Source organism: Capra hircus, chromosome 16 (assembly GCF_001704415.2).
Source record: "Capra hircus breed San Clemente chromosome 16, ASM170441v1, whole genome shotgun sequence".
Lineage (NCBI taxonomy): Eukaryota > Metazoa > Chordata > Mammalia > Artiodactyla > Bovidae > Capra > Capra hircus.
The window spans coordinates 40808907-41058296 of NC_030823.1; the positions used below are offsets into that span (position 1 = coordinate 40808907).

The 249390-nt window shown below is 47.2% G+C and overlaps 4 protein-coding genes across 6 annotated transcripts; 2 read left to right on the forward strand and 2 right to left on the reverse strand.

Annotated features, from left to right (window-relative positions):
* UBIAD1 (UbiA prenyltransferase domain containing 1) lies at window positions 60663-72761 on the reverse strand. The gene is made up of 2 exons (XM_005690683.3): window positions 71898-72761; window positions 60663-63256 (listed from the first exon to the last, which is right to left on the reverse strand). The coding sequence occupies exons 1-2, from the start codon at window positions 72406-72408 to the stop codon at window positions 62769-62771; spliced, it is 999 nt and encodes a 332-aa protein (XP_005690740.1). The 5' UTR covers window positions 72409-72761; the 3' UTR covers window positions 60663-62768.
* On the forward strand, window positions 80914-206487 carry MTOR (mechanistic target of rapamycin). Of its 3 annotated transcripts, none has more exons than XM_018059919.1 (58): window positions 80914-81016; window positions 83076-83278; window positions 83913-84021; window positions 84704-84936; window positions 86203-86403; window positions 87106-87240; window positions 90605-90880; window positions 90965-91073; window positions 94052-94238; window positions 95193-95321; window positions 96014-96258; window positions 97330-97545; window positions 97888-98093; window positions 100662-100784; window positions 101549-101638; window positions 101763-101855; window positions 102543-102677; window positions 102904-103033; window positions 104396-104646; window positions 114374-114460; window positions 117106-117273; window positions 117775-117887; window positions 118237-118399; window positions 119486-119578; window positions 120494-120640; window positions 125919-126061; window positions 129142-129304; window positions 129420-129565; window positions 163798-163873; window positions 166790-166929; window positions 171044-171144; window positions 172824-172939; window positions 174120-174197; window positions 174385-174492; window positions 177832-177957; window positions 178047-178178; window positions 181843-181958; window positions 182869-182986; window positions 187311-187562; window positions 188233-188333; window positions 189011-189107; window positions 191127-191225; window positions 191519-191641; window positions 191852-192034; window positions 192443-192577; window positions 192798-192972; window positions 194253-194388; window positions 194999-195146; window positions 195729-195851; window positions 197152-197234; window positions 198296-198368; window positions 198823-198897; window positions 199284-199419; window positions 200046-200111; window positions 202013-202093; window positions 202368-202448; window positions 204738-204843; window positions 205533-206485. In XM_018059919.1, the coding sequence occupies exons 2-58, from the start codon at window positions 83117-83119 to the stop codon at window positions 205546-205548; spliced, it is 7653 nt and encodes a 2550-aa protein (XP_017915408.1). In that variant the 5' UTR covers window positions 80914-81016; window positions 83076-83116; the 3' UTR covers window positions 205549-206485.
* ANGPTL7 (angiopoietin like 7) lies at window positions 135095-141643 on the reverse strand. Its single transcript, XM_005690684.2, has 5 exons — window positions 140584-141643; window positions 138227-138327; window positions 137449-137643; window positions 136566-136764; window positions 135095-136361 (listed from the first exon to the last, which is right to left on the reverse strand). Exons 1-5 carry the CDS (start codon window positions 140951-140953, stop codon window positions 136192-136194), a joined length of 1035 nt encoding a protein of 344 aa, XP_005690741.1. The 5' UTR covers window positions 140954-141643; the 3' UTR covers window positions 135095-136191.
* EXOSC10 (exosome component 10) lies at window positions 214381-236611 on the forward strand. The gene is made up of 25 exons (XM_005690686.3): window positions 214381-214532; window positions 216054-216190; window positions 217111-217234; window positions 218495-218599; window positions 218893-219058; window positions 219207-219321; window positions 221166-221241; window positions 221534-221644; window positions 221845-221988; window positions 222691-222881; window positions 224335-224491; window positions 224845-224993; window positions 225162-225212; window positions 226104-226215; window positions 227934-227984; window positions 228154-228232; window positions 228324-228433; window positions 230378-230473; window positions 230815-230889; window positions 232226-232313; window positions 233389-233462; window positions 233995-234166; window positions 234964-235025; window positions 235591-235667; window positions 236469-236611. Exons 1-25 carry the CDS (start codon window positions 214422-214424, stop codon window positions 236497-236499), a joined length of 2664 nt encoding a protein of 887 aa, XP_005690743.2. The 5' UTR covers window positions 214381-214421; the 3' UTR covers window positions 236500-236611.

Here is a 249390-nt window from a genome sequence, read left to right on the forward strand (position 1 = left end):
TGCCTCTAGAAATTTGCTGGCCCCCAGATCTCACTCTGTAGAATGTCCTCCTATCTCTCCCTCTCTTGGCCCTCTTTTTCAATGACGTTGATCATTTCAAGCAAAGAGCCTACCCCAGGGTCGCCATGACGACTAAACAAACCTTTGGTCTCCATGGCGACAAGCCCTTAAAGTTATTTTTATTTATTTATTGGAAATTTCAAAGGACTTTCCATTCCCCTGCCCAGGCCTAGCATTTAAGAGACTGAGTTGAACCATCCTTCTCCCCTGGGCCTGGAAAAGGAGAATAAACGTGACAGCTGAGATGGGGCTGTTGTTCAGTCACTACGTCGCGTCCAGCTCTTTGTGACCCCATGGACTGCAGCACGCCAGGCTCCTCTGTCCTTCACTGTCTCCTAGAGTTCATGTCCATTGAATCAGTGATGCTATCTAACCATCTCATCCTCTGCCAGCCCCTTCTTCTTTTGCCTTTAATCTTTCCCAGCATCAGGGTCTTTTCCAATGAGTTGGCTCTTCACATCAGGTAGCCAAAGTATTGGAGCTTCAGCTTCAGCGTCGGTTCTTCTAATGAATATTCAGGGTTGATTTCCCTTAGGACTGATTGGTTTGATCTCCTTGCTGTCCAAGGGACTCTCCAGTCTTCTCCAGCACCACAGTTCAAAAACATCAGTTAAGGAGGCCAATAAATACCTCCTTGAAGCTGCAGAGAGAGAGGGCTTGTGGGCTCCTCCTCAGTCTGCCAGATGCCTGGGGCAGACTCTCAAAAGCCACCTGGCAGCCCCCATCCTCAGGGAAGTTCCAGCGCAGCTTCAGGTGGGGAATGGGCTGATTGAGATACATCCTGCTTCACACTAAAGCACGACTCACAGGATTTACAGACGTGTACAGAGCCTAACAGAATAAATGCAAATAGATGAGGGACACAGGGTAAAGGGAAAATAAGATAGTGCCTGGCTGAGGGGGGAACACAACCATGCATCTGCAAGGTCCTAACCAGGAGCGAGGTGTGCCACAAATCCAGCTCCAAGCTTCCTGGGGGCCACAGCAAAGAAGGAAACAAGAGCCCATAAAGAAAAAAAAAATAGAGATGATTCAGGAGAAGTGCTGGATGTTGGGAGAATTCTATGAGGTTACAACTCTAGGCTACCTGGGGTCCTCCCCACTCAGCACCTGACACTTTGCCTTCACTTTTTCGCTTTATGACCCTTTCTTGTTAGTTTCCTCTTTCTCCAATAAAGCCTAGCCTTTAACCGCGCCATGTGATACTGTTGTGCTGTTGTTCTGACTCCGCGGCCCCATGGGCTACAGCACAGCAGGCTCCTCTGTCCTCCACTATATCCTGGAGTTTGCTCAAGGAGATATTGTTTAATTTATCCCAAACCTGGTGCATCTCTGTTCTCCCAAACAGAAAACCCAGATGAGGCCCACCAACTGAATACACAGAGACTTGGAAGGGGCCCCTCTTACACAATAGCTATCATCATCTAAAATCACAGCCATTGAGATGTTTTTGGTTGCAAATCACAACAGAACTGATGCAAAATAGTTCCACAAATACGGGATTTGTTATTTCATAGAATCATTCTGAGGTTGACTGACTCCACTGGTGAATTCTGAGCTTCACTATGTTGACTTAAAACATAGTCACAACCCAAAATTTGGGTGTTATGTTTTATCAGGACTTCAAGCCCAGGAGACAGCAGCTCAAGTAACCTTAAAAGAACTGCTTCGAGGAGGCAGGGGGTGGCGAAGAGTCAGTTTATATAGAAGTTCGTAACAAAAGGCAAGTTGTCTGACCATCAAAAGTGTTTTTGTGAATCAAAGAACACCAGAAATCTCAAGTTAAGAATTCAGCACTTTCTGCGTATGGGAAGATGCAGGAGTCTGGGCTCATTGAAATCATTCTTTTCATATGCATCTCAGCTATGGGGGAGTTGGGGGGCAGTATCTTGTGTTTTTCACTTTCTGAGTTCTGCAGCACTCACCAGCCAGATCCCACAGGTATTCTTCTCCTTCCTGGATGCCCTGGAGGGCTGACATCTCTGATATCTGTGACAACCTTGTTTACTGACACAGCAGGAGATACTCCATTTCTCAGCCAGCATCATCCAGGACCACGGTGCCCTTCACCTATGAGCTGGGCCATCCTCTGAGTGTCACTTTAGCTCCCTCCACGCAGCCTTGAAGGCTCCAGCACCGCATATAATATGAACAGTAGGGAAGTGGGTTCTCTGCTGTGCCTCATTGTAGGGAAACCATTTCTAGAAGTCCCTGATGGATATCCCATCAAGTGTCCTTGGCCACATCTGGGTCATCTTCTCCCTGTTAACCCACTCCAGAGCAAGGCAGTAAAAGTGAGTACGACTAGTCACACTAACCAGTATTCATCTGACTCACATGGAGAGAGGAAAGAACCTGGAACAAAACTGAAAGTCGGACCCTCTCAAAAAGGAAGGGTTTCAGGTCGGTGTCTTAAGTGAGGCCCCCAGAAGCAAGCCCTGAGATGAAGTCTGTGTGCTGGTGGGTGATGCAAGAAAGTGCTCCTAGAAGAAACTGTCAAGGGAGCAGGAAAGCAGACAGAGAAGCTCTTCGGGGACCTCTGGAGCAGAAATTGCATCTCAAAGGTTGTCTCAACTCCAGGCAAAGAAATGAGACTTAAATTCTCCAACTCTCATCAGTCCTTGGCTAAGGGCCACCTCTGGGGAAAATGCTGGTTCTCTGCACACGTACACACAGCAGCTCAGGTAGCCCAAGGGCGGACTTCTGCAGAGACTCACAGAGGCAGTAGAAGCAAAGCACACAGAAGCTGAGAGCTGCACACACAGAAGCTGTCACCGGGATCCCATGGGGCGTTTGGTCAACCAACAGCATCTACTCCAAAAATGACCTCTTCCCCTGCTGGAATGCCAGCACCATGAGGACAGGGAACTGGACTGTCTTATTTACTGACTCCTCAACCCCAGCACAATGCCTGCAGATGCCACACTCAGTACGTATGTGTCAAATGAATGAATGAATGTCCCAAGATCTGGAGCTTAGAAGGAGCTGTGGCTGGGCCTTGGGGCAGGTCTTTCCAGCCTGAAGCCCCTTGTGCCAGGGGGCAGCTCCCAGGCCCAGCCCACATTGGGATTTTCCGGGGTAACTGCTATCTCCATAGAGTTGAGGGCAGCTCCTTGGAGAGTCCCAGCAAGCCACACTGACCAGGTAAAACCTTGATGGAGAGGCACGGAAGGTGGGGGCCATGCTTGGGAACTAAATGTACCTGTGATAAACAACTCTGTGCTGTTATTATTTTAAAAAGTGTAAATGAATTCATAGCAAAGGCTTCTACAGACATCACCTCATGCATCTCTCACAACCGCCCTGTGTGTCAGGTGCTACTGTGTCACCATCATCACCCCCAAAGGAAGTAGGAGGAAACTGAGGCACAGAGAAATGAATCCCCTTGTCCACAATCAAAGCGCCCCAAGGGGTCACCCCTGGAAGCCAGATCCCACCTCACCCTGCCTCCCACGCATTCCAAGAAGACCTCTTTCCTGGCACTGAGCCCCCTGGATCACCATCGACTGCGCATCTGCCTCATCCCCTTGCCCTTTGCTCTAGACCGTGATTTCATGAAGAGAGAAGCCCACCCCTCTTTCTTTGTTATCTTCCAGGCCTGATGCAGCACCTGTGAGACCATCATCAGGGATGGTCACAAATATTCCTTTGTCCCCTCCTTTGGGGCATGTGGTAAGGTGATCCTTTCCTATCCACTTGAGTTTCTATGTGGCCATGTGACTTGCTTTGGCCCATGAAACAGAAGTGACATCTGTCATTTCTGAAGCTTTAGGAGGAGACAGAGCATGGAACCCACTCTGGTATTCTTACCTGGAGAATCTCATGGACAGAGGAGCCTGGCAAGCTGCAGTCCATAGGGTCGCACTGAGTCAGACACAGCTGAAGCAACTTAGCAGGCACATGTGTGACAGTAATGTTCAAGAGAGTGGCTGCTCCACCATCCTGTGGAGAAGGAAATGGCAACCCACTCCAGTATTCTTTCGTGGAGAATCCCAAGGACAGAAGAGCCTGGTGGGCTGCCGTCTATGGGGTCACACAGAGCCGGGCACGACTGGAGCGACTTAGCAGCAGCAGCAGCCACCATCCTGATTCCTAGATTGAAGATCACATAAAGCAGAACCCAGGGATGGCCTGTGGCGACAAGGAACTTGCATGAGAAACGTGTCTGGCAATCACTGAAATTAGGGGATGTTTGCTACTGCCTACCACTACCCTACTGCTTCCTGACTGATAGGACACATATTAGTAAAGACTTCATAAATGCGTATAGAGGAAATAAAGAAGAGGGAGAGAGGGAGGGAGAGGGGAAAGGAAGAAAGGAAGATGGCAGGGATGTGAACAAGAGCCTGTGGTCCCCTCTGAGCAGAAGTTGAGACAGATCCATCAGACTCCAGCTGTATCCTCCGGGAGTAGATTAGGTAAGCGGGTTCCTGCAGCTCAGACACCCTTCTCTGCCCTCCTCACTGCGCTCCAGGACTCTGAGGTCCAGAGGTAGCCAAGGGGAAGCTGGATCTTCCAGGGCTAGTATGGAGAGGGCATCCCAAAGCTAGAGCGTAAAGAGGCTATTTCCCCCTCCAGCTGAAGACTTCTTCAGCCAAATGAATAATTCACTGTAAATGACTTTGAGATGAGTCGAGTCTCCAAGTTGCCACCCGATTATGGGTACCATAAAAGGCAATGACAGTAATTTATCTCCTTTCTCTCGAGGGGTGGGTCGTGAAGATGGAGGGCGGGAATACTTGGTGCCTGGCATGGGGTTATGAATCATTCCTCTTAGCAGTTCACCTACAAGCTGCTGACACTTTTACTGATTTGGCATTAAATAATGCCAGCCTTGGTCTGGAAACAGAGAGGGTCTGACTTCCTTTCCTGAGGGAGTGCCTAGGGGAGTGAGAGAATTAAGGCAAGGGGCCGTCCAGTGGGGAGGAGGGCAAGAATAGAGGTGGGGGTGTGTACAATTTGGCCGCATCAGTTCTTTTCTCTAAGATACAGGGACAGAGGCTGGACCCTGAGCTCTGCGTGACAAGCTCACATCCGAACAGTGTCTGCTGTGTGGGCTGCAGAGGAGGACAGGTAGCAGTGACCAACTGTTCCTGGACGCACTCATCCTTTCCAACTCACAGGCAGCTAAGAGACAAAAACTCATCACCCTCCTTCAGCTGATCCCTGGTTTCTTTGCTGGAGGAACCCCAAGAATCTCATAGCCACAACTGCTTTCTTCTATCTTAGATAGCTACAGGAGTGAATCACGGTTCCCAATTTGCAGATGGACAGAGTCTGCAGTGAGGCCATAATGAGCTCAAACAGTCAATCCTAAAGGAACTCAACCCTGAATATTCATTGGAAGGACTGATGCTGAAGCTCCAGTCCTTTGGCCACCAGACGCAAAGAGCTGACTCACTGGAAAAGAGCCTGATGCTAGGAAAGATTGAAGGCAAAAGGAAAGGGGCAGCAGGGAATGAGATGGTTAGAAATATCACTGACTCAATGGACATGAATTTGAGCAAACTCCAGGAGACAGTGGAGGACAGGGAAGCCTGGTGTTAGTCCATGGGGTTGCAAAGAGTTGGACATAACTTCACGACTGAACAACCACGAGATAAAAGGTATAGTCCAGAGAGAGTGGTGGGACACACATTCTCCAAAATCCAGACTAGAATATTCTCCCCAACCCATCCCTACTCTATTCATATACAAAAAACATAGAAGTAATCCCAGAAAAATCTGAAGTAGCACAGACAGTTTTACACAACCCTAGGCCCCCTAGACCTACCATCATTGAGTCAGAACCTCCAAGGGAGGGGTCTGTTTGGCTGAGTTTTTTTCAAAAGCTCTCTAATAACAACTGTAATTGTAGTATCCCCAAACTATAAACCACCCAGACATACTTCAATGGGTGAATGGTTACAAAAATCTTGTGGTCCATCCATACCATGGAATATTGCCCGGCAAGAAAAAGAATGAACTAGTGATATAGGCAACAACTAGGATGAATTTTCAGGAAATATATGCTAAGTGAAAAAAGTCAATCCCAAGAGATTTTATACTGTACAATTCTGCTTATTTAATATTCTCAAGATGATAAAATTATAGAGATGGAGAACAGATCAGTGGTTGCCAAGGATAAGAGATAAGGTTGGGGTGTGGAGGTGATGAGCCTGGGGTAGATGTGGTTATAAACAGGAGGAATCTCATGCTGATGGAACATCTTGACAAGATAAAGACACACAAATTCTACACATGGGATACAATTATATAAACACACACACACAAACTAGTCTGTATAAAACCGATGAAATCTGAGTAATACTGGTAGATTACATTCATGTCAATTTCCTGGCATGATATTATACTATAGTTTCGAAAGATGTTTACACTTGGGAGAAACAGAGAGAAGAACACATAGGGTCTCTCAAACTTACTTCTTACAACTGCCCGTGAGTCTACAATTATGTCATAATCTACAATTCTATTAAAAGTTCGATTTTAAAAATTCTTGAAAGCTCCCTGTAATGATCCTGTTCAACCAGGGATAAGGAAGCTTGTCATATTTAGCTTCTCTTTTATTCAACGTTTATGTAATATGAAGGATTCAATGTCCTAATCAGTAGAGTCCACACACTTTCATCTTTCAGTGGTCAGAGAGAAAACATGTACCCCTTCAAGATGTGGGTGTCTACCCAGGGCAGACCCAACAGCCAAAGAATCTCTTTTTTCATTTATAAATTGGAGGATAATTGCTCTGCAATGTTCTATTAGTTTCCGCTGTGCAACAATGTAGATCACCTATGTGTATACATACATCCCCTCTCTCTTGAGCTTCCTCTCACCCCATCCGAGTCCCACCCCTCTAGGTCATCACAGAGCACAACAGACTGTTTCTTAATTGCAAAGCAGTGGAGAAAAGGGGACTTCTGGACAGGCCAAGGCTCTCCTACTCACAGCTCTGCAACTTTGGGCAAATTATTTAACCTCAGGCTTCCCTGATAGCTCAGATGGTAAAGAATCTGCCTGCAATGCAGGAGATCCTGGTTTGATCCCTGGGTTGGGAAGATGCCCTGGAGAAGGGAAAGGCTACCCACTCCAGTATTCTGGCCTGGAGAATTCCATGGACTGTATAGTCCCTGGGGTCGCAAAGAGTCGGACACGACTGAGCGACTTTCACACAGCATCTTTGCAAAGTGGCTTACACTAATCACAGCTGCTGTAGCAGTGGCTGAAAGGTTGGCAACAGGGCAATGAGAAGCTTGGAAAACAGAAGACATTTGGGGTCAAAACTGTTGTCAACGGTTTGCTTGGTGGTTAGGAAGTGAGTCTAGGTCTTTGCTTCCACTGGGAGGGTGCGGGGCTTCCACTTGGTGTGGGTACATCTGCATACTTGCCACACCTCCACCCCAAAGACGCAGAAGCAGCCTGCATTGTACAGAGTCTAGAGGCCAAGGTGAATGGAAGGATTCACCTCTGTAAAGGATTCATCTCTGTAAAGAGCAGCTGGGTATCCAAAGGGGTCACAGGGGGAAGCACTTCATGAAAACAGTCTCCCCTCCTGAATCAGACACTGGGACACTGGTACAACAGCCCCAGAGATAAGACTGGAACTGAACTGAGCGAGATGTGTCTGATGTTTTCCCAGCTCGTGCACAAGATAAAGCAAGGCTTTTTGTCTCTGTCGGTTGGAGCCTCTGATAGAGTCTGCAGTGTAGACAACCTGCCCAGCCCTGTGTGTGCACACCCCCTTCCCCATGTGTGCAAGTGAGAACACACGTGTGCACACACATGCCTCCTGCCTAGAAGGACTAGATTCTGATGTGAGAGGGGAGTCTGGGGACGCAGACACCGTCCCCACGGGAATGCCGATCTACCACAGAGCTGTCTCCTCCTCACCTGGTCCGGGCGGAGGGAAGCGGAGGATGCAGCTGGGACGCCGGCGCTTTCATTATTTATGAAGCTTTCGTTCTTACCCGTATAAATAATCGATGACTGCAAAGTGCGGCGGGCACCGACGCCGAATATTCATGAGCCTCCTTCGCGGGGATTTCAGCTGCCGCCGCCTCGGCCCCAGATGTGCACCGCACTCACGCAGACACGCACGCCCCCCAATAAAAATCATCATAATAAAGATTTCATCTGTCAGGCTGGGACCTTGTCTACAGGACTGAGGCAGCCGGTGCGTTCTCAAACTCAGAGGGTTTGCCCGCCCGGTGAGGGCTGGAGCCAAGTGCCCAGCCAGCTGGGGGCTGGGAGGACTGGGGCAGGGGTGGGGGGTGCCTGGTAATCCTGATACTCCACCGACAGATCCACTTCTCACCCCAGCCTCGCGAGCCCCTGGAGTTTAATCAGTATGCCCACTCAAAGATCAATAATCCTTTTTTCCATGCTTGCCCACTGAGAGCCCTGCCTGCTTGGCCCAGGAAGGGGCGAGCTATGCAGACTCGGATTCCTGTGCATTTGGAAAATACCCTTGAATTACCTCTCTCCTTGCGCCATCTGACCTCCTCCCAACAGTGGGATTTCACAGAGGGGACGGGGCTGGAGGAGCCAAAGAGAAACAACAGGCGCCCCCTGGAGGCTGGCCCTTAACTTACCTCTCTGGCTCCACTGGCTCCCATGCCAGGGCGCAGCTCGTCTCTGTCTTCCTGACTGTTAATGCTCTCTCTGTCCTCCCAGCCTTTGTGCCTGCTGTATATGCTGTTGCCTTTGCTTGAAATGCTTTTCCTTTCCCCAACAACTCGTGTGTGTGTGTGTGTGTGTGTGTGTGTGTGCGCGCGCGTGCTCAGCCCTGTCGGCCCCATTGACTATAACTTGTCAGGTTCCTCTGTTCATGGAATTTTCCAGGCAAGAATCCTGGAGTGCGGTGCCATTTCCTATTCCAGGGGAATCTTCCCAACCCAGGGATCAAACCCGAGTCTCCTGCATCTCCTGCTCTGGCAGCGGATTCTTAACACTAGCACCACCTGGGAAGCCCCCACCGATGCCTGGCTAGTGCCTACTCACCTCTCAGCAGGCGACAGGTCTGCCCCTCCTCTGGGCCATCTTCTCCAAACCCCTCAGGTGTGCTAGGCCCTTCCTCTGGACTTCAGGGACCTAGAAACCCCAGGTCTGGCATTTATTCCATCATTTTCTAGCAATAGTTATTGTTGATGTCTCTCTCTGCCAAACACAGGGCTTCCTAAGTGGCTCAGTGGTAAAGAATATGCCTGCCAATGAAGGAGACGTGGGTTTGATCTCCGGGTCAGGAAGATCCCCTGGGGGAGGACATGGCAACCCACTCCAGTATTCTTGCCTGGAGAACCCCATGGACAGAGGAGCCTGGAGGGCTACAGCCCATGGGGTCACAAAAAGTTGGACACAACTGAGCAACTGAGCACAAGCACCCCCATAAACACATACTGGATCATAAACCTGTAAGGACAGCAGACTCTGGCACACAGCAGACCTCAGCTGGAATCCAAGTTCTGCCGCTTACTAGCTGTGTGTCCTTAGGCAAGTTATTCACCCTCTCTGTGCCTGGATTTCCTCTTCTATTAAAGTTGGAATGATAAAAATAGAATCAACCTCACAGGGCTCTTATGAGGATTTAATATATTAATCGAATGTTTGGCTCAATGCCAGCACAGAGCTTGGTAAGGGGACAGTCTCCCATCCCTTCTCCACAATTCTAGCAGCACCAAAGCTCTGAAAACCAAAAAGCTTTTTAAAACTCATTTGGCAGCAAAACCTGAATTGAACTGACCTCAGAGGTACTTACGGTCTTTATTTATCCTGTTTGCTGGAACTATTCATATGTATTTTGCTACAGAAATATGAGTATATTTGAGTGTTCCATAATTTATAGAACATTACATTTCTAAAATCTGGAAAAATGTCAGACTCGGAAGTGCATCTAGCCCCAAAGGTTTCTATGAGGAATCCTGGATCAACAGCATTCTTATGCTTTCTATGATCGATAGTGTAATAATATTACATGCCCCACAGCCAGCACTGTGCCTGGCACAGAGCATCCATACGTAAACACTGGGTGATGGTCAGGAAAAGGAAGGAGTTTGTCCTGCTTCGCTGACCTGCGAGACTGTGTCCTGCCATCAATCCTCTCAAAGCCTCAAGCCCCAGGTCCTGACTTCCCCAAGGTCACCCCTTGCTGTTGGTGACAGAAGCAGGGTTAAATTATAAACATCTCCTGACCGGGGTTTTCCTGGTGGCTCAGTGGTAAAGAATCTACCTGCCAATGCAGGAAATTGGGGTTCCATCCCTGGTCCAGGAAGATCCCACATGCCGCAGAGCAGCTAAGCCCATGGGCCACAATGACTAAGCCTGTGCTCTAGAGCTAGTGAGCCACAAGTACTGAGCCCACGTGCAGCAACTCCTGAAGCCCACACATCCTAGAGCCTGGGCTCCGTAACAAGAGAAGCCACGGCAATGAGGAGCCCACACACCACAATTAGAGTAACCCCCACTCTTCACAGCTGGAGAAAAACCCATGCACAGCAAAGAAGACCCAGTACAGCCATAAATAAGTGAATAAATATTAGTTTTAAAAACCTCCTGACTTCTCTGAGGTTTTGCACAGAAAGCCAATTTCATGTACCAAATCATAGCTGAGGAGCCCGGAGCTGCCCCCATGGTGATAACTGGCCCTATTCCTCCAGGAAAGCAGAGGACTGCCCCAGGCCCTCCCCAGCCCCTCCCCACTATAGCACCAGAGGAAGTGTCTGGAAGGGAAGGAACTGTCAAGTGAAACTAGACTGAGTTCCAATCTGTGTGGGGCCCTAGGATGTGTGGTATAGACAAGACAGTTGGAATGAAGACAGCAGTAGGGGGTATATGTGTAGATAGAGATACAGATGGCTATAGAATTCCAGCACTTTCTTCATTCTTACACCAAGGCCATGGGGTGGATACTGTTAAGGTTTAATGGATTCCAGTAAAGAATCTCACTGTCTCAACACCGGAGTTCAGATCCAGTTGAGACAGAAAGGCACTGGAACCCCATAAACAAAGGCTAAATGCCAGCATTAGCATATGCCCAAAGCTCAGTTGTAGACTGTGACAGTGTGAGGGAAGGCTGGAAGCATTATATCCCTCCTTGTGAAAATGCCCATTTTGTAGATGAGGAGACTGAGGCAAGCAAGTGGAGGACAAAGATTTGAACTGAGGTCTGTCTTCCCCACATTATTCTGCCTCGGTTGTTGCTTTCAACAAATCCCACAAACAAGGGCTCAGAACCTCCAGGAGCCTGTGATAAAATGAATCCAGTGTGAAAAGACCTTAGGAGTTGGGGAGCCTGCAGCAGAGCCGTGGGATCTGGCCAAAGGCTGGTCTACAATTCCCCTCTCTTTCCACCCCTCCTACTCCCGTCCTCTCCCTTCTTCCCTCCCCTCTCTCCCCAGCCTCATTCTTCTCTGTCAGATTACCATCACTCCTCTCCCTCTGGTTACCGTGCTTGGCAAGGCAGTTCTCTGATCTGCACCTGAGCCAAGGGAAGGACTTGCTTTCGGGACCAACTTCCATCTCCAGTTCATTTAGCAGCAGGTACTCTTGTCTGGGTTCACCAGTCACAAGTTTGATCCATTTCTGGCAGCTGGAACAAATCCCACAGGAGATTCAAACAATCCCAGTCACTCTGAATACCATTGGGAGGGCAGAGAACCTAGTGGCTGGAAAACCAAATATCAGGGCAGCACCCTGGAGACTGCCCTGATTCTCTCTCATATATTAGAGATGTTGTCAGTTTACCCATCAGGCAAGGAAAGTTCCCAAATCCAGAGATTCGGCTATCCTGTCCCCACCCCCAGGACAGCCTGCCCCTGCAGCAGAAATGGCAAATATGTTTCCTTTTATAAACCAACCCTATGAGGCTTTGCAGAATTCAGAAGCTGCATCTGAGCTCAGCATGAAGGAGCCCTGTGATTGATTAGGGATGTCTGCCATGGCTGCAGCCTGGGACACAGTGGTATTTGGGTCATGTGTTCACTTTCTCAGCATTGATGACGGTTTTCACAATAGATGGCCTTTAGGGAACAGACCCTGTGATTGTGTCACTCTGGGCTTGAGAGTTCTCTGTGTGTGTGCATGTCTGTAATTTGGAAAGATACACGTTGACAACAATGCTCGTAAATCAGTGGTCAATGAAATCCCTTTCTTCCACACCATATGGCTTCTACCTATGACCTCCAGCAAACACAGAAACTTCTGAAGCCTCATTGCCACATTTACAAAACAAAGATCATGCTGCAAGTTGGGACAAAGCTGGATGCATTAAATTCTTCCCTCCACTTTTGCAAAATGGATTTGCATTTTTTAAATTATTATTAAAAAGCCAGACATTCCATAGACCAGAAACAGACAGTGGTTAGCAAGGCATGGAGCCTCACACTTGCTGGTCTCCAGGTCCTGAACAGGTAGGAGCACCAGGAAGTTCAGTTCCCTCCAGGATATTGCAACCAAAGAACCTCCTGGCGCAGGTGAATTCCACTGTGAAAATCCTGTAAGAGCGTCGTGTTTCCTTGGGGCAACGGATGAAACCCTTATGGGCTGGAGTGCGCAGGAGGTAAAGAATCTGCCTGCCAATGTGGAAGACACAAGAGACTTGGGTTCGATCCCTGGCTTGGGAAGATCCCCTGGAGGAGGCAATGGCAACCCACTCCAGTGTTCTCGCCTGGAGAATTTCATGGACAGAGGAGCCTGGCGGGCAGCCGTCCATGGGGCTGCAAAGAGCTGGACACGACTGAGCACGTGAACACACATGCGTGCGTGCACACACACACACACACACACACACACACACACACACACACACACACACTTGAGCTCTGTTTTCTCCTCAGCGGCCTCTCCCACTGCTCTTCCCTCCTTTACTCCAGATACCTCCTCGCTGCTCCTCAAACTCACCAAGCACACTCCTGCCCCAGGACTCTTGCACCTGCGGTTCCCACTGCCTGCAAACGTCTTTGCAGCTCTCTCTCTCGATTCCTGTAGCTCTCTGTTTCAAATGGTACCTCATCAGAGCTGCCTGTCCTGACCAATCACCTTCTATGAAATAGCGCCTCTCCCTCCACATCATTCTCTATCACCCTTATCCTGTCTCATTTTCTTATAGTACGTATGTTTGTCTTTTGTCTGTCAACCCAACCCCCAATCAGAATGTGAGCTCCACAAGGTTAGGAATGCTGCCCTGTTGTGTGACTTGTTACATCTCCAGTGCCGAGTGCTGGGCTAGCACATAGGATTCAGTGGGTGGATGTTGAATGGGTGAGTGAGGGCTAAGCATCCGATTTTATGGAAGAACTGAGGCTTAGAAAAGTGGAGTGAAGGACTTCCCTCACTGACTACAGAGGTCAAGATCCCACGCCTCCACTGCAGGGGCCCAGGTTCCATCCCTGGTTGGAGAACTAAGATCCTGCATGCCGTGTTGCATGAAAAAAAACAGAAAAAAAAAAAAAAGCAGAGTGACTTGCCCAACAATTACAGCTGTGTTTTCTCTGTCGAGCACTACACACAGCCATTTACACACCTCATCCTTTAAACCTCACAGCAGCTCTACAAAGCGGAACTATCTCCACGTTACAAATGGAGACCAGCCAGGTTGAGGGACTTGGCCAAGAGCACACAGCAGGTCAGAGGGGCAGCTAGGACCTGATGCCAAGCTGCACGTCTCCTGGGCACTCACTGGTTACTTCTTGGCTCCACGACCTCCCAGAGCCTGGAATCAGTGCCTGACCCTCAGTGTCCCCTCAAACAAAGTGAACACTCTGTGTTGAGTGGATCATTTAGTCCACTCTCCTGTCTCCAGGCAGCACTGTATCTAAACCACCAGGCAGAATCTATCCAAAATTGATAAGCTCCTTGCCAAGAGATTTCACCTTTTCCCAAGTCTCCTCTTTCTAATGATAATCCTCACCACAGTAAGTTCTTCTTTCGGTCTAACCTAAATCCCCCTTGCTTTATATTCAAACTATTTCTTCTTGTCCACCTTCCATGGAGCTGGGCAAGGCCCAGCTCCCAACATAGGCACCATAACCAGGTTGCTTTGTTAGCAGAGAGAGAAGCCAGGGGGCTCTGCACCCCAGCAGTTCACTGCAAACCTGAGAACCTCAACTCCAAGGCTGGTGCTCAGTCAGCACTTGCCTCTCACTCCTCTCCCCGGCCCCGCCTGCCACAGTGATTTATGGGCCCTGTCAGCTTGAAGGCTGAGCTGTGGAGACAGCTGCAAGAAGCAGGAATCAGGAATAGCCATCCGTCTAGCCAAGCAGGGATGGGATGGGAGAGGGAGGCCCAGAGGGCGGCTAAGGGTTCATCGGGAGAGGGTTGCTGGGGTGAGAAGGCAAGGAGGTGAGGGAGCCGGACCCCCCAGATGACAGTGGAACAAAGACCTGGATGGACACCAGCACGGCAGGTCAGAGAGGACGGCGCCAGGGCCAGCAGCTGGGGGACAGACATGCACAGAACGGAGAACAATGAAACAAGAGGGCGGGAGGGAGGGAGAAAGGACCAAAGTCAGCAGCACAGAAATCCACCTGAGGAGTTTCTAATTCTCTTTCTTCTGAAGACAAAAGAGAAATGAAGACGACAGTCAGTGAGAGATGTTTAGTGGGGTTTGTTTTTCTGCAGGCACTCCGGAGGACCAAGTTGAAATGCATGCCTGCCACCAGGGATGGGGCAGGGGGTGGGGGCAGAGGAGGGGGAAGGGTGGGGGGGCATGGAGGGGGCTCAGCATCACCTGCGCCACCCAGCTCAGCCCTGCAGGGGCAGCTTGGCCTCCTCGGTCTCTCCCATCCGGGTTTTATGCCTCCTGGTCCCTGCGGTGTTTCTGGCCTCGTCACCTTAGATTTCTCTCGCTCAGTCCTTTGCGATCTGCCTCTCTCTCGGCGGGTCAGACTCCCCTGGAGTCACCTTCTCTACCAGCCTGTCTGCTTCGCTGTCTCATCTGTCTCGCTGCCCTGGGCATCTTCTACCCCTGTGTTGTCCCTCCATACTTGCCTCCCGCCCTTCCCAGGTATCAGTCTCATGCCGTTCTTGGTCCCCCATCTTTCAGCTGACAATTGGTCTGTCTCTCGTGTCTTAAGGCCACAGGTGCCCTGCTCTGAGCCCAGGCAGTGGGTCCAGGTGGCCTCAGAGTGGGAAGGTGGAGCCTCTTGGGCAGGGGTTGCTGTGGGGAGAGGGAGCCCCCATGCCTCTCCTAGCTGCAGGCAGCTTGGCCCGAGGCGAGGTGGTGGCCGTCGTTAGGGAAACAGAACAGGCAGCCGGCAGCTCCCTTTTATCCGGAGAGGATTTGATATTCCCGGACACGCCCTGCTGAAAGCCCAGGCGCATGCACACGCATGCACACACACACAGGCGGGGACGCAGCACAGTAGGCACGCACCAAGCAGCCTCAGATGGCCTTGCAGTCACACTCCAAATCCAGTCTCTTCACAGGCATCCAGAAACGAGAGACCCCCACCTGCAACCCCCAAACACAGAGAGGTACCTCCACCCCCTGAGCAGCAGGAACCCTTTGATGGAGAGAGGACTCTCTGTACACATCCACTGCCCACAAAAGAAGGACAAACAACCCCAGATTAAACCCATCTGCACCTCGGAGACCCCAGCCTCTCCCCCACGATGGAGGCAGCAGGAGGAGGAACAGCTTTCTGGACCAGGCTCTTCAGTCCGAAGAAGGAAAAGAAGATTCCTTTCCAGCACACCACGCCAGAACCCTGCCCCCTCCCCTGAGGCAGGAACTCAAGGCCACCCAAGCCCCTCTGCTCCCTGGCTTCCATGATCTCCTTTTTTCCCCCTCTCTCTTTGTATCCCCCTTGATTTATGAAACTAGAGGAGATGATCTCTTATTTAACTTACTTTGAAGTTGATTCAAGTTCTTTCGATAACAAATCAGTCTCATTAAAAAGCAGTTTCCACCTGTGTCCATGGGGCGTGATGGTGGCTGCTCCCCTGATGGTTTGGGCAGGGAGGTGGTGCGCCCCCTAGCGGCCAGTGTGGAGAAGGCAATGCCATGTGTCCCCTCCCTCCTACCCGGAGTCGGCGGTGGAGGTGGGGAGGGAGTATTACCATTGAGCACTACGCCTGCGTGCTAAGTCGCTTCAGTCGTGTCTGACTCTTTGCAATCCCATGGACTGTAACCTGCCAGGCTCCTCATTCCATGGGATTCTCCAGGCAAAATACTGGAATGGGTTGTCATTCCCTTCTCCAGGGGATCTTTCCCACCCAGGGACTGGACCCGTGTGCTGGTAACATAACACTGCCTATGCACTCCATGTACACCGTGTACAGTATATATGCGCTGTATGTGCACTGCATACACACAATACATACATTACATATGTCCTAGATGCACATTATATGCTATAGGCCAAATGTGTCCCTCCAAGATTCACACATTGAACCTAATCTCCAAGTTGATGGTATTAGGGGGTGGAGCCTTTGGGACATGATTAGGCCATGACGAAGGAGGTCATGGTGTCTGAGCCCACAGACTACTCCAGACACATCTCTGACTCACACCCAGGTGCGGTGGTTCTGCCACCTGGAAATACCCATTCGGGGTCTCCCGATCACGGCTCTGCCAGTGTTTAGCTCTATGGCCACATGCAAGTAGCTTGACATCTCTAAACCACTGCTTCCTGGGCTGATGATGCGGATAATATTAGGTACCCTCTTGAGAGTCATGAGGATTATTCCAGGGTCAAGTGAAGACATGGGAGCCAGTGGAGGGGCTCCAAGCAGAAATCTCAACTGAAAGGAGAGCTAAAAATGATGCCTAAGGTCACACAGGGACACCCCTAGACATGCACACCTTCAACCCAGCAGAAGGAGGCGACAGAGAAAGGTGGCAAGGGGGATCCTGGGGGCTGAGACATTTCACAGGTACATGGGGTCTCCAGAGTGTGACATTTCTCTGGCATGGTGCACAGGCTGTCCCAACAGCTGGGGAAGTATGGCCTAGTTAGGAACCTGCTAATGACATTCACTGTCGGCTCAGGACTGAGTAAGCAAGCCTGCAGGCCTCCCTGCCAACTGCGGGTCTCACCGAGAGCAGAAGTCATGGTGGTGGGCGTCGGGGGAGGCCTGTTTGGGCCATGGGACACAAGATGGGGGATCAGGGCTCAGAGAGGGGTCAAGGCTGGTTTTAGCAGGACCCAGTAAGATGGAGGGACTGGGTGTCAAGACAGACAGCAAGCTGGGGTCAAGCCTAGTGAGGAGGGAGGTGGCTGGGGGATCCAGACCAGGCCGTGAACTGGGAACAGGACAGCCACAGAGCTGGGCCACCGAGGGGTCCTGTTGAGGCCTCCGGGTCGAGGGGAGAGGCTAGAGCCTCCACGTGGAGGCAGGGCTGTCTGCAGCACCCCCACTTGGCAGCTACTGGGAGCTGCTTGTCTGCTGCAGACAGAAGGTCTCCGGGAGGCGACAGGGCGCTGTGTTTCCCCTAAAAATAAGACGGACAGGAATTCGTCTCCTTGCCAGGGGAGAGAACAGCTCAACTCCGCTTCTGTTGACAGCTCTGCTGGCTCCTCAAAGCCCCCCACACAAACCAGGGCTAAGCTGGGTGTCAGGTGGGGTCTGAATCAGGCCTTTTGCCCTGGCCTGACTGCCACCAAGCAGCCTGCACCCTTTCTGTCTCCCCCACCCTCTCCTCCCTCCCAGTCAGCTTTATTTTTGCCCCTCAAACCCCTCTCCCTTCCCCCAGCAAGGCAGAAGTCCACCCTCCACCATCCCCCGGGCCCAGGCTATTCCCTTCCAGCAGTGTATGGCCTCTCTTGGGTCAGCCACAGCCAGAGATGGGGAGGGACTATCCCTCTGCCTCTCCCTGGCTGGCTTGTGGGGTCCACCTACATAGAGGGGCCATCCACATGGAGGGCCCAGGATCAGCCACAAACCCATTCACAAGGCAGCCCTAATAAAAAATTACATTCTAGAAAATAGGGTCCCATTTCCCCATTTGGCTCTGGCCCATCTTGGACGGGAAGATGGGGGAGGGGTGTGGAGGGTTGGGGTAGGGGGAGTACATTATTCCATCTCTGGGACAGCTGCCTCCTTCCCCATCACCTCCTGGCACGTGCTGTGTGTGTGCTTAGTCACTCGATCGTGTCTGACTCTTTGCAACCCTATGGGCTGTAGCTGACCAGGCTCCTCTGCCCATGGAATTCTCCAGGCAAGAATACTGGAGTGGGTTGCTGTTGTAGCCACGCGTTCAGGGAAACAAACTCACTCAGAAGGACAATGCAGATGTGGAGTGCAGTTTATTACACAGGCAGGCCCAAGGCAGAGTCTCCCCTTAGCCAAGGACCCTGACCAGTTTTTGTGAAAACCTTACATACCCTAAGTGTAAGTGCTCAAACCCACCTCCCCAAATTCTCTGAAACTAGTCTGAACAAAGGAAAACAAAGATACAATCAAAGTTAATCTGTGATTCTATACCTTAAGCCTAGGTAGTTAACAGTGGACAATTATCAATAGGCCTGCGGTCACACCCCAATAAGCATAATAGAATGTATGATTCTACTTGGTTACACAGATAATTAAGGTATTCTTTTAGGCAATGGAGAGTCTAGGTACGAGCCCCGGGGCTCTTCCATCCTGGGGTCTGGTTTTCCAGTTGGCAAGTCGTTTCCATAGATACTGGGCATCTAGCTCAGAGTCCACAGTCCGGCCCAAGATGGAGTCCTGCTTTCAAGATGGAGCCTGTTCTGTCTGTTTCCTCCTTCATTGCCATCTCCTCCTCCAGGGAATCTTCCCCACCCAAGGATCAAACCTGAGCTTCCTGTGTCTCCTGCATTGCAAGTGGATTGTTTACCCCTGGAGCCATGATGGAAGCCCCAGCAAGTGCCTTTTTTTTTGGAATGTCGCTCAGTCATGCCTGACTCTTTGCGACCCCAGGGACTATACAGTCCATGGAGTTCTCCAGGCCAGAATACTGGAGTGGGTAGCCTATCCCTTCTCCAGGGGACCTTCCCAACCCAGGAATCGAAGCAGGATCCAGGTGGCCATCTGCTGCCTGTGCCTCCACCTTGCTCTCTCTCAGGGTGCTCAGCCTCCACTAGCCAGCACTCGGCTGGGCGCTCCAGGCCCACCCCCACTTCCCTCCGCACCTCTCCCACTTTCCAGTACTGGCATTTCAAGTCCTGGAGCAGGAGGGAACAGAGCTGCCCACCAGGGATGCCCAAAGGAGTCCCCTTCCAGAAGTGAAAATTTGTTCATTCATTCAACAAACATTTATTGAGTACCTACTATGAGGCATTCAGTGGTCTAGGGTCCAGGTGGAGAGCAGGGTTTAACAGACATGGTCACTATGCTCATGGAGCTCACACAGGTTGTAGTGAGGCAGACAGACATGAAACGAATAAGCCACAAGTGAATGAGGCCAGGTTAGACTTTAAACTTGCAGTGTAAGTGAGAAAAGAAGACTGTTGAGAGTCCCTTGGGCTGCAAGGAGATCAAACCAGTCAATCCTAAAGGAAATCAACCTTGAATCACTGGAAGGACTAATGCTGAAGCTGAAGCTCCAATACTTTGGCCGCCTGATATGAAGAGCCGACACATTGGAAAAGACCCTGATGCTGGGAAAGATTGAGGGCAGGAGGAGAAGGGAGAGAATGAGATGGTTGGATGGGATCACCAACTCAATGGACATGAATCTGAGCAAACTCCAGAAGTGAAGGACAGAGGAGCCTGCAGTCCATGGGGTCTCAAAGAGTTGGACACAACTTAGCAACTGAAAAACAACAGCAATGAAACAGGAAGAGCAGCTAAGGAATGCCTGGGATCTGGAGAGACCTGTCTCGGAGATGCTGAGACCTACAGGATGAGAGGGGCCCAGCCTTGAGAGGATTCGAGGAAGAAGAGAATGGCAGGACGAAGGTACACAGTGGGGTGGAGCTCTGGCAGGCCAGGGCCAGAGGGGACCAGGGTGGCAGGAGGCTGAGGGGTCACGGGTGAGAGGAAGCTGAGCAAGGCACAGGGGCTAGATTAGGCGGAGGGGGCAAAGAGGACTTGGGATTTTTGGTAACTAGAATGAAGAGCCACTGAAAGTTTTAATCAAGTTTGGTAAGAACGAATTGAGAGAGCAGCATGGAAACATACTTTCAGTTCAGTTCAGTTGCTCAGTCGTGTCTGACTCTTTGCGACCCCATGAATTGCAGCACGCCAGGCCTCCCTGTCCATCACCAACTCCCGGAGTTCACTCAGACTCACGTCCATAGAGTCGGTAATGCCATACAGCCATCTCATCCTCTGTCATCCCCTTCTCCTCCTGCCCCCAATCCCTCCCAGCATCAGGGTCTTTTCCAATGAGTCAACTCTTCGCATGAGGTGGCCAAAGTACTGAAGTTTCAGCTTTAGCATCATTCCTTCCAAAGAACATCCAGGACTGATCTCCTTTAAAATGGACTGGTTGGATCTCCTTGCAGTCCAAGGGACTCTCAAAAGTCTTCTCCAACACCACAGTTCAAAAGCATCAATTCTTAAGCGCTCAGCTTTCTTCACAGTCCAACTCTCACATCCATACATGACCACTGGAAAAACCATAGCCTTGACTAGACGGACCTTTTTTGGCAAAGTAATGTCTCTGCTTTTGAATATGCTATCTAGGTTGGTCATAACTTTTCTTCCAAGGAGTAAGCGTCTTTTAATTTCATGGCTGCAATCACATTCTGCAGTGATTTTGGAGCCAAAAAATAAAGTGTGACACTGCTTCCCCATCTATTTGCCATGAAGTGATGGGACCAGATGCCATGATCTTAATTTTCTAAATGTTGAGCTTTAAGCCAACTTTTTCACTCTCCACTTTCACCTTCATCAAGAGGCTTTTGAGTTCCTATCACTTTCTGCCATAAGGGTTGTGTCGTCTGCATATCTGAGGTTATTGATATTTCCCCCAGCAGTCCCAAATGTAAAATAGATAGCCAGTGGGAATTTGCTACATGACACCGGGAGCTCAAGCCGGTGCTCTGTGATGACCTAGAAGGGTGAGATGGGGTGGGAGGCAGGAGCAAGTTTCAAGAGGGAGGGGACATATGTACACCTATGGCTGATTCGTGTTGATGTATGGCAGAAATCAATACAATATTGTAAAGCATTTATCTCCCAATTAAAAATAAATAAATTTTTTAAAGTATGAATCAAGTTTGTCTTCTGTGATCACTGTGGCTCCTGAATGGAGAGTGGCCTGCAGGGGTCAGGGAGGAGGGGAGGCTCCCTGGTTTTTGCCAGGGCCAGGTGATGGGAGCTGACGCAGGTGTGTTTCCCAGGTTGAGCTGCAGCACTGGTCCATACACTTAGCTTCTCCTGCTGCCTCGTCTCCCAGCAGGGATGAGGAGTGTGGCCTTTATTTCCACAGCCATCAGTTTGGGGGCTTGTCCTTCACTGTCCCAGCCAGGTTATAAATCCATGTCTATAGTTACCTGGAGGGAAGAAGAAGGAGACCTCAGACCAGAAAGGTCGCGCAGTGGCCAGGCTCCAGCTCAGAAGAGAATCCAGCTCTACTCCCAGCACCACTGAGAAGCCCAACCCATTTTGCAGGAGGGTATGTGAAGGCTTAGGGTTCAGGTTATTCTCAGCCTCTGTGCTGGGCCTGGGATTCAAGCTCCTCCCAGTACCAGGGGAACAAGTAAGAGCAGTAAGAGCTGAGACTGTACATGTGCAACCTGGGCGAGAATGCCAGGTCCACCAGATCCACTCTGTGTGACCCTGAGAAAATGACTTAACCTCTCTGAGCCTATTCACTTGATTAAGTCCTGCATTTATTCAACAAATATTTAGTGAGTATCTACAGTGTTCCAGGTCTTATTTACCACGGATGCTAAGAATGTTACAGCAAACGAAAGAATTTATAGCCTCGAAAGGAAGACAGGCAAGGCGACAGTTAATATGACTTACAATCTCTGCTAAGAAGTGAAAAATAGGGGTATAGGGACTTCCCTGGTGGTCCAGTGGCTAAGATTCCACACTCCCAATGCAGGGATCCTGGGTTCAATCCCTGGTCAGGGAACTAGATCCCACATGCCACAACTAAGAGGTTCGCATGCCTCAGCAGAAGACCTGGCACAGCCAAATAAAGAAAAATATTTTTTAAAAAAAGAGGGGTGCAATGGGAGATAATAATTAGGATAAAGAGGTCTCTTTAGATAGGGTGAGATGTAATGAGATCATACACATATATCCCTCAACACACAGCTGGGTACATGCTAAGTGCCAGCACCCATTAGCCACTATTGCTGGGAAAATGGAGGGGAAGATGAGGGCGTCAGAACTGGCCTTCAACTCCAAGCCCAGAGCTGGAGGCAGGAGGGGCCCCAGACAGCTGAGCTTGCCGTTTCCTTCACCACGGATCAGACTCAGGCCTGGACCCTCTTACAGGTGGGCAGGAAGAGCTCAGCTCCTGACTCCAGGTGTTCACTCCACTTCCAGGCGTGGCAGGAGAGGAGATCCCAGCCCCTCCTCTGATGACCTGCCCACTGGGTCCAGACGGTGGGACACCAGGGGTGGCAGGTCCTCATAGTGCTGCCCGTTGGTGATCCAGCCTTCCTGGGCTACAGACAGAATTTTCAAAACCTCTGCTGCCCCAATCACACAGGGCTGGAAGCCCCTCTGAGATCCTTCCCAGGGACAGTCAGAGAGACACGGACCCCTTCTAAGTGGTCTTCAGCCCTGCGTCCTGCCTTTCTTCTCTTCCTCTAGCTGTAGTCATCAAGATGGTTTATAACCTCCCAATGGGGAGGAAGCTCCAGGGCTCTAGAGCTGGGCATGGGATCTGCTCTGACCTTCTCCCGGACCAGAAGGGAGGAGCCAGCATCTTTGAGGGGTTCAGAGTTGGGATGAGAAAGGACAGCAGGAAATCAGTCTGAAATGGTCCTTCTCTGCCCACAGCCCAAGGAACAGACCATATAGATGGGTCCAGGCTCCGTTAAGAAACCCCCTCCACTCCCTGGGGACACCCAGTCCCCGCCTAGACCCACTGCTACCCTCCTCACCTCTCCCAGCATCTGCTGCTCCCCTCCTTTCTTCATCCTGGGGCAGGGGAGAGGCACATGGGCCCTTTGAAAGTCATCCCAGATCTCCAGGGGGACCCTCTGATCTTTTCTAGGCATCTCCATTTCCTGGGGTCTCCTTTGAGTTTCTCTTTAATTAATAGATTTTACTTTTAGAGCAGTTTGGAGTTTATGGAAATGTTGAGAAAGCATTACAGAGACTTCCCATGCATCCCTTTCCACTGCACACAGTTTTCCATTATTAACATCTTGCATCAGTGTGGTCCTTTTCCTTTTCCAGTTCTCCATTTTGAGCACCCACGTTCTGCCCTGGTTCTGCTTCCCCCTCCCTGCTGTCAAATCTAGGGCTCACCACATGCCTGATGCACCAGGTAACCAATGTGCCAGGTAGCCAATTTCATCGGGTATCTAATGCACCAGGTAACCGATGCCCCAGTTAATTAATGCACTAGGCAACCAAAGCACCAGGTAACTGATGCACCAGGTGACTGATGTGGGTGTTGCCCTCCCTGGCGCTTGCCCCTGCTCCCTGCTGTGCCTAGCTCATATCACCAAGTCTCCCAGGCTCCATCCCCCTAGAAAGACTGATTTATGAGAGGGAAGGAGGGGCCTGGGGTTGGGACACCCCAACATCTTTGATCTCCAAGGTCCCCAGTCACCTTCTCCTCCGAGGACCTCAGCCAGGTAAGAGACCCAGGTGAGTACTGGGATTGCGGGGACAGAGCAAACACTGGCCTCCCTCTGGTCCCTCTGACTTCTCTTAAGAAGTTAATAAAACTGCAGGCAAGGATGACCCAGAGGACATGATTTACTCAGGCTAGGGAAAAGCTTTCAATAAGGTCCCTCCATAAAAGGCCATTAAGGGAGTGGAATAACCACAGGCTAAGGGGCAAGTGTTATGGATTCCAGAGTGGTTTACGCGGAGGAATTAAAGAGGCATTCGGAGCTGAGAGATGTTATTAATAACCACACTGGGCTCTTGGAAAGGCTTTTCATCTCCTTGAGCTTCCCAGGCACTGATTCCTCAGCACTTGGGTCTTGGTGGATACAGAAGGAACAAGCGAGTGGAGGGACAGGCTCACCCCACTTTTAAAATTTTATTTATTTTATATTTGGATGTGCTGGGTCTTCATTGCCACGCACAGGCTTTCTCTAGTTGCAGCAAGCTGGGGCTGCCCTCTAGTAGCGGTGCACAGACTTCTCATTGCAGTTCCTTCCCTTGTGCAGAGCATGGGCTCCAGGCATGCAGGCTCAGCAGTCACAGCACACGGGCTTTGTTGTTTCATGGGATGTGGAATCTTCCCAGACCAGGGATCGAACCCGTGTCCCCTGCATTGGCGGGCGGATTCTTAACCACTGGACCACCAGGGAAATCCTCACCCTTACTGAGCAGGACAAGTGGATGGGATGGGATGGGGTCTTAGAGTTCAGGGTTCCCTGGAAAACCCTGCGTGACACCCTTTCTAATGCTGAAAGATGAGACTCTGGAAGGAAGGGCCTGCCCTTCTGGGGAGCATGGGGGTGAGGGCCACGTCCAGCCTCCAGTATTTCTGCCAGGGCCAAGGATACCACGGGGAACTTACAGCGTGTGAAAGCAGAGAATCCACGTGTCCCATTTGGAGGCTCCAGGAGACGGAGTGCTGCCCTGAGGAAGAAGAGGCTACCTCCCCCGGCCTCCTTTGAGCTTGCTCACAGGGACCCTTCTAGAGCCTGGACACAGGCCTGAGGAAACCTGGGTCTCACCTGTCTGTGGGCACCGCATCCTACCAGGATCTCCTGGACCAAAAGTCCACCGTCCATAAGGTTTCACCCCTTCCTCCCAATCCGTCTTTCAAGGCTCAGTTCAAGTGGCACCTCCTCCATGAAGTCTTCCCAGCCTTCACCCTGACTTTGCCCCTCTGAGTTGCGCCCCCTCCACTGCCTACTCTCCATAATACACCCAAGGGCCCCCTACTACCACACTGTTCCAGTCCAGCAAGGCTCCAAACCTAGGTCCAGGGTCACCGCAGCCAACCCAGTGTCTGCTTTGGGTGTCCCTCAGGATCTTGTTGTTCAGTTGCTCAGTCGTGCCCGACTCTTTGCAGTCCCATGGACTGCAGCCCACCAGGCTTCCCTGTCCTTCACAATCTCCCAGAGCTTGCTCAAACTCATGTCCATTGAGTAGGTGATGCCATCCAACCATCTCATCCTGCGTTGCCCCGTTAGAGGCCTGTGCTCCTGGAAACAGTGGGCACAGCAAGGCCCCCAGAGGATCTCCTCATGGGGCTAAATTCTGAGCAGGCCCTCCTGGTACCTCCATCCCAGCACAGCCTTTCTCTGAATGTTCTCCCTCCCAGAATTTATCTCTCCCACTAAAATTAGCATTCCTTTTAAAAGTTTTCACAGTCTCAAATCGTTCCTTAAATGTGCATATTAACTGGGGAAAAGACGCGCCTTAGCTACTTCACCCAGCCTCACATTAATCTTCCTATAACCCCATTACAGGTAACAAGCCTGGTCCCCTTGGCTCAGCATCATAAACTCAGGGTGACTTCAGAGCAGTCTTCCGTGCCCAAGGCTGACAGCTGCAGAGGGCAATGCCACGTGGAGGGCTCTGCCTGCTGGCTTTGTCGTCCGCAGGCAGAGACCGTTCCCTTCTGGCTTCCTCATGGTACCAGCACCTTCACCTGGGGCCAGTGACCTCCTCGTTTTGTACAAGGGGAAGCTGAGTGAGTGAGAAGCCAAGCCAGTTGCCCAAGTTTTGAAGCAGGATTTGAACTTAGGGCATCTGGGCTCCACCCCCTTGACCACCACACTGCACTTCCCAGGAAGTGGCTTGCACGGGGACTTCCCTGGTGGTCCTCCTGCTCCCAATGCAGGAGGCCCGGGTTCAGTACTTGGTCAGGGAACTAGATCCCAGATGCCGCAACTAAAGAGTTCACAGGCCACAGCTAAGACCCGGCACAGCCGATTAAACAAATAAAATTTTTAAAGTGGCTTGTGGAAAGATGGTGATAGGCAGAAGGTGGTCCTGCCCTGTGAGCTGGCCACCTATTGACTGTGTGACCTAGGTCAGGGCAATTAGGAGATAAGGGCAGATTTTAATTTATAACTGTTCATGTATAATACATTAATCCTTATCACAATCCTATGAAGTAGATTCCATTACTACTGTTGTTGTTCAATCGCTAAGTTGTGTCCAACTCTTTGCAACCCTACAGACTGTAGCACACCAGGCTTCCCTGCCCTCCACCATCCTCTGGAGTTTGCTCAAACTCATGCCCATTGAGTTGGTGATGCCATCCAACCACCTCATACTCTGTTGCTCCCTTCTATTCCTGCCCTCAATCTTTCCTAGCACCAGGGTCTTTTCCAATGAGTCGGCTCTTCACATCAGGTGGTCAAAGTATTGGACTTCAGTATTAATAAGGCTTCAGTATTAGTCCTTCGAATGAATATTCAGGGTTGATTTCCCTTAGGATTGACTGGTTTGATCTCTTTGCTGTCCAAGGGACTCTCAAGAGTCTTCTACAGCACCACAGTTTGAAAGCTTCAATTCTTTGGTGCTCAGCCTTCTTTATGGTCCAACTCTCACACCCATACATGACTACTGGAAAAGCCATAGCTTTGACTATATGGACCTTTGTTGAAAAGGTGATGTCTCTGCATTTTAATATGCTGTCTAGGTTTGTCATAGCTTTTCTTCCAAGGAGCAAGCATCTTTTAATTTCATGGCTGCATTACTACTGTTCCCACTGTTCTATGTAAGGACATTGACGCACAGAGAGGTTAAGTAACTCACCTAAGGACAGCTCATACACAGCAGAGTCAGGACGCAAAGCTGAGGAGACTGTCCTCACCCTACAACCCCGTTACAGGTAACAAGCCCCCTCAGCACACCATCACTCCACTCCACTGGCAGCCTCCCAGCCATCAACAGCTGGAAACTTCTTGTCCTGATTTCAGGGTAACTTTCAGATCAGACAGCACCTCTGGAGTCTGTACAACCTCTCATTTGGACCAAGCAAAGATGTCAAAGGGAGCAGGGTCCTACTCCCTGGCTCTGCCTTGCACCCACCCAGCCAGCCACTACTTGGTGACAGTCCCAGGGGTGACGACCATCTAGCACCTGAGTGTATTTTGGGTGTGCTGAGTCTTCATTGCTGCAAGTGGGCTTTCCCCAGTTGCCTTGCTCTGGGGTTTCCCTTGTTGCAGTGCCAGGACTTCTGTACTTGCAGCATGCTCGCTTAGGTGTCCATGGTGTGTGGGATTCTAGCTCCCCAACCAGGGACGGTCATGCCATGATCTTTTCCTGCATCCCCTGCACTGGAAGGCGGATTCCTAACCACCTGATCACCAGGGAAGTCTCAATCCTGATAATTCCTCACTAGAATTTCTGGGCTTTTTCCACCAGGACTGGAACCTCCCCATGGGCAAGTCAGGACATGCTCTCTGACACAGCCTGTGTCTGGGAGGCAGGTCAGGCAGAGTCTGGAGGATTCAAACACTGGGACTCCATCCCTACCATGAAGATGCTAACAGGATAGGTGACACAGAAACAACCCCCCCAACCAGGTCCCACCACTGCTGGACAAATGTCCCAAAGCCCCCACCGTCAGGCTAGACTATAAGAGTGCCTCAGTGGAGGTCTGTCCTCCAGAATCCGGAGACTGTTCCACCTTCTGCCCCAGATGAGTGTCCTCAGCCAGTTTCAAGGGGCAGGGACATCAGATTCCTGAGTTTGCTCCAGCTTTGGAGGGAAGGAGAGAGAACAGAGAGAGATGGGCCTGCTGGTGGGTTGCCGGGTCAGGAACCTGGTCCTCGCTACCTCGCTGGGCAATAGCAGTCCCAGGGCCTCCCTGAGGTGATTTACCAGACAATGACAACCTTTAATGTCTGTTCTGCTATAATCTCCTTTATCTTAATACAATCTTTTGCTGTTGAACTCTCCAGAGCCCCAACTGCTATTTTCAATAGAGGGATTTTTTTTTTTATTACGACTTGATACTGTGATTACTGTCGAACTCTCAGTCTTTGTGGAGGGGAAATTAATAAGTTTTTCTTAAGCGCTCTGCACAGGCACTGCATACTAATTAGGTCAGGCTGGCTCCCCCACGGCCGGAGTCGATTATCAATCTGGCCTCTCGCCTGCTGAGACCCAGTAGCTCTCACGTCTGCAGGGAGCTGGTCTTGAGGTGTCCGCTCCTCCAGCAAGTACTGGCCATCCCCCAAGGGGTCAGGGGCCACCCTGCTCCATCCCTGCATGTGTCTAGGGGGCAGGGATTAGATATAGATGGGGAATCCCAGAACCAGAAGCAACCTTTGTTTTCAGCTAATACAGACCTCCCCTGCTGCAGTGCAGATGGAGAAACTGAGGCCAAACGAGACGTGACCTGCCCGCTCACAGCCAGCCAGGGGCTAGCCTGGGGCTGTCACTCCTGGGTTAACACGCTGGGTCTCTCCCTCACTTCCTTCCCTGGAAGGTGTGTCTTCTCTTTCCTTGCCGTCTGACTGCAATCCCTCTTGCTGCACTGTTGCCTCCGTCCTGTTCTGCTTGGGCTGCAAGATTGACAAGTGAGCTTCTTGTCACTGCCAGGAGAGGAAATGGAAACACGGCCCTATCCTCTGAACCCCACTCTCCTCCCAGCACCAGTCATGTTTGGCTTGATCAAGGGAAGGGCTCCCTCGGGCATCCTGCCAGCCGGGGCTGCCTGCTTGGGCAAGCATGGCAGTGAGCGAACAAAACAAATAGCACCCCCTTCTCCCTTGACTGCGGCCATCCACTCAGTCAAGCTTGTCACAGCTGCCCTGGGGAGGTGGGGGAGGCGGGGAGGCACTAAGCTGATGCTACAGCTCAAAGCTACAGCCGGCTGGGGCCAGAAGGAAACGGAGGAGCCTCCTGGTCTCAGGATTGGCCTGGAAAGTGGAAGAAAGCTCCAAGGTTGTCCCCGAGAAGACAGCCTGTCCTTACCCCCCAAGCCAACTACAATGATGAAGAGCAGTTATTGGGGGCAAAGGGAGGGAGTCAGATGAGACAGCAGAAGACTCCGATCACAAGGAAGTTTTGGCCCCCGACCCTGAACAGAAAAGAAAATGATCGCAATCAAAGGAAGCTCTATTTGGAGGCTTGAAACCATCCCCTAGAAATGGACACCTGGGCTTCAGTGAACGCTCTGGTCCTGATGTCCCCACTCTAGAGGACAACAGGTTCAGCTCATCAGGCTTCAGCTCCTGCTCAACCTCTGTGCTGCGTGATCTCACATTTCTCAGGCAGCAGAATGAAGACACTGGGCCACTTGTCACCTATAGACATCACCTGGGAGGGGTGCTGAGGAGGGATTGGGGGAAGAAAAACACCAGATCCAAGTCATCTTGTTACAAAGACTGAAGCTCATGCAATGGGGGAGTAAGACCCTTATGTAGTCATTCATTTGTTTGGCAAATGGAGCACCTGAGAGGGTCCCTGTCCTCAAAGGCCCTCGTGCTCTGGAGCCAGAGGGTGGTCATGAAACAGGAAACCACATAAAATGACTTTAGCTAGGGTGAATGCTCCCCAGGGATAAGAGAGAGCTGGGGACGGGGGGATCAACTAGAGACCAGAGCTTCTCTGTGCCCTGTGCAGAGGTGACATGGAGGGCTGGGGAGGACTCAACCAGCTATGTCCCCAGAGAGACTGTGGCCCCTCTACAGTGGAGAGAGGTAAGGATTCTCCTCCCCTTGCCACCAGGGGGCAGCAGACAGGTCCCACGCTGACACAATGATGGGCAGGCCGGTAGCTGGACTCAAGAGAGCCCGGGCCCCCAGTGGGGAGGCTGTAAGAACCTGGGTGGCCACCTGTTGAAGGAGAGAGGAGGGAGCAGACACTGGGACTGAGCTCTGACAGCAGAGTGACAGCACATTACTCTTATTAAGTAAATTAAAGCCATTAATCTCTGTAATTGGCAGAACTGTTCAGCAGGCCTTCAGCCAGGCTATTAATACATTGGCACAGGCTGCCCCCTCGACTGGGTGACCACCACACAGTTGACCGGTGCAGGCAGGCTCAGGGGTCGGCTGCCAGGCTTGGCAGGAGGAGGATAGAGATTGGGGCCCAAGGGAACCTTAGCAGGGGAGAGGCCCCTGTCCCTTCCACATGTCTACCCATGTCATCAAGATTTCTTTGGATTAAATGAATGGCCACGTCCCACTAGCATGTAAGTGCCATGAGGTATGGACATTGTTTGCCTGGGTCACGGCTACGGTCAGCTCCAACATCTAAAAGAGTGCTAGGTACACAGTTGATGCTGGGAAAGTATTTGTTGAATGAATGAGTGAATACATACACGCATACTCTCTCACTTTCAGGCAAACTGATCACAAACTGATAACTCTGCTTGGATCACTTCACTTTGCCAAGCTAATTCCTCAGATCCTTCAGGTCTCAGCTACTAAGATATCATCTCTCCTCGGAGAAGCCTTCTGGTAGAGGTAGAAACCCCCAGGCAGAGGCTACGTACCTCCCTTTTGCACCTGGAGTCTCCTGTGCTTACGCCTGTACTAGAACTCAACACATAACATGACAAGTGCTTGTTTATGTATCTCCCTCTCTCCCCACAAGACTGAACTCTCCCTGACAGCAGGGGGATCATGGTCTCTCCAAGGATGAGCCCAGTGCTTGTACACAGTAGGTACTCACAAAATATTTGTTGAATAAAGGAGTCAGTGTCAATGAATGAGGAATTGGAAATCAGCTGTGGGCTGCTCTGAGTCTCCCCTGCTCTTCTCTGATTCCAAGTGGGCATGAGCAGCAGGCATGGACAGGGCAGAGGAGGCAGAACTGGAGTCCCCAGCCCTGGGTGCTGGGCCGCCTCTTCCAGTCACTTGCATCTCCCCAGGTTCACATTTTAGTAATGGAGACATTCAATCTTAAAAAAAAAGAGTGAAATAATGCCACTTGCGGTAACACGGTTGAACCTAGAGATGTGATCTTACCTTAGAGCGTATGAAGTCAGATAAAGACAAATATTATATGATGTTATTTATATATGGAACCTAAAAATAGTACAAATGAACTTATTTATGACACTGATACAGATTCACAGGTGTGGAAAATAGTTTTATGGTTACCAAAGGTGGGGGGATGAATTAGGAGGATTGGCTTGACAGATACACATCACCATATACAAAATGGATAACAAGAATTTGCTTGTATAGCACAGGAAACTATATCTGAAATCTTATAAAAGAATTGGAAAAAAGAACACATATATATATAGGACATATATATAGAGAGAACATATATATAGAGAGAGAACATATATATATATATATGGGGGGGGGGCAGGGATGCTTCCCAGGTGGCTAAGTGGTAAAGAATCCACCTGCCAATGCAGGAGGCACAGGTTCAGTCCCTAGGTTGGGAATATCCTCTGGAGAAGGACATGGCAACCCACTCCAGTATACCTGCCTGGGAAATCGCACAGACAGAAGAGCCTGGCGGGCTACAGACCATGGGGTCACAAAGAGTTGAACACGACCTAGTGATTAAACAACAACATATGTATAGAAGCAAGCACACATATGTATACAGAACCAAATCACTTTGTTGTATACCTAAAACCAGCACAGTATTGTATATCAGCTATACTTCAATGAAAGAAAAGAAGAGAAAGGAGATATTGATCTCACAGAGCAGAACCTCCGGGTCTCCAGGAGGGGTGATCCTGTCCCCAGAAGACCTTGGCAATGCATCCACAGGGCTGTTTCCTCTACCCAGGCCCCAGTTCTCAGCACCCTGAAAAGGAACAAGGCCACATTGGGAGCTTTCTCCAGTGGCAGACAAGCCCCTTGGTTCAGCTTGAGCTTGGCCTTCCTCCTGAAATGGGCAGGCGGGTGTCCTGGGACCATGAGGTGGCCTCAGGGATCAGAAGATGTTCATCCTTTGAGAACAAAGGGAAGTGCTCAGGAAACTGCAAGATGCCGCCAGCTGCGAGTGGGAGCAGGGGAGATGGTTCGAGCAGAGGCTAAAGGAGGGTTTCCTGGGTCTCTAGGAGTGGGTGGGCTGGAGAAGGGAAGGCCAGGGATCAAGATATCAAATTGAGTCCACATGAGGTTCCTCACCGGGCATGTGGGCGGGGGCTTGGGGATGCCTCTGTGACCTCAGGGCCCTGTGGGCTCAGTCAAGGGACCTTGGAAGTCAGCACACCTGAGCGAGCATTTTTCTTTTCCTGCTTTCTGAGCCTCAGTTTCTTCACCAACAAAAAGTGATAACACATACCTGATAGGTGTGGAGCTTAAATTAGACAAAGCAAGTGAAATAAACTATGGTGCTAGAAAAGACTCTTGAGAGTCCCTTGGACTGGAAGGAGATCAAACCAATCAATCCTAATCAGTCCTGAATATTCTTTGGAAGGACTGATGCTGAAGCTGAAGCTTTAGTACTTTGGCCACCTGATGTGAAGAACTGACTCATTAAAAAAAACCCTGATGCCAGAAAAGATTGAAGGGAGGAGGAGAAGGAGACGACAGAGGAGGAGATGGTAGGATGGCATCACCGATTTGATGGATGTATGTTTGAGGAGGCTCTGGGAGCTGGTGATGGACAGGGAAGCCAGGCGTGCTGCAGTCCATGGAGTCCCAAAGAGTAGGACACAACTGAGCGACTGAAGTGAACTGAAGTGAAGCTCCTGGCATGTAACAAGTACTCAGTAAATATGGCATACAAGCCTTCCACCAACAATGGGACCAGGAGCCCCACTCGGTACCTGCTCCCTGACATGCACACCCCTGACACTCCCCAATGCCCCATCAATTTTCTTCTTCCTCAAACTGAAGGTCAGACTGCTTTGATACTGAGTAAACAGTCCTGACCCCTGACCTTCCTGAACAGGACCAATGACTAAACCCTTAGGGACATTCTGATCCACTCCTCTCAGAGTATGGGAGGCCAGCCATCACCTACGGCAGATGGAAAGGTTACTGGTCAAGGAAGAGGAAATTTTCCTAGGAACGTTTTGTCCCAGGAAAAGGAAATTCAATCCTAGGACTATAATTTTCCCACAGTTGGGTGAATGTCAGTTATTTCTACAGCCTAGTCCTCCTATTTCCTCTGAGAAAATACCCCCATTCCAGGTGGTACTGGTGAGACTGCCAATCAAGTGTCAATCTCCCCCAAAGGGATGGGCACCTGGCTCTACTGTATCCACTCATTCTTTTGGGCAAAAGTGATTGGTTCAAGTGTGGTTACATGACCCAAGCTAAGCCAATCGGATCCTTCCCTGGTGGTTCAAACAGTAAAGAACCCACCTGTGCCACTGGAAGAGACCCAAGAGACCCAGGTTTGATCCCTGGGTTGGGAAGATCCCCTAGAAAAGGAAATGGCAACCTACCCCAGTATTCTTGCCTGGAGAATCCCATGAACTGAGGAGCCTGATGGGTTACAGTCGATGGAGTCACAGAGTCGGACATGACTGGGCGACAAAGCATACACACAAAATATATGCTGCAAGAGGGCAGGGAAGTACCTGAGTCCTGTGACAGGGATTCCATAAATATTCCCTGAGTGGATGCGGTGGGGCCAGGGTAAGCTGTAACATATAGCACACCTTACATGTATTAGGAATAAGCGAGTCTTCCTAGCAAATGACTGGGGGAAAGTGCCCCAATACTGCCTTGTACCAGGGCACAGAGCTTGGCAAGCAGAGCTTTGAATGTATGTCAGCTCCCACTCAGCCCCTTAGCAGGGGACTTGAGCAGTTCCTAAACTGCCAATATATGCGGCCCCCACTCTCCCTGCCCTGAGGACAGAAGAAAGCAGCTGGTGAATGAACTCAAGAGAAAGTCAGACAGAGCCATGATGACATCATATGATCCCTAGACTCACCCCTGGACTCCTGTTTCACTGGAACCAATAAAGTTCCTTTATTCTAAGCTACTTAAGTTGGATTTCTATAGCTTGCCACTTAAATAGCCTGACCACACCACACAATCAAGTCTTGGCCTTACAGTTCCTGGGATCCTTAGGTATATGGGGTACCATCCCCCCAAAGTCCATCCCTCCTATGGGCATCAAGCCAAGAATAAGCATGGCTTTTAGGAATTGGGCATGAGTCGGACGGAGAAGGCGATGGCACCCCACTCCAGTACTCTTGCCTGGAAAATCCCATAGACGGAGGAGCCTGGTAGGCTGCAGTTCATGGGGTCGCTAAGAGTCGGACACGACTGAGCGACTTCACTTTTACTTTTCACTTTCATGCATTGGAGAAGGAAACGGCAACCCACTCCAATGTTCTTGCCTGGAGAATCCCAGGGACAGGGGAGCCTGGTGGGCTGCCGTCTGTGGTGTCGCACAGAGTTGGACATGACTGAAGCAACTTAGCAGCAGCAGCAGCAGCATGAGTCGGAAGAACTGGACCCAATTTCTAGCTCTGGTGCCAGCTAGCCTAGATTTGGATCCCAGCCCCATTACTTTCAACCCCTGTAACCTGGAGCAGTTACTTAACCTCACTGGGCCTCAGTTTCCTCAGCTGTAAAATGGGCATAATCAGTTCAGTTCAGTTCAGTTGCTCAGTCGTGTCCCACTCTTTTCGACCCCATGAACTGCAGCATGCCAGGCCTCCCTGTCCATCACCAAATCCCGGAGTTCACTCAGACTCGCGTCCATCGAGTCAGTGATGCCATCCAGCCATCTCATCCTCTGTTGTCCCCTTCTCCTGCCCCCAATCCCTCCCAGCATCAAAGTCTTTTCCAACGAGTCAACTCTTCCCATGAGGTGGCCAAAGTACTGGAGTTTCAGCTGTAGCATCATTCCTTCCAAAGAAATCCCAGGGTTGATCTCCTTCAGAATGGACTGGTTGGATCTCCTTGCAGTCTAAGGGACTCTCAAGAGTCTTCTCCAACACCAGTATCTATATCATAGGGTTGTCAGAGAATTAAGTGAGCTCGGTGAATACAACTGACACATGGCAAGTAAATGCAATAAAGAAATGTCAGCTGGTGGAGTTATTACCAATTTTGGACTCACCTTCCCCATCTGTAGAATGCGAACACAACTCAGAAAGCTGTTAGAAAGGCTAAACAGGACAGAGCGGGCAAAGCCCTGGGCAGAGGATATCACACAGTCAATGCTCAGTGAACACTGGTTGAATCTGAATCTTTGGCTGCTTCACTGAAATCTTTGAGCCGAGTTCTCCTCCTGCCGGAAACTAGCGGAAACAAGCCTGCACTTCAGCGGGAAGCCCAGCAAGGAGGAAATAAATCCTCATGCAGATTATTCCTGAGTAAAAGTTCTCCTGGGACACTTCTTGCTAGGAGCCGTCTCATTCCACAGCCAGACGCAGCAAACACTGCGGCAGCTCACCTCCGGCTCCGCGCTCGCGAGCTCACCCTCCAGGGGCAAGAGACAGGGAGAGAGGAGGAAATTGAAAAGTCTTTGGTTTGTCGAGCCGCCAGCGCTGCCTCCACCGCAGAACATCACTGAGTCCAGAGGCCCCGGCCGCCAAATCACCACCCGGGTCTCTGCCAGCGCTTCTCCTCTCTGTCTTGTAATTAACCTGTCTGAGCCTCTATGGCAGGCAGCCAGGCGGGGGCGGGGTGGGGAGCCGGGCGGGGCGGGGAGGGGGGGATGTGGAGAAGGGGTGGACCCGGCGGGGCACCGAGACTGAGGCTGCAGAGCAAAGCAGACAGCGGAGGGGGAGGCTGCTGAGAGGACCCCTGCCCAGAGGAAAGGGAGCAGTGAGGACTGTGCCCAGACATCCCGTCTGTGGAGACCCTACCTTCCAGAGAGTTCCTCTGTGCTGGCCAACGTGGAGAGTTTTCTCCGTGGCAGGCACTGTTCTAAGCACTGTTGTGGTCACTACTGTTCTCCTTAGCAGGCAAAAGGCTTTATCTTGCACCTGCTGCTATTAAAAAAAGGATGTGTGTGTGTGTAGGTGTGTGTATAACTGAATTGGGGCCTCCCAGGTGGCGCTAGTGGTAAAGAACTCGCCTGCTGATGCAGGAGACATAAGAGTCGCAGGTTCGATCCCTCGATCAGGGAAGATCCCCTGGAGCAGAGCGTGACAACCCACTCCAGTATTCTTGCCTGAAGAATCCCATGGACAGAGAAGCCTGGTGGGCTACAGTCCATAGCTGGCAAAGAGTTGGACACAACTGAACGACTTGAGCACACACGCACTCATGCGTAGCTGAGTCATTTTGCTGTACAGCAGAAATTAATACAGCACTGTGAATCAACTGTACTTCAGTAAAAAATAAAATAAGTCCAATGAGAAAAAATAATAATGCTTATGCTTATAGCCAAAGGCCAAGTCAAGTTTGAATTAAATGTTCGAATGTGGGGAGAAAAAGGCTTTGTCTGCTCTCATTTCTGGTGAGAGCTGAATTGTAAAGTTCCTCCCTGTGTGCTCTCCTCCTGCTGCTCCAGTTTCTTCCTCTCACAGAAGCCCCTTCCAGGGAGAGCTGTTTCCTTGAGCCCTCTTCAGGTAACCCCACGGCCCAGACACAAGATTGCAGCCCGCAGGCTTGGTGGTGCCCAGCAAATGGCAGGGGCATTTGGTTCCCTTTCTAATCCCTCCTTGGAGCCTCTGACTGTGTTTTCTGTCCAAGGACATGAGGCTGGAAATTCAACATCAGCTCAGAAAGGGAGTAAGACACAGCGGGGGAAAGGGAAGGTGGGACAAATCGAGAGAGTAGAATTAACATATATACACTGCATGCTAAGTCACTTTAGTTGTATCCGACTCTTTGTGACCCCATGGACTGTAGCCTGCTAGGCTCCTCTGTCCATGGGATTCTCCAGGCAAGAACACTGCAGTGGGTTGCCATGCCCTCCTCCAGGGGATCTTCCTGACCCAGGGATCGAACCCGTGTCTCTTCTGTCTCCTGCACTGGCAGCCGGGTTCTTTACCACTAGTGCCACCTGGGAAACCTGTGAAAGTTGCTCAGTCGTGTCTGACTCTTGTGACCCCATGGACTATACAGTCCATGAAATTCTCCAGGCCAGAATACTAGAGTGGGTAGCCTTTCCCTTCTCCAGGGGATCTTCCTAGCCCAGGGATCAAACCAGGGTCTCCTGCATTGCAGGTGGATTCTTTACCAACTGAGCTATCAGGGAAGCCCATATATATATATATATATACACACACTATCATATAAATAGATAGCTAGTGGGAAGTTGCTGCATAGCACAGAGACCTCAGCTTGTGCTCTGTGGTGACCTAGAGAAGTGTGATGGGAGTGAGGGGTAGAAGGGAGGCTCAAGAGGGAGGAAATATATGTATACATCACATGACTCACGTTGTTGTACAGCAGAGACTAACATTTACAACATAGTATAGCAATCACTTTCCAATTAAAACTTAAATTTTTTTTCTAATTAAAAAAAAGGGGGGGGATTAGAAAGCAAAGCTTCCCAAGTGAGCTGCTGGGAAATCCTATAAAAAGGCTCCCTCCACTTCCCTAATGTTCGAAGATGATGATTTATGGAGACGGCTGTCTTGCCAGCCTAAATCTACTTCTAGAACTTGAGCCGTCATCGATGTAAAACTAATGAAAGGTTTATGAATTACTGAGCTCCAGGTACTATTGATAAACTCCCTTTCATGCCGTCGTTCTAGCTCATCATCTGCACAGCCCTTCTGGGCCTTTGCAGCAGACAGTGAACCTCAGCGGTGGATCACTGCAAACCTCCCTCCCCTCGGAAGCGGAAAGCCTGCTTGTGCGGCCTGCCATCCCTGCCAGCAGGAGGGAGGGGGTCAGGACTGGCGGGAGAACGGGGGTCAGCAGAGGCCTCGAGATGGCAGGAAAGTTCTGGACGTGCTGAATGGTGACTGTTGTGCAGCCTGTGTGTGTGCTCAGTGCCCCCAACTGTGCTCTTCAAAATGTTTATAAAATGGGAAATTTATCTTATGTGTATTTTGCGAAAAACTGAAAGTGTTAGTCACTCAGTCATGTCTGACTCTTTTCGACCCCATGTAGCCCGCCAGGGTCCTCTGTCCATGGAATTCTCCAGGCAGGAATACTGGAATGGGCTGCCACTCCCTTCTCCAGGGGATCTTCCCCACCCAGGGATCGAACCCAGGTCACCTGCATTGCAGGTGAATTCTTTACCATCTGAGCCACAGGCAATTAAAAATTTTTTTTTCTTTTTAAAGCCATAGCCTTTCGACTTGGCTGCTGCTCCAGTGCTCACTGCAGTTCAGAAGACCCCATTTCCTTAACGTATGCAGGGACAAAGCTGCTCTGAGGCCTCACAGCTTGTGGTCTGGAGGGTCTTCCAGGTGTCCGAGCTCCATTTTTGTTGCTGTGCTGCAAACCCTCATCTCTGTCTGATGAACTGTAGCTTCCTTAAAAAGGGAACGTTGCCTCATATCACAGATGCACTATATGTGAGGTTAGCAGAGTGGGCTCTGCAGGCAGATTCTAGCTCTGGGCTGTGTGGCTTTGGGCAAGCCACTTACCCTCTCTGTGCCTCAGTTTACCTACCCATTGAGAGGCTGTAAGTAGTCAGCACTTCAACCATGCTCGATATGAACTTAACACATAGTAAGTACTCCATAAAAGTGGGCTACTATCGTTCCCACTTCCCTGAGACCTCCAGACGGTAAAAGCATCTGCCTACAATGTGGGACACCCAGGTTCAATCCCTGGGTTGGGAAGATCCCCTGGAGAAGGAAATGGCAACCCACTCCAGTATTCTTGCCTGGAAAATCCCATGGACGGAGGAGCCTGGCAGGCTATAGTCCTTGGGGTCGAAGAGTCAGACACGACTGAGCGACTTCACTTCACTTCACTTCACTATTGTTCCCAGCTTTCCTTATGCTCCAGCCACTGCTAAGAGCATCATCTTTGGATATGAAAGATGTGGCAATTGACGGGAGGATGGCAGCAAGTAGAAGGTAGAAATGGGTGGAGGGCATGGGATGGCAACAGACTTGGGAATGGGTGTGCAGCAAAGGTCTGCCTTCCCAGACTGTGGTCACTCACATCATGATTTCTGAAAAGGAGTCATAGGGACACTGACATCCCAACCTGGAGGGACCAGCCACTCTGGAGGAAGACACAGTCACCCCAGGGACCCCAGGCAGCCATGCTGTCAGCAGTGATTGTCTGGAATGCAGGAGAAGCTGGAAACAGTAACTGCCGGCCTTTATGACTGTTTGTGACTTCTGGGGCCAGTGCATTGAAAAAAAACAAAATGACAGCTTCTATTTTGTTCTCTCATGTCGCTCACTCTGAGGAAGACACAGCCATTTGGGAAACTAAGGCCTCCTGCCAGCAACCAGCCCCATGGGAGTGAAGCATTTGGGAGTAGGTCCTCCAGCCCTGGTCAAGCCTTCAGATGACCACAGCCCTGGCTGACATCTTGACTGCAACCTCAAGAGAGATCCAGAGTGAACTTGCTCCTGAGTACCAGACCCGCAGAAACAGAAAGAAATAATATATATAGATGTTCGTTATTGCTTTAAATTATTAAGTTTGGGGGGTGATTTGTTACACAGCACTAGATAACTGATACAGACGGGGAGGGAGACAGGTGGGCAGGGTCAGGGGTATCTCACCCAGGGTGTGGAGCTGATAAAATAAAGACATTCCCATGCGTCTCCCCTTCACTTCACCCTGATTTTTAGCCAAGTGAATTCCACTTCTATGTTTTGCCGCTTGCCAAACACACCCTGCCTTTCCCACCTCCATGCCCCAAAATGCTGCTTTCTCCATGACTTAAGGCTGGGGTCCTTCTTACCGCTGCAGCTGGCAGCCAGCTGGCTGTCTAATAGAGAGATCACAGCACCGCTTGCAGGAGAGGCTCTGCAGAGCACGGGGAGCCCTGTAGATTTTAATCCTTTCTCTCTTTAATCATTCCTCCGCTTCTTCCGGTTCATAGGTTTCCACAGGCACTGCAGTTTCCAAAGCCACGCCCCACCTCCCCCAGACATGGCAAACCACCCTTCTCTGCTCCAGAGGGAGTGGAATTCAGCTGAGCAGGAAATCCCAGGATCTCCATTTGCCTTCTGGGAGCTGGAGGGGCCAATGGGTGTTAGGGACCCAGGACCCTCCAGCCCAGGCTGTCATTATCTTTGGCCTCTGACTCAGTCCTACTGAAAACACATGAGACCCCTGGATGGGCTGGGAGCTGGGGATGGGGGTGGGAGGGGATGGGAGGGAGCTGCATGATTCCAGGAGTAGCTGGGTCAGGCTGAGACAGTGGTTTCAGAGAAGTGTCTTTGAAGTCAGACAGGCCTGGGAGCAAATCTCAGCTCTGCCACTTCCTGCCATGGGACCTCAGACAAATGATTTCTTTCTCTGGGACTTGATTTTGCTACATACTCAGTAAATAAAAGTAGTGGGGGTGGGGGAGCTGGGGAGGGATCGAGTAGGAGTTTGGGGTCAGCAAATGTAAACTGTTATATACAGAATGAATAAACAGCAAGATCCTACTATATAGCACAGGCTTCCCCGGTGTTGCTAGTGGTAAAGAACTCACCTGCCAATGTAAGGGACACGGGTTCGATCCTTGGGTCGGGAAGATCCCCTGGAGGAGGGCGTGGCAACCCACTCCAGTATTCTTGCTTGAGAATCCCATGGACAGAGGGGCCTGGCAGGCTATAGTCCATGGAATTGCAAAGAGTCAGACATAACTGAAGCAACTTAGCACGTACTATATAGAACAGAGAACTAGATTCACCCTCCTGTGATAAACCATAGTAGAAGCCTGGCATGCTGTGGTTCATAGTAGAAGAGTCGGACATGACTTAGCAACTGAAAAACAACAATACATGTATAACTGAATTACTTTGCTGTACAGAAGTAGTTCACGCAACACTGTAAATCAACTATAGTTCAATTTAAAAAAAGAAATAGGCACTTCCCTGGTGGTCCAGTGGTTGAGACGTTGCCTTCCAATACAGAGGATGCTGGTATGATTCCTGGTTGGGGAGCTAAGCTCCCATATGCCTTGTGGCCAAAAAACCAACAAAAGGTAAAACAGAAGCAGGATTGTAACAAATTCAATACAGACTTAAAACATTTAAAAAGAAAAGAAACAGGCTTTGCTTACAATGGGAATAAATCAATAAATAGGAGTGGCCAGCAGTAGGGCTAGAGTCTGCAGGTGTTGCCTCCCTGACCTCAGCCCCCCTCAGTCTTCCTTTCAGTCAAATGGCACGCAAGGCAGTTCTCCCGACTCTGAGCACCAGCCAGGCTGGGACGCCGGGTGACATAAGGACGTTAAGCAAGCCTTCAGGCCAAAGAATCCCCACACAACAAATTCATTCTGTGCTGTAAAGAACTTGGCTGCACCCCTGCTCGGGCATTTGAGCTCTAAATTGCTGCCCTGGCACTTTGGAGACAGAGAGAGGAGAGATGAGCTCAGAGATTCTGGGAAGAGCCCTTTAAACCTGCTTCAGAAATCAGATTTGTCTGGCCACCGCTCACCTGCCCTCTAGGTTTGTATGAAAGGAAGGGACTCTGGAGGGCTGCATGTGGGGCAAGGAAAACAGAGAGCCAGGAAGGGCAGGGGTCAGGAAAGGGTTGTGAATGGGACACACAGACATGGGAGCCTCCCGAGTAGAGACCCCTTCTCCTGACTCCGGGAAGCTCTGGGGCAGCCAGAGGTAAGAGCTCTCTCACTCGTGTCGGGATGAGCAGATGTGAAACTTACAGACACGATAACCAGCCTGCGCTCCTTCCATTCGTTCAGGCCAAGCTCTGCCCTCCTACCCACAAGGCAGGTTGCATGTGGACCCTTTCTTCCTCCCCAAAGTGGTCTTGGATGCTTGTTCATTCATTCATTTATTCATTCAACACCCTTCCGTTGAGCATTGCCCTGGGTACCAGTGAACAGAGAGGGAGGGCAGAGTTGATTAATGAAATTCAAGTTCTAAACTCCAGCTAGAATTCTTGGCACCAGTCACTACAGCTCAACCTCCTCAGGTATCCACTGAAAAACAGGGTCTCCCCAGGGATGCCAACAGGGTCTCCACAAGGGCCTCTCTTGTGGCTCAGCTGGTAAAGAATCTGCCTGCGATGTGGGAGACCCGGGTTCAATCCCGGGGTTGGGAAGGTCCCCTGGAGAAGGGAAAGGCCACCCACTCCAGTACTGTGGCCTGGAGAATTCCATGGATAGTCCATGGGGTTGCAAAGAATCAGACATGACTGAGCCACTTTCATTTTCGGGGTGCCAAAGAAGGTAACACAAATTGCCCAAGAAAGACTGGGAAGGCTTTCCCAGAGGAGGGCCGATCTGAGCTGGATCCTGATGGCTGAGAAGGAGTTCATCTCAGGAGGAGAAAGCAAGAGAGGAGAGGAGGAGGTGCAGTGGGCAGTGGGGAGCTGGGGGGGAGGAGGCAAAAGGGCATTCTAGGCAGAGGAATAAGCATGTTTAGGCACAGAGGTGGGAAAGTTAGGGTATTTGGGGAATCAGCAAAACATAAAAGTGGGGACTTCTCTGGCAGTCCAGTGGTTAAGACTCCGAGCTTCCAATACAGGGAATGCAGGTTCAGTCCCTGGTTAGGGAACTAAGATCCCACATACCATGCAGTGCTGCCAAAAAACAACAACAACATAACAGTGGATTTCTGGATTTCACTCGAACTGTGCAGAGAAGGTACAAGGGAGTGTCTTCCATTAGCCCCACATCCCCGGTGAAACATCCCTGGCCTTGCCCACCCATCTCCTTCCTCACCTGTATCAGTTATCCAGTGCCATGTAACAAATTACCCCTAAAATTAGCAACTTAAAACAACAACAAACATCTAAATCTATTATCCCTTTCTGTTTCTGTGAGATAGGAATTCAGGAGCAAGCTTGCTCTGGGTCTCTTTTGAGGTTGCAGTTAAGATGTCAGCCAGGACTGTGGGTCATCTGAAGGCTTGACTGGAGCTGGAAGACCTACTTCCAGGATGCTACACTTTCATGTGGCTGGTTGCTGGCAGGAGGCCTCAGTTCCTCCCCACATGGTGGTAGCTTCCCCAGAGTGAGTGATATGAGAGAACAAGGCAGAAGCTGCCTTTCTGTATATGTATGCATGTATGAGTGCTAAGTCACCTCAGTCGTGTCTGACTCTTTGAAACCCCATGGACTGTAGCCCACCAGGCTCCTCTGTCGATCGGATCCTCCAGGTAAGAATATCAGAGTGGGTTACCATGCCCTCCTCCAGGGGATCTTCTCGACCCAGGGATTTAACCTGCATTTCTTGTGTCTCCTGAACTGGCAGGCAGATTCCTTACCACTGGTACCACCTTGGAAACCCTATGTATATGTATATTTGTATATATAAATGAACTGGCCTTATTTAAAAAAAATTTTTTTTGGCCACATCATGCATGTGGGATTTTAGTTCCCTAACCAGGGATAGAACCCACACCTCCTGGATTGGGAGGGTGGAGTCTTAACTACTGGACCATCAGGGAAGTCTCTGAACTGGCCTCAGAAGTCACAGTAATTTCTATAATATCTTACTGAACCCTCAGATCAGCCCTATTCAGTATGAAAGAAGACCATATAAGGGTGTGAATATCAGGAATTGGGGGCTTTTGGGGATACCTCCCTGATAGCCCTAGTGGAAACAAGCCCTCCTACAGAATTTCAGGGAAGCAGACGCTCAGACTCTGAGGCAGTCTTTTCCATAAGTTTCCATGAGATTTTTCAAGGCACCTTCCAATAGTGACTGGTCCATGGCTGTGGTGTCAGACAGGCTAGTGTTGACTGTCCCTGGGGCCAGAGGGCTAGGACCAGAAGGACCATCTGTGTCTGTCAAATCATGCCAACACATAAGACAGAACCCGTCCCTGGTTGTGGTCCAGCTGGCCACATGGTTCGCTTCAAAGCAGGCTCGTAAATGTGCCCTCCAGCACATCCTTATGACATTGCCAGCTGGATCGCCCACACCAGGCAGGGACCAGTCATGTCAATAAGACCCATGCCAGGCCTTGGACCCATTGAGAGGTTAGTGTGGTAGTTGGGGCATCTGAGTAAGTCTCCACAAGCCTGGCCCAGGTCCTCGACAGCTCAGACCTGCTGGCCCCTCAGGCTGTGCAGGCCTTATGTAATTGGAATGCCAGGCAGCACCTGCAGACAATTTTATCACACTCTGTATAATGTGTAAATACCATTAAGTTAGACAGATTTTCTCATTAATTCTCGGTCCCAGTGACAGACCAGGAATTAACACAATTGATTTTCCAGTCCCTACTCATTATCAATCATCCCCCTAGAACTTAGTCACATTTCATCTGTTCCACCTGGGCCCCAGCATCCATTTGGAGGCTTCAACATATATTAAACTAATAAAGAGCAATGGGCACTGCCGTGTCTGCCCTGGAAACCAGTGGGGAGGCACAAAGAAAGAAATCTTGGGCAAAGAGTTGTTTCTGGGGCCTGTGGATGGAAGAATGGACAGCCCTAGAGGGCGCAGTCTCGTCCCCGGGATGCCGGCATTGGCCAGCAGGTGCTCAGCTGGGGGCATTAGCGACGGCATCCATTATGAATTGCCATGTGACAAACCACCCCAAAATTTAGTGACTTGGAACAACAACGGAGGTGTTTGCTCATGATTCTGTGGGTAGATGACTTGGGCCAGTCTTTTCTGGGTTTGTGTGCAGTCAGCTGGTGGCTGGGAAGAACAGAGGGTCTAAAACTGGCCTCGAACTTCCCTGGTGGTCCAGTGGTTAAGAACCTACCTGGCAAAGCAGGGAATGTGGGTTCAATGCCTGGTCCCGGAAGATTCCACATGCCATGGGGTAACTGAGCCTGTGCACCCCAACTACTGAAGCTGGTGCACCTAGAACCCATGCTCCACGACAAGAGAAGCCACCGCAGTGAGAAGCCCGAGCACCTCAACTAGAGAGTAGCCCTCGCTTGCTGCAACTAGAGAAAGCCGTGCATAGCGAGGGAGACCCAGCACAGTCAGAAATAAACAAATAAAAAATTTACATAAAACTGGCCTCACCAGCACGTCTGGTGGTTGGTGCAGACTGCCAGCTGGGTGGTCTGGGGACCGCAGCTTGGACGGTTCCTCTGCTTCATGCGGCCTCTCTCCCTTCAGGAGGCCGGACCTGCCTCCTTCAGGTGGCTATCCACCCAGAGGGAGGAGAACAGAAGCTGAAGACCTGTCGAGGTCTGGACTGGGATAGTGTACAGCTTCCTTTCCAGCATCCTCTATTGGTCAAAGTAAGTCAAGGATCGACTCAGATTTAAGGGACTGGGTAGGAGGCTGTGCATCACGATGAGAAGAGTGGGGCAAAAGCACCCTACGAAGGGGACCTGCCACAGGAAGGGGGCTTGTCCCAAACAGGGTGCCATAGTCACCAGTCTAGGATCAGCTCTCAGGCCCTCCTCCAATGGACAGTTTCTTCCTGATCCTTCATGCCAAGGGGAGGTGGCACTCACTCAAGACCTGACTTTGGTACCCACCAAAGCAGGAACAAAATGTGCACTGCAGTGACATGAACAGTGACCACACCCAACGCTAAGGGAGGGGACAGCAGATGGGGCGAGGAGATGACCCTCGTCAAAGTCCTTTTTTTAAATTTTATTTTATTGGAGTGTAGTTAATTTACAATGTTGTGTTAGTTTCTACTGTACAGCAAAGTTAATCAGTTATTTCCTTCTCCAAGGGATCTTCCCTACCCAGCGATCGAACCCGGGTTTCCCGCATTGGAGGCAGACACTTTAACCTCTGAGCCACCAGGGAAGCCCCTAATCAGTTACACACATGCACACTGTTGCTGCCGTTCAATCACCGTCTTGTCTGAGTCTTTGTGACCCCCTGGACTGACTGCAACACGCCAGGTTGCCCTGTCCTTCACCATCTCCTGGAGTTTGCTCAAACTCATACCCATTGAGTCGATGATGCCTTCCAGCCATTTCATCCTCTGTGTACACATATCCACTCTTTTTTTTAAATTAGTTAATCTATTTTGGCTGCGCTGGGTCTTTGTTGTGTGCACAGGCTTTCTCTAGTTGCAGCGAGTGGTGGCTGCTTTTCGTTGCTGTGTGAGGGCTTCTCATTGCGGTGGCTTCTTTTGTTGCCGGGCGCAGGCTCCAGGCACATGGGCTCAGTAGTTGTGGCTCAAGGGCTCTGGAGGGTGGGCTCAGTAGTTGTGGTGCACGGGCTTAGCTGCTCCACGGCATGTGGGATCGTCCCAGACCGGGGATCGAATCCGTGTCCCCTGCACTGGCAGACCGATGCTTTACCACTGGACCACCAGGGAAGTCCTCATGTCAGAGTCTTAATCCTGCCTCCATTGGACTTCAGGGCCCCAGGGGATGCTTCTGGGTCATCTCACCCGCAGGGCTGAGTAGGATTACAATTAATTTTAATAGTAACAAAAGCACACACACAGAAGTAAATACATTGCAAACAAGTCCATGTTGTGTGTGAGGCGCTCATTCCAGTTCCAAATCCAAAATAATTGTGGATTATCCACTGCTTTTGACTACCTGTTCCATTCCACCCTCACAGTGATTATTTCAATTATTTTATTTCAGGGATATAATTATGGTAGTATTAACAATCTCTACTTGACAAAGGGCTTTGGGGGTAAATATTTTATTGAGATGTAACGTCCATTCAGAGAACTCACAAATTGTAAGGGTATATATATCCTGGAGGAGGGAGGGCATGGCAACCCACTCCAGTATTCTTGCTTGGAGAATCCCACGGACACAGGAGCTTGGCAGGCTAGAATCCATGGGGTCACAAAGAGTTGGACACGACTGATACGACTCCCAATATCCATGCCTCTCCATAAAGGGCAACCATGCTCCTGACTTTTGACGCCATAGATTAGCTTTTTTAATATTTATGTATTTATGTGGCTGCACTAGGTCTTAGTTGCAGCACATGGGATATTTTAGTTGCAGCATGTGGGATCTAGTTCCCTGCCCAGGGATGGAACCTGAGTCCCCTGCACTGGGAGCATGGAGACTTCGCCATGCCAAGTGCACAGGCTTTCTCTAGTTGCAGTGAGTGGTGGCTACTTTTCGTTGCGGTGTGAGGGCTTCTCATTGCAGTGGCTTCCCTGGACCACCAGGGAAGTCCCATAGATTAGTTTTGAAATGTTTATTTGTAGAGAAAATGCTTTCAGAGGACCCATCTGCGCCCAGGTCCCAAACCTGGGTCATGACTAAGGCATCATTACCACCTTCAGGGCTGTAGGATCAGGGGCCTTGTTTGGGGCAGGGAGATAGTCTTTCGGCTTCTGAGAGCTCCTCTCCATCCTAAGTCCTTGACTGTCCTCCTTAGGGCAAAGCTCTTTGCTCCAGAGAGCACCCCTTTTGCTGCACCAGACCTGAGCATGGGAGCAGGCATGGCGGCAACAGGGGTGGGCAGAAGAGTGAGGGGAGGGAAGAAGGAGTGACTGGAGGTGAGCAAGCCTTTGAGGCCACTTTCCTTCCATTTTCTCCTGGACAGCGGTCATCATCCAACCCTTGTCACTTGGAAAGTGTGGCAAGCTATTGGACAGTGTGGAAGTCAGGCGAGCTGGCAGGGATGAAGAGAGGAGGGGAGGGTGAGAGACCCTTCCTGAGTGCTTCCTAGAGCAGGACAAAGGGGCTACAGGGGGAGAGGCGAGCCCTCCCTCAGCTCTGATATTCAGTGAGCCTGAGCGCTCACCAAGAATCATCACTAGGCAATAATAACCATCTTTATGGAGACCATTTCAGATGAATTCTAATGTGCTGTATTATGTGACTTTTTTTAGAAGTTCTGCTACAGGGAGGTGAAAGAGGTTCTGAATATTAAGTAATAAGAGTACAAAGGGCATCTCTGCTGGGTGGGCTCATTCCCAGTTAATTAGTTCCCTAATACCCATCCGGTAGGGAAGATGGCTGAACAGGGTCTCCCCAGACCCCACTCAAGGATTAGGTTCTCTTTTCTTTCATCAAAGTTGTCCAGGCGGACCAGGGTGCTCTCTGCCCCGCTGGGGAACCCCTGGCTGGGGGCCTGAGTTCACCTGTAATCAGCCCCTGGACCCCAGTAGGGGAGGAGGCAGGCAGAGTATGGTGTGGCTCCAGGTGAGGCTGCAGGGTCATGGGGGATGGACGGGACACTGGAGCTCCACCCGCCCCTTCTCTGCCCCATTTATCCCACTGAGATGTGGAGGAGGGACCAGTGGGGACAGAGGGAGTCCCATCTTTGAGCCTCCAGGGTTTGAGGGTCAGCAGAGCATTTAAAGTTCTCCCCATACTCCAGACAGGTGCAGAAGGGCTAGGATAGTTCTTTAGTCTCATACTGTCAGTCTCAAAGCAGAATGGGGGCTTCCCTGGTGGCTCAGTGGTAAAGAATCTGCCTGCTACTGCAGGAGACACGGGATCGATCCCTGATTCGGGAAGAGCCCACATGCCATGGAACAACTAAGCCCATGGCCACAACTACTGAGCCTGAAGCCTTGAGCCCTAGAGCCCACGCTCCAAAACAAGAGAGTAGCACCCGCTCACCGCAACTAGAGAAAAGCCCGTGCAGCAACGAAGACCCAGCACCGGCAAAAGTAAGTAAATAAATAAAGCCCGAGTTGAAACTTTATTTTTTAAAAAGCAGAATGGGGCGACTGGTGGTGCATGGAAACAGGTCACTCTGAGAATTGACTCCCCTAAATCCCTCACTCTCTCATCCAACCCCTCAGGCTCTCCCTCCCAGGGCAGCAGCCCATGAGCTGGACAGTTCTCTTCTCTTCTGTCTCCCATCAAAACTTACCCATCTCACACAGCACGCATTTTGGGCCCCATCGCCTGTTCTCCATGGCGACGGGTAGATTTTTTTTTGCCCTCTGTGAGCCCTCCTCAGTTATACACTTATATTTTAGCAAGGACCTCTGGGAGATATAATGCTTTCATTCACAGGGCTGACTGATGATGGAATCTGAGGCACCAGGCAGGTTGTTGCAGAGCTATTTAGGTGCAGGAGAGCCTCTGAGCTTCCATTAAATCATAGCCACAGTGACCTGATGTAAGAGGATATACTGCTCTTTCCCTGAAAAGTTTTCACCCGCAAACCAGCATGCTGCTGTCATGTGCAGGGTCCTGCCTTTAAGAATGTGCTCAGCAGCAGATCACTGAATGAATGAATGAACCCCAGACAAAAATGCAACCCAGGACTTTGATCTCATCAGCTCTTGACCTCATGTTGCTGTTGTTATTTAGTCACTAAGTCCTGTCTGACCCTTTGCAACCCTATGGACTGTATGTAACCTGTCAGCCTCCTCTATCCATGGGATTCTCCAAGCAAGAACACTGGAGTGGGTTGCCATTTCCTTCTCCAGGGGATCTTCCCAAACCAGGGAGTGAACCTGCCTCTCCTGTGTCTCCTGCATTGGCAGGAGGGTTCTTTACCACTGAGCCGCCGGGAAGCCCCCTTGACCCCACCCAACCTCCCAGATTCTGAGAGTCAAGGCAGAAGACCAAAGGTCCCCATCATCCCTTTCCCTAATGTCAATTAAGGGTCCAGTCCAGGTGGTGGACCTCGGAGAGAAGGAAGGAACCGGTCCTCAGCCAGGGCAGCTCTTCCCCAAGGCTGACCCAGACCACTTAGGGCAAGAGTGGAGGTCCTTCCCGCACCCATTCCATCCCAAACTCCAAATCCCACAGAAGTGCAACCTTCCAGAAAAAGAGCCTGAAACAGATACACAATTCTGTCTCGGTTTCTCTGTTCCCCCTCCTGCACTTAAATGCCTATTAGGGATAAAGGGACGGGAACAGAAGACAATAACATCTGTTTTTCCAACAAGCTCGTGACAATGCGGATCCCGGGGCGGAGCTCATGTCAGCACAGGCGCCCAGATGCAGCCCCACAGTTGCAGAAGCAACCAGCACTCCATCATTTCTGAGATTATCTCCCTGTCGGCCTCCTGCGTGTTTGCTTTATCCTCACCCGGGGAGCTATCACTGCTCTCCGCAGGATCAGACCTGCCTCTCGGCTTGTTTTTTATCTCTGTCATGGGCTGGGCCTCTGCTTCAGAAGACAGTTGGGACTCTCAAGTCCTCCAGTCTTGGTGCTGCCTTCTCAAGGCTGGGACCAGGGTCAGGATGCTGGTCCACACCACAGAGCCTGGTGGAAAGGGCACTGGGTGAGGAGTCAAAGGACTTGGCTTCTAATCCCAGCTTGGCCACTGGCTCTGTGACCTCTCAAGGATGGATCTGTCTAGGGATATTGAGAGTACGGTGCTTAACTTTGCAGCAGGAGCCTCGGTTTCCTCATCTATGAGATGGACGTCATGTATCATAACTCCATCCTGGAATTGAGATGAGTCTCAAAGGTGATGCACACGTGAAAGTGAACTGGAAGTGTTAGTCACTCAGTCGTGTCTGACTCTTTGCGAGTTCATGTACTATACAGCCTGCCAGGCTCCTCTGTCCACAGAATTCTCCAGGCAAGAATACTGGAGTGGGTTGCCATTCCCTTCTCCAGGGAATCTTCCTGACCCAGAGAGCGAACCCAGGTCTCCTGCACTGCAGGCAGATTCTTTACTATCTGAGCCACCCAGGAAGCCCGATGATGTGAACCTAATTCAGGTCAGAAAGCAGAAGCATTGAGAACAAGGGCCCTGAGGCACTGCAGTGTGGGTTTTGGTAGGAAGTTTTGTCTGAGGCTGTTCAGCCCAAAGATGATATCTGCCAAAGATGCAGGAGACATGCTTCTGTTCCAGACTGGAGGGACGGCTGAGATGACCTCAGGCTGCACAAAGCAAATAGAATCATCCATCCTCCTCTCAGCAGTGGTAACCCCAAGACGCTCTCCCTGATGGGCCCCTCCACCCTGCTTCTTCTACCTCTCCTTCGATAAACACAGGGCAACGAGTTCGAGAAAGCCCCATGTGCAGGGGGAGCCGGAAGAAGAGTTAGGGAGGGAAGCAGGAAGAGAGACAGGAAAGGGAATGGGAGAGGAAGACAATGACGAGAGAAGCAGCTGTGGTTCTTCCCATATTTTAAAGGAGATTTAAATTGAAAATGAGGTTTACAAAAAACAAAAACAACCCATCACACTTTCCACCACCCTCCCCGCCTTTGTAAGGGGAAGCATTGAAAATGAACAAGATTTTTAACCAAATGAGGGCTGCGTAGAGAGTAAAAGAGCAGATTCAGGTGGAGGATCTGCCATTCTGCAAGCACGGGTCTCAAGGTCGTGGGGCGGTGGGGAGGAAACCCTCTCAGAGAAGGTGTGGTAAACTTGGAGGATGGAGGCTGTACCCCTGGGCGGTGTGGACGGCTGAACCACTCCCACGGCTTAGACCCCCTCCTCCCAGCAGCCCAGACCACTTCCAAGAGCAGCCAGCCAGGCTGGGGGATCAGACCCTCTGCAAGGGACTGGAGAACGGGTACCGCAGATCTCCCCGGCCTGCAGTGGGGTGTCTGGGGCAGGGCCTGGCCTCTCCCGGGGGGTGGGGGTTCCTGCCTGAGGAAGCAGGTCTCCCAGCTCGCAGGCTGAGCAAGATTAGCTTGCAACCGAGGGCTGGGGCCTCAGATTTCACAGCAGTCTTCCCCACCTGACTAATCCGCTCGACACCTCCCCACTGTCCCTTCTCAGAAAAGGAATGGCTCTTCTCATGAAAGCAGCCCGCCCCATGCCCCACCTCTGTCCTGAGCTGGCAGGATAACGGACGGCTCCATCTCCCTACTCTGCCTGAGCGGCTCGGGGCTATCATTTGCTCACAGCCCCCGTGGTTTCCTTTTATCCTCTCTGGAATTGCACGGAGATTGGTTATCTGGTAATTGAGATTGTTTTACAAGGTGTCGCTCATTGCATTGAGTTTCATTAATTTTCAGCTCATCCTGAACACCCAGAGCAATAACTGCCCTGTCAGTGAGGAAGCAGAGGAGTGGGTGTCCCTGCATGTACACACATGCACACACATACACACATGTACACAGGTGCACACACATGCATGTGGGCAAGTTTTTTTTTTTTTAATATAATGACAACCCTGGCAAAACAGACTTCAGATGTTTGCTGAATGTCCTTCACTGGTTGAACCTTGACAGGAGCCCAAGGAGATGAGGTCATCACTCCCCATAGCACTTAGGAAATATGACGCCCTGAAAATTCCTTAACTTAGAGATTTTTTATTTTTGGCCACACTGTGTGGCATGAGGGATCCTAGTTCCCCAAACAGGGATCAACCCCACGCATCCCGCAAAGGAAACAAGGAGTATTTATTTATTGACTTGGCTGCATTGGGTCTTTAGTTGCAGCATGCAGGCTCTAGTTTCCTGACATGGATCGAACCTGTGTCCCCTGAATTGACAGGCGGGTCCAGAGTCTTAACCACTGGAGCACCGGGGAAGTCCCTAACTTAGAGATTCTTGAAGCTCCTCTGAATGACAGGCCACTTACAACCGTACATAAGACCATCTGTCTCTCCATCCAACACTTTCTTAGCACCTGCTCAATGGTCAGGCTCCCAGGGCCATGGGGCATTCAAAGAGGAAGCCATTTAGACCAGACGAAAGGCTTCTTGAGGAAACCCCCAGATCAGAAGCTAGGTACTAGGCTCTGGTCAGGGGAGGGCCAACTTTCCCATAGTTACCCCACTGGGATTCCAATCTCCTGAGACAAAGGTTCTAAATGGGTTTCCTCATAGAACCTTGCGTGAGTGCCAAAGCAGAGCACCGCCCCGCCCCCCCAGGAAATTACTAAATGGATCCCCTCCCCAATGCACACTTAGAGTTTCACAATGAATAGTTTCATTTCTCTTCGGTCTCTCTTACTATTTTATAAACCCAGTGGGGCACGGACTTGATTCACCTTGTATTTTTAGCTTTTAACACAGTGCCTGACACTCATCAGTGGAACAGTGGTAAAAAATCTGCCTCCGATGCAGAAGAGGCAAGAGATGCAGGTTCAATCCCTGGGTCAGGAAGATACTCTGGAGCAGGAAATGGCAACCCACTCCAGTACTCTTGCCTGGAGAATCCCAAGGACAGAGAATCCTGGCAGACTACAGTCCATGGGGTCACAAAGAGTCAGACATGACTGAGCACACAGTTACAGTTGACACTCATCAGATGCTCAGTGAATGTTTGTTCAGTGAATGAATGACCATACCAGGCACTGCTTCAGCACTGTGAAGAACACCATGATGTCAGCTGTGGGTCCTCTGCCCTTTAGTGGGGAAGTCTGAGATTATACAGAAACAACCACACTCTAAAATATTCATCAGTAAGAGAGGAAACAGGACTCTAAGAAATGTCTGGGCTTCCCAGGTGGCTCGGTGATAAAGAATCTGCCTTCCAATGCAGAAGATGCGGGTTCCATCCCTGGGTCAGGAAGATCCCCTGAAGAAGGAAATGGCAACCCACTCCAGTATTCTTGCTTGGGAAATCCCATGGACAGAGGAGTCTGGCAGGCTACAGTCCATGGGTTGGAAAGAGTCAACCATGACCTAGCAACTAAATAAAAACAAGAGGTGCCTGCTACATCCCAGGTACCATGCTAAGTATTCTCTGAACATAATTCATTTAAACTCAAAACTACCCTACAAAGCAAATACTATCATCCTCCTGTGTAGAGAAGGAACTGGAAGCCCATGGCTTGGCTGAACACATCCATAGGGTGAGTGATACAGCCTGGACTGAATTAAACCCAGTGCTATCAGACTCCATGAGTGTTTCACAGTGAGGTTCCATGAGTGATATCGGAAGTGCTTGTTTGTCTGTCTTTCCTCTTGGACTGTAAGATTCCTGAGGATAGGGAACTGGTCTCACTCACCAGTACACCCCAGAGCCTAGTGGAGGGCTGGAACATAATACTTGCTCATTTAACTGTAACTGACTGTCTCTTCTCACGGCTGCCTGCAGGTGGCGCCAGAGAGGAGCAGAGGTGAGAAAGAGGCTTTTATCCTAGCCAGTGACTTGATCAGAGTCTGTGACAGTGGGGAGTGGAGAATTTAATCTCTGCACAGCTCTTGTGCCTCTGTTATGACACTCAGGACGACATCAGAATAAAACATGTATGTGTGCTCCCCACCAGTTCACTATGAGCCCTAAAAGGCAAGGGCATACCCGTTTATCTTGAATCCTAGGACAGAGTTGGCACCCAGTAGGTTCTCAGTGAAGGTCCCTGGCCAGGAGAAGCATTGGGCAGAGGCCCTCACTGGTGACCTCTGACCCCACATCTGGGCTCCTCCTTACCTGCTATCCCCCAATCTCAGTGCAGCCTGGAGCAAGGCAGTCTTCCCATTCTCCTAACATGATGCCTTCCCTGGGCCTCGTCTCTCCAGGCCATTCATCTTGATTAGGTATTGGCAGCCTTGGCTGATTAAATACCCCACCTCCCCTCCTGTTTGTGTCTCTGTGAGGAGGTGTCAGGGTTTCTCATTCTTCAGGCTTTGACCTTGGCAGCGATGTGACAGCCCTCAGCACACCTGCCTCAGTGCTGCAGTTGTGTGCTGCGTTGCCAATGACATTGATTAGGGAAAACTTCGCCAGCACTCTTGGGCAGCATCCCAGGGGCTTTCTCCAGCTAGGCAAATTGGGGACAGCTGTCCACCAGCACCGCAAGCTTCTGAGAAAACCATCACCCTCATGGCCACCTCTTCCTGGAAGCCTTCATCATGACTCATCATCACCTCCTCCAGGAAGCCTTCCTGATTAGTTCCATCCAGCACCCCCATCTCTACCCTCAATGCACTGTGGTTGTCAGGGGTTAGTTGACCATTGACATGCCTCAGGCTCCCCTCACTGAACATAGAGAGTAAGTCTACTGTATCGCAAAACATGTGTAACTCTCAGCTCCGGATGCTGCTCATCCTGAAGGCAGGGAGGGGCTCTGCCTCCCTGAAGAGACTGAAGTCTCCCCCAGCCACATGCTCAGGAAGCAGAGTCACCCACATTCCTGACGTGGGCACTAGGATTCAGTGGCTGGGTGAGGACGGCAAGAAGCAGAGAAAATGGAGGTAGGCACCTGGGGGAACAGGAGGAGAAATTTTACCTGAGGTTGGACCTTCCTGTATCATCGTGGGCGGGCAGGGGCAGATATGACCTGAAACCTCAGCCCACACAGCCAGAGCAGGTTAGACAAGTGGGTTTAATTATAATCTCCACAAAGTTGGCCTCCTGGGGTGCTGGAGGGCACAGCGCAGAGGGTTTGCCCTCTGGTCTTCCTAACCTAGAAGACCAGAGGGCAGCAGCCCAATGCCAAGGCCCAAGACAGTGCCCAACCCTTGGTACCTACCTCCTCTATGTACAACTGCTTGACTCTTCGGCCAGGTCTCCGGCTCTCTGCTTCCTGTGTTAGAGCGCCACTGGCAAGGAGTAAACTGTCCTACCTGGAAGCACCTCCTTAGCCCTGAGCCCCCTCGCTGGGCCCACTGCCGGCCTGGTCGCTCACATACACTTGGGAGCCACCCCAGGAGCCCCTGCCTAAGAGCTCTGGTGGGACTGAGGAAGCGGTGAAGACTGTGTCGCTCTCGATGCTTCTAAAATCCCCTTCTCAGGCACCCATACCCCCAGCCTTGCTTCCCCCTCCCTCAGCACCCACCCACTCCCCAGGGCAGACCAATTAACTGAGACTCCAGTGTACAAGGCACTGCAGGACGTGCAAAGACACAGAAGAGGTGCAGAACTTGCACAGAAACAGTTCAGGTAAGCACTGTGGCTCTTTCACTTACTAGCTGGGTGTGTGTGAGCATGCTATCGCTGCAGTCACATCCAACTCTGTGTGACCCTTATGGACTGTAGCCCACCAAACTCCTCTGTTCATGGGGACCCTCCAGGCAAGAATACTGGAGAGGGTTGCCATGCCCTCCTTCAGGGGATCTTCCTGACCCAGAGATCGAACCCGCATCTCTTATATCTCCTGCATTAGCAGGCAGATTCTCTACCACTAGCACCACCTAGGAAACCCAACCAGCAGGGTGACCCTGGGCAAATGTAAGCATCTCCCTCAACCTCAGTTTCCTCTCTCATGATAAATAAAGATCTTAATACACCATTCCTGAGGTTTCCTGAGGCTTAAAAGAATGTGTTTAGGGCTCTCCTGGTGGCTCAGTAGTAAAGAATCCGTCTGCCATTGCAGGAAACACGGGTTCAATTCCTGGTCTAGGAAAATCCCACCGCCACGGAGAGACCAAGCCCATGCATCACAGCTATTGAGCCTGTGCTCTAGAGCCCAGGAGCTGCAACTACTGAGCCCATGTGCTGCAGCTACGGAAGTCTGAGCACCCTAGAGCCCGTGCTCCCCAACAAGAGAAGCCGCTGCAATGACAAGCCTGTGCACCGCACCCAGAGAGTAGCCCCGGCTCCCCACAACTAGAGAAGAGCCCTCGCAGCAACCAAGACCCAGCACAGCCGAAAATAAATACATAAATAATTTTAAAAATAATAATGTAGTTAAGCTTTGAGAACAATGCCTAGCACATGATAGCTTTATTACTGTCATTCACTTTCAGGAAACATTTATTTATTTAGAGGCTTCCATGAACCAGGATGGAGAAGGAAATGGCAACCCACTCCAGTATTCTTGCCTGGAGAATTCCACGGACAGGGGAGCCTGGTGGGCTACAGTCTGTGGGATCGCAAAGAGTCGGACACAACTGAGCACACAGCACGTGTACCAGGAAGATGAGCTGGATCTTAAAAGATCTTAAGAGGTGCTGCCCAGCTTCCCTTCCCGTCCTAGCTCCTTGCTGCTCAGGGGCAGCTGATGGGAACGGTCGGAACTCCCACACCTGCCGGTCAGCCCTACAAGTCCAGCTGCTCCCAGAGGCGGCTCGGTCCTTCAGTTCCTGCTCTAGCCCCCAAGCCCTGTGCCTGAGATGACTTGGGTGAATAAAGTACCCTACTCCTACCAGCTCCTGGGGGCGCTGACAATAGACATTTGTGTACCCACACCATGCCCAGTCCCACCCGGTTACACCCCCTGTGACCCTAATGGGGATAATTCTAAGGCAGGCTAGGAGACAGAGGGACAAGGCGATGGCAGGAGTAAGGGAGTGCGGACTTAGGGTGCCTCTGGAGTCACAGCACACAGAGGGCCACCTCTCTGGATGTATGGGGTTGACTAAGATGTTCACTCAGGGTTCCCAGGTGCTGTGTGTGTGTGCTCAGGCATTCAGTTATGTCTGACTCTTTGCAACCCTGTAGACTATAGCCCGCCAGTTTTTTCTGTCCATGGGATTCTCCAGGCAAGAATACAAGAGTGGGTAGCCATTTCTATCTCCAGGGGATCTTCCCAACCCAGGGATCAAATCTGAATTTCTTTCCTCTCTTGTATTGCCTGACAGATTCTTCAGCACTGAGTCACCTGGGAAACCCCACGTTTCTCGTACCATCTTACAAAAAACTCCGGTGAATTTCTGGCCAACTCAATATTAGCATCATAGGAGGGCCACAGAGCATCTTCCTTTTACCCTTGAAATCTGGTTGAGCACATGTGATCACGACCCTCACTGTCCCTTTCAAGACCCTGGGGACCCGGCCAGAGCTCCTGCATCTTGAAGCTGGTCAGGGGCACCTAAGGGGGGACTTTGCCCCGCGGTTACCACCTTTGCCTGACCCTGGGAACCTGTCTGTGGGCCCTCCTGAAGAGCCAGGCTTGGCTCTTATCACCCCGTCAAGCAGGGGACCTGACTCAGTTTGTACTACTGTTTGCCATTCTGGCTTAGTCCCTCACGCTGGGAAGGCTGTCCCAATTTGAAAAAGGGCAAATCACAAATGTCAACTGGCTGAGACCCAAGTGCCAGGTTCTTGCCAGAGGCACTACTTTTACACCAGCCTGCACATTCTAGAGCCCTTAATGAAACAGGCTGACAGTCCATTAGCTGCAGAGTGGTCTGCAGGGCTCAGAGGAAAGGAGCTGTCATCTACCTCCCTTCAAGGGCTTTCAAAGGGGAAATCAACTGTGTGGGCATGTGTGTGTGTGATCTTTAAAAAAAAGAAAGTAGTATCAATCACAGCCATGCCTGTTAACATGGGCAGACAGACAACAACCTGACATCAAGGAAAAGCGTCAACATGTTTCTTGCACTCTGTCCTTCCAGCCCCTGGGGGGCAGGTCTGAGAGATGATCCCATAACAGAGCACCCACATCACAGCATGGGAAGGCCCTTAAGGTCTTCTCATATTCCCCCTCCCCAGTGTCCAAGTCTTTGCTTCAGTGTTCCTGACAAGGAATCAACCTTTCTCTTGAATGCCTCTAGTCACAGGGAACTAACCACCCACTGGGACGTTTCAAACACCTCTCTTTCCAATTCCTCTAACAACTAGAAAGTTCTTCCTGATCTAAGAGCTTAAATTTCAGGCCAAGTAACTTCCACCTGTTCTAGCTTCGCCTTTTTTTGTTTGTTTGTTTTTTTGGCTGCACTGGGCCTTCGTTGCCTTGCAGGGGCTTCCTCTAGCTGCAGTGAGAAGGGGCTACTCTTCCTCACAATGCACAGGCTTCTCCTGCTGTGGAGCACAGACTCTGGGACTTGCAGGCTTGGTAGTTGTGGCCCATGGGCTTAGCTGCTCCATGGTACGTGGAGTCTTCCCAGACCAGGGATCAAACCCATGCCCCCTGCACTGGCAGGCAGATTCTTTTCCACTGTACCATCTGGGAAGTCCCTAGCTATGCCTTTGATGTCACACACACACACACACACACACACACACACACACACACACACCCTCTCTCCAGCCTCCTTTCCACGCTGACATGGTTTCAAGTGTCTTCACCAGTCTGCCTACTGCTTTCTGGACAAGATCCAGCTTATGAATAGTATCTTCAGAATGTGGGTCCCACAATGAGATGTAAAATCTCTGCTGCAGCTATTACTAGTGTGAAGACGCAGGTAGAGATTAACTTCCTGTGTGCATGCAGGTAAAGATTAAGTTCTTGGAGCTGTATTTTCATGCACTTCAGATTTCATCCCATATTCTCAAACACCTTGCTGAAACCCCAGTGTATTACATCCAAGGCCTGCTTCTGATGTATCACATTTGCTCTATCCAGAAAAGAACTAAAAAAGGAGGAAGGGTGCCCAGGAATGGGCTTAGCCAACCACATGGGGTTGACAACACAGGGATGGGCAGGACCTGTGCCTTCTTTGTCCTGGACACTAATCTATTCATTCTACCTCAGGTCACATTAACCAACATGGAAGCCAGAGCTCATCACTGACTCCAACTGAGCTTCAGGTCAGGTAACAGGCTGATTTTGTTTCAATAAAGGAGGTGGCGCTAGTGGTAAAGAGCCCATCTGCCAGTGCAGGAGACGCAAGAGATGCAGGTTCGATCCCGGGGTTGGGAAGATCCCCTAGAGGAGGAAACGGCAACCACTCACTCCAGTACTCTTGCCTGGAAAACTCCATGGGCAGAGGAGCCTGGTGGGCTCCAGGGGTTGCAAAGAGTTGGACATAACTAAGCATACACACACAACAGAAGAGTTGGCAAGATAACATGATGGATGTCGCTGCCCAACTCCAGAAGAGGCCAGCACTGAGCTTCTAAGGCCCCCTGGGTGGGATTTTGTGCAAAGGTCCAGAGGGGTGGAAAGTGAAAGTGTTATTTTCAGTCATGTCTGACTCTTTGTGATCCCATGGACTATAGCCCACCAGGATTCTCTATGGAATTCTCCAGGCAAGAATACTGGAGCGGGTAGCCATTCCCTTCTCCAGGGGATCTTCCCCAACCCAGCAATTAAACCTGGGTCTCCTGCATTGTGGGCAGATTCTTTACCGTCTGAGCTGCCAGGGTGGGGCAGGAGGGAAATGCTTTGAGTAGGTCAGGTGGTTGAGGCAGTTCAAGGACAAAGTGAAAGCTTCTGCAGGACTGGGCCGAAATGGGGATGGAGTGGCCGGGACAAGAGCCCCCTAGGTCCATGGTACTCAGCAAGGAAGGCTGTTGTTGGGGGCATTTTGAACCCTTCTAGAGCAGAGTGTCCAAGAAACAAGGGTAAATTCCAGGGCCACCCCCAAGCTTGAAATAGCAGGGAAGCAACCTTACACACAGTGAGCAGACGGAGCTAGAACCCAGCCAATATTCCTGGCTCTGGCCCCACAGAGGCACAGGGGTCCTGGGCAGTCCTAAGGAGACGAGAACTGACCCAAGAGATGACTGAGGCTGAATTTCCATCCATGTCCACTGGGGAGCAGAGTAAGTCTGACTCACAGATTTAAAAGCATGTGAAGCTCTATCTCAGGGTCAACACCCACCACGTCTGCTGCCGTCACTCCGTGCAGCTTCCCCTTCTGATGGCATATAGTGGTGTGCGGGGCCCCAAGGGCACTGCTTCATATTCACTTGTGGTAAAGTCTTCCTTTGACACAGCAAAGCAGCCTTTTCAGTCTTGCAGAAATTCACCTAACTAGACTGTTATCATTCCATGTATCTTTGCTGGCTGTGTTCTAGAGGACATACTGCCAAATGCCCGGCAGAAAACCAAATGTCTTCTGTCTGCACATTCTCCAGCTATCGGCACGGTGACCCGCTGGAGAAAAGTGAAAGTAGGAAAAAGCAGAGGTTAATCTGGCCTGACTGGCTCTTGGCAAACCCATAATGGCTCGGAGAGGTCGCTACTGTCTTTTCTAAGGGCTCGTCGAATCCAGTCAAACTCATCATCAAAGATAGGGCATCCCGCCCCCACCCACGTGCCCGTGCTGGTCTCCTGAGGTTTATGAGTCAGAGTTCACAAGCAGACGATGAGACAAGTAGCACGGGGAGAACACAGGGAAACTGGAAGCCAGACCACTGACACACATTTTCCTTTTTTTTTTATTAAAAAAAATGGTTTTATTAACAAGTCTAAAGAAAACTTTCATTGAATCAAGGGGTGTAATACAAATTATAGGGACCTGCATATAAAGCCTGGCACCGAATCTGGCCTTTTAGAAAGATTTATATATAAAAATCTGCATTAAAACCTGCACCAGAAACAGTGCAGCAGTTAACTGACAGCCCCGACAGAAGGCCTTACCAAGGTGGTCTGGTCTGTGGACACAGGGAGCCCTCAGGCCCACAGCTTCAGGGCTAAGACTTGTGACAACGCCCTGCTGGTCTTTGAAGGCAGGACTCCCGAGAGCACCAAAATGCCACAAGCCTGGCATAAAACGAAAATGGTGCTGGGAAGACAGGCAGGTGACAGTGCTGTCCTCCTCGCCCTCCTTACTGGGCTCTGACCACTGTTCGAGGATTCTGGAACTCTGCCGACAGACCACCATCAACTTTAGAAGAACTGTAACTTCCCACTTCTGCAAATGTGTTTTTTCCAAGTAAGATGCCTAATTCTAACTCAAGAAGCCAAGTTATAATTGGCCTGATGTTAAGGATGAAGAGTTGGTTCTGATGTTATTTTCTGCAGGTCAAGACCCTGACATACCTGCCAGAGTGGCTTTAATCACTACAGAAAAAAAATGATGACAACAGCCTCAATCTAGTTCTGTCTTGGACCCAAGGCAACCAAGCAATTCTAGCCCAGAAAGCTATATTGCATGGACAATGAAATGAAAAGCAACTTGGATCAACTTTGGAATCTGCCCCCTCCCCACTCTGGGTGCAAACTATCCCACACAAGGCAAGACAAGCCTTGGGGAGAATTTGGGTCAGTATAGGACAGAAGGAGGAAGACGTAGTTTCTTCACTGGTAGGCCTGACATTTTGGGTGATCAGGGTCAGGACTGTTTGACCACTGGCTTATTCACTCAAGGATGGGCTACTGTCCTGGGTCAGCTCATCCTGTGGTTCTCTGAAAAGGGGCAACCATCCCTGACTCATTTCTGCTAAGCTGCTGCCCAAATAGCAGGGCTCCATAGATTGGAGAAGGAAATGGCAACCCACCCCAGCATTCCTTGCTGGGAAATCCCATGGACAGGTGAGCCTGGCAGGCTACTGTCCATGCAGTTGCAAAGAGTCGGACACAACTTAGCAACTAAACAACGGATGGGAAACACACAAATGAGGACCAGGAAGAAATGGAGGGTGGTGATAGGGAAACACGAGAAACAGCAAAGAAGGACAAAGAGAGGTGCCCTGTGGGCCTCCAGTAGCAGGCAAGGACAGCAGACCTCCCCAGTTTCAGAGCACCTACTAGTTACTAAAAGGACGGGGAGGTGGGTGGTGGCGAGGTCCCTTCCTGTCAGACCAGTGGGTTCCACAGGGAAACCAGCTGCCCTGCCAGTTTTCTCTCCAAAAGCAGAGTGATTTTCTCAGCTATCTCCAGGGTGGTTTTAAATTCCTTCCAAGTCCCCAGCCCGAATGCCTTGCTGCCTGGCAATCTGACGCTTTTCCTCAACTGTGGCAATAAGTGAAGGGAAGATGAAAGGGTTTGAGTCACAATGTAGGCAAAAAGCCAGGAGCCCAGTTGGGCGGTTAATGAGCGACGTCTTCTCTCAAGCGGCACATTACTGGACCCGAGAGCTCAGGGTGAGACAGGCGCTCCTGGTCACGGGGGATCATCACCACACATCCTGACAGACCAAGGTACCGAGGACATTTGGCTCAGTTACTACAGCTCTTTCGGGACAGGAGGCCAATCCTGGCGGCTCCTTCGCCGAGTCTCAGGGCATTTTAATCCACTTGAAAGTAACCTGACAACACCCTCTAGTGGAAATTATAAATAAAACAAGGGCTGTGTGTCCGGTTTACTTTCTGAGGCCAGAGTGGTTTCCGGAGTCCCCATAAAACGGAATAAAATAACAAAAACAAAACATTTTCTTTAAGAATGTAATAATAAAAAAAGGTGGGAGTTCACAAGCCATCTGTAGGCCCCTCGGTGCTGAATCACCTTCTCTCCTCAGACACTGCCTTCAATACATCCTAAGAAAGGAGGGCACGTTGTATGTGGGGAGGGGGGCACTGATCCCCTTAGAGTTTGGGCAGACTGCCTGCTGGTGCCAGGATGATGCCAAACACATAGAAGAGGCCTAGCAGAAGGTTGAGCTTGGCAGTCTTTTGGGGCAGTTTGTTGAAGGTCTGGCTTCGGAACTGCCTCTCAAGGGAGAAGGCCATGGGGATGGTGAGCAGGGGCAGAGCCAGGCTGATGCTGCAGTGCACAGCCAGGATGCTGAAGACCAGGTAGGGCAGGAAGAGCAGGGTGTTGTAGAGCACATAGGACAGCGTGGGCCCAATGAGGATGGCGAGGGTGACGATGCCAGCCTCCCGGTCGGACTCCATGTCCCGGGTGTTGTTGGAATGGAGGATGGCCTCCGTGCTAAGGGCGAGGGGGATGGCGTAGAGCAGTGGGAAGACCGCCAGGGACCCCACCTGGACGGCGTAGGCGAACATCACAGCCAGCGGGCCGAACGTGATGAGGATGACGAGGTCCCCCAGAGCCAGGTACTTGAGTCCAATTCCTATGGTCAGAAAACCCAGAGAGTTGGTGTGAGATCAGGGCTGGAAACTTGGGGCTGTTCTCCAGTGGAAAGGCAGGCTGCCTGTGGCTGGGCAGGGCATTTTCTTCTGAGACTGGGAGGCGGGGCAGTGGTTGTATTCCCCTCCCCTCCAGAGCAAAATTTGAATTCTTCTCTGGTGACACAGAGGGTCAGAAAAGACTAATCCTTTCACACCCAGTTCAGTCTGAGTCATCCTGGGTTTACCTTCCTGCTGTCCCTCAACAAAAGGGCTTCACAAGTGGGGCTAGTGGTAAAGAACACTCCCTACCAAGGCAGGAGACATAAGAGACACAGGTTTGATCCCTGGCTAGGGAAGAGCCCCTCAAGAAGGGCATGACAAACCACTCCAGTATTCTTGCCTGGAGAATCCCAGGGACAGAGGAGCTTGGAGGGCTGTAGTCCACGCAGTCAAAGAGTCAGATACGACTGAAGTGACTCTGCATCCACGTCCCCCAACAAAGCCCTGACACAAAGAGCTGGGGCTTCCCAAACTAGTGGTTACCAGCTGGACGGGGAGGTGGAGGGGCAGAACAAGGGTGGGGTAAGGGGAGGTCCAAACTACTGGGTGTAAGACAGGCTCCAGGATGTATTGTACAACAAAGTGAATATAGCCCATATTTTATATAACTATAAATGGAAAATAATCTTTAAAAATTGTGTACATTAAAAATTGGAAAAGTTTTTGGAAAAAAAGAAGAGTAGGGGGTTCCCAGTTACACACAGTTCAATGGGGAGTCCATGAAGGCTCTCACAGGCCTTACAGTCCAGGGCTTGGCTTTCTTTCACCATCCACCAGCCCTCATAAAACACTGCTCCTGTCAGGAACACCGTGAGATTAGCCCCTCATGGAATATCCATCCCAGCTTCTTCCTTTTCAGCCACAACCTCTGGCAGCATCTTCTGGTTTTGAAAGCCCCCAGTTAACCTCAGCAAAATTTTAGGGTTCCCAAACTCCATACAGAGAAACTTTCACCCATATAATAAGGAAAACAAGCTAAGAAGGTGAAGTTACAACACTGCTTCCCTCGTCTCTGGTTCCTGTGAAGTTAAAACGCTGAATGATCCCTCATTTTTCCTCCTGTGCTCCCGATCGACCTCAAATCTTGTCTTTCGAACCAGCCCAGTTTCTCCATCCCCAAAGCCACGCTCCATCCTGCCTCCCTCTATCCCCAAGTCCAAGTCAGGGTCATCTTATGCACTACAATCCCACCCCCAACCCTCCGCGATGCTCAACTGGTCCCTCAGCTTCAGGTCTCATAACTGCCTCCCCTCCTTCATCCTGAATCGAATCTCCACACTGCAGCCAGAATTTGTTGTTTAGTCGCTAAGTTGTGTCCACCTCTTTGCAACCCAATGGACTGTAGCCCACCAGGCTCCTCTGTGAATGGGACTTCCCAGACAAGAATACTGGAGTGGGTTGCCATTTTCTTCTCCAGGGGATCTTCCTGAACCAATGCGTCTCCTGCATCGGCAGGCGTGTTATTTACCATTGAGCCACCTGGGAAGCCCCTGCAGCCAGAATGGTCCTCTCAAAATACTAAGCTGGCTGTGCCCTTCCGCAAACACATACCAGAACACCCTTATCGACAAGCTGTCCTCAGGATAAGAACAGCCCCAACTCTTTCACCTGAGTCAGCTTTGGCCTGGCCCTGCCTTGCCCCCCTCCTGCCTTGCTCTGAGCTCTCCTCCCCTCCCCACCTCTACATCCTTCAGTTCCTCTCAGTTCCTCGGGGCCTTCAGACACTCCCCCACCTCCAGCCCCTTGCCTGGTCAACTCCTGTTCAACCCCTCAAGGCTTTAAAGGTCATTCCTCAGCCGCTCCTCAGCCGCCTTCCTCAGCCTGAGACCATATTCAGTCCCCTTGCAATATGCACCATAGCATCCTGACTTTCATAAATTCCACACTTGTAATTCTTTTTTTTTTTTTTGGTGCCAAGTGGCATGAAGGATCTTAGATCCTCAACCAGGGATTGAACCCATGTCCCCTGCAGTAGAAACACGGAGTCCTAAGCACTGGCTCTCTGGTGAATTCCCACACTTCTAATTCTTAATCTCCCTCTCTCCCATGAACCAGTATATTTCACAAGGGCACAGCTGGCTCCTCAAACCTGACAGGCTAACCTGAACACAGAGCTACAGTAACAAGCACCTGGAATTTGGGACCAAGATCGTGAAAAATGTCCCACTGGGACTGAAACAGAAAAAGCAGTGCAGGAAGAGTGAGAAGCACCCACTCGAAGAGGCAACCCACACATATATTGATACAGAAGCTTGGGAAACCTCTGATCTAAAGAAGTTACTAAGACATGGCCCCAGGATCAGAAAGTTAAAAAAAAAAAAACTGTTGGGTCATAAATTGCATTTTAAACAGTTAAATATGAGAGACATTATCTGTAGGGAATCTAAAGGCTTGGCAGCTGAAGAACAAGACACAGTGCAGGTTTACCTCCAGACTTGTGGTTGGGACTCTTTAGTGCTAAATGACCATGGTTGGTTCTTGGAAATGAAGCATCTCTGGGATAGGGTATAACAGGTATGGTCCCTGAGTCCCACCAACACCCAGCAAACTCATTCTATACTCCCCACGCAGTGTTTTGATAAATAATTTGGTTGTGTGAGGACACGCCCTACAGGAGGAAGGTCTCTCCAGCAGCATGTGAGCTCTAAATGAGGAAACTGATGTCTTGTGTGACATCTCACACATTTAGGCAACTGCCCCTGCCCAAGGAAGATGACAGGCAGGACTGCTCCAACTACCGATCCAGCAAGTTTCTCCACCAGCTGCCCATTCCTTTGTTTATTTCCTCAGCTCTCCAGGCAGACCTCGGGACTCTATGGGAAGAAACAGAACAGCTCTATAGCTTTGATTGACATCTGGCGACAGTACCCAAGAATACCTCGTTAAGTCGCCTGGGGAAAAAATAGACGTGAACAAGGCTGAACAGGAAAGGAGTATGTTACCGATTCAATGGACATGAATTTGAGCAAACTCTGGGAGATAGTGAAGGACAGGGAAGCCTGGTGTGCTGCAGTCCATGGGGTCACAAAGAGTTGGACACAACTGCGTGACTGAACAACAGAAGGTTGAAGAGAAACCTGTGCCTGCAAAGATAAGCCCCACCTTCAATAGACCTTGCACAAAAACCAACCACAAAGCTCAGCTGAGGATGAGAGGGGCCTGTCAACCTTCTCGAGGTTATCTGACACTAGCAAATGACACAGCCCTCAAGCAGAAAGTCCTGTTTTCAGCGTGTCTGACCCAAGGCTCATAAGCTCCACCTGATTCAGAGGTGTGGCCCACCTGGGAGCTTCCTTTTAGGCATCCCCTCCTCCCAACACCACTTTCCACAGGGCCCAGCACAGTAAATCCTGGGCCAGTTCCCTACACAGCCAGCCAGAAGGAATTGTTAAATCAAATCGAAATGTTGGCAAGGACACGGAGTAACTGGAACTCTCGTGCCTTGCTGGTGGGAAGGAAAACAAAGTAGAAGCACTTTAGGAAACACTTCGGCAGCTCCTAAAATTAAACGTCATCTACCCTACGACCCAGTAATCTGATTCCTAGGCTTTTACCCAAGAAAAAACAAACACACATATCCACAGAAGACTTGAAAATGAATGTTCAATCATGATAGCCAAAATACGGAAAAAATCCAAAAGTCACTGAACAGGATAACGGATAAACAAACTGTGATATGTTCATACAATGGCTACCTCTCAGAGATACAAGGAACTACCGACCACATCACAACACAATGAAACTCAAAAACAGGCACAAGAATTCATAATGAATGATCCCATGTACATGAATCAGGCAAAAGGAATACATGTGAAAGGAGAAAGAACAGTGGTTGCAGTGGTTCCCACCAGATGGAGAGAGTGGAGCTGAAACGGAAGAAGCACAAGGAAGCTTTTGAGGGTGATGAAAATGGTCTGTACTATGATGGGGTATGGGTTGTCAATAAACCAGCCAATCTTAAGAGAGATCAACCTTGAATATTTATTGGAAGGATTGAGGCTGAAGCTGAAACGCCAGTATTTTGGTCATCTGATGCAAACAGACAACCCACTGGAAAACTCCGACGCTGGAAAAGATTGAGGGCAGAAGGAGAAGAGGTCGTCAAAGGATGAGATGGCTGGACGGCATCACCTATGCAACGGATATGAACTTGGGCGAACTTTGGGAGATGGCGAGGGACAGAGAGGCCTGGTGTGCTGCAGTCCATGGGGTCATAAAGAGTCAGACATGACTGGATAACTGAACAACAACAGGAGTTATACAGCTGTATGTATTAATATTTGTCAAAATTCATCAAACTATAAGGTTGAAAATCCATGCATTCCACTGTTCATCAATTATATATCAATAAAGCCAACGTCAAAAAAAATCATATCAGATTATGTCATTCCTCCACTCAATACATTTCAATGTATCCCCATTTATTCATTCAATAAATATTAAGTACTGACTACATGCCAGGTGGGCACTGTTCTGGACACCATGGGGTTCAGCAGAGAACAGAGACTAAAATCCCTACCCCCAGGGAGTTTACAGTCTAAGTGGGAAGGTAACTAACACAGTACTTTCTGTGGTTAGAATGTGATGTGTGCTATGTAGAAAAAGTAGACAAAAGCAATAAGGAAGATACTGTAGAGGAAGATAGTGTAGGGAAAACACAGAGAGGGTGTGTGATTTTATTTTTTTCAGCTGCTGCAGAAAGCCTTATTGTTTTGTAGTTTTAAATAGGGTAGAAAAAAAGGCCTTACCAAGCAGCTGACATTTGAGCAAATGGGTGGTGGTTAGAAAACAAATCATACTCATAGGTGGGTAAACAGCATTCTAAACAGAGGAGACAGCCTCTGCAAAGGACCCGAGGCAGGAGCATGCCTGATGCATTCCAGATACAGCTGGGAGGGCGGTGTGGCTGGAGCGTGGTGAGGAGGCGCGCAGGTCAGAGAGCTGGGGGAGGGGGGGGTGAGAAGATAATGTCAGGCCCTGGGAGTCACTGTACAGAATTAAAGGATATGGGAGCCAAGGAGAGTTTTGAGCAGAGGACTGACATGGCTACAGGAGTACTCTGGCTGCTGATCCAGGAGCATCCTGAAAGGGACAAGGGTGGATGCACAGATATCAGTAAAGCATCAGCCGCAATAATCAAGGGAAATGACAGTGGCAGTGGTGGGAGGGGATGAGAAGTGGTCTGGCCCCAAATGCATTTTAGAAGGAGAGTCAACGGGACTTGCTGACAGTCTGGATGCGAGATGTGAGAAAAGCAGAGTCAGGGATGATGCCCAAGATCTGCAGCCTAAAGAACCAGAAGGATGGAGTTGCCATCGAGTGAGAAGGGGAAAGCTGAGGGTACAGCAGGTTTTGCGGGGGAGAAGATCAAGAATTTGGTCTCAGACATGTCAAGGTTGAGATGCCTATAACCTCTAAGAGAAGTTACTGAAGTTGGACCTTGGGGCTTCCCAGGTGCTCCAGTGGTTAAGAATCTGCCAGTGCAGGGGACATGGGTTTGATCCCTGGTCCGAAAAGATCCCACATGCCGAGGAACAACTAAGCCTAAGTGCCACAACTAATGGGCCTACACCCTAGAGCCTGCAGCCGCAACTACTGAAGCTGGTGTGCCTAGAGCCTGTGTTCCGCAACAACAGAGGCCACCACAAGGAGAAACCCGAGCACCACAATGAAGAGTCGCCCCGGCTCACCACAACTACAGAAAGCCTGTGCACAGCAACAAAGACCCAGCACAGCCAAAAATAAATAAAAAAGAAGTGGGATCTGCATTTGGAGTTTAGTGGAGATACCTGGTCCAGAGGTAGAAATCCGAGCCTCACCAGCTTAATAGATGGCGACAGAAGCCATGAGAGCGGCTGAAACCGCCAGGGGAGTAAGTGGAGCTGGAGGAAAGAGGCCTGAGGACTAGGCCTGGGAGTGACAAGCAACCAGCCGAGACTGAGGCCCTATGAGACCAGTATGATCTAGTCCCTGCCTCCCTTGACGGCTACATCTCAGTCTCCCTCTTGATTACGCTGGTCTTTCAGCAATTCCTGAGAGGCCAAGCCCTTCCCTACCCCAGGATATTTGCATCTGCTGTTCCTTCAGTCCTGAAGGACCTGACTCAGACCCCAATTCTGCCTCGCGGCTGGCTCCTTGTCCTTCAAAGCTTAGTTTAAGTGCCACCTTCACAGAGGGCCTCTTTCCTCCACCAGCACCTTACACATTCATTCTATTTCAGCACTCTACTGATTTCCCTCACAGAACTTTTTACACCTGGCTGCCAGATCACCAGTCAGTCCTGCTTTTCTTCTTTCTCCTTCCAACGCTCCATCACAGTTCCCGTGGCCAGTCTTCTCCTCTCCTCACTTCTTAATACTGGGGCTCCCCAGGGCATCTGTCAACCATCCCTCCTCTGGGCTCTCACCCTGTTGTACAACTTAATCTATGTGCAAAGACTCTCAAAAGTCTCTACTTCCAGGTCAGACCTCTCCTCTGAACTCAGACTCAAATTCAACCGTCAATTTGACAGCTCTACACGGAGATCTGATATATTAAGATGTCCAAAGTCAATGTCTCCATTTTCTCTCCACAAACCTATTTTCAATCTTCTCTCTCTCACTCCACATCAACTTCACTATTTCAGTTTCTCAGGCCAAAACCTTAGAGTTATGTTTGTTTGGATGTTTTGTTTTTTTTTCAGAGTTGTATTTAATTCCTGTTCCTCTCCTGCCTCACATCCCATCTATTAGCAAACCCTGCCTACCTCCAAGATACACTGGGAATTTAACTACTTCTTCCCTCTCCACTAATCCCACCCTGATTCAAGCCACCAGACATCTCTTGCCTGTTTTACTTGACAGATTCCTGGGTGTTCCTGCTTCTCCCCTCGCCCTCCTTTATCCATTCTCAATAACTTAGCCAGAGTGATTGTTTCAAAACACTAAGGCCTATGTCATCTTTGAGCCACACTGCCTTGCCCAAACATGCTGCTTTTACTTCACCTCCTTTTACTGTCTCCCTCGTGCACACCCTGGACTCCATGCTGTTCTCCAACATTTTCAGGGACACTCCTGCCTTAAGGCCTTTGGCAATTGCTGTTCCAACATACTCTTCCTCCAGATAACTGCTCAGCCAACTCCCTCATCTGTCACCTCCTACAGTCTTTGCTCAAATGTTACCTTCTTCCAGACACCTGTTGAGCCAACTCCCTCACCTCCCTCTCACAATCTCTGATCACGTGTTATCTTTTTTTGGCTGTGCCAACGGGCCTGTGGGATCTTAGTTCTCCAACCTGGGACAGAACCTGCGTCTCCTGCACTGCACAGAGTCAACTTCTGGACCACCAGGGAAGTCCCTCGTGTTACCTTTTTTAAGAGGCCTACCCTGATCAAACTAATTAAAATTAGTTTGTGTCCTCCTTCCTTGCTCTACTTAATTTTTTTTTCCCTGTAGTACTGTTCATCTTCTCATGTACTGTAACCAAGGCACAAATTCATCCTGGCTTACCAGGAACTCCCTGGTTTCCTAAAGCCCCACATCTTGGAAACACTCTCAGTGCTGAGCAAACCAGGATATTGATCATCCTAACCATAATTTACTATCTTTATTTTCTATCTCGCCTCATGATATATAAAATCACTTCCAGAAGGGCAGGGACTTAACTGTTGTGTTCAGGTAGAATAGAACCTGGCACATAATAGGTGCTCAATAAATAGGGCTCAAACACCTGCCCATCAGCACTTTAATCAGCCTGCTGCAAGGGGTCACCTAGCAAACTAGTTGAAAGTAATTAGGTACATAATTTAGAGCTCTTCAAATTTAATTCCGGCAATGGCAACCCACTCCAGTACTCTTGCCTGGAAAACCTCATGGACGGAGGAGCCTGGTAGGCAGTCCATGAGGTCACAAAGAGTCGGGCACGACTGAGCAACTTCACTTTCACTTTTCACTTTCATGCATTGGAGAAGGAAATGGCAACCCACTCCAGTATTCTTACCTGGAGAATCCTAGGGACAGGGAAGCCTGGTGGGCTGCCGTCTATGGGGTCACACAGAGTTGGACACGACTGAAGTGACTTAGCAGCAGCAGCAGCAGCAAAGTTTGACACTGTGGCATTATAAGGGCTTCCCAGGTGGCACTAGTGGTAAAGAACCAGCTTGCCAATACACATATAAGAGAAGCGATTTGATCCCTGGGTCGGGAAGATCCCCTAGAGGAGGGGACCAACCCATTCCAGCATTCTTGCCTGGAAAATTCCACGGACAGAGGAGCCTGGCGGGCTACAGTCCATAGCATCGAAAAAAGTCGGAGATGACTGAAGCGACTTAGCACCCACACACATGGCATTATAAGGTATGAAGAATGAGAGGAAATTAGACACCAAAAATATCCGTATATACCATATACATGAGTTATTCCTAACATCCATAAGCCAAGCCAAAAATGTTATCCCCCAAATCCACATGGCCCAAACATTATAGATTTCACATAAAATGGCCTAATTCAGAAAATAACCTTTGACACTTCTCCGAGAGCCCTATAATTCCTAAGCAAACTGTAGTTTCCATGCAACTAAGACTTGCAGCAAATAGGCCAACTTACCGCCTGTGTAGAGAAAGGAGCCAGACAGGCCTCCAAAGTAGATGAGCGCTAAGTGCTCCAGTTTGAGAGGGGACAGACAGTAGAGGCAAGCGGCACAGACACAGCCCAAGGTGTAGAGGAAGACTCCAAACCGAACGACATCCTGGGGCTCCAAGATTCGGTCCACCAGGGTCCTGTCATCACTCTTTTTGTGGTCAATGCCCTTGGAAAAGTCGTAGTAAGTGTTGACCAAATTGCCAGCCCCGTGCACCGCGAGGACAGCTATGGCACAACCCACCAACAGCCTGGGATCCAGGACGCCTTGGGATCTGTATGCCAGGGCACTGCCCAGGGCCACCGGGGTAAGTGAGGCGCTGAAGCTCCAGGGCCGCAGGGCCAGGACATAGGAGGCGCACTTCTGCCTCCACGAGCGCTGCGGAGGTCTGTCCTGCTGAGGACAGCCGTTCCCCAGCAGGTCTCTGTCCTCGACCTTGGCCGTCTCTCCTGCGTGGATGTTAATCTTCTCCGCCATGGAGGCTGCACGTGTGTTAAGTCAGTGGTAGTGAGCCACCCACTGCGCAGCGTTCGCGCTAGGGCGAGGACGGACGGGGTGGGGCGACGGACCTGACCTTCTTCACTTCCACCACGGACAGGGATGGGGAGGCGGCGGGGTCCGGGGGCTGCAGCGAGTGGGCCTGGCACCCCCAGGAGGCCCGGCGGCACCGCCCCGACCTCCTCTCACCTGTGTAAGCCTGCTTCCTGACCCCAGCCCCGCCCGCCCTAGAGCCCGAGCACGAGCCGCGACCGCCACCCCGGGGCTGCCAGGGCCGCCAGGGCCGCCGGGACCGCTGGGGCCGCCATCTTGTGCGTCCGCCTCCTCAAGCCCGCCGGGAAACACCGGCCGGCAGCGCGGCCCTGGGCCTGGGCCAGGGCCGAGGCGGGGTTAGGGGCGGGGCCCGGGCGGGGCGGGGCCAGAGGCCTAGGGGCGGGGCCGAGGTAGGGTGGTGACCCAGCAGCCCCGCCCTTCTGTTGCCCAAGGTCAGAGACGCACAATTGCTTTGAGTCTTGTTGAAAACGAGCTAACTTAACAAACGACCACAAATGCATGTCGCTTTACGACTTACCAAGAGCTTTCACTCACGGAAATAGAACTCATTCTGTTTTTCGTTCAACAAAAGTTAATTGAGCCCCCACTGTGTGCAGCAAGATTTATTGAACACCTACTGCATACTGCTGCTGCTAAGTCGCTTCAGTCCTGTCCGACTCTGTGCGACCCCACAGACAGAGGCCCACCAGGCTCCCCCGTCCCTGGGATTCTCCAGGCAAGAACACTGGAGTGGGTTGCCATTTCCTTCTCCAGTGCATGAAAGTGAAAAGTGAAAGTGAAGTCGCTCAGTCGTGTCCGACTCTTAGCGACCCCATGGACTGCAGCCCACCAGGCTCCTCTGTCCACGGGATTTTCCAGGCAAGAGTACTGGAGGGGGGTGCCATTGCCTTCTCCCCTACTGCATACAGCAGTGAACAAAACCAGGGAGCACGTAGAGGGCGATAAGGAAGGTATAATTATATCCCTTCATTTTCAAGTGGGAAAACTGAAGCTCTGAAATGGGAAATGCTGTCTAAGAAATTATTAGCTTTGCCAAGACAGGAAGGAAAACTGAAAGTCCATCCATAGATGAATGGATAGTTCAGTCGCTCAGTCGTGTCGGACCCTTTGAGACCCCTTGAACCGCAGCATGCCAGGCTCCCTGTCCATCACCAACTCCCAGAGGTTACTCAAACTCATGTCCATCGAGTCAGTGATGCCATCCAACCATCTCATCCTCTGTCGTCCCCTTCTCCTCCTGCCTTCAATCTTTCCCAGCATCAGGGTCTTTTCAGATGAGTCAGTTCTTAGCATCAGGTGGCCAAAGTATTGGAGTTTCAGCTTCAACACCAGTCCTTCCTATGAAAATTCAGGACTGATTTCCTTTAGGATGGACTGGTTGGATCTCCTTGCAATCCAAGGGACTCTCAAGAGTCTTGTCCAACACCATAGGTCAAAAGCATCAATTCTTCAGTGCTCAGCTTTCTTTACAGTCCAACTTTCACATCCATACATGACTACTGGAAAAACCATAGCTTTGACTAGATGGACCTTTGTTAGCAAAGTAATGTCTCTGCTTTTTAATATGCTCTCTAGATTGGTCATAGCTTTTCTTCCAAAGAGCAAGCATCTTTTAACTTATGGCTGTGTCACCATCTGCAGTGATTTCGGAGCCCAAAGAAATAAAGTCTCTCACTGTTTCCATATTTCCCCATCTATTTGCCATGATGTGATGGGACCGGATGCCATGATCTTAGTTTTCTGAATGCTGAGTTTTAAGCCAACTTTTTCACTCTCCTCTTTCATTTGTGTCAAGAGGCTCTTTCGTTCTTTTTCACTTTCTGCCATAAGAGTGCTGTCATCTGCGTATCTGAGGTTTTTGATACTTCTACCAGCAATCTTGATTCCAGCTTGTGCTTCATTCAGCCTGGCATTTTGCATGATGTACTCTGAATATAAGTTAAATAAGCAGAGTGACAATATACAGACTTGACGTACTCCTTTCCCGATTTGGAACCAGTCTGTTGTTCTGTGTCTGGTTCTAACTGTTGCTTCTTGACCTACATATAGATTTCTCAGGAGGCAGGTCAGGTGGTCTAGTATTCCCATCTCTTTAAGAATTTTCCACAGTTCGTTGTGATCCACACAGTCAAAGGCTTTGGTGTAGTCAACAAAGCAGATGTTTTTCTGGAACTCTCATGCTATTTCGATGATCCAATGGATGGTGGCAATTTGAATGGATAAAGATATATCTAAAATGGAATATTGTGTGTTGGCATTCATTGAATGGATAAAGATATATCTAAAATGGAATATGGTGCCCATGTGTACTGTTGCTCAGTCATGTCTGAGTCTCTGTGACCCCCATGGGCTGTAGCCCACCAGGCTTTCGTCTGTAGGATTTCCTAGGCAAGAATACTGCAGGGGAGTGCCATTTCTTCCTCCAGGGGATCTTCTCAACCCAGGGATCTCTTGCATCTTCTGAATTGGCAGGCAGATTTTTTACCACAGGGCCACTTGGGAAGCCCCAAAATGGAATGTTACTGAGCCATAAAAGATAATGAAATATTGTCATTTGCAGCAAGATGGATGGACCTAGACATTATCATACTAAGTTAAGTAAGTCAAAGACGAATATTATGTGATATCATATATGAGAGTCCCTTGGACAGCAAGGAGATCAAACCAGTCTATCCTAAAGGAAACCAACCCTGAATATTCATTGGAAGGATTGATGCTGAAGCTCCAATACTTCGGCCACCTGATGCAAAGAGCTGATTCATTGGAAAAGACCCTGATGCTGGGAAAGATTGAGGGCAGGAGGAGGAGGGGGTGACAGAGAATGAGATATGGTTGGATGGCATCACTAACTCAGTGCACATGAGTTTGAGCAAACTCCAGGACATAGTGAAAGACTGGGAAGTCAAAGAGTCCAACACGACTTAGCAACCGAACACAACCCCGGTATCCTGGATTTCTGGCAGAGGATGAGATGGTTGGATGGCATCACTGACTCAATGGACATGAGTCTGAGCAAACTGTGGGAGAAAGTGAAGGACAGGGAAGCCTGGTTGCTTCAGTCCATGGGGTCACAAGGAGTCGGATACCACTGAGTGACTGAACAACAACAACAAAATTTGACTTACTTCATTTATTTGGCTGTTCCAAATAAATAAATAAATACTTTTTAAAAAGAGAGAATAAACCAGCTGACATTCATGTTGGTACTACACACACTGGCCAGTGCAACCATAGGGAAGGTACACAGTATCAATGAAAGTATATTGTTAGAATCAACTCGCTATATGGAATTTACAATAAAGAGTTTTGTCTATTTTATTATTATTTGTATGTTTTGTGCTATACATCCTTCATATTAGTGAAAGTTGTAATACACATATAACATATATGTACACAGGACTAACTATGTAATTTTGGTGCCCAGTGCAAGATAAAAATTTGGGACCTCTTATTCAAAAATCATTAAGAATTTCAAGACAGAGCATTCTGACCTCACAGGTCACACAGCATGAAGAAAGCCCTGAATATACATACATGCCCCCTCCCCTCACAGCTGGTTGTTAACCATTTACAATTCCACCACCCAGCACATGCAATGCTGGCGAAATCTGAATATTCAGTGCTGCCAAATCAGACAAGAGGAAGAAGCAGATATATTAAAATCCTGGCTCCATCACTTACCTACTCTGCGACCCAATCCCTCTGGACATCAGATTGCTGCTGCTGCTGCTGCTAAGTCACTTCAGTCGTGTCCAACTCTGTGCAACCCCATAGATGGTAGCCCACCAGGTTCCCCTGTCCCTGGGATTCTCCAGGCAAGAACACTGGAGTGGGTTGCCATTTCCTTCTCCAGTGCATGAAAGTGAAAAGTGAAAGTGAAATTGCTCACTCATGTGCAACTTATCGACCCCATGGACTGCAGCCCACCAGGCTCCTCCGTCCATGGGATTTTCCAGGCAAGAGTACTGGAGTGGGGTGCCATTGCCTTCTCCAGGTATTTTGGGTATTTACATGTATTAGCATTTAACCCACACAATACCACCTACAGAGGTAGGTACATTATAATCCTTCTAGTTTTAAAGATAAGAAAGTAGGTACCTAAGTTCTTGTTCATACAGCCACATAGCTCATAGAGTAAAATGCTGGAGCTAAGTTTCAGATTCAGTTAGACTCCAAGATGCTTTTAACCACTACTCTACAGTATCCACCAAAATGACTGATGCTTTGTAAGTGCTAAATAAATATTAACTATTATTTTAATGTAATGAACAAGAAAACTCTGTAACCTGAAAAGAGACCTATAAATGTACTGATGATTATTGCTGTAAAACCATCTTTGATGGTTCATTAGAAACCAGGGCCCTACTATGTCTTAGGAAGATAAAAACCCCATATATTGAAAATTGATACTTCCCTGATAAGAGAAGAATTTGACAATGTCTATTGAGTTCAGTCAGTTCAGTCGCTCAGTCATGTCCGACTCTTTGTGACCCCATGAACCGCAGCATGCCAGGCCTCCCTGTCCATCACCAAATCCTGGAGTCCACCCAAACCCATGTTCATTGAGTCAATGATGCCATCCAACCATCTCATCCTCTGTCGTCCCCTTCGCCTCCTGCCTTTAATCTTTCCCAGCATCAGGGTCTTTCCCAATGAGTCAGCTCTTCGCATCAGGTGGCCAAAGTATTGGAGTTTCAACTTCAACACCAGTCCTTCCAATGAACACCCAGGACTGATGTCCTTTAGGATGGACTGGTTGGATCTCCTTGCGGTTCAAGGGACTCTCAAGAGTCTTGTCCAACACCATAGTTCAAAAGCATCAATTCTTCGGTGCTCAGCTTTCTTATAGTCCAACTCTCACATCCATACATGACCACTGGAAAAACCATAGCCTTGACTAGATGGACCTTTGCTGGCAAAGTAATGTCTCTGCTTTTTAATATGCTGTGTACATTGGTTCCAAGGAGTAAGCGTCTTTTAATTTCATTGCTGCAATCACCATCTACAGTGATTTTGGAGCCCAGAAAAATAAAGTCAGTCACTGTTTCCACTGTTTCCCCTTCTACTTGCCATGAAGTGATGGGACCGGATGCCATGATCTTAGTTTTCTGAATGTTGAGCTTTAAGCCAACTTTTTCACTCTCCCCTTGCAGTTTCATCAAGAGGCTCTTTAGTTCTTCTTCACTTTCTGTCATAAGTGTGGTGTCATCTGCATATCTGAGGTTATTGATAGTTCTCCCGCAATCTTGATTGGCAATCTTGTGTTTCTTCCAGCCCAGCATTTCGAAAGATGTACTCTGCATGAGTTAAATAAGCAGGGTGACAATATACAGCCTTGACGTACTCCTTTTCCTACTTGGAACCAGTCTGTTGTTCCATGTCCAGTTCTAACTGTTGCTTCCTGACCTGCATACACATTTCTCAAGAGGCAGGTCAGGTGTCTGGTATTCCCATCTCTTTCAGAATTTTCCACAGTTTATTGTGATCCACACAGTCAAAGTCTTTGGCATAGTCAATAAAGCAGAAATAGATGTTTTTCTGGAACTCTCTTGCTTTTTCAGTGATCCATCATATATTGGCAATTTGATCTTTGGTTCCTCTGCCTTTTCTAAAACCAGCTTGAACATCTGAATGTTCATGGTTCACGTATTGCTGAAGCCTGGCTTGGAGAATTTTAGGCATTACTTTACCAGCATGTGAGATGAGTAATTCAAAATCTATTGAATTACACAGGCATTTACCCTATGACTCTATAATCACATCTCTGGATCTTATTTTGTATAGATGCCAGGGAATAAAATTGTACATACAAAGGCATTCATTGCAGCATCATTAGTAACCACAAGAATTTGAAAATAGGACTTCCCTAATGGTGCAGCAGTTGCAACTCCTCCTGCCCACATAGGGACATGGGTTCTATCCCTGGTCCAGGAAGATTCCACATGCTGCAAGTCAACTAAGTCCAAGAGCCACAACTACTGAAACCCTAATACCCTAGAGCCCATGCTCTGCAACAGGAGAAGCCACCACAAGGAGAAGCCTATGTGCTACAAGTAGAGAGCAGCCCCCGTTGCTGCAACTGGAGAAAGCCCGCTCATAGCAATGAAGACCCAGCACAGCCAGAAAGAAAAGAGAAATAAAAAAGGATTTGAAAATAACACGCATCCATCAACAGAGAACTGAAAATATAAATTGTGATATAGTCACATGATGGCCTACTATGCAGCTACAACAATAACAAAAGAATGAAGAAGCTTTCTATACACTACAATAGAAAGAGTCCTAAGATACTCTAGAATTTTTAAATGTGCATGACAGTGTACATAGTGTAACAAAAGAGGGAAATGAGAGCATGTATTTATACATTTTGTATTTACATAAAAAGAAAGTAGGGATACATAAGAACTAAGAAAATAAGTAGTGAAGGGGCAGGGGTGGAACAAGACTTTTAATGATAAATATAATTTTTATTTATTTTGAGATTTGAATAGTGAATGCATTACACATTCAAAAATATTTAATGACTAAATATAGAGATGTTGAAAACAAGTGAAAACTGTGAAATTCAGAGGAATAATTATTTCATAAAAGAATCAATGTAATGAAAAGATTCTAAACCTAAAGTAATCATAACTTTTTTTCTTTTAACTCTGCCAAAGCATTTTGTTAGCCACAGGATACCACGAAACCGCTTTTGTCAATTTTGTACTTTTAGAAACTTAAACCTCTTCAACAAACATGTCTTTTATTACATAAGTAATTGAGGGTAAGATGAAAAGAAAAAAGTATGCCTTCCTCAAATTCCAGTGCATCTTACTTTTGTATTTCCCCATGTGAGCATAGACACATAAAAATTATATTGCATGCAGATTCTTTATTATCTGAGCCACCAGGGAAGCCCAAAATTTTAATAGGTTATATTATATTGTATAACTGTTAACCTTTTTCCTTCTTAGCAAATATTCACCTAATTATGATTATTAATGACTGCATATATTTTCCTTAATATAAATGCATCGTATTTTATTTAATAGGACTCCCATTGCGAAAAAGTTGGCTTAAAGCTCAACATTCAGAAAACTAAGATCATGGCATCCGGTCCCATCACTTCATGGCAAATAGATGGGGAAACAGTGGAAACAGTGACTGACTTTATTTTTCTGGGCTCCAAAATCACTGTAGATGGTGATTGCAGCAATGAAATTAAAAGATGCTTACTCCTTGGCAGGAAAGTTATGACCAAGGTAGACAGCATATTAAAAAGCAGAGACATTACTTTGCCAGCAAAGGTCCATCTATTCAAGGCTATGTTTTTCCAGTGGTCATGTATGGATGTGAGAGTTGGACTATAAAGAAAGCTGAGCACCGAAGAATTGATGCTTTTGAACTATGGTGTTGGACAAGACTGAGAGTCCCTTGGACCGCAAGGAGATCCAAACAGTCCATCCTAAAGGACATCAGTCCTGGGTGTTCATTGGAAGGACTGGTGTTGAAGCTGAAACTCCAATATTTTGGCCACCTGATGCGAAGAGCTGACTCACTGGGAAAGACCCTGATGCTGGGAAAGATTGAAGGCAGGAGAAGGGGACGACAGAGGATGAGATGGTTGGATGGCATCATTGACTCAATGAACACGGGTTTGGGTGGACTCCAGGATTTGGTGATGGACAGGGAGGTCTGGCGTGCTGGGATCGCAAAGAGTCGGACATGACTGAGCGACTGGACTGAACCGAAATGTGAGATATTTAAATTTTTTCAATGTTTTTTTTAATAATGTACGGTGATTTTAAAAAAAATGAGACGTAGTCAAATTCTATTTCTGCTATTGATATTCGAAAGGATTTTTTTTTAATGATACAGCTTCGAAATTATTTAGTCACAAGTAGCTCATTTAGTTCAAATTTGCCTATTGTTTCTGGTGAATGATCTTGGGAGCTAGATAATATCGGGAAAGTGGGGGAAATATAACTAAAAATGCTTTAAAATGCGAATTACATTTCACAGAAGAAAAATCATGGATACAATAGCGCTAGTGCGCCGGTTTCGCTCACACAGGGCTCTCGAAAATTAAATCTGGGGTCGCGAACCTCCGCCTAATTCTTTGTGGTCCCATCCCACCGTACCCAGACAGCGAAATGGGCACCGCCAAGGGCCAGGTGCAGTGGGGAACTTTAGTAACGATGCACCGGATGTGTGCGTGGAAGTGACTGAAGTCAACTCACGAATGATTGGTTCTCCTGAGAGGACCTAAGCCTCCTTTCTCCTGCCACTGGCCACGGGGTTTGTCTATTTGAACAGTCCCCGCCCCCTGGAGAAGCCGGTCCCGAAGCCTCACTTCTCCTAAATGATTATTGGCCTGTATTCCTGTCTATCTTCTTCTTATGTCCGTCGATTGGTCGTCAGGGCTAGGAGTACGCCCTCCCCCCCGCCCGGCTTAGAGGACAGTCGGGGAAGGCGGGTGGTGGGGACCCGGCCCTGAAGCGGCGGTACCGGCGCTGGCGGCGGCAGCTGAGGCCTTGGCCGAAGCCGCGCGGTGAGTCTGGGGCCTGGCACCGACCCCTCCAAGGCGGTGGAATGTCCAGACCCACGGCTAGCCTGGTCCGTGGGGGCACCCGGGGAAGCCGTCCATCTGGGACTCGGGGTCCCCTCAGTACTGGCCCCATGGAGTTGGGCGCCGCCGGAGCCCTTGACCCTCACTCCGCGAGGCTACGCCCACTTCCTCCCGGACCTCCAGGAAACCCCCGGACCCTTTAGCCTAGCGTGTGTTTCTGGCGCCAGAAGGCCGGCCCGTCAGCTCCTGTATTGCTGGGGCGCCTCTGGGTCTCTGCCCGTCAGTCAATGCTTCTTCTGAGCCACCTACACATTGTCCTCGGAGAGGACCAACGTCAGTGTCAGCCCCTTGCGCTTCACTGTGGATGCCTCTCAGGGACCCATTTCCCGGAGCTGAGCTCGGTTCCACCCTGAGTTTCATCCTCTCTGCTTCCCCCGCCACCATCCCAAGTTTGGGCACCTGGCCTCAACTTCTGTAAGCCCTCGCCAAGACCCTTCGTATATTTAACTTATAGTATTTTCATTGAATTCTGCCTGGAGCAGATAGCCTTTGGGCCTTAGACCTTATGAAGGTAGGCTGATTCCTTCCTGAGACTGGAAATTCCTTGCTAGCCTACCTCCCCCTCATCACTGCCAAGTGCACGCTCTCTGTAGTAGTTTTCTCCTCTGGAATCCTTGGGTTTCCTCAGCCCTAAAGTCTGACACTTCTTTCTGCAGTCTTCTTCTTGATGCTGGAGAATTTAAAAGCTTTTCAGAATCAATTATTACTGTTTTTTACCCCTCTGGATTTCACAAATTCTTTCAAAATAAGAAATTTTGAAAATTTTATTTTCTATTATAACGTGGACATGCCTAGGATAGGTGTATATGTTACTGCCATGGCAGTCTGGGCAGAGCTTTATCATAGCCACTGCATTATGGTCACTTGATTATTTGTGTTTCCCCCTAGATTGTAAGCTTATTGAGGGAAGGAACAGTACATAATTCAGGAATAAATGAGTGATCTCAGGAACAAATCAGTCTCTCTTAGCTCACGTTCCAGCTACGTTCCATAGGGCAGAGACTTCCCTGACAGTCCAGTGGTGACGACTCCTTGCTTCCAATGCAGTGGGCACAGGTTCAAACCCTGGTTGGGGAAGTGAGATCCCGCATGCTGCAGGGCAGGACCACAAAATAAGAATAGAAAATAATAAAAAATTTAAAAAATACAGAACTGTGCTGCCCAATACAATAACCATCAGCCACATGAGGCTTAGAGTGCTTGAAATGTGACTAGTCCAAGTTGAAATTGACCTAATTATAAAATGCACGCTCGATTTTGGTGACTTGGTACAGAAAAAAAGAATGAAAAAATGTCAATAATTTTTTGTATTGATAACATGTTGAAATGATATTTAGGATATATTGGGATTAAATGTGTTCATTTTTCTTGTTTCTTTTTATGTTTTCCATATGGCTACTAGGAAATTCGAAGTTACGTTTGTGATTCATATTGCTTTTGGGCAGTGCTGCTATAGAATAATAAACAGTGCCCCTCTTTAAATTTTCCTCAAGGAAAGGGGCAGTCTTAGGCATGCTTAGTTTCCCTCTGCCTCCCCACTCTAGTACCTGACTGTGCCATGTATGTAGTAGTCATAATGATAATCATAGCTAGTAACTATTAACTCACTGTGTGCCTGGCACTGTTTTAATCATTTTTTAACATGGGTTAACTCACTTAATCCTCACGTCAACCTTACGAGTTAGGTACTATTATCCTCTTATTACAGTTAGGGAAACTGTTAAGTATCTTCCTCAAGGTATATAATTTTGGACTGAATTCACACCCAGGTAAGTCTGGCAGCACAGCCCATCATTTGACCTATGCTACTGTGCTGCCTCTTTTAAACATCAGTCATCGTTGAATGGCTCAAGGCTCTTTGCATGTTTTCCAGTGAGGTCTCCCAACCTTGTTTGGCTCCCCAGCTTGACTTGGGTGTATGAAGATCTGTGTTGAGGAGCTGGGACCATATATAAGTTCATTGCCATGGTTTGTTATTCAGAATATTAAAGGAAGCATCTCTCCAAAGAACCTCAGGGCAAGATGCTTGGAACCGGCCCTGCCGCCGCCACCACAGCTGCCACCACATCCAGCAACGTGAGCGTCCTGCAGCAGTTTGCCAGCGGCCTAAAGAGCCGGAATGAAGAGACCAGGGCCAAAGCTGCCAAGGAGCTCCAGCACTACGTCACCATGGAGCTCCGAGAGGTTCGGACTGCTGTCATTGGGCCATTCATCATGGAGTGTTGGGGCTACCTGTACCATCCCTGGGTTAAATGCCTCTTGACAGCTAAGTGAGAATTCAGAAAATGTAAAGATTCCATTTCAGAAAGGCGCCCAGTTTCTCATGTCCATAGAATGTGCGGATTCCTTTGCAGCAGTTACACATTTCTGTGGCATTTCCTGTGGTGTGGTATTTTAAGAGTCATCATAGAGATGGCTGTTTCTTTTCATTTTTTTTCTGTTTCATGCCACATTCCAGACCTTCCACTCTTTCTACCTGATAACAGTGGTTGGCACGGCTTTGAGGAGTTGGTTGCTTGAGGCTTTCTAAACAGTGACCAGATTTGAGGTCAGGGACAATGTCTTGTTTGTCCTTATACCTCTGGTACTAGGTAGAATCTAGGACGGTGGGTGGCCTGCTATTGTGTAAGATAAGCAATAAATATTTGTTAAATAGACCAATGAATTGCTCTACAGTTTAAAACTAGAAATGGGCAGCAGCCGTGTCCCCTTTGGCTTGAACTGTACCTGCCGGCTGCCTTTCAAGTCCTAACCTTTTGGAGCCATCCCACCATCAGGGAGACATTAGAAGTTGTGCTGAGTACATCTTCTTTTGTAGATGAGTCAAGAGGAGTCTACTCGCTTCTATGATCAGTTGAACCATCACATCTTTGAACTGGTGTCCAGCTCAGATGCCAATGAGAGGAAAGGTGGCATTTTGGCCATAGGTAAGGACAGAGTCTCTGGTGAGGTGAGAACTGGACATAAAGGACTGCTCACCTTTGTGTCCACTGCACCCTGTGTCTGCTTCCTACTGGATACTTAGTTCACATTTGTTTAAGGAATTTTAAGGAGCTTCATGGCTTTCAGTGTACTTACTCAGCTATTCTAGCAGTAGTCCTGAGACATAGTCAAAGCAGGTATTTTCAGATATCCATATATCTGAACCATATCTCAGAGCCATTAAGAACTTTTCTAGGGCCAGTGCACCAGGGCTGAGACTAGAAGCCTGCTTTCATTCCAGGCTCTCTTTTCTCCATAGCGCGGTGTGGCATAGCAGGACTCACAAATAGAAAAGTAGAGTTGGGATGCATTGAATGAAAGGCAGGTAATTTTCAGCTCCCAGGAACTAGTCATCCATCCTGTGAACTATTATTCAGTCCCAGTTTGTTTTCCTTTTCTTCTTGGGAAAACAAATTGTATTTACTAAAATGAGGTCATTTTGCTTTATGTAAGTAGTTCTGGCACAAATGCCAAATACGTTGGTTGAAATGAAAATTGTTTGCATCCTTACTGTCTGGAGATTGCAGTCAGTACTTAAAAGGAAGAGGTCACTGTCCCTCTGAAGGCCACCTACTTTCCTGGGCAGCCTGTGCCCCTCCTCACCTTTTGCCTTCCTGTCTTTTCCAGCCAGCCTCATAGGAGTTGAAGGTGGGAATGCCACTCGGATCGGAAGATTTGCTAACTACCTTCGGAACCTCCTTCCCTCCAATGACCCAGTTGTCATGGAGATGGCATCCAAGGCCATCGGTCGGCTCGCCATGGCAGGGGACACTTTCACTGCTGAGTATGTGGAGTTTGAGGTGAAGCGAGCCCTGGAATGGCTGGGTGCTGACCGCAACGAGGGCCGAAGACACGCGGCTGTGAGTGTCTGGGGAGCAGTGCCTTGTGTCGGGGTACTTCATGTGATGTGCTCAGGGCCCTGGAAGGCAAAGAGTGAGAGGGGTGGCTCCAGGCAGAGGCACTGTGCTTCTTGGTGGCCCTGAATTCTGCCCCAGATCCCTTTCTCTCCTCACCCTGAGCTCCGTTCCTGAGGAGGAAAATTAACGTTCTCTTTCATTGCTTGAGAGGCAGCCCTGTGCGCAGTTCTTACCCTGACCTCTGATTTTCCAGTCGAAAATTCTTCCCCAGAAGGCACCGTTCAGCCATAGGAAAGAAGAGAAGCCACGAAGCTTACAAAGCCTCAGACAGCTGCACTATCTGCAGCATCCCTCTGTGAAGGTCCCTCAATAGCCTGTGGAATAAGGAAGTTCTGGGCTGCAGAGAGGAGCAAGGGAGGTACTCGCTCCCGCTGGTGGGAGAGTGGGTCTGCCTTCTCCCAGGCCTTTCCTGTTTATGTTTTAGTCATTTATTGATTGGTCAGTACACAGTCCAGACTTCCTCTTTCCCCTTGGCTGTTCTGCATTTGAGGGAGTGGTGGCTTCTACCCTCTTGTAGACGCACATCCTCCTCGCTCTCCAGGGCTCATCCTGAAAAAGACTGGTTTGATGGGCTAAGAATCCAGGTTGGGAGGCGGGGGAGAGTCTGTCCTTAAGAGATAGAATCTATGAACCAGTGTGGTGGGAATAGAAGCTTTAGGTGGATCCTTTCCAGTCACTTCCCTCTTTAGCAGGCAGCACCATGAGAAAGGAGCCTGCCTGGGTGAGGGGCCTGCCTCTGGTGCCACTCTCTAACTCTAACTTGGGGCAAACCGCCCTGCCCACCTTCCATTTTACCATGGTCAAATGAAAAAAGTAACAAGATTAAATATTAAACAGGAACATTCATTCAGTAAAGGTTTATTGAATGCTTAAGTAGTCCAGGTACATTCTAGGCTATTTATCTATCTATCTACTATCTATTCTAGTGGAGCAGTATATGAAACGTCAAACACGGCTGCCCTTTCAGAACTTGTGTCCTAACTTTCCTGTACAAGCGTTCTATTTCTAAACACCCTGTGATAATGGACACTGAGATGTTTGATCAGTTTTACTGTCATTCTTAGGTCCCCAGGAATTCTGAGCTACAAGAGTGGGCAAGTGTGCCATTTTCCTAGTGTGTGTTGGCTCTGGCATGAAAAGAGGCTGTGTTCGTGAGAGAACAGAGCTCTCTGATCCAGATGCAAGATCTCTGTGTGCCTTTCCTCCCAGGTCCTGGTGCTCCGTGAGCTGGCCATCAGCGTCCCCACCTTCTTCTTCCAGCAAGTGCAGCCCTTCTTTGACAATATCTTTGTGGCTGTGTGGGACCCCAAACAGGCCATCCGGGAGGGAGCTGTCGCCGCCCTTCGTGCCTGTCTGATCCTCACCACCCAGCGGGAGCCAAAAGAGATGCAGAAGCCGCAGTGGTACAGGGTGAGGAGATGGCTCCATTCCAGCCTCCAGCAAAGCACTGCAGCCTAGAGTGTCGCTGGGCTTAAAGAGCAGCAGTAGACCCCTGGCCACAGAGCTAGCATCATGTCTGCTTTGGTCTTACATGACTTTTTAAGCTCAGTGAATTAGTAGTTATTTCGTTGTTTTTCACGAAAGCAAAGATCTGGCCATAGCTACGCCATTATTTTATGCACCACTAAGAGTGAGACTACAGTGCCAGTTACACTCACTGCCTTTTTAACAATTATAAGGTGTCTCTTTTCAGAGATGTGAAAGTAGGGGAAAATGAGTGTGTCTGGAGGAACAAAATGCAGTAAATACTGAGAAAATACCAATTCTCCTCTAGTGTTGTGAGTCCCGTGCTGACTGCTGCTGCCAGGAGAACCTACTGAGGCTTGTCCTATACCAAGAGCCTTGAACATGGGACTGGATACCTGGGTTCTAGTCTTGGCTGCTCTGTGACCTTGGGCAAGTCACTTAGTTTCTGTTTTTAATCTGCCTCATGGTGGCATTGTGAGAGTTGAAGCTAAATTAGATGAAAGAGCTCAATGAGCTAATATTGTTGGTGATACTGGCACGAGTCCCTGAGCAGGCATGGTAACCTCAGAACCCACCACATAAATGGGCGGGCTGCTTTCTAACTCTGGGTGTTGTGTAATGAAAGCATTCTGCATCTCTCTGTAGCACACGTTTGAAGAAGCAGAGAAAGGGTTTGATGAGACCTTGGCCAAGGAGAAGGGCATGAATCGGGATGACCGGATCCATGGAGCCCTGCTGATTCTCAACGAGCTGGTCCGGATCAGCAGCATGGAGGGAGAGGTGAGAAGCCACTTCTGAGGAACAGTGGGGTCAGGGGTTCCAGGCTTCCCACGTGCCATTCTGAGAATGAGACGAGGTGAGATTCTCATCCTCACAAGCTTACATTTTATAGGGAAACAGGTAACAGACAAAGAAATAAGAGCATTTCAGACAGCAGCCAGATCTATGAAGAAATGGAGTGGAGGGAAACAGGATGGAGGGGGAGCCATTTGAGCTGAGACCACATGACATGGAGGAGCCAGCCTAGCGGCTGGCAGGGAGGTTATCCATGCAGAGACTTGAGGGTGAAAGAGAGTTTGACAAGTTCAAGCAGGAAGGAAAGTGAAGCTGGTGCACCATGAGTGGGGAGAGGGAGGCAGGCCCCCACTGCGAGGCTCATAGTTTGTGGTCCACTCAGGCTCTTATTCTCACCCCAGGGATGATGTGACAGCATGTCTGTAACAGTCATTGGCTGCTTGTGGGGAAGAGCTTGTGGAGAGGCAGGGAGGAAAGCAGAGGGATGAGTTAGGAGGTGTATTGGCCCAAAAAGAAGCTACAAAGATGGGTTTAAAAGTACAAGGATTGTATTAGGGAAATAGCCTGTGAAAGAAAATGAGGAGGGAGCTGGAAGAGGCTGGGAGAACCATCAGGCCTCAGCGCGTGTCTGACCCTGAGTGAATAAGAGTGAAAGAAGAGTGGGATGGAAGCGTCCTAATCTACCACGCAGAGCCAGCCCAGGGTCCTCAGGCCAGACCTGGCTGTCAGAGGAGGCCCGCCATAGCATTCTTATCGCGTTCTCTCGGCTGGAAGCGGCCCCTGGAAGGTGCGGCCGTGGCACAGACACGCCTTCCACTGACTCTGGTAGTGTAGACGGAGAAGTGGATTCAGTGTCAGTCCACTCATGCTGGATTCGGGGTGTATCTGGGAGGTAGTCTTCCAACGGGGAGCTGGTTGCTGTGGCATTTCACCCCAGGGCTTCCGGCTTTTGGAGGCCCAGCGACGTTTGTCAGTGCCTGTGTCCTGGATGTGGGCACAGTGTGTGCTGCAGCGTGTGAAGCACAGTCTAGCTCTGGATCCCCACCCCTCTCTCTACTGTGTGACCTGGGTAAATTACTTCACCCCCTCAGTTTTCTCAGTTTTAACAGGGTCTTATCCACCTCACTGGTCTCCTGTAAGGTTTCTAAATATATATGAGGTGCTTAGCACAACTCCTGATTCCTAGTGGGCATTGCGAAAATGATCGTCCTCAGAGATTTCCCCACCTGAGTATAACGTGTTTTCCACTGTACCCCACACAGCTCTGGGATCTTTGTTGTCTCCAGAAAAACGGGACAATATCACCTAGCTCATAGGTTTAAATGAAATAGTACTTTGTGATGGTGCTTTGTAAATTATAAAGAACTATGCAAATGTAAGGGCTTTCCTTTTGGCTCAGTCGGTAAAGAATTCTGCAGTGCAGGAGACCTGAGTTTCATCCCTGGTTTGGGAAGATCTCCTGGAGAAGGGAATGGCTACACACTCCAGTGTTCTTGCCTGGGAAAATCCCATGGACAGAGAAGCCTGGCGGGCTATAGTCCATGGGGTTGCAAGAGTCGAACATGACTTAGCAACTAAACCATCACCACCATACAAATATAAAGTATTATAATTTCATAACTTCTTCATTCATTCAACAGAATAGAAGGAGCGTCTACTGTAGGCCAGTTATACCTTGTCCTAAGAGCTAGAATGATGCAGCAGTGAATAAAACAGTACATACTAGCAAAAGGAGGCAGACAATACACAAATCAATAAAAGTATGTATAGTACAGCATATGGCGACATGTGCTGTGGAGAAAAGTAGGGCAGATGAATGGGGAAGCTAGCATGGATCAAGGATTACATTTTGCAATATGATGACATTTGCGCATAGCCGTGAAGAAGCTAAGGACAAAGCCATACAAACATCTGGGGATGCCCCTTCCAGACAGCTGGTTCTGTAAGCACGAGCATGCTGCTTTATGAAGGGAGCGAGCTTGCTGTTGTGAGCTGAGTGAGAGGAGAGAGGAGTTGGGAGGCAGGGTCCAGGGAATACCTGGGGCAGGAGGGGATGCATCACGTAGGATCTCAGAAGCCCCTGCACATATCATTGGAAATAAATTACTGGAGGGGTCAGGGCTGAGGCCCCTAGTCAGGACAGAACTATAGCATCTCAGTAGAGGACTTGGGCAGCTTAGACCATACTAGGAGCTGTGGTGGTGCCAGGAGGGGCTGGGTTCTAAATTTGGGATTTGGAGGGGTGGGAGAGAGAGGAGTTCAGGTTTGGGGCCTCAGCGACTGGAAGGATAGAGTTGCCATTTACTGAGATGGGAGTAATGGGTCTGGAGTGGAAGGTCGGGGGTTTCCTTTTGAACTTGTTAAGTTTAAGGTGAGTATTGTGCATCTGAGTGGAGATGTTGAGTAGTTTGGGGGAGAGATCTGAGCGAGAGACAGATGTGGGAGTTGTTGGCATGTGGATGTTATTTCCAGTCGTGAGACTAGATGAGAACTCCCCGGTAACTAGGGTGGCTGGGAGAGAGATGGGGGTTGAGATCCTGAGGAACCCGGGGAGACCAAGGAGTAGTGGTGGCAGTGGGTGTGGGTGCCGGCAAAGCTCAGGGTCCAAGGAGCCAAGTGAATGAAGGGTTTCAAGGAGGAGGAAACACTGCGTTGAATCAGATGCTGCAGACAAGTCAAATAAGATGAGGACTGAGACTGACCATTCAATTTAGCAACGAAAGAATGTTGGTGACCTTGACAAAAATAGTGGACAAGATTTCCTGAGAAATGAAAATATCTGTGTGAAGAGTTTGGAAGTCTGGAAATTAATTGTTCTCTTATCTTTCTCAATTTGGACTGCTGGAGGACGAGTTATTGAGCAGTCCTTTGAATAGGTAAGAGGTGTGAGTTCTCAGCCAATCAGCTTATTCCATGCCTCTTATGGAACTCCTAGGCCTCTGAGAAAATCACTTGCCTCTGCTGTTTCTGCCTGGGTTTCAGGTGAGAAGAGGGACAGCAGAGCTTCCTTAGCAGGGTGCTGGAGTGGGGGTGCCCCTCACCCTCTCAGGAGTCTCCTGTCATAGCCATCAACAGTCAGCTTTGCCACACCAAGGGTAGCGTAGGGGTCCTTAGGAGCCAGCCCCCTGCTGCTGCTTCGTTGTTCAGTAGGTGGTGCTCTTCTGCCTAAATTAGAACAGAATCAGGCCCCTGCAAGGTCCTAGGGAAACCTGAATCCTCAAGAAGAGTGGCCTCCATCCCCTGTGGGAAGAGTTGCATTTCAGGGTTGGGTGTGTGTTGCTCATAGACTCCACGGTGCCCAGGTAAATGCCTCTTGTGAGTAAAGGTGACTTTTCCCCCACGTGTACAGCGCCTGAGAGAAGAAATGGAAGAAATCACACAGCAGCAGTTGGTCCATGACAAGTACTGCAAGGATCTCATGGGTTTTGGAACGAAACCCCGTCACATCACCCCATTCACCAGTTTCCAGGCCGTGCAGCCCCAGCAGTCAAATGCCTTGGTGGGGCTGCTGGGGTACAGCTCTCACCAAGGCCTCATGGGCTTCGGGACCTCCCCCAGCCCGGCAAAGTCCACGCTGGTGGAGAGTCGCTGCTGCAGAGACTTGATGGAGGAGAAATTTGATCAGGTCAGTAGCAGGAAGCCTGCTCTCTCTTTTCCCAAGCTCCACGCCTCCCCTTCCTTTGCTAACCCTGTGTCCTTCCTGTCTCAGGTGTGCCAGTGGGTCCTGAAGTGCAGGAATAGCAAGAACTCGCTGATCCAAATGACAATCCTTAATTTGTTGCCCCGCTTGGCTGCCTTCCGACCTTCTGCCTTCACAGGTGAGGATGTCCATGGATGCGTTGTGTTGTTACCCATCAGGGGTAATTAAACAGAGAAGACGTGATTGCAGAAAGTTACAACTGCTGCTCATTTGAAGCACTGACTGCTGAGAAGCCAGTCTCTGGTTTCTTAGCCAGTTTCAGCAGTACGTAGTTTTCTGTAAATGTGGCAGACACCAGGACAGTCCAAATGCAGACAGAGGCGCTTCTAGAGCCGACCAAGTTCTCGCGTGGAAGCCAACATGCTCGTTCACGAATGGGCTCCAGGTAGATGAAGGAAGGGCAGTTTGGGTTTCTGTGCAGCTAGTCTGTGGGGCACGGAGGAGCCGATGTGGTCCTGCATCTGCCCCTGAGGTGGGCTCCAGGCTGCCTCCTCGCTCACGAGGAGGAAGGACTGGAAGCTTTAGGGGCTGGTTTCACGGGTGATAGACTGTGGCTTCCCCCCTTCCTGCCCTGTTCCCACTGGTTGCTGTGAATTCCTAGCTCCTGAAACTGGCCCAGCCCAGACAGTGGCTTCTCCCTGAGGCCTACCTGGTTCACTTCAGCTGGAAGCATGCTTTTCCTTTCTCATTATAACCCCCAGCTGTGGAAGGGCCACGGCATCAGACCTGGGGTGAATCTTCCCTCTGTTCTTTTTGCTTGGCTGCGCCGTGAGGCATGCCGGATCTTAGTTCCCCAACCAGGAATCGAACCTGCACCTCCTGCATTGGGAGCACAGTCTTAAACAGTAGACCACCAGGGGAAAAGTCCCAGTCTCTGTTCTTAGCTGTGATGTTTGGGGCAGATTGTGCGACCTTCCTGGACCTTCACTTCTGGATGCATCCAGTTAGAGTGACAGTTCCTGCACCACGAGATGGGCTGCCTTAATGTCTAAGCACCTTTCTAAGTGCCTGGTGCAGAGTGAGCTCCAAGAAATAGAAACCATTACTGTTGCTGGCTCCTCTGGCTACTTCAAAGCCTTTTTAATAATAAGGTAAAGGTAAAAATTATACTATTACTCCAGTTGCCTATTCATACTTAACATCCTGGTCTCATCTCCCTCCTTGCTGGGTATAGAGACCTTAGCCCTACATCTCTTTGGTCTTCACTGTGGTGCACGCTGCCTGCATTTCATAAGTGTACAGGACCCAGTGAGAGCCGAGATGGGAAACGGAAGGCCAGCCTGCCCCTCCACAGATGCCTTTTCCTGGCATAGACTCACCTCACACTGCTCAGCTCGGATGAGACAGTGGCACAATAACAGCTGGTGAAGTGTTAATGTGTGGGGTGTGAGCACAGGCCGTGCTGAGTGAGGATGAGACAAATAGCTACATAAAATCACTGAACCATAAAGAAAGGATGTAATGAAAATCACCTGTAGTTTTTCAGGTTTCCATTCTTCTCTCCTGGTGCTCAGCAGCTTTTCTTTGTTTTTAATAAGCAGACATGCCTCTATTCAGTAGAGCTTTAAATGATCTTGGTTTGAAAGTCTGTGGTTCAAAAGAGAGTAATAAGTAGGCCATATATGATCAAAGTCTGGCATATTGTGTAAGCAGTTACCCTAGTAAGTTCAAGAGACGGCCTAGCAGCAGGATACAAGGACTCAGAAGGCCCCCAAGTTTGTTCTTCTGATGTGGGTTTTTGTTGTTTTATTAAATATACTAAAATATGTCCTTGGAATTCAGCCTGGGCAGCCCGCGTAAGTACAGTCTCATTGGGAAAGTGCCACTTTTTAAAGCTTAACAGTTTGGAAGTCATTGCTTGCACTTCCTAATGATGTAACCCTTGGGAATGTCAAAAATACTCCCCTTGGGTTTGGGCTAGAATCTCTAGCAATGCCAGATTCCTAGTCTCTTGGGGTGCTAAATCTGGAAAAGGAAATTGCCACCATGATTTAAGCTCATTTCCTGCTGAAACACTGCTCTTCTGTGAAGGTCTAGTTTTCCTCATAGACGCACTCTGATTTGAGGGTGGTATCCCCTTGGTTTCCGACTGTTTTCAAGCCCCAGCGTGCCTCAGCTGGCAGGAGGTCAACTCATTTGACCACGAGCTGTGAGAGAAGACATTCCTCAGTGGTGTAAACGCAGTGATGTGTGTTGCTGAGTGCGGTCCTGGTGGCCCTCCTTCTCCAGTGCTCACTTTCTCGGGGATGGGGGACGTGTGGTCTCACCTCATCTGGCCATGAGCTGTGAGAGGAGACATCCATCGATGGCAGAAATGCAGTGGCGTGTTGCTGAGTGCGGCCCTCGTGGCCCTCCACAGCCCCCACTTTCTCGGGGATAGTGGACGTATGGTCTCTCCTTCTCCACTCCAATGTATGTGCTGCCGGTGCATGGCCTTGAGGCCGATGAGATGGAAGAGGAGAAACAGAAGCAAGGCATGAAGCAGGCAGCTCCAGCCTTCTGAGGAGTCATAACACTTTAGCTTAAATTGCCCAAGAATCACCTACCCGTGCACATTGGCTTATGTAAACTTAATGAAAATACACATGAGGCTTTCCAAATTACAGGCTGAATCTTATTCTATTAAGTATAACTGTACAGAATTCTCTAGGTGATAGCAAAGTGATTTCTAGGCTTAGGCTGAGTGGAATGGCTTGTTTATTGGAAACAATTTTCAATATTAGTGTAAATTTCAATATAAAATAGCTTAGTTGATCCTTTCCTTATTTTAAACCAAGATTTAACATATATTTCTTAAACAAGAGCATATAATCTTTTCCCTCAAAATGTAACACATATGGGGACAATTAATGTGATTAAGTTTTTTTATTAAAGGAGAAAGACAGCTTATATTTCTAATATTTCTAAAAGCTTTATCAGAGGAGTGATTATCAAGCATAAGACTTTGGTTTGTACATTCTCTCAATTCTCTTTAATGTCTTTCCAACAGGCTTTCTTGATTTATTCTTAAATTGCATGTTGTATAGGAACCCTGACCTTGACGCCGAGACCAGCCCTCACCTTGAGCCATATACACTTTGTCATTTCTGTGCTCAGATACCCAGTACCTCCAGGATACCATGAACCATGTCCTGAGCTGCGTCAAGAAGGAGAAGGAACGGACAGCAGCCTTTCAAGCCCTGGGGCTACTTTCTGTGGCTGTGAGGTCTGAGTTCAAGGTCTATTTACCTCGTGTGCTGGACATTATCCGAGCAGCCCTGCCCCCTAAGGACTTCGCCCATAAGTAAGCATCTTTATTAATATTTCACCTTCCACCCCATTTGGTTGGAGAGAAAGGATGCTCCATCCCAGTTTCTGTGGAGCTTAATCCTGTTCTCTGCATCATTAACCAGCAAATTATATAATGAATAGCCCTTCCTCAGTTGAGCTCTGGCCTTTTCCAAATGAAGTGACATCGATGTAAATATTTGGGAAGCTTGAATACCTGTGAACGTATTAGATACCAGTGCTGTTCTCAATATGTATATTACTTACTGGGAATCTCCTAGTTCTTTTCTTTTCTCTGGCTTTCAAAGGTCTTACCTGATAACTAAAGTGAGGATTCCCAGACTGAAAGTGAGGAGACCTAATGGTCACCCTTACCCTCATCACTAAAGTTGGATACATTATTCTTCCTCTCGAAACCTCCCAATGAATAAAATATGAGAAAGACCTTCAGCACCCTGCAAAGTGGCGAGGCTGGGGTATCTTCTCTAAGTCTCAGGGGATCAGAGTTCATTAGAATTGTGTCTTCATAGTTCCCTGTGTTAGTAGCAGATTGTGCTAGTGAATTACTGAGCCTCGCCCATCTCAAGCCTAGCATTCTCCTCACAGGGAGAAGAATTTCTTCCCATATGATGGCTGTGCCCTTCACCCCTGGTCTCTGACCTGCATGTTGCTCAGTTTGCTTCCTAAATCGGTACCTTGGCCAGCACCGCACTGACCCTCGTGGCGCCTTTTGTGTGAATTCTGAAGTGGGGCCCCTTACTCAGGAGACTTTACTGCCATCTGCTGGACATTTGTTGTAAATCTACAAGTCTGCAGTGACGGCAGTGTGATGGGCCCCCCAGGTCACCTGCACACCCACATGGGGTGGCCCTGTTTGGGTAACCTGCCCTCCTTGCGCCACGGTGATTTTGAGGTAGCACATCACAAAATGCCATTATGTCTAAACTGGTCACACTTGGGTTCTCTGCAGGAGACAGAAGGCTATGCAGGTGGATGCCACAGTGTTCACCTGCATCAGCATGCTGGCCCGAGCCATGGGGCCAGGCATCCAACAGGACATCAAGGAGCTGCTGGAGCCCATGCTGGCAGTGGGCCTGAGGTAGGTGCCAGGAACCTGAGCTGTCCCTGTCTCAGTTAGTATGAGGCTCGAGCCACAGTCCTGGGTCTATGTGGAAAGAAAGAGGCTGTTGGCATATAAAATTGACTAGGTAGGATAGCTCACACTAAATACACAGGCTGATTTCAAATCCATGTTTCATCACTAGTTTGCTTGGTGATTGTAACTAAATTATTTAACTTCTCTGTGCCTTAGCTTTCTAGTCTGAAAAGTGGGTACAATAACAATTCCTATTGTCTAGATTTGTCCTGGGGATTAAGTAGAAGAGTTCACCAAGTGCTGTGTGTTTAAGAAGTGCTCTGGTAATGTTTGCAGTTGTCATTTATATTATTATGGGCAAATTACTTAAGCTCCCTCCCTACACTTGCGTTCTCTTCATCTATAAAATAAGGATGATGCTGTCAATCTGCTTCCCAGGTGACTTATTGAGACTTGGTTTTAGTGGCTAAATTATAGTAAACAGATTTGCTCATGACAAAATCATAGATTGTTTTGAAATCCGGAATCAGGCCAAGAGAGTTTAGGATATATATTTAATTTTATAGTATTCTTTCTGCTGTAAAGACCAAGCAGAGATGGGACCCAGTCCCCATCCTGGAGAGAAAGGGCTATTTCTTCTCCAGAACAGATCAGATGTCACATGCCCTTGTCGTGACTGGTTTCCCACCCTTCAGCCCTGCCCTCACAGCTGTGCTCTACGACCTGAGCCGTCAGATTCCACAGCTGAAAAAGGACATCCAAGATGGGCTGCTGAAGATGCTGTCCCTGGTCCTTATGCACAAACCCCTCCGGCACCCAGGCATGCCCAAGGGCCTGGCCCATCAGCTGGCTTCCCCTGGCCTCACGACCCTCCCTGAGGCCAGTGATGTGGGCAGCATCACCCTTGCTCTCCGAACTCTCGGCAGTTTTGAATTTGAAGGTAAGAAATTGTGGTGACTCTTGCCAAGAAAGTCAGTGATACTGGGAACCTGGAGAAGAGACTGAGGGTGCCTAGAATCCCTGGCTCTTGCTTGGGTCCTGGAGACAGGGTGGCTGATTCTGCAGCAGCTCATCCTTCCTGTATTCTTTCCATATATTGTTAATTCCTATCTTTGTTTCTTTGTCTCATACAAAGACAGGAAAAGTGGGTAGGGGGTACAGATATTTTGAAGAATAGTATGCATTAATCCAAAGAACTAATGCTGCAGAGGTGGACTCTGCACCTTCTTAACCTCCCTGTAGCTGAGATGGTGTTTAATGCTTTAAAATGTATAAGCAGGGCTTGGGGTGTTTTCGTTACTATGGCTGTATGATTTCCAAGAGTACTGTACTGTGCAGTTCAGTTTGGAATTCCAAGCTACAGAAAAACCCACATTAACGCCCTAGGGAGATATATTTCAGGAGAGAAAAATGCACACGTAGATGAAATTTAAGATCATGTAGGTAGTACTGGTCAAGACTACAGAGAAACAGCAAGTATAAGAAGTCTAGATGTGCTATCTGAGTACTTACGGCGTCCATGATTTCCTGTGTCAGTTCCTCCAGTTACACTGATTAACACTCAAGATAATTTATTTCTAATGAATAGCAAGGAGTTATAGTTAAACTCAGCCTACATCAAACTCTCTTTTTGGTATTTGAATCTGGAAACTGAAATAGACAAGGTAAATTTGATCAAAAATGGTTTTTCTCTCTGGGAATATGTAAAACAGTGTCAGAATAAAACAAAATAATTCATTTTTCAAAGGAAATAAAAGATTAGGATGGAAGTAGGGAGGAACTGTCTTTTGTACGTCTCCCACTTCCTTCTCCATCTGCCTTTCTGCCCATTAGAATCCCATTTGTTACCTTTTAAATTTGAGAGAAGAGTTCTGGGTCAGTATCTTGCTGATCAGTATCTTGTTGAAAATTAAATTAGTAGACACTAAGTGGAAATCGCAGCCAGTGAGTCTCAGAGCTGCTGTCCAAAGCAGCGGTGTTAATTCTGTCTTCTCTCTGCCCTTGTATCCAGGCCACTCTCTGACCCAGTTTGTCCGCCACTGTGCGGATCACTTCCTGAACAGCGAGCACAAGGAGATCCGTATGGAGGCCGCCCGTACCTGCTCCCGCCTGCTCACGCCCTCTGTCCACCTCATCAGTGGCCACGCTCATGTGGTCAGCCAGACTGCAGTGCAAGTGGTGGCAGATGTGCTCAGCAAACTGCTTGTGGTTGGGATAACTGATCCTGGTAAAGTTTGAGATGCAGGCAGTCTAGGGAAGTGTAGGTGCCAGGTGCAGTTAGAAGTAGCCAGTTTCCTTGCGTGGCCCTTCTGGAATCCTGCAGCCTCAACAAGCTGATGTCCAGCTCCTTTTCTGGCAAGGCATTAGGTTTGGCCACGCCAGCCTATTGTGTAAGATAATCAGCCTTAAGTTCTGTCATCTTTGTCCTGTCAGTAGAGAAAATGACAAGTTCGGTGGGATGAGGGTGTCTGGAGTCCCCTCTCTAGGATGATGGCAGTGGAGGCAGACGTGGGAAAGGACTGGAGGGATGAAGGAGTAGAAGCACTGAAAGGCTCACTTGCTCTTGCAGACCCCGACATCCGCTACTGTGTCTTGGCGTCCCTGGACGAGCGCTTTGACGCACACCTGGCCCAGGCAGAGAACCTGCAGGCCCTGTTCGTGGCTCTGAATGACCAGGTGTTTGAGATCCGGGAGCTGGCCATCTGCACTGTGGGCCGGCTCAGCAGCATGAACCCAGCCTTTGTCATGCCCTTCCTGCGCAAGATGCTCATCCAGGTGAGGGTGTGATGGCCACCCCTCGGGGTGGTGGGGAGGGCACACTCCTGTGAGCACTGTTTGGGGAAAGAGAGGAGGAAGGGGGAGAAGGGTTGAGACTCCTGGTAGAACCCACATTTGGTGCCAAGAGTCCACATGTTTTCCCGGCTTGGTAATTGTAGTTCACGTGCTTATCACCTCACAGGCCTCTTGTCAGTGTGACTCCAGGAGGCCTCCTAGGCCCAGGGTGACCTCTCATGCAGCTCTTCCTTTTTCCTGGCAAGTCACCAGCAAATCCACTTCTGGCTCCTCTTTTCTGCATCTGCTGCAGAGGGTGTCAGTCAGCACAGTGCCTCCCTATCCTTCCCCTCGTAATTCTCCCACTGATGCCAGGCCATCCACAGGGGCCAAGCACAAGAGAGGCCCCAGCTCTGTTTCTCATTATCACTGCCCTGCTCTGTGGTCCCTGGCTCCCTGGCTGTCTTTGCTCAATAATGCCAGAGGCCAAGCTCAGCTGATTGGACTAGAGCCTCAAGTTGACCTTGCTGCTTGGGCTCCTGAAACCTGTCCCCTGGTTTTTGTCTTCATCTACCCAAGTAAGTTCTCTGGCCACCTGGTGAGCAATGCTTGGGGTCCAGTCCTGCCTGCCTTGCGTTACTTCCACCCACCTCTCTGGGTCTCGGCGTGGCTTACTTGGTCATTTCCCGTCCCTTCACTCCATCCTGTCCCTACCTCACCCTCAACTTCGTGACCCTCCCCATGGTTTCTTTTGAAGTAAATAAACGCTTCTAACAAATAAAGCACTTAAACATAGAAAATTATAAATATATGTAACTTTTACCCTAAAGAAATATCATTTATTCACAATTTATCGTAATTAAAGTGACAGTGAATAAAGTCATCAGTGAACAAATAAATATTATACGTATATGGTCACGTATGCTTTTAGGTTAATGGTTTATTTCTTAACTGCTGGCCTGTGTTAGGGGTGCCTATCATTTTAAGTCTTCTTGAAATAAGTAAAGTTTGGGGAAGGAAAAGAAATCATTGTTGAGCCTGCCAGCTCAAACTGTACTAAGTAAGCTTGATAAGGATATAATTCCTAATGAGAATATCAGTATGTTTATTCAGACAACAGATGTTTTGAGCACCTGCTATGTTCCAAGTACTGCTGGGTGCTGGAAGCACGTCAGTGAAGCAGCCAGGGGTAGCCTCTGTCGTCGAGAAGCTCACAGTAAGCTGTCAGGCCTTCTCATTTTTCTGATACTGGAAAATGTGAAGCATCATTAAATGAATTTACTCTGTACTAAACTCAGCCCTTGAAACACCAAAATTTTATTTCATTTTATTTTTTCTGTTTTATCAGAGAGCTCAAATCTGGAAGCGCTTTATTAGCAAAAGGAATGAATAAAACAAGGGCTGCTTGGGAAAAATTTTAAATAATTTTTCTTGGTTTTAAACTTTGATACAAGTTTCCCCATGCTGAATTACACATTTTCATGCCTTGGTAAGGGACCGTACCCAAGTGTGCTGTGGTCTCTTCTTGGTGTCTTGATCATCAGGGAGGGCACTGGGTATTGTTATTACCCACTGCCCTTGCTCAGCAATGCTCTTTGGCTCTCAAGTAAATTGAGGACTCTCTGATTTGGCACCAGCTGTCCCAGAGAATTGTGCATTCCTCCCTGGAGCCGTTTCCTCCCAGACAGTCATCTCTTGCAGTTACAGGTCTGTTCTTAGTATCCCTCTCCATCCCTTCTCACTGCTGTCTGTTGTGACCTACTGACAACAGGCTAGGGGCATCCAGGAAATTGGGATTATTAAAGCAATAATCTAAGACAAAACATTAATTTGGGGACTCCTCCTCTGGGAAGCTGAGTTAACATGAGCTTTGTTTCTCACTTTTCCCACTGTGCAGAGGTTTCCTTCTGGCAACTTCAGCTCTCCAGAAGTTTGTCTATATTAAGTTGTTTGTGTCTGTGTACCCAGGAGCAAAACATGCTGATTTGCTGGTGTTTTCAGCAGGTTGGTTAGATCACACATGTTATCTCTGTTCATTAAGATTCAAGGGGATCCTGTTGGTATGATCCCTGTTTAGGCTTATCTAGAGGTACCCGGAACCACTGCTGAGTTTCGGTATTTCTTTCAACATCATCTGTCTTTGGTTCCATTCTTATTATTTATAGCTACTCTGAGTAATTTGCTGACTGTAATCTGCAAAGATTCCAAAAAATCTGCAAAGATTTTTTTTGCGAAGAGCCCTTCCATCAGTCTTTATTTTTGCAAAACTCTGTTGACAGTGAGCCCTGTGTTTTCTCAGTCTCCTATGGCTGCCTGCACTGTTAAATGCTGCGTTTCACAGAGGACCAAGGGCCCGTGGAGCACTAGGACAGACGGAGAAAGGGCTGGTTTCAGGCAGTTTTTCCTCTTGTCCCTGCTGTCTCCAGGACTGTTGTGTGCGCGGCAGAGATGGCCTTGTTTGTGGCGTATCACCAGTTCTGGTTCCTTCCTCTAGTCCCCACCTCATTCTCCCTTCAGACACACAGCACCTGTTGAGTTTCCTCTGCCATAGAGAGCCTTTCTTACCTACAGATTCTGACAGAGCTGGAGCACAGCGGCATTGGAAGAATCAAGGAGCAGAGTGCCCGAATGCTGGGTCACCTGGTCTCCAACGCCCCACGACTCATCCGCCCCTACATGGAGCCTATTCTGAAGGTAATCTGCCACAGAGACAGGTACTCTCTCTCCAGGCCATCTTGGGACAGAGGGAGTGTTTCATTGTTCACTGGTACACTGAACAAAGTAGATCATTTCTTTGGTCCCACACTTAGGGACAAGAGCCCCATCAAGCACCTGCAGCTCAAGAATACCAAGAATTGCACCAGTTGCAGGAAAGCGCTCCCCTCCTGATGTAGTGTTTTAAGCACATCATCAATTATCAAATGTGCTTGGAGAGGAGAAAATAGCAGCATAAAGTAGCTCCCCCAAAGTGAAGAAATAAGTGAGCTTTAAAATCTGAGGCAGTGGGACTTCCCTGGTGGTCCAGTGGCTAAGACTCTGCACTCCCAATCCAGGAGGTACAGGTTCAAGCCCTGGCCAGGGAACTAAGATCCTATATGCCGCAGGACACAGGTGAAAATATATATTTATCTGAGACAACCTTCAAATCTGAATATGTTGAGTCATGTGAAGTGTGTCACAACCTATGTGAATCTGGGTACATGGTCACACAGATGCAGTTTAGAAAAGGCATGGGAAACATTTGTAAATCATGGCACTTCCTAGCTCCTGCCTACGTCAGACTTGTGTACAGTATGGAGAAAGGAGAATTTACATTCCAGAGGAACCCTGGATTCATAAAGCTGGAGAAGTAATTTATCTGTGTCTGAGATGGGCTCTGGGGTGAACTTTACTTATGTGAAAAGAAGTTTCCTAGTCAGCTCTCACCAGCATTCATTTTCTTGTACCTTCTTCCATAGGCTTTAATTTTGAAACTGAAAGATCCAGACCCTGATCCAAACCCAGGTGTGATCAATAATGTCTTGGCTACAATAGGAGAGTTGGCTCAGGTAAGGTGACAACTGTTTTTTTCCGTAGGATGGGAAGAATGTGATTATACCTCTGATGAGGTCAAAATACTTCTTAATGCCATCATTTCTAATGCTGTCTGCCACCTCCTTTTTCATTGTGTAGGTTAGTGGCCTCGAAATGAGGAAATGGGTTGATGAACTTTTTATTATCATCATGGACATGCTCCAAGACTCCTCTCTGTTGGCCAAAAGGCAGGTGAGTAACACTACTTCCTCTTTGAACAGGACAGGCCCATGAGGCCAGGGACCTCTGTCACCTTAGTGTCCCCAAACAATGGCTAGCACATAGTGGGTACTCAGAAACATTTGTTGACTTAGTAAAAAGAAGAAAAACTTGGAACCGAATTAGCTGTCATCCTGACCCAGAGTTGCTGTCAGTGTTAGAGCTGACCGGTTCCGTTTCCTCTAGACAAAAAAAAAATTACAGATCATCCATCAGAGCTCCGGCCCCCTAAAAAGAAAAAGAGTGCCTTGGCCTCTGGCTGTAGAGGCCAACAGAGCTCCAGCCCACCCTCCCCAGACCTAGTTTCTCTTTGGTCATTGAGATCATTAGGTGCCTAGACTAAAAGTAAGACCAACCTTAATTTCCTTTTGGGTCAGACTTCTCCTATCAATTATCCATGGTGAGAAGAACTATGTACTTCCTTTGAGAAAGGCAGGACTGCTCTTTAGCTTTGATCCAGTAACGGTTGTATTGGTTTGTAGCCTTGTTTTTAATGTCCCAGCTCTCGGGATTTGTGTTTATGTTTAATGTCTTCACTGGAAATTCTTTTCTTGTAATAGCCTTTAACTCTTTGTTACAACCATTTAACAAAGAATACGAAGTATGTTTTCTTTTCTCTCTTACTGGCTGTATGAGTCATGTGACCTTTTTCCTGTCCAGGTGGCTCTGTGGACCCTGGGGCAGTTGGTGGCCAGCACCGGCTACGTGGTCGAGCCCTACAGGAAGTACCCCACGTTGCTGGAGGTGCTGCTGAACTTTCTGAAGACTGAGCAGAACCAGGGTACACGGCGGGAGGTAGGAAGCTTGTCAGACTTAGTCTTTACAGACTTGCTGGGAGAATGGAGAGAGCGGGAGATGTTTGCGGCATTAACATGCTCCAGCGGTGTTGATGAGACTTCCTGTCCCTTTCCGTTTTGTCCCTGTAGCTGGGAATGGGAGAGGAGTGTCCGTGAGCGCTGTTTTGTTGTAGTCAGGTGCTGTGATGAATGTTTTCCTTTTCTCCCGCCCCTTTCCCACGCAGGCTATCCGTGTGTTGGGGCTTCTAGGGGCACTGGATCCCTACAAGCACAAAGTGAACATTGGCATGATTGACCAGTCCCGGGATGCTTCTGCCGTCAGCCTGTCAGAGTCCAAGTCAAGTCAAGATTCTTGTAAGTTGAGGGGACCCGTGAGTGGCTTGCCAAGTGCTTGCCTCACAAAGCCCTCACTGGCCGTGTTTAGAAAGAGCCTGGTGCTGGATAACTATGAAATGATCCCTCACTGGTTCACTTGGTGACTTTTGAATGGAACGTCAGTAGTTTCCTCTTGAATCATAGGAAGGGCGCTGTGTCTAGAGTCTCCCTGTTTGCCTACGTTTTTTGTTAAGGGTTAACAGACTATGTCTGTGCTCACTTTTTGTGCCGATGAGAAAGAGGTGAATTATTACCCCATCACCTTTGTTCATCTGTCTTTCTTAGTGCCTGTTTGATGTTTTCTCTTCCCGTGGCACCCAAGGAGGACGAGGGTAGAACTGATTCTCCCAATTTTAATTGATAGGAAAATCTGATGCAAGGCTCAGAGGGCATAGAAAAGCAGGTAGCAACCCAAATCCACGGTTCTTTTTCCATCAAGTGGTCTGGCCCTGGAGTTCTTTGCCTTTAGATAAATAGCCTGAGAGATTGGGTAGGGCCTGGGGATGCTGGCAAGTTTTCTAGACTTAACCCACTGTCTCCATCAGGCAGACTTATCTGAAAGTAGGAAAGTTCAGCAGTGGCTTCCCCGTCCAGTTCAGCAAAATAAAATAAATAAATAAGTAAAGAAACTAATTTGTTTCTGAACTCTGTGGATGGGCTCCTTCTGCTTCCAGTGTGTTCCGTATGTTAGAGAAGTGTGCCTGTGACGGTGCCCTGTCAGACCCCCGGCTGTCAAGCAGAGCCCGAGCCATGTCCTCCAGGTGTTCTCTACCCTCAGCACCATGTCATCCAGTCTCTTGGATGTTCTGTTTCTCAGTGTCCTTACTGTGCTGCTAAACACCCCTTCCCCCACCCTCCATACCCTCTTCCACCCCCAGTCCTTGAGATCCTTGTTGTTCAGGTCAGGTAGCATTTGTTGCTAACTTGTCTCAATTCCCCAGGGGGACCAAGCAACTGCTGAACAGATGTTTGCCTAATTTAATCCCCCTTACTTTCACTTGGGGAAGTAATTATTTTTATTGATGGTTTCAGCTACAAAGTTGTGAACTGGAATGATAAGAAGCTAAATTAAACACAGCAATTTAAAGCAAACCCATCGTGTACTGTTTTAGGCTTTCATAGTTTAGATAACAGACAAGCCAAAAACTGTGTGTCCTTCATGGTGAGAGCCTATTCATTGGTTCCTAATATACCCTGTATTCCCAGTGCTGTTAGAATGTGGCAGGGAGAGAGACGCGAATGCTAATGAGTGTCTGGAGGGTTTTTGTTTGTTGTTAACCATGGTTTGTCCACAGTGAGAGTCGCGTGTAGCTCATGACCCTCGTTGCTGTTTGGTCCTAGCTGACTACAGCACCAGCGAGATGCTGGTCAACATGGGGAACCTGCCTCTAGACGAGTTCTACCCGGCCGTGTCCATGGTGGCCCTGATGCGCATCTTCCGAGACCAGTCCCTCTCTCACCACCACACCATGGTCGTCCAGGCCATCACCTTCATCTTCAAGTCCCTGGGGCTCAAGTGCGTGCAGTTCCTGCCCCAGGTCATGCCCACATTCCTGAATGTCATTCGGGTTTGTGACGGGGCCATCCGGGAAGTAAGTGCCTAAACCCCTGGCCCTTGCTCCTCCCTGCCCAGTGCCTCTGTGGAAGGTCCATCTGTGCCTTGGCTTCCTTATGTACTCTGCTTGCCGTTACTTCCCTGAGCTTCTGACACCTAGGTGTGCAGGATTCATCAGCTCAGCCCAGCTTCCTGTCATACCATTCAGGATGGCTAAAAGATGAGTGGCTGGTGGGACGGAACAGCATTGTTATTCTCAGTAATCTAGTGTTCAGTCCAGTAATCTGATGGAACATCCCACAGTGGATTTCTGATTTCTTCTTCATGACTAGATTTAAGTCACACACTTGTGGGAATACTCCAGAGGTGCAGTTACAATACTTCTTATTGGATCTGGTAATGTCGGTTTGTCCTGTTATTGTTGGTCCTAAGTTTGAGCTTGTGGTAAGGTTGGTGTCTATCAGATCTCTCCATGTAAAGTTACCTGTTTCCCTCAGTCATCAGTAGCATATGGGGTGATAACTTGGAGACTGTGTGACTGTCCTCTTCCCCAGCTACCTTTCACCCAGTGATTTTAGCCTCCATTGAGGATCCTTGCTGAAATCAGTTATCATGCTGTTTGTAAAGTAATGACTTTAGTTCTTTTATTCCTTCTGCTTCTAATAGCTGGCATTTTTCTGTAAAGAATAATTTTCCCCTTTCCCTTCCTCTTCCTCTCTTGGTCTTTTTCTTTCTCTAAACCGTAGAGCCCTCACCGTGGTTCTGTGATTACCGTACCTGTACCACTACCTACAGCAAACCTACTGAATACAGTTCAAAGTGGCTTTGCAGTTCCTACTGTTCTTCGAATATATTCCACAAGGGTATACAGTCAGAGTACTGCCTTTAAAAAATATTGGAAGTAATTATTTTTCCTTCTCTGATCATATGGTCAACTTGATGTACATTCAGAAGAGAGAGTGTGTTTTTTAGGAAATGTATTTTTTAACTTTGCTCCTGGAGTGTACAAGTGCAGTTTATTTTTACATAATCAACCTCATTGATTTCTTACTAATTCTAATAAGTTACCTGTATATTTTCCCAGGTTTTCACTCTAGATAATCATAGAGTCTACAGAAAATAAAAAGCAGTTTTGCCTTTTTTGTTTTAGTCTGTAAAGCTGTTGTTACTTTTCCTTACTGCATTCTTAGGACCTTCACTGTAGTGTTGAGTAGACTGTAATACAGGAAACCTTTAATCTTGTTCCTGATGTAATGGGACTGCAGTTAAAATTTCATCAATAAACATAATGTTTGCTGTAGATTTTTGATAGGTAGCTTTTTAAAGGTTATGAATATTCCTCTATGGTATTATTTGCTAAAGAGTTTCTATCATGAATAGGTATTAGCTTTATTAAATGCTTTTTTTTTAATCTTGTGATAATCATTTGATTTTTATCTTTCAATATATTAATATGTTGAATTACACTGATACGTGTTTTAATGCTAAAATACCCTTGATGTCTTGTGTCAAAATCATCTTGGTTATATTTTTTAATACATTGATTTCCTATCTAATATGTAATTTAGAATTTTTACATCTGTGTTCCTGAGAGGAATTGACCTATAATTTTTTTTTAACCACAGTTTCAAATATCTGTTTAGCTTTTCTGTTTCTTCTTAAGACAATTTGAGTCACATTTTTCTAAGACAGTATTTGTTTTATCTGAATAATAAAATCTATTGTATGAAGTTGTTCACTATTTTATATTTTAATTTCTTGGTAGAGGTTTGTCATAGTATTTTTCTTTTTCAAAGAACCAATTTTTGCTTTTGTTTCTCTTCTTTTTTAAAAAATTTAAAATTTATGTGTATTATTTTTTGGCTGCCCTGGATCTTAGTTTCAGCATGAGGGATCTAGTTGCAACATGGGAACTCTTAATTGTGTCATGTGGGATCTAGTTCCCTGACCGAGGATCAAACCTGCGCCCCCTGCGTTGGGAGTATTAGCCACTAGACCATCAGGGAAGTCCCATGTTTCTCTTCTCTCTTATATCTTTGTTTCTATTTCATTAATCTGCTCTTTACTATTACTTTCCTCCTATTTTCTTATTTCTGCTTTAAAAAAGAATTATTAGATATTAGCTTCTTGATGGTTGATTTTTCTCCTTGTCTAAATGTAATCTGTTAATTCCAAGTTAAATTAAAAGTGGTATTTTAATTTGTAAATTAAATGTAGCTACTGCATTCAAAAACTTCATTGAGGTGAAACTTACATGCCATAAAAATTTATCCTTCTTATATCCTTCTTACATGTAAAATCCATTGATTTTTAGTATATTTACAGAGTTGCAACATCACTACAATCTAATTTTAGAAAATTCTCGTAATCCCAGAGAGAAACCTCCTAACCATTTGCAGTCATTTTCCATTCCTATCTCAACCCTAGGCAACCATTTACCTACTTTCTGTCTCTGTAGATTTGCCTTTTCTGAACATTTCATAGAATTAGAATCATACACGGTGTTTTTGTGTTTGGCTTCTTTCACTTTTGAGGTCCATCTATGTTGTTCAGATTGTTCATTCCTTTTTTGTTGCTAAATAATGTATTTTCAGTACTGTTCAGAAGTAAGTATTTTCTAATCTTTGTTATGACTTCTTTTATCATCAAGTTGGTTAGAAGTGGGTATTTTAATTTGCAAATGTAGGATTTTAAATTTCTTCCTTGGATATCAATTTCTAACTCAATTGCTTTGGGTTTATGATTCTTTGATGTGTGCTGAAACTGCCTTAATCATCTAATGCTTGATTGTTTTCCTCAAACATTTCCTCTGCACTTGGGAATAGGGTATATTTGCTAATGTTAGGCACAAGATTTTACATATGTTATTAGATTTAAACTTGTATTTGAATCTTTTATATCATTATTAATATTTGTTTGCTTAATCTGTCAAGTACTGAGAGAAGTGAGATAAAAATTCTCTTTTACAAGGATAGATTTATAAATTTCTCATAGTGTAGTTAATTTGGGGATTATATTATTAGGTGCATACACATTTTAAATCATCATATCTTCCTGGTGAGCTGAATCTTTTATCATTTTACAGACCCTTTTTGTCTTTGATAATACCTTGAGATTTGTTTTGCCTAATGTTAATTTAGTTATACCAGCTTTTTTTGGAGATGCGTGTCTTTTCTTTTTACTTTCGACTGTCTTGTGACTTTTTGCTTCAAGTTGGTATTTCATAATAATATATATGATAATATGGCTAGATTAACTTTTTAATCTATTTGAAAATCTTTGTCTTTCAAGTAGTACATTCAGTCCAGTTACATTTATTGTGATCGCTGATAAATTTAGGTTGATACCCACCATCTTACATAGTGCGTTATTTTTGTCCTATCTTGTGTATTTTCTTTCTTTTCTTTTTGGGGCTTGATTGAGCTTTCATTTTTTTATCTCTTGCCCTCTATGTTGTAATGGAATGTTTTAACCATAAACAAAAAGTAGACAACTTATATTAAATTCTCATACTCATCAACAGTTATAAGTATCTTATCAATTTGGTTTCATCTTATTACCTTCCCCCCTCCCACCCTAGACACACACACACACATTCACACACCCTTTTTTTCTGGGGCATTTTGCATTTTTTTAAAGCAAATTCCAGATAAAATAATATTTCACCATTCAGTTCTCTCCTCTCTGTATAACCACAATTACAACACCTACAATTCTTTAATGTAATCTAATACCAGTCCTTCTTCAGATATCCTTGTTTGTCTTAAAATTTTCTTTTCACATTTGGCTTATTCAAAGCCAAATCCAAATAATATGGCACTTGGCTGATATATCTAATTCTCTTTCTGTATCTTCTCCTTTTCCTGTCACTTTTTTGCTTTTCATTCCATGTATTTGTGGAAGAAACCAGGTCATTTGTCCTATAGAATTTTCCATTCTGGATTTGCCTGCTTGTATTGTCAAGATGTCTTAATTTTTCTTGTAGACCGGTTAGATTCAGAGGATTCATTATTTTCAGGTTTTATTCTTTCGGCAAGAAATACTTTATAGGTGGTACCATATACTTCGTATTTGGGCATTTAGTAAACAGGTGTTTTCTAAATGATTCACTTCTAGTGATGTGCAGGTTCACCAGAGGATTCAAGTGGTGTGATTGTGCATTCTTCATCCGCCTTTATCTCATTTCGTGTTTATTGATTATTGTTTCCTAGAAATGTTTTTGAACAGCAGTTGCAAAGTGGTGATTTCCTGTTATTCCTTCTGGGTTCATTAGTTAGAAATCATCTATAAAAAACTTTATGTCATCAACAGTTTAGTCAATTTAAAGGATAGTTCATTCAGGAAGGACGGAACAGACGCAGGATTCTTTCCTTTTATCACTTTTTCAGAGTAATGAATCAGGTCCCTGACAACCTCTCAAAAGGTGACCCAGGCAAGCCCCTTGACCCCCTGACATTTTTTGGAATATCACTGCCAATGCATGGATTTATGTATTGAAGACAGTCTTCTTTTCATGATCTAATTATTTCAATCTACCTGGCTTTGTGTTCTTTTTAAACTGTCCAGTGATCTTAGTCTTTGATCACTTTCTTTCTGGCAAAAAAAAAAAGATACTTCAGACTTACACTCCAGCCTGGGCATAGCCACTTGCAAGGAGCTGTGGTTTCTTCAAGTAAGAGATGAAACATAGAGACAGCAGTTTGTATGCTAGGATGCTCTTTGCTGCTGCTGTGTCATTGTTTCTAGGCCTTCTCAGTGAACAGAACTAGAAATATGTAGTTTTTAAAAAGGAAAAATAATGCATACCTTAATACTGATATTTCAAATTCAAATTTAAGATTAAAGAGTTGTTTTTTACTTTGACTTTATACTTGTATTTCTTTTCTGTTACACTGAAAATCTTGATTTGTTTGTTCTGAGATCTCTGTAAGTTACTTGTTTTATATTGCAGAATGTATGTATTTTGTATACATATAAACAGTAAATGACCAAGCATTAACTATGATTACTGAGTGCAGGTCAAGGTTTTTTGCAATTTGTTTTTGTTCTGAAGATGTGTCCTGTTGGGAATTTATACCAAAATACTTTGTTGAGTCACTTGAAATAATCCTTTGAGTGATGTGAAACCAACTTGGTTTATAGTTAAATTCATTTATTGCTATTTCCTTTCAATTTTTAGAGATTTCATGTGAGTTTTTCTAAGTCAACTTTCGTTCTAGTTTTGTAAGACATTAGCAGAATTGCAAAGTCAAAACTATAAGACAAGAGATTGATATATTCAGCAAAGACTAGCTTCTCATACCTTGTTTCTTTTTTCCTCTGTCATTCACAGTTGCTGTAGCAAGTCACCACCAACATAGCATATTGAAACAACACAGATTGATTGTCTCACAGGTCTTTAGTTCATAAGTCTGACATCGATCATACTGAACTGCAATCAGGGTGCACTTATGGCTGTGTTCCTTCCTGGAGGCTCTAGAGGGAACCCTTTTCCTTGCCTTTTCTGGCTTGTAGAGGCTGCCTTCCTTCTTTGGCTGCCTTCCTTCTTTGGCTGCCTCCTTGCTTCTTCAAAGTCAGCAACACTGTATCTCTTTGTCTCTCTTTTTGCCCTCAAATATTTCCCTCTGAACATAACTGCTAAAGGCTCTCTGCCTGAGGACTCTTGTAGTTAGGTTGGGCCCACCCTGATAATCTCTGTATCTTGGGGTCCTGACCCCCTAATCACATCCTCCAAAGCCCCTCTTGTCATGTAAAGTAGTTTATTCACAGGTCTAGGAATTAGGACTTGGACATCTTTGGGGTGCTATAATTTTTCCTACTACGCTTCCCCCTAAGGTAACTAGCTTTTCCAGTTTTTAAATTTTACGTTTTCACTGTTTATTACTGAAAATATGAGAAAATATTTGTCCACTACCTCCTTTCCTCAGAAGGTAACATAATATAAACCTTTGGAACTTTGCTTTTTTCCCACTTTCACAACAGCGTATCCTGGAGTTCACACCATAGCAGTGTATTGAGAAACGCCTTCATTCCTTTAGAGACGCACGGGACTTCATTGTGTGAACATACCATAGCTATTTGACCAGTCCCTGCTGATGACTGTTTGTATTTTTTCCAGTCTTTTGTATTTGAAATAATCCCACAATGAAAAGCTTTGTGTATACATTGTTTTCAATGTATCTTCTTGTATCAATACTTAAATGGCTTCACTTTTTACATTTAGATCTTTGAGCTCTTTGGTATATGTCCCTTGAGAAATGGGTCCAAATTTATTTTTTTCACCCATAAAAAAATTTTGACTCACATATCTTATTTAACAAAGTCTAAAATTAATCATTATGTCTATCCTTTTCACTGAACAATATACAGAACTTGGGTTGACTGCTCAAAGTACCTCCCTTTGCTCTTATATTATGTAGTATCACTTTTTTTAACACCAAACTAAACAGTATTATATTATTTTATGCAAACAATATTTGTTTATATTTATCCACATTTGCCACTTCATTTCTTTTCCCATCTCAGAGCTTCCTCCTAGGGTCATTTTCATTCTGTCTAAGGCAGATACCTTACATCCATTGAAGTAAATGCTGGTTTTGTTTATCTGATAAAAAATCTTTATTTCACCCTCTTTTAAAACCTTTTTTTAGCTGAAAATAAGATTCTGAGTTCTCCTTCAGCTGTAGATGTTATCCCACTGTTTTCTGACTTCTTTTGTTGGTCTTGAAAAATCATCATTCCTTTGTATTTAGTCTCCCTTTCCTCTGGGGCTGTTTTGGATCTTCTCATTGTTTTTGTTGTCCTGAGGTTTCAGGACTGCAAATCTGCATTTGCATTTCTCTTTTTTACCTTGTTGGGGATTTGTGGACTCTGAATATGAAGATTCCATACTTCTATTTTTCCTTCCAGAATTTGATTCAACATGTGGGGCTTCTTACTTTCTCCTTAATATCTCTTAGTTTCTTATCGTGTAGTTCACCTTTCTGTCTCAGAGATGCATTCCGAATGTGTCTTCACATCCATTTTCTGTTTATTGATTCTTTAACCATGTCTTTGATCTGTCATTGAGTTTTTAGTTCCTACTACATTTTATAATTTCTAAAGTCATCCTGGGTTCTTTCAAACATGCCTAATATTTTTATAGGCGTGTTCCTGACTCATTTTTTAAAATTCTCATTCTTGTTCCTTTAAGCATTTGAAGCAAGTTTGTTTTATATTCTCTGTCCACTAATTCCAGAGAAGCCTGGAGTGCTGCAGTCCATGGGGTGGCAAAGAGTCAGACACAACCGAGTGACTGAATTGAACTGAATTCCAGTATATATAGGATTTTCGATGGGTCTAATTCTGTTGTTTATTGTTGTTGCCAAGTCATGCTGGCAGTAAGCCTGTGAGTCTGTCCTTGTATGTTTTACAATTTTGGATCATGCATCATATTCAGCTGGGCTCCCCCTGGAGCAGTAATACTGGAATATATGCTGTGAATTTGCATCTCTCCAGCGAGGGTTTACATTTGCTTCTGCCATGTGGTCCAGGAGAACTGAAGTTAGATTCTTGGCTTAGAGTTTCTCAAGCCACACAGGTAGTTAAAAGTTACCCTCTAAACTCATTGTGTGAGTATGACCTGAAATTACACACTTTTAGGAAGACTTTTTCTTCTATCTCACCCTCACGTCTAGACTGACAGATTATTTGTCTCCTTTTGCCAGTGGACAGATTGGGGGGTGGAGGGCTTTACCATCTTTCTTAATATGTAACTGTTTGAAGGTTTAGCTTTATGTGAAAGGTTTCAGTTTAAATAATCTACCAGCAGTGTTTGTCATCTTTTATGCATTATTTTTAGGCTTTTCATAGCAAGGGGACCTGGGAGGGCATCTCCAAGTGAAAGTGGTAGTCATTCAGTCGTGTCCAACTCTTTGTGACCCCATGGACTGCAGCTCACCAGGCTCCTCTGTCCGCATATTCGCTAGGCAAGGATACTGGAGTGGATTGCCATTCCCTTCTCCAGGGGATCTTCCCGACCCAGGAATCGAACCTGGGTCTCCTGCACTGCAGGTGAACTCTGTACCATCTGAGCCACCAGCAAAGTATTTTAAGGAACAAAACTATGTGTTCTTTTAAAATACTAATATTCAGGAGGAAAAAGAGAAAAAAGCTTGTGAAACAATCTAAGAGAGAAGAAATAAGGTGACTGCTTGGGCTCCCTGCCTGGGTCTGATGTGCCTGCCTGTGTATATCCTGTGAATCAGCCACTGGGGAGGCTGCTGCTGGACACCTTGTGGGAAACGACAGCGCGATCAGAATGGTTTTGTCTCAAGGTTTCCCCTGACCTCCCTGCCATCTGCTGTGCCCTGCTTTTCCTCCAGCTTAGACTTTCTACCTCCTCTTATGTTGCGCATCACACAAATTTAACTCAAGAACCATAGTATTTTAGAGCCTCTTGTCCCTTGATCTCTGTAATGTACTGTGGGGGCCATTTCATAGAAACTGTCAGCAGCGGTTCTGTGAGAAGGTGCCCAGGAGTTAGGAAGGGATGGTTCCACTGAGTTAAGCCTGTGTCCCAGGTGGAACCAGGTTCTAACCCCCTTAGAATCCACTGGTGTCGTTGAACTTGGAGAATTAGTCCATACTCTCTCTGAGCCCAGTCCTATAATTGAAGAGGCCTGTTAATCTCACTTCTTTAGGTATTGAGTTCTGTAGGCCCATTACTCACTATTTGAAGCACTTTATTTTTAAAACTTACCCAAGTTTTTAAACATGGATAAGGGTGGAAATATATACGTATGAATTTATCCTTGTTAGTGGAGGGCAGCAAAGGCAAAGAGCTGTTAAAACTTGGGGGCATGGGTTTGCTACCTGATATTGACATGGAGCACTATCTGAGGATCAAAACAAAATAAAAACTATGCCTTGAAGACATCTTAAACCTGGAAAGAGTTGGGATTTCTTACCAAAGCTGTCCTTACTCCTAACTTTATTTCATGAATGGCGTCTCTTGACAGTGACAAGATACCAGCCTAAATAGAATCTCCTTATCCCATCCCTCCCTCAATTTGCTTGCTGTTTTGGTTTACAATGTCTTAGAGACACAATTAGCTAATTAATTAAGACCTAATTAATTGAGTTAATTACTACAAATGAGTCACAATGCCCATAATGGTTAGATGTATTTATTTTAGAAAGTAAGTGGTAGTGAATTAAGACAAAATAAACAAAATAATACATTTACAGTTAATTATTAAATTAATAAAAGATATGTTTATAGTTAATTAAAAATTTCATGTCCTTCTTTACATTTTTAGTAATCCTTCACCAGTAGATGATGTTCGCTGGGCTTTTAACAGTATTTGTGTCCCTGTTCTGGTGCTCTCCAGGTATCAGCACATTTAACTCTTAGACCAGGCCTATGAGATAAGAACTGTTATCTCTCATTTTCCCACTGAAGAGGCTGAGTGCAGAGAAATTAAATGAAGGTCTTGAAGCTAGTAGGTAACAGAAATAACTCAGAACAGCTAGTCTAGCCCTAAAGCCCCTGCTGAGCAGAAACTGGCTCACCTGGCGAGTAAAGCCACTGACAGTTGTTTCAGCTCCCACCACCATTCCTGCCGACGGTTTTAAATTTCATTCTTTGAAGCTTAGTCTCGGCAGATAGGGTGGTTTAGAAGCCAGTTCCGTGGTTGTCTTTATTGGTTCACGTGGACCCGGGGTAGGCCTGGGAGTTTCACATCGTTTGTGGTGCCAACTTGCTGACCTCCTCTCTGTTTCAGTTTTTGTTCCAGCAGCTGGGAATGTTGGTGTCCTTTGTGAAGAGCCACATCAGACCTTACATGGATGAGATAGTCACGCTCATGAGAGTGAGTAGAAATGAATGCTTTGGCCTGTTCCTTGGGGTTTGTGTCCGGGAGCATCTGGAAGCAGGTTTGGATGACGTGGACATGTTTTTTATGGGTCGTCATAGAGCTGTTACAACCTGAGGAAGAAAATGGGAGCATGGTATCCCAGTGGATCCTGAAGGGGTGGAGGGGCCATAGCTACAGGCTCCCAGGTACAAGAGTTCAAGGTGTAAGGTCTGAGGAGAAATCCTGAAGTAATTGTTCTGCCAGAAATAGACTTGAGTTCCTTGCCTTACACACAGCAGAGCAATTTCACTTTAATATCACAGCAGTGCTTCACTCTTCCCACAAAAGCCCTCTTCCTTACTGCCTATAAAACCATGGCCTTAAGAGAGGACTGGGGATTGGGCCTTCCTGGGGCCATTAAATATGGTGGACTCCTGTCAGACTCTGAGGAGGAAGGTGATGCTTTCCCCTGCTGCTTTCTACCGCCTGACTGCTGCCTTCTGACTACAGTCACAACTGAGAGGGGGCTTGTATCCCAGATGTTATAATGTGCTGTAAGCAGGTGCACAGGACACCCCATTGACAGTAGTATCGATCTTCTGTTTTGAAGTGGGGGAGGCTGCTTCCTACTGTTCTTTATAATTTCAGTGTCTCTGCTGGGGAGGTTGCTTTGCAGAGATGGCTGTGTCCTAAAAAATTTGGAAGACGCTTCTTCCAGGCATTTTTGTTCTTCTACACGAGCCCTTTGTAGTTGGCTTGAAGGAGGCAGCAGGACTAAAAGCAAAATGACTGGCTTCAAAAATGAAACTTCCCCCAAAATGAGTCCTCAGAACCAAATAACTCCCATATGTATAAATAAGTGAGAGCTGCAGGAGGCTGAAGAGCCTGTCGGATGGAATTAGGGGAGTGGGGAATGGCACAGGAGGAAGCAGTGTGCTCTTGGGTCAAAGCTGAAGTAATCTGTGACTTACTTCCCAAAAAAAGGCTTAACGGCCAAGGCATAGGGGTTTGGGGCAGGGAGCCTTACACCTGCCAGATCCAGCTCTCACTCCCTTCAGGTCACAGAACGTGCAGCAGGGCTCTCACCTTGGCTCTCAATCCAGGGCATTCTAGTAAGCTCCCCCCAGCCAGGGAGAGCTTGGGCTTTGTGAACAGTGATCCAGCCACCATCCCTGGGGAGGCTGCCTGGCTTCTTTGAGGTAGGGGAAACCCCTTGTGAGGAGTCCCGGTAGTCCTCCAGGGGAGAGTAGTAGTTGTAGTGTGTGCGTGCTCAGTCATGCCAGATACTTTGTGACCCCAAGGACTGTAGCCCGCCAGGCTCCTCTGTGGGATTTCCCAAGCAAGAATACTGGAGTGGGTTACCATTTCCTTCTGCATGGGATCTTCCCGACCCAGTGGTTGAACCCACATCTCTTTCATTGGCAGGCCCGCTGAGCCACTTAGACTTCTTTTAAGCCTTTCATCCAAGGAGTTGTCTCTTTTTTGTTTTGTCATTGACTTCAACTCTGATTTAAATGGAAGCCCAACAGGCTCAGTGGTAAAGAATCCACCTGCCAAGCAGGAGACTCGGGTTCAATCCCTGGGTCAAAAGGATCCCTTGGAGAAGGAAATGGCAGCCCACTCCAGTATTCTTGCCTGGGAAATCCCACGGACAGAAGAGCCTGGTAGGCTCTAGTCCATGGGGTCACAAAAGAGTCAGGCATGACTTAGCAACAACCAAGAGTACTAATATGCACATGTTGCCATCGTTAAGTCTCCTGCTTTAGAGGTTTTAAATAAAGTACTAGGCAGCTATCTTTCTGAATTGATTTGAAGTGACAGCTTTCCTTGGAGTGAGAGATTGGACCAGTTTGCTTTGTAGTACTAAGACAGGATCTGGAGCCAGTTGGCCAGGTTTTCATTTTAGTAACTTATGTGGGATATAATTGGATGAATGTAGACAAATACTCTTTGTGGCACTCTCTTGGCCTGAAAATGGTTTGGGACAGGTATGAGATGCTGTTGAGCGAAGTCTATATTTAGAAAGAGCAGGAAATGTTGTTAACAGTAGAGTTGCCCCCTGGCAGAGCCCAGGTGGAACCCAAAGCAGAACCACCCTGGACAACTAGCGAGCCCCTAGAGCACTGCAGAGCTGGTGGTCCATTCATTCTGTAAATGGGTTTGGGTGGCTGGAATATACCAGGCTGTCTGCTGGATTCAGGGAGACAGATGTATCAGCTGGTTTCATGCCCTTAACTAGCCTACAGTTGAATAGAGGGAGGATAGCAAAAAAAAATTGTTGCAGGTGCTGGAAAGAGGAGAGCAGAGGGACCCACAGTGGATGATGGAAAGAGACAGGAAAGGCTTCTGAGTAGAAATGAGCCTTGAGCCAGGTCTGGAAAGAGGTGGGGCTTAGCTGAACAAGAGGTGGGATCTAAGCAGAGAGCACCATGAGCAAAGCACGGAGGATGAAAGTAGTCTGGTGCTTTCAGGGAGATGCAGCTTAGCTGTTCACTGTGATGTGGGGTATAGGAGGACCTGGGGAGCGGAGGACGGGGAAGGGTTCCATGGGGCAGACCATGCTCACTGCCTTTCTGCTTCTTTTTAGCTATCTTAGTTCCTTGGTTCCTATGTCAACAGAAGGGCCCCTGACTTTGCTCCTCTGTCTTCCCCCTTCCTAGGAATTCTGGGTCATGAACACCTCCATCCAGAGCACAATCATTCTCCTCATTGAGCAGATTGTGGTAGCCCTCGGGGGTGAATTTAAGCTCTACCTGCCCCAGCTGATTCCACACATGCTTCGTGTCTTCATGCATGACAATAGCTCAGGCCGCATCGTCTCCATCAAGGTAAGTATCCCGGGGCATCCTCTAGAGAGGTTTCCAGAGTCTCTCAGAGTCCCCAGTTGGTCATCTAAGAGACGAGACCCTGTTCTGAGTGACAGGGTGGTGCCCAGCCTAAAAGATTGAATCTAGGGAATACTCTAGTATCTGAAGTGTGCAGTGTGCAGCTTATACAGTGTTTCTGACCCTCTCTTGATTATCTTTATGTTTTGTCTCCTTTAATGGAATAATCTTGGCAAATGTTTATGGCAGAGCAGTTTTCTCTATTACCCAGCCACTGATTCTTTACAGCTGAAGTAAGCGCAGAGAAAGAAAAGTAGCATATAAGCAAAACAATATGAGAGGAGACTGTGCTACCAAGAGAATGTAATTCCAAGTCACTTATTAAAGTCTGTTCAGAGTACCCCCCAAATTTGAAATTATCCTACCACTGCCACCCTGTGTGGACTTAGGGACTTGGTCCCTGACTGTACTTGTCCATCGCCTTGCCTCTGCTCCTCTTTGCAGTTGCTGGCTGCAATCCAGCTGTTCGGTGCCAACCTGGACGACTATCTGCATTTGTTGCTGCCCCCGATCGTGAAGTTATTTGATGCCCCCGAAGCCCCATTGCCTTCTCGAAAGTGAGCACTTGCCCTCCAGGACTAACAGTCATCAATCTAGTTAACCATTAAAATGTCTTATTGAAAATGTCCTTTTCCTAAGTCCCTGGGCCATATTTCTTCTTTTTTTTTTTTTTTTGTCATTTTAGGTTGGTCCAGAAATGTACTCCCATTAGGTTAGTCCAGAAGTGTACCAGACTTCTGGAAATCTTAACTGTCCCCAACCCACTGCGGTGTGTGCTCTGTGCACCCAAAATAACGTCAGAAGCCATTCCTTCCCAATAGGTGCCGATTGTTAAGGTAGCCCTCAGTTGTTTCTGTTACTCTGGGCTATGTGTCAGTAGTTACTGTATCTCAGCGGTTGTTGTAGGGCCGCGCTAGAGACCGTGGACCGTCTGACGGAGTCTCTGGATTTCACGGACTATGCCTCTCGGATCATTCATCCGATTGTACGCACACTGGACCAGAGCCCAGAACTCCGTTCCACAGCAATGGACACATTGTCTTCACTCGTCTTTCAGCTGGGAAAGAAGGTGAGGCGGGAGTCCTCAACACACGTGCTCTTCTGACTTAGTGAACTCCTCCGCTTGTCAGTCCGTAGGCCTCAACCACTGTCAGAGAGAGGGGAATCATTTACGCCCTTTTTCCCTTCTTTAGCAAGTGTTTATTGAGCCACCTCTGTGGGCTGAGTGCTGTTCTGGGGACAATGCAGTGAACAGAATGATGTCCTTGTTCCCACAGAGCTCACGTTCCAGTGAAGCAAAGCTCTGAGACATCATTTATCTCATGAGGGTGACGGATGGGGAGAGACGCTGTTTCTTTAGGGGAGGTGAGGAAGACCACTCTGAAAAGGTGACATTTCAGCAGAGACCTAAGTAACGGAAAGGCCCAGGCCCAGGGAGCTGGCTGCAGGCACAAGGAAGAGCAAAGGCACAGGTTCCAGAAGGCAGAACCTGAAGAGAGGGGACAACAGAGTAATGACTTGAGCAGGGGAGAGGGCTTGAAAAGATCATAGAGAACCTTGTGAGGGCTGGGCTGGCGATAGGCCCACTGGAAGCTACATATTGTGACCACTAGTTCTCAGAATGTGATTCCCTGACAGGTAGCACCAGTATCTACATAGCTGGGTGCCATTAGAACTGCAGGTCCCCCAGGACCTGCTGAGCCAGAGCTCTGATTGTAAACGCAGCAGTCTCTGGTTTCATATGCCTTCCAGGTGATTCGGATGCCCACGAGAATTTGCACATCGCTGTTTCATTGTAAGTACTTTGACTTTTACTCTGAGCAGCACTGAAAGTCTTTGGAGAGATTGAGCACAGGAATACTGTGATCTGACCTAACATTTTTAAATGATGGCTCTTAGCGCTGTGTGGAAGAACAGACTGGGCCAAGAGTGGAAGCAGAGAGACCATTACAGTAAAAACCAGTTGCAGTGACCCAGATGGAAGGCGGTGGGTGTGAGGATCATAGCCTAGGGGCCAGAAAGTGATTCTCCTGCAACCACAGAGCTAGTCCCAAACCCCGAAGTAATAGCTGTAATAAGGCAGTGCTAATAATCTTTTCTCTCTTTCCTACTCTCCAAAGTAATGGTTTCTGATTTGTTTACTCTCCTCTTGCAGTACCAAATTTTCATTCCAATGGTGAACAAAGTTCTGGTGAGACACCGAATCAACCATCAGCGCTACGACGTCCTCATCTGCAGGATAGTCAAGGTGAGCTGTGCTTCGTTTCTGCTCTCAAGTCCCCTCGTCATCTTTCTTAACTGGTGTTCTTAGCGGTGGGAGTATATGTAGCTTTTTAGCTCTGAACTGTGCTGTCCTGTGCTGTGCTGAGCCAAGTCTGTTCAGTCGTGTCTGACTCTTTGCGCCCCTATGGACTTTAGCCCACCAGGCGCCTCTGTCCATGGGATTCTCCAGGCAAGAGCACTAGAGGGGATTACCATGCCCTCCTCCAGGGGATCTTCCCTACCCAGGGATCAAACCCAAGTCTCCTGAGGCTCCTGCATTGCAGGCATATTCTTTACCACTGAGCCACTAAGGAAGCCCTTTAGCTCTGAACTAGGGATTGGCAAACTTCTGTCAAGATAATGCAATTTTTCAGTTTTGCAGGCTCGATGGTCTCTGATGAAACTACTCAGCTCTGCCACTGCCACCTGGAAGCAGCCATAGGCATCCATAAGCACATGAGCCAGGTTGCATTCCAGTAAAACTATTTATGGACACCAAAATATGATTCTCTGATAATTTTCATGTGTTGCAGAATATCAATCTTCTTTCAATTATTTTTTTCAATCATTTAAAAAAATGTAGAAACCAGCCTTGGCCCTTAGGCCTGACAAAAACAGGCAGCAAGCAGCTTTTTGCTGCCCCAGCTCTTCATCACATTTATTGCTATGTGCCAGTTGCATGCTCATACTCTTAAGTCAGTGCTTATCAGCAACCATGACTGACCAACGCAGACTGGTCTCAATGCAGAATACAGCCCTCTCATGATTCATTTTGTCTGTACCGGGAATCATACCTAAATCCTGACTCTTCTGAAAGGTGGGACCCGCCTGAGGTTTAAGGGTGTTTCCTAACCTGGAGCAGCTTGCGGAGTCGCAGGTGTTCCGTAAACTCTGGTTGCAGGGGTATACCCTAGCTGACGAGGAGGAGGACCCTCTGGTTTACCAGCATCGAATGCTGAGGAGCGGCCAAGGTGATGCCTTAGCCAGTGGACCAGTGGAAACGGGGCCCATGAAGAAGCTGCACGTCAGCACCATCAACCTCCAAAAGGCAAGCCCGCTGTGTTCTGGGGGGCTTGGAAGGGAGAGCCCTGCTCTTGTCGCTTGTTCGAAACTTTCAACTCTTGCTATCTTCTGTCTAAAATAACCAAAATCCAAGCATTTTCCTGAAAATCTAGATGCCATGAACTTAGGTCACTTTGTCTTTCTCCAAGTGTCTGAATTATACAGTTTTTTAATACAAGGAAAGTAAAGAACAAGGTGTCCTTTTATGTTCCCTTGGAGCTTTGGCAGCAGAACTTATTTTTTTAATACTTTTATTTAATTATTTTATTTTTGGCTGTGTGGGTCTTTGTTGCTGTGCATGCTTTTCTCTAGGTGCAACTCTCTAGTTGTGGGTCATAGTCTTCTCATTGCAGTAGCTTCTCCTGTTGTGGAGCACGGGCTGCAGGACATGTGAGCTCAGTAGTGGCGGCTCTTGGGCCCTGAAGCATAGGCTTAGTAGTTGTGGCGCATGGGCTTAGTTGCTCCGTGGCATGTGGGATCTTCTTGGATCAGGGATCAAACCTGTGTCTCCTGCATTGGCAGGTGACTTCTTTACCACGGAGCCACCAGGGAAGCCCAGTGGAACTTGTTGCAGTTTGCATTCTCATTTTTTACGTGAATGGAAAACAACCAGTCAGCCTTGTAGTTAGCGCTGAGACTGATGCAGGCTCTTGAAAGCAGTCCTTCACAAACTTCTCAGACTCTTTGGGCTTAACCATACACTGGGGACCTTGTTAAAATGCTTGTTCTGATTCAGGCTCAAGCTCAGGCCTTGATAGTCTCTATTTCTAATAAGCTCCCAGGTAATGGCTGATACTAGTGGTCCATGGGGCCACACTTTTGAGAAGCAAGGATTTAGATCTCTGCAGGTCAGTACTGGATTCTCTGTGCTGACCAAAACCTGGGATAAAACCAGCTTCTCATCACGTATGCCACCAGCGATCCACTTACATATAGGCAGTTTCAAAGCATCTCTGATGGATCGAAACAAAGTAATCATATACTTCACTGACTTTTAAATAAATTTATCAGGTTGCTTATTTTGCACGTTTTGAATCAGTCTTTAGTACTTCTGGTGACTGAAAGCAGCTCCCAGTTTGGATTTCAACGTAGTTTTCTTTCCTTTATTACCAGTTGACCCAAGGCAGCTGCACTTCTGTGCAGCAGCAGATAGAGGTAAAAACTAGGCAGGGCTGGTCCCAGCTGACTTGGTCTCTTGGCCAAGCCCATAAAGGTTTGCACACAGACCTGTGTGCATGTGCTCACACACAGCTTTGGAACACTGGCCTTTACTCCTGACATCAGCCTTTACCCATAGGCAACTGCAAAGTAACCACTACTGAGAAAAGTTTGATGATTTAAGATGAAAGTGGTAAAATACCCCTGGGTCAGGAATGATGTTGCTCTCCTGTGTGTGTTTTGTAATTGCTAGTCTCAGACCTCAGGAGGAGAAAGGTTGACACCTGGTATTCCCAAGTGTTTGCTGAGGCCACCATGCTAACACCTCACCCTTGAGGGAGGGGCTGGACAAGGAGGCCAGATGTATGTTTCCACCCAGATATTTTCAGCCTGCCTTGGTGCAGAATTTCCTTCCAGCCAGGCAGCTGTCCGCCCTGCTTTAGGGCTTTGTTTTCTTTACTTTAGGAAATTCCCCAGTGGTCTAGTTTGCTTCCAGGAAGTTTTGCTTTTTACCCAGGATTTGAGAAAAAGAAGGCATCTTAGTTTGTCTCACCTGAAAGAACAGATCAAGTTCAAAAACCCTAACCAACGTTCTCCACACCTAATGCTCAGATTCATTTCATCTAAAAGTAAATTGTGCTTCTGTGTATTCATGTGATGACAACTAGGGATTGGTATATTTGTCAGTTTTAACCAGCCTTCAAAGTAATAATTTGCCACCTCAGTCACCCTTCTATTGGCTATGCTAATAGAGGATTTACATAGTACAGAAAATATAAAAACCGTTTATATATACCTCCAGCATGCCTCCAAGATTCTCAGCTGCTTTCCTGTCTTATGGTAGTTGATTCGGGCTTACCTTCTAAATGAATGAGCTGGCGTTCAATCAGCGTGCACCAGTGTTACCAGATAAGGCAGTCAGCAGAAGGTGGGTAATGAGAGGAAAGTGACTGGAGTTTGAACAGTTGCTGTAAAACCCAGAGAATTGAGACTTGATTATGTTTTAAATTACAAAGCAGTGGGGAAAGGCCGTTGTGAAGCACATATCCTGTTTGATAGATTGTGTAGTTGTTCACTAAGCCAAAATTTTTTGGAGAGCTATTTGCTACCATTTATCAAATGGTACTAATGTTGATGATCGCAGTAACCACCATCTACATTTGTTGAGCACTTCCCATGTGTCAGGCACTGTTGTGAGCACTTTATATGTATTGATTCATTTAATCTTCACAGTAACTGTGTGAGTTCGGTGCTACCATTCAGTTCAGTTCAGTCACTCAGTCGTGTCCGACTCTTTGCGACCCCATGAATTGCAGCATGCCAGGCCTCCCTTTCCATCACCAACTCCTGGAGTTCACTCAAACTCATGTCCATTGAGTCGGTGATGCCATCCAGCCATCTCATCCTCTGTCGTCCCCGTTTCCTCCTGCTCCTAATCCCTCCCAGCATCAGAGTTTTTTCCAGTGAGTCAACTCTTCGCACGAGGTAGCCAAAGTACTGAAGTTTCAGCTTTAGCATCATTCCTTCCAAAGAAATCCCAGGGCTGATCTCCTTTAGAATGGACTGGTTGGATCTCCTTGCAGTCCAAGGGACTCTCAAGAGTCTTCTCCAGCACCACAGTTCAAAAGCATCAGTTCTTCAGCACTCAACTTTCTTCACAGTCCAACTCTCATATCCATACATGACCACAGGAAAAACCATAGCCTTGACTAGACGGACCTTTGTTGGCAAAGTAATGCCTCTGCTTTTGAATATGCTATCTAGGTTGGTCATAACTTTTCTTCCAAGGAGTAAGCGTCTTTTAATTTCATGGCTGCAGTCACTATCTGCAGTGATTTTGGAGCCCCAGAAAATAAAGTCTGACACTGTTTCCCCATCTATTTCCCATGAAGTGATGGGACCAGATACCATGATCTTCGTTTTCTGAATGTTGAGCTTTAAGCCAACTTCTTCACTCCTCTTTCACTTTCATCAAGAGGCTTTTTAGTTCCCCTTCACTTTCTGCCCTAAGGGTGGTGTCATCTGCATATCTGAGGTTGTTGGTATTTTTCCTGGCAATCTTGATTCCAGCTTATGCTTCTTCCAGCCCAGCGTTTCTCATGATGTACTCTGCATAGAAGTTAAATAAGCAGGGTGACAATATACAGCCTTGATGTACTCCTTTTCCTATTTGGAACCAGTCTGTTGTTCCATGTCCAGTTCTAACTGTTGCTTCCTGACCTGCATACAGATTTCTCAAGAGGCAGGTCAGGTGGTCTAGTGTTTGCATCTCTTGAAGAATTTTCCACAGTTTATTGTGATCCTTATTGTGCTACCATTACCATCCCTCTTTTATGATGTGGACATTGAGACACTGAAAGGTTAAGAAATTCATCCAATGTCAGCCAGTAGATGGTGAAGCCAAGGACACAAGCCAGGTATGACTCTAGAGACCAGTCTCAACCACTGTGCTGATTGTCTTCACCTCACCCAAACTCAGCCTCACATCTTTAGAGGGCGAAAGACGTTAGTGCTACTTCTTTGTATATGACTGACTTTAAATACCTTGTAATATAGTGCTGCTATGCAGAGACTCGCTGTTTAGGGTGGAAACCAGCAATCTGTGGATTGAAAAGGACTTGATGTTCCCAGTTCATTCCACAGAATAAGGTCTAAAAGTCTTTGGTGTCTAGTGTCATTCTTCTTTCTAGTTCAGGAATTCTCATTGTGTCAGTGAGAATCCACAAAATTTTTTAAGCCGTCTTTTGTAGTATTTCTACTTCAGTTTTTGACGTACAGTAATAGTTTATGTACTGTCGCTTATTGGTAAGTCGTCAAAAGCTACAGCAGACTTCTGTTTCATCCCAGGGAGGTGATGGGTTGGATCAGTGGTGGTCAGGTTATGTAGCACACACAGGTCTCCTTCACTCCCTGGACGACTTCCCTTGAGAACTTCTCCTCTAACTTATCTGATCCTCCCTTAGTTAAGGGAAGATCAACCTGTCTGTTCTGCCAGAAAAATCTTTTTTGAGAATATGTTTTAGAAGTTAAAGATTTAGTAGTTGGGGCTAGGCCAATTCAGAGAGAAGTCATTTTGATAGTAAGAGCAACAATGTTTTGCTCGTTATTCCAGCTAGACCCTTTAGATGCATTTTTCCTGGATGAGGAAGACTTAAGACTCAGATGCCGCCTACCAGTAGTTTGCCCAGAGTTTCTTCAGCAGCTGAGTGGCAGGGCCAGGGTTCCAGCCAGGAGTTTCTAACTTCAGAGTAGCAGACACTCACACAGAGAGCACTAACTTGTGCTGAGCACTGTGCTAGTCTGTTACACATATTAACTTAGTTAATCCTTAAAACACCCTCTGAGGTGGGGAATGTTATCCACACTTTACAGAGGAGGAAACTGAGGCACAGAAAAGTTAAGTAACTTGCCCAAGACCAGGCACCCAATACGTTACATAAATGGAATTTGAACTCAAGTTGCCAAGCTCCACAGATGTGGCTGCTGGCCAGTACCCTCTATTACCCAGCCCCAGGGCCTGAGTCTTTCCATCCACCTCCCTAAGCTACCCCTGCTAGTAACTCTTGGTGCCAGGAGAGCTCAGAGTTTTGAGGAAAATTGAAGGGGATTAACTGCAAAGTAAAAGTTCTATCTGTTCAGCTCCTTTTGTCTCATTCCAACATAGTGCTGTGTCCTCTGGGCTTTGTCACACTATTGATGATGGTGCAGATCTGAGCATTTCCCCCTCCCTGTGTGACTGCCCTGTCAGATGAGCCAAAGTCCCACTGCAGGGTGCCCTGGGCCCTTCCCGCACTGCTGGAGGCCATTCTGAGTGTGACAATCCCCATCCACTCTGGGGTTGTGGAGCTCTGTGCTTGGCGGATAGAGTTGAGCACAGATGAGTTGTAAAACAGGCGTTCTCTATATTGTGTTACATTCCAGAGGTTGCTGCTTTTGTTTTATGACTTTAATTAAATATTACTCTTTTGTATTTGTACTCAGGGAGCTTTGTCGTGAGAGGTACAATTGTATAAACCAAAGAAGTGGGATAATCATTAGACAGGCGAGGACTCCTTGCAATAGGCCCTCACAGCTCATGGTTTTCCTTTCTCGCCTGTGGTGTATAGGCCTGGGGAGCTGCCAGAAGGGTTTCCAAAGATGATTGGTTGGAATGGTTGCGGCGGCTGAGCCTGGAGCTACTGAAGGACTCCTCGTCACCCTCCCTGCGCTCCTGCTGGGCCCTGGCACAGGCCTACAACCCGATGGCCAGGTGCGGTGTGTCAGGGCTCCCTTCCTCCCAGCTTCACTTTGTGATCAAGAGGACTAGCCTGTAGAAAGCAATATGTAAGAATTAGTTTTTATTAGCACTTAGAGTAAAAAGGTATTTTTAATTTTGTTAACTTCTGGGGTAAAAAATAAAAAGGCAAATTGAACAAGCTCTTATTATAGGAAGAAGATCCATCTTAACCTTGCTAATAGACCTTTCTTTAGTAGATTTAGGTCCAAAATTTTAATTACAAAGTCATTTATAACTCTGAAAACAACTATATAATAGTTTAATATAATCTGTTTCCAATAATAGTGATGTTCCAGTTATATGTGACTGCATAAGTCCCCAAGTCTTAGTGGTCTAAAACAACAGTCATCTAAAATTATTAATTCTACGCACAAATCTGCAGTTTGGGCAGGACTTGTGGGAACAGTTTGTCTCTGGCCCACCCAGTATCAGCAGGGGTATTAGTCCCGGGGCTAGAAGGTTGACTTCCAAGATGGCCCTTTCATACATCTGCCAAGTTGGGGCTGACAGTTGGCCAAAGGTTCAGCACTGGCCAGGGCCTTGGTTCCTCTCCATGTGGACTGCTCCATGGGTTGCTTGGGTTTCCTCACAGAATACTGTCTTAGTTCAGGAGTGAGTGTCTGCAAGGGACTGACACATGACACAGAAGTGCATGGTGCTTGTACAACCTGCCTTGGGGGTCATGTAGTGTCACTTCTGCCCCATTCTGTCAAAAGAAGTCACAAAGACCCACTCAGGCTCAAGGAGAGGAGACGTGGATGCCACTTTTTTATAGGGGAGTGGAAAAAGGAAATGGCAACCCACTCCAGCATCCTTGCTTGGAGAATCCTGTGGACGGAGGAGCCTGGTGGGCTGCTGTCCTTGGGGTCGCACAGAGTCGGACATGACTGAAGTGACTTAGCGTGTCTGCATACACTGGAGAAGGAAATGGCAACCCACTCCAGTATTCTTGCCTAGAGAATCCCGGGGATAGAGGGGCCTGGTAGACTGCTGTCCATGGGGTCACACAGAGTCGGACACAACTGAAGTGACTAAGCAGCAGCAGGAAAGATCCTAGAAGAGCGTGTGGAACGGGAGCTAGTGCTGCAGCCATCTTTGGAAAATAGAATTTACCTAAAAATACTGTAAATCTTAGACAGTGATTCTCAAATAGTCATTGAAAATTTGGTTTATAAAAAGTTGTAACACATACAGATTTATGGTATAATGTAAGTGAATAAAATGGAACACAAAATGGTGCAAATGTGGGATTTCAGCTATTAAAAATATGTGTACATAGAAAAAAGATTATAAAGTAATACAATAATGATTATCTCTAGGAGGATTTAAGGAACAATTTTTTTCTTCTCTTCCTTATTTTCTAAGTTTTTCTACAATGACAGTGCTTACTTGTAATGAAGCATGATTTCATTAGCTATCTTTTCATTAGCAGGAGCCAAAAAAGTGAAGTATTCCATTTCACTTTCATCATCACGGCTGGTTTGCTCTTTGGAGTGTGTTTAGCAGAAATAGAGATGGTCCCTGAGACTGCTAACTTGGATGCCATGATTTGGTTCATCTGATTTCTTTCAAATATTTTTTAATGCTTAAAAAAAATTGTTCCTAGGGAGTCTCTGTTTCCATAGTGTGCAGATTTCACATTCTCTATTTCCATGGTATGCAAAAATAGTGTTTCCTCTCGTCTGCTTCAAGTCCTTTTTGAGCACACCCTCATCCAGAAGAGGTTTGTGATAAATTCACACATATGTGTCGGTCCCCTTAATGCCAAGCATGTTCATTTGGGAGCCACCATAGCCTTGAACCTAGATCAGAAAGCTTACTTAATGTACACAGGGCTTCTCTTGATCTTCATGTTACCCTATGAATTTCAGATTTTGTTTTCTTTCATCAGATTCCAAAATTATGTATACATCAAACTGATCTAACCTTGTAAGTATGTAAATAAAAATAGATGTATGGGCGTCAGGTGCTTAAGCCCATACATTATACAGGCATATCCTGTAGTTTCCAACTCCCTCTCCACACGTTGACCAAAAGCGAAAGGGTAGGATTGAAGTTCAGATGTCAGGGGTAGCAAATGTGTCCACCCAAGTGGTACTATGAAGTGAAGTGAAAGTGAAGTTGCTCAGTCGTGTCCGACTCTTGACAACCCAGTGGGCTGTAGCCTACCAGTCTCCTCCGTCCATGGGATTCTCCAGGCAAGAATACTGGAGTGGGTTGCCATTTCCTTCTCCAGGGGATTTTCCTGATCCAGGGGTCGAACCCTGGTCTCCTGCACTGCAGGCAGATGCTTTAACCTCTGAGCCACCAGGGAAGCTGGTGCTGCAGTGGTCTTAAATAGTTGTCGTGATCCTGGGAATGGTACCCCTGCTCCCAGGTCTTCCCAAGGCCCTAGCTGTTAGAGGTTTGGCTTAGGGAATGTTTTAAGACTTACGGAGTTGGGTTCTGTTTTCTGATGCATCTAGTTTCTTAAGCTCTGTTGTCACTTTGTTTATGACCACCCAACTAAGAGTTCTGCTTATGTTTTGAAAAGCAATAGCAGATGCTACTTCTGATCTTAGTTTGGACATTGCCTGAGAAGAAACATCCCAAGAATCATTTGAAGATGAATGTTAACTGAATATGTTATGTCAGCTTCTGTGTTAAAAGTCCCTTTCTGTCCGTCTCCTCCAATGAAAAAGAGTGATGCAAACACTGTGGAGACAAAAGTCATTTTGTTTTGCTCTTCTTTCTCCCACTCCGTCCTGCCCCGACACTTTTCCCTGGACCTGTGCTGAAAAATTGAAGTCACTACCCACATGTGCTTATTTCAATTTAGGTTAATTAAAAGTAACTAAAACTTAAAATTCAGTTCCTTAGTCACACTTACCACTGTTCAAGTGCTCATTGACCAGTGAAGATAGAGACCATTTCCAGCAAGTTGTGTTGGACTGCCTTATCCTGTACAACCATTATCAGTGCCAGGAGTAGCTTGTTAAGTTGTGGCTTTGTGGCACCCATCAGAGGCAGGAGGGGCATTTCCAACATTTGTCTCCACTCCTGTCTGCCTTCAGGGATCTCTTTAATGCTGCATTTGTGTCCTGCTGGTCTGAGCTGAATGAGGACCAGCAGGATGAGCTCATCAGAAGCATCGAGTTGGCCCTCACCTCCCAGGACATCGCAGAAGTCACGCAAACCCTCTTAAATTTGGCTGAATTCATGGAACACAGTGACAAGGTGAGCCTGTCAGGGAGCCAGCTGGTGGGAGGAGGGCAAGCACCGCACAACCCACTCTGGCCTGTGCCCTGTCTGCCATTTGTTTCCTATACTGTGGGGTTCTGCTCTCCTCCAGGGCCCCCTGCCTTTGAGAGATGACAATGGCATTGTCCTGCTGGGTGAGAGGGCTGCCAAGTGCCGAGCATATGCCAAAGCGCTGCACTACAAAGAACTGGAGTTCCAGAAAGGTCCCACCCCCGCCATCCTCGAGTCTCTCATCAGGTAGGCCATAGACCCTTTCTCTTTGATGCCTGCATCTCACGTGACCTCTCTTCTCCCACTGCCTGGTGCCAGTGCCCTGGAGGCCCTTGGAGACCTCTGCTCTGTCCAGTCTGCCGTCGGGCCTGCCACACGAGTGAACGAGTTGTGGTCGCAGGTGGCCTTTACTGGTACTCTAGCCAGAATTGTCGCTTCTGTTGACCCTTAGCACCTGGGCTCCTGTTCTTTTCCAGCCTGTGCTTACTTGTCCTGATGAAATCAGCCTAAAGCACTTCTGTGACCAGAGCAGCCTAGGAAAGATAGATTTTATGTCTGGGTTAGACCGCGCTCTCTGGCTTGGGCATAGGAGCTGATTTCTGTGCCTCAGAGACCACCCACAGGCAGGCTAGGGTTTTATTGACTAAATATGTTGGTACCTGAGCCTTCCTCTGTGGAGTGCTATGAATGTAAAAGGCAGAGCCATGTCTGAAATCCAGTGGTCTTTTCCTCTCATTTGCTTATGTTCTCTCATAAGGTTGTTTTGAGTCTTCTGGGTATGGAAAAAATAGGTTGTTTAATAAATTTTTCACTGTTATGAAATTACAAGCAGCCTTAAATGTTAGCTCCACAGCTCCTAGAGAATTGTTTACTTCCCCTAATGATTATCGGAGAATATTAACTCCGAGATCTAATTATCTTCATGTAAATGCTAACATGGTAGATTATTTCACTACAGATAGTTTAGGAAAACTCATGCAGCTAATCAGGACCTCCACTGTGGCCGAAACAGCCTGCTGTGAGTGGCGCTGCCTTCATTTGTAAGGAAATCAAATAACCAAGTCCTCTGCTAGCTCTGCCTTTGAGTACATGCTAAACTCTGTTCCTTTGAGTGCTTTACAAAGTGACCAAAAAGATAGAAATAGAAGTGTGTTTTTGCCCAAATAAATTGGACTTGGAGAGAATGCTGATTTCTAAAACACCACACAGGAATGGTTATAAATGTGCCATCCTATGGGTAGGCCTCAGTTTCAAATTAGGCGGAAGCGGACACCTTCCTTCCTTCCTTCCGTCTCTGGCTTATATAATGCAATCTTGCTTCAAAACTGGAAGAAGACCCCATAGCTGGATATTGTGACTCAACATTAAGTAGTTTTTGCACATTAATTTCCTCGCTTGCCTTTTTCTGTTTGATACCTCTCTGAAACTTCCCTCATCCAACCCATATTTTTTCCATATTTGAGACAATCACTGAAGCATTAGTGTTTATGCAGACATGTAGTAGAAGATGTAGTCAGAGGCCTGGAAAAGTGTTTCAGAAGGTCATTGAACTTCTTAAAGCCAGTGGAATTGAGAATGTTGCTGTTGAGTCACTGAGTCGTTCCTGACGTTTGCGATCCTCTGGACTGTAGCCCGCCAGGCTCCTCTGTCTATGGGATTTCCCAGGCAAGAATACTGGAATGGGTTGCCATTTCCTTCTCCAGTAATTGAAAGTATATCCTTGGAATTCCCTGCAGATTGATACTGACTTTAAGAAAACAAACAAAAACCTCTGGTCCCAGTGAAGCCAGGGCCTCTACACTCTGATTGGTTCCAGGTCTGGTTCAGCTCAACTGGTTCAGGTTCAGCTCAGCTCAACCCTTCGGTTGGTTTCCTGTATCTTCCCAACACCCATCCTTTTTGTTTTTGCTTGTAGCTCTTCCTGCTGAATTTGTAAAACTGCTTTTTCTCAGCACCATTGCCACGTTATGCCGTCATATTCAGTGAAGAAAGTTTTAAGAAACATCCTTAAGCTGCTTATCCAGAAGTTGCTCTCGGCACTACCCCAGTCCTCACAGACACTCCTCCCATGGCCCAGACCCTCCTCCGTGACTATGGTTTTGTCTTGGAGGCATTGCTGTTCAGTAAGAGGTTGTGTTCCCTTCCTCACAGTGGCTGCTAGAGAGCTCAAAGCTCAATTCCTGGCCCACTGTATCACAATGCAGACATCTTACCTGTTTTTTCTACTGCCCAACTCCCGTCTCTAATTTTATTTTTCCTTCTGTTACTTTCTCTTTAGCATTTGTCATTTATTTTAAAGTTTAGTATACACATTTGAGTCAACTGCCTTAAATTCTTTTTGAAGCAATCAGATTAATCGTACACAGAAACATCTTTGCACAGTTGATTCTTAGTTTTTATTTTTGTTATAAAAAGCTGTGCTGTGCTGACAGTACTGTTCTCTTGCTACTGGATCAATCTGTCGTCCTACCTGTTGAAATTTTTATCCACCTGTTCTAAGACACATTAAATCCACATGTAATCCCCAAACTGAGGCCAACAACCTCTCAAAGCTGTATATATCAGTGAGTATAACTGCTTACTTGGGGAGCAGAGAGTTAAATGAGTATTTAGGTACTTTGAAACACACGTGCTCCTGTACTTAGACATGTGCACAGTTTTTACTTGGTGTATTAGCATTAGGATAAGATCTGGTGTCCTGCTCATTCTTAGTTCATTCAGGACTGTGTAACAAATTACCATAGGCCGGGTGGCTTGAACATCATTTATTTTCCACAGTTAGGAGAAAAATCTAGAAGCTGGGAAGTCCAAAATCAGGGTACCAGCATGGTTGGGTTCTGGCAAGACCCTCTTCTGGGACGTTGATTGCTCTTTGTGTCCTCCTGGGGTCTTTTTATAAAGGCGCTAATCCCTTTCATGAGGGCTCCACACTCATGGCCTAATCCCCTCCCAAAGGCTCCCATCTCCAAATGCCATCACATTGGGAATTAGCCTTCACAATATGAATGGAGGGTTGAGGGGTACATCAGGGAGACGCAGATTCTGTCCACAGCACCTGCTTCTCCTTCTCCACCTGAAGTAGAAGACAGGGTCTGATCAAAACTGGTGCTCTCACTGCCCAGCCCCTGACATGTTATCCCATTTTAAGAAAATTTTCTGATTGAGAAAATTCCAGTGCTTACAGTTGGCATCAGCTCTGCCAACTGCCCGTCAGTCCTGTTCTCTTTCACATCCTTTGTACCCTCTCTCACACACCCTGGAGGGTGTGTCAGAACACAGTGCTCTTTACCTTCAGGAGAGCTGAGCTCTCCTTTTTGTGGTTCTGTCCTCTTGAAGGCAGAGGCTATGCTGTGCTCACCTTCAAGTCCTTGGAATCCATGTCACCCTGCCCTAGACAGAATGCTTTAAAAGTGATCATTACTGTCAGAACCTGCACCTCTGTGGGTTACGTTCTGTTTTCCTTCCACCTGCTTTCCCTCGTCTCTCAGACATTTTCCCAGAAGGGTGAGGTAAACCACAGATGCTGAGTTTGAGCTTCAGTGTTTTGGTTTTTGTTTTTTTACGGTGACTTTTTTTTTTTGACATTAACCTTGCCACAAAAAGGTTTTTATTTTAGTTATTCAATTTCATATCTATATAAATATGAGTCAATTTCAGGAACTGTAGGTTTTGATTAATATAATATAGGTACTTTGTCCCCCCCAACTATCTTGAGGAATGATTTACAAATATAATTGTATATATTTAAATGTATACCATAATGATTTGATATGCATTATAGAATGATTACTAAGATTAACATAACCACCTCACATGGCTGAATTTTTTATGTGTGGTGAGAATACTTAAGATCTACTGTCAGCAGATTTCAGATATACAAAACTCTTTTAGCTATAGTCACCATGCTGTACATTAGATCCTAAAAACTTAACTCATCTTATAACTGAAAGTTTGTGCCCTTTGACCTATATCTCCACATTCCCCCATTCTCCTGTCCCTTGACAACAACCATTCTAGTCTCTATTTTTATGAAATCACTTTTAAAAACATGATTTTGCATGTGTGATACTATACGTTTTTTGTCTTTCTCTGTCTTATTTTACTTGGCATAATACCCTCCAGATTCATCTATGTTGTCACAAATGGAAGAATTTCTTTCTTTGTGGCTGAATAATAGTCCATTGTTTATATTATATGTGTGTGTATATATTTACACACACACGTGCTATTTATTTATTTGTTTTTGGCTGTACTGGGTTTTTGTTGCTGTGCGGGCTTTTCTCCAGTTGTGGCAAGCTGGGGCTACTCTGCATGGCGGTTCGCAGACTTCTCATTGCAGTGGCTTCTCTTGTTGCAGAGCTCAGACTCTAGGGTGCATGGGCTTCAGCAGTTGTGGCTCCCAGGCTCTAGAGGACTGGCTCAGTAGTTCTGATACATGGGCTTAGTTGCTCTGAGGCATGTGCGATCTTCGTGAATCAGGAATTGAACCCATGTCTCCTGCATTGACAGGTGGATTCTTTAGTGCTGAGCCACCAGGAAAGCCCAAAGTACATTTTGGGTTGTTTCCATCTCTTGGCTATTGTGGATAATGCTGCAGTGGATATGGGAGTGCAGATATCTCTTCAAGATAGTGATTTTTGTTTCCTTTGAATATAAACCCAGAAGTGAAAAATTGCTGGATCACATGGTAGTTCTGTTTGCAGTTTTTTGAGAAACTGCCAGACTGGTATAGTGGTTATACTGGTTTACATTCCCACCAACAGTTCCCTTTTCTCCAGTTCCTTGCATGCACTTAATATCTTTTGTCTTTTTTTTTTTAATTTTAAAATCTTTAATTCTTACATGCGTATCTTTTGTCTTTTTAATAATCACCATCCTCCCAGATGTGAGTTGGTATCTCACTGTGGTTATGCTTTGCATTTCCCATGTACCCATTGGCCATTTGAATGTCTTCTTTGGAAAAATGAACTGTTTAGGTCCTTTGCCCATTTTTAAACTGGATTATTTGCTTTTTTGCTATTCAGTCATATAAGTTTGTTATATATTTTAAACATTAACCCAGGGATTATGGTTTACAGATATTCTCCTATTCTGTAGATTGTCTTTTCAGTTTTTTTATTGTTTCCCTTGCTGTGTGGGAGCTTTTTAGTTTGAGGTAGTCCCACTTACTTATTTTAGTTCTTGTTGCCTAGAGCCTCCGTTTTCTTTAGTTGTGGGGTATATAGTTTATGAGAGAGAATTACTAGCTACTTCTGCCCCAAGCATCTTGTGCTCTTCCTTCTCTTCATCTCCTAATCATTTTCTCCTCTCTCTAAGCAGTACTATGCCCGCTTCTGAGCATCTCAGATCCCTTGCCTGCTTCAGGAAGTTTCTGTCTGACTGCCTGTCCCATAGGAAGCCCTGCTTCAGTATACTTTTTCTCTGCTCACTTTACTTCTTTGAAAATCCTAATGATCTTGGTTTTAAGGTCAAGTGGGTTCCCAACAATCAAAGGACCCTAGGTACATTAGAAAATAGTAAGTTAGAGAATTATGCTTACCTTACCCTGACTGGTTCAAGGGAAAGAAAAATTCTTTTTGGGAAAGAAAAATTACTTCCTGAAGGTCAAAATTATTTGACATCTGTGATGACTAAAGATATTTTTTTCCCTCTGTGTATGTAAGTTTGCTCAGGTAGAAAGTAGGAGTGTTGCTTTGCAGAATATTTTGAAGCCAGGCAGTGGCCCTGGCCTCTGGGGGGTCAGGTGGGTAGACCAGAGTCAGACCTCATCCAGCTCCTGCTGCCCTTTCTCTCCCTTGCTTTTCTTTCTTCGGCTTCCTGCTCCTCCCTGGGTATCCCTGAAGACTGCAGCACACCCAGAGTCTCTTTCTCATGGCTCACTCTGATTTTTCACTTAAAACTTTTCACCATGCCCTCAGTGGTAATAGTAATCATTTAAAAAGGAACAAGATTTGTGGAAGGAAGAAAAAAACTGAATGTTGAAAACAAACTACAGTATTTTATTTTTACAAAGCAAAATGCTTATTTATATGCAGCATGAATTATTTATTAACCATGGTACCATTTACTCTCCTGTTTCAGCCATTTTTTTATAGACGAGATAAAAGAGGAAGCTTTTTGATCCCTTTTCTCATAAAGTAAATAAAAATAGATGTATCTGTATTGACAGAGAAAATTTTAAGTCAGTTTTGTGCTCGCGTCCACAGGGACTTATCTTCCCCTCCAGCTGAGCTCCTGCCACCACTGGGCTTACTCCCTGCCTCTCAGTGCTGCACCTGATGGAGGGGAGGTGCTCAGAGACCAGTGCAAGGCCCAGAACCCTGGAGCCTCCTCCAGTCAATTCCAGCCTGGGTCCACCTTCACCTCCAGCCGAACAATTTTTGTCTTTAAAAAAAAAAGTGTGTAGACTGAAGATAATTTCATTGGGTTTAAAAATAGAAACCCCTCGCCCCCACCACTCCCTTCACTCCTTTCTCTAACACCCAAGAGAATCAAAGGAATATGGTTCATTTTCTGCCCTCACATCACCTCGGCCTCAGGCAAAATGGCTGAAATGAACTCACAATTGTTTTTCCTCCACAGAAAAATTGTGTGGAAAAGAGAAGCTGCTGCTATGTCAGGGATCACAGGCAGGGAACCCCCTCAGGCCAGCCCCCTGAGAAGTGTGTGTCTGGACCCATTGCATTTAAATACCTCTTCCCACTTACTTTAACATTCTCAGCACAGAGTCCTGTTCTCCTAAGAGATGCCCCCTCTCCTTGAAGATGATGGGGCACTTCCCATCCCTCCCCTTTCTAGACTCCCTCCCTCTCTTCCTCTGCCCTTTTCCCAGCCTCTGGTTTCTCCAGTCCTCCTCCAGATCAGGCCCCTTTTTATGGCTGGAAGTCTTCCGGGCGGATTTTCATCTCCACTCGTTTGAGGGAGTAGCTGGAGCCGTGCCAGCCATACCAGGTGATGCCATCCAGGTGCTTGTTGTGCTCCCCGAGGCGGTAGTAGACGCCATTGAGGTTGGAGTCTGTGCAGCAGTTGTACCAGTATCCACCTGCAATGGGAAACAGTCAGTGCTCTGGTGTCCTCAGAGACCGCTGACACCCTGGGCAGCAGGGATGCGCTGAGCCATTAGGGTCAGTGTCACAAAGGAGTACAAAGCCAGAAAGCTGACTGGGCAGCTATAAATCCACTCTTTCTCCTCCAGCAGGGCTGTGGCCCTGCCTCTGAACTCTCCCCTCCAGACCCTGACTCTCACCTTTGCGGAGCTGGGCACACTTGTCCAGGCAGTTGTCGTTGTCCTTGTCCTTGGTGCTGAAGGCTGTGTTGTTGTGATAGATGAGGGCGTCATTTCCCACGTCGCCGCTGTAGTTCCCCAGGAAGAGGCGGTAGCTATTCAGTTCGTTGCCCAGAACAAAGTGGCTGTACTCGGCGTAGCGCATGTTGCCCTCCCAGTCCTGTCAGGAGAGGCAGAGCCTTAGAAAAAATGGCAGGGCCTCCTGTCATACTACCCTGCCCCTCTTCTCTCTCTCCAGCTGGAGCCATATGTCTTCTTACTGCAGGGAACGTAGCAAGACTTTACTTGTCTGTCTCTAGTTTAACACACTAACCTGGGAATCGGACAGCAAGAGTCCTAGATCAGACTTCCCTCATGAGTCCCCATATGACTTAATTAGTCTCTCTTTCTCTTCCTCTTCATTCTGTCTTCCTGTGTCTGTGAAGTGTAGACCTGAGTTTTGCTGTATCCTGGTCTGAGGTGTCATAAGAGTAACTTGAGAATATAGTGACGCTTCAGGGCCTTTAAGGAAGATCACTAACTGACATCAATAAGGTTTGCTTGCAGAGGTCCTTATACCCCAGGCCAGGGCAGGGACCAGTCTTTCAGCCCAGCTAACTATTGGATTCCTCTGCTCTGGCCTGAGTCTGGCCTCTCCTGTACCTACAGTCTCACTTTTGTGAAAAATACAGGGGTAAAAAAGAAAAAAACCTATTCTTCCTCAACTGTACTACAACCTGCAGGAAAACAATCATAGCAAGTATCCTAGCCGACGGTAGAAAAGAGTAGGAATGGCACCTCGTAGTTGTGCAGAGTTGGGCGTGGCAGCCCTGGTCCGGTCCTGGGGACTGCGCCTTGTGCTCACCTGCATCTCCACACGCAGCCGGGTGGGCCGCCTGGAGAGCCGGTGGATGTGGTCGTTCCCCAGCCAGAAGTCCCCACGGATGCTGCCAAAGCCCTGCTTGTACTGCTTCCAGTCCCGGTAGAAGGAGACGAGGCCACTCTTGCGTCTCTGAATGATGGTCCAGCCGCCACCTGAAGTCTCCATGTCACAGAACACCTGGAACGGAGGGGACGCCCTGGTCAGTTTCCGCTGAGACAGGCAGCATAAGCCTGAGCATGGCTTCTCACCTTCTCTTGCCCCCAGAGTTGATGGACATATGCCCTTCCACAGCCTCTGGCTCACTGGCTAGCAATTCTCCCCAGTATTGGCAAGCTGGGCAGGCTGGTGGTTTGCTGAGAAAGATCAAAATCGAGGATGAGAGCAAGTGCATGTCGAGTTTGAAGGGAAAGCATCCAGGCCCTCTGACATGCTCCCTGTATGTTCTCTGTTTTCTCCTCCCCAAAGAGTAACTGCCATAGGCCATGGCAAGACTTCACAGCACGTAGGTTGTGGTGAGAACGTGATCTAACCACATCAGAAGGATTAGTGTTTGGTTAGTAGTGATTTGAAGGAGCCAAACAGATGCTTGGACTTTTTCCCCTAGTAAATGGAATGTTTAGATCGCTCTCTGGTATTTGGCGTGCTTGCGTCCCTGTCTTGAGTTTCCCGCTCTTTAGACTGACTAGCCCTGCTGTCCCCAGCCTTTGAGTGGGTAGAGAAGAGATGACAGAACCCAGGCAGTGGGCTGCGGTGGGCTTACCTCCAGTTCAGGGCTGCCCAAGAAGTCGTCAGGAGGAAGCTTGTATACTCCAGAGATGCGGTAGTTCTTCTGGTAGAGGGATGAGCAGTCGTAGATGGCATCTGCAGGAGTAAGCCACAGGGTGAGCATCCAGGCCCAGGCTCCAGGGCTGGCCGCACCCCTGCTGCATCTCTACACTGAAAGTTTAAAAGGGAGACTTCCTTCTACCACCAAATTCATAGGAGTGTTCATTCCTGTGCAGTGTCCAGACTCGGGAGACATGGATATCAGGAGATCTGGAATAAGTGTGTGTTGGCCTCACTGGTGGTAGGGCTGAGAGGTAGGGAAGCCCTTCACCTGAGTTGCACAGCAGTACAAACATGCTTAAGGTTTGTGCTAAAGTAAATTATCCTGCTGTGGTTTTAGGGCATGAATTCTGGAGTCTTTAAAATGCGTGGGGACCACTAACAGATGCTACTGTTTAATGGATTCAGCTTCTGAAACAGCAAACCTCTATTCCCAGATAAGTCATGAGGATCTCAGAGGGTTTGGTTTTATTGTTTCTGTTTGTTTGTTTTGTTGTTTTTCAGAGGTAATGGCTACTGCTTACCAGATCCCTTATTAGCAGAGATTTATAATTTTATCTTCTCCACCTTAATTCAACACTGTTCAACAGATGAAAATGCAGACAGTCTAAGGAACCCCCTGCAGGCCTTCCCCTGGCACTGTTATTAAAACAAGGAAATGAGAGCTTTGGGCAGGCTGGCTTTCTCTCTGGGGTTGATTTTAATGTTTCCTCAGTTGCCCTCGGGGCTAGTGCCTTACAAGGGATTGTGTCTCCTGTTCTGAATATCAGAGAGCACTATGGAAGGGACAGCCTTTCCAAATAGGACCAGAAAGCAGAAACCCTCGCCTGGCCAGGAGATGCTCCCTGCCTGTCTGCCTGGGAGTTCTTTTCTTGGTGACCACTGCACTCAGCCTTCGAGAAGAGGACACGGTCACAGACGGTGACTCTTTCACTGTGGGAATTGTTTGAGGCAGAGTGCTCTGCAGAGGGGAAATGGGAGACCCATGTCTTCGCCATCAGAGTTCTTCACTTCCTGTTACTGCTCTCTCCAAGGGGCTAGCTCCTTACAGAGTGTAAAGGTGCCCCCACATCTGCTAGTAGAGAAGGGAAGTAGGAATGAGGGCCTGGGCAGTAGGAGGATGAGGCCCAGCAAGGCCCAAGAAGCTCCTTGACCTGTTTGGAGGTGGTACAGGTCAGGTTCCTCTACCTTCCTTGGTCACCTGCATATCTGTTTCATCTCACAGACCCAAATCAGGATTCATTTGTCTGAAAAATGGCCTGAAAATACCTTTCTTGTCCCAAGCTGAGGATCAGGAAGTACATACTGAGAAAGCGATTTACACAAAATTTGAGGCTTAATTTCCAGTTAAAACTTTTTCTTCATTTGGACTAAGGATTGCCAGTGACTTACTCTGTTCTTGTGTCAGTAAGAAGCAACATATCTATAGACTCTGCTCCCTGTAGCTAGTAATTTGCTGATATTTTCAGAAAACCACATTTCTGTCTAAACGAATTCTCCTGGCCTGTCTGAGCCAAGCTAACTAGAAACTAAGAATTGTTTTGCAAAAGAAAAGAGTAGTAAACGTATCTTATTTTGGGCCTACTAAAAAATGCAAATTTCAGCATTGCATTTTCCTGTATGACTAGGGACAATGTTGAGATTTGGGGGGAAAAGAAATAGAAATGTAGAATTGAGGAATCTTGAGGAACCAGTCCTTTTTTAACACAAAGGACTCCTTAGATGCCCTGGGCAGTGTCTGTGCACTTAATTCTGAGCCAATGAGAAGAGTGAGATCGGCCAGTAGGACAACCAAGTTCCATTATTGCCCAGCCCACTAAATCCCAGGAACCCGAGAAAACTGTTTTTGGTAAAAAGTTTGCTTCTAGAGATGTTATGATTTTGGTGTTTGTTCCTACTTTGGTGGGACTGAGGGGACAGCTGGTCAGCTCTGGGCAAGGAAATGGACTAATCGGGAATACATGAGCTCTAAGACTTCCTGTGTGACTCTGGGCAGACCGCCTGATCTCTCTGTGCTCCAGGATGGCGATTCATACCTTCAGTATGCCGAAACATTGCAGGAGTAAAGAGAGACCTGGGTAAATTTACAGCATCTTAGAAATCAAAAGAAATACTTTGTAAGCCTTTGCAAAAGAGAAACTAGAGCTGGTGGCACATACCCAAGAAACTAAATTCCATGAGAAACCCCAGGGAGCATTCTGATCACATCACCTAGAAGCAGGGCTGCAGACGGGAGGCACTCAGCTGTGTGAGCGGGAGGTGGCGAGCAGCGTGAGGCTGCGTCCTCCTTACCTGCCGAGGTCTGGGTGACCGTCTGTGCTGCCTGCAGCTGCATGATGCCGATCTGGTTGTTCATCTCGGAGTACTTGCTCTCGGCCTCAGTGAGCCGCGTCTCCATGCTCTTGGCGCTGCTTTCCAGCTCCATCACCTGCATGACCACGCTGACCCAGTCCCTCTCCTGCTTCTTGCCCAGGTCACTCAGCAGGCTGCTCAGGTTGGTGATCTGGGCCTGGAGCGCCTTTGCCTCCTCACAGCAGGTGGCTGCGGTGAGCTCTGCCGGGGTCTTGCGCTTAGGGGGCTTCTGTGGCCAAACTGGGTGGCTGACAAAGGCCACGAGGAAAATGCAGAGCCATGCCACAGCCGAGAGAGTCTTTTTCAGCATCTTTCGTGGGCCTGGGTGAGGAAGGCTCTTCCTCAGGGGAACCTAGCTATGCCCAGCTGAGATGTGCAAAGCTGTGGCAGATTAAAACCTAAGACTTTCACTCGTGAGGGACTTACCGCTTTGCTGTTCTCTCTCTCCTTGCTCTTTCTTAGCCTTTCTCAAAACTTGCGTTTCTGAAAGTGCAGCTCAGTTGGGTAGCCTGTAGCTTTTCTTCCCAAGTCTGAATGCTCAACAAACTGAGCATCTTAAATATCGTTTGCTGCTGCACCTCCACCCTTACCATGGCCGAGCATGGCGCTTTAGCCCCTCCCAGATCATCTGGGAGGGTCAGGTGCCTGTCGGGTGAAGTCAGTGCAAACTTAGGCCAGAGGAGGGGACGGGAGAGACAGGGGCGCGTCTTTCTTTCCCTGCCTGCACAGTCTCTGGGCCGAGACCAGAGGGCTGAGTTCGTATGTTTCCAGTTTTGCCTATTAGATTGTGCCCCTGCCAGCCACTGGCTCAGCTCTATCAGTGAGCAGGGCAGGGTCAGAAGAGTTTCCAGATTCCATTCTAAAGGTTACATAACCACGGGGTGAGCACAAGGTAGGCAAAGAGAGTGGGGATAAGACTCCGCTCACCCCGGGAGACCTGTTAATGCAATCCATGCTGTTTATACACGGCTCTAGTCTATTTTGGCATCCTTCTGAGTATGCTTTTAACAAGGCTGGTTATTCCTTTCTCTGATCAGCATTCAGTGTTTTACAAAACCCTCTTTTGGCTAGGATCTAATGCCATCTCTCATTTGAAAATTTCCAACCTAGAAAAAGTTTTAGAAATAGGAGGATAGCGTAAAGTTTTTAGGAAGTGAAAAAGGACTTGGTACTCACAGGGTTTACCCAGTTGTCTGTCTTTTTACATACTTTCTCCTTCAATAAGGAGTGGGCCAGTGTTAGCCTCTTGGTACCGGTATGTCAGCGATGACAGTGGGGCAGAAACACAGGGCATGATCCCTACAGGACTTGTTACCTGCGTGGGCATCCGCACGTCCATGGTTTTCAGGCAGAGCAAGAAACAGGCCCAGCCACAGCCCAGGTCCTAAACCTGGAAAGTTAAAACGTAGAGAAAAGAATCCCCATGGCCTAATAATGCACGTCTAGAGTCTCATTTCCCTTTTCCTGTGGAATATGGTTTCCAGATTCATTATATATGATCTATATCCCTGAAAATAGGGATATTGTAATCTTTTGTGTCCTGTATTTAAAGGAGATTCCTCCTTTGAAAACAAATGGGAAAAAAGACTGGGTTTTCAGCACATTTTAAATCTTTAAAATGGACTTTTCACTAAGAATGTAAACAGAGGTCCCTGTCTCTGTACATGGTAGCTGTCTTTGGAACATACGCTTGTCATTTCCAGGTACAGTTGTTGTGTGTTCTGTGGCTATTCTGTGTGGGCCCTTCACACATGAGCGTGAGGCCTGGCCTCAGGCCCTCCTTCCTGCCATGACCCCCAGAGCCCTTTTCTAGTCAGGGCTTCTGCTTCTCAGAAAGTCATTTCTTTTGAGGCAGCTGGAGTACCAGACACTATTTTTTTCCCCCTGTAAATAAAAAAGCAGGAGTGGATCTCTGTGCATGCCTAGGAGTGAGGGTGCTGCTGGCGCCCTGTGGCAGTTGTCACACTGCTCAGAAGGACTTGTTCAGCATTGGCGCCATCAGCCCACCCCTGCCCTCTCTTGGCATATGTCTGGCTGTGGCAGCCTTAGCTCATGGTGTTCACTTCGCTTTGGTGAACCTGGCCACGACCACCAGGTTCACTAGGGTCTGCTAAACTCCACTGGCATCTTCAAGATGATCTCCTACCTAGCAAACGACCCTGAGCTCAAACCATGAGTCACACACTCCTGTGCGGCATCACACATGACCCTGCCGTCTTGGTAGAGAACACCCTGGAAGAAAGGTGCTTTGTGGCTTTCTAGCCAACTTTCTTTTATTCTTTCTGGTAGCCACTTCCCCTGCCCAAACAGAAAAATGTTATGAATAGATTTTCATATCTGGGCAGAAAATGAATCAGTTCAGTTTAGTCGTTTAGTCGCTCAGTCGTGTCCGACTCTGCGACCCCATGGACCACAGCGTGCAAGCCTTCCTGTCCATCACCAACTCCCGGAGTTTACTCAAACTCCTGTCCATCGAATTGGTGATGCCATCCAACCATCTCATCCTCTGTCGTCCCCTTCTCCTGCCCTCAATCTTTGCCTGCATCAGGGTCTTTCCCAGTGAGTCAGTTCCTTGTATCAGGTGTCCAAAGTATTGGAGTTTCAACTTCAGCATCAGTCCTTACAATGAATATTCAGAACTGATTTCCTTTAGGATGGACTGGTTGAATCTCCTTGCAGTCCAAGGGACTCTCAAGAGTCTTCTCCAACACCACAGTTCAAAAAGCATCAATTCTTTGGTGCTCAGCTTTCTTTATAGTCCAACTCTCACATCCATACATGACTACTGGAAAAAACATAGCTTTGACTAGACGGACCTTTGTTGGCAAAGTAATGTCTTTGCTTTTTAATATGCTGTCCAGGTTGGTCATAGCTTTTCTTCCAAGAAGCAAGTGTCTTAATTTCATGGCTGCAGTCACCATCTGCAGTGATTTAGGAGTCCAAGAGAATAGTCTTCCACTGTTTCCCCATCTATATGCCATGAAGTGATGGAACCACATTCCGTGATCTTAGTTTTCTGAATGTTGAGCTTTAAGCCAACGTTTTCACTCTCCTTTTTCACTTTCATCAAGAGGCTCTTTAGTTCTTCTTAACTTTCTGCCATAAGGGTGATGTCATATGCATATCGAGGTTATTGATATTTCTCCCGGCAACCTTGATTCCAGCTTGTGTTTCATCAAGCCCAGCATTTATCATGATGTACTCTGCTTATAAGTTAAGTAAGTAGGGTAACAATATACGGCCTTGACATACTCCTTTCCCAATTTGGAACCAGTCTGTTGTTTCATGTCCCGTTCTAACTGTTGGCTCCTGACCTGCATACAGGTTTCTCAAGAGACAGGACAGGTGATCTGGTATTCCCGTCTCTTTAAGAATTTTCCACAGTTTCTTGTGGTCCACAGAGTCAAAGGTTATGGCATAGTCAAAAAAGCAGAAGTAGATATTTTTCTGGAATTCTCTTGGTTTTTCCATGATCCAACAGATGTTGGTAATTTGATCTCTGGTTCCTCTGCCTTTTCTAAATCCAGCTTGAACATCTGGAAGTTCACGGTTCATGTACTGTTGAAGCCTGGCTTGGAGAATCTTGAGCATTATTTTACTAGCGTGTGAGATGGATGCAATTGTGCAGTAGTTTAAGCATTCTTCGGCATTGCCTTTTTTGGGGATTAGAATGAAAACTGACTTTTTCCAGTCCTGCGGCCACTGCTGAGTTTTCCAAATTTACTGGCATAGTGAATGCAGTACTTTACTAGCATCATCTTTTAGGATATGAAATAGCTCAACTGGAATGCCATCACCTCTACTAGCTTTGTTCATAGTGATGCTTCCTAAGGCCCACTTGACTTCACATTCCAGAATGTCTGGCTCTAGGTTGGTGATCACACCATTGTGATTATCTGGGTTGTGACGATCTTTTTTGCATAGTTCTTCTGTGTATTCTTCTTAAACACCTCTTCTTAGTATCTTCTGCTTCTATTGGTCCATACCATGTCTGTCCTTTATTGAGCCCATCTTTGCATGAAATGTTCCCTTGGTATCTCTAATTTTCTTGAAGAGATCTCTAGACTTTCCCATTCTATTGGTTTCCTCTATTTCTTTGTATTGATCGCTGAGGAAGGCTTTCTTATCTTTCCTTGCTGTTCTTTGGAACTCTGCATTCAAATGGGTATATCTTTCCTTTTCTCCTTTGCCTTTTGCTTCTCTTCTATTCACAGCTATTTGTAAGCCCTCTTCAGATAACCATTTTGCCTTTTTGTACTTCTTTTTCTTGGGGATGGTCTTGATCCCTGCCTCCTGTACAGTGTCAGGAACCTCTGTCCATAGTTCTTCAGGCACTCTGAAGTCATTCATATTAGCAACCCATGGAGCAGTCCTTTCCAGGAAAGGTAGGAACTTTTAGCAAGAGTACCTCCTCTCTGACATCTCTTTTCTGGAAATTTATTTCTAACATAAGGCATAAAAGTTGGAGACAGAAGTTTTTTTATTTGAAGATTTTCTTAAATTATCTAAACTGCCCAAATCTCAATCCCCCCCGGCCCTGCTCCTTTGAGAAAAATAGCTAATTAGGCATATATCCCATGCCAGAAGATCTATTCTCCAAAACATCCACAACCCTAAATGTCCTGGATTCTCAATTTCTAAAAGAAGGAAAAATAAGTCCTTGTTTTGAGTACAGCTAAGCCAGTAGAGAAAACCAGAACAAATGTGGAAGACTAGAGTGGTTTTCCCTTCTCTGAGAGGCTTTTAATCCTTTCTTTGCCCTTCGGTGAACAAAGTGGCCATAAGAAATGCAAATTAATTAAGAAAATATGGAAAACCTGGGTTGGACACTGTACAGTTTTCCCTGTTCTCCATTTTTCTGGTGGTGAAAGAGGGTCAGCTTGGTGCTCCTGGGAAAGATGTTTATGAAAATAAAGCTTATGGGGATTTCCCGGGCAGGCCAGTGGTTAAGACTCTGTGCTCCAAATGACCAGGGTTTAATCCCTGGTCAGAGAACTAAGATCCTGCATGCCACAGGGCATAGCCAAAAAAACCAACCAACCAACCAATCAATCTTGCATTCTTGGCTGTGCCACCTTGGGCTGGCACCAAGGACTGGAGGTGTCTGAGCAGCCTGAGGAGTCCAAAGCTCAGAAGGGCCTAGAGGTGGTCTTTCCTTCTACCCCAGTGTGGACTTACTATCTCATTTTCTTGAAAATGTTCCTATTGGAGAGACTCCTATTTTTCAGTGTATTCCTGCCCCAGCCTGCTCTTACACCATGCTTCCTAACTGGTGAGGGAGGGACAGCTGCCCTCAGTGCCAGACTCCCAGTTTGTTGAATGAATACATCTCAGAAGAACCTGCCTTGTTCTTAGTTGAATTGTGTGCTCATGGTCATGTTTTACTTTTGAAGTCTTCTAATGAGCCACAGCTGCCTTTCTACATGTGGCCATTTAATCCTGACCTATCTACCACTTAGTCCTATTTCTTTCTCAGCCCAAAGCCTAAGTGCATCACAGAAGGTATGGCCACCTCTTCCCTAAGCCTCCTAGTTTGCCTCTCATACCTAGGGTGTGGGCTTCCCGCATGGCACAGTGATAAAGAATCTGCCTGCCGATGCAGGAGACGTGGGTTTGATCCCTTGGTCGGAAAGATCTAGAGAAGGGAATGGCTACCCATTCCAGTATTCTTGCCTGGAAAATCCCCTGGACAGAGGAGCCTGGCAGGCTACAGTCCATGGAGTCTCAAAGAGTCGGACATGACTGAGATCACCATGCACCCAAGAGTGCACCCTGGACTTATCAGAAACCATTTCTTTCAGGCTTCCTCTTAGAGTCTACCAAGTAATTATAGCACTTAGCAAAAAAAGTCTGTCTCTGACCCCTTTTAGGAATTTGAAGCTTCACGTGTCTCACAGGCTAGTTGGAGAGACAGACAGCTGAACTTCAGGGCTGTTTGACAGGTTGGAGTGGAGGACACAGCAGAGGGGGAATACCCAACCCAGATGAGTTTCTGGACAGCCTGATACCGAGAGTTTGTGGTGTTTTTCTTTTTATTTTTGTTTTTTAAGGAAGAAGTAGCCAGAGATTGGAGAGAACATCCTGAGGCAAAGTGTAGCTGTAGGAAAAGCCTGGGTTATACAGCCTAAGTAGTCAAGAATGGCATGGGGGGCGAGAAGGAAGAGGAGTGGTAGCCAGAATGAAAGCTGGAGGGGTGAAGGGGCACCGGGCCCCCAGGCCCTTGTATTCCAGAGACAGGGGCTGTGGGAGAAAGCCAGGAAGCTTTTACTTCTTGCTTTGTTTTCTTGAGTCCACCAGGACAGTGGCTCTTTGTAGTTGCCAAACAAGATTTTTAACTGGAAGTTGGTGGCTTAGAACATTGGAATTTCTTAACATTGTAATGCATTCATATTAAATGCCCAGGAGGGCTCATCTGGCTTGAGGATTTAGGAAGCAGTATCTGAAGGACTTCTAAGTCTTAGGTCTCAGTTCAGTTCAGTTCAGTCGCTCAGTCGTGTCCAACTCTTTGCGACCCCATGAATCGCAGCACGCCAGGCCTCCCTATCCATCACCATCTCCCGGAGTTCACCCAGACTCACGTCCATCGAGCCTGTGATGCCATCCAGCCATCTCATCCTCGGTCGTCCCCTTCTCCCCCTGCCCCCAATCCCTCCCAGCATCAGAGTCTTTTCCAGTGAGTCAACTCTTTGCATGAGGTGGCCAAAAGTATTGGAGTTTCAGCTTTAGCGTCATTCCTTCCAAAGAAATCCCAGGGTTGATCTCCTTCAGAATGGACTGGTTGGATCTCCTTGCAGTCCAAGGGACTCTCAAGAGTCTTCTCCAACACCACAGTTCAAAAGCATCAATTCTTCGGCACTCAGCCTTCTTCACAGTCCAACTCTCACATGCATACATGACCACAGGAAAAACCATAGCCTTGACTAGACGGACCTTAGTCGGCAAAGTAATGTCTCTGCTTTTGAATATGCTGTCTAGGTTGGTCATAACTTTTTTTCCAAGGAGTAAGCGTCTTTTAATTTCATGGCTGCAGTCACTATCTGCAGTGATTTTGGAGCCCAAAAAAATAAAGTCTGACACTGTTTCCACTGTTTCCCCATCTATTTCCCATGAAGTGATGGGACCGGATGCCATGATCTTCGATTTCTGAATGTTGAGCTTTAGGCCAACTTTTTTGCTCTCCTCTTTCACTTTCATCAAGAGGCTTTTTAGCTCCTCTTTACTTTCTGCCATAAGGGTGGTGTCATCTGCATATCTGAGGTGATTGATATTTCTCCCAGCAATCTTGATTCCAGCTTGTGTTTCTTCCAGTCCAGTGTTTCTCATGATGTACTCTGCATATAAGTTAAATAAGCAGGGTGACAATATACAGCCTTGACATACTCCTTTTCCTATTTGGAACCAGTCTGTTGTTCCATGTCCAGTTCTAACTGTTGCTTCCTGACCTGCATACATATTTCTCAAGAGGCAGGTCAGGTGGTCTAGTATTCCCATCTCTTTCAGAATTTTCCACAGTTTATTGTGATCCACACAGTCAAAGGCTTTGGCATAGTCAATAAAGCAGAAATAGATGTTTTTCTGGGACTCTCTTGCTTTTTCCATGATCCAGCGGGTGTTGGCAATTTGATCTCTGGTTCCTCTGCCTTTTCTAAAACCAGTTTGAACGTCAGGGAGTTCACGGTTCACATATTGCTGAAGCCTGGCTTGGAGAGTTTTGAGCATTACTAGCATGTGAAATGAGTGCAGTTGTGCGGTAGTTTGAGCATTCTTTGGCATTGCCTTTCTTTGGAATTGGAATGAAAACTGACCTTTTCCAGTCCTGTGGCCACTGCTGAGTTTTCCAAATTTGCTGGCATATTGAGTGCAGCACTTTGACAGCATCATCTCTCATGATCTAGAATCAGATAAATCTGGGTTCTAATCCCCTCTCATCACTTGATAGTTACATGACCCCGGGGCAACTTAACCTCTGAGTTGACCACTCCATGAAATGGGATAAAAACTATAACTACTCCTGACTTCCCTGATGGTCCAGTGCTTAGGACTCCATGGTTCCACTGCAAGGGGACCAGGTTCAGTCTCTGGGTGGGAAACTAGGATCCTTCATGCTGTACAATGTGGCTCCCCCAAAAAAATGTTAGTTAGAAAAGATTACAACTACTTTGTTTTGCAGGGTTTTTGTGAAGACTGAGTTAAATATAGCAAAAGATTATAAATAGCTGAGGCATTTTTGAAAAAGAAAAATAAATTTGGAGGCATTACCGTACTAAGGTTCAAGATTTATCTTAAAGCTGCAGCCAGTGACTAGGTCAATGTGGTATTGGCACAGGGTAGACAAGCAGATAAATGGAGCAGACGTGAATGTCTCGCGATAGAGCCACATATTTGTGAGCTCTTAGTTTATGACAGAAGAGTGAGCTTTCTCATCTGGGGGCGAGATGTGAACAGGTCTTATTTCACAAAAGATTATATCCAAAAAGCCGGTCAACACATGAAAAACTGCTCAAGCTCATTAGTCATTATGGAAGCTCAAATTTAAAACTACCCACTCCAGTACTCTTGCCTGGAAAATCCCATGGATGGAGGAGCCTGATGGGCTGCAGTCCATGGGGTCGCGAAGAGTCGGACATGACTGAGCGACTTCACTTTCACTTTTCACTTTCATGCATTGGAGAAGGAAATGGCAACCCACTCCAGTGCTCTTGCCTGGAGAATCCCTGGGACAGGGGAGCCTGGTGGGCTGCCATCTATGGGGTCGCACAGAGTCAGACACAACTGAAGTGACTTAGCAGCAAGATGCAACTTACAAAGCAGCCCAAATGGCTAAAATGGGAAACACTGAATCCCAAGTGTTGATAAACATGTGGAGCGTCTGAGATTCCTGTACCCTCCCACTGGGAACATACAATGGCCATTTGTCAGTATCTTCTGAAGCTGAACATGCCCTGAAACCCAGCAGTTCTACTATGAGGTTTGTTCCCAATGGAAATATGAGCAAAGACACAAACAGGAATGTTTGTGGTAACGTCACTAGCCCCAAACTGGAGACAACCTAAAACCTCCATCAACAGTAAGATAGTTCACTTGTGGTGGGTTCATATAGCGACTATTCAGCAATAAAAAGACAAGCTACCAGGGCATGCAGCAACATGGATGTATCTCGTAAATGTAATGACGAGTGTTTATATAGAGTACAAAACCTGGTGAAACTAACCAGTTGTGTCAGAAGTGAGACAGTTGCTACCTCTGAGGATGAGGAGGGAAGCTGGGATGGGAAAAGGCTTGAGTGCTTCTGCAGTGCTGGCAGTGTGTTCTGGTTTTTGGTTTGGTTGGTAGTTATACTGGTATACTGGTAACTTCACTTTGGATAATTTATCAAGCTGTACAATTAAGTGTATGTATTGTATGTTGTACTTCAGTCAGAAAGTTTCTTTAAAAATAGATTATGCCCCTAAAACACTTTTTAAAATTAGATTGACGTATAGTTGATTTAAAGTGCTGTGTTATTTTCTGCTTTACAGCATAATGACTCAGTTATACATATATGTATTCTTTTTCATATTCTTTTCCATTATGGTTTATCACAGAATATAGACTACAGTTCTATATGGGCTTCCCTCATAGCTCAGTTGGTAAAGAATCCACCTGTAATGCAGGAGACTCCGGTTCTATTCCTGGGCTGGGAAGATCCCCTGGAGAAGGAATAGGCTACCCACTCCAGTATTCTGGCCTGGAGAATTCCAGGGACTGTGTAGCCCATGGGGGTCGCAAGGAGTCAGACACGCCTGAGTGACTTCCACTCACTCCCTGTGCTATACAGTAGAGCCTTGGTTGCCCCTCCCATATGTAGTAGGGTGCATCTGCTACTCCCAGTGTTCCAGTCTTTCCCTTCCCTGGAACCTCCCCTTGGCAGCCACCAGTCTGTTCTCTATGTTGTGAGTCTGTTTCCACTTATGTGTGTTGTATTTTAGATTCCATATATACGTGTTATCATATTGTATTTCTATTTCTCTTTCTTACTTTGCTTGGGGCTTCCATGGTGGCTCAGACGGTAAAGAGACTGTCTGCAGTGCGGGAGGCCTAGGTTCAATCCCTGGGTCAGGAAGATCCCCTAAGAGAAGGAAATAGCAACCCACTCCAGTGTTCTTGTCTGGAAAATTCCATGGACAGAGGAGCCTGGCAAGCTATAGTCCATGGGTCACAAAGAGTTGGACATGGTGGAGCGACTTCCTACTTCCCTTAGTGTGATAATCTCTAGGTCCATCCATGTTGCTGCAGGTGGCATTATTCCATCCCTTTTTATGGTTGAGTAATATTCCATTGCATGCAGTATTACATATCTTCTTTATTCATTTGTTTGTTGATAGACGTTTAGGTTATTTCCATGTCTTGGCTGTCGTGCATAGTGGTGCTATGAACATAGAGGTGCTTGTATCTTTTCAAATTGTAGTTTCATCTGGATATATGCCCATGAGTGGGGTTGCTGGATCAAATAGCAACTCTATTTTTAGTTTTTTGAGGCGCCTCCATACTGTTTTCAATAGTGGCTTTACCAATTTACTTTCCCACTAACAGTGTGAGAGGGTTCCCTTTTCTCCACACCCTCCCTAGCATTTATTATTTGTGGATTTTTTAATGATGGCCATTCTGACTGGTGTGAGGTGGTACCTTGTAGTTTTGACTTGCATTTCTCTAATAATAAGCAATAATGAGCATCTTTTCATGTGCCTGTTGGCCACTGTATGTCTTCTTTGGAGAAATTTCTATTTAAGTCTCCTGCCCATTTTTCAGTTGGGTTGTTTGTTTTTTTGTTATTGAGTTATATGAGCTATAAAACACTTTGAATTGTGTCTGACACATAGTCCATATCTAGCAAATCTGAAGTAGTATTAATTTAGGTGATGGATTATCATTTCATGAGAAAAACCTCCCTGCCCACCTAAATCTAAAATAGCACCCTGTGCTATTTTCTGTCTTTGTGTGCTGTCTTCTTCAGGGTGCTTACCTGCACAGCACTTATTTCCATTTGCGTTTTGCTTATCTACTTCCCTGACCTGTAAGCTCTGTGAAAGCAGAGAGCTGCCCTTGTTCATCTACCACAGTAGCTCTAGCATCCATCACTTAGCACAAAGCCTGGGACAAAAGAGATACTTGCCAGTTGTAAGAATGACTTCCCAGCAGAAGATTATCTCCCCCTAAATAAGCATGTGTTGTGGAGGCTTAGAATCTCTCTCCATGGTCATTGCCAGTCTTCATCATGGTGAGTTCTTCATTGCAGGGCATTGTCTTCTCTCCAACTTTAACATTTTCTGCCATAGGTTTTAGTTACAGAATCAAAAAAATCTGAGAACTGGAAGAGTTGAGATCATTTGGTTCAGGCTTCTTTCTTAACTAGTAAGTTAAAGTAGGGTCTTTACTGTATAGTCACTTTGTATCCCTTGAAATCATTGATTCGCGTCTCACCCCTAGTGGCTCAGTGGTCAAGAATTTGCCTGCCAATACAGGAGACACAGTTTCTATCCCTGGGTGTCTTCCCCAGAGAAAGAAATGGCAACCCACTCCAGTATTCTTGCCCGGAAAATTCCATAGACAGAGGAGAGTGGCGGGCTAGTGTCTGTAGGATCACAAAAGAGTTAGCGATTAAAGCAAACAGTGGCAATCTCTTTTGTTACTTATGAAGATGAGTGAGAGGGCCTCAGAGCATTTGGGGTAGGGATTTCCCCACTCCTGTATATTCTGAAGGCCTGTGTGAACGGCATATGCAATAGCCTAACCCGGCTTTGGCCTGCCAGTTAACCCTCATCACAGCCTGAGGGGCCACACGCAGAGGTTCATGTGAAAGACAGAGAAAGTAACATGTCATATGTCTGAGCAGCTGTGTTCCCCATAATTAATCCAGGAACCTAACAGATCTTGTTTGTTTGCAAAGGGGAATCACACGCACATTACCTTGTAATTGTAGAAAATCACTCTTCACCAGAGACAGATCCCAGCCAGGGTGCAGGACGAGATGGCAAGCCCGTGCACAGTTGCCCAGGGACTGAGAAGTGTCCCCTTGGCCTGGGCCTTAGCTTCCCTGACTTAGGCAGCACTAACGGGAAATGGCCTATAACTCTCTGAGAATGTTAAAGAAATTGAGCCAGTTTGTGCCTGAGCAACCAGTTAACGGTGAGGGTGACTGGGCTTTACAGCCTACAGAGGAGAGGCTGGATGACAAACAAGCCCACTCTGTCTTAACTCTAAACACATGTTCCCAAGGTGTCTGTTGTGTTGCTTGGAAGCATGAGCCTAGCCTTTACAGTTGTTTCCTGGCTTCCCGAAAAGGTACAGTCTTGTTCTCTTTCCCGCACCTCTGCTGGAAGAGAATACACTCTGTCCAGGGGGTGAGGATTTGCTCAAAGCTCCTCTCTTTTTGGTAAAAACACATTCCAAATGTCTGGACTCACGCTGCCTTCAGAAGTGCCAGTGTTCCTCTAGGAATCTGTACCCTGTAGAAAAGCTCCAGGCAGCAAAGAGGGGGCAGACGGAGGAAACCCTGGTGTAGGCAGAGCATAAGCACAGATTGTATCTTTCTTTCTCACCCCATCTTTTTCTTTAATGCCCTTACATCCAGCCATTACCCAAGAGACCAGGTCCCTCACCAGTCACCAATAGAGCTTAAATTTATTTCTGGCCACTCGGAAGACTTCTTACAGGTTCACTTTACAACAGCTTGCCTCTGTAGAGCATCTTACAAACTCCAAGGAAAACTGCTTTCAGTGCAGAAAGCTGGCTGTCAGTGAGGAGCTATACAAAGGGCAGAGACCTGGGGTTTCTCCCAGAGCTGACCAGAAAGACAGAGGGTCTTCCATTGCACCCATGACCATTCTAAAGGGCGCAGCTTGCTGCTGCTGTTGTTATTCAGTCACTAGGTTGTGTCCGACTCTTTGTGACCCCCTGGACTTAAGCAGGCCAGGTTTCCCCATCCTTCACTATCTTCCATAGTTTGCTCAACTCATGTCCATTGAGTCAGTGATGCCATTTAACCATCTCATCCTCTGTCACCCCCTTCTCCTGCCCTCAACCTTTCCCAGCATCAGGGTCTTTTCAAATGAGTCGGCTCTTCCCATCAGGTGGCCAAAGTATTGGAGCTTCAGCTTCAGCAACCCCATGAACACAATGAAAAGCTTGCTGTTGGTCAGTAGTTAACCTCTGCCCTTCCACTGCATCTAGCTCGTCCCCTGGAATGGCTAGAGATTTAAAGGGACCACTCTTATGGTGAGTTAGCAAAGGTGCTTCTGATTTTTATGTACCGGTATGATGGAGGGCAGACTACTGGCAATTAAGCTGGGTCGTGGTACTCTGAAACCTGAATCATAAGCTGTATCATGATTTCACAAATGTTAAGAGTGCATCTTAGAGCTGATGAAATACAGTGGGTGCCCCATGGCCGTCTCTGACAGTCTGTCCCAGTGACAGTGAAAAGTGTCAGTGGTGACACCATTGGTCTGTTGAGCTTCTTTTGGACATCTCACTGCCTGTGAATCTTGATGATTCAGTTAGAGTGTGTTGTAGTCCTCATCTGTCAGCTCTTCCTTACCAGGAAGGTAGGCATATTTTCCTTTTCCCGATTCCAGGACGGGCATCAGTATTTCTACAGTGTGGCCTCACTCTACCAGAGCACAGGGCCAGAGCACGTCTCCTCACACAGTTATAAGTGAGGAGAGTTCAGAGCTGCCAAGTCCCTGGATGCCAGCTCATTTAATTTTTTGTTTCCCAACTTCATCCACATAATAGCCTGAGTCAGAGCTCTTGGACATGCAGCAGCCAAGAAATCAGGATGGATTTTTACCCAAAATATCTACTCTATTCTGAGTCAAGGTAGTTGAAAATAAGTTTTGGGTTCCGTCTGTCAACCCTCCTCACTTTGTTCTGTTTCCGTGACAGCTTCTTCTCCCTAATGCTCTCTCAGATTTCTTCATTTCACTCTGGATATGAAGAAGCAGAAAGGAGGAGAAAATCCTCCAGGCCTCACCAGAAAAGAAGCAGTGCTCATTGTTGTAGAATAAAAAGATAATGGCCAATTTGTCAAGAAGTGTTGACAAGAAAGATAAAGTTGGAAGTAATTAACTGGCTGACATGCTGGGAGTGATGCGCCTGCCAGTGGCTCCCTAAATCAGCCAGAGCCTTGGAAATGTGACAGCCATTCATCATTTTTACAACATGCCTCTGACAGGCCCCTGGGTTGCAAACCTGGCCAGCACAAATCGTGTGCTTTGACACTCCAGGCTCTGCGGCTTCTCAGTGCCTCACGCTGGTTGTGCTAGGGCATTTAGGCCCCGTTTATCCAGCCAGGGGGTGCTGGAAGTGATGAGTGAAATGGGACAGCTTGTCCAGCTTATTGCTGGACCCTGTGTCCACCCTCTGGGCGGCTGCTCTGATTCCCAGGGGCAAACCTGCAGACGTCTGCAGGACGAATCCCCAGTGAGCTCCTGCCACACCTTGGTGGCGTAACTGGTGCTGCTTTCACCCGGCCACAAGGGTGTGCCCAAGAGACTGGTTCAGACAAAGGATCCAGTGCGGGAGATGTTCTTACACAGCTGTTAAAAAGCTTTTGTGAAGACTCTGGATGAAGTGGGAAATGCCTTTGTCATGTAAAAAAGCAGAATACAGTACTATGTCATCACTCTGACTAGCACTGTGTCTAAAATATGCATTTATACAGAATATGCATAGGCAAAAGTATCATTTTGATATTGTGAACTCCCACCCCAATTTTTTAAATTAAAAAATGTCTTATATATATACACACATGCACACACCTCCCGCTACCAGTATTGAAAGGGGCTTTCCAGGTGGTGCTAGTGACATAGAACCTGTCTACCAATGCAGGAGATGAAAGAGACGTGGGTTCAGTCTCTGGGTTGGGAAGATCCTCTGGAGGAGGGCACGGCAACCCACTCCAATATTCTTGCCTGGAGAATCCCATGGACAGAGGAGGCTGGTGGGCTATATATAGCCCATAGCAGAGCCAGACACAACTGAAGCAACTTAGCACATATGCACCAGAATTGAAAAAATAGGAATTTTTATCTGGTGGCTCAGAGGTTAAAGTGTCTGCCTGCAATGTGGGAGATCTGTGTTCAATTCCTGGGTCGGGAAGATCCCCTGGAGGAGGAAATGGCAACCCACTCCAGTGTTCTTGCCTGGAGAATCCCATGGACAGAGGAGCTTGCTGGGCTACAGTCCATGGGGTCACAAAGAGTCGGACACGACTGAGTGACTTCACTTCACTTCACTTCGCTTTCCCTAATCTACAGTTGTTGGCTTCTGTCTTCTAAATCCTTCTTGCTTTTCACTTTGGGCTGTGTGCGGGCTATCCCTAGCTGTGGAGCAGGCGCTGCTCTCTAGTTGCGGTGTGCAGGCTTCTCATCACAGACGCTTCTCTTTCGTGGTGCACAGGCCCAGTAGTGGCACCCAGGCTCAGTTGCCCCGAGGCATGTGGAATCAGGGACCAAACCTGTGCCCCCTGCATTGGTAGGTGGATTTTTTTTTTCCTTCAAATTTATTTATTTTTTTAATTGGAGGATAATTCCTTTATACTGTTACGTGGTTTCTGCCATACATCAGCATGAATCAGCCATAGGTGTACATATGAACCCTTCCTCTTGAAACTCCCTCCCACCTCATCCCACCCCTCTTGGTTGTCACACAGCACTGGGTTGAGCTCCCTGTGTTATACAGCAACTTCCCATTAGCTATCTATTTTACGTTATAGTAATGTATATATTTTAATGCTACTCTCTCAATTCATCCCACCCTCTCCTGCCCCTGCTGTGTCTGTAAGTCTGTTCTCTGTGTCTGAGTCTCTATTCCTATCCTGCAGATGTGTTCATCAGTACCAGTTTTCTAGATTCCATATATATGCATTAATACACGATAGTTGTTTTTCTGACTTACTTCACTCTGTATAACAGGCCCTAAGTTCATCCACCTCACTAGAACTGACTCAAATTCATTCCTTTCTATGGCTGAGTAATATTCTATTGTATGTATGTACCACAGCCTCTTTATCCACTCACCTGTCACAGACATCTAGGCTGCTTCCATGTCTTGGCTGCTGTAAATAGTGCTGCAGTGAACACTGGGGAGCATCTGTCTTTTTCAGTTATGATTTTCTCAGGGTGTATGCCTAGTCATGGGATTGCTGGGTCATATGGTAGTTTTATTCCTAGGTGTTTTTTTTTTGTCTTTTAAGAAATCACCATACTGTTATACAAATAGATGGATTCCTAACCCCTGGGCCAAAAGAGATGTCCTATCTTTTTTATTCTTAAGGTCCCACTTTCTCACATACAGATCTGGCAAGTCTTCTAGGTACTATGACAGACATGTCACTTATACCGTGACAAAGGAAAAAGTGGAGACAAGTCAGAACTCTTCACCCTTAATCCACTCTCGGGTAAGGCGTTAGGAGCCCATTTGATGTCGAGGCAGTCCACCTCTCTTGCATCACATTCTTTTTGTCTTCGTGCCTTAGGCCCCCAAGAGTTCCAGGGACACCAAATGTCCCAGCTTTGAAACCTTCCAACAAGGCCAGCCTCCACTTTTTTAATGTTTAGAAGAGGAATAAAGTTACTTTTCCTAAGTTTTTGGAGCAAGAAAGGAAAGTTTGACCTGCCAGTTCCTGGGTGGTATCTTTACAACCTGACTGTGGCTGTAAGTGGGGGAACTGTAACGCCTGCTGGTTCCCTCTGCTCTCCCTGCCACCTGCTTTTGAGCTGCCCCCACTGCCTTTCTCTGGCACACATTTCAGACATTCTTACCTTGCCTTCTGCCTTCACTGCTGTCCTGCTCAAAAAGGCACTGTCATCCCCTTGAGCTCCCCAGAGCCCCAGGGAGCTGCCTATGAAGATAGCAGGGCCCTACAAACCCTGGATCTTCCTGACTCTGTACAGGAATCGAGTGGTTTTGTTTCTAATCACCCATTGGACACAGAGCTGAGTCTTGGTGCTGGAAGAAATGTCAGGGATGGTCTGAAGCAGCTACTGTTCTAAGAGAGAAATAAGAAAGATACAGCTTGATTCAGCTAAGGACCCAAAGCAAGGTCCCATTGGCCTCACAACTTGGCTGGTCAGGAACTCCTCAGTGAGACCGGCCAAGGTCCCCTGTCAGCTGTGTTGCATGTCACCAGCCCAGCACTGAGGGAATTCAGAGAATTCTTCCTTGACAGGAAACCAAATAAAATGCAGACAGTAGTCTGCACTAGAAATAGACAGGAGAGAAAAGGCCCAGAGCCATTTGGGAAGCCAATGTATGATGTTCTCATAAATTCCTGACAGGAGCACCAGGAAGCCTGAGTAGTCCCCCAGATGCCACTGCAGACACTCCTCGTGTGACTGGCTTTGCTGTGGGTTCCGGCTAGTGCTGAGTGCACCTGCGTCACTTTGCTCTTAGCAGCCAAAGGTCACCAAGACTGAGAGATGGAGTCGATGACCAAATGAACTCTACCAGGAGGAATTCCCAGGCCAGAGGATTTTGGATCTGATGTCAGTCCAGAAGCCTGTGGAACAGTGACTTAGGAGATGATAGAGTTCCTCAGGTTTCCCTTCCAGTGATAGGAATGGCATTTGGATGCTGAGCTGGCGACCCCCCTATCGGTTTGCTAACAAGTTGGGGTTAGAACCCGGAGCAGTTCATGATCTACCCTTTGTTCAGGCGCATCCTTGGTGACACTGGTCGCCACTTGCCTGTGGAAAGCCCTGAGGAAGAGCTCAAAAGGGAGAGTCACGGCAAAGCAGACAGGCCCTGCACGGAGCACTCACTGGCTTCTCGCCCGTCACTCTTGGCAGGAAACCCGCCAAGGCAGTGAGAAGCTCCCTCATGCCTGAGCTCCTTGCTTGCTTACTCACTTTCCCTACATTTGGAAAGAGATTTTTGGATAGTGAAGAAAAGATGCCTGGGGTAATCTGTGCAGTGTAGAAGACAATGAGGCCATTTCTTATTCTTGTTGTTAATTTGACTCAGTTCTAGAAAGTGCTTCCCTCGCTTGTGAATTTTCCCAGTTTCAAGCTCTTCAACTCATCTTCCTTTAATAAAAATTAAATCTTGGAGTAGGAGAGGGGAGGTGGGAATGAATGAGTGAATATGTCTGAATAATTGCCTTTTCCCTTCCTGACATCCTAATTCATTGTGTTTTCCTGTCTTCATTGTATTTCTAACACCAGGTTCATTTGTGGGCTCTGCGTTTTATTCTGTGGGTTGGCAGCTTCTTTTTGCTGTATAGATTCGCAACTATATGAAACCTCAACTGGTTGTTCTCACTGGGATATGAAGTAAAATAAAATATACCACGACACTGATGCTTAAGACAGCAGCTAAGCCATCTTAGCCTTCTGGCCTCAGTGGCCATGGAGAAGAGATAGGCCCTGTGGTCGACCGTCATCTCTATGCTGTTGTGGGCATGTTACTGTCGAAGCCTCCCTCTCTCTAAACTTGTTTGTCAGCCCAACCAGCGTCAGTGAGGTCTGGTTTGTGTCGTTAAGCTCTTCTCTGCTGTTGGGCTAAGCTTTGAACAGTTTGTCCTTTATAAGCCTCCAGCGTTAATAGGGAAAGACTCCAGGGCACACACGGGAACGTTTATAGAACAGGCTGTGGAAGAGTCCCAGCTGCCCCATAAACGAGAGCTCCTCATCAGAGAGGCTTCTGAGCAAAGATGATCTCTGCACATGAGTCACACATACTGTCTCTCCCTTCAGTCTCATAAAAGCACATCTGAGTTTCAACGAGGAGTATCTCAAAGGATGGTCTTGTGTCACCCAAGTAGGCAGGCACTGGGGGACTTAGTAGCTGGGAACTACTGCGTTTCCGTGGAGGCTTACTTATCCCCCACTTCACAGGCCAGACTCTGTATGCCTGGCAGCAGAAAAACCCACTGTGGCTGCATGGGGACTGTCTTCCTGGGAGGCATGGAGGCAGTGGCTTCTGAAGGGAAATAAAACATAGGGAATGGGAGGGACTTCTCTGGCGGGCCAGTGGTTACGACTCCACTTCAGCTTCCAGAGGGCTCGGGTTCAATCCCGCCTTGGGGAACTAAGATCCCAGAGGGTCGGTGATGCAGCCAAAAAAAAAAAATAGGGAATGGGAGCTTAGGGGTCAGAGCAGGGTGTCAACCACAGTATGAGTGAGGAGGCTAAAGTGAAGTGCAGTAGGGCTCCTGTCCTGTATGGTGGAATTAGCTCATGGAGACGTCCCTGCCCTGCTTCCATCTGTTCCCTGCTATCAGTCACTTATTTCACAGGTACTTGCTTGGTGCCCACTGATGCGGGGAGTAGACAGCTGACACACTTTTCTCCTCCCACAGAGCTGTACCCTTAGTTATTACTTGAGATCCTTTTAATGGTACAGTTTTGAAGTGAAAGGATAGCCCGCAGGGCTCCAGCTTCTTTCTATGCAAAATGGAGGTGTTAATAGTAGTGTCTGCCTCGTAGGGTTAAGATAACACGGATCAGCAGTAGTCAGCACAGTGCCTGGCACCTACGGAGCTCTCAGTAAATTTAGGTATCTTGTTGTTGCTATAATCCTTGGCCTCGCATGATGGAGTGCCAGAAGCCATGGAGGAGGGATAAAAAGTTGAGGTCTCAAACGAGGTGGCAGACTCTCTGAAGCACTGAGAGAACCTACAGATCCTCAGCCCTGCACTTGTGTCCTCCAGCAGCCTTGCAGGCACATGTGGCGGACTCCCCAGGGGGAAAAGAAGAGAGAGGTGCATTAGAGAGAAAGTTCTGTGGGAAAGAAAAATGCAAACAGGAGAAGAGAATTAACAGGGAGAGAACAGCCAGTTAACTTGAAATCTCTCCTCTCTGAACAGTTGACTGTAGGTATGTGCAGTCTCCTTTCTTTCAGGTCCTCAAACCAGAACTTAATTTATCAAAGGGACCCTTTTTCTCTGTTCCCGCTCCTTTCTCATGGGTATATTTTAGTCCATTTAGTCAAAGTTGTTTTTCAGTGACTGTCCTTAACTTTTGGACAAGACCTTAGCTTGCATCTCAAGCTGTACGCCCGGTTTTCCTGACCATTGATGGAGGCCTGGTCAGTGGGTCCTCAATGAGCCCAACCCCTCTCCTTCCCACAGGGCTCTGTCTGCATCCTCACCTGCCTCCACACATACTCAAGTGGGAAGTACTATACAGGTGACTTATTTGGGCTTAAGGAGTTGGGGCCATGTGATGAGTTTTCTTGTCACATTTGCAAAGCTATGTTGGTCTGTCCTTAGAGGAGGTAGGTCAGAGTCATTGCAATAGTAAGGTAAAATCTGTATTTCTCCTCTGAGGTCTCTAGTTACAACTTCCTGATTTTGATCAGTTTCTTGTAAAATTCTCCTTTTTATGTATAACGAGTAGGAGAGTGAAGGGGGAAATGGCTTTCGCTTGCTTTTGTTTTTGTTGCTTTATCCCCAGAGGAAGGCGAGTTTTGGTAATGTTTATAAATTGATCTTGAAAATAGAATATGTTCCAGAACATGAGATTGGAAGACAGTTCTGAGAACTCCTGGACTTTTTATGTCTGATTCTCAGAGTTAACTTCTTTTGGTTCAGGCAAAGAACACTTTCCTTATCTTTCTCATCAAGATACTTTATATTCCTACCAGGGCCACCTCAGTAGTCCGCATTAGGACTCAAAGTAGTATATAGACTATATCATTATAGATAGTTACATATGATATATTACATATTTCAGTATGAAAGTATCAGTCATGTCTGACTGTTGTGACCCTATGGACTGTAGCCCGCCAGGCTCCTCTGTCATGGGATTCTCCAGGCAAGAATACTGGAGTGGGTAGCCATTTGTTTCTCCAGGGGATCTTCTCAACCCAGGTATCAAACATGGGTCTCCCACATTGCAGGCACATTCTTTATCGTCTCAGCCACCAGAGAAGCCCAGTATAATATATCATAAGTAATATATAGAATATATACTGGATTTCTTATTTCCTGTCTTCTTATACTGCCAAATCTTTACTTGGGCTCAAGGAATTAGATGATCACATATATATATATATATACCCAGTAGTGTTAATTACTAATACAGTTTGCCCAGCCCCACATAAGTGAGAACAAAGTTAAGAACTTGACTTTTGAGGCCAAGAGGAATAGGAAACTGCCTGACAGTGAGCATGCAGTGGAGGGAGTCCCTTCGGACTCAGATTTTCATTCTCAGCTTTGAACTCTCACAGGGCTGCTTAAAGAAAACCATGACGTTACAGCATCATTTTGAAATTAATAATATTTCTGAATCCTGCAGCAGAAAGCTTATGGAAAACATTCAGGTTCCATGCTTTGCTTGGGACCTGCTCAGAAGTGTCAAAGAGTCTGTGCAGTAGATTCCACACAAAGTGACCCATCTACTCCTGTAAGTAAAGGAGAAGGGTGTCTGTACAGCTGCTTTCGCCTCTGGTTGCAGAGCCTGGACCTTGAGCTTGGAGCCCACTCAAATAGTCCTGTTCAAGATGGAACTTGCATGGATGATTGCCTAGTGCTGGCTCAAGTCTGAACATTAGACATATGTTTTTTCTGTACACAAACATATAAGTAAGATTCCAGAAGCTTCTATCCTTGGACAAAAACAGATGAAGGAAGACACACATATAAGAACCTGCTTAGCAATTTCATATCCACTATTTCATTTGATTCCCTAAAGAATGCTGTGAAGGAGATAGATTGCTTCAGGTTGTATGGAGACTGTCCCCATTCATGTGGACCTTGGGGAAAGTCAGTGCCCTCCCAGGCCTCAGTCTCCCCAGGAGTGAAACAGGCCTAATAATACCCTTCCCTACCCACTCTCTCAGGGATGCATGAGGTCAGAGGAGCAATAGGTTGGAAAGATTGTTTGAGATGTGATTTGCAAACATGAGGCATTCGATTATTACTTTCACAAATGTTAACTTTTCTAGTTCATCAGATTTCTGGGCAGTTCCCTCTCAGTTTTATTGGAAGAAATGTGGTGGAATTTGAATTTTTTAAAATAGTATTTTATAACACCAGTCTCTTGCCATATTACCACGTTGAACCCACATCCTGGAATTTCCCAAAACCACTTAAAAATTAATTTGAGTCCAGTAGACAGTTTTTCCTTAGGGCAGTAAATTAGATCCTAGCTTGTTAAACCAGTCTGGACTCCCAAGCTGGTCTGTCACATTTTGCTCCCTACCTGTGAACAGATACGGTCATTATTATCCTATAGTTTTCTCAGGCCTGCTCCCTCCCTCTCTTCCTTCCTTCCCATAACTCAAGCTCATGTTTAGTGTTGGGTTAGCTGCTATTTACCTCCCTGTTGGAACAAGGGTCTGAGCCTTGCAGCTCCTCTCCGTTCAGGATGTCTTCACAGCCTCTCTGATGAACCAACTCCAGGCGGCAAGCCTTCCAGCTTTTTCTGCCTAGTTGCCCCAGTATAGTTAGAGTCCTCCAGCCCCAACTGCCCTTAGGATGACATCAACAGCGTTGTGTGTGGTTATGAAAAGCATTTCTCCACCAGAGACCAGGCAAGTACCTTGGGATGTGGTCCCTTCACAGCCTGCTTCAGAGGCAGAGCACGGTCTTGGGAGAGGGACTAAGGGGGCATCGGGATTTGAAAGACAAGGACCCCATCAGTGAGCAGTCGAGGCAGCTGCACAGCCATAGGCCCCAGGGTTCTCTGTCATTGATGTGGATGACCCAGCCTCAGGGCCACTTCTGTGTCTCCCACAGAGCCTGATGGTTTCTATTTGTTTTGGTTATTCTTATCACTGAGACATAAAAGCTAAGTTCAGAGGTACCTCATCTGTTGTGTTGGTTGGGATGATTCTGGAGCCAGGGTTTCTTAGTTCAAAAACAGACGTGTGCTGCCTGACATCTGATGTCAGAGAGGAAACCAGTCAGTCTGCTGCTTGGAGGAAGGGCCCCAGGCAGGTGAGGCCTCCTGTCCACCAGATGTGGCCCCTTCAAGACAAGGAGTGTGAGGTCAAGATGGAATTATTCAGGCCAAGCTTCCCGAGTGGTAATATAATAGGTAACTGATGTTCTTTCTGCTTCTGTAACACATTGTCCCCAACATGCTGGTGAGCCATCTGCCCACAAGTGACCCTGCCCTTCCCTTACTCCAACGTGTTGAGTGTAACCTCCACTTCCTTTTGTTTCCCCAGCATTAATAATAAGCTGCAGCAGCCAGAGGCAGCTGCTGGGGTGTTGGAGTATGCCATGAAGCACTTTGGAGAGCTGGTAAGTGTCTCATTCCTTTTAGAAGAGCAAGGGGCAGCTACCTGGCTAGGGAAGCACTAGGCCACAGCCTTGAGAAAGTTACTTTCCTTTTCTGTTTTTTTCCCGATTATTAATACCCTGATGCTGACTTACCTGTATCTTTAGGTTGAGGGAAGCAGTGGCCATATAGAATATATTCAGGCTCAACAGAGATTGTGAGGACAGAATCTAATGAACAGTAATGACTTGTATTTATCAAATAGCAAGTGCCTAGCTCTTTTCTATGTGCTTTATGTACTTCATCTAATTCAGTCCTCACAGCAACCTGTGAACAGGTACTGTTGTTATCCCATTTTACAAGGATGAGAGGGACTATAGTCCCAACAGGATAACATCCTTACCTAAGCTGACAGAGTGAGTAAGTGGCAGAACCTGGTGTCAGAGCCCAGATGTTTAACTATGACCCGAGTTACCTTTGTGTTGTCTAACAGTCAGCATTACCATTGCCCATACTTGAGGCTCAGTATATACTTCAGAAGAAACCATGACTAATTCTCCAGAAAAAATATGCCATAATTTATACATGATATTGAGGGATTGTTCCATTTCATTATTGCTTATATAGTTTCTTCCTTCCTACCATCTTTGCCCAACCAATATTAAAATGTTTACGTTACTCTCTGTGGTCTTGGGAGGGTGCTTTGGTACCTTCCTAACCATATATAAACATTGACTTAATCAACTTAACATTGGCTTCCTGGAAGTTCAAGAAGTTCTGGGTCCATATATTTGATGAGGAACCTTTTATTAGTTGCGTCAGTCACTTACTCCGGTTTGCCTTAATCAAGAGCCCAGTGTGTTAGAGTAAAGAAAATTGACTACTTCACTGCCTTATGTAATGGTTGGTCAATGGGACTGAAAATTTTAAGGGAGTATTTTGCCATCTTGAGCACATGCCTATAACTCAACTAAGAAAGCATCTCCAGATGACGAAACAGAAAGGACTGTGTCTCATCCATCTTTGCTACAACCTTGTTTGCAGAGGGAAGAAAGTCAGAAGAGAGGGCGCTTAATGTAGTCCACTGAGACAGAGATGTCCTCTCCTTTGATATCCTTAGAGCTCAGACTGCAGTAGTTGAAACAAGGATTCCACAAACATCTGGTATTTGGGTGATTTTATATGCTGGTGGCTCGGAGTGCCAACCTTAAATGAAAAGATCCCCATCTCCAGGTTCTGAAGGTGGCCGTTAGCTCCAGGATTATTGCTAAACCCTGGTGGATTTTCTGTTATATTTAGGTAGCTGAATCATATTAAACTCAACAATGGCTTGCTTTTTCTTGGCAGAGCCTGTGCTTTCTCAGCGCAATTTATGTAACAGCAATCTCATTAGAATTGTGTGTGATTCATTGCTTAAACCTTATAGTTCTTGCAATCTATTGCAACTCAAAATATCCTGCCCCCTACCTGACCTGCTCCATATGCTGCTCCCCCTACTTTTCTGCTTGTTCATACTGAGTGGGTACCATATGTTAGTACCCACTTTTCCACCAGTATAGAAATTCAAAATGGGAAATTTACCAGTGTTCCTTTTTAATTTAAGAGTTTTTAATGTTACAGTCTCTGCAGCCACACTTCTCTAAGTTGTGTCTTTCATATTTAGGCATAGTGGAGCAGTATGATTCTAAACGAGCTCAGGAAATGAAGCTTAGAGCCCGTTTTGGCAAACTCCACTGCACGCGGACACTGGGGCAAAGGCTGTTGTGGCCGCAGATGAGGACAGGGGAAGCGGAGGGGACTGGCTCTGCCGAAGACAAACGAGGGGAAGTAGGCACAGGTTAATGGCCTAAAATAGACGTGACCTCCTCACGGCCGTTCAAGAAGAAAAGATTCTTTCAGAGGGCTTAATTTCACATAGCTGTGCGCATACATGCTACTCAGATTAGAGTTTCACTTGGCAAGGAGAAGGAGCGTAATGGGGAGAATGAATGCGGGCCCTGCATCATGTCACACGAATGCTTCAGATTGTTGTTAAAGAAATCCCTGGAGAGCCGCTCCCTGGCCTGGTAGAAAACTAGTCATCACCAAGCTGGCGAGGAAGAAGCCCAGAAGACAGACTGGGGTGGCGGCAGATGGAGGGCAGACAGAGACATAAAACAGTCCCTGGGCCATTCAGAGAACCGTAGTCTGCAGCTTCTAGACTGCAGCGGCTGCTCATTCACGTGGCCAGTACTGAGTGGCAGCGTGGCACGCCATCTGCTGGGTAATGGAATCCGTCCTTTGGCCCCTGCCAGTGATGAAGCTGCCAAGTGCTCAGAGAGGGAACATTGGATGGAAGACTCTAGAAGAAGGAAGATTTTTCCAAAGAATTTTAAGTGGCAGCGTTATATTGTATTTTAAATTATTATTTCCTGAAAGTTTAAAAATGTATTAAGTAATGCAGAGAATAAAGAGCTTTTGAAAAGCGAGTTGTTTTCCTCCAGCAAATATGCAGATGTGGCCTGGTCTCTCTGGCCTCATCAGGAAAGCAGCTGCTGGCCCTGCCAGGTAGCCCACTGTCAGCATTCCAGCAGATCCAGGCCTTGGCCTCCTTATGGGAGCCCTTGTCAGGGCTTGCTGCCATCCAGATGATTTGCCCTGTCCTCGCATGCCCACATGCTGGAGTTCTGGTGACTCCTGTTTCTGAGCAGGAAGTGATGGGAAAGACATGGCCTGACAGCTGCTCTCACGTTATCCCTGGGTCATTCCATCTCTGTGCCAAGGAGCTTGCATCCCCAGCAGCACTGCACATACCTGCGGATACTCTGAAGGCCTACTGTGCTGGGTGCGGTGTCAACGCATACAACATGGCATGCTCAGGGCAAGAGAGTCTGTGAATAAACAAAACACAGCCTTGTGTTCTCTGTGCTCACAGCAGTCCTCTCTTTTCTCCCTGGCAGGAGATCCAGGCTACCTGGTATGAGAAGCTGCACGAGTGGGAAGATGCTCTCGTGGCCTATGATAAGAAAATGGACACCAACAAGGACGACCCAGAGCTGATGCTGGGCCGCATGCGCTGCCTCGAGGCCTTGGGGGAATGGTGAGCTGCAGCGGGATGGAGGCCCAACTGCCTTAGAAAGACTTCTCCCAGCGCTCTCTCCCAAGACTCCCACTTTTGCTTTCATTTGTTTTCCCAGGAGGCATCTCTCACTTGGGAGTGTTTTCTCTCTCTTTTGTCTCAGGGATAAATAGATTCTTTTCTTTCTTTCTCTCTATCTCTTTCACTTAGTCTTTGTAATGCTCTAGGACAGGACAGGAGTGGGTGTGTTCCTAGGATCTGCACCTGTTCTTTCTGTCTCTTAACCTGACTGGCTGATGAAGACTTCATATTCTTACTCTGCAACCTTGATTTTTCTTTTTCTCTTTATTACCTATTGCTAGTGATTTTAGGAAAGAACAGATGACTACTTGCAGACAGTTACTGTACAATTACTGAGAGTACAGGGACAATGATCTGTAGACAACTCTGAAAGACGCACATGAGGGTGGGACAGCCTTGCCGTTTTCCTGGAGGAAGGACCAAGGCTGGGAGACAGGTGAAGAGAGTGGAGAGAGGGGAAAGGGTATTCCAGGCGGAAGCAACAGGGATGCTCAGCTGAGAGCATTTGCCATGGTCTTGGTCTGGGGATTTGTTAGGAGATGTTTTCCAGCATGAAGTGCAGTTTTTTAAAAATAGCTAAAATAAAATGCCATACCACAGTCATTAACTGGTTTAACTACAGTTTTTAATAAATGCCTTACTACCTCCCCAGGAGCAGATATCTCTGCTTTCTCTTGCTTGTAAGACTGAGGGTCCTCCATTCATTCATTCAGCCAGTCATTATTGAGTGCTTGCCCACTGCCAGCATCTGTGCTGGGCCCCTGAGGACACAGTGTGAACAAGAAGGGCACAGCCCCTGCCTTCTCAGAGCCGACAGGGCAGATGACCAGGCTGCTGTAGCACTGAGTGAATGTAGTTATAAAGGAGAAGCCCAGGGTTGGTGGGATAGAAGAAGGGGCCCTAATCCTGACTTGGAAGGCTTCCAGGAAGAAGTGCTCTAACTCGGGCCTAGACAGTGAGGATTGAGCGCAGTATTACGTTATGTGTTCTGAAAGTTCAGTGTGGCTGTGGGGTCAGGTGTGATGCAGGAAAGAGATAAGAGGTAGGGCAGGAGAGCTCAGCAAGGCCCAGGCCAAGTCGGGCCTGTAGACCTTTATTTAACCAAAGGGCTGTTGCTAGGCCATTCTCCAAACCCTATAGAATTTTTTGTTTTGCATTCTTTCATTCAGTGCCCTGGATTGCTCACTTCTTCCTTTTTTTCCTTTTAAATTCTCTGCATCTTTCAAGCTCCACCTGAACTGTTTCTTCCTCTTGGAAACCTGTCCTGCCTTCCCCCTTTTACGGTTAGAAACAACCACGTCCAACCCAGGGCTGGCTTGGTTGTGAGAAGTGACTTTAGGTGTGATTTTGTCTAACCTCCTCATGTGACAGTTGGGAAACTGAGGCTCGTAGGAGTTCACGTCTCTGCCCTGAGGCCTCTCAAGAGCAGAGTCTTCTGGGCCTCCTGACGCTGCACTTCGCAGTGCCGTCCACCCCTGAAGTCTTGGATTCCTTCCAGCTTTATAATTACCTATAAAGTGTAAGTGGCCAGTGATGCTGACCAAGGGGTTTAAAAATGCAGCGGAGTAGAAAAGATTTTTTTTAAGAGATGAAAGAAGCAGAATTCTTTTCCTGATCATATGCAGGTTTTTTTTTATATGGTTTATTCAGTCAATTCTATTTAAAGTACAGCTTTTAAATTGCTTTTGCTTTGAGTATATATCCTGAATGTGCCTGAGGCAGGTATTCACCGGAGGTGGCTGTCAGGCACGATCTGGGGTTACCAGTGAGTGGAAGACCTCCTTTCCCCATGCTTATAAGAAATAGCTCCCCCTCCCCCAGCTCCAGCCCCAGCCACACCTGCAGCCACATGAAGCTAAGTACGCCCCCTCCCCACACTGTCCCCTTGCGTGGCCTCTGCATCCTGAGAACAGATTCCTTGGGAATGAGATCCCAGATAGCCAAGTACTTAGGTGTTGTCGAAGAATGCTCCCCCAGGCTTTTGGCTGATGCTCTAGGCAAGAAAGTCAAAGTTTGGGAGGACCTTTTACCCAAACCTCCTTGGAGTCACAAAGAGTTGTCAGAGAACCTCCTCATGGATGCCCCATAGACAGGCTCATACTTTTTTTTCTATTTGGTTCTCTTCCTCTCCCTGCCTTTGAGAGTTAGGAATTAGTATATTCTGCATTCTTATTTGTAAGAAGTCTTTGTAGGAGAGGAACCCTGCCTCTGTGTACACTGACCATGGTCTGACAGCTGTTGACACAGTCGCAGCTTATCCTCTGGCGGGCCTCCTCTCTAAGATGCTGCTCTGCAGTGTTCCTTGCTTTGTCTCTGGAGGTAACAGTATGTAGTGTTTCACACTGAACTCATTCCCAGGCTCAAGGTGAAGAGCAGAGCAAAATATCAGACTTGGAACACAGAAATGGGGTGTCCTGACGAAACAGCAGAGGGAGGCTGAAGTGCCTGTGGCTGTGAGATGTACAGATTTGAATTCTAGAGTTGGAAGGACCATTCAGGGAGAGAACATCGCTTTTCTTTAGCTCCAGGCAGGATTCCCACCAGAATACACTGCCCAGAGCATCTGTGCTGTGCCCTGAGCCAGTGGTTCTCAAACGGTGGCCCTTGGGTCACAGCATCTGTATCGTCCAGAAACTTCTTGTTTAGTCACTCAGTCGTGTCTCTTTGTGACCCCATGGACTGTAGCCTCCCAGTCCCCTCTGTCCATGGGGTTTCCCAGGGAAGAATACTGGAGTAGGTTGGCATTTCCTTTTCCAGGAGATCAAATTTAAGTCTTCTGCAGGAAGAGCTGCTACTCTAGGAGAACCTCCAGCAGGACCCAGAGTGAAGGTTTCTAGGTTTAGGTGGCAAGAAACCAGCACTGAGGTCATCCAGCTGCTGTCACTGAGCTTCAGTAAGTCCATGGGGCAGGATGGCTGCCCGCCTCCTCCTCTTTTTTATCTTGGCCATGTGTTAAGCTAGAATGCTCATGTCCCTGACTGTCTTCATTATGTGCCAGAGAGACAGTGGAAGGTGATGACTGCCAGGCCATGATGCTGGATAGCGGCCCTGAGCAGTTCTCTTGGATGTGGTCACCAGTCAGCTTCTCGGGGCGCTCAGCCTAGGTCCCTTCAGCATCTTTATCTCCTCCCCATTCACAGTCCCCCAGGTCACCTTACAATGCACTTATGTCCTACAAGGCTTCTGAGCTGGGCCACTTGGAGCTTGTACCTTTTCTCTTGACTCCAATCCCAATACCAAGCTAAAATACCCTGTAGTATCTCTTTCAGAAAGCAGGAGAGATTGAGGAGTCTCCTGGCTGAGTCTTGAAGCTCACATGAATGCAGGAGCTCGTATCCCCACAGAAGCAGAGTTTTGTTTCCTTTCACTCAGAAGTGCCACATAGGAGGGCAGCAGTTTTAACTGCCAACAAGACGTCTCTTCTTGAGGGATTCTGCTCTGTGTATCGAATGCATCTCATTGTCTCCTAGTGACACCTACACTCACAGTCATTGTACAAAATTCCGAGAGTAAGCAGCATCTGGATTTCTGGTGGATGTGACTGTTGTAGAGCCTGCTTCCTCTGCACAGATTGATTTCATTTGAATTTCATTTCAGACTGCAGCCATTTGTATACTTATAAGAGCCAATTGTCCCTATAGCTTTGAGCCCAAAGTGATGTCCAGATGTGTCTCTTCTGATTGCTTTCTCTGTAGGCCTGCCAAAGGGAAAGAGCCCAGAGTTCATTGGCATAGGAGAGAAGTTATTTAATATTTATGAAGAGGGCCAGATGTTTAGGACATTTCACGTCGCATCAAGTTAGACACAGTCCCTCTCTTTGATAAACTCATTGTCAGGAAAATTCTGAGCCACCAAACCATAGAAACGACAAATCACCAGACACTTCTCAATTATATCATGAAAGCACTTTTTCTTTAAAGGCTTCAAGATGAAGGCAGACCCCCATCATCCAGTTCCCCTGCAACCCCCCAGCTAGCCCAAGGGGCTCAAGAGAAAAATGGGCAGGTATTGAGGTGATTTCGGTTAACGCAGCTATATAATTCTTTTCCTTCAGGGGGCAGCTTCACCAGCAGTGCTGTGAAAAATGGACTCTGGTTAATGATGAGACCCAAGCCAAGATGGCCCGCATGGCTGCCGCAGCTGCATGGGGTTTAGGTAAGGCTGCTCTCCCAGGCACCCAGTCATGGGGAGGACAGTGAGGCTGGAGGCTCGCCTCTGAGTAGCAAGGCACCGTGGCTGAGGGCAGAGTGTCAGGTCTACAGAAGCGTGAAGCCGTTCATGTCCACTTCCACCTCTTCCATCTGTCCTTTCTGTCTCATGGCTTTCTTGTTAGACATGCATACAAATCTCTCTTCACAGGGAAGCCAGGGAAAACAGTGTGCAAGCATCAACACGGAGATACTCAGTGGAGTCTGCATTCTGGCTCCATTGTCATAGCCTCTTTCTGAGTTTCTGCTTCACCTGGGGCCTCTGTGTCGTGATCCAGTATGACTGCTGGAGTTCTACCAGCATGTTTACCCGACAGGAATAATGAAAGCAGTCAGCTGTCTATCTCCTTGATTTCTTAATTTTATTGTAGAACTTTCCCAATGATGATAAAAGTAAATGGTACAGTGAGTCCCTATATGCTCTTCACCTCCTCTAGCAGTTACCGACATTCTGACAGTCTTGTTTTCTCTTTTCTCCTTGCTGCCCAACACTAACCCACCTTCCTCACTCCCTGAGTGTTTTCAAGCAGCGACTTCCTTTTAATCTCCACAGAAAAGTGTCATGTTCTGATCTCAGGCCCCAGCAGAGAGGATTATCCATGTCTGTCCCAGAAGTGCTCTTGGCCAGAGAGGGAGGGTCCGTGGGTGTCCCAGGTGGAAGCTGCACCTGTGGAGTCCGGAGGAAGATTACATAACGTCCGCCTGCATCCTCACCCTCTGAGTCACAGAGCTCACATCCTCTCCTTTCATGAGCTCTGAGCTGGATCCAGAACATTTTTCAGAAATGAATTGCTTCCTGAGGAGTCACTGTTTGTTATTCACTTTTGCCCAGAGGCACAGAGAATGGATACACCGGTGGTCTGGAGTAAAAGGCAGGGAAAGGCCTCATAAAATTGGGGGCCCTGCAGCGTGCAACTAATGAAGCCAGTGTCTTTTCTGCAGATGGTCTTAGAAATCCTGGCATTTGAGACATGCTCACCCCACCAGGGGAAGCAAATATCTGTTCCCAGATGCCACCATTTCCCCAGCCTGCCGTGATACAGGACTACTGTGCTATGACCTAGCCCATCTTTCTGTTGTAGCAGAGCCTCTTAAAATATTTATCGCCTTCTTCTGAGGCAGAGGTGCTGCCAGCATGAGACGAGTAAACTGTCTCATCCTGTCCCCTGTCCAGATAATGATCCATATCAGTTGTTTGCAGGTAATTTCCAAGGTATCACTGAACTGTGAGATGCTCCACTGGTAGGGGAAAGGTTCTTGGTCTCACTGAGGGAGTCCCCGGGGAGTTCTCTAGGTTAATGAGGTGCTGCACTCCCCCTCCTGACCTGTGGACTCATACTCGTGTAGCTCCTTCCACCTCTCATGGAACTAACTCCCAGGGGCAGCCACAGAGGCCTGTGTTTGGAAGACAGCTATGGCGTTGTTAAATTGGCTTGTTCAGTCTCACAGAGTATAGAGGCTCTTTGCGGGATTCTGATACATCAGCCTCAAGATTGTCCTATTTGAACCCCAAGCTAAATGCAAGTAACAATGACAAGGCCTATTTGGTGTACTGCCTTTAGCCCAGCAAGCTGACCACTCTGATGTTTTCTCTGTGTATATGTGTGTGCGTGTATGCACATGTAGGTCAGTGGGACAGCATGGAAGAGTACACCTGTATGATCCCTCGGGACACCCACGATGGGGCATTTTATAGAGCTGTGCTGGCACTACATCAGGACCTCTTCTCCTTGGCACAACAGGTAAAAATCTACATGTAACCAAAACCTTCTAGTATGAAATGGTAATCAAGGGTGCCCAGTCAGCTCCTAGGCACAGGGCACCTGTGTAAACAGGCTCTGGCATTTGGCTCTGCGGGCTCGTTAGAATGGCTTAGGAGCCTAAGACTCAGTGAGAGGACAACTCCTAGCACGTCAGCCACTTTCTGCTCTGAGACGGACACCTGTTCTGGAAGTTACCATGTAGATTGCTTTTGGAGTTGGCTTCTTGGGTCATCGTGGCCTCCTTTTTACCGTGTTGCTTTAGTGTTCCCTATGGTGGAGAGAAACTGTCCACTAGAGGAGGATTCAGAGAGCAGTGAGCCCCTTGCAACAGAAATCCCACCTCTTCTGGCTGTGAGGGCATGTCACACACTGGTCACCTTCTAGGGAAGCCAGCACTTTATTTGGAAATCCTCTGCTGTCTGGCAGACTAAAATAATGAGGTGATCATACCCACTCTGTCAGGCACCAGACTGTCTTAGGTGAGGTGCTTGGGTGAATGCTCTGAGCACTGCAAGACGGGCACATAGTCATTAACCTGAAACGTTCAAGAAAGGAAGAGTTCCCCATGCTGGGGTTTTAACTGATGAAACAGAGAAGCCTCAGACTGCCGTCCTATGACCTCTGGTTTACATGATGTGAAAACAGTCCTGGGCCATTCACATTCCAGACACAAAAGCTCCCATTTACCTGGAGAGGATCGGGCATTTTTCTGCCAGTTTCAGAGACCCTCTCTTAGGAGGACAAGGTGCTTAAGAGCAGGTGGGCCGTTTGAGTGCTTGCACGGTCTGTTCTTATCAATATGCCCAGCAAGAAGTTGAAAGCAGATCGGTCTGCAGGCTGTCCTCTTGCGATGCGAGAGCACAGTGATTCTCTTTCTAAGCACACGTCTCCCTTCCTTTGTCACCCAAGCTCTTAAGACGGTGAGCTTTTGGCTGCCATATATTTCTGTTTTTTCTGAGAAATCAGAGGATGCTTTTATCTGGGCTTTCAAATCAGGTAAAAAGTTTCTTCCCTTCTTCAGTGAGCTTTTCTCTTCATCACTGGGATTTCAGTGAGACAGGGAATTTGTGCATCTGGTGGGGAAGCCCAGAAATCACAGTGCACCCCTCAGCTCCCAAGCCTGTAGCTCCATTCCTGTGCTTCTCCCATTCTCTTCCAGTGCATCGACAAAGCCCGGGACCTACTGGATGCAGAGTTAACAGCAATGGCAGGAGAGAGCTACAGCCGGGCCTATGGGGTAAGTGTGGACTGCCTGTGCAGTGCCAGGTTTCCAGCTCAGTTCAGTTCTTTTTGCAGAGTGGGTGCATGAGTACACACAGGCTGCCGGGAGTGTGCCTGTGGGACCATAAGGAATGACTGCAATGAAGCCTGGCTTTCGGATTCTTCATGCTGTATTACTTTGGAATGTGATTTGTTTCCATCAGGCCATGGTTTCTTGCCACATGCTGTCTGAGCTGGAGGAGGTTATCCAGTACAAACTTGTCCCCGAGCGACGGGAGATCATCCGCCAGATCTGGTGGGAGAGACTGCAGGTGAGCCTGTGCCACCCTCCCCACTCCTGTGATCCCCGCTGGCATCCACTCCCTGCCTCGTCACTGAGGCCCGGTATACATTCAAAGCAGAACACCACGGGCTTTTCACCTGAGCCTTTAGCTGTGAGAGAATGACCACTTTTCCAGCTTCATTTTACCCTTCTCAGGGAATAAAAGAAAATAATCTTTTTTTTTTTGTCCATGCCCCATACCTTGTGGGTTGTTAGTTCCCCAACCAGAGATCAAACCCGTGCCCCCTGCAATGGACGCATGGAGTCCTAATCTAACTGGACCACCAGGAAATTCTTGAAAATATCTTAAACAAGTGACATTATGGCTAGCCAGTTGAGAATCTTGACCTCAAAATCGGTGGTTCTCAACTTCAGCTATGTGATAGAATGACCTGGTACTATGTGCTAAGTCAGTTCATCCCCGACTCTTTGCAACCCTGTGGACTGTAGTCCTCCAGGCTCCTCTGTCTGTGGGATTCTCCAGGCAAGAATACTGGAATAGGTTGCCATGCCCTCCTCCAGGGGATCTTCCCCACCCAGGGTTTGAACCCAGGTCTCTTATATCTCCTGAATTGGTAGTCGGGTTCTTCACCACTTGCACCACCTGGAAAGCCCAGAATAACCTTGGAAAGCTTTTAAAAATTGAAATACCCAGGTCACGTCAGACCAGATGAACAAAAGTCCTGAGGATAGACCCAGCATCAGTATCTTTCCAGCCTTCCCAGATAATTCCAGGATGTGGCTGATGCTGAGATCCACTGCTCTAAATCCACTTGCTGGCCACCTTTCAGTGGGGGGACCTGATGTTTTCATTTACTACTGCGGTTTACAGTTCCTCAGGTCTTAGTCATGCAATAATCTCTGCAAACTTTTTTCCACCGACGTTTCCCCTCATCGAGAGACTAGTCCAAATTCTCCATTAGTATTCGCATTGTACATTCTGATCATTTTAGCATGAGGAGCTGTCGATTCCCAACCTGGGAGTCAGGAGTCTCAAGTGTTCTTGGAAAGGACAGTTCTCCCGTCCCCTGAGGAAACAGAAGGGAAGTTCACTGGCAAAGCCTTCACTGCTCCAGAAGGCACTTGTCCCCCTGCTCATCATAATCAGCCTCCCTCGATTGTCAGCGGTTTACTCTTGATCCAATCCACACTTAATTCCAAATTCTGTCCCCAGACCAGTCGAAGTTTGTGCTTCCAGCTTTTCAGGCTGTGACAGAGCCTTCTGACTCCAAGTTGCATTCCTGTCCATGGAGTTCCGGGCACATTCCTCTGGAAAGGAAAGGAGTGGGGCAGAGGCTCGCCCATGAACACAGTCGTTTATGCTGTGAAATGAGCACATGCAGTTCCTTCCCATGTTTTATTAGCAATTATGAAATGTCCAGTGAATGTTTTGGTGGAAAATTGTCTATTGAACCCCAGAAAAGAATTTCACAAAGCCAGAATTTCCCGCTTGTCCACACCCTCGTTTTTCTTTTTTTTTTTTAAGTGCCTGTAATGGGGTGAAGGGTTTCCAAATCAGAGATCTGATTAATCTTCTGCCCTTCTAACAAGTGGGACTTTGGCCAGCCAGACACTTAGAAGGGGGTGGACTAGATGAGTCTCGGAGAGGGAAGACCCATGTTTGACTTTACTGTGTCCATAATACCATCATCATCTTAGGCCTTCGTGACCTTCCTACCTGGAGACACAAGACACTTTTTGCTTTCCAGAGCCAAGGGATTTCAGCATGTGGGAGAAGCTGGCAGATGAGAAGTCACCAGAACAGTCACTCAGTGTACTTTGTTCTGTTTTTCTAACTTTCCAAATCATTGTCGTTAACGGGATGAAAGATGATGGTCCAAAGGCTAAAAATACAGTGCTAACTTTGCGGTAGGAATTTGGCTCTTATGGATGGCTTGCTGTCCGAACATTCAACTAACTGCTTAGGCTGGAAGACTGCCGTTTTGTGATCCATTCAGCTGAACTCCCCAGCTGGTAGCTCCCATGGGACAGTATGAGAGGTCAGCCTTACTTGCATAGGGTTCTTTTCTTGCCTTCTCTTCTTTATTCAGACTCAGACTGTGTCCTGTCATCTTTAAAAGCCTGCAACTGGACTTCCCTGGTGGCTCAGTGGTAAAGAATCTGCCTGCTAGTGCAGGAGACAGGTTCAGTCCCTGGTCTGGGAAGATCCCACATGCTGTGGAGCAATTAAGCCCATTCGCTGCAGCTGTTCAGCTGGGAACCACAACTGTGGAGTCCCCGTGTCACAACTGCTAAGGCCTGCTTGCCCCAGAGCCCATGCTCCACAGCAAGAGAAGCCGCTGCAATGAATAGTAGCCCCTGCTCACTGCAGCTAGAGAAAAGCCTGCACAGCAACGAAGACCCAGCACAGCCAGAAATAAATAAATAAATAAATATTTGTGAAGTTATTTTAAAGCCTTCAACCATTGTTGCTAGACTTTTAGACCTGTCTCCATGGAAGACAGCTTGTTTGGTTTCATGGAATTCTCTGATGAATTGATAGATCCCAGAAACCCGTCCTCCTGTGTGTTCATCTCTGCGTCTGATTTCTGCGGGAAGGTAGAGGAGGAGAGGCTCACTGTGTTCTCAACAGTCTTTTAATATAAAATTAACTTGGCTCTTTTGATAGTGATTAGTTCACTGTTTTTAATTCAAAGGAATTTATACGTGTGAATGAATGAGGTCTTTTCCCTTCTGTGTATGGTTTTTGATCTGAGATATTTAAAAAAAAAGAAATGCAGAGGAAAGACAAGGCCAAGATCTGAGTGCAGGTTTAGGCTCTAATAATTTTTGGAATATAAATGCCACCAACTTTCAAATAACATCAGTTGAAACTTTTAATTATTTAAACTTTTTTTTTACACTTAAGTAGTTTTTAAAATTTTGAATGATACATCTTTAATTTTTGTCAACAATAGTCATCTTCAACCAGAGAGACTGAGGCAAAAAAAAGTTAAAAATACATTATTTACAATCCAGAAAAGAAATTAAATAATTTAGTTCACTTAAACTTCACCATAGCCCCATGAAGTTGGTACGGTTCTTACCCCATTTTACAGATCAGTCACAGAGAGGTTAAGTAACTTACCCAAGAGTCACGATAAGTAGTAAGTGGATGGACCGTGATTCAGGCTCCAGAGGCCTTGCTCTGTAGCTTCTTGAATTTTGAAAAGTTCCTAAGAGGCGTTCACTCACAGTACCCTTTTCTTGAGAAATATGAGATTATAAGAATGAATCTCTTTTTTTGTTTCGGGGTGGGTTTCACTGTTGCCCATGAGGGGGTGATGTAGCAGAGCACATATCTAATCCTCACTTGTGAACATTCCAGGGCTGCCAGCGTATTGTGGAGGACTGGCAGAAAATCCTCATGGTGCGGTCACTCGTCGTCAGCCCTCATGAGGACATGAGAACTTGGCTCAAGTACGCAAGCCTGTGTGGCAAGAGTGGCAGGCTGGTGAGTGTCCTCCTCTGTCGGGTGGGGGATGAGGAGGGAACACTGCTCCTGGTCCAGCCCTGTGTCTAACCTGACCACTTGTCTTGAAGGCGCTTGCTCACAAAACCTTAGTGCTACTCCTGGGAGTTGATCCATCTCGGCAACTTGACCATCCTCTGCCAACAGTTCACCCCCAGGTGACCTACGCCTACATGAAAAATATGTGGAAGAGCGCCCGCAAGGTCTGTACCTGACTGCAGCAGCAGACCATGTTTCTGTAGAACACTCGCCTAATCTGCTTCTCACTGCCTCCTCCAGGCCAGAAAGGAGACAGTGTCCAAACCGCCATGTCAGGGAGTTCGCTTCCGTGGGGAGGCTATTTGGGCCAGAGTTCAAAAAGTGAATCACATTCGGGGAGATGCACGTATACTCATGGGTCAAACCAATGCATGTATTCACAGTTTTTTTTTTATGAGCAGCTAGAATATGCTGCAACAGAAAAAGCACAGTTTCTGGGTTGTGTTTTGTTTTGTCTTTTTCCCTAAGAGAAGTACCCAAAAAAGCAGTGTGTTTATGAAAACACAGACTGAAGCTTTCGTAAGACCAACTTGGTTTTTCAGACTTCTTGTCTCCTCTCCACTCATCAGTTTGGATTCACAAGCAGCAACACCCAGGGTGTAATGCTAGAAACAGTGGGGAAAGTCATCTTGAAGCCAGTGTGGTATTCCTCTGACTTTAGTTACAGACAGGGCCTCGGGAAATAGATGTGACTTCTGGTGGTATTTTTCCTATTTTATTTTTAAAAACAATCTACCTGGCTGATGGTGGTAATTAGCCCAAAGTAGGTCCTGGAGGCACCGTCAGCACCTGCTTTGGCTCCTCACCATCCTCCTAAGGAAACAGAGGAGGGAGTCCCAGCTGTCTTCCCCCTTTTGTGCCCACAGTATCCCTGAGGTGAGGAAGGAACGCAGAGCAGCCACTGAAGCCGTGGCTGTGGGAGACGGGAGAGAGGAGCAGTCAAGTCTGGGCTAACGGCCCACTTGGGAGATCCTTGGGCTGTGGCTGGGAGTTGACCTCTTTTGTGGGTACTGGGTTCTGTGACTCTGAATGCCACCCAGGGTGGGAACCACAGCCATGCACCTAGGTCCTCGGTCTTTGATTGGGGCATACTTCAGAAGTAATGGCCCAAGTGTCCTTCTCCAGATGTGCAGTTTAAGGTTTTTCTCTGTTGTTGTTGTTTGGGAGGACGTGTTTATTTAGTCTCTGTTTAGTGTGCCTCCCAGGCCAGAGCACTTGTGATTCAAAGCCTGCTCTTTGTCCAGGCAAATGAGAAAAACAGAAGGTGGCTGGATCTGAATGTAGTCTGGTTTCCTTCCTATGTGTAGCCTCCAAGTCTTTGAATGTCTTGCCGAAGGCAGGCATAAGGAATATCTTGGCTAATATCTCAACCACAGAGTGGCTTCTTTCAACGTAGGACTACAGCCCAACTTCACAGATTATGGCCTTTTCTTAGGAGCCCACATTCTGGAGGCAGACCACAAAACCACACGGATTAAAAATTTAGAAATCAATTTAAAATTAGGGGCTTGAACTTCAAGCCTGGAGCTAGAGATGCCACATCTTCATAAGAGTTCAGGAGCTACTCCAAGAAGACTGACTATTAATACTAACTGTGCTGTTGAACAAGTCATTTTACTTCTCTGAGCATTACGTTCTTCCTTTGTAAGGACTGGACTCTCTGCCTTGCCTCAGTCAGGTAGACATGGGGAAAAGCAGGAAAACATCAGGCAGTAGGTGTATGGCCAGTGTTCTTCTAGAAGAGACAGTTCACAGAATCTAGAGACAGTCTGGTTCCTTCTGGGAAACTTCACTAAGCCAAGAACCTAGCTCTTGCCCACATGCCCCCAGGCAGTCAAGAGCCAGAAGAGTCTGCCCAGCTCACACTCAGCCTAAGAGAAGCCCCATCCTCCAAGTGAGTTTTTCTATCTGTAAGAGAGAAAGAATCATTTTCCCCCCTCCTCATTTCCTGGAGATGGAGAAAAGAAGGAGGTTTTTTGTTCTTTTATAATAATTTACTTATTTATGGCTGTTCTGGGTCTTTGTTCCCACACAGGGTTTTTTCTAGTTTCGGCGTGTAGGGGCCACTCTTTATTGTGTGGGCTTCTCTTTGCAGTGTTTCTCATATTGCAGAGCACAGGTTCTAGGACTCGCAGGCTTCAGTAGCTGTGGTGTGGAGACTCAGTAGTTGCACCTCCCAGGCTATGGAGCACAGGCCTAGTAGTTCTCGTGGGTGGGCTTAGTTGCTCACAGCATGTGGGATCTTTCCAGACCAGGGATCAAACCCACGTCTTTTGCATTGTAGGCAGATTCTTTACCAGCTGAGCCACCAGGGAAGCCCCAGTTATCCTCCACCTTTGTCTTGAGAGGTCAATTCTCTTTTCTCTTCCTAATCAGATTTAAGTCTAGTCAGTATAGTTTCCATAGAAGAAAAACTAGAAGAATACTTACCATTTCCCAGGTGTGGGAGGCTAGTATAGTTCAGTTTTCAAGCCAGTGGTGAGGAATGAAACTAAAGGCAGATGTGAGGGAGACAGGTATCTTGTTAAGTGTTAGAACATGTGTGTGTCTGCTCTGTCCTCACGTGTGGATTAGTTCCCTGGTAAGTCGTTGACACGTCATTATTCTCTGGGTGAAGCCCTCTGTCTCTTGATGCCAATTAATTACTTAATTCTTTATATATTAAAAGTATCTGAGGTTGGTTCTACTCCCCAAGCAAGGGAATTTCATTTTCCTTCAGAGCTATCATTACTAACATTTTTCCACTTTCAAAAAAGAAAGGAAACCTTATATAATTCATAAGGAGATCGTTTTGACCTTATTTATTTGAAGTGTTGGGTTTTTCTCTCCTTTCCTGTAGCAGAGAACACATATTCTCTTTCATTTTCTGTCGCATGCCATTTTCCCTCTCTGTGTCGGTGGATTGGAATCCACTGTTTTTCCCATTTGTGCTTCTTATGTCTGTGTGTTCTATCTTCATCCTTGAAGCCCTTTGAAGAGTCTGGACTCCATTTATCATGATGCTGGTACGTGTGGACATGGCAGGTTTATACAAGTGGCTTGTAACTGACTCCCAAACCTCTGACTCTGGCTCTACTCTCTCGCTTTGTATAAAATCTTGTAGAGATGGAACTGCCTGAGGACCCTCTGAAGCCTTTGCTTCTTAGCCAACCTGTTCAACTAAATGCTTGGCTTGTGTCTTCCCCACTCCACTTGGATGTATGAGGGACCTCACCCCATCTCTGTGTTCTTATTTGGGTACTGAGGGTTCTGTCAGATCTTTTTAATGTATTTTATTGAGATAGAGTTGATTTACAAGGTTGTGTAATTTCTGCTATATGGCAGTGATTTAGACATGTGTGTATACATACCAGGCACACTGTTTTTTATATTCTTCTCCACTGTGGTTTGTCCCCAGATCTATTAGATTTTTTACACTGTAATTTTTTCTGTGCTAGTGTCCAAGGTACACAGTGTCTTAAACAAATGCTAAGGGTTCACTAGCCTGAAACAACTCCCAGGAAGTCTGACTTCCCCCAGGGCAATATATTGATAGTGAATTAAGCAGTGGTTTCCGATTACTTCATATGGATTTTTATTTGGGGAAGTTGGGCAATTAACTTTTCTAAGGCTTGTTAAACTAGTAATTGCAGTTGGCCAAGGAGAGTTACTCCTTGAGTTGAAAAAATATGAATCCTCTTGACAAGTCCAGCCATCTCTCAGCATCATGCCCTGGCCCCCTGTCCTCCCCTATGCTCTAGGGTGTTCTTTGGGAGAGGGTGAACAGCAGTTCCTTTCCCCTGGTGTTGGGCCAGACGCCAAGTGACTCCCTGTGCCTTTGTCCTACAGATTGACGCCTTCCAGCACATGCAGCACTTTGTTCAGACCATGCAGCAGCAAGCCCAGCATGCCATTGCCACCGAGGACCAGCAGCACAAGCAGGAGCTGCACAAGCTCATGGCCCGGTGAGCTCCCTACGGCCAGGCCTGTCACACCCCAGCCCCGCCCCATCATCAGCCTCTGCCCCATGGGCATGATCAAGGCTCCCAGAGCAGCCAGTTGCTTGCATCTCTCTCACCTTTTCCAGTGCTCCACAGTCTCTGCCACTTATTTTCCCAGGATCCAATAGTCCAAGAGCACCCGTGTGCTCTTCTCCTGGTATCCAGCTTCAGAGTTAAGACTCCTAGCTTTCAAATGCTGCTGGTTTGATGTGTGACTTTAGATAAGTTACTTAACCTCTCTGTGCCTCAGTTTCCTCATTATCTAAAAAGGGGATAGTAAGAGTTCCTTTTCCCTAGGGTGGAACAGGATGATGTGAGGATTAGTGAAAAGAGAACGTCAAGCACTTGGAGCAGTACCTGAAACAGAGTACATATCAGTGAACGTTAGCTGTTAATTTCATCATACAAAGAATGGAGGACGCTGCTGGCAATCCGGTGATCAAGACTCCGTGCTTCCACTGCAGGGACCTTGGGTTCCATTCCTGGTCAAGGAGCTAAGATCCCTGCATGTAGCACAGCACGGCCAGAAAACAGGGGAGAAGCCATAAAGAAAGCCATAAGAAAACTTACTCTCAGCAGCTGCCACCCACCGAAATGAATTTGGGGAAGCCAGGTCCATTCACACTTCAGTGTGCCAGTTACCTGGTTTATGTTAGCATTGAAAGAGAGCAAGAAGAGACCATCCCTTAAAAAACTGGTGCCCCAAACCTGTCAGTTTTCCTCCAGGTGGCTGAGAATCCAGGTGGTTCAGTCGTGCTGCCTCTGTAGACTGGGAGTCCACCACAGGAAGGCCGCTGTGCTCCCAGGATGTCGTCCTCCTCAGCACGGCTCTTCTGAGGAGGGGGCAACACAGGGTTGGTTTCTCTGTTTTCAGATGTTTCCTGAAACTCGGGGAGTGGCAGCTAAACCTACAGGGCATCAACGAGAGCACGATCCCCAAAGTCCTGCAGTACTACAGCGCCGCCACAGAGCACGACCGCAGCTGGTACAAGGTAACCGGGGACGGGAGTGAGCCGGGCTCCCCGCCGCTGCCTCCAGACGCCGGCCAGTGCGCCCCAGGGTGCTCATGCTTCACCGCAGAGCCTCGGTGGCCTGGTCTGGGACCACGAGTTTGATTCTTTGAGTGCCAAGAGCAAGTCAGTCAGAGGTCTGACTGATACAGAAAGATTGAGAGATTCTTTCACCTGAAAAAGATTTACTACACCATGAGTGTGTGCATGGCTGTGGAGATGCTGTCATCTTTTTGTTCTTTTTTAATGGGAATATAGTTGCTTTACAGTGTTGTGTTAGTTTCTGTGTACACTGAAGTGAATCAGCTATGTGTGTACATATATCCCCTTCCTGTTGGACCTCCTCTCACCCACCTCGCCTTACAGGTCATCCCAGAGCACTGAGCTGAGCTCCCTGCCCACTAGCTATCTGTTTTACACATGGTAGTATATGTATGTCAATCCTAATTTCCCAATTCGTCCCACCCTTCCCTAATCCCCTGAGCCCACATGACCACTCTCTACTTCTTTCTTCCTGCCCTGCAAATAGGTTCATCTGTACCATTTTTCTAGATTCTACATATATGTGTTAACATGCAATGTGTTTTTCTGACTTACTTCACTCTGTGTGACAGACTGTGGGTCCATTCACATGTTTACATATGACCCCATGTTGTTCCTTTTTATAGCTGAGTAATTTGCTATATTACTATATACCACATTCAGTTCAGTTCAGTCGCTCAGTCGTGTCCGACTCTTTGCGACCCCATGAATCACAGCACGCCAGGCCTCCCTGTCCATCACCAACTCCCGGAGTTCACTCAGACTCACGTCCATTGAGTCCGTGATGCCATCCAGCCATCTCATCCTCTGTCGTCCCCTTCTCCTGCCCCCAATCCCTCCCAGCATCAGAGTCTTTTTCCAATGAGTCAACTCTTCGCATGAGGTGGCCAAAGTACTGGAGTTTCAGCTTCAGCATCATTCCCTCCAAATAAATCCCAGGGCTGACCTCCTTCAGAATGGACTGGTTGGATCTCCTTGCAGTCCAAGGGACTCTCAAGAGTCTTCTCCAACACCACAGTTCAAAAGCATCAATTCTTCAGCACTCAGCTTTCTTCACAATCCAACTCTGACATGCATACATGACCACTGGAAAAACCATAGCCTTGACTAGACGGACCTTTGTTGGCAAAGTAATGTCTCTGCTTTTCAATATGCTATCTAGGTTGGTCATAACTTCCAAGGAGTAAGCGTCTTTTAATTTCATGGCTGCAGTCACCATCTGCAGTAATTTTGGAGCCCAAAAAAATAAAGTCTGACACTTTCCACTGTTTCCCCATCTATTTCCCATGAAGTGATGGGACCAGATGCCGTGATCTTCATTTTCTGAATGTTGAGCTTGAAGCCAACTTTTTCACTCTCCTCTTTCACTTTCATCAAGAGGCTTTTTAGCTCCTCTTCACTTTCTGCCGTAAGGGTGGTGTCCTCTGCGTGTTTGCAGTGACTGATATCTCTCCCGGCAGCCCTGACTCCAGCCTGTGCTTGCAGCTCTATAATTACACATTGTAGTGATGTGCATATGTGCCACGTCCTCTTTATCCATTCGTCTGTCGATGGACATTTAGACTGTTTCCACGTCTTGGCTATTAGAAATATTGCTACAGTGAACATTGAGGTACATATCTCTTTCTGAATTATGATTTTCTCAGGGTATATGCCCAGTCGTGGGATTACTGGGTCCTGTGGTAGTTGTTATCGTAGTTCTATTAAATTTTTTAAGGAACCTCCATACTATTCTCCATAGTGGTTCTATCAGTTTACATTCCCACCAGCAGCACAAAAGGTTCCCTTTTCTTCATACCCTCTCCAGTCTTACAGACTCTTAGCAGCTTGTTTTCTTAGACCATCTGGACACACAGTTAGTCTCTGGAACTTTATCTTCCCTTGGGTCATCTGTTCCTTCCCAGCTTCTTTATGATTTCCATCCCTGCCTGCTCCTCATCTAAGAACTGAACTTTCTGTTTCTGTTGGAAAGCTCTAACATCCTGTTATATCATAGGAAAATTTTCAAGAAGATAAAGAAAACTAGAAAATGTATAAAAGCTTGACTGGTAGAGGAATAAGTCTTGGAAGTACACACCTCTGGTGAGAGCATGCTTTCTCGTGTTTTTTAGTATCTTTTCTGAGGGGCCTCCAGGTTAGACTGCCTGTGAGGCAGATGTCATCCACTCCTTTCCGGTGTCTCTTTAACCTGCTAATACTCTGGGAATGAATCCCTCTGGGGTCAAAACCTGCATCTGAAGGCCCCAGAAACATCTACAGTAAAATTCTTGCCGTGCTTTAAGCGTGTATCAGTCTGATCTGAAAAATGCCCATTTTGTGAAAGAAGCAGTAATTATTCTGTCTAGGACAGCTTCAGTCCAAGACTGGAAGAATATGTCCAGTTAACCTTTGACCAGCTAGAGCCTTACTAATTAGAACTATGTCCTAACCAGATTACTTTCCTTCATTCAACTTTTCTGAAAGAAACACAGGAAAAAAAAAACAAACTGGCTTTAGTCTGGGCCTATTGATTCTGTGCTGTCATCTCCCATCAGTGACTCATGTTAATCCCACGTTCCTGCAGGACTCTTTCTGTCTTGTTTGTTGTGACCCCCTCCAGCTCACTGTACATATACAGGTATTTGTGGATTAAACGAAGGTATGGGAAAGCTGAGCCTGGGTCATTGTAGGATTCTTATTCATCAAGTAGAAGTTGATAGTGATTCATCTACTCTGCTTAGCTGGGGAAATGGACACTTCTGTGTTAAAGCAAGGTTTTTAGCAAGGGATTCAAAGAAATTTACCAGTTATCCAGAAAGTTCCAACTGTGAGTGGATTATTTAATGTCTTGCTATCACTGCAAATTTACGGTATGCCTCATGCCCTGTAAACCAGGCAGTGCTATCTCAAAGCGTTACTACAGCTCAAACCCTCAGAGGTGTGAGTAGTTAGCACCAAAGGCTTCTTCTGGCTGGCAGTCACTGACCACTGATCTCTGACAGGCCCTCAGCCAGGTGTGAGGGACAAGCAGTGGCCGCGAGTCACCCTCCACGGCTGGCCTGTGCTCTTAGTGTGCCCCCTTTCCCACTGTCCTCTGCCTGGTTAAGACCTCTACCTTCACTCTCTGAACTTCTGCTCTCCTCCATAATCTGTTTTGTGTCTGCTGCCAAAGGAATCTTTCAAATCCAGCTTTTAACCCATCTCTCTTTTTCTGGGGGCGGTGGGCAGAGCCACACTTTGTAGGATCTTAGTTCCCTGATCAGGGACTGAACCCAGGCCCTAGCAGTGAAAGCACCAAGTCCTAATCACTGGACCACCAGGGAATTCCCTTAACCTATCTTTTTAAAAAAACAGCTGTACTTATTTATTTGTTTTTGGCTATGCTAGGTCTTTTTTGTTTTTCTCTAATTGCAGCACATGGAGGCTACAGTCTAGTTGTGGTGCACAGGCTTCTCATTGCAGTGGCTTCTCTTGTTGCAGAGCACGGGCCCTGTGGTGCACTGGCTTCAGTAGTTGCACATCTCTGGCTCTAGAGTGCTGGCCCAGTAGTTATGGTGCACGGGTTTAGTTGCAGCACGTGGGATTTTCCCAGATCAGGGATCGAACCCATGTCCCTTGCATTGGCAGGCAGATTCTTAACCACCGGACCTTCAGGGAAGCCACTTAACCCATCTTTAAAAGCTCTGTTGGGAATTCCCTGCCCTCCTGGGTGTGTCCTAAGCTTCAGGCACATGTCTGTTTTCTGTGAACCATGCTGCTTGCCCACCTGCATCTTCTTCTCTGTTCTTACAGGATATCCTTGCTGTGCCTTCCTGTTCCCTCCCCACCCATCTAGCGTGGCTCAAGACTTGCCCCAAATCCCTCCTCCATGAAGCCTTCCGAGCCCTGCACCTGGCATTCCTGTTGTCTCTCTCTCGTTGCCCCGTCCCATTCTACCTATTTGCAGGTCTTTGAGTGACCTCTTCTCTAGATGAACAGGTCCTGAGTCAAGGCCCATGGCGTGCTCCTCTTCACATGCCCCCTCATCCTACGTCACCCACCAAAGTCCCTGATAAAACAGATGCACCGCAGAATGAATGAATCACATTGGACTTAGTGAAATACCCCATTCCCAAGTGTTCCGCTGCAGTGAAGTGAGGATTCGCTTTACTGACCACTGAAAAGAAAGGGCAGCCCTTGCTTAGCCTCAGCTGGGGCCTCACACCCCTCGAGGCCCTTGATACCCGAGCCTCCTGCCCCAGCTCTTGTCACAGCCTCCATGTCTGTCCTCTCACCCTGCCCCCAGGCCTGGCATGCATGGGCAGTGATGAACTTTGAGGCTGTGCTCCACTACAAACATCAGAACCAAGCCCGCGATGAGAAGAAGAAGCTGCGACATGCCAGTGGGGCCAACATCACTAACGCGGCCACTGCTGCCACCACAGCGGGCACCGCCACCGCCACCGCCACCAGCACTGAGGGCAGCAACAGCGAGAGTGAGGCTGAGAGCACCGAGAACAGCCCTACCCCGTCTCCTCTGCAGAAGAAGGTCACTGAGGTACCTGCCCCCCACCCCACCCCTGACTATCACGGACTGACCCGGGCACCAGGCGCCCTGAGGATGGAGCCCTGGTTAGCCTTACAGGAGCCTGAGGCTCTGCTCTGAAGCCCCAGAAGAAGCCAGAAAGCATGGCTTGCATTCCGGCATTGTTTAGATGGTACTGCTGTATGTGTATTTGCGTTTGGGGACCTGATGTAGCCTCCATGCTGAAGAATGAGGTCCTTGTCATGCCTCCCACGTGGCTGAGCTCATTCTCCGCACCTGTGTGGGGGTGGCCTGCACATCTGCGGACCCACTCTGGGCACAGAGCCCAGCGGAATCCACTCTTGTTTTTTTCTCTCCCCTTCCACTTCCCCTGGGGCAGTCAGTTCAAGCTCTGGGGCAGCTGATAAGCCCAGAGATCAGCATGTTCAGGGTCTTGGTCCCACCTCCTCTGCCACCCTGTCCAGGAAGCTACTGTTAGCCCAAGATATTAACAGTTAGGCCACCATTGTAGTTACTGGGTGCTTGCTACATGTCAGGTGCTGATCTAAAAGCTTTTTGTGCATTAATTGATTTAATCTTCATAACCACTCTTGGAGATGTGCTATTTAGTGGGCTGTTCTGCCCATTTTACAGATGAGAAAGCTGAGGTGGGAGTGTCACTAACATATGTGTATTCCAACAGGATTTGTCTAAAACCCTCTTGATGTACACTGTCCCGGCTGTCCAGGGCTTCTTCCGTTCCATCTCCTTGTCACGAGGCAACAACCTCCAGGACACGCTCAGGTATCAGGAAGGGAAGTCCTGGTCATGCCATGTCGGGGGCAGGTCACAGGAGTCACCCGTAAAGTCCTCTTTCCCTCCCACCCCCGTGAGTACATCCCAGAGTCACAGGTTACTGGGCCTCACTCATATGGGTGAAATATGCAAAGAGGAAGGAGCAGTGCCTGAGGACTCCGGTGTGTAACCTGTTCCGTAGGAAGAAGCCGCCCAACTCTTTCTCAGAATATTGCTAGAATCCCTTCAGCTTTCGGAGGTGACTCTGAAAGGCCCAAACAAATAGCACAGGCCGGTCAGTCCAGAGGCTGTCAGTGTCCAGCCCTCCTGTGTCTGGGGGTTTCCCGGCTAAGTGCCAAGTTTGCTAGTTACTGCTGTGTTAGAGGCAACTCTTCCTACACATGCAAAGCTTATCCATGGACTCATCTCTTAGATGTATGAGCTGGTGGCATGGTGATCCCTCCCTGTTGTCTAGAGTGGCAAGGCATTCCCTGGGGATGGTCTGTGTCCAGTCAGGCACTGCCAGCCACCACCACCACCCCACTCCTAAGTGCTCCCAAGACCAAGAACACTGGAGCCACTGCTCTGGGACCCCGCCGGCACTTCTCTTCAAGAGTCTCAAAGATGAGAAAACAGGCAAAACCTGGCAAATTAAAGTTTCTAAGACTTTCCTTTTTCTTTTCCAGAGTTCTCACCTTATGGTTTGATTATGGTCACTGGCCAGATGTAAATGAAGCCTTAGTGGAAGGGGTGAAAGCAATCCAGATTGACACTTGGTTACAGGTAAGGGCACTGGGTTACAGGTGAGGGCAGGTAGATTTCAGGTGAGGACACTGGGGTACAGGTGGGGACAGGTGGATTTCAGGTGAGAGCACTGAGTTACAGGTGAGGGCACTGGGTTACAGGTGAGGACAGGTGGATTTCAGGTGAGGACAGGTGGATTTTAGGTGAGGACACCAGGTTACAGGTGGGGACAGGTGGATTTCAGGTGAGAGCACTGGGTTATAGGTGAGAGCACTGGGTTACAGGTGAGGGCACTGGATTACAGGTGGGGACAGGTGGATTTCAGGTGAGGACAGGTGGATTTCAGGTGAGGACACCAGGTTACAGGTGGGGACGGTGGATTTCAGGTGAGAGCACTGGGTTACAGGTGAGGGCACTGGATTACAGGTGGGGACAGGTGGATTTCAGGTGAGGATACTGGGTTACAGGTGGGAACAGGTGGATTTCAGGTGAGGACACTGGGTTACAGGTGGGGACAGGTGGATTTCAGGTGACAGCACTGAGTTACAGGTGAGAGCACGGGGTTACAGGTGAGGGCACTGGGTTACAGGTGAGGACAGGTGGATTTCAGGTGAGGACACCAGGTTACAGGTGGGGACAGGTGGATTTCAGGTGAGAGCACTGGGTTACAGGTGAGGGCACTGGGTTACAGGTGAGGACAGGTGGATTTCAGGTGAGGACACCAGGTTACAGGTGGGGACAGGTGGATTTCAGGTGAGAGCACTGGGTTACAGGTGAGAGCACTGGGTTACAGGTGAGGGCACTGGATTACAGGTGGGGACAGGTGGATTTCAGGTGAGGATACTGGGTTACAGGTGGGAACAGGTGGATTTCAGGTGAGGACACTGGGTTACAGGTGGGAACAGGTGGATTTCAGGTGAGGGCACTGGGTTACAGCTGAGGACACAGGGTTACAGGTGAGGGCACTGGATTACAGGTGAGAACACTGGGTTACAGGTGAGGGCACTGGGTTACAGGTGAGGACAGGTGGATTTTAGGTGAGGACACTGGGTTACAGGTGAGGGCACTGGGTTACAGGTGAGGACAGGTGGATTTCAGGTGAGGACACTAGGTTACAGGTGGGGATAGGTGGATTTCAGGTGAGGACACTGGGTTACAGGTGAGGGCACTGGGTTACAGGTGAGAGCACTGGGTTACAAGTGAGGGCACTGGGTTGCAGGTGAGGGCACTGGGTTACAAGTGGGGCACTGGGTTGTAGGTGAGGACAGGTGGATTTCAGGTGAAGGCACTGGGTTATAGGTGAGGATACTGGGTTACAGGTGGGGACAGGTGGATTTCAGGTGAGGGCACTGGGTTACAGGTGAGGACATTGGGTTACAGGTGAGGGCACTGGGTTACAGGTGAAAGCACTGGGTTACAGGTGAGGGCACTGGGTTACAGGTGGGACACTGGGTTACAGGTGAGGACAGGTAGATTTCAGGTGAGGGCACTGGGTTACAGGTGGGGACAGGTGGATTTCATGTGAGGCCACCGGGCTACAGGTGAGGGCACCAGGTTACAGGTGAGGACACAGGGTTACAGGTGAGAGCACCGAGTTACAGGTTGGGACAGGTGGATTTCAAGTGAGGGCACTAGGTTATAGGTGAGGGCACTGGGTTATAGGTGAGTGCACTGGGTTACAAGTGGGGACAGGTGAATTTCAGGTGAGGGCACTGGGTTACAGGTGAGGGCACTGAGTTCCAGGGGGGGACAGGTAGATTTCAGGTGAGGGCACTGGGTTACTGGTGAGGATGGGTCAGGTCTTGCTCGTTGTCTCTCTTAGAATCATGCAGTGTTGAGAGGAGCACGCACTATACAATGGTAAGGAAGCAGCGATCCACCCCCAAGGTCAAGACTCCACATTTTCTTCAATTCCTTTAGAGAACTGAAAAGGATAAACCATTTCCATGCCCAGCAGTATCTATCAAACCAGTTGCAAGAGCTGTTCATGGCTCAGAAGAATAACTGGAGTTGTTTCCACATCTCATAGGCTGCATACTGTGTCTTTCTGAATATCAGGTTATACCTCAGCTCATTGCAAGAATTGATACGCCGAGGCCCCTGGTGGGACGTCTTATCCACCAGCTTCTCACAGACATTGGTCGGTACCACCCCCAGGTGCGTGGAGTCCCCGGGCACTTTTCCGTCTAACCACTGACCTTTGATTTGGCCATCAACCTTTCCTAAACCGCTCTAGGGACGCAAATGCCCCTGGGAGCCAAGAGTCCTGTCCTGCCCCCAGGAGCGTCTGCCCAGCTGACAGGCTCAGGGACCTAGGGTCTTCTGGGAAAGAAAAAATTCCGCCCAAGGCCACACAGCCCCTGCCTGGTAGACTTGGATGAGTGTCAGCACCATACTCTTGTCATCCTCCTTTTACACATTTGCAAACGCTCCTTCTGTGCTTGCTTCAGGCCCTCATCTACCCGCTGACAGTGGCCTCCAAGTCCACCACCACGGCCCGGCACAACGCAGCCAACAAAATCCTGAAGAACATGTGCGAACACAGCAACACGCTGGTGCAGCAGGCCATGATGGTGAGTCCAGGCAGACTCGAGCCACCAAGCAGAGGTCTCGAATGAGACGCTCGAGCCACCAAGCAGAGGTCTCGAGTGAGATGGCCTTCCTTCCTCAGGGCGAGGCCGTGTACTCCCTCTGCCGGAAGGAGTTCCTCCTGTTTCTCCGAGATGGGCCTTTCTGAGCTTAGCTCACCCTTAGCACGTCCCTTCATCCCCTTTCTGATCCAGGTGAGTGAGGAGCTGATCCGAGTGGCCATCCTCTGGCACGAGATGTGGCATGAAGGCCTGGAAGAGGCATCTCGCTTGTACTTTGGGGAGAGGAACGTGAAAGGCATGTTTGAGGTGCTGGAGCCCCTGCACGCCATGATGGAGCGGGGACCCCAGACACTGAAGGAAACATCATTTAACCAGGTATGGGATAAAAAAAGACATGAACTGACGGGACCCCAAAGTCTTTAGCAGACTCCTTTCCCTCTAACCTTTCTGCTGACTTGAATAAAATGTATTTTAATGGAGGGAGGTCACAGGATATAAAACACCAGAAATAGAATTGTCATGAAGTTACAAGAACCCTTCCAAAACTTTAACTAGAAAACCACGAGGTACCTCACAAGGCCATCTCGTCTTTCTTCCAACCTCACTTTACCTGAGAAGCCATCCTGAGGGTTGGGCTCCAGGACTGGAAAGCTGCCGAGCAACCCAGCCAGTGCCGTCCGGCCAGCATACCCTCCCGAGCAGTTCTGCTGCCTGCTGGGGACTCAGAGTTGGGCTTAGTCAACACAAGTGACACCTTATTCATTCTCCTGCTTCCCCTCTCAGGCATATGGTCGAGATTTAATGGAGGCCCAGGAATGGTGCAGGAAGTACATGAAATCAGGGAACGTCAAGGACCTCACCCAAGCCTGGGACCTCTATTACCATGTATTCAGACGAATCTCCAAGCAGCTGCCTCAGGTAGGATCTCATGGCTCTAACAGGGTTACCAGTCATTATAGTCCTTTCTGTTCCGCTGCCTATGAACATCCTGATACTAAGTCCTCAGCACCTGGCTCCACTTCTACCTGCGGACTTTGGGACAAGGCATGGCTACTAGCAATCCATTGAAAAATATGTAAACGGCATTTCAGTTCCTCCTGAGAGGCAGAAAGCTAAACCCTGTGGTAACTATTCACAGCTCACATCCTTAGAGTTGCAGTACGTCTCCCCTAAACTTCTGATGTGCCGGGATCTGGAACTGGCTGTGCCGGGAACTTATGACCCCAACCAGCCCATCATTCGCATTCAATCCATTGCGCCGTCTCTGCAAGTCATCACATCCAAGCAGAGGCCCCGGAAGTTGACGCTTATGGGTAAGGCCCCTTGTGCACTTTCGGTACTCGAGTCTCCCTCCCAGCCCGGGGGACCCCTCCCCTCCTGACGCAACTGCTTGCTGTCCACACCACTAACCTTTCTCCCATGTATTGAGAGTCGAGTGAAGGACATCCTCGCTGGGACTTCTAGTTGATTCCTACTGTTGTGCTTCCTTAGGTGAGGCTTATCAGCCCTACCCCAGTGCAGGTGGAAGGGAACCGTGCAGGCCTACAGCACGGAGGTGGGTTTGGCAAGGGGCCGGTCAGGGGGCCGATCAGGAAGAAAGAGGCTGCGGATGCAGCACAGCAGGTGACAGGCCATGTTGAGGAAGGCCACCTGGGCTGGAGTGTCCTTCTTTATACTTCACATCCTCTCTGCGGGGAGGCTTTGTAAAGTGAACTTAGTGAAGCAGTAGTTCTGACAGTGCGGTGTGCCACCAGGAGGGTGGTTTTGAAGGCCTGAGTGTTCTGCTGGTACTCGGAGCTCTCACACCTTTAACAGTACTCATGTTTCTTAAATAGTGATTATTCACCAGCGGTGGCAAATGCTGGGTGGTTGTCTCTGTAGGCTGGTCTCTTCTAATACTAACATGCGTGTTGGTCAGCTTTCAGCAGCTTCTAACTAAAGAGACTTTAATGAAGGACTGTTTTCAGAGGCATGGCTGAGTTAAGAGGGCCAGTAGTATGAAGTGTATAATTATTCACCCCCGCCCTTCAGACCTAGAGGGCACGGAGCCCGGCAAGGGCTGTAACCTAGAAAGAGAAGGCATCCCCTGATGCCGTGGTCCAGACCAAGGGAGGGAGCTACTTCTAGAACCAGAATCTGGCCAGTTGTCAGGGGCAGGTACCCCGACCTCTCCCTCTTCTACCCTCTAACCTTTTGACAGTGCCCCCATTGGCCAAGCACACCAGGGAGTCCAGGGGATGTGGTCTCTAGGAGTCCAGGCTTCTAAGGTCAGAGCAGGACAGAGAGTGGGTTGGGGAGGTAACATGTAGAGTGACCATCTCTGTACAGACTCATTCCTGGCACTTGAAGATGGAGCTTTTTAAAAAACTTTACTTACTGTTGAGTCGAACATGTCACTGGGGGACCATCAAAAAGAAGGCCATTCTTTTGATGGCCATTCACCCATTCTAGGGCACGTTTCTTCCGTTTGTCAGGACAGTGTGACTGGGTATGGTATGTGTCTCCCAACCTGCGAATGCAGTAGTGGTCCCCCAGCCAACAGGATGGAAACCCTCTGATCCTCGCTGACTGCTCCCCGCTTCACTCCCCACAGGCAGCAACGGGCATGAGTTTGTCTTCCTCCTGAAGGGCCATGAGGACCTGCGGCAGGACGAACGGGTGATGCAGCTCTTTGGCCTGGTCAACACCCTTCTGGCCAATGACCCAACGTCTCTTCGGAAAAACCTCAGGTATTCAGGATGCCACAGAGACAGCTCTAGATAACTAGAGAAATCTAGTTATTTCTTATTTCTCTTCCAGGTCGTCACTTACCTTTGCCAAGTAAATGATTCTGTACCTGACAGGAGGTCATCAGTAGCCAAGATGTCAAAGAGAAAGACTCTCCATTGGTTTTGAGTGTTCTCAGGGGAAGTCCTTCAGAGGACTCAGAAAGGAACATTTCATGGCCTTTAGATGGGAGGTTCCACAAATTTGATGTGTTCTGTGCCAAATGAAATGACCGCCCTAACAAGCCCGTCCTGTCCTCAGGCTTCTCTCACTCCTCTTTCTGTTAAGAACATGGATGTTAAGTGGGGAGGTCATTTTAGGCTTAGAAGTCATCATGGGATTGTTCCCCCAAAGCAGTGAGTTTGTTAGGCAGGTTGGGAACACTGGTGGTACCTTTATACCATCAGCCCCAATTGTGTTTTAGGTTTTATGCATCACACCACGTCCCTCATCACATGCCCCACAACAGCCTTGTGTGGATAGGCTCATTAAAACCAGTTTGCATATGCCACGAGTGGCTCAAAGGTCTGCTCTGTTTTCTGTTCATTGACCCTGCTTTCCTGTGGGCTTTAGCATCCAGAGATACGCTGTCATTCCATTATCAACCAACTCGGGCCTCATCGGCTGGGTGCCCCACTGTGACACGCTGCACGCCCTCATCCGGGACTACAGGGAGAAAAAGAAGATCCTTCTCAACATTGAGCATCGCATCATGCTGCGGGTACGTGATGAGGCTGCCAGACCCAACACTTTGGTGTCTTGAGGGTGAAGCTGGCAAGTCAGTTCAGGAATTAGTACAGAGCTGTTTTCCTTGTTCCATCACTGAAAAATCTATTCAAGGGAATTAGCTGTTGACAAAGGATTAATGGTATGAGTCTTTAAGCAGATAACCACCTCTAAGAAACAAGGATCCTAAAGCCCAGCAATTAGGTTTTCATCACCCTCCATGAGACTGGACAGTATTACTCATCAGGCAACATACATCTGCTGATCCTAACATGGTACACAGCGCTGACTGGCTGAATGGGGAAGCAGGGAAGCAGTGTTCAGTAGGTGTGTGAGGGAGAAAAGTGAGAAAGTTTATGAACCTCCCAGTGCTCTCGTTCACACTGAAGCTGGTACCGAGGCAAGGCCTGATGCTTGCCCCTTGTGCCCTGGCCCCTCCTGTGGTCCTCAGGTTAGAGTGGCCACTGCTTCTCCTTTTGGTGGCAGTGGTGAAATCAGAACCCATCTCTGCCTGGCCTCAGAGCCTTGTTTCTTCCTGGATATGCGTTGCTCATCTCAGACTTGTGTCTTGGTGCAGATGGCTCCGGACTATGACCATCTAACTCTGATGCAGAAGGTCGAGGTGTTTGAGCATGCTGTCAACAACACAGCTGGGGATGACCTGGCTAAACTGCTGTGGCTGAAGAGCCCCAGCTCTGAGGTATGGCGCCCCTGCACTCCAACCTCCCCTCTCGTCAGGAAGGTTTGTTTGCTCCTGTACACTTGGTGGACATGTCCTGTAACGATTAGCCGTAGGTGATGTGTAGCCTTTTAGAGCAGAAACCAAATGGCCGAGCCACGTAGTCTAGCTGTAGATAGTTTCATGTTTCAACCATTGCTTACAATAGTATTTTATTAAGGCTGTTAAATCTTTTTCATATATATCATTAATTTCCTATTTATCTGGTTTTTCAATTTCGTTAATAGGATGTTTCTAGGTTTGAAGTTTTTATTTTGTTTTGGTTTTGATGTACATTTTTAAATGTTAGAAGTGAATAGATTTTTAAAAAATCCTTTCTTTAAAGTTTCTTTGGCTTATATTTAGAAATGCTCTCTCCACCTCAAGATTTTCTTGTATTAATTATAAGATTTGTTTTTACATTTAAATCCTTAACCCAAGTTAGAATTTAAAGTTAGGGTATAGATTTTATTTTTTTAAGGTGATTAACCAACATGACAGTATTACCAGGGGCTTCCCAGATGGTGCTAGCGGTAAAGAACCTGCCTGCCAGTGCAAGAGATGCAAGAGACACATATTCGATCCCTATGTCGGAAAGATCCCCTAGAGGAGGGCATGGCAACCCTCTCTAGTATTCTTGCCTGAAGAATCCCATAAACAGAGGAGCCTGGCAGGCTACAGTCCATGGGGTCGCAAAGAGTCAGACACTACTGGAGTGACTTCGCACACACACAGTATTACCAAATAATCCATCCTGTAACAAAGTCAACTTTTATTATATACTAAATTCTTATATGCCCTTGAATTTCTTTCTAGAATTTCTGTATCGTTGATCTTTCTGCCTATTTATCCTCAAGTATCCCACTGTTAATACAAGTCTTTTCTCACTAGTTATTTACATGTAATTTTTTTCCAGGTAAATTTTAGGATCATTTTGTCAAGATTCCCAAGAAACTTTTATTGAAATTACATTGAATGTATTAAATCTGGAAGGATATTGCATCTTTTCAGTCTTAAGTGGATAGCCTTAAATGGATATTTTCATTTACTCTAGTCTCTATGTTTCTAAGCAAGGGTTAATTTACTTAGTCATCCAAGTTCTACACATTTCCAATCAAGTTTATTCTGAGCAGAGTTTATTAATTTTGTAATTATGAATAATTTTTGTTCCCTTATACATTCTAACTGGTTATTGTTGAAGCAAACAACTGATTAGGATATAATTGTGTTGAAAACCAGTTAGTTTTCAGAGCCTTGGTTCACATGTGCTTCTGTGTTCTAGGTGTGGTTTGATCGAAGAACCAATTATACCCGCTCTTTAGCGGTCATGTCTATGGTTGGGTATATTTTGGGCCTGGGCGATAGGTAAGTGAATTTGTTTCTTTGAATATTCTTTCTCCATTATATAGTTTTCATGAATGATTTCATTTTGTTTTCCAGTGAGCTTTATGACCGTTTGGTAAATATTTGTATTTTGTACTTCAGCTGTTTTTTGCAGCATCAACCTTAGTCCCCTATTATTGTCCATGCCATCAAAACAACACGTCAAACTAAAGAGAAGAAAAACCATAGTTCAGGGGTACTTTCTCCATAGGTTGGTTTAATGTATTAAAATCCATGTGAAATCTAGTTGATTTTATTAATTCAATAAACATTTATCAATCATCACTATGCTAAGATAAATAATCCTATTTCTGTAATTAAAACCAACCAAAATAGATCCCTCTGATATTTCTACATATTAAAATTCATCCAAATGTACTGACTGCAGAAGTCATTTAGGAATGTTCAGAATTTTTTAAAATAATAATATTCTGATGTCTACAATTTTTCTTCTGGGATCATTCTCAGGCAATTATTTGAGAGTAAAAAAATTTAATCCCACAAAAATAATAAATTCCTGTTTTTAAAAAACTTGGTAGAGCACCTGTCCAGAATACCCAGATGCTCCTGCCTGGAGGAGCTCGGGACTCAGGGAGATGAGAGCCTGTCTTGAAGAGCCTTGTCACTCTGAGATGCCAGCACTGCCAGAAACCTGTGACTGTTTATCCTGTGACCAAAGACCTTGGGGAAACAAACTGTCTTGGTATCATGGGGCAACTTGTGATCCACACAGGTCAATTCTCATTTGAGCCCTAGAGCAGGGGTCAGCACACTTTTTCTATAAAGGGCCAAATAGTAAATATCTTAGGCTTCACTGGCCTTACAGTCTCCATCACAAGTACTCATCTCTGCTGCTGCAGCACAAAAGCAGCCCAAAACAATGCATGAACAAATGAGTATGACTGTGTTCCAATAAAAATTATTTGTAAAAGTTCGGGGTGGAGTGCTGCCTTTGGCCTGAGTGCTGTCATTACCAACCCTTGGCCTAGTCTCACAGACTTGGGGATTTGTTCATCCGAGCTGTTCTGTCTTCTGTTTCTCAGACATCCATCCAACCTGATGCTGGACCGGCTGAGTGGAAAGATTCTGCACATTGACTTTGGGGACTGCTTTGAGGTGAGCATATGTTCCAGAACCCAGAGGACCACCTTCTACCCCACTCCAACCATTTAAGCAAACTTAAAAGCCCAAATGCCGTATTCTTACCCCTAACTCTTCTCTCAAGGTGATAGAACATCAGTCTAACAGATGAAGTATGTGCTGTTTGATTTTTGCTGTTACAGGACTCAGAAAAGGAGATGCTGGTTGAAGGCCTGGGCGTGATACACACTTACCTTTTTTCTCTCTCTCCCTCCCCACTCCCCATCTTCTCTTTTTTTTATTTTTAAATTTTTAGCTGTCTTAAATTACAGCGATAAGTCCCATCACTAAACTAGACTCACACTGCTTCCTTTCTATGCTCTAATTGAAATCAGTGCTGGTGATGCACAGGAAAGCCACCTACCTGCACCTGGCTCCAGCTGAGGAAGGCAGTCTCAGTGGACCTGGGTTTTCCCTTTATTACCCTTAGGTTGCTATGACCAGAGAGAAATTCCCAGAGAAGATTCCATTTAGACTAACGAGAATGCTGACCAATGCTATGGAGGTGAGTGGATGTTGGTAACAAGCTGCTTTGAAATAGGACCAGTACAGTTCTATCCCCTCTCCCAAAGACAGACTTCCTTCCTTGTTAGATCTCCAGCTCCTCAAATGCCCAGCTTATGCTGTAGTCGTATCCTCTAACAGATATTTTCTACCCTGTTAGAAATGATCAGTCTTTAAAAGTCTCACCCAACCTTTACGCCAGACCTTGTTTCGTATGAATGACAGTCCTGACCCTTTGCTCTGAGGCGTTCCCAGCCTGGCCCCTCATTGATGGCCATGCCCTCTCTCTGAATGGGGTGACACGCCCTCTGAGGTGATGCTGGGTGGTAAGGCCTTCGGGGACCAGCGTGGTGACTTCCGTGGTGATCAGCTCTGGCTCGTCTGCAGGTCACGGGCCTTGATGGCAACTACAGGATCACGTGCCACACCGTGATGGAGGTGCTCCGGGAGCACAAGGACAGCGTCATGGCCGTGCTGGAAGCCTTCGTCTATGACCCCCTGCTGAACTGGAGGCTGATGGACAGTGAGTCTCAGCAAGAGCCCGGGTGCTGGGGTTCACCCTTCCCACAATGGGCGTGGCCAGTTCACAGTCCTGCCGGGCTTCACACACAGAGCCCAAGACCCAGGACTCAGCTGCCACACCACACTTCCACAGGGCAGCTGTGGTGGCTGGAAATCAATTTCAAGTATTTTTATTAACTAAGAAAACTCTGGTCATCAGTTTAGATCTTGATTAAAGCATTTTTCAAAATAAATAAGTACTCTAGTGACTTATGTTAGGTTTCATATTGAATAGCAGATGGAATTTTTACAGAATTTGCAAACAGTTTTGCTGTCTCAACAGTGCCTTAGTCTACTCTTTATTCCGAGCTCCTCAGAAGGTGTTTACTAATCAGAGGCGTCTTCTCTACTCACTTGTTATCTAGTTTACATCGTCTGAATCCCACTCAGCCATATAAAATGCCCCTCAGGATCAGATGCCTTGTGAATATCCACCCGTTTACTCCTGAGTGTTACGTTTTTGGTTTTATCTTAGTTATGGCTTTGGGGAAATTATATTTTTATGATTAAGGGAAAGTATATCAGCCAAGTTTTTTTCAAATCAAAGTTTGAAGCACTTTTTAACCCTCCTTTTCTTTCTTTCCCTAGCAAATACCAAAGGTAACAAGCGATCACGGACGAGGACCGATTCCTACTCTGCTGGCCAGTCAGTAGGTGAGTGCTGAAAGACTGTCCTCTTTTTGTCCAGGGTATTTCTAGAATAGAGCAAGTCACTGCCTTTAAGGCATGACTTAAGTAATAAGCATCTAATGTATTTCAGGAAGAAGTGGGTACCTAAAGCTCAGAAATTTTGATCACACTATCCAATCTTAATCTACATGTAAAAACATAAATCAATTAAAAGTTTGTCTGAATTGGACTTCCCTGGTGGTCCAGTGGGTAAGACTCCACACTCCCAATGTCGGGGGCCTGGGTTCGATCCCTGGTCCAGGAATTAGATTCCACATGCCACAGTTAAGATCAGAGATTCCATATGCTGCAACTAAGACCCAGCAGAGTCAAATAAATTTAAAAAAAAAAATTTTTTTAAGTATGTCTGAATATTAGCCAGTCTTTTAGCATGCCCTTTAATGGTATCTAGGATAATTATTAGCTATGTTACCTTAATTCTAAAGCTTTGGGAATAGCTCAGAAATGAGAAGATGAAAGTAGTGGAAATATACACACACTGTTGCCTGAGCAGCGAGGAAGCCACAGGAAACACTGTTCCCAGGAATGTGGTCCACAAAGCAGGGTTACAAGAAGATAACGCCCCTCTGAGAGCCAGAACAGGCTCCATGTATTCCCTGCTTTCAGACATCTTAGAGTCAAGCTGTTTGACTTGTTTACCCTTCCCCTTTGCCCCTTATCCCTAACCCAACCCTTTGACCCCCACATTCAACAACATCCTACACAGTCATATTTTAGAAATACCATTGGGATGTAAAACAGTTAAATATTCTCTCCAAATACTTATGGAACATTTGCAGTTGGTTACCAGCTAGGTCAAATGGTATTCAGAGGTATGAAAACAATGTGACATACTGAGCATGCTCTGAGGAAGCACAGAATCCCGGAGTGTATATGGAATAAGAGCAGCTCACTGCATTGTGTAGGCCGGTGCCATGTGGTTTGGTTGGGAACCAGGGGGTGGTAGGCCTTAGAAAGGCGGTATCACTCTGAACTGCTTGGGAATCCCTGAATCACCCACAGTGTCTGGGGGCCTCATGAGGATGACTGGTCTCACCCAGATTATATGACACTTACTGTTATAACTCTCAGGGTCTGCCTTGTTCATACATTATTGGGTGACTCCCATGTGCCACCTGTGATATACCAAGGGGAATTAGGACAGCTTGTTCTGGTGGCACCAGTGGTGGTAGACCTGGTTGCTTGTATGTGCCTCAAAAGTTAAGTTCCAAGGACTCATGAATTAAAGTATTATCATCACTAGCTTCGGTTTGAAGACCTGTCGTGTCCCAGGGCAGTGTGTAAATAGCTTCAGAGTTCTGATTCTAGATACCTCTCCTGAAGGCCACAGTTAGCAGAGGGTGAGGCTAAAGCCTGTGGACTTCTCCCCAGAGTTGATGTATAAATTCCTCCAAGGAATAACATTTCAGTCACATGTGTGATCCTTTGAAAGCTAGTTTTCTTTATGTTATGACCAGTTTGGGTCCAACCAACCAAATTTTTGTGGCCAGATCTTTGACCTGTTAGCCTATTCTGTATGTCAGAACATTTTATTAATGCTGTGTGTTTGCAAATTCATGCAGATGTCAAGCCTTTCTTTGAGGGGGTGGGGGAGTTGTGCCGGCACTTTGTGGGATCTCAGTTCCCTGACTAGGGATTGAACCCAAGCCACAGCAGTGAAAGCACTGAGTCCTAACCTCTAGACAACCCAGGAACTCCCTAAAAAATGTTAAATTCATAAAGAGCAAAACACTTCCTATTTCCTTTATCCTCTGAGACAGGTGGGGCAGGTGTTAAAAGAGATCGTACATGACGAATTAGAGCCAATACCTTGGAACGGTGGCTTCTTGTTGTTTTAATTTTCTGCTGATTTTTTTTCCTCCTAGAAATTTTGGATGGTGTGGAACTTGGGGAACCAGCCCATAAGAAAACGGGGACCACGGTGCCAGAATCTATTCATTCTTTCAGTAAGTCCAGCCTCTGAAGAATTGCATCAGCTACTAGCTCATTAAGAAAAGAGCAGCTGTGAACACCAGGAGGAGGGTCAGTAAGAGGAAGCAACAGAACTGCCTTTGAGCAGCAAAGGTCCCATGAATTTCTCATTATATTCTGAGGACAATGATAGATGAAGAAGAATTGCTCCACACTTACAAAAGTGAATATGTGAGAAAAACAGCGGTGTGCATTGAACCTGTTATGATGATCCAATCTTACTGTTATTTCTGTTTTTGTTTATTCCAGTTGGAGATGGTTTGGTGAAACCAGAGGCCCTAAATAAGAAAGCTATTCAAATTATTAACAGGGTTCGAGATAAACTCACTGGTGAGTGTATATGTGTGTTTACTTAAAAGGAACATAAAATCTCCTTGAGTGGGTGTTCAGCCCAGTTTCCAGTGGTATTGGTGCCTAAAGTGTGACCCTGTGCTGCTAACTGGAGTGTCTCTGAGGCCAGCAGTGAAGGATCCTCTCTGATTCTCTAATGACCAATGAACTTCCTTTAAGTAATGTTGTTAATCTCGTTTTAACGGTAAAGTTTAACAGTAAAGTTCTGTTGAGTCCAAAGTCAGCCAAATTCAAGAAAATTAATCATCATGGCTGAATATTAGAGTAAATCTGACCACTTGGTTCATTGCCCACCTGTGCTGAGGTAACTGTTACGGAGTGGAGAGCCTGGATGGGAACACCATGTACTTTTGAACAGGAAACGTGTCACACTGACCAAGTGGTGTGACGTGGGGGTGGAAGGCAGGGAGGCCAAAGGCCCAGCACCACCGCTGGGACCCCACAGGCCTGTGTCTCTTCCTCTGGCCAGAAAGTGACAAGAACACCTCATTCAGAAGGCGGTGAGGATGAACTGGGATGTGGGAGGCCCAGCACGTAAGCTCTGTCATCAAGGCATATTGGTTCATTGAGCACCTGCAAGTGCTAGATGTTGAAGAAACAGTGTAGGTTAAAAACAGGCATCTTCCCTGCTTTCTTGGGACTTAGACTCTAAAGAGGAATACTGTTGTAAGTGGAAGAGAGACTAGGGCTGTGATGATAGTAACAGGGGAATTTAAGTCCAAGCGTTACAGAAAAGCTTCCCTCAGCAAACTACCTAGGAGCCAAAATTTGCTAGAGGAGTTAATTAGGGCAGATTCTTCCAGGTGAAGGAAACAACATGTGCAAAGACCCTGTGGTAGGAGGGAGAATGGCAACAAAAAAGGTCAGAAAGGCTGGCAGACCAAACTTGCCCCAGGAAGGTGAGAGGAGCACAATGCAAAGTGTTTGGACTCTGAGCAGGCCAGGGCCAGACCATGCAGGGCCTTCTGTTTTTACCCTGTATCTTGTGGGCAGTGAGAAACCACTGAAGAGTTTTAAGGGGGTGGAGGGGAGCTGGGCAGGTTTGCATTGTGAGATCCTGCCTGCTCTGACTGTGGGGGAAGCAGGGTCTGGAGGGGAGGAAGCAGCTGCCACAGTCGATGCCAGTTGGACAGTTGATTAGACAAGGGTGGCAGTGGAGGTGGAGTCGAGAGCTGTTTAGGAGGAAAATGCAAAGGATTGATGATGGGCCGTGAGGGGTGGAGAGGGATCAGGGGTGGTTCTGGGTCTCTGGTGGCCTTCTGAGAGCTCTGATGAGCCTGGCAGCCAGAATAATGCAGTGGAAGAGAATGCGAAGTGAGAGAAGGGACGGAGACAAGTTTCAAAGCTCTCAGGAAGTCTGGCTGTGCGGGGAGGAGAGAGGACATAGCTAAAGAGGGAGAAGTTGGATGAGCAGTTCTGTTTCCTTCAACAGGAGGAGGAATGTGTTTACAGAAAGTGAGCACATGGTGGGGGCAGTGGGGGTTGCAGATGTGAGTGAGAGGCAGCATGGTCAGTATTGTAAGGCTCCTGACAAAGAGGAGGCAGTGGATCACAGTGCAAGTGAATTTGGCCTTAAATGGGAGGAGGGCCCGCTCTCTGGGGTGATGGAAAGGAGGAAGGGGGAGCTCGTGTTGAACAAAGCTGGCACCTCGAACATTGCCCAACATATCAGGGCTCTGAACTCTGCCCTTAGTGAGTCAGTTGGCTCTAGAGGAGGAGATGAGGGCACCTGCCAAGGGTGAGGAGCCAGAGGAGAGGTTTGGACGCTCAAGGAGAGGAGAGAACTTCGTGGTGGAGATGAAAGGGCGTATAGCCAGAGGAGCTGGCCAGGCAGTGCTGAGTGCCCATGTAAGGCTGGAGACTATGAGTGTGTGATGAAAGCAGGCAGCCCTGCAAGACAAGGGGCTGGAAGGAGAGGCTGGTAGGATTGAAAGAGTCTTCTTGGCCACTTGCCCTACTGAAGGGTAATTATGGTATAGAAGCCCACTGGCCAGATCTTTGCCACTCCTGTACTCTGCCCACTGTAGGACTTTACCTTCTGTAAACTGAGAGCCGAGTATATATTAGTGTTTATTAGTATATATTAGGTGTTTATGGGTCACATGGAGGTGAATTTAAAAATCCAAGTATTATGTAGCATTTATATTCACGTACGAGGGGGAGGGGAACTGATTTAGGCTGTGTGGACAGTTGAGCCTGGCTGGGGGACTGTGGAGCTGGGTGGTTGGTACCTGGTGCACATTGGACGCTTTTGTTCCTCATGTCTAGGTCGGGACTTCTCTCATGACGAAACCCTGGATGTCCCAACACAAGTCGAGCTGCTCATCAAACAAGCGACATCCCATGAAAACCTCTGCCAGTGCTACATTGGCTGGTGAGCACCTCTGTTCAAATAAGCAATCAGGCCCCTACCCTGTGCCCCAAAGCCAGAGTCGCAAAAAAAGATATGTGGGGGTATCCATACAGGGAAATTGGGTATCCATAGAGGGAAACTGTGTCTCACATCTCTTCAAAAGTTTATACTCACTGGGTGTGCTCATTGTTCCAAAAAGGGGAAAATGGAGACATGGATGTGTATTTGGAAGGCAAACACCAAAGTGAATTGAAATGACATGTTAAATTGACTTAGACGAATAGGTGAGGCCCCTTATTTGAGGAGTGGGGGTGTTCTTTCTGGGGTTTTGCTGTCAGTTCAGAGATACAGGAAAGGCAAAGGAAAAGAAGCCAGAGGGGTGACAGAGAGAAGGAGATGAAAAGACAGATTTATCATCCGCGATTGTAACCTCAAGGACCACTCTGGGGTCTGCTTTGATTAATCGCCTGAGGCATGCTTGAAGGTAGAAACTAGAGAGAGAGGGTGACGGAGAGGTGTCCTTGCGGGACCACAGCAGGCGTCTGGCGGGCTGGAAATGATAACGCCTGTCCTGCACAATTAGCTGTGGGAGATCTCAGGGAGGGTCCCGGGGGTGGGCAGACCTTGCTCTTTCCATTCTCAGTATATCTGCATAAAGCTTTGAAGAAGCGCAGGTTATTAAAATATTTCTTTTCTCCTTGTCTCGTTAGGTGTCCTTTCTGGTAACTGGAGGCACAGACGTGCCCACAGCACTTCTCTTGAGGCTTTTGTACTTTGGTGTCTGCTTCCACTAAACTGAAACCATGGTCAGAAAGTTCAGCTCTGAAATGTAAATGAAAAGAACTACTGTATATTATAAGTTGGTTTGAACCAACTTTCTAGCTGCTGTTAAAGAATATATTGTCGGAAACATAAGGCTTGATTTGGTTCCCAGGACAGTATACATAGTAATACTACAGAAATCAAGCCCTTGATTTTGGGGAACAGAAGATCTTTAACTTTAGAAATACGGGTTTTGACTTAACTCACAAAAGAACTCAGAAGTGTTTGCTGACAGGAGAATGGCCTAGTCGTTCCTCTCAACATGGACACAGCAAACTCAGCGCAGTCACGAAGCCTCAGGTCGTGGAGGACACAGATTAGGACTCTGGATTGTAAAGACGTGGAGAAGCTGACTTCATCGCCTTCGCCCATCTCATTACCTCACTGGTCCGTGGACGTAGCAACAACCCTCGCAAGATGGGCCAAAATGGGTGGGAAAGGTCGGTCTTCTGCCTCATCCGCCACGCTGCGACATACACACTTCAAGCCAAGACCCGAGCCACTAGAGCAGAGTCTGTTCAGATTGCAAGGCAGCCTCGGCTGCGCAGATGCACGGAGGGGATCACAGTGCAGTAGGAGGCCCACCCTGGCCTTCTCAGCCTGGTTCTGGGATGTCTTCAGTGAGGTCTGAATGCCCTCCGTTTGGAGCAAGGCCTTGGAATACGGAAATGCTGTCATGGAGGTGCTGACACAGAGAGGGAAGGTCTAGTACATGTTGGGAAGTAGGAGCAAAAGAAATCTTAAATGAAATGCACAAAGTATAAAGTGTACCCATGTCTAGACACCATGTTGTATCTGAATAATTTTTGTGCCAATAAAAGACATCAGAATTTTAAAAACATGAATATGAGTGGCTTTTTATTTCTGTATATTAGTTCACGAAAGAAACAGTTATTCCTTCAACATTCACTAACACTGAGTACTGGGACTGTGCAGGACAGGGTTCTATGTGCTGTGATCCCTGTCCTCGGGGTGTTCCCAGGCCAGACAAGACAGAGCCACATCTCTCAGGAGCCACCCGGCCACCTAGTGCGAAGAGAGAGCCGTGAGAGCCTTGGGTAAGGGGCACTGGTTCCACTGGGAGCCTCACAGAAAGGGGACCCTTGCCGGGGGTCTTAAATGGGAGTGGGAGTCTGTCAGATGAAGCAAGTGAGGACATCCTCATCAGAAAAGAGGTGTGAAAGCCCAGTACTGTGCAGGAAGGGTGCGTGTGAACCTGAGCCATGCGAGACTGCAAGCATTAGGATGCTTTTCATACACAGAAACAGCAGTTTCACACACTGGGACCTCACAGGTCAGCATGCCCGGCTCGGTGGTCACTGGGAAATAAAGGAACTAAAAGGAGGCTAGAAAGTAGATCCAGGCCAGACCAGCTGCCTCACAATCCAGCGGCAAGGAGTCTGAACCTGATGCTGTGGATGGCAGGGAAGGAACCATGTGAAGTTTTAAAACAAGTAGAATCTCAGTAGTATTTTTTAAAGAAACTAGTATCAAACAAGTGGAAAGAAAAGCTGCAAAACCTAGTAAAAAAAGCTGTTGCAATAATGAAGAGAAAACTTACACGGAGCCGGCAAGTACTAGATACAGATTCCTCTAAAGAGCATGCCTAACGAGTTCTTCCAAAAGAATACTGTTTTCAGTTGTTGAGCTAGATTTCTTTTTCTAAATTTCTGTGGACCACAGCTACCCAGTGAGAACTACTGACTGATTATAAAAGTGATTCAAAGAACTTGTAAAATGGATCTAGAGATTATCATACAAAATGAGGTAAGTCAGAAAGAGAAAGACAAATACCATGTGGTATCACCTATATGTGGAATCTAAAATACGACACAAATAGGGACTTTCCTGGTGGGCCAGTGGTTGAGACTCTGTGCTGCTACTGACGGGGGCATGGGTTCAATCCCTGGTTGAACTAAGATCTTGCATGCCGCACCACGCAACCAAAAAATAAAATACAACACAAATGAACATACCTACAGAACTGAAACAAGACAGCTATAGAGAACAGACTTGTGTTTGCCAGGGGATAGGGGGAGAGGTGGAGGGAAGGATTGAGAGTTTGGGACTGGCAGATGCAAACTATTACATATAAAATGGATAAGCGACAAGGCCCTACTGTGGCACAGGGAACTATATTCAATGTCCTGTGATAAACCACAATGGAAAAGAATCTGAAAAAGAATAACTGAGTCACTGCTGTACAGCAGAAATTAATATTGTAAATCAACTATACTTCAATAAGAATTTTTTAAAAAGAATTTATTCCCCGGTGGCTCAGACGGTAAAGAATCTGCCTGCAATGCAGGAGACCCAGGTTCAATCCCTTGGTCGGAAAGATCCCCTGGAGAAAAGGGAATGGCAACCCATTCCGGTATTCTTGCCTGGAGAATCCCATGGACAGAGGATCCTGGCAGGCTACAGTCCATGGGGTCGCAAACAGTCAGATAGGCCTGAGCGACTAACACTTGCACTTGGATGAGAATTATAAGGCCAGGAACCATATTTTATGGGACTTTGTATCCCCCAAATCCGTCAGAAGAGCAGGTGCACTGTGGTGCTCCATGAACACTTATTGGAGAACTCCTCTGTTAGAAATGGACTTAAATCTCAGTAGTGGGACTTCCCTGATGGTCCAGTGGTTAGGAATCAGCCGTCCAATGCAGGGGACGAGGGTTCGATCCCTGGTCGGGGAACAAAGATGCCACATGGCCAAAGCCCGCACACTGTCACTATGCAGAAGGCTGTGTGCAGCAACGAGGAGCCTATGCGCTGCAACTAAGACCTGACACAGCCAAAAATAAATATTTTGCTCCCCAAAACATGACCAAGTTCTATGTGAAAACTATCAATGACGACAGCGATGTCACCATCGCTGTAAGACAAATGGCATGAGAATGGACGGACTCGGGAAAATGGTGGCCACCTACGATAAAGACATATTTCTTAGGACATGGAAAGTTCTTGGCATTAAGATGTTTGGTGAATCCAGTGGGTTTTAGGTTATATCTAAGCAAAACCTTCAGACTACTGAAATGACTTAGCAGAGGGAGATGAGGTGCTAATAGAGGCTTTTATATTATTATTACTATTAATATTATGCCTTACCACATAGCTCGTGGGATCAGAGTTCCCTGACCAGGGACTGAACCCGAGCCCTTGACAGTTAAAGTTCAGAGTCCTAACCACTAGACTGCAGGGAATTCTGTAAAAGTTTTTAAAGACAGCCTAATCCCCCTATTAATCCAGGATGGTTTCAAGTAACCAGTGTGAGGGGAGGGCCTTAAATATCTTGGAGACAGCTAAAGCAGTGAGAGTCAAGGCTGTGGTATCAAATTGTTCAGTCACCAAGTCGTGTCCGAATCTTTACGAACACATGCACTGCAGCACACCAGGTCTCCCTGTCCCTCACCATCTCCTGAAGTTTACCCAAGTTCATGTCCATTGCATCAGTGATGCCATCCAGCCATCTCATCCTCTGATGCCCTCTTCTTCTGCCCTCAATCTTTCCCAGCATCAGGGTCTTTTCCAATGACTCAGCTCTTTGTATCAGATGACCAAAATACTGGAGCTTCAGCTTCAGCATCAGTCTTTCCAACAAGTACTCAGGGTTAATTTCCCTTAAGATTGACTGGTTTGCACATGGACACCTTATCTTTGACAAAGGAGGCAAGAATATACAATGGAGTAAAGACAATCTCTTTAACAAGTGGTGCTGGGAAAACTGGTCAACCACTTGTAAAAGAATGAAACTAGATCACTTTCTAACACCACACACGAAAATAAAATGGATTAAAGATCTAAATGTAAGACCAGAAACTATAAAACTGGAGGAGAAGATAGGCAAAACACTCTCCGACATAAATCACAGCAGGATCCTCTGATCCACCTCCCAGAATACTGGAAATAAAAGCAAAAATAAACAAATGGGATCTAATTAAAATTAAAAGCTTCTGCACAACAAAGGAAAATATAAGCAAGGTGAAAAGACAGCCTTCTGAATGGGAGAAAATAATAGCAAATGAAGCAACTGATAAACAACTAATCTCAAAGGTTGCGATCCAAAAATCTGCAAGCAATAAATGCTGGAGAGGGTGTGGAGAAAAGGGAACCCTCCTACACTGTTGGTGGGAATGCAAACTAGTACAGCCACTTTGGAGAACAGTGTGGAGATTCCTTAAAAAATTGCAAATGGAACTACCTTATGACCCAGCAATCCCACTGCTGGGCATACACACCGAGGAAACCAGAATTGAAAGAGACACATGTACCCCAATGTTTATCGCAGCACTGTTTATAATAGCCAGGACATGGAAGCAACCTAGATGTCCATCAGCAGTTGAATGGATAAGAAAGCTGTGGTACATATACACAATGGAGTATTATTCAGCTGTTAAAAAGAATACATTTGAATCAGTTCTGATGAGATGGATGAAACTGGAGCCGATTATACAGAGTGAAGTAAGCCAGAAAGAAAACCACCAATACAGTATACTAACACATATATATGGAATTTAGAAAGATGGCAATGACGACCCTGTATGCAAGACAGCAAAAGAGACACAGATGTGTATAACGGACTTTTGGACTCAGAGGGTGGGATGATTTGGGAGAATGGCATTGAAACATGTATACTATCATGTAAGAATCAAATCGCAAGTCTACGTCCAACGCAGGATACAGCATGCTTGGGGCTGGTGCACAGTGATGACCCAGAGAGATGTTATGGGGAGGAAGGTGGGAGGGGGGTTCATGTTTGGGAATGCATGTACACCCGTGGTGGATTCATGTCAATGTATGGCAAAACCAATACAGTATTGTAAAATAAAGTAAAAATAAAAATTAAAAAAAAAAAAAAAGATTGACTGGTTTGATCTCCTTGCTGCCCAAGATACTTTCAGGAGTCCTCCAGCACCATAGTTCAAAGGCATCAATTCTTTGGTGTTCTGCGTTCTTTACAGTCCAGCTTTCACAACTGTATGTGACCACTGGGAAGACCATAGCCTTGACTATAGGAACCTTTGTCGTCAGAGTAATGTCTCTGCTTTTCAACACACTGTCTAGGTTTGTCATAGCTTTCCTGCCAGAGCAATCGTCTTCTGATTTCATGGCTATAGTCACCATCTGCAGTGATTTTAGAGCCCAAGAAGAGGAAATCCGTCAGTACTTCCACCTTCTCTCCCTCTATTTGCCATGAAGTAACAGGGCCAGATGACATGATCTTAGTTTTTTTAATGTTTAGTTTTAAGTCAGCTCTTTCACGCTCCTCCTTCACCCTCATCAAGAGGCTCTTTAGTTCCTCTTCACTTTCTGCCATTAAAGTGGTATCATCTGCATATCTGAGGTTGTTGATGTTTCTCCCACCTATCTTGATTCCAGCTTGTAACTCAGCCCAACATTTCTCATGATGTGCTCAGCATATAGGTTAAACAAACAGGGTGAGAGCAGACAGCCCTGTTATACTCCTTTCTCAATCTTGAACCAATCAGTTGTTCCATACAAGGTTCTAAACTTGCTTCTTGACCCGCACACAGCTTTCCAACGAGACAGGTAAAGATGGTCTGGTATTTCCATCTCTTTAAGAGTTTTCCACAGTTTTTTATGATCCACACAGTCAAAGGCTTTAGCATAGTTGATGAAACAGAAGTGAAAGTTGCTCAGTCGTGTCCGACTCTTTGTGACTCCATGGACTATACAGTCCACGGAATTCCCCAGGCCAGGATACTGGAGTGGGTAGCCTTTCCCTTCTCCGGGGGATCTTCCCAACCCAGGGATCAAATCCAGGTCTCCCGCATTGCAGGCAGATTCTTTACCAGCTAAGCCACAAGGGAAGCCCTGTACTACCAAAAGAAGAAGCCCATTGCACTTCCAATCTGACCAGATCCTGCAATTCCCAATCTGCGTCCTCAAACACCTCATGGTCACGAGCAGTGCTTCTATCCACATAGATTGGAGGCACAGCCATGACAAAGACTCACTTTAGGACTCTGGCCCCTGAGGCAGGCAGCCAAGAGAGTGACCTCTAGCCTGAGAGACATTCCTGGAGCTAGAGTTCCACCTCGCTCCCAAACGTGCTCTTGCAACTTTCAGCTCCTAGCAAGCCTAGGCACTTCCACACAAGGGGTCTAAGTAAAAGCACATAGTAATAGCATGGATCACAAGTCCCTTGAAAGTCTGTGATCCGACAGACTAGGTTAGTAGTTCTAATTCCCCACTCAGTTATGAAACAGCTAAAGAGAAGAGGAAAAGCTGACCCAGAAAGGAAAGTTTGGTCCACATGCTTTGCCCATTTCTGGCCGCCTTCCTTGCAAGGATGTCGGGTGTCTCTTGGCATTGGCAGGTCGGTATAAACCCCCGACAAGGCTCCCCTTTTTGGGGCTGCCTTCAGTCATTATGAGGCACCATGAAACCGCAGAGCAGGGCTCATCACTTGCTTTGCACAGGGCACGTCATTCATTCATACAAGCACACCGTAGAGTTAGTAAATCAGAAAACGTGTGTACTGACAAAGCTGAGAGGCTAGAGCTCTGAGGGTTCTTACCTTATCCTGAAGATCCTGGGCAAGCCCCCAAGATGATAGCTTACGGTGAACAGTATCGGATTCATGATCTCTGAAGATTTAGCTCGGGACCAGGGACCAGCCTTGATCACTCAGGAACTTTTGTGCAGCAGAGTTTTACTCAAGTATAAAAAGGGACAGAGAAATCTTCTAACATAGACATCAGAAGGAAAGTGCCCCCAATGAAACAGAGGTAGATGTTTTTCTGGAATTCCCTAGCTTTCTCTATGATCCAGCGAATGTTGGCAATTTGATTTCTGGTTCCTCTTCCTTTTCTAAACCCAGCTTGGACATCCAGAAGTTCTTGGTTCACATAATGCTAAAGCCTAACATGTAAGATTTTAAGCATGACCTTACTAGCACAGGAGATGAGTGCAACTGGCTGATGATTAGCACAGTCTTTAGTACTACCCTTCTTGGGAATTGAGATGAGGTTTGACCTTTTCCAGTCCTATGGCAACTGCTGGGTCTTCCAGATTTGCTGGCATAATGAATGCAAAACTTTGACAGCATCATTCTTTAGGGATCTGAATAGCTCTACTGGAATTCCATCGCATCTACTAGCTTTATTAAAGCAGGGCTTTCTAAGGCCCACTTGCCTTCACTCTCCAGAATGTTGGCTCTGGGTGACTGACCACATGATCACAGTAATCCAGTTCATTAAGATCTTTTCTGTACAGTTTTTCAGTGTATTCTTTCCATCTCTTCTTGATCTCTTCAGCATCTACTAGGTCTCTACTGCTTCTGTCCTTTATTGTGCCCATTAGGTAACAAATTAACTAGTTACAAATCTCAACTCTGTCTCATCCTACCAGTGTGACTTCAGAAAAGCTCCTTATTTTCTGTGTTTGCTTCCTCCACTGAAAATGTGAGACTACCTCATCAGGTTGTTTTGAGGAGGTGCAAATCCATGTAAAGCACCTCAGCACAGTCTAGTTTGAACCATACGCCTTCCAATGTAGAGGGTGCTGGTTCAATCCCTGGTCAGAGAACTAAGATCCCACATGCCACAGGGCAACTAAGTCCATGCCCTCTAGAGCCCACGCTCATCAAGAGAAGCCACCACAATGAGAAGCAGCCCATGAACTGCAACTAGAGAGCAGCCCCCACTCGCAGCAACTAGAGGACATCTGTGTGCAGCAGTGAAGACCCAGGAAAGCCAAAAATAAATAAACCAAAATGTATTAGTTTTTTAAAAAGAAACAGGCTAGCTTTTGTTCTGCCATGGTACCTGTGTACCTGAGGTACACAAATGGCTGGGGAGGGGGTGGGGAGACTGAAAAAAGCATCCTGTTAATAAGATATCCTGACTAAGATAACAACTAAGGTGGGAATTCTCTAGCAGTCCAGTGGTTCGGACTCAGTGCTTTCACTGCCAGAGTCCAGGTCGGTTCGATCCATGGCCAAGAACTAAAATCCTGAAAGGCCTGCCCCCCCCCAAAAAAAGGTAACAGCTGACATTTATTGAACACCTACTAAGCCAAACAAACTGTATTAAGGGTGTGTCATCCCTGATCTCAGGAGAGAGGATACACCCTAGAGGCATCCCAAATCTACTCCTGAGCTGCCTAATACTGCCTCCCTCCTAACAAGATCTCTTGCAGATATTCATTTCACAAACGTTCGAGTTCTCACTGAAGTGCCTTAGGAGTGTTTCCAGTGGTGTGGATCAGGAGAAACCTCTAACTGGAGGAGCTTCAGAGCGCTGGAGGTAACAGACGCCTTTTCCAGTAGCTTACCTATGAAGTGCAAAAGAAATGTTGCGGTGGCTGGAAGGTGTTGGGTGGAGTGGCGTTTTCTGTCTTGCCTTTCATTTGGGAGAGATGCCAGCATACTGGTAGTCTGTTACGGAAGAACCAGCAACGAGGGAAGATACCAGACAGGGAGAATTGCAGGAGTCAAATCAAATGGGTCAGAGGGACACGAAACCAGAGCCTAGGAAGAGCTGGCTTTAAATCTGAGAATTACTGGGTCCTCTGCGTCTCATCATAAAGCACGGGGTTGTTGGCATGAAATAATACGAGGTTAAAGAAAAATTCAACCTCCCTGGGTGGGGGCGGGGTGGGGGGCGCCGCTGGTGCCGGGTTCTCAGGCTGATTCCGCCCCAACTCAAACTTCTCAGCTCGCTCCCAGCAAGAACTGCCTCCGCACATGCGCAGTGCGCGCACGTCGCTCTGGCCGAAGCACTCTCGCGAGAAGAGCCGCGCCAGCCGGAAAAATGGCGCCTCCCAGTCCCCGAGAGTCCAAGGCACAGTCGGCCACGAGCGCGGTCAAGTCTGACGGGGAGATGGTGCTGCCGGGCTTCCCGGACGCAGACAGCTTCGTGAAGGTGAGTTCGTGAGGCCTCGGGGGCATCGGGAGCCGCCCGCGGCTGACCGGAAGCAGGCCCGGACCCTCTGGGCGGCCGCCCACCAGGCCGCGTGCACGATGCAGCCGAGCCCCGGGAGAGGGTAAAGGGGCTTGTGCCCTCTCCCGGCACAGTCTGCCTCTTCACCCTCTGGGGATGGGGCTTCACTCGCTGACACTGGGGGACTCCCCACTCCCCAGGGTCCTGGATCTCCCGTTTGAACCCTTGCAGTCCCGAGCATGGAGAGCTGTCGCCACGTCATAGGAAGGGATTCCTGGTCACCCTGAAGCCCCCAGCCCTCGCGACCCCGCCCCCGCCCAGGCCTGAGCCATTCAAACAGCTCTCCGGAGAGGCTCGGCTGCTTCAAGCTGCCCATACTTGCTGTCCTCCCCTCCCGCGGCGGGGATGGCCCTTCTTCCCTCTCCCAGGTCCAGCCCTACATAATCCTAAACCCTGGGTTTAATGTAGAGCTGCCACCGAGTGTCCCTCCTGCAGATGCCATAGAACATTGATCAGTGCCTCCTTCCTTAATTTGGATTATTTGTCTAATTGTGCTTAAATATGAGCAAACAAATCTGGAATTAAACATCTCATGCATAGCTCTTACAAGACCAGGAAACTAAAATAGCTTGTAAGTTAGCACTACAGATTCCCTAAAACTCCACTTGCATTTTGTCTAATTTATCTCTACCACAAATTCATTTATTTGGTTCTGATTAATTCCTGGGCCACTAGCCATGGTCCTGATTGGGTGGCTCTGTGCTACCAAGAATGCCACCATGATTCAGGTTCCCATTCTCTCTCTTTTTTCTTGGAAAACATGTATAACACAGCTTACAGTGATGTCATCTGGCTTTCATGTGACCAACCATCATTTGCCCATGAGAGCCACTTCAGGTTTTTTCTCTTTCCCACACAGAAATTGAAATAGAGACATCCTTGGCAGCAGCTGAGCCATAAGCACAAGTCCAGCTGTGGATAGTAACCATTCTAAATCAGTCCTATGAAAGATCTAGAATATTCTTATATTGTTTGTATCTATTATTATTATTATTACTTAGCTGAGCCATGTGGCTTGTGGGATCTTAGTTCCCCAACCAGGGACTGATCCATGCCCCTATCTGTGGAAGCACAGAGTATCAACCATTGGACCACCAGGGAACTCCCTTACACTTGTTTATCAAATTCAGAAACTAAGGTTCAAATAAATAAAATAACTTGCCTAAGGTCACAGTACCAGGCTGTTCTGAATCTTAGACTTATTATATGTATTTGTTATTTCTATACCCATTCTCCCAAGAATGTAAGCTCCAAAGCTCATTTTCACGTTCATTCTTGTATCATAAGGGTCGGGGTAAAATCAGCACTAAATGCTGCAGGGAGACTGGGTATCTTCATCGTCTAGAACAGTTCCTTATATATAGTAGATCTTGGGGAAAAAATGAGCTGCTGAATGAATGGTGACCCGTGCCTAGAACATGCTTGTTTTTCTGGTTTTGACAGTTCGCTCTTGGGGCAGTGGTGGCAGTCACCAAGGCGTCTGGGGGCCTACCACAGTTTGGTGATGAGTATGATTTTTACCGAAGTTTTCCTGGCTTCCAGGCATTTTGTGAAACACAGGGAGACAGGTTGCTTCAGTGGTAAGTACTAGATATTCTTTTCTCATGTTGAAAGAAATGACTATGAAGAAGTAAATGATTTTTCCTAAGATTTTAATTTTTTTCTTACCGTAATTTTCTGTGCTTTGGAGCTATAAAATGTAAAAATGACAATGGATTTTGATTGGGGAATGTTACTTGGTAAATTTTGAGTTTAACTTTAAAAATATATATGTTGACTATTGCAGCTATAGACAGTGAATCTTTTTAAATTAATATGGGACTTGAAAACCTAGATCCAAGATTCTCTCACACAACCTGTGGAGTCACAAGCTTTAGCTTTCTATTTTTTTTTTTTAATCTATTTTATTTTTTAGTAATGGCTTTCTAATAAGTGTATTGGGACAGACATTACACAGACACTGGTTTTGTTGAACTGTTGCATGACAGAATTAGAGAATCTGTTTTAGATTTCATGTTAAAACAGTGAATGCAGAGTACATCGTTTACATAGTGTTGTATATTTTTTTAGAATTTAAACAAAGCCTTGGGGTAATTTCTTCCACCCCTTCAAATAACGAATGAAGAAAATAAGTCTTTGTGAGATTTAGTGAATTGCCCAATGCCATACAACTAGCAATGTTTTTTGCTATAAGGGTGCAAGTTTTGTTAGTTTGATCCAAAAGTATTAGGGATGACTTCCCTGGAAGTCCAGTGGCTAAGACTCTGCCCTCCCACTGCAGGGGGCCCAGGTTCGATCCCTGGTCAGGGAACCAGATCCCACATGCCATAACTAAGAGTACACATACTGCAACTAAGACTCAGCACAGCCAAATAAATAAATATTTTGTTATAGAAAGTGTTGGGAATAATCTGAGCTAAGCCTTGGGAGCTTTCTGCCAGATTAGTAAACAAGCAAACAAAAGCATACTGACTGATTTGGGTTTTCCGGTCCTTCCCAGCATGAGTAGGGTGATGCAGTACCACGGGTGCCGAAGCAACATTAAGGACCGGAGTAAAGTGACCGAGCTGGAGGACAAGTTTGATCTGTTGGTCGACACCAATGATGTTATTCTGGAAAGAGTGGTGAGTATTTCACCTCACTGTTAAGGTAACTAACAAATGAAGAGCCTTTGTATTATTAAATAATGAAAGAAAACCCAGGCACTTCAGGAAATGAAAAGAAAGGAAGTTTAGCATTTCTTGCCCAGAACAATATTCCCTTCCTCTGATAGTTGGCTTCTTTTCCCCAAAAATAACACAGTTGTCTTCAGCTACATCACTTCAGAATATTACTTCCCCTGGGGATGCCTGTTTTTAAAGTGCCTGTATCATAAATCTACCCTCCAGATTTGCCAGTTCCATTTTGTTGCAGGAGAGGAGGCCTCTGGATGCAGGGCACAACCAACATTTAATCCATTTTTACTAGGTTTCCCAGGTGGCACTAGTGGTAAAGAATCTGCATGCCAATGCAGGAGACACAAACAAGAGACTTGTGTTCACTCCCTGGGTCGGGAAGGTCCCCTGGGGGAGGAAATGGCACCCCACTCCAGTATGCTTGCCTGGGAAATCCCATGGACAGAGGCGCCTGGTGGGCTACAGTCCATGGAGTTCTAAAGAGCTGGACACGACTGAGCACACACACATTCAGTCTTCTAAATACCCTGACTTCCGTGATTAGAGGGAGATGTGGCTCATTGCGATAGCTAGCCAACCGTCGTCTTCTGCCTAGTTCTGCGGCAGAATATTCCTTACAGAAGTACACAGATTGTCCAAAACACAGCTAATGCTCAGCCATGTGACAGTCCTGTGGATATTTAAATCATGCTCTCCTGTCCCATAAAGTCATCTCTTCCATGGTCTAAATGGCCACGGGTCTTTCAGTGGTTTCCTCAGATTTTCTGATTTCAAGTCCTACCGTTTGTCAGCTAGGTGCACCACTGTTGATAGTGCCCAAACTGAGACCCCACATCTGGTGCTACTGTACAAAATATGGATAGATGAGGACAGCCTTCATTCTCACTCTGATTACCATTCCTCTATCTTTAATGCAGTCTAGGATGATAGGCCACATCATCCTGTTAAGTCACTTTTGAATTTTCAACCCAATTCAGAACTGTGAAGAGAGTCAGTCAAGGGTTGGGAGTGCCCGATCACTGCCCTACCTTTGAGAAAATAATGCTTTAATTACTTGGGTTGACTTTCAAATCCCATCCTACAGTTATTCGCTCTTAAAAATGTGTACTCTTGCACAAAATTCTCTGGCTATGTTTTGTAAAATTTTAGGTAATTAACTCTGTTAACCCTTAAAGGAAGATACTAAACTAATACCTCTTACACTCTTAGGGCATTTTACTGGACGAAGCATCAGGCGTGAATAAGAATCAACAACCTGTCCTCCCTGCAGGGTTACAGGTCCCCAAAACCATAGTGTCCAGCTGGAACCGGAAGGTGAGGGCTGCTTTTCAGAGGCACTGGAGTATCTGATACTAACCTTAGGGCCTTTACCCTTTCTCATTTGCATTTCTGTTCTAATTTATTGAACACAGAACTGGCCACTGCCTAACTTGTTCTCATAAACAGACACAACCTAATTCCACCCTCTAGTCGACTTTGCAGCCCCCACCCCACCCCCAGTGTCACACGTACATTCTTTAATGGGTGGCCGTTGGCGTAAAATGGAATTTAGTTTTCTAAGTTTTCAAGTTGCTGTGTTATAAAGTATTTGTATTTGTTGATCATAGGCAGGAGAATATAGCAAAAAAACAAAATCTGAAACTTTCCGGCTGCTTCATGCAAAAAACATCATCCGACCTCAGCTTAAGTTCCGAGAGAAGATCGACAACTCTAACACACCATTTCTTCCCAAGATCTTCATTAAGCCCAATGCTCAGAAACCCCTCCCTCAGGGTAAGTGGTGCCAACTTTGCCCAACAACAGAAGTGAAGGGAGAGAGGTCTCCCTCCCATCTTCCTTTCTTCAAATTCAGAGGGAGCCAGTTAACCCTCGGTAACTAGACAAAGCGTAAACCTGTCTTTGTCACTGCTTGGGTCTCCAGCACTCTCCAAAGAAAGGCGGGAACGCCCGCAGGACCGCCCTGAGGACTTGGATGTCCCCCCTGCCCTCGCGGATTTAATCCATCAGCAGAGAACGCAGCAGGTGGAGCAGGACATGTGAGTGTTCACCTGTCTGTCCTGTTGCGAGTCTTGACTGCTATGTGTGTCTTCGCTCTGTGTCACTTTTGTAAAATGTGTGAATAAGAGCAGAACCTGAGGAGTGGGTGACTCTTCCCCTCATCCTGAGGTGAATCTTATCAGCTGACCTCCTGCTTGTGTTCACAGAGGGCCTCACACAGGCGTCATTCACGTAGCCCTCACACAGTCCTAAGAGCTGCCAGTTGCTCTTGTCCCCATTGTACAGATGTAAGAACCAAACTTGAGATGCTAACTTCCCACTAGAACTAGAACACCCAAGTTTTCTTAAAATTTTCTTTCCTTTGTACCACTCTGCCTCTCTTGTCAGGTGGGGTCTCATACAGGTAGGTAAGCTGTAAACTTAGCACAGAAAAGACCTTCTCCTTGGCAGTATGAGCAACTTGGAAAACCTTTGCTATAAACAGACAATAGGACTTTGCCTTCAGCGTAAAGAAAAAAGATGAAGGGAACTTTGTCAGTGTTGGTCCTTTTCTCACACGTAGCCAGTGTCTGGGCATCCGTGCCTCAGCCCCAGCTCTGTACTGTGAGCCTCCAATCAAGTGCTGGAGAAATAAAGGTACTGAAAGAGGGCCCTGCCCTCAAGGAACCCAAAAAAGACAAGATTCTTATGCCAGAGTCTGATAGCAGAACTGAAGAAAACGTATCATTTAGTATATGACAGCTGAGGTGTTTGCCCCATCCTCTCTCACCTCACAGATCGATTATTCCAGATCACAAAAAATTATATATTTCACCTTTCTGTATCATCTGCACAGCAGCTATACAGTGTTTTTCCAATTAGTGCTCCAATCTTTATAAATGAATAGATTTTTAATTGTTACACTTTTAAGGATGAACAAGTTGCACCTGATTTTTTTTTTTTTTTTGGATGCACTTGAATCATCATTGAAGCAATGATGCTTTTTAAAAAATTTTTGCAATGGTCTTTTCTTGTCTGTTTTAACAGACTGGATTAAAACAGTTGTTCTTCCTTGAATCATGGAGTTAATCACAAAGATTTTTTTGTTTTTCATTGTAGTGTAATTGCTTTACAGCGTTGTGTTTCTGCTGTACAACGAAAAGAATCACCTATATGTACAAACGCATCCTCCCACCGTTGTTGAGCCTCCCTCCCACCCACCCCTTCACGATCCCACCCCACTAGGTCGTCGCAGCAGCAGGCTGAGCTCCCCGTGCTGCACAGCAGCTCCCTGCCAGTTGGCCGTTTTGCTCACAGTAGTGGATGTATGTCAGGGCCACTCTGTTCATTTGTCCTACCTTCTTCTTCCTTACCGTGTCCACAGGTCCATTCTCAACATCTGCATCTTTCTTCCTGCCCTGCAAATAGGCTCATCAGTACAGTTTTTGTAGATTCCATATATGTGTGCTAATACACAATACTTGTTTTTCTCTTTCTGACTTGACTTCACTCTGACAGACTCTAGGTCCATCCACTTCTCTGTAAATGACCCAGTCTTGTTCCTTGCTGTCTAGTATTCCATTGTGTATATATGCCGCGTCCTCTTCACCCGTTCATCAGTAGACATTTAGGCTGCTTCTGTGTCCTAGTTGTTGTAAATAGCGCTGCAGTGCCCATCGGGGTGCCTGTGTCTTTCTGAGTTACGGTTTTCTCGGGGTATACCCCTGGTAATGGAATTGCTGGGTCATACGTTAGTTCTATTTTCAGTTTTTTAAGGAAGCCCCATGTTGTTTGCCATAGTGGCTGTATCAGTTTACATTCTCACCAGCAGTGCAAGAGGGCTGCCTTTTCTCCACACCTCTCCAGCATTTATTGTTTGTACCTTTTCATTTTACTGATTCAGGTTTGCGCATCCATATCAATATGAACTAGATCACTTTACGCCACCAGACTCAGTCCTTCAAAAGCCAGAGCCTCAGGTGAGTGCCGATCTTGGCTGATGGGTGGGTCGCAAGTATCCCAGGAAGAATCAGGTACATCGATGACTGGATGCAGTTTTGGCTTTCCTTAGTTGCTTTTATAGTATTGGGGTGGCCAAAAATTCGTTTGAGTTTTCCCGTAAGATGTTATGGAAAGCCGAATGAATTTTCTGGCTACCCAAATAGAAGGGTGTGACTTCGGATCATTTCTTGGACTCATAATTCACTTTTTCCTTTAGGGAAAGACGATGGTTCATAGTCTTCTCCTTCTCCCTATACTTTTGTGATGCAGTTATACAGACCTATAGGAGAGACACCCTGCCACTTCGTGTCCACACTGGATGAACTAGTGGAACTCAATGAAAAGCTCCTAAAGTGTCAAGAATTTGCTGTAGACCTGGAGGTAATTTATTAATGACCTAGAAGGAAGTGTTTACATTTTCTGTGAGTTCACCAATTCAAGAAGTATGAAATTAGTACTAATTTAAACCTGTTTTTTGGTAACAATCACATTACTTATTACTGATTTTTCAAAATCAGTTTAACTGTAAGCCTGATAAAAATCCTTTTTTCGCTGTTTCCCCTTCTTTCTGTGTATTTTAGCACCACTCTTACAGGAGCTTCCTGGGGCTCACCTGCCTGATGCAGATTTCCACCCGGACAGAAGACTTCATCGTTGACACTCTGGAGCTTCGCAGCGACATGTATATTCTCAACGAGAGCCTCACAGACCCAGCTATTGTTAAGGTTAGCCAGCCTTTTCCCACTGTTACATGTGAGCACAGGATTTAAGTGCTGCTCAATTTAGTATTGTCGTCATTTTGGCATAGCCCCAGTAAAGCGGAGAGAAAAAATTGTAACTTCCTCCACTCGGGTGGGCTTCCCTGGGGGCGCAGATGATAAAGAATCTGCCAGCAATGCAGGAGACCCGAGTTTGATCCTTGGGTCCGGAAGATGCCCTGGAGAAGGAAAGGGCAACCCACTCCAGCATTCTTGCCTGGAGAATCCCATGGACAGAGGAGCCTGATGGGCTGTAGTCCATGGGGTCACAAAGAGTTGGATACTGAGTGACTAACACCAGTAGGGTACCACACGCTTTTGTTTCTAACCCTCTGTTAGAACAGCTAAGACTTAGCTCACCACCCAGAAAAATGTTAAAGCACTTTAATGAATACTACAGTGAGTCCTTGATCTCAAGATTGTTGGACTTAAAGCTGTCCTTAAAGCTAGCAGTGTGGCTTTCTTAGTCATCAGCTGTTAGCACTTACAAGCATGCAGTTAGGATTGTAGAGGACTGTGGCCCAAACTAAAGGAAGCATGTGAAACTGAACCATCTTTATCTTTATCCTGGCTTCCATTCCAGTGTCCTAATAGCTTAGGGACAGAGTTCATTTCAGAGCATAAACGGCCCTGTGCCTCTGTACTGCATGGCTTTGGTTTTATTTTCAGGTCTTCCATGGTGCTGATTCAGACATAGAATGGCTCCAGAAGGACTTTGGGTTGTACGTGGTGAACATGTTTGATACCCACCAGGCAGCTCGCCTTCTTAACCTGGGCAGGCACTCCCTGGACCACCTGCTGAAGCTCTACTGCAGTGTGGAGTCAAACAAGCAGTACCAGCTGGCCGACTGGCGGATACGGTCAGTTTGTTCTTGATGAGGAAACAAGGCTGGCAGAGGGAGGCCTGGGTGGTTGTTAACCCCACTGTGGAGACCTGTGCACAGGCTGTAACACCATTTGGATCTCTCTCTCTCTTTTTTTAAAGTTTACTTTTAGCTGCACTGGGTCTTCATTGTTGCAAGAGGGCCCACTCTTTATTGTAGCGCTTGGGCTTCTCATTACAGTGACTTCTCTTGTTGCGGACCCCAGCCTCAGGGGTGGGTGGGCTCCGTAGTTGTGGTGCATGGGCTTAGTTCCCAGACCAGGAGTCGAACACCTGTCCCCTGCACTGGCAGGCGGATTCTTACTCACTAGACCACCAGGTAGGTACCCCATTTGGATCTTGAGTTGAAAGTCATTGGGCTTTTCTCCGTTTGTTTTTAGTGGCATAAGGACAGCTGGAAGTTTTAGAATAATATAGAGTTTATGTTGGACTGATTATGTTACATAGAGGAGAATGTTAATAAATTTCAGTTTAGTTTTGTGATGTGAAATATTTAAAACTTCTAAAATAGAAGTAAATTTCGTTTAAAAAAATGCTTCATATTTATTGAGGAGGAAATTAGATTGTACTTGAGCATAAATTATAAGAAAAATTAAAGTAAAAAGAATGTTTCATATTTGAAAAAGTCAGGAATTACTGTCTTACATAAATAGTGCATCATGCTTCATGGAAATAGTTGAAATTGCCATGCCATGTCAGCATTTGTCCATGGCAGTCTCTTGTTTGTAACCCATGTCTCCCTGGTACATGTGTATGAAATGGTCTCCCATAAGTGTGAGAGAATTCTAAGAACAGAGGTGACTTAGCCTTGTAATCAGTATTTACTGTAATCTAAGTAATTTATAGTGGAGTAATTACTATATAGTAATTTACAGTATAATAAATATAACACATAGTAAATATATACTATATAAATATAATATTTATAGTATAGTAATTTATAGCATTTACTATAATCTAAGGCTGTTACGGAGTCTTGCCACACTTTGTGGGATTCTTGCTCCCCTTGGTAATTTTCAGATGGCTGGCTTCCTCTCTGAGGCTGTAGCTGTTGTATGCAAAAGCACTAAACTCTTCTGCACATCTCATGCCAGAATTTCTTAAGAGAATTTAGTAAAGAACTATAAAATGAGAATTGATAAAAGCTGAAAACCACTTCCTTTTACCTGACCATTGCCACATGCCATGCAGTGGGATAAGATTCACATTCAAGGCAGGGCCCTGATTTTTAACCACATCGTTGTCCTGCTGCCCCTTCTGCCCAGCTGTGGAAGGAGCGGCTTGTCCCATGAGGATGCCTGAGAAGCTGGTGGGGCTGTAGTATTGGCCAGGGGAGACTCTTGAACTTCAGCAGGAACCCACAGGGTAGACAAGTCAAATTGCCACCTTAGGGGAAACCAGTGAAACAGCGTTCTCTGTTGCAATCCTAGACCTCTGCCTGAGGAAATGCTGAGCTATGCCCGAGATGACACTCACTACCTGCTGTACATCTATGATAAGATGCGGCTGGAGCTGTGGGAGCGCGGCAACGAGCAGCCCACACAGCTGCAGGTGGTGTGGCAACGCAGTCGCGACATCTGCCTCAAGGTACAGCCCGGGCCCAGGTTCCACTCGGGTCCCCGTGCTCTGCTTTGCTCTTTTATTTATTTTTAAAAACTTTTTTAATGAGTTAATTTATTTTGGCTGCACTAGGTCTTTGTTGCTACACACGGGCTTTCTCTGGTTGCACAAGTGGGGCCAACTCTCTAGCTGGGGTTTGCGGGCTCCTCGCTGCAGTGGCTTCTCATTGAAGAGCATGGACTCTAGGCACACGGGCTCAGTGGCTGTGGCGGTGCACGTCTGCCTTGCGGTTTACGTTCATGAAAGAGCCCAGTGTCCTGAAGAGCCCAGGGCACAGTACTGATTCCCACTTATGTTGAGCATTCTTTAATATTTTGCAGAAATTCATCAAACCCATCTTCACAGACGAATCTTACCTGGAACTCTATAGGAAGCAGAAGAAGCATCTGAACACACAGCAGTTGACGGCCTTTCAGCTGCTGTTTGCCTGGAGGGATAAAACAGCTCGTCGGGAAGATGAGAGTTACGGGTAAGGACTATCAATCCCTTTCATTCTTGCTAGGTGTGGTGACAAGGAAATAATGGGCTTTTTCAACTCTTTTCACCATGAAAGTTGATTATGTTTTCCCAGGGTTACAGCACATCATGGAGCTTGTCGGCAGAATTTAATGGGATCCTGTTGTGTGTTTTATTCCAGATACGTCCTGCCAAACCACATGATGCTAAAGATAGCTGAGGAGCTGCCCAAGTGAGTGAGGACTGATTAATGTGCTCCGACTTCTTCAGTAGAGAAAGTGCTGTCTTTCAGATCCAGCTTCCCTGATTGTTGTTACCTCAGGGCTGTTTATTCAGAGCAGATTAGTGCTCTGAGGAAGTTAGCAAGTCCAGGGAATGCAGAATCTCTGCCCGTGCACTGCCATTTAGGAAGCAGAGCTTCTGAACTGGAGCTGTTTCCATGTTTATCCCTTATATGGATTCCCGTGTAAGTCTCTGGGCTTCCCAGGTGTCTCAGCGGTAAAGAATCCGCTTGCCAATGTAGGAGACATGGGTTCGATCCCTGGGTGGGGAAGATCCCCTGGAGGAGGAAATGGCAACCCACTCCAGTATTCTTGCCTGGAAAATCCCATGGACAGAGGAGCCTGGTGGGCTACAGTCCATGGGGGTCACAAAAGAGTTGGACACAACTGAGTGACTTAACAGCAGCCTCAGCGTGTAAGTCTCTGAGCCTGGAGCATCCACTTTAAAGGAGAGAAAATGTCTCAGACTCTTTCATCTGTACCTCCTTCTGGATTAAGGTGTCTCATGATTTTAGATGTCTTATGATGTTAATTGGAGTATAAGCAAAGAACCAAAGCTCAGCATCACCTGGCACCTCCTTGCAGGGTTGCAGGTGAGCAGAGCTGTGGGGCTGCGTTCCAGCCCGCCCTGAGAGCAGCAGGCAGCAGTAGGAGGCGTCTGCTCAGGGCTGAGTGCAGCAGAGAACACGTCCTGGAACAGCCAGCGGGGCCACCCTGACAGACCGTGTTCCCTCAGTTCTCACCTGAGCACCTACACTCTGGCTTCACCGCGTTGTTGTTCTTCCCTGTAGCCTTTGTGGGCCGAGCTTCTGGGCAATGTTGAATGTGTTCTCTTCCTTCAGGGAACCTCAGGGCATCGTCGCTTGCTGTAACCCCGTGCCTCCTCTCGTACGGCAGCAGATCAACGAAATGCACCTTCTGATTCAGCAGGCGCGAGAGATGCCTCTGCTCAAGGTAAGAAGCTCCCCAACTCCACAGATTCTCAGCTCTGTCTGCTGGCATCTTGCTCCATATAATCTCCTTCACACGTGAGTCGGTCTCCATTCTGAAAAAAAAGCTGGAGGAAATAATAGGATTTAGGAAATCCAGTGGGTGTGTCTTTATGATAGTCAGAAGCTAAAGTTCATCCTTTTTTTAAATTATTTATTTATTTATTTTTGGCTGTGCTGGAACATCGTTGCTGTATCTGCGGCGAATCGGAGCTAATCGTCATTGCAGCATGCAGGCTTCTCATTGCAGTGGCTTCTCTTGCTGCCAAGCACAGGCTCTAAGGCGCACAGGCTTCAGTAGTTGCAGAACTTGGGCTCAGAAGTTGCAGTTCCCGGGCTCTAGAGCACAGGCTCCATGGTTGCGGCACACGAACTTTGTTGCTCCACAGCATGTGGGGTCTTCTCAGACCAGGGATTAAACCCACGTCTCCTACATTAGCAGATAGATTCTATACCGCTGAGCCACCAGGGAAACCCTCATCCTTCTTTCTTTGCAACCTTATCTTTATTAATCCAAGGGCCCGTGATATCTCATGATGTCTGATGATGGGCTGGTTAGCTGTTGTCCCGAGGCAGTCAGCCTTGCAGGGTAAACTGGAGTGGGGATCTCAGCACAGAGACTGCATTTTGGAAGCCTGGCAGTAGTCCAAAGTGAGATGATAAGAGCCCTGATGAGTGTGTCAGTCACAGGAATGGAAGGGAAAAGACAGGTTCAGGAAACACCTTCAAAAGCAAAGACTGATGGGACTTCATAACAGGTGGTGACAGTGGCTGCGGTTCTTTTCTGAGCACCATGCTAAGTACTTTAGAGGTGTTCTCTGAATGGCAAGTAGAGTTGAAGATAATGGAAGTGGAGTCAAGGACCACTCACTCCACACAAGAAAGCCGAGGTGATAAGAAACAGGAGCACCCCGGAGAGAAGGGAATTCAGAAAGAGCTAACTGTGAAGAAGATGCTAAAGTTTAGGCAGATTTAGATGAAAGCAGGATGCCCAGCCCGTAATACAAACCCATACATACCAACACACCTGTGTTCTTGTGTAGATGTTACAGTATGTCTACACAAGCTTATGTGTAGGTTTACATGTGTGTGTGCTTTGTTTTGTTTTTAATCCATACAAACATTTATTCTGCCCTTGCTATGGGGTGGGAGAGAGGGTGTTCAGAAAGATACGCATGTTTCGATTTGTGTTTTATTTGGCACCGTTTTTAATGTTTTGTCTCAGTAAAAATATTAGCATGTGTATAACATGTTTGTAATTTTTTGAAAGATTATTGATCACAGGCGACTTGAAATCAGCTCCTTTGAGGTAAAAAAGAAGAGAATCTGAGGATAAGCACATTTAATGTCTTCACGCCAATATTTCTTTCTTGACTCTATGCATTGCCCAGTAAAGAGCAAAACATCAGTGACTAGAGAAAAATCTTTCTCAAGCTCTTTGGAATCCTGTATTGTGCCTCACTGTGATAAAGGGTTTTATTCTTTCATCCAACAAATAATTACTGAGCACAAGTAATTACAGTGCCAGGCACTAGACGGGGTGAAGGGACGAGAGAAAGTCTCGGGCTCTTGAGAAACACCGTCTAGTGAAGAGACACGTCTGCACTGAGGGAAAAAAAGAGAATGAGTGTGTCATCAAATTTAGGGAACTTTCCTGACATTCTGTCTGTTTTGACTCTGTAGTCTGAAGTCGCAGCGGGAGTGAGGAAGAGTGGGCCGCTGCCCAACCCTGAGGTACCGTGATATGCTCGTCGTGGCTTTTTCAGAGGGAGGGAGGGGGAACCAGTCACAGCCGGGACAGACCCAGCCTCCTTGACAGACACCAGGGCCTGTCATCTAGTCACAGAGCTGCTGCCTGCCTGCAGGTCCTTCACGCCGGCCTGTTGCCTTCTTTTTGATACAGAGATTGGAGAATGTTCTCTTTGGCCCCCATGACTGCTCCCATACCCCGTCAGATGGCTACCTTCTCATCCCAACCGACGGTAACGAAGAGGCCCCTGGCACGTCCTGGGGGTGGGGCTGCCTGGTGTGCCGCCCTGTGGGCGTGGCCTGCGCTGACTCCCCTCCCTGTAGGGCCTGTGCCGGTGCAGAAGCAGGAGGGCCTCCTCTCCGCCCAAGAAGACGAGGAGACCCTGCCAGACATCAGATGTCTCGTTGCTACCGCTGTCATCACATTATTTAATGTGAGTGACACCATCCGGGACGTGACCCAGACTGGGGGGATGTGCTGGCTTTATCAGACAGGAGGCCATCAGCCGGAAGTGGAAGCCAGTGGCGGTGGGGGTGGGCGGGAAGCCCATTGGCTGGATGGTGTTTGCTGCCCTGATGAGGAGGTCTGTGAGGGGTGGTGGAGGGTTCTGTGTGCTGCCTGAGGAAATCCTCAGGGGAAGTGCCCCCAGGGAGCCGGACAGGAGCTCCAGGGACATATAAACAGGGGCCTTTCTTCCCCATTCATCCAAGGTCAGTCAAGGGCCAGTTTATCCTGATTCCCAGAAGGGGTAGAACAGTGTTTCCAGTGAACTCATAGCGTGTGCTGAGTGTACTTTCCTGACGACTGTTTTGGATGAAAAGAAGGAAAAAAGCATTTCTCCCCAGTCTGGCCCGTTAGATTAAGTGAGCAGCAGGAGGTGCAAGTACCAGGAAGTGGGTAGGAGCTTGTTCTCCCCTCCCAGGGAGGCTGAGTAGAGACTCCATCCAGTGTGGCCCACTTGGGGACCTTGTTCCTGGAATCCGGCCTGGGACACGATAGAGCGTGTCTTGGTCGATCCCACCCAGCACGCTTCTCCTTTCCACCACAGACATGAGCTCTGGGTTCTGTGCAAAAGGAAGACCAGGGTGCATGTGCTGGTCAGGATGGATAGTTACTGAGATGACCAGAGAAAAAAGGAAATCACACATAAAATCTGAATACAGCGCACAATAGATGTGAAAGAAGGTGAAAGTGTTAGTCATTTAGTTGTGTCCAACTTTTTATGACCCCATGGACTGTAGCCCACCAGGCTCTGTCCATGGAATTCTCCAGGCAAGAATACTGGAGTGGGTGGCCATTCCCTTCTTCAGGGGGTCTTCCTGACCCGGGGATCAAACCTGAGTTTCCTGCATTGCAGACGGATTCTTTACCGTCTGAGCCACCAGGAAATGCAACAGATGTGGTAAGAAGGAAAAACTATAATTTCTGGAAAGAAGGAACTGAGAAAGAGAAGCAAGAATACTGTCTGGATAAAGACAGGTTTCATTCTTAGCACGTATTCAGGTGGTAAGAAGCTGGGTGGTCCAGTCCCATTCACAGCTCTCCCATCATACTCAGATGCGGCACCAGAGCCAGGAAGGTGAAGTACCTCCTGCAAGATGTAGTAACTGTCTGGGAGTGAACTTTCCTTTTCTCTTAACCACATATAGTCAGTCTTGTTTCAGTAGCCAGTGCAAAAAGAAGTCTAGGGCCTGCAGTTGGCCACAGAGTTCATTGACTCACCAAGGCGGTTAGGCAGCTAAAGATGTGAGCATGAACTTGTGGCTATGTGGATGTGTAAGCACTGTGTGTTGTTTAGCAGAGGCTGCATCCGTGTTCCTGGTACGCAGGAAACCTGACGACAGAGAAGGCCAGGGGCTAGCGCAGGCTGATGTCCCTGGTGAGAGCGACATTCTCTTGCATAGTTTTGTTGGTCACCTATAAAGGTGTATGATTTTAACTTTCAGCTAATTTCAGGTTACAACCCAGGTTCTCCAGTCAGCCAGATCTGGGCTTACATCCTTATTCTGCCCCTATTTGCTTTTAAGGCTCTGGAAGACTTAATTAAGCTCTCAGCCTCAGTTTCCTAATCTGTACAATGGTGAGAGTAACGCCACGTACCTTGTAGGTTGTAAGGATGTGGTGAGAACTCATTAATTCAATGAGTGTGTATTGGGACTTTCCTGGCACTCCAAGGTTGAGACTCCACGCTTCCACTGCAGGGGGCACGGGTTCAGTCTCTGATTGGGGAACTGAGATCCCATTTGCCGTGTGGCATGGCCAATAAATAAATAACTTTAAAAAGTCAGCTGTTGGTGTTATTACTGTTACTCCTCTTGCCGGCATCTAATATCATAAAATGGTCACGATTGTAAGCCATTGTTCTCTGTCCCTGCAGGAACCTAGTGCTGAAGGAAATGAAAAAAGTCCATTAACAGTTGCACAGAAAAAAGCCCAGAACATAATGGAGTCCTTTGAAAATCCATTTCGGATGGTAAGTACTGGTTGCATATGTTAAGGGCTGACAAGAGGCAGAGCTTTCTGCAGCTGTAGGTGCCTTTTGCCTGAAAAAGGAACCGAGAGACTTCAGAGACCAGAGAAGCCCCACCACCGTGATGTCATCCCTGGCAGTGGGTCGAGACCCCGAGTCAGGTCTTCTGAGACCAAGTCAATAAGAGGACCCCACTTGAGGGCCAGGCAGCTGCGGCCAGGCTGACACTCTGCATTGAGGCCTCCTAAGATGTAACCAGCAAGACACCCACATCTGAGTGCCACCGAATTCTGGGTCCAGATTCTATTTCTCAGCATTTAACATGACGGTTTCCATTTCTCCAGTTTCTGCCTTCAGTAGAACACCGGGCTCACATTTCTCAGTCAGCAAAGTTTGATCCATCGTCGAAAATCTATGAAGTAAGTGGATTTGTCACCCTTTCTAAGAGCGAACTTTCTAAGAAAAGAGGACTTCTTAATTTCTTAAACCAGGTTTCTGTTCTAAACAAGCCCATCCTTGAACCTCCCTGAAAATGAGTGCAAGAAACACTTCATATATAAGCATTGTTTCCAGAGAGGAGCCAGACTTTAATCAGATTCTTGAAAGCTTTGGGGAACTTTTTAAAGAAACAGGTCTTAGTTTTTTGTTTTTGTTTTTAATTAGAGTTTAATTTACAAGGTATACAGTATACAGATATGAAATGTACAGCTTGATGCATTTCTATTTGTGAATATTACTTCAATGCTCTTAAAGATGACAGCTTAAATTTTGAAACATTTTGTTGTATGTTGTGTGGTTTGTTTTAACAGCATTTTAAGTAAGAGTAAGAATCCATGTTCCCTGGACCCCCATGAGATGTTCCTGGGAGCCGGCATGTTAATTGTCTGTTAAAAGCCCTCATCCTCCCTGTGGGAGGTGGTACTCTGATCAGATGGGTGGCCTGGCTCCCTCTGCCCCCGACCCCACCCCTGCACTTCTCTTTAGGCCAGAGAGTCAGGCCAAGGGACGTCCCTGGTAGTCCAGTGGTTAAGACTCCACGCTCCCCAGTGCAGGGACGAGAGTTCCATCCCTAATCAGGGCACTAAGATCCTATGTGCCATGTGGCACAGCCGAAAAAAACCAGAAAAGAGAATCAGGCTGAAACCCTGATGGGCCTCTGCCCTGTTGCTGTTGGTAAGCCTGCTGTTTGTAGAAATGGGGAGTCAGGTGAGGTTTCTGCTGTCTCTTCTCTTCCCCCCGCTTGTGGCTTAGTCGGGGCAGCCATCTGTGCCCCCCCCACCCCCCTGCCCCGCCAGCCAGACTTAGCGTTTCCTGTCACCAATATGTGTTCTCATGCGCCAGGTAAATGTGTCTTAAAGAAGCACATTAGACCTGCAGGAGTCCTGCCTTGAACACCATCTCTACCGTATATTAACCATGTCCCCTTGGACACGTTACTTAGCTTCTCCCAACCTATTTCCTGTCTGTAAAGTGGGGGTGATGATAGTACCTGTGCCTCAGGGTCATAGAAGGGACTGAATGGGTGGATATGCAGGCATCCAACCCAGTGCCTGGAATAATATAAGTACTTTATAAATAAAGCCAGCATGAGCTCTTATTTCTCATGTCATTAGATACAGGATCATTAGATAATGGGACTTAGGACCTAGAATGTGTATAGCTACCAGTCAGCATGCTCTGCATCACCTCATTAAAAGAATCATCCTAGGCAGCTGAGTTTTGGAGATCTTTTGTTGTGTTTGTTTTCATTTATAGATCAGCAACCGTTGGAAGCTGGCAAGCCAGGTACAGGTACAAAGAGAACCTAAAGAAACTGCCAAGAAGAAGGCAGCGGAGCATACAGGTAGTGTAGCACCCACCGCCTTGTCAGCTCAGCTGGCGCCTTTGGTTGAGAGCAGCCCTGGCTCACTGTTCTGTCCAGCTTTGTTCTGTCGAGCAAAGCTCCAGGCACAGCTGAGCAGCCCCAGCCCTCCCCTCCATGGCCTCCCTTCTGCCCAGGGGTGGCAGACAGTGAGCCGGAGATGTGTGAGCTGTCAGGGCAGCGGTGCTTACACAAAGAGAGAGGAAGGAAGTGCTGCGGCTGGGCCTGGCGGGGCGTGGGCTGCTTCTGTACAGCAGTCTACGAGGCGGTCTAGTGAACGTGACATTGAGCTGAGACCCGCAGCCATCAGGGGAGAGTGTTCAGATTGGTGGCCCGGCAAGGCCAAGGCCACAGCTTGCAGTACTGCTCAGAGTGACCCAGGAGGCCAAAGGGATGGGGGCAGGGGGTGGGTGGAGGGTAGGACAGAGAGCAGGCAGGGATCTGTTGTTGGGACTTTTACTCCAAGTGAGTTGGAAGCCATGGAGGGCTCTGAGCAGGGGAGGGCCGTACCCTGACTTAGGTGTGGAGGCCTCACCAGCTGCTGGGCAGAGGGCAGGGCAGGCAGTCCAGTCAGGAGGCAGCACAGGGTGCAGATGCAGGGGGACACTGGTGTGGACGTCATGGGGGCAGGGCAGGTGGTGGAAAGTCAGAGCCTGGCATGCCGCGTAGAGAAGCTGACAGCATCGGGTGAGGTGGTCCTGGACACAAGGCTTTGTCCTGAGCACCTTGGGAGGCGGGGCTGTGTGGGCAGTGAGGCTGCACGGGTGCCGGTTAGAGGCGGAGGAGGTTTTGGTTCTGGTCCTTGACCTGTTAGGGTTGAGATCCCGACACCGCGTCCTCAGGGGAGTCACGGAGGCCGCTGGGTGAGGAGCAGGCAGGGGTATGGACCCAGAGGTTGGTTGATGAGGAGAGAAACGGCTGAGCCGCGAGGCAGGGTCCTCCAGGCATCCCTGGGGGTTGGGGCTGAGGGGCAGGGTGGCCGCGCTCAGCAGGGGTAATGCCGCAAGCAGTGTGGCTCAGAGGCCCGGCTGCCGCCACAGACCGTTCTCTCTTGCAGCTGCCCGGGACCAGGCCCAAGAGGAGTACAGGGCCGCCGCGGAGCAGGCCATGTCCGTCCGCCAGCAGACTGCAGTACGTGCCTGCATTTCTGCTTTCTCTGGTCGTGGTCACGGTTTGTCTGGAATGTCAGGAGGGCTCAACCTCAGCGTTGGGTTATAGGCGTCTTCCGGGTGCTGGTCCAGTGTAGTGCTGCCTCGTGGCCGCCCCCCACCCCAGAAGGTTGGCGTCACTGTCCATCTGGGGTGGTTCTCCCGCTGCATTTGGGATAAACATGCCTTTGGCCTGTAGAAGGAGGTGAGGCATCAAGCCCACTCTGTGCCCCACTCCACCTGGGAGCTGTTTCACTCCCTGCCCCGCCCCCCCCCCGACTCCCCAGCACCCTGGAGTGCTCAGCTCTGGCCTTTCCAAGTGGCCTGATGTCATCCTCCAGCTGGGAGCTCGGCCCCCCCACCGCCAGCGCTCCTCTCTCCATCCCCAAGCCTGTGTTTAAAGCTCTGGAGGCATTGTGTGCCTCGCAGGGTGCTCACAGGGGTCACACGCACAGAGTGGCCCCCTGCCCCGGTCGTGGCCGTGCTTCCCTCTTACAGGTCTGTCCAATCCACAGCTGGAGAATGCTGCCAAGAAGAGAGAGCGGGCGACGAGTGACCCGAGGATGACAGAACAGAAGCAAGAGAAGAAACGCCTCAAACTTTCCAAGAAGCCAAAAGACCCAGATCCGCCAGAAAAAGACTTTACGCCCTATGACTACAGCAAGTCGGATTTCAAGGCTTTTGCTGGTGAGGCCGGAGGGGATGTCCCGCAGGGACCACCTGACCACGTCCCATGTGGGGAAGCAGGTGGCAGGGAGGGAAGAGCAGAACCTTAGTGGAGATTAAGCTCCGCCCAAGGCCAGGCAGGCAACCTGGAATTGTGAGGGAAATGCAAGGACATGATGGGGACAGGGCAGAAAGCCACCACCCTCAGCCCCAAGGGCTGAGCTGCAGGAGCCACTCTGGTGGTTCATCAAGATAGTGTCCATTCTGTTAGTAATTGTAGCTCCAGCCTTCTTCACAAGTTGTGTCCAGAAACACATTTTCTCAGACATACACACATAGAGGAAAGATGTGGTTTGTTGAGACAGCCTGGTACCTAGAAGATAATGCTCTGTGCCTCCTTAGCCTGTGAGAGCCTGTCTGTTGAAAGGGCTGCAGTGACATTCCTGATGACAGAGCAGCCTCCTTGGCGACACAGCCGTCTTTTCTGCAAGAACATCCCCTCTGGCCCCAGTTTACCGACAGTGGCTTCACCCTTCACAGAAACCAGAGGGATTCCCTTGATGTGAACTGGCCAGTGCTTTAGCCACAGGCCCCTGACCTGAGAACAGGCCTATGAGAAATGAGCCTGGGCTCCGGGCCGCCCTTAGCTGCTTAGGACATGATTGGTGAGGTGACAGCAAGCCAGAAGTTTCTGTCTGTGAAGGGCTAGTGAGCTGACAGCCCACACTGCCTGGATCTTGTGCACCTGGCCCGGTAGTGAATCTGTGGCGTGTATTAACTCACATGGTCATTGGCCTCTCTTTTCTCTTACCTTGCAGGAAACAGCAAATCCAAACCTTCTTTCCAGTTTGACCCAACCAAGCAGCCCCAGTCAGGCAAGGTAAGAAACAGACTGAGAATTCCAGTGGGCTTGAGGTGTGTGTTGTTGACCCTCCACTGCTGGCAAGACTGGCCCATCTAAGAATCCTCTCTGTCTGCATAGCTTTCCCTCGCCTCATTTCTTCCCAGGCACAAACAATACCCATCACCTATTTCAGCAAGAAAAATAATGTTGTAAAGTGTCTCTAAAAGTGGGCACGTGGTTTTGCAGGGTGTTACTGTTTGCTGCCTTGGGAATTATAGCAGCAGGCTGAAGCACTCCCTGTGATACCAGTGCAGGCCTGCCGTTGCCCCCATGGGCGTTGCTGCCAGCCAGAGTGCAGTGTGACTGGACGTCTGGCATGAGGAGGGCGAGCGAGGCCTGTGTAGAGCCTGGCCGTTCCCTCAGTGGCTCATCTGTACAGCCTTGCCTTCACTAACACCCAGAAATGTCCAGTTGCGAGGAAACCAAGAGTCGCATCCTTGGCACTGGAGGCTCTGATGGGCCGTCTGAGCCTAGGCATGTTTTCCTGTGCGTTGTGCGGTTGTGGTCGTCACTCAGCCTAGATGGTTTCTTGTCTTTACAGAAGTGCATTGCAGCCAAAAAAGTTAAACAGTCGATTGGAAGCAAAAGCATGTCCTTTCCAACTGGAAAGTCAGACAGGTACGTCCAAGACGCCATCGTGGCCAAGGAAACCCGGGGAGGCCTCACCTAAAGAGAATCTCAGAGCACATCTCCTGGCCTGATCCTGATCTTTGTCAGTCAGAAAACTGAGCTGGGAGGAGGAGAGGTGATCACTGGAAACCACAGTCGTAACCAGGCCTTCTAGGACTCCAGTCACCCTCAGCCCTCTCCCATCACCACGTGGTCTCCTAGGGTCATCCCAGAGCAAATAGGTTTGAAATCTGCCCATGTCAGCCCCTTTCTGAGGAAAGAGGGAAAAAAAATCAGTAAGCAAATATGGATAGTCATTGTTGTCCAAGAATATTTTAGGAAACTCCCTGGCAGTCCAGTGCGTTTGCTGCCGATAGTCTGGGTTCAATTCCTGGTTGGAGAACCTGGGATGGAGAGTTCCCCATCCCTTGGGATGGCTTCTCCATCTCAAGCCACATGGCATCGCCCAAAAAAGAGTATTTTAGTTAAAAGCCCGAACCTCTAATCCTTGCAGCAGACCCTGAAGTCGGAGGACGCACTCCCAGGATGTGGCAGCGGAGGAGAGAGCATCCTCAGCTTGGCCAGCCCTCCCTCGCTAGGCCACAGGGTGCTGCTGCTCCTGCCTCCACTCCTGTTCCCTGGAGTGCCAGGGGTCCTCTACTGCCCCGCTCAGTTCTCCTCGACCCCAAACAGACCGTTGTCCCTCAGTTCTGCAATATTAAGGCTCACAACGTTTTATAAACTGGCTGACTGCCACCATTCAGCCAGACTGCCCGAACTAACCCTTTTGTTTTCACACTGTCTCTACAGAGGTTTCAGGCACAATTGGCCAAAGAGATAGTGTTGGAAGACAGCCTCAGGATCCCCTGGTGGACTGGAAGCACCAGATAGCGGTGCTGGTTTTGTACAGACTCATTTTTAAACCATTAAAAAATAACTCTTGCTGGAAGAAAGCGGGTGCCTGACTTTTCTTTTGCGGCCACTCCAGCTCTGGGTGGCAAGAACAAACCTCGTCCTGTCCAGGTCACCCTCTTCAGCAGTCTGGGGTAAGTGTGCCCTTGGAGCGTGGTTTCCGGAGAAATCCAGAACTTCCCCCGAGGAGGAATGCAGGAGACACCCCAGGACTCAGGAAAGGGAGGCCTCCACAGGCCAGGGCACGATGCCCAGCTGACTCTCCATCCTGAGAGGACGCACTTGTCCACGCCTGCTCATGCACATGAAGCCAGATGGTGAAAAGCACCTTCGAGAAGAGGGGCTGGTGGGTGCTTGGAGCCACTGGGGCTTCTCAACAGCCTAGTCTCTTCTCTATTCCTTTCTCTCTCTTTTTTTACATTTTGTTTTTTCCCCGTTATAAAACTAATAGCATGTTTATTATAGGAAATGAGAAAAACATGGAAAAATGCAAAGAGAAAAATTAAATCATCTTTAATCGTGCAGCACAGAGAGAATGTTTACTATTTTGATGGAAAGGCTTTTTACCTTACGTGTGAATACCTTCCAGATGACCTTATATTTCTATAGTGTTTCACCTTTAAAATTTATATTATGAGACCTTTCTCATCCTGAAATTCATTTTAGCTAATGCACGTCATTCAACATTTAGGTTTCCACTTTGTACTTTTTTTTTTGATTGCTGAGCTCAAGCTTTCCTCTAGTTGCAGCAAGCAGGGCCTACTCTAGCTGCGATATGCAGGCTTCTCCTTACGCTGGCTTCTCTCGGGCTCTAGGGCCACACGGGCTTCAGTATGTGTGCACGTGGACTTATTTGCCCCGTGGTATGTGGGATCTTCCCAAACCAGGGATGGAACCCATGTACCCTGTTGGCAGGCAGATTAACCATGGGACCAGCATTTTTGTATTATGCTTAATGTAACACTGAACTTTTTGAATAAGTTTGTGACCCAGTCTCTTGATTATTCTTCAAAATTCCATTTGATTTTAGTCCTTAGGTAGGCTATCAAGAAAGCACAGAATGATACCATTATTTTCTTTAACTAATATTTAAACAAGGAACCTATTTTCTTGGAAGTCTTTCCCATGAGTTGTTGAGAGGGCTGACTGTGTGTGAGACCCCGCGGGGTTGCCAGGCCAGACCAGACATGGCTGTGCTGCGGAGAGCGATCTCGGACAGCCAGAGTGTGAGCAAGGTAGGACTCGAGTTCGAACCTGACAGAAAAGCCACACTACCCCTGGCTTAGCAAAAGGTGTCTTTCTCTGAATGGAAATGGCAACCCACTCCAGTATTCTTGCCTGCAAAAGCCAATGGATGGAGGAGACTGGCAGGCTACGGTTCATGGGGTCGCAAAGAGTTGGACACGACCGAGTGACTTCACTTCTTTTCTGTAAATGCAGTCAGCCCAGAGCTGGTGCAGTGACTGGTGGTCCTCAGACTCTGACTGCCATCTTGTTGCTCTACCGCCCTTAACTTGAGCGCAGGACTCCCACCTCCTGGGCCTGGTGACTGCCCCCATGCCACCCACCACATCCTCACTCTCTTCAGCTGGAAGGAGGGGAGACCAGCGCCCAGCCTCCACTCCCCACTGGCCAGAACTTAGCCACATGACCACATCAAAGGATACTGAGAAACTCACTAGTCCAAAACCCAGCTGAAAATCCAGGGTCCTGTAATGCTATAATCAGAATTTGGTAAGAATGGACGCTGAGGCAGTCATCTGCCAGAAAATGAGAGGAGTCTCCACTATGAAAGCTAGATGAGGGAGTTCTCTGGTGGTCTAGTGGTTAGAATACCAGGCTTTCACTGCTGTGACCTGGTTCAATCCCTGGTTAAAAAAAAGAGAGATGGGAATTTTTTTAAGAAATTATATTCATGGGACTTGCCTGGAGGTCCAGTGGTAGAGACTCCACATATCCAATGCAAGGGGCTATAGGTTTGATCCCAGGGGAGCTAATTCCACATGCCATGTAGCCCAGCTGAAAAAAATTTTTAACCAAAGAAAGAGATTATATTCTACTGAGGAGGCTTCATAAGGTAAGAAATGCAGAGAACCTTGTTGCCAGCTTTACTCAAAGAGTGGGCAGAGCCCCAGGTTCTCCCGAGACCAGCCCTATCAGGCTGGGGGAGTGGGCTCACCCAGTCCGAACTCTCCTGGTGGTTCTTTTGTGCATGCTTAAGTCTGAAGACCAAGTGCTGAAAGCAAGGCAGGGAGCCTCGTGTTTAGGGGGCTCACCACCTTTCAGAGGTGAAATGAATAGTGGTGACAATGTAGTAAATTTCTCATGGAGGTAAAATGATTCCTTGTCCTGTATTTGGAAGTTATCCTTGCTCATTTTGTCTGGATTTTGTTGTCATTTTGGTTTTGTTTTTTCCGCACTGCACTGTGTGTGGAACTTCCCCAACCAGAGATCAAGTTGTACCCCCTGCAGTAGAGATGCAGAGTCTTAACCACTGGACCACCAGGAAGTCTTGATTTTGCTTTTTAATAAGATGGAGACTGTAAACTATACAAGTAGAGGTCTTTTCTAAGTGTCTTATTTTGCAAAAAAAAAAAAAAAGTTGGCAACCTGATATCAGTGCCCCAGTGTGTTTTTTGAAATTTTATGGGTCTCTGGAACCCCAAAGTCCAGGACCACTGAGCCAAGGGATGGAGCCAAGAGCCTTGGGGATTTGGAGAACATCTGTAGCTCCATTTCGCTGAAGCTTGAAGTTGTGGGGAGATTGATTGGATGCTCAAGGACCAGGGAAGAGCGTGAGGTGGGGGGTGGGGGGTATGGGTCAGTCGGGAACTGCTTGGTGATCCCAAACCGTGGAGGCTATGAAGGGCCCTGTGCTCTGGGAAGACAACCTGGCAGGACTGGGTAGGGTTCGAGGTAGAGGATTTAAGAGCAGAAGCGGAGCAGAAGGGCTTTTTGCTCAAGGAGGTGCACTGCTGTTTGTGGCCCTTAGGAAGCTTGCCATAAGCATTTTCAACCAAGTAACACCATGTACTGGCCAAATTCGTTCACGCTCAGAACCACAGCTGTCTACCTGGCTACACACAATGCTTAAAAAATGACTCCAAGTGCTAATCAGTGACAGAAACACATTCCTGCCCTGTGGCAGCCCCATCGCCTTGGACGGTGGCCATTCACCCCCTCCTGTCTTCTTATAAACTAGCTACCCTTAGGAGGTTGAGACAGTTGACCTGCTGAACAGTACTGCTTTACCACTGAGTTGTAAACACACATTGGTCTGAATGCAAGGGAACATTTCAGATTTCCCTGTCCTGAGTTTCCCTATCAGTTGTAGATTTAAGTGGGCTATATGACAGTGGCTACTTCTGGCAAAACCAGTTTTTCCTCCTTGTGATCTGAAACTGGGTGACCTTTCTGGGCTCATGGTCCCTGTACATCTGGGCACTTTTTCACTTAAAATGTATTCAGGACCTTCATTTTCTTTCAGCTTGGAAGGTCTGGGCTACTGCTATGCAAATTATCCTAGAGGTCCCGTTTGCTGTTGGTATTTGAGGCCAAGACCACAGCTCTATCTCCTCTACAGGAGGGTCAAGGGTGTCATTGTCCTCATTCGCGGATGCATGTGCTGGAACAGCTTTGTTTAGCTTGCAGGAAGGACGGGACAGACTTGACCTCCCGCTGCCCCACCCCCACCCCCATGCAGTGCCCCAGGAATGCCAGGGCCCTGACCTGGGCTCAGCTGTGCAGTGCCTGGGTGGAAGCCAAGACAGCTGATTCCACCGGGTGCTTGGGCCCATGTCCTGGCCGCCCATGTTCACTCAGCCTGTTACCCAGTGCTGCCAGCTATAAACACCATCCCTAGTAAGCAGGCTGTCACAACTCAGAGTATGTATAAGTGTCTTGATGTGCAGGCTGTGATGTGAGCACCATGGCCCAAGTACAAGGCTGAACCCAGACAAGCCTGCAGTAACTGGCATGGGTTGACTGTCTCATTGGCTGGCTGTGTGATCCCAACCCTGAGTAGGTTAACAGTTCCAAGGGAGCCATCTCCTAGCAATTCTTTTTTTAAAAACATCTTTTTATTTTGTATTAGGATATAGCAAAGGGAAAAGGAGAAGGGGGCAGACAGAGAATGAGATCGTTGGATAGCATCACCAACTCAATGGGCATGAATCTGAGCAAACTCCAGGAGAGAGTGAAAGACAGGGAAGCCTGGTGGGCTACAGTCCATGGGATCGAAAAGAGCTGGCCACGACTTAGCGACTGAACAACAGAAGTGAAAGTGTTAGTTGCTCAGTCAGGTCTGACTCTTTGTGATCCCACGGACTGTAGCCCACCAGGCTGTTCTGTCCATGGGGATTCTCTAGGCATGCATACTGGGGTGGGGAGCCATTCCCTTCTCCAGGAGATCTTCCCAACCCAAAGTTTGAACCTGGGTCTCCTGCTTTGCAGGCAGACTCTTTACCATCTGAGCCACCAGGGAAGCCATCACAACAACATTGCCAATTAACAATGTTGTGAGAGTTTCCAGTGAACAGCGAAGGGATTCAGCCATACATATACATGTATCCATTCTCCCCCAAGAGCTTCCCTAGTAGCTCAGCTGGTAAAGAATCCACCTGTGATGCAGGAGACCCTGGTTTGATCCCTGGGCCAGGAAGATCCCCTGGGGAAGGGACAGGCTACCCACTCCAGTGTTCTTGGGCTTCCCTCGTGGCTCAGATGATAAAGAATCTGCCTGCAATGCGGGCGACCTGGGTTCAATCCCTGGGTTGGGAAGATCCCCTGGAGGAGGGCATGGCAACCCACTCCACTGTTCTTTCCTGGAAAATCCCCACAGACAGAGGAGCCTGACAGGCTACCGTCCATGGAATCACAGAGTCGGACACAACTGAGTGACTAAGCGCACAGCACACATTCTCCCCCAAACTCTTCTCCCGTCCAAGCTTCCACATAATTGCCTAGCAATTCTTCTACTGCTTTGGCTCACTTCCCCTTTAAAAGGAGTTTAACTCAATCAAGACTCGTTGCTATAAGGCATGAGGCTTGTACTTACAAACACCAGTGTGTTTTTCATCTGGGTCAAGAGGACACAGTCTTCCCATCTCCAACTGGAGGTTGCAGTTGATCCCATGCAGGGCCCTGTGGGGCTCCTGGGCATAAGACCTTTCTGTGTCCCCCATTTCTTTGATTATAAGAAAAAGCCTTCATTCAGCCCCCATGACCTTTCCTGGGTTCATGGGGGATTTGATGGGCAGATTCAAGCTGCTGTTAATTAGGAAAGGAAGGGGATGTGGGACCAGGGAGAAACAGTCAAGAGCAGCTTTGGGGCAAGGTTCTGTTCCCCCATCAAAGGATACACACAATAGTATCTCTGAGCTGCTCTGCAGATACTGAAACCCCCTCCAGGTAGGAGAAGTTAGTGATTAATGATGGTATGTTGCCCATGAGCTTATAGACCCCACATCAGTTGGACCTGAAGGTTGATGATGTGGACTCCTACTTACCCCAGCACCAACCCAGTGGAAGAATGTCTACATTGGCTACAGTGTCTACAGACATGACTGATCAACTAAGCACCTTAGCATGTCAGTTATTATGGGCTTCCCTGGTGGCTCAGCAGTAAAGAATCTGCCTGCCAATGCAGGAGACAAACGTTCTATTCGATCCCTGGGTCAGGAAGATCCCCTGGAGGAGAAAACGGCAACCTGCTCCAGTATTCTTACCTGTAATATTCCATGGGCAGAGGAGATTGGAAGACTATAGTCCACTGGATCACAAAAGAGTCAGAGACGATTTAGCGACTAAACAACAGGGCTCCCATGTGGAAACACCAGGGAATCCTTCCCTATTGCATCAGGCTTTGCCTGTGATGGAATGTTGGCTGGGATTTTCGCTTTTGGACTAGCCTTGTTATGGGCAACCAGAACGCTGGTACATCTTGTAGCCCCCTTGTAGGGAATGTTTACAAAACTCTTGCTGTTCAGTTGCTAATAGTACCCAATTTAGGGACCCCATGGACTACAGCATGCCAAGTTCCCCTGTCCTTCACCATCTGCTGAGTTTGCTCAAATTCATGTCCATTGAGTCAGTGATGCCATCCAAACATCTCATCCTCGGCAGTCCCTTCTCCTCCTGACCTCAGTCTTTCCCAGCATCAGGATATTTTCCAGTGAGTCAGCTCTTCGCATCAGGTAGCCAAAGTATTGGAACTTCAACTTCAACATCAGTCCTTCTAATGAATATTCAGGGTTGATTTCCACAAGATTTTGTTAGATTGGATTAAATCTAATTGGGTAAATGGATTTAATTGGGAGTGGGCTAGAGATTTGGTTTCACCCTTCAAAGTTTTCTTGGAATTCTGCTTAAATGACAGCTTGTGAGTTCCTTTGCTTTTAAGTAATCTGTATTTCCCATTGAAACCTTTTACTTTGGTTAAGTAAATATTGTTTGACAGATTCTAAAAGGGCTTCCCTGGTGGCTCAGCAGTAAAGAATCTGCCTGCAATGCAGGAGACCTGGCTTCGATCCCTGGGTTGGGGAGATCCCTTGGAGGTGGGCATGGCAACCGACTCCAATACTCTGGCCTAGAGAATCCCATGGGCAGAGGCACCTGGCAGACTGTAGTCCATAGGATCACACAGAGTTGGACACAACTGAAGCAACTAACCAGCAGCAGAAGGCCAAGGCTTCAGAGAGAAATACTTAATAATTAGTATGTTAAATTTCATGGAATTTCTAAAAATCTGGTATGCCCTAATAAAATGTTATCAGTCGTTATTTCTAGTTGTTTTAAAATGTTGCATGTCACAATAACTCAGTTTCTTTTGTCATTCCCATTGTGACCAAATGTTTATGACTTTTTAAATTCCTTTTTAAAGTCTTTCTGTGATTTATAGATGGCTATTGTTGTATTCATGTATATTCATGAGTGGACATGAATTTGAGCAAACTCCAGGAGATAGTGGATGACAGAGGAGCCTGGCATGTTGAAGGCCATGGGGTCGAAACGAGCTGGGCATAACTCAGGGACTGAATAACAACACAGCTGTAGTCTGCTAAATCTCAGGTTATACTGGGGAACTAGGTAAGGAAAAAAAGTCCTAAGGGAAAACCTGATCCCTTCATACAAAGGATTGGTTACTAAATGGACTGTTGAATATGGTAATGATTTTATGGGTTTTATCTGAAATGTCACTGGTTTTGACTCATGTTTTCCAGATATAGAGAAGCCTTCTCCTCAAGTTGGTTACGATTTACAACAGTTTGGTAAATTATACCTCTGTGAGTAAAATTGAGATATTTTTCTTTTCCCTCTGCCTGTTCCCTTCAAACACTGTAAACTCTTGGGTTCTGAGCAGCCTTATCAGGCAAATGGGAAAGACTCTTCTGGTGTGTTGTGAGAATCTTGATATTGTAAGGACCTCTATAGAAGAGAGAAAGTCACCTAGGCAAGATCTGATGGCAGGCCTTTGACATGGCTTTCTTGGCCTTGAGAGGCCTTTTGAAACCTTCATCTGAGACTCCTACTGAGGAATTACACCAGAATCAGTGTGGATGAACCGATGTGGTCAATGAACCAAACTTGTTTTAAAAACAAATTAGCTGTACTTGATGAAAATGAAGGTGATTCTAGAAAAAAGAGGTTTCACTGAATGTTAAATTCTAGTTTGGTTAAAGAAGGTCTATGTTTACCCACTTTCCTTGTTGTTGCATTGTATTGTTACAAAATTTAATTGTCAGAAGAACACTAAGTTTGTTTCTGAAGCCTAAGTATGTAATTAATCTTTGGATAAAGATCAGATGCTCCATAATCTACAACCAGGAGATTAACACCAGGCTATGGTCATTTAAATTTACAGGCTCCCTTATGCTGCTGCTGCTGCTGCTGCTAAGTCGCTTCAGTCTGTCCGACTCTGTGTGACCCCATAGATGGCAGCCCACCAGGCTCCCCCATCCCTGGGATTCTCCAGGCAAGAACACTGGAGTGGGTTGCCATTTCCTTCTCTAGTGCATGACAGTGAAAAGTGAAAGTGAAGTTGCTCAGTCATGTCTGACTCTTAGTGACCCCATGGACTGCAGCCTACCTGGCTCCTCCATCCATGGGATTTTCCAGGCAAGAGTACTGGAATGGGGTGCCATTGCCTTCTCCATCCCTTATGCTGGGGATAATTAAATCATACTAAGGACTAATACTGCTAGCTATGTTACTTTTTATTTTACCTGTTTTACAAAAGTATTGTTTACTGCATTATCAGAAATGCGACTGAGCCTCTGATAAAATGATGATATATAGTTCCATATGAGATCAATGACTGTAACAGTATAACTCTAGATATGGGAAGAATAAGAGGCAATATTTTCCTAAAGAGGCTAGTGACGCAAAGGGTCCAGAGTCTTTTGCCACTGTTACAAGGAGGCCTAGTCCAATAATAGCAGCACACTGGGTGGCCTGTCTTCACCAGACCTGGGAATAAGCATTCCTAGCACCATGGGATGAAACGGTCATTAAATGTCCCCCAAACCGTGGTCACATACATGACCCTGAAGGGACCTTGCCAAAGGAAAATTGGCACTTGCCATCTGCCTCTGCGAAGATTGAGTCAATGGCCACTTCAGTCACTGAACATCAACACCCCTTGAATAAAGGAATTCAGAATGGAGATCAGAAATGAGGCACTCTGTGCCCTGAGGAAAACTGGCTGAACAAGCCTTCAGGTAGTTAGATATTTTCAGAAGATTTTATGAGCCCGAATTCTTGCATTTTCCCATATCTAGAAAAACAATGAAATCATTAACAGTGACATCTGCTTTAACACTGGGGAGGGGAGTGCATTTGAAAGTCAAAATGGAGTACTAGGTGGCCATAGTGGTTGTGATTTCAGATGTGATCATTCCAGAATTGTTGAGACTTGAATTTTCTGAGCTATATCACAATCCACAAGGATTTTAAAATTCCCCCACTCTCTTCAATAAGATTTTGGCTAAAGACTGAGAGGTTGAATAGAGACTTTTCCAGTCAGAAAAGAAAAAGCATTGGAAGTGACAAAAACCCTTCTTAAGGAAACTACAAAGAAAAACTCTTAACTATAAGGTTATAAAGAAAACTCTTGCCAAGCAATGCAAAAAACTCATCTAAAATGGGACAAGGTCTTGCCAATTTCTATATTCAACATACTGGACAACTATTAACTGCTATGCATGAGTTTGTATTCCACAGGTCGCCACCCACCCCCACCCAGAAGCTTCCTTCCATCCCTTCAAAGCAAGAAACTGAATACTACTGAAAATGTGAAAAAAGCAATAACCTGAGCTGCAGCTTGAAAATAAAAGAAGGGACTCTATAACATTCTTCTTACTATTTACTATTCTCACCTCTCTAAAATTGGATGGAGTAAAACTGTGGGTACATCACACCAGAGTAAAAAGATTACCAGATGACCAGCCAAGTCAGCAAGCAGACTCCTGAGAAGCAGCCATTGTATTGTTCCAACAAGCAGAATGAAAGTTCTGTGTTCTTACCCTTTCTTATACCTTCTACCTATAGATTCATCTGCTGATTCTTTCAGTCATTCTAACTGCTAGTTATGTGGCCAACTTCCTATTTCCAGGTCTCCCCTGGATTTTGATGGGTTTTCCCCATGTAGGGAATGGCCTGAAAACAATTGCCTACAATAAGTCTCTCTGAAGTGCCAGTTCCAGACTGGTCTTCAGACTTATTCTCCCAAATTCCAAAGGAAATGAGATCTGTTCTGTCTACTAAAGTTCTAGCTGTCATCCCTCTAACTGGGTCTGCTGCACCAAAATGGCAGAACAAGGGACTGAGATCTTAATCATATGAGACCTGGATCCAGGGCGTGGAACTCAACTATTTCCAGTTCGGTATCTATTCCCCCAAAGTTAGGCAGGACTATGCCCCATCTCAGCTTAAAGTAGTTACAGTGGTCATCACTCCATTCCCTGAAAGATTTGGGGAAAGATAAAACCTAAGTGGGGATTAAAACTGAGTTCCCCCAAAACCAAATTCCTCTGACGTGCGTGTGTGTGTGTATTGCTCAGTCATGTCCAGTTCTTTGTGACCCCATGAAGTATAGCCCACCAGGCTCCTCTGTCCATGGGATTCTCCAGGCAAAAATACTGGAATGGGCACAAGGCCTTCATGTCCCTCATTCCTTTGATTAGAGGAAACAGCCTTCATTCAGCCTCCAGGAACTTATCTTTCAGTGGGCAGATTCAAGCAGTTGTTAATTATGGAAGGGAGAGGATTCGAGAACATGGAGAAACAAACAATACTGTTTCTCTATCAACAGATACATACAACATTCAATTCAATTCACTTCAGTCGCTCAGTTGTGTCTAACTCTTTGTGACCACATGGGCAACAGCACACCAGGCCTCCCTGTCCATCACCAACTCCCGGACTTTACCCAAACTCATGTCCATCGAGTCAGTGATGCCATCCAACCATCTCATCCTCTGTCGTGCCCTTCTCCTCCTGCCCTCAATCTTTCCCAGCATCATGGTGTTTTCTAAGGAGTCAGCTCTTCACATCGGGTGGCCAAGTACTGGAGTTTAGGCTTTAACATCAGTCCTACCAATGAACACTCAGGACTGATCTCCTTTAGGATGGACTGGTTGGATCTGCTTGCAGTCCAAGGGACTCTCAAGAGTCTTCTCCAACACCACAGTTCAAAAAGCATCAGTTCTTCGGTGCTCAGCTTTCTTTATAGTCCAACTCTCACATCCATACATATCTACTGGAAAAAACATAGCTTTGACTAGACGGACCTTTGTTGGCAAAGTAATGTCTGTCTAGGTTGGTCATAGCTTTTCTTCCAAGGAGCAAGTGTCTTAATTTCATGGCTGCAGTCATCATCTGCAGTGATTTTGGAGTCCAAGAAAATAAAGTCTTCCACTGTTTCCCCATCTATATGCCATGAAGTGATGGAACCACATTCCATGATCTTAGTTTTCTGAATGTTGAGTTTTAAGCCAACATTTTCACTCTCCTTTTTCACTTTTATCAAGAGAGGCTCTTTAGTTCTTCACTTTCTGCCATAGAGTGGTGTCATCTGCATATCTGAGGTTATTGATATTTCTCCTGGCAATCTTGATTCCAGCTTGTGCTTCATCCAGCCCAGCATTTCTCATGATGTACTCTGCATATAAGTTAAATAAGCAGGGTGACAATATACAGGCTTGACGTACTCCTTTCCCAATTTGGAACCAGTCTGTTGTTCCATGTCCAGTTCTAACTGTTGCTTCCTGACCTGTACTCAGATTTCTCAAAAGGCAGGTCAGGTGGTCTGGTATTCCCAACTCTTTCAGAATTTTCCACAGATTATTGTGATCCACACAGTCAAAGGCTTTGACATAGTCAATAAAGCAGAAATAGATATTTTTATGGAACTCTCTTGCTTTTTCTATGATCCAGTGGATGTTGGCAATTTGATCTCTGGTTCCTCTCCCTTTTGTAAAACCAGCTTGAACATCTGGAAGTTCATGGTTCACATATTGCTGAAGCCTGGTTTGGAGGATTTTGAGCATTACTTTACTAGGGTGTGAGATGAGTGCAATTGTGCAGTAGTCTGAGCATTCTTTGGCATTGCCTTTCTTTGTGATTGGAATGAAAACTGACCTTTTCCAGTCCTGTGGCCACTGCTGAGGTTTCCAAATTTGCTGGCATATTGAGTGCAGCACTTTACTAGCATCATCTTTTAGGATATGAAATAGCTCCACTGGAATTCCATCACCTCCACTAGCTTTGTTTGTAACGATGCTTCCTAAGGCCCACTTGACTTCACACTCCAGGATGTCTGGCTCTAGGTGAGTGATCACACCATTGTGATTATCTGGGTCATGAAGATCTTTTTCGTACAGTTCTTCTGTGTATTCTTGCCACCTCTTCTTAATATCTTCTGCTTCTGTTAGGTCCATACCATTTCTGTCCTTTATTGAGCCCATCTTTGTGTGAAATCTTCCCTTGGTATCTCTAATTTTCTTTAAGAGATCTCTAGTCTTTCCCATTCTATTGTTTTCTTCTATTTCTTTGCGTTGATCGCTGAGGAAGGCTTTCTTATCTCTCCTTGCTATTCTTTGGAACTCTGCATTCAAAAGAGTATATCTTTCCTTCTCTCCTTCGCTTTTTGCTTCTCTTCTTTTCACAGCTATTTGTAAGGCCTCCCCAGACAGCCATTTTCCTTTTTTGCATTTCGTTTTCTTGGGGATGGTCTTGATCCCTGTCTCCTGTACAATGTCACGAACCTCTGTCCATAGTTCATCAGGCACTCTGTCTATCAGATCTAGTCCCTTAAATCTATTTCTCACTTCCACTGTATAATCCTAAGGGATTCGATTTAGGTCATACTTGAATGGTCTAGTGGTTTTCCTACTTTTCTTCAATTTAAGTCTCAATTTGGCAATAAGGAGTTCATGATCTGAGCCACAGTGAGCTCCTGGTATTGTTTTTGCTGACTGTGTAGAGCTTCTCCATCTTTGGCTGCAAAGAATATAATCAATCTGATTTCAGTGTTGGCCATCTGGTGATGTCCATGTGTAAAGTCTTCTCTTGTGTAGTTGGAAGATGGTGTTTGCTATGACCAGTGCATTCTCTTGGCAAGACTCTATTAGCCTTTGCCCCGCTTCATTCCGCATTCCAAGGCCAAATTTGCCTGTTACTCCAGGTGTTTCCTGACTTCCTACTTTTGCATTCCAGTCCCCTGTAATGAAAAGGACATCTTTTTTGGATGTTAGTTCTAAAATATTTTGTAGGTTTTCATTGAACGGTTCAACTTCAGCTTCTTCAGCGTTACTGGTTGGGG

Bases quoted from the DNA above. Each gene is read 5' to 3' on its own strand.
- MTOR (XM_018059919.1), top strand. From the start codon at position 83,117: ATGCTTGGAACCGGCCCTGCCGCCGCCACCACAGCTGCCACCACATCC. The intron at 84,022-84,703 runs GTAAGGACAGAG...TGTCTTTTCCAG, and splicing joins AGGTGGCATTTTGGCCATAG to CCAGCCTCATAGGAGTTGAA. The intron at 166,930-171,043 runs GTGAGCTGCAGC...CTTTTCCTTCAG, and splicing joins CTCGAGGCCTTGGGGGAATG to GGGGCAGCTTCACCAGCAGT.
- ANGPTL7 (XM_005690684.2), bottom strand. From the start codon at position 140,953: ATGCTGAAAAAGACTCTCTCGGCTGTGGCATGGCTCTGCATTTTCCTC. The intron at 136,765-137,448 runs GTGAGCACAAGG...CTCTCCTGACAG, and splicing joins GGCTGCGTGTGGAGATGCAG to GACTGGGAGGGCAACATGCG. The intron at 136,362-136,565 runs GTGAGAGTCAGG...TTCCCATTGCAG, and splicing joins GTGTGCCCAGCTCCGCAAAG to GTGGATACTGGTACAACTGC.
- UBIAD1 (XM_005690683.3), bottom strand. From the start codon at position 72,408: ATGGCGGAGAAGATTAACATCCACGCAGGAGAGACGGCCAAGGTCGAG. The intron at 63,257-71,897 runs GTAAGTTGGCCT...TTCTGACCATAG, and splicing joins CTCCTTTCTCTACACAGGCG to GAATTGGACTCAAGTACCTG.
- EXOSC10 (XM_005690686.3), top strand. From the start codon at position 214,422: ATGGCGCCTCCCAGTCCCCGAGAGTCCAAGGCACAGTCGGCCACGAGC. The intron at 228,434-230,377 runs GTGAGTGACACC...CTGTCCCTGCAG, and splicing joins CTGTCATCACATTATTTAAT to GAACCTAGTGCTGAAGGAAA. The intron at 235,026-235,590 runs GTAAGAAACAGA...TTGTCTTTACAG, and splicing joins AGCAGCCCCAGTCAGGCAAG to AAGTGCATTGCAGCCAAAAA.